The sequence below is a fragment of the Lissotriton helveticus genome, chromosome 6 (assembly GCF_964261635.1).
Source record: "Lissotriton helveticus chromosome 6, aLisHel1.1, whole genome shotgun sequence".
In the NCBI taxonomy this organism is placed as follows: Eukaryota; Metazoa; Chordata; class Amphibia; order Caudata; family Salamandridae; genus Lissotriton; species Lissotriton helveticus.
The window spans coordinates 70,083,604-70,371,961 of record NC_136067.1 but is presented as its reverse complement, the minus strand read 5'-3'; the positions used below and the strand labels follow the sequence as shown (position 1 = coordinate 70,371,961).

Genomic DNA, 288,358 nt, shown 5'->3' with positions numbered 1-288,358 from the left:
GCAATGCAGTCTGACAGTGAGTGAGCCGACAAAGGTAGCTAAGCCTAAAAGGAAGGTTCCCGCAAGGCTTCGACTTATGGGTGATAACGACGAACAAGAAGTGGTGTCTTCTGCTGCTGATGAACAGTCTGACGACGACCCAGTCATCACAGACGTCACTCCAGCCCTAGCGGGCATGCAGCAGACAGACATTTTCACCCTATCCCGAATGGCTGCTGAGCGGGATGTGGGCGGCGTGGCACTGGTACCACCACCAACGCAGTTAACTGCAACACCAACACGACCTACAGCTTCCATATTTTTTAGTCAGAAGGGCCGGCAGGGACCTCCATCCAGCTCGACCTCAATTACCTCAAGTAGTGGTGCTGTCAGTGACCAACAGAAACGAATTCAGCCACACCCATCCTCCACTTCATCTGGCATTGAAAGTCAAAGTAGCACCTCCACCACCAGCAGAAATTTCCAGTCCCCAGTTTGGGACTTCTTTACTGTTAGCCAAAGGGCGGAAAACATGGTCATTTGTTCGATTTGTAAAGTATTAGTTAGTCGGGGTAAGCTTGGTACCAACTATGGTACCAGAGGCCAGAGAGGTCATCTCCAAAAACACCACACTATCCGGTGGGAGGCGCACCTAAGGAAGATCTGGGAAAACCAAAGTAGAACTGATCCAAATGTATCCATTCACATTGCATCTGATGCTGACGAGGGGCTGATTGTGCAGGGGGGAGTCAAGAACCGACCAACATTTTTTCTGGTACACCCAGTACCCCTGGCAGCAGCCCTGCAGTGGTAGCGCCCACACCCTCTACCCCTGCAACATGTATGAGGCACACTAAGAGTCTGGGACACACACCAATGCAAAAAACGAAATCAATGAGCCTAACTGGTGTGAAGTCTGCATCATCATCATCATCACGTTAAACGGTCCAGCCCACCATTAGCAGCATGTTTTGGTCGGATGCGTCATTTGAACGCAACCGTCCAACGGTACCTCTGTATAACGCAAAGCTGGCTAAAATGCTAGCGCTGGACCTTCTCCCTTTCTCTTTCGTGGAAGGGGTAGGTTTTCTTGAATTTGTGGCAACAGTCTGCCCTAAATGGAAGGTTCCTAGCCGGTCCTATTTTGCCAGGGTTGCTGTTCCAGCACTACATCAAGATGTGCTGGAGGTGATTGGGGCAGCTTTGCAGAAAAGTGCTGTTCACACTATTGACTTGACAACAGACATGTGGACCAGTTGCCAAGCCCTTGATTACATGTGCATCACTGCATACTGGGTCTCTTTTGCAGGGGTCAACGAACAGTTAAAACAAGCAGGTGTTGACACGGACACAGTTTTTCAAGCTACTCGCAAACATTCAACAGTAGGCATGTTTGCCATGGAGAAATCTCACACTGCACCTAACCTTTTGGAGGAGTTTAACAGGAAGGTCAATGAATGGCTGCATCCAAGACATCGCATAGTTGGTTATGTTTCCACGGATAATGGCAGTAATAAAATTAGGGCCATGTCTGATGGTGGATATTTCAGAGTGCCGTGTTTGGCGCACAGTATTAACATCGTGGTGCAAGAATTCTTAAAAAAAGAAGACCCAGTCATCAAATTACTGACCATCTGCCAAAGAATCTGCACACATTTCAGCCATTCTTTTAAGGCCCGGAAGCAGCTGAGGAGCATTCAACATGAATGTAAACTGCCAGTCAAAGGACTAATCCAGGAGGTGGCAACACGTTGGAACTCAACCTTTTACATGCTTGAGCATCTGTCTGAGCAGTGGGAGGTAATAAATGAGTATGTCTATAAACTGGGTTCTACTCAGAAAGAGATGAGGCTAGAGTTGGAGGAATGGAAGCTAATTGCAAGCCTGATAGACATGCTTCTTCCTTTAGAGATCTTCACGCGTGAAGTCAGCAGGGAGGACTGTTCTTTGGGCAAAGCTATCCCATTGTTGCGCATGCTAGAGCACCAACTGAAGGACGTGTCTTCAACGTTCAGAGATGATGGTGAAAAGCGAGAAGCATATGATTTGGCGGAGAAGTTATTAAGGCGCCTAATTCAAAATGAAAGGCTTAAAAACATACATACACAACAACATTACATTTGTGCCACTATTCTGGATCCACGGTACAAAAAGGCAGTGGCCAGCAAAGCATTCATTCCTTTTGATGAAGCAGATGTTTCAAAGTACAAACATTGGCTAGCTGTGTCAGCCACTCGGTCTGAAAAAGCGCGGCAGAACCTTCAAAGAGGCAGCACAAGTACAAATGAATCAGCAGGCCATCCGGCGTCAAGTTCCACTTCTGAATCCGTGGCCTAAGGGAGTCACTTTCCCTCACAGCCGTTAACGACACCAGCAACCGTATCATCATCCTCACCTGCCCCAGGCCCAAAAAAAATATTGTCGGAAGCAGATTGGCTAACTCAGCAAGGGTTTGCTCGGTCCACTGTTGCAGAGGTCACAGATGGTACGCAAAGTGGAGCAACCCTGGAAAACCTTGAGTCGGTGGTGCAGGCCTATCTGGATGACCCAACAGAGGTCTGGCTTAATAAGAACCCATTGGTATATTGGTATAGGAAAAGCTCTGTATGGAGACTATTCACCAACCTGGCTCTAAATTATTTGTCTTGCCCACGCGCAAGCGTGTCTTCTGAACGTGTTTTCAGTGCTGCTGGTGCCATTGTAACTTCAAAAAGGACCCGCCTCTTGCCCAAAAATGTGGAGAGGTGAACAATAATCAAGATGAATCAGCACTTCATACCACCCGATTACAAAATACGTGAATGCACGCAGGAAGAAGAGGACACCGACTTAGGTGACGCCGACGGAAGTTCTTCTCAGTCACTTGACCTACTCCCATCTCAATTCCTAGACTTTGAGGACAAGCTCTACGTCCCTGACACAGAGGCCTGAAAAGTACTCCACTTTTATTCCTGTGTATCTTTCTTTGTTTTGCAACTTTTACCACAACAAAACTCTAATCACCTAATCACAACAAGTCCATCATCAGCACTGTCTTCATCTTATTTTCCTTATTGATTTGAAGGTGCCGCAGTCTGCATTCCTGATGTTCACAAGTTCACAACTCAATCATGCTCCTCTATCCTCCTCCTCCAGACTCCCCCTATCCATTTCCCTCAAGGCAGATGGATGGATTATGAAGAATAAATAAACGTTGTCTTCGTAGACGAGTCCCCTCAAGTGGGACTGAAATTACTGACTGACTACATGCTTGCTGATTGTTGACAGACTTACTTCTGAAATTGACAGGAGAGGCTGCCCTGTGGGCCCTCACTTTCCGAAGAAGATGCGTACAAAAAGTAGAACAGGTAATGAATAATGAGAAGATGGCATGCAGTGGACAGCAATGGCTGTCTGTCTCTGTTGAAACCAATTGCTGTTTGTTTTTTGTGTTTTTTGTGAACAGCGCATTTCGCCATGTTTTGAATATACCAGTATTGCAGGTTTTTGGGGGTTTCTTTGGGGGTGTTCTAGATATGCGGTGCTGGGTCGGGGGGTCTTGGAGCACTGCTGGGAAGGTCTAATTTTGATTGCAAGTGGTTTGAAGAAAATCCATGGTGGAAAAGGGGGGTTATGGCCTAGCTGCAGAGCGCGTTTGGACAGAATTGAAGGAAGGCCGAAAATATTCTAAGTATGAGATTTTCCATTTTTGCTTTTTGCCTGTTTGGGGGTCTTTTACTTTTTTGCGGGTGGGTTGGCGGGTCTTGGGGCATTGCTGGGAAGGTCTAATATCGGAATCAAGTGGTTTGGACAAAATCCATGGTGAAAATTGTTTTCAGTTTTTGCTCACTTGACTGTTTTTGGGGGACTGTTTGGGGGGGTTCCTGGTGTTTGGGGGGGTTGGGGGTCTTTGAGCAATGCTGGGCATGCCTAATTTTGGTTGCAAGTGGTTTGAAGAAAATCCATGGTTGGAAAGGGGAGTTAGGGCCTAGCTGTAGAGCGCGCATGGAGTGATTTTGGAACTAGGCCTAAATATTTCTAAGTCCCTGTTTTTGTATTTTTGCTTTTTGCCTGTTTGGGGGTCTTGTACTTTTTTGCGGGTGGGTTGGCGGGTGTCAGAAGGCTCCAAACTTCGCAGAGGCAGTAGATGCTGTACCCAATCACCCTCCCACCAGTGACTCCGCCACTTGGGCGAATCCACTAGCAAAAGGGAAAAGGGGAAGTGGACAGAGAAGAGACACCTTGAGAACTTCTGGCACCTTCACCGATTGGGTAGATCAGTCTCGACCTTGACTTCGGTTACTGTAGATGCCTAATGCACAGAACAAGGAGGGAAAGAATAAACAACAACTACCACCTACCAATATTCTCACTCTATGTAATAATCAAATCTTATCCTACCAGTGGTTCCCAAAGGTATTGCTACTCTTCATTAGGATGTTGTAACCAGGGCCAGCTGTCATGCCCCGAAAAGGGGTCCACTGTAATGATGTCCGACCCCCCCCTCTTCTCTCCGCAGCCACAACAACCCCCCGGAGGGTCGGGACCTGAGATCTACTCCTGTGACGAAGAAGACGACGGCGACTGGGGGCCCTTTAAATGGACGAGCAGTCTGATGGAGGAGGAGGAGTCAAGTCGCCTGTATAAGGGAGGAACCGACGGTCACACGGGGTGTTACTACACCGGAGGAGCGGACAGTGTGGCAGAGAGCGGAGAGGCGGGAAGCAGCGAGGAGGACTGGAGGAGAGGAGTGAGGCGGAGAAGCGAAGAGAGTACAGAGGAAGTCGAGAGGACCGAGAGCAGAGGACGGAGACCGTCGGAGGAGTCTCAAGATCCAGAGGACCCAGAGACGAACCCAGGAAATCCAGAGAGCCGTGCTGCACGACCAGCTGAGCCCGGAGGCCAACCCCACGATCCGCCCAGCCGTATGCCAGGAGGGGTACGGCTAGCCGAGGTACGTGATCGCTTCCTGGGGTGGTGGAAGAAGAAGGGTAGAAGCCCCCAGCAGCCCCCTTGAGTTTCTAAGTAGACTGACCCCCCCCTCACGTATAGTACCACGATTGTTGTTCAGGGCACTCCTTTGGTTGATACAGCGCACCCGGTGTCTCCCTCACCTTCCTCTCACAAGCCCCCCCCCTCGATAGATAAGCCAAGTCTGTGTAACTCGTGAAAACACTTACGTGTCCTCTCTTTTCTGCTTGTCCCCTGGTTATCGGCGAGAGCGGTCAGAACTGAGCCTCCGGAGCAAAGCAGAAGGCGGAGTCCCGTCCGTAGAAGGGAGGAGGAAGTTCTACGAAAGACCCGACGGGAGAGAAGCCGATCTCCATGTAGCGGAGCAACAAGGAAAACATGTACAGACAGTTTGTTTGCTAAAATAAAACTCTCTACAACCAAAACCCGCATATTGCCTCTGCCTGTCCCCACGGTTACAGTGGTGGAGAATGCGGGCATAACCTCCGTCTGTAAGTCTAAGATGGATGAAGTCGTTCAGGCCCTGGTGCACGGACAAGAAAGACTCGAACGGATCGCTGAGCAACAGCTTCGCGCAGCAGAGGCCGACAGGGAGATCATCAAAGCCGCTGTTGTAGCCCGGGCACTTGATCCACCGCTTTCCTCCAGCTCCGTGGCGGTGGGCAGCACGCCCCATAGCATAGGAGGGGTATCCCTGCAGAAATACCAGCCCGGAGAGGACCCGGACGCATTCCTTCTTAATTTTGAGCGGGCGGCTCGAGCATGTGGGTGGCCAGGGGCGAAATGGCCGTTCTTCCTGGCCCCGTTGTTGGTTGGTGAGGCCCAAGCCGCCTATCAGGTGGCGAACCCCCGGGGAGACACCCCCTATACGGAAATCAAGAAGATTATATTGGACCATCTAGGACTGGACAAAGAGGCGTATAGACTGCGGTTCCGAAGGGAAAAAGGAGTACCGGGGGAAACGCCTAAAACTCTGTTTGTCCGCCTTAAGATGGCTGCGGATAAGTGGTTGAAACCACACGAGAGCACGAAAGAAGAGATAATGGATCGCATCTATCTCGAGCAGTTTCTGGAGGCCCTGCCATTCTCCACCCAGCGGTGGTTGAGGCAACACCACGACCTCACCACCAGCCAGGCAGTAGAGATGGCCAACACCTTCTCTAGAGTACAGCAAAGACCGTCTGGGACCGGGGAACCAGAACGACCGAAACACCCCCTCCGGCCGGAGAAACGACCCGTGAGGCCACCGGAGCCACCCAAGAACAGACCATGGAGAACGGAACCCCTACCCCACAGCGGACCTCAGTGTTTCGAGTGCGGTACTTGGGGACACATTGCTCGGCACTGCCCACGGCGGAAGCAAGAAGAGGAACCCATGGAGGTCGGGTACTTACCCCGTACAGTGTTGTATTCGGCTGAGATGGGACGCGCCTATCGAGTGAGTATAGACATTAATGGCAACCCCGTAAAAGCCCTTCTCGATTCGGGGTGTCGACAATCGGTAGTACAGGCACACCACGTGCGGCCTCACCAGGTACTGCCCAAAGAAAGAGTGTACATCAGATGCGTCCACGGGGACGTAAAACCGTACCCTGTGGCCGTTCTTCCGTTGGTACCCCGTAAAGGCGTCCCTTACCGTGTAAAAGTAGGAGTGTTGTCTTCCCTACCAGAAGATCTGATAATAGGGACGGACAACCCAGCTTTTCTCGACATGTTCAAACAATGCCTTAAGCCCCTGGGAAGAGAAGAGAAAATCCCCGGGAAGCCGAAGCCCTTGGACTCTCTGGTTTCTCCTGAACCCTGGATTCTAGACAGGAGCTTCCAGTTCGCCCAGGCGAACGATGCGACCTTGTTCAACGCCTGGGAAAAAGCGCACAGAGACCAGGATCTTGTTACAACGGTATACCCTAAACTGTTCATCAAGAACGACCTGTTGTATAGAAAGGGGAGTGAAAACGACCCTGAACAGTTGCTAGTACCCTTACCATTCCGGGAGCAAGTGCTGTTCTATTCTCACTCCCACTTAGTGGCCGGTCACACCGGAGCGGAAAAGACAACACAGAATCTACTGAAATGTTTCTACTGGCCCGGTATATACAGGGATGCCATGGTATATTGCCAGGAATGTGACATTTGCCAAAAACGGAATATGACCAGACCACCTGCCGTTCCGTTACAGCCACTCCCTATCATCGGTGTCCCCTTTGAACGAGTGGGGATGGACCTCATAGGGCCGCTTCCTAAAACAAAGAAAGGACACCAGTACGTGTTAGTGGTCGTCGACTACTCTACCAGGTTTCCCGAAGCCTTCCCCCTCACAAAGGCAACCACAAAGAACGTAGCCGATAAAATGCTGGAACTCTTCTCCAGAGTGGGTTTCCCAAAAGAAATTTTAACGGACCAAGGGACCCCATTCGTGTCTCGCCTAATGAAAGAGGTGTGCGCTCTCTTACACATACACCAAATCCGTACCGCGGTCTACCATCCACAAACAGACGGATTGGTAGAGAGGTATAATCGCACCCTGAAGAACACCTTACGTAAAATGCTGGAGGTAAACAGTACGGAATGGGACCAGGTGCTCCCCCTTGCCCTTTACGTCATCAGAGGGCAAAAACAAAGCAGTCTGGGGTTCTCCTCGTTTGAACTGCTGTACGGTCGCCAACCACGGTCCCTTTTAGACATGACAAAGGAAGCCTGGGAGCAGGAGACCCCAGAAGAAATTGCAAAGACCCTGGAGTATGCTAGAAACCTGAGGTCAAAGCTGGGCAAACTAAGAGACCTGGCATTCGCCAACTTGGAAAAAAATCAGGTGAAACAGAAGACGATGTATGATAAAGGAAAGAAGTGGCGAAGACTGACCCGAGGGGATTGGGCTCTGGTGCTGCTGCCCTCCTCGACCCAGAAGTTCAAAGCGGAGTGGGGAGGGCCATACAAAGTCACGGAAACAATCGGAAACACCAGTTACCGCCTGCAGATCCGGCCCCATAAAACCCAGGTATACCACATAAACATGTTAAAGAAATGGCTTGGAGCCCCTCCGGCCGAGATCCATATGATAAACCATCACAAACATGAACCATCGTCTACTCTCGAACATCTCGTTATCAACGAGGATCTAATGGACACCGAGAGACAAGAGCTACAGAAGACCCTGCTAAACCACGCTATGGTGTTTTCCGACACCCCTGGGACAACCACCCTGGCTAAACATAGCATCAATACAGTACCCGGGAAAAGCGTAAAGATCAAACCCTATAGGATACCGGAAGCCCGCAGAAAGGGGATTAGGCAAGAAGTAGCGGACATGTTACAACTCGGGGTGATCCGACCTTCCCACAGCGAATGGTCCAGTCCGATAGTTCTGATCCCTAAACCGGACGGGACCCGCCGTTTCTGTATGGACTTTCGTGCCCTGAATGACATATCCACCTTCGACGCATATCCCATCCCACGAATAGACGAACTTATCGAGCGATTGGGGGAAGCGAAATATATAAGCACCATCGACCTTACCAAGGGCTATTGGCAGGTCCCCCTAAGAGAAGAAGACAGACATAAAACGGCCTTTACCACAGAAGAAGGAAGGTTCGAGTTTACGGTTCTCCCCTTCGGTCTACACGGCGCTCCTGCCACCTTCCAAACACTGATGAACAACGTACTAAAAGGGATTAAGGAATTTATGTCAGCCTACCTGGACGACATCATCGTTTTTAGTCCAGACTGGAAAACACATCTGCAACACCTACACCAGGTGTTGGACACCCTCGCCCAGGCCGGATTGAAAATAAACGCCAAGAAGACCAAGATCGCATTTCAGAAAGTAAAATATCTGGGATATGTACTAGGGCACGGCCTCATAGAGCCGCAAACTGAGAAGGTGAGGGCCATCGCCGAAACCCCATTCCCGGCAACAAAAAAAGAACTGAGGGCGTTCTTGGGCCTCATAGGTTATTATAGGAGGTTCATTCCGGGCTTTGCGCAGCTAGCAGCCCCCCTTACGGATGCACTCCAGACCAATGTGAAACAAACGGCACTGCAGACACCCACTCCGGCCATGTCCGATGCCTTCACGTCTTTGAAACGCGCTATAACATCGACCCCGATACTCACCTCTCCCGACTTCTCGCGACCCTTTGCGCTTCATACGGACGCCTCGGACTATGGTATCGGGCCGGTGCTCTCCCAGGAGGACGGTGAGGGAGTCGATCACCCCATTCTGTTCGTTAGTCGGAAGCTGTTTCCCCGAGAACTCAAATATCCCACGGTGGAGAAAGAATGTCTGGCGATTAAATGGGCTGTGGACAAGTTGTCGTATTACTTGGAGGAGCGTACATTCACGTTATATACAGACCATGCCCCCCTTCTCTGGATGGCGCGTAACAAGTCCAACAATGCTAGGGTCATGCGCTGGTTCCTGGCCCTGCAACCTTATGCCTTTAGCATTCGTCACAAAAAGGGGGTGGACAACACGGGGGCCGATTACTTGTCTCGTAATCCACTTCCCGAACGGAAGTGTCCAGGGGGGATGGTGTGTAACCAGGGCCAGCTGTCATGCCCCGAAAAGGGGTCCACTGTAATGATGTCTGACCCCCCCCTCTTCTCTCCGCAGCCACAACAACCCCCCGGAGGGTCGGGACCTGAGATCTACTCCTGTGACGAAGAAGACGACGGCGACTGGGGGCCCTTTAAATGGACGAGCAGTCTGATGGAGGAGGAGGAGTCAAGTCGCCTGTATAAGGGAGGAACCGACGGTCACACGGGGTGTTACTACACCGGAGGAGCGGACAGTGTGCAGAGAGCGGAGAGGCGGGAAGCAGCGAGGAGGACTGGAGGAGAGGAGTGAGGCGGAGAAGCGAAGAGAGTACAGAGGAAGTCGAGAGGACCGAGAGCAGAGGACGGAGACCGTCGGAGGAGTCTCAAGATCCAGAGGACACAGAGACGAACCCAGGAAATCCGGAGAGCCGTGCTGCACGACCAGCTGATCCCGGAGGCCAACCCCACGATCTGCCCAGCCGTACGCCAGGAGGGGTACGGCTAGCCGAGGTACGTGATCGCTTCCTGGGGTGGTGGAAGAAGAAGGGTAGAAGCCCCCAGCAGCCCCCTTGAGTTTCTAAGTAGACTGACCCCCCCCTCACGTATAGTACCACGATTGTTGTTCAGGGCACTCCTTTGGTTGATACAGCACACCCGGTGTCTCCCTCACCTTCCTCTCACAAGCCCCCCCCTCGATAGATAAGCCAAGCCTGTGTAATTCGTGAAAACACTTACGTGTCCTCTCTTTTCTGCTTGTCCCCTGGTTATCGGCGAGAACGGTCAGAACGGAGCCTCCGGAGCAAAGCAGAAGGCGGAGTCCCATCCGTAGAAGGGAGGAGGAAGTTCTACGAAAGACCCGACGGGAGAGAAGCCGATCTCCACGTAGCGGAGCAACAAGGAAAACATGTACAGACAGTTTGTTTGCTAAAATAAAACTCTCTACAACCAAAACCCGCATGTTGCCTCTGCCTGTCCCCACGGTTACAGATGTGTAGAAACATTCAGGGAGCTTCATGCCTGTGAGACAGAGACTAACGTTACTGTGTGACCTTTCCTGTGGGCTACGACCTACGAACTAATACTCTCTCTCTTTACCTGTAAGCTCTCTGTATTTGCCCCAACTGGGGTTCTGTTAGTGTCTTTGCAGCAAACATGCGGCTCCAAGGGTCCCAATGCTGAGTGGACTTTAGCGCGCAAAAAGGAACAAGGGAGGCAAGAGGGGGGAAAGGATAGGAGCAGGGAAAGCGCAAGAAGGGAATAGTTACTCAGTATATATTTTGCTGCAAAGGGGGAACAAGGGGGAAGCTGCCGCTGGCTTACTGTTCCTCTCGCAACTCTCCGCAAGAGGTCAATGGAGTCTGTGGAACCTTCTGTGAAGGAAACCCTGTCGAGCTTCAGAAGGGCGAACTGGCTCCCACGACGACGGCGGATGGAGAAGAACGTAGACTCAGTCACTGCAGCTGACGGAAGAACTTTTCTTCACGAACTGTAGACTGTCTTCGATGAATTCACCCAAAAGTAATTTTTTACAAATGTTCACTCACTTGGCGAGTAGCCAGATACAGCGGACTCAAGAATTTGACTAAACTAACTCGACGAACTCCTGTCATGAAAATAGACACGGAGCCTCGAACTCTAGCTGCTACCTCAGAAACCCGAACAGTTGAAGTGCGCAGTTTGAAAGCTGCGCGAGGCACACATCAACTAGCCCTCACGTACTAACTTCCAAATGGCTTCAGTGGCCACAGCGGCGGCCATCTTGGGAAGGACCAAAAACCCACTATTACCTGAACCTATTTACATGGTACTGAAAGGAATCTATTTAGTAATACACGGGTACCAAACATTTACCCAACAAGGCTTTACTATTGTCTTTCCACCATTCACCAATTTAGGAACATAGGTAGATGCGATTTGTAAATTCCTGACAGTACCCCCTCTCAAAGACCTCTATCAGCGCGGCTTTCGTGCCGGACTGCTGTAGAGTGGGCGCCATATTGGAGGTAGCCGGAAGGGCGCGCACACCGCAGGCAGCGGTCTAGCGGCCCGAGGCTGCCCTCCATAAAACGCCCATGTGTAACCGGAAGCGCAGCGGACGAGCACAGCGGGCACGCCTTTTGCGCGCCGAAGGTGCGCCTAAGGTAAGCCTGTCTGCGCCCGTCCGCGGCCTGACGGGGCCAGGGGCATGGCACTATGCCAACTCTCATTTCTATTTGCCTGCTCAGCTTTGTGCATTTCAAGGCCCCTGGAGTCTAGATCCTGCCATTAGGGAGCATATTAGCCATTTGAATATTGCCCACACTCCCTCTTCACTTGCCCTCCCCTCTAGTCTACCCTCCCTTATGCCCAGTCCTCGCCCAGTTGGGGTTTTCCCCCACACTGACCTTATTCTCTCTCCTCCTTCCTCAGGGACCTCTCCTCCAACCATCGCTGCTTTTTTGCTGAACACTCGCTCGGCTGTACAACATCAGTCGGACTTGTTTATCTTTTTAGACACTCACAAGCCCGATTTATTGTTCCTTACGGAAACATGGTTCCGTCCCGAGTCACTGCCTAACCTACTGGCAGCTCTGCCCTCTTCGTACTATGCTTTGCGAGCTGACCGGCCCGGCAAAATGGGAGGGGGGGTTGCCCTGTTGGTCCGCTCCAGCATCCAGTTTCAGTTACTCTCATTTCCCTCAATACTGGATGTAGATTTTTTAGTTGCCCGTTCAACATCGTTTTCAACTCCTATTACCTGTGTTCTCATGTATCGACCACCAAAAAATATGGCTCACTTTCTTCCGGCTTTTCAAGAACTAATAGCCACCCTCGCCGTTAACCATTCTTCGGTCTTGGTACTGGAGGATTTTAATTTTTGGCCCTTTCACCCAGCTGAGGATGCACCCTCCAAAGACTTCACTGACTTTCTTGGCAGTCTGAATTTCATTTCCCACATTCACACTCCCACCCATGTCCAAGACCATACCTTGGACCAAATTTGGTCCCTTAACATTTCAATTCCTGCTCCCACTATCACTCCTTGCCTGTGGTCTGATCACTTTTTGATCTCCTTTTCCCTGGATCTGGGTTTAGCAAAGAAGTTGCCCTCGCTCAAAAACACCTGGGCTCGCAATTGGGGAAAAGTGGACATCCCATCTTTGTGTTCCTCTCTTTTAACATCGAGCCCTGCCATCGACAACTTATCCATCCCGTCTCAGGCAGTGGCCATCAACAGTTGGTTGTCCTCAACATGCGATCTGGTGGCCCCCCTCAGGCGGGTTAAAGTGAAGCGCTCCCACGATGCGAACAAATGGTTCGGCCCTGAACTTAGGGCGAAAAAGTTGGCTGCCCGTCAGGCTGAGCGCACTTGGAGACGTAATTACAGCGAGTCCTCCAAACTCTCGTACAACTCCATTCTGGCGGAGTACAAGAGAGCCATCCTTAAGGCCAAGACCGCCTATTTCTCCGATAAGATCCTTCGGGCGGAGAGCCAATCGAGGGAAATTTTCGCCACCGTATTTGAACTGGCCATCTCAGACAGAACTTCTGCTAAACCAGTCCCTTCTCAACCCTTATGCGATTCCCTTAATGATTTTTTTATAAATAAAATTGTAGATATCAAAACTAATATTCCTCCCCCCTCCTCTACTTTTGTTGATATCACTCCTCCGCCTAATTCCCATCATTTCGATCAATTCACACCGTTATCTGAAGACACTTTTCTTTCCATTCTTCCAACTGTGAAATCTGGATCCCCAGCTGATGTCTGTCCGGCCCACATTTTGTGTAAAATTTTTCAAGCTTGCCCTCTCCCTCCCCTTACCTTTATCAATGACTCTTTAAGAAGGGGAACTGTTCCCACTTCGCATAAATCCGCCACGATTGTCCCCATTTTAAAAAAGCCTGGGGCTGACCCCACAGTTTTATCCAATTATCGCCCCATCTCCCTTCTCCCCTACCTGGCCAATGTCCTTGAGCGGCACATCACCAAAACATTGAGTACCTTTGTTGAGACTAGCAAGTTCTTAGCCCCTTCTCAGGCTGGTTTCCGCACCCTGCACTCCACCGAGAAGGTGGTGGTATCCGTGATGGACACACTCAGAGAGGGGCTGGACTCTAATCTCTCTGCCGCCTTCGACACGGTTGATCACACCATCCTTCTTTCCCGTGTCGAGGCGGCAGGCGTCAGGGGTTCCGCCCTGTACTGGGTTAGATCGTTTCTCAATGACCGCACCCAGGCCGTTCACTTGGCGGACTTTTCCTCTACAGCTCACAAGGTACAATGCGGTGTTCCCCAGGGCTCTTCTCTCTCCCCTCTCCTCTTCAATCTCTATATCTTTCCTCTTTTTTTTGCGTTACAGCAGATGGAGGTCACAGTGTTCAATTACGCTGATGACCTCCAGCTTATCTTTAATCTATCTGACTCCTCTCTTTCTATTTCTAACTTCCAGTCAGTGATGGTATTCATCAGGGATTGGATGAATTCTAATCATTTAAAACTTAACCCTGACAAGACCGAGCTTGTCCTGACTGGTGGGAAACTTAACCCTTGGTCTTCTGTTTTCTGGCCCTCCTCGTTTGGCCCCCCCCTTTTCCTTCTTTCTCTGTCAAAACCTTGGGGATCACTCTGAATCAACATCTTACTTTCCATTCTCATGTGAGCACGGTGGTTTCGGCCTGTTTTTTTATTTTACGCACCATCTGCAAAATCTCACATTTCTTTTCACCGTCAGCCCTCAAACTTATCCTTATGGCGATGGTCCTTTCACGTTTAGATTATGGTAACGCACTCTACAATGGTGTCCCCAACTATGCTTTGCTCCGACTCCAGCTTGTACAAAACCAAGCGGCCCGTCTGGTCTTTGGTTTACCCAGATCCCAGCACATTACCCCCGTTCTGTGCTCCCTCCATTGGCTCCCAATTAAGGAGAGAGCTCTGTTCAAACTCGGCTGTCTCACTTTTCAAGCTTTGGCCGGAACAGCCCCGGTTTTCATAACTTCCCTCATTCACCCTTATGTTCCCAGCAGACATCTGCGATCCTCCGCCCTCTCTCTTCTGGTTGTACCCCGCTTTAGGAGGAAGAGGTCGGGAGGATGCAAGTTTGCTGTCGTTGCCCCATCCTTTTGGAATTCCCTTCCCTTACCCATTCGTTCCTCAGCTTCCTACATTGAGTTTCGAGGGAGACTTAAAACTTTTCTTTTCCTGCAGGCATTTCCGGCCTGAGCTGGCTTAGAGTGTGTAATTTGAATTTGAGCCATTCCACAGCGCCATGAAACCGCCCTGGTATACGTGCGCTATACAAATATGTTTAAATTCAAATTCAAATTCAAAGACCGATTCATCGGTCCAGGTTTGAAAGGTTTCCGTGCATGGAATCTCTTAATGAGTTGTGGAGCATGAATTTGAGATGCAGGTTCCCACGACCTTTCCTCAGGACCGTACCCCTTCCAATCCACCAGATAAAATAGCCTACCTTTCTTGATTTTAGAGTCTAGAATGTCATGAACCTCGTACTCAGGGTGGCCAGAAATAACGAGGGGTTCAGGTGGTTTACCCAACCTCATGTGGGATTTAGTCTTTTTTAATAAAGAGACGTGGAAGACTGGATGGATCCCCAACTTAGCTGGTAATTTTAATCTCACTGTTACAGGACCCAAAACCTGCTCAACTGAATAGGGACCCACAAATCTTGGTTGGAATTTCCTATTCCCTTTTAAATGGAGGTTCTTTGTAGAGAGCCACACCTGATCTCCTACTTGATATTGCGGAGCGGGCTTTCTATGTCTGTCTGCACTTTTCTTGTAAACTTGTTTAGCTTTTATCAAATTTTCCTCTGCAGAGATATGTAAGGTGGTCATATTTGTCAACAAGGTCTGAACTGCTGGGACTTCTAAGTCTTCCTGAGGGCAGAATGGATTGGGATGGCGCCCAGAATTCAAATAAAAAGGCGAGTAACCTGTAGAAACACTTTTAGCATTATTACTAGCAAATTCTGCCATCCACAAGTGATCTGACCAGTCACCACCTCTCTCGAGGAGAAACAAACGGAGATACTGTTCCAGTTCTTGGTTAATTCTCTCCGTCTGTCCATCCAACTCAGGGTGATAGCTGGTAGATAACCTCCTCTCAATCCCCAAACCCTTAAGATAGGCTTGCCAGAAACGGGAGATGAACTGAGGACCTCGATCTGAAACCACTATCTTGGGGACCCCATGTAGTTTTACAATGTTCTCGCTAAATGCTTGTGCTAGCTCAGGAGCAGTAGGGGTACCGGACATGGCAATAAAGTGACTCATCTTGGTGAAAGTATCCACAATCACCAGGATAGTATCGAATCCCTTACTGACTGGTAAATCTACAATCAAATCCATCGAGACCGTATGCCATGGATGGGTTGGAGTAGGGAGTGGTTGCAAAAACCCTTGTGGAGCTTGCCGACTAGGTTTACCCCTGGCACACAATTCACAAGACTGTACATATTGCTTGACATGAGAGGACAACCCAGGCCACCAAAAATAGCGCTGAACTAAATCCATAGTCTTAGAAACTCCTTTATGACCGGCCAAAGGATGATCATGGCAGCTTTGCAAGGCCCTTTGTTGAAGAGTAGTTGTCGGGAGATACAAGGCTCCTTTGTAGTAGGGTAAACATTGCTTTAACTCTCTCCCCTCACCCGATTGAACCCACTTCTGGATTTCTTCTGTAGAGAACCCTTTCCGCACCTCTTCTTGAAAGTTGCTCAGGGAAAGAGCACAAATTATCTTAGTCTCAGGAATGATAGGTTGAGGTTCAACAGGATGTTCACAGTCGTCAGTATTCAAACGGGAAAGTGCATCCGCCTTTCCATTCTTTGTTCCAGGGCGAAAAGTGAGCACAAAATCAAAATCTGCAAAGTACAAGGACCAGCGTAGCTGTCGAGGAGTTAGGGTCTTTGCGGATTTCAAGAATTGTAGATTCTTGTGATCAGTAAACACGGTCACAGTATGCTTAGCCCCCAGCAGATAATGCCTCCAATCCTCAAAGGCATCCTTAACCGCCAACAATTCTTTTTCTGCGATCGTGTAATTCAGTTCCGCTGGATTTAATTTTCTGGAGCGATACGCTACCGGATGCAACTGACCAGTCTGGGAATGTCGTTGGGAGAGAACACCTCCGATTGCCTGATCTGACGCATCTGCTTCTACAAAGAAAGGTTCTTCCGGATTGGCATGCAAAAGGATTGGGGCGGACACAAATCTTTCTTTGAGGTGACCAAATGCCTGAGCTGCCTCTCTGGTCCACTCGAACCGCACCCCTTTCTTTAGTAATCGAGTGATAGGTGCGATCAAGTGCGAAAAACTCTGAATGAAGCGCCGATAGAAGTTAGCGAATCCCAGAAATCGCTGTATCTCCTTGATATTCTGTGGTTCTGGCCAATCTTTAACGGCTTGCACTTTTCCTTGGTCCATGGTAATTCCATGTGGAGAAAGGACGAATCCTAGAAACTCCACCGTAGTTGCATGAAAAACACACTTTTCCAATTTTACATATAAATGATGTGTTCTTAAACGCTCCAACACCATTCTGACATGCTTGGGATGGTCTCGTGTGTTCTGAGAGTAGATCAAAATATCATCCAGATAAACAATAGCCACCTTGTCAATCAAGTCACTCAGAATATCATTTATGAAATGCTGAAACACAGCAGGTGCGTTACACAGCAATATTCGAAGAGGCCAAATTTGGTACGAAAGGCCGTCTTCCACTCGTGCCCCTCCTTCATCCGCACCAAGTGGTACGCTCCTCGTAAGTCAAGCTTGGTGAAAATCTGTGCTTCTTTGAGTTGGTCCAGAAGAACGGAAATTAAAGGCAGGGGGTATCGATTCTTGATTGTGACTAAATTCAAGGCACGATAATCAATACAAGTTCTCAGACTTCCTTCTTGCTTTTTTGGAATGAAAAATAACGGGGAGGATACTGGGGACTGTGAGGGTCTGATGAACCCATTGGCCAGATAACGGTCCAGATACTCCTTGAGATGGTTATTTTCAGCTTCAGTCAGGGCATAAATCAGACTGCAAGGCAGTACCGCTCTTGGGACCAGGTCAATCGTACAATCGTAAGAACGATGCGGTGGTAACACCTCTGCTTCCCGTTCACTAAAAACCATTTTCAAATCCCGATATTCGGGGGGAATTTCTCCTGCATCAATTACACAAATTGACTGACCTCCAAAAGATAGTAAAGAAGCGAGGGAAGACTCCACTGAGTGTTCTTGGTGCCCATAACAATGTTCCAGACAGAAGCTTGACTGCATACTGACTGTTTGATTCGCCCAATCAATGGTCGGATTGTGTGTAGCCAGCCAAGGTAATCCCAAGATCAATTGGAACTGAGGGGCGTCTATTAGGTTGAATTGCATCACTTCTCTATGCCCATCCGCTTGAATCAGCTCCAATTCTTCCGTATGACTGATAATTGGCCCAGACGATAAATTTGTTCCATCGACGGCTCTCACAGGTTCTGGTCTTTCCTTTTTTATGGCTTGGATACCCATGCTTCGAGCATACTTTATATCACCAAAATTTCCTGTGGCCCCAGAGTCCAACATGATAGCCACTCCGGAAATCTGTCGTCCATGGAATTTTAAAGTCATGTGAAGGATTACATGTGGGATGCACGACTGTAGAGTGTTAAGGATTAAGTGAGATTCCGGAGTCGTCTTGTTCTCCTGCACCACCAGAGCGACTCCGCCTACTGATGGCTCACCTCGTTTCCCTTAAAAGGTACTTTTGGGCGCTTAGGGCATTCCTTTACGAAGTGGCCAGAGGTCCCACATTAAAGACACAATTTCTTCAAACGCCTTTGCTCCTTCTCTTCTTTGCTCAATGGCCCACGGACTGCTCCAATTTGCATGGGTTCAGCTTCATTACTTCCTCCGGAACCTTTCTCGAACCGGGCCCGATCGAACCGAGGAAAATTTACCCTCCAATCTTTTCTCTTTTCTCCCTTACGCTCTGAGTTACGAAAATCCATTTCCAAAACTAAATCCACCAACGCTGACAATTCAGTGGGCCGATTCGGAACTTGTGCCAAGGTGTCCTTGATCTCATCTTTCAGACCTCGATAAAATAAAGCAGCCCGTTTCTCTTCCGGCCAGTTGTTTTCCACAATTAACTTGTTAAATTGCGTCAGATATGATATCAAGTCTTTAGAGCCCTGACGCAATTCCAGCAACTCATTATCAGTGGCCTGAGAAATCCTTCTCCTGTCAAAAATTCTGAGGAACTCAGATTTAAATTTAACAAAATCACAAAGGATTGGGTCATCTTCGCTCACCAAGGGCATTGCCCAATTGGCAGCATCCCCACTGAGATAGGACAAAATAAATGCTACTCTAGATTGAGCATCGGGAAAAAGGGTTGGGCGGCACATGAAGTGAAGGGAGCATTGAGTTAAAAAGAGCTGGGCCTTTTGTGGATCCCCCGAAAATCTCTCTGGGGCTGCTAGAGGAATTAAAGGGGAGACTGAGTGGATTACCTGAGCTACCGACTTAGGATCTGAACTTACAGGACTGGTGTTGGACGGGGAAGGAACCTGAACGGGATTTCCCATTACTAATCCATCCATCTTCTGAGCCAACACTCTAGTTTCTTGTCGAGAAGCCTCCAATTCTAATTTTAAACTTTTATTTTCCTCCCTTACCGCTCCTATCTCTCTCTGAATACCCACTAAAATATCTCCCAAGTCCTTTAGATTTAAACTCTCAGCCATACTGCCTGGGCGAAGTGAATACTTGGGCACTTCAATCTGTCAGAAGGCTCCAAACTTCGCAGAGGCAGTAGATGCTGTACCCAATCACCCTCCCACCAGTGACTCCGCCACTTGGGCGAATCCACTAGCAAAAGGGAAAAGGGGAAGTGGACAGAGAAGAGACACCTTGAGAACTTCTGGCACCTTCACCGATTGGGTAGATCAGTCTCGACCTTGACTTCGGTTACTGTAGATGCCTAATGCACAGAACAAGGAGGGATAGAATAAACAACAACTACCACCTACCAATATTCTCACTCTATGTAATAATCAAATCTTATCCTACCAGTGGTTCCCAAAGGTATTGCTACTCTTCATTAGGATGTGTAGAAACATTCAGGGAGCTTCATGCCTGTGAGACAGAGACTAACGTTACTGTGTGACCTTTCCTGTGGGCTACGACCTACGAACTAATACTCTCTCTCTTTACATGTAAGCTCTCTGTATTTGCTCCAACTGGGGTTCTGTTAGTGTCTTTGCAGCAAACATGCGGCTCCAAGGGTCCCAATGCTGAGTGGACTTTAGCGCGCAAAAAGGAACAAGGGAGGCAAGAGGGGGGAAAGGATAGGAGCAGGGAAAGCGCAAGAAGGGAATAGTTACTCAGTATATATTTTGCTGGCAAAGGGGGAACAAGGGGGAAGCTGCCGCTGGCTTACTGTTCCTCTCGCAACTCTCCGCAAGAGGTCAATGGAGTCTGTGGAACGTTCTGTGAAGGAAACCCTGTCGAGCTTCAGCAGGGCGAACTGGCTCCCACGACGACGGCGGATGGAGAAGAACGTAGACTCAGTCACTGCAGCTGACGGAAGAACTTTTCTTCACGAACTGTAGACTGTCTTCGATGAATTCACCCAAAAGTAATTTTTTACAAATGTTCACTCACTTGGCGAGTAGCCAGATAGAGCGGACTCAAGAATTTGACTAAACTAACTCGACGAACTCCTGTCATGAAAATAGACACGGAGCCTCGAACACTAGCTGCTACCTCAGAAACCCGAACAGTTGAAGTGCGCAGTTTGAAAGCTGCGCGAGGCACACATCAACTAGCCCTCACGTACTAACTTCCAAATGGCTTCAGTGGCCACAGCGGCGGCCATCTTGGGAAGGACCAAAAACCCACTATTACCTGAACCTATTTACATGGTACTGAAAGGAATCTATTTAGTAATACACGGGTACCAAACATTTACCCGACAAGGCTTTACTATTGTCTTTCCACCATTCACCAATTTAGGAACATAGGTAGATGCGATTTGTAAATTCCTGACAGCGGGTCTTGGGGCATTGCTGGAGAAGTCGAATATCGGAATCAAGTTGTTTGGACAAAATCCATGGTGATTTTTTTTGTTTGTTTTTGCTCACTTGCCTGTTTTTGGGGGGCTGTTTGGGGGTAGTTCCTGGTGTTTGGGGGGGCTTGGGGGGTCTTTGAACAATGCTGGGCATGCCTAATTTTGGTTGCAAGTGGTTTGAAGAAAATCAATGGTTGGAAAGGGGAGTTAGGGCCTAGCTGTAGAGCGCGCATGGAGTGATTTTGGAACTACCGTATTTTCCGGCGTATAAGACGACTTTTTAACCCTTTAAAATGTTCTCGAAAGTCGGGGTCATTTTATACGCCGGGTGCCAAATTTTACGGTATTTATTCATGCATTTTTATATAGCGCGGACTTTACCTGAAGGTGTCAGACTGCTTCACAATAGGAAATGGTGCATTACAGGAGGAAAAAGTGACATGTGTGCAGGTTACAAAAGCGTACAAAGTACGGTATAAATAGGCATGACACTGTTAGCATTGTAAAAGAAAGGCGCTGTGCTCGGGCTGGTAATTTCAAATCCAGGCCATGTGTGCCTTTGATTTACTGATGTTCCCCACTTTGGATCCAAGGCCTACATCTCCGAGGTTACCCTGTCTAATTGGTCCTAACTGGGTTGTATTCTAAGTCACCCTTCATGGTCACCATTAAGTATGGGCGAATTTTGAGAATTTGCAATCCGCGAAATTGCGTATTTACGGATTCGCAATCCGCAAAATTCGCGAACTCTCGCGAATTTTGCGGGTTTTTTTTGTGTGTTCGCAAGTGTTTCTGCCATTTTGCAAGGGTTTTTTACGAGTTCGCAAACGCGAACTTACTTGTCGGGTAGCAACGGTCGCGACCATGTTGATTCAACGTCTGCTTCATCACAGCACCCTCTGTTTCACCACTGCCACCCTCTGTTTCACCACTGCCACCCTCTGGCTCACACATGCCACCCTCTGGTTCATCACTCTAGATTATGGGGGAAAAAGCACACCTGCCCTGCCTCAACTGACATGAATTAATTTGGGGCTGATGAATGTGTCACTGAATTTGAGCTGGCACCTGCTTCCTTAGCTGTAAGTGCTTCCTCATTAATGATGAGCTTGAACTTTTGCACCTGCTAAGTGCTTTCAGTTTTGTAAAATTCGTTAGCACACCTGCCCTGCCTCAACTGACATGAATGAATTAGGGGCTGATTAATGTGTCACTGAATTTGAACTTCCAGTCTGGCACCTGCTTCCTTATCTGTAATTGCTTTCTGTTGCAGTGTAATTTTTTTTAACAGGACCTTTGTGGCATACTCGTAGCTATTCTCTGAGCCTGCTGTGAGGGTCAGAGCAGGGTCATAGAATAGTTGCAAGTAGGCAACTGAACTCTGGAGGGGCCCCTCAGGAAGCACTACAGGGAATGGTTACTAATGATAAGATTGAACGTTTGCACCTGCTGAGTGCTTTCAGTTTTGCAGAAATCGGTTTTCTGCAATTTCGTGCGATTCGCGGGGCGCGAATTCGCGTGAGATGGAATTCGGAAGCCGCGAATTCGTGCGAATATACGATTTGTTTTTTTGCGGCATGTTAGTTCGCGTGATTTTTTGCATTTTCGCAAGCTGCTTGTAGCGCAACGTTGCGAAGTTACCCTAGCGGTCGTACATGGGCACGGCCATCTTGTTTGCGTGACGTATTTCCGTTTCCGGGCGCTATGTGTAATCTCGCAAAGTGTGCGGCTCGCTAGTACAAGTTCGCGTGTGGTCGCGAGGGAAATCTTGCGCTAACTTACCCACGCGGTCGTGAACGGGCGCGGCCATCTTGTTTTTCATTCATTGCTATGGTTCTGGGCATGCTTTCTGTATCCTCTGTCAATCTCTGCCATCCTTTGCTTGTTTGAAGTTTTTTTTAATCTATTTTACTTATTATCTATCCCTCTATTTTTCTAGCTCCATATTTTTGTGTTTTCTGCTACTTTTGGTTAACTTTAAACTACTTTTTTAAACTCTTTTCTTTTCTTCTTCCCTATTCTATTTATTATTTACCTTCCTTTCTGCCCAGACCATGGTAAAGGGAGCCGGGAAGCAGCCCAAGAAGGGGAAGGGTCCCGCACCGCGTGCCCGACTCCCGTGCGGGCGTTTGAGGGGGAGCTAGTGATGCCACGGGAGATCTTCAGCGCGGAGGAGGGGGCTGCACTAGTGTTTTATGTCCAGCGCCGCCTCCCCAGGACCATCATGGCAGGCGGCAAGATCGCTAGCGGCTACAGGCTCCGGGAGCGCCGGAAGCGGTGGGAGAAGGTGTGCCGGGCCATGTATCAACACTCTCGAGTCCAGCACACCTACAACCAGGCCACCCACCGTTGGACGGATCTCCTGGACCGGGAACGCGACTTGCTCGACCTGCTCGGCATCGAGATCCCCGGGCTTGGTGAGTAGTAGTAGCTATTTCATCACTACTCTGTTTTCTCCTGCTCTGTGTGTTATTATATTGCAAATTTTTGTTTTTTACCAAGAGCAATAATGCTGCCGATTACTTTGTAGGTAAATTATATTTCAAAATCTTCTGTGCATTTCAGGTGCACTGCTCTCCTTCTCAGTAGTGTTGCTACTATGCTCATTTGTTTTCGATTTTGTGTTCATTTCATTGGCCTGAGAAATTATGTATGAGTGTAGTTTAAAGAACTGCGTAATGCTAGACACTAAGGGTCAGATTTTCAATTACCGGCGCATCCCTGCAAAGTAGCAGGGATGCGCCAGTAATTGTGCACCACGCCACCACCACCCATGGTGCGCCGTATTTACAATGCGGCGCACCATGGGCCCAAAACGTCACCGAAGCGTTACGCATCTGTGCCGTAAAGGCGGCGCATTGCTGGAGTTGCGTCGCAACGATGGCGCAGCTCCAGCAATGCTCTGGGGTGCCCTATCTCCCCAATGCTGCATCAAGCCGTACGTCTGCTTCAAGCAGGCGCAGGGTTTGAGTGACGCATCATTGTCCTAAAAGTGACTGATTGAAATCTTGTAGATTTCCCTCAGCCACTTTTAGAATGCGTTCCTGCGCAGGAACGCCCTCCTTTGCGCCGGAACGCCCCCTGATGGCGCAGGGCTTTACAACGTGATGCATCTCCCATATGCGTCACGTTGTTAATATACGCCGCTCTGAGGTTCCGTGAATTCTGACCCCGTTTCATAAAGGTCATGGTTTCGTTACGAATTTGGTACTAGCGAACCGTAACCAGTTAGTACGGCAAGCATGAGTGTTTTTGTCACGTTACACCGATGAATTCACTGCGTATTTAGGGATTCGTTCTGAACCCTTGGGTTCCATTTTGTGTATGGCAGCCATTTTGTGGTTGCCCTCACATAGGCCGATGACTACGGCCGAGCGGGTCTTTAGCACACGTACACTTTAGCTGACTTCTGAATGACCTGAGCGAGCGACCCTCTTGCCTGGAGCCAAACTTGTTAGACCAGTTCCTTTCCCAGTAGCTGATCAAGATTGAGGATCAAGGCACAAGACATCATAAACCCTTTATTGCACGCAACTATGTCTTATCTTACTCACACCTGTCTCTGCTCCTTTCTTTATGGCCTGTTTACGATGGGGATGTGCCCGTTTTTATTATGGGTTCGATCGACCTGTCTGATGAAGAATGTTGGGTTTGACCAATGACCGATCATGGGCTGGGCACCTGAAAAGTGGGTTTTACCGTCATGTGATACCTCTGATCTGGATGCATGTGATTCTCCAGTTTGTAAATGTAAAGTATTTGCCTGGTATGTGATTTTTGGCATAAAAAGGATGGTTTGCTTTGTAAAAGAGAGCAGTCTCCTGAGAACTCATACCGTGTTGACTTCTAGGACTTCTGCTACTGGCTGCAGCCAATTAAATTCATTCTTTGACGTCACCAAGAAGATTCCGTGTCTCTGTATTTGAAGACAGGTGATACCCGAAGACTTTGGGCGTGTCCCCTGACGCCGCTGGGTCTTAAATAACCCGGTTCTTCATTTGGCGCCCAACGTGGGGCGACTTCAGCGGTACCGGTCCAAGCCTGAAGATCGTGAGGAGCTTCGTGTGAAAATTCTAGAGGAAGGCCTGCCACTTCATTGACCCCTGTATGTCATCGTGGTCCGAAAGTCTTTGCTGCGAGGTTCCCCGCTTCCCGACGGCTACAAAGGACTGCTGCCCTGACTGTCGCCCTGTCTTGGAGCCTTTGATGATTTGTAGAGCGAGACGATAGACGGGTCTTCTGGCGACGTCATCGATACCTCAGTTAAGTATGAGTGGAGCGTCTCCCAGTCCTTAGTTTTAGGGTATCCCTTGGGATCTTTGATTTGGAACTTGCAAGCTCCAAAGCCAAGGGACTTGTGTATTCAAGTTTGAAGCTAGACTAGAGAGCGAAGATGCCTGGTCTTAGCAGACTTGGAAGAATATTTTGTTGTGGTCGTAATAGGGATTCCCGATTGGAGGACTCGTGCCTGGTTCCTCCGATTGGAACTCCAACCTATGAGCTCTATTTGAAACATGGCGTGGGCCCCATCACGTATAATGAAGTGTGGATTCGCTGCACTAGGAAGGACGGTGTCCTCAAATGGCCCCAATATGGTAGTTTTGACACTGAAGTTTTAGATAATCTAGAAGTTAGACTTTTTAAGAAGAAAGCCCGGCCGGCGATGATTGACTCTTTCCACCTATGGCGAAAGGAAGCCAAACAGAAAGAAATTAAATTAGCGAAGAAGAATAAGAGAGAAAAGGGTATCTCGATAATGCAAGCTGCTATACAGTTTAAAGATAATGAAGAAGAACAAGCGAGTGAGCAGTTGCACAGGCAACGTAAAATGGCGATTGATAAATGTTATCCAGTTTTGACGCCTCCTCAGCAAGATGCGATGAAGGACCTTGTGAAAAATCCTTTGATGTCACATCTGTTGACTTCGCCACCCCCTTATGCGCAGAGTGCTACAGCACCTCCGCAACCTTTAGTTGCGCAACCTCCGGTTGCCTTGCCTCCTGTTATCGCACCGCCGCCAGCTCCTCTTCAGTTGGCTCCTACTCCTCTGGTGCAGCCTTCTCAAGGGCCGCCAACTTTGCTACCTGTTCCGTCTTTAATTCCTACGACTTTTCCGCCTGTTCTCGCTGCCTCTTCTGCTACTGCTCCTACATTAGCTCTTTCTCAGTCCGTTTTATCTCCTGTTCTGTCCACTTCTCCTTCTGTTCGACAGAGAATGACGGATACTGTTTCTAGTCTTTTGTCTCCGTTCTTTGGGTCATTGAGTACGACCCCCGTTTCAGAGCGTAAGCAATTGCGTAGCCAAATACCTGGTCCCACGGAGAGGACAGTATTAGATCATTTAGCGCGTAAATGGGTTACTGATGTTGCTAGATATGAATTAGAGTCTATTATGGATGTCTTCCGCCAATGGGAAGCACCGAAGCAGAGGTATGTTTTTGACAAAATGTGTATTTTCCTTTGTGAAGAATGGGAAGATGGTGATCTGGGACAAACTCCGCCTGAGTTGTTCCGTGTACAGTCCGAATTTGCGAAAGGCACGATTGTGGGTCTCGACGTTGAAAGAGCAGTAGCGACACTGCTTTCGTTCAGGAGCGAGTCTCCTTCCCAGTCATTGTTTGAACCTGATCCTTCTGTTAGGAGAAAGGCGAGACAGTATCCAATGAGAGAGGTTCCTCCGGTATGGAAGGAAACAGTACCTGCTGGTGCAAATAATAATCCCCCAGCTGTGCCGGCTCATTTTTAACGTGTTTGGGTGCATGTTCCATGGAAACGTGCTGAAGTTTTGGCCCTTAAGCAGACTTTGCCTGATCCCCGTAAAAATCCTGCAGGGTATTATAAGGAATTATCACAGACCGCAGACTCGTGTGTTATGAATCTAGCTGATTCATAAAATGTGGAAATGTGGTCCCACAACCTTTATGGGGATTGATTCGTCATACTGATCATGCGCCGGAGTTAGGTGATACATGGGTTAATATTGGTGCTGCGGATGCGCGACAAGTTGGTGGTGCTAAACCTGAGCCTTTAGTTGCTGACCTTCCTGGTAGGATCATTACTTACATGAAGTCTTTAATGCCTGCTATGCGAGTAAATTGGGACAAATTGTCTGCGTGTAAGCAGAAGAAAGATGAAAATTTATCTGATTTCTTCACTAGCTTTGAAGAAACGTTCATTGACGATAGTGGTCAAGACATGAGTACCGAGGGTGGTCAACTGTTGTTTGTTGATAAGTTTGTGCATAATTTACTTTCCGAATTATGTACCAAGTTGAAGGATTCAGAGAGTTCTTGGGCTGTTTCCTCGTCGGCACAGATATTAGCTACTGCACAATACTATGAAAATAGGGATAAGGATGAGAAGGATAGAGCAGACAAGAAGACTAAAGATTTGAAGACGAAGGTTCTTCTACAGCAAGCGTACCCGCCTCGTAATAACCAACGTGATTATCAGCAACCTCAGCAGTTTCAGCGAAACTCACAAAGGTTCGAGCCTTCTCAACCGCGTTTTCCTGTAGACCCTAATCAATGTGCATATTGCAAAGAAGAGGGTCATTTTAAACATAGTTGCCCTGTTTTGTTACAACGTATGAATGGTGTTTCTGGCGCAAGAGGTCGGGGTGTTCTGCAAGCTTCTAGAGGTAGTTGACGCGGAGGGTTCCCCCAGAACGCGCGTTCCTTACCTCCACAAAATTCAATGAATTGTTTTGATCAGCAGAATAATGTGTCTGGTAGGACGACTCAGTACTATGCTGACGACTACTATGTCGAAGGTGAAAATATGGATGGTAATGATTGCTAGGACAGCCATGGACAAAGAGAGGGAGTTGTTTCTGTTCCAGTAGATCAGAGTGGACCTTATGTTGAAGTGATTACATCAGGTATGTCAGAGCCTTTTCTGTTGGATACTGGTGCTGCGAAGAGTTCTATTATGCACTCTAGACTCCCTGGCGAACCTTTGTCTGGCTTAACGAATGTTTCAGTAGGTTTTTCTGGCGCCCCAGTTAGAAACCCGATTTCTAACCCTTTGTCTCTTTCTGTTGGACCTCGTGAATTCAAAGCACCCCTTATTCTGACGACCGGTTGTGGTGAGAACTTGTTGGGATTGGATCTGTTGAAAAGAGTGTATGCGACGTTGTATTGTTCTCCTTCGGGAGTACAACTTACATTGGGTAAGAAAGTGGTCTCTCCAATGTATTTGTCGAAGGATCAACTTCCGACAGAATTGTCTTCTCTTCCTGATACTATTTGGGCTACTGGTCCTAATGATGTGGGTATTTTGGAGATACCGCCATATGTTGTGACGCTGAAAGCGAACGTTAGAATGCCACGTATTCCCCAATATAGGATTTCTAGTGATGGTGAAAGGGCATTGCTAGCGATTATCCATGATCTAATTGAGAAAGATGTGATTGAAGAGACGAGAGGTAATGTTTGCAACAGTCCTGTCTTGCCTGTCTTGAAACGCAATGACTCTTCTCAGCCACCAGTTTACAGGTTTGTGATCGATCTTCGCGAGGTGAATAAGATAGTAGTGCCACAATTTCCTGTTGTTCCAGATATCACTGCCTTATTGACCATGATTCCAGCTTCGGACACTTGGTTTTCGGTGATTGATTTGAAGAATGCTTTCTTCAGCATCCCGATTGCCGAGGAGAGTAGGGATATCTTTGGCTTCTCTTTAGGAGGTCGAAGCTTCCGGTTCAAGCGCGCTCCTCAAGGCTATTGTGAGAGTCCGTCAATATATAGTCAGGCTTTGAAAACACAACTGGATACGATTGTTTTACCTGATGGTGCTGCTCTTCTGCAGTACGTCGATGATTTGTTAGTCGCTGCTGATACCGAGGAGATTTGTAAGGAAGCTACCTTGTCGTTGTTGCGTCATTTGTGTGACTTCCATCACAAGGTGTCTCTTTTGAAGTTACAGTATTGTCGACAAGAAGTGACCTACTTAGGTCATCTCTTATCGAAGGAGGGAAGAAGATTGACCCCAGAACGAATTCAAGCGATTGCAAAAATGAGTGTGCCAACTACACAGAGAGAAGTGCGTGCTTTCTTGGGTATCACGTCATATTGCAGACAATGGATACCGAATTTTTCTCTGCTGGCCAAACCTCTGGTGGCATTGACTTGTAAAGATACACCGAATCCCCTCCCATGGTCTGACGATTGTCAGAAAAGTTTTTCTGAATTACGCAATGCATTGTGTTCGGTTCCTGTGTTGGGTACTCCCGACTACGGTAAGCCATTTACACTTTATGTGCACGAGAGGGAGGGATGCGCGTTGTCAGTGTTGACACAATCTTTTGGGGACAAGCAACGTCCATGCGCGTATTTCTCGTCGACCTTGGATCCGGTAGCTAGAGCATTGCCGAGTTGTTTGAGAGCAACAGCGGCAGCAGCTGTTTCTATTTGACAGTCTGCTGGTTTGGTGATGAATAATACGTTGATTGTTATGGTTCCACATGCAGTGGACACTTTATTAAACAGGAATAAGACACAGCACTTAACTAGTGCTCGATTGTCAGGTTATGAGTTGACACTTTTAGCAGGTCATGTGCACATAAAAAGATGCAGTACGTTGAATCCAGCTACGTTGTTGCCGATTTCAGTAGAGACAGATGTTTCTGAACAGCATGATTGTTTTCTCAGGACGGAAGAGGAAAAGAAAGGGAAAGTAGATTTTAGGGACACTCCTCTTGTGAAGTGTGATGGTACCTTATGGGTGGATGGTTCATGCTGCAAGCTTCCAAATGGTGATACGACTGCGGCATATGCTGTTACGACTCTGCATACGATTGTTGAAGCTGCACGTATCCCACATAATTCAGCTCAAGCAGCAGAGTTGATTGCACTTACGAGAGCGTGTGTGTTATCGAAAGGAAAGAGGGTGACCATATACACCGACAGCCAGTACGCGTTTGGTGTGGCTCATAGTTTTGGACGTTTGTGGAAGGAACGTGGGTTCCTCATGTCCCATCGAGCTAAGATTCAGCATGGTCGGTTGGTAAATGAACTCCTTGAGTCACTTACTTTGCCGTTGCAAGTTGCGATCGTGAAATGCAGTGCACATAAGAAGGTGACCGATGACGTTGGTCGCGGTAATACGTTTGCAGATGAAGTTGCGAAGGAAACAGCAAGGGATGTGATGAGTCGAATGTATGTTGCGGGTCCGGCGAGATGGGTTCTGGATAGAGGAATGTGTGAAGATACGATAGAGAGTGTGAAGTCAATTCAAGCTGAAGCCACAGAGAAAGAGTTGAGTGTGTGGAGAGAAAGTACGGGTAAATTGGATACGAATGGTTGTTGGGTTGAGTCATCAGAGCATCAGCGATGATTGTTACCCGATGCGTACGTGCTTGCAGTGGTTACGATGGCGCATGGAATGGCTCATATCAGTGCGAAAGGGATTTGTAAGTTGTTAGCCCCAGTATGGCAAAACGCTGGAATTCCTAAGTGTGCAGAGAATGTGGTCAAGAATTGTATGGTTTGTCTGATGTACAATCCTGGTAAGGGAAATCCAACTCCAGCTGGTCATTTTGCGCCTCCGACGTATCCGTTTGAGTTTTTGCAATTAGATTTTATTCACATGGCGAGATGCAACAACCTGAAATACGTACTCGTGGTTGTTTGTGCCTTTTCGAGATGGGTAGAAGCATATCCCCTAAAAGATAACACTGCCTTGTCCACTGCTAAAGCCCTTGTTAAGGAGTTTTTCCCTAGATACAGCTTGCCGAGAATGGTCTGGAGTGACAATGGGAGTGAATTTGTGGGTCAAGTGATGAAGAGAGTGTGTGACGGCTTAGGGATCCGACAAAAGTTCCACGCTGCAAATCACCCACAATCAGCTGGTCTAGTAGAGTGCTATAATGGCACTCTTAAGTTGAAACTTGCCAAGATACAGGCGAGCTCTGGTCTTAAATGGCCTGACACGTTGCCATTAGCACTTTTGTCAACTAGGATGACTGTACATTCTCGAGTGGGACTTAGTCCCTATGAAATAATTTTTGGTCGCCCGGCAAACATATGGGGAGTGCCGAGGCCGACGAAATTCAGCGAGATTGAACACCCTGTATTGCTTGACTATCTGTATGATTTGACGGCTAAATCGCGTGTCTTACACCAACAGGTTCATGGTACATTGCCTCAGGCTTCTGAAGACCCGGGACATGTCATCGATCCCGGCTCCTGGGTGCTGATCAAGAATTTTCAGCGGACAAAGAACGATCAGCCTCGCTGGATTGGTCCCCACTTGGTACTCTTATCTACGCGATCTGCAGTGCGGGTGCAAGGAAAGAAGAACTGGATCCATGGCGTACATTGTAAGAGGGTCCCTTTGCCTCTGCCGTACGACCGGTGGGTCCAGGAGGGCATTCCTGATTCGGAAACTGACACTGTGCCTCCTTTTCTGCCTTTTAGCGATGCACGTTTAATTGGGACAAGTTCTGAGCGAGGAAGCGACGATCTTCTGCAAGAAGCTGTGCCACCGTCAGTTCGATTGGAGACTGCTGAGCCTGAACTTTTATTCCACGACCAGACATTGCCTGGTAAAGGCCGTTATAATTTGCGACCAAGAGTCATAGGACAAATACATTAAAATTTTCCTTTTCCTTTTGTTATTTTTGAAATTCAGCTCTCCCATCTGAGAAACAGTTTTGACCGATTTTTGTTTTTTGAACCGCCATCCGGGTTCAGCTGTAGGGTCGCGGTGTAAAGACTTGGGAGTGTAAGCCGAAGACACAAGGTCGATGGTTCTGGTTGGTCCTAGGGCGTTCCCTGAACTGACAGACGCATTCCTTAGCACGGAACACCCAACCGCCGCGAGCGGCACGATTAGAGGATGGAGTTTTTCGAGATGGAGAGACCTGTTGAAGAAGCGAGTTTTAAAAGCAAAATGTGTAAAATTATGAGCAGAAAATGTTTTTTAATATTGTGTCTTTTCATGTTGCTTAGCTTGATGATGTTTTTAAAGGGATATATTATATTCTCTTTTCAAGTGACGTTCGCACCCACTACCCAACCCATACCTTCTTCTACTGTTTCTTCGCATTCTTTTCATCCTCTGCCTGAACATGAATGCATTAGAAGATTGGAATTCGTTAATAATTCCTTTGTTCAGCTTCTGCACCAACACCAATTAGTAGTGAACACGACTAACTGTTGGGTGTGTGGCCTTATGCTTCATACTACTGATAAAGGTATTCCTTACCTGGTCCTGCCATTCAGCTATAATGGTTCTGTGTGGGCATACAGAACGATGTTCATATATGCTCGTGAAGTCTACCCCCTACGTTCTATGAAGGACAATCCAAAGAATAGTGCTCTAGTCAAGGGTATAGTCGATATGATTAGAGGAGTTAGTTCCTATGAGACAATCCCGAGAGATGAGACACTAGCGTATATTGGATGGAACGTGACTGGATATGGAGTTAGTCTGAGTGAGAACCAGCGAGCGAAAAGATCTTCTCCGATTTGGATCGTACCCCATCAGGGTCATCTTTGTCTGCAAGGTAATGGCAAGAATCCGAGAGCTCAGTTAGGGAAGAGTATCTGCACTGAGACGTATGTTTTTGCGTCCCAGACTTCCCCACCATTTCTAGCAGCTAAGGGTACCTATTGTGTCTGCCACGATAGAGCGTACGCATGGTTGCCCCCTGATTTCTCGGGCACATGTTTTGTCTCGTTCCTGTTGCCTCCCACCTACACAGCAGCGGCAGATTACCACAAGACGAGAGTCGTTAGAGGTGTCTTCAGTGAGGAAGATACTGCAGGACAAGAATTAGGAGATTTCTTGAAGGGTTTTCTGCCATTTTGGGGACCGATGGTTAACAGCAGGAACATACGGCAATTGACGAGAGTGGTTGAGGCCACCGTGGTTGAAACTGCCGGTGCCCTTAGTAACTTGACTGCTGAGATCCAGTCGGATCGCCTTATGACTCTCCAGAACAGAGTTGCGTTAGATGTCATACTTGCAGATAGAGGAGGGGTATGTAAATTGATTCAATCGAGCTGCTGCGTTTTCATTCCAGACAATGCTCCGACAGTATACCAGGCCATTTCCAAGTTACATAAGAACTCTGAAACTATACATGTAGATAAAGGAGATTGGTCGTTGATGGGATGGTTCTGGGAACTGTTATCCACCTGGGGATGGAAGATTCTGATGGTCATTGGGATGGCTTTAGCGATTCTTTTCCTGTTCTGTCTTTGTGTGCAGTGTGCTCCTGCTATATGTGGCCTCTGTGCTACTACGTGTGCAAGGAGACCTGTCCCGAGAGAGGTACTAAGTAATAGGATTATGCTTCAGCAACATCTTGATGATCTGATGAATATAGACCTGGACTCAGATTGACGTGAGTGTAGGTTATTGCCTATGTAAGGGCAAAAGGAGGGTCTGAGGTTCCGTGAATTATGAACCCGTTTCATAAAGGTCATGGTTTCGTTACGAATTTGGTACTAGCGAACCGTAACCAGTTAGTACGGCAAGCATGAGTGTTTTTGTCACGTTACACCGATGAATTCACTTCGTATTTAGGGATTCGTTCTGAACCCTTGGGTTCCATTTTGTGTATGGCAGCCATTTTGTGGTTGCCCTCACATAGGCCGATGACTACGGCCGAACGGGTCTTTAGCACACGTACACTTTAGCTGACTTCTGAATGACCTGAGCGAGCGACCCTCTTGCCTGGAGCCAAACTTGTTAGACCAGTTCCTTTCCCAGTAGCTGATCAAGATTGAGGATCAAGGCACAAGACATCATAAACCATTTATTGCACACACCTATGTCTTATCTTACTCACACCTGTCTCTGCTCCTTTCTTTATGGCCTGTTTACGATGGGGATGTGCCCGTTTTTATTATGGGTTTGATCGACCTGTCTGATGAAGAATGTTGGGTTTGACCAATGACCGATCATGGTCTGGGCAACTGAAAAGTGGGTTTTACCGTCATTTGATACCTCTGATCTGGATGCATGTGATTGACCAGTTTGTAAATGTAAAGTATTTGCCTGGTATGTGATTTTTGGCATAAAAAGGATGGTTTGCTTTGTAAAAGAGAGCAGTCTCCTGAGAACTCATACCGTGTTGACTTCTAGGACTTCTGTTACTGGCTGCAGCCAATTAAATTCATTCTTTGACGTCACCAAGAAGATTCCGTGTCTCTGTATTTGAAGACAGGTGATACCCGAAGACTTTGGGCGTGTCCCCTGACGCCGCTGGGTCTTAAATAACCCGGTTCTTCAGCACCATGGCGCCTCTTTTGTTCTGCCGCTGCGTCACAAAAGTCACGCAACAATGGAGCAAAAGAGCCGCAAGGGGCTTGTAAATCTGCCCCTACAGACTCAAGTCCAGTCCTTCCTTTCTACACCTGGCAATAAGAAGAAATAGTGGTGGTGGATTGATAGTTTGAGTATTTTAATGACTGGTTAATGTAGTAGGAAACTTTTTAGTGTTGTTGCTGATCTGCAATCACGATGGAGTTTGTCTGTCACTTTGCGTGCTGCGGACTGCTGCCTGCCAGTCCTGGGCGAACCTTTTTAGTAGTTTGTTTAGTGAGTTACATAACTTTCCAAGTTGACGGTCCGCTAATCAAGCAATACTAATATCGTAGTAGACCACATGAGATAGGTCAATATATCCTGTGGAATAGTTGTCTATTTGCTATTTCGCCAAAATATTTTGTTATTGTTCTTTTGAAATGTTTGATTTGGTTGACAACAATCATCCATGTTTTCGGGTCTTTCTTTCTTTCATGTTGTACATCAGCTCCCCCCAGGGGCAAGAGGACAGAGGAGGAGGGGTTATCGGCTGCTGCTGCTGTTCAAGGCCAGGATCGGTCAGGCTAGGGCTCCTTTGCTGGCCCCGGTAAGTTTTAATTTTAATATAGAGTGCCTATTTTTTCCTTGCGTTCCTCATTCGATTTTTTCTAAATCGTCTTTGATCTTCTTGTAGACTGTATCTAAATTCTTATCCTGCCTCTACTATGACTCCCTGTGGTATTACTAGATTATTCTTATTAGTCTGTCTGTGTAGCTAACTAAGATTGCACATTTGGCAAAAGGTGTTAAACGAAACTCCCATTCTAGTCAGCAATAGCTCTATGCACTAAGTGCAGTCCTCTGGGATTGTCCATAATGTATTTTCAAGTCTTCTAAATGTTTATTCTTTGACAATTACCAACAATAAAAAGGTGAATGACCACCAAGAAAGAATAAGATACTACTTTACTTTTGGTTTGGATAGGAGGACAATCCATACTACTACTGTTGCAGGGACAAATCTGCACAAACAGAACTATGGACACTAAATAGTGCATTGTTTATCAATTATAATAGGCGCAGGTAGACTTCCCACATACCTCAGTGATATCAGACTTTGAAGAACCCCCAATCTCCGTACTGACTAGATAGTGTGGCAGAGTCATTTAACTCCCGAATTCATCGATGATTGATCCCAAATGATGATTATCCAACGCAGGACAAGAGTACGGAGTCAGAGTCCAGAAGTGTCAGAGGCAGGGACTCATGCTTGCAAATTGCAAAACCTTTTGCTCATTCACTCTTGACCAAAAACCACATAATCTATTTAAGTTTTAAAGCTTAATTAAAAGTAAAAATATTTATTAAAATCAAGCTTGTCATAAAACATAAACGGTTCATTAAAAATGGAAAAGTGCTTAGTGATTTATTTCACACATTTATTGTGGGCGAGCCGAACCCTCACCTGGTTTGAACTTTAATTTTTCTTTTTGGTGCTGAATCGTTGGTCACTCCGTCCTAGTGATGATGATTTGTTCTTAGAAGTGAAGCTTCTGTCTGTTATGAGAAAAATGGTGCGTGTTAAAAAGCAAGCATTCATCAGTTGTGCCAAAAAGTGCAGCAAGACAACACCCTTCCTTGGAAAAAGGGACATTTTTACTTTAGAGTAGACAGTCACAAATTATTAGATTGGTTTCTGTATTCACATTTCTTTCTTGCTTGGAGAACCCTACCTGGTCGCATATCTCGCCGCACGCAGCCTCTGCCCCTGGGTCCAGGAACGCTGTAGGTCTCGCCGCTATTACCAACTCACGGCGGCTGGAGACTACAGCTCCCAGTGGGCTTTGCGTGTACTTCCGGTTCCCGCAGCCAGCGCGCCCGGAGGCGCTACAAAGGCGGGCCAGCCCCTCGGTGGAGCGGGAGGCTTTCTTTCTTGCTTGGAGAACCCTACCTGGTCGCATATCTCGCCGCACGCAGCCTCTGCCCCTGGGTCCAGGAACGCTGTAGGTCTCGCCGCTATTACCAACTCACGGCGGCTGGAGACTACAGCTCCCAGTGGGCTTTGCGTGTACTTCCGGTTCCCGCAGCCAGCGCGCCCGGAGGCGCTACAAAGGCGGGCCAGCCCCTCCGCGTCGCGGGACGCGCGCGGGCAGCGCCGGGCGGAGCCCGGGCAGAGGGCGGGCCGTCTGTGGCCGTCAGGGGCTGACAGAGGCTGGGCTGGGCCACGTCCCTTTCTTCTTACCAACCACGTCGACTCACGCTTGGTGCCTGTTGCTCTCCTGTTGCCCAAACCATGTCTACACGCTCTGGTAAGCCTCTCAGGGGTGAGCTTGAAAGGGGATCTAATGCTGCGAGCCCCGTGATAGGGTCAATGGACCGCTTCATTACCAGGGTAGCGGCGGTGATTGAAAAGGAGATCGCCATCTCTGAGCGGCGTCTATCTGAAGTATATCTCCCCGCAAGTCGCTCATTACTGGGGGTAGACGCCCAGTCGCTCACACCAGCCATTACCCGGGTTCAACCAGGTACCCCCCCTAGTTTGGACAGTGCTCCCTTGGAACCCCTCCATCTGACTGGTATTGAGCAAATCATTGATAGGTTGGAATCTCAGGCCGCTCTTCTTCCTATAGACACTTTGGAAGATGATGGCCGTAGTAATTGCTCCGCATCACTACTACCAATCCTGTTAAGCGATGTTACTGGAGACCCAGAGTCCCCTAATTCCCCTGTACGTACCGCAGTTGTACCAGATGGAAAGCTAGTTGGGGCTTCTCCTGTTAGCGTGACTCGTGATACTAGGCAGGAGTTTCCCCTCGTAGGTAAAAAATTGCGCAAACGCAAGAAGGGTAAACTAGTGAGACAGGCCGCCCTCTATCAAAGAGTAAGGAAGTCTCCTGTGCCAAATTCAAGTATTACAAGGGGTGCCCCTATGCTGAACGAAACTGATACAGATGGGGATGTACTGATTTCTCCAAAGGGCCCTCATACAACTAAGGTCCCAAAGCGAGCTGACTTGGTAGCGGTCGAAAATATTCTGGAGAAGGTACATACCCTCTTGAAACCATTAATAACTCAAGTGAAGAGTCTAGGGGAGAGGATTGACAAACTAGAGCAGTCAACTCTGGATGGGTTACACTCACTCAAGACAACAATTAAATTAGCAACCAGAGTCACTTTAAATAAGGATGTGGGTGTAAAAGGGAATGATCTATTAGCGCAGAAAGGCCCTGAGCCCCAAACAACCCAAAATAAAGCTCCTCTTAACAATCTAGTAATTCCAACTCCGAAATCTCCTCCGAATCTGAATCCAGGTCCAAGCCAAAAGGGACTTCCAGCAAATAAAGAGCCTGAGAAAAATAAGCCAAAATCCCATTCTCAAAAACAGCAACAGACAACTGAGGGCAAAAACGCAGTCCAACAAAAATTAAAAGGTAGCAGTAAACCCAGCAGCCCAACGACTAGGAAAGCCCCCAGGCCTGCAACACAATGTTCTGTCCCAGCAACGTTCTCACAGGCCCCCAGTATCCGCCCACGACGGATCCCCCCAATTAATCTCCCACCAGACTGTCAACCATTTGTTGCAGTCATGGTTAATGTGCCTCCCCTAAAGGATGGCCAGTTGGAAAACCACCAATCACTTAAGAACAAGTGTATACACTGGCTGAAGGCAAATAAACCAATCCCCCCAGGTATGGACGGCATTATTTTAAGTGTCCGTAGAGTGGGATGGGTGGGGCAAGGGAAAAAAATGCTGGAAGGGGACTGTGTAATTATAAATTTCCAAGACTATAGAATGGTCCCATCCATTTGTACTCCTATTAAAAATATGGGGGCCCCGGGGGTGAAACTGGTAGACCTCACGTATTTTTACCCTAGGCATCTTGTGAGCCCAATTGGAGGAAGTGTAAGTTCTCTTAATTCGGGCCAAAACTGGGCCGGGGTTGTAGGAGGCGACAGGGAGAAACATATGTGGGCAAATGGCCCCTGCTGACTGGACTCAGTGAGGAGAGCAGAACGAGTAGAAGTACCACCCACCAAAATAAACGTTGTAAGTGGAATAGGAGAGTCTACAACAACTCCACAAGATCCCTGCTCTCCTCGGTTATATAGGGGGAGCCCTATGGATAGGGGCTTCCAAGCGCCCAGCGACTATCCAGCTGTGACGGACCTAGCCTTTAAGGTTTTCAGCTGGAACATCGCAGGGATTGCTGGAAAATTGGCCCTCCCAGATTTCACTGCGTGGGTCGACAAGTACTCCTTGTGCCTCTTTCAGGAAACTTGGAGCTTGATACCGGTCCATAGGGTGGGTTTTTCCTCATACTCCTCTCCCGCGCGGGCCTCGGAATCTGGGAGAGGCCGCCCAGCCGGCGGCCTTCTCATTTGGGTCGCGGCATCTTTGAACTGTAGAGTGGTGAACTACCCCACAGGTTCCCCGGACATACAAAATATTACCCTTATAGACCAAAGGGGAAAAATTGTTCTAAACATCTTTAATGTGTATGCTCGGGGTACAAAGGGTGGGAGAAAGTCTCCAGTGATAGCTCTTCTCGAGACCCTGCTAAATAACACCCCCCATAAGACCTGCACCCTGGTTGCCGGTGATATGAACTGTACGTTCGAGCCTCTGGGCTCGGATGTTTCCCTCGACCAGGATGAGGAAGATGCCAGGTGGGGGATCCCGGCTCTGGACATCGCACCGATTAAAAAGTGGACAGAAGTGGCGCTCCAAATATACTCCCTTACTCTTGAATTTAATCTAAGGGCAGCGAATGGGAGGACTTCCTTGGATAGGGGGGGTGCTCACACCTACAACAGACCAGGGCACACCTCTAGGCTGGATTATGTCCTAATAGATGTGTGCTTATGGCCTTATGTGAAGGACATGCAGGTGGTCCCTTCGACAGAAAGCGATCACAACCCTCTCTCCCTAGAAATGGAACACTGGTGGCAACCCCAATGGAAGGCCAACTTTAAAGTGGCGCGTGTACCACTAGATGAATCTGAAGTCTCCCCATGTGGTAGAAGAATTAAATGGGCGAAACTGGTCCTATCCGAGGCGAAGGTTGGGGAAATCCAATCCCATTTAAACCACGCGGTAACATCCTTGGACTCTTCGCTAGAAGGGGTGGGTAAAGTGAGTGGGTTATTTCTCTCTCTGATTGAAGCCCTAACCAATGTCTTTATCCTGTCCTCTAAAAAGCCGGGCACAATAGGAAATAAAAAAAAAGTTTGTGAGGGGTGGTATACCCAAGCCTGCAGGACCCACAAGACAAAGCTAGTCGAGGCAGTTAAATCTAAAAGGATGATCCATGAGGCTAGGAAGGCTTATAAAAATATCCTTAGTTCGGCTAGAAGGGAGTGGGAAGAAAAATACTGGGAGGACCTACTCCAGGCTAGCAAAATCAGGGACTCCGGGGTGTTTTGGAATCTGATAAGGAAACGGACCAAATCCGATGCAGCCATGAGACCCTGCAGCATCCCGCCTCAAAGTTGGGCAAAGCACTTTGGGTCTTTATACCTCCCACCAGACGGGGAACTGTCTGTGGGGATGGATCTTACGCTAGCTATTGAACCTCATGCCTATGACCTTTTCACTCCCTTAGAGATTGAGGGGGTTATAGGCTGGGTGGCACCACGCAAGGCACCGGGCCCGGATGGCCTTCCGGGTGATCTGATGAGGGCTTACCCAATGGAATGGGGAAGGATCATAGCAGCTCTCCTAAATGATATTATGAGGGGAGGAGCAGTACCAGAATCCTGGAAAGGGGCGGTGGTAGTCCCCATCTATAAAAAAGGTTGCAGGGAAACCCCAGGAAACTATCGCCCAATAAGTCTGATAGACTCCACCCAAAAGATAGCTGGCAAAGCTGTCCTAGGTAGGATCCTCCATTGGGTGGAGGAGAATAAAATCCTATCAGACTTTCAGGCAGGTTTCAGGGCTGGTATGGGGACTATAGAGCAGGTGTTTAGGTTGTCCCTCTTGGGGTGGAAGGTGGTGGAACTGGGCAAGGGCAGTCTTTACTTAGCCTTTATAGACTTGAAGACTGCCTTTGATCTAGTTCCCCGGGAAGAGCTCTGGAGGGTCCTTTGTGAGTTGGGGCTACCACCTTACATCTTGTCCCTTCTTATAAGCCTTCATGCCCACACTTTTGCACAGGTCCGTTGGGGCAATAACGGAGAACTCACGGAAAAAATACCAGTGTCTAGGGGCGTAAGACAGGGTTGCGTCCTGGCGCCCACCCTATTCTCGCTATATCTGAACGGGGTGGTAAAACATCTTCAACAAGAACCAGCCGACGCCCCCTGTCTTGGAGGTGTCCGCATCCCAACCCTGCTTTTTGCGGACGACACGCTCCTGATTTCGAAGACCCCACAAGGACTACAGAAACTTCTAATACGATTCCAGGAGTTCTGTGTTGCAAAAGGGCTAACAATAAATGTGGACAAAACCAAATACCTAGTTGTTAACCCACCTAAAAAACTGGGCCGCCCACCTACACTCAACGCTATTCCCCTGGAGAAAGTAGCCGAATTCGACTACCTTGGCATTCGGATTACGGACAGGATGACATGGGCAAACCACATTGAAAAAATGGTCCTTAACCACAGGAGAGTAGGAGGAGCTCTCATGAGGGAATATAGGGCCTCAACTAGGAGATCACTTACCCCAGTACTTGACATCTACAAGGCCAAAGTAGCGACATCAGCCTTGTATGGGGCAGAATTGTGGGGTCATTGCCGTCTGGATGCCCTAGTTACTGCTGAGAGCAAGCTATTAAAATCCTTCATCGCTCTCCCTCTGAGCACACCATCAGTACCTGTGAGGATGGACACGGGATGTAAAAACATTAAAGACCAGGCCCAGCTTCGCCCGCTCCTGTTGTGGGCACGGATTTGGAGGTGCGAAGAACTAAAATCCTATGCTGATGCACTGAGAGACATAATGAGCCAGGGGGGTTGGGCCAAAATAAAATGGTTAAGGGACACCAAAAAGTTGTTGGAGAATATAGGACTAGGGGATTGCTGGACATCCCGCTCAGCCCCTCCAAAAGAAGTTGTCAAGGCGCTTTTTTGGAAATGGATTGCTGAGCGCCTAATCTCTAGCCCAAATCACTGCAGGTCCACTGCCACCTTTTTACAAATTAAAGACACTGTGGCCTTTGAACCTTATTTGGACTTGATTACTCTCCCCTTTGATCGTGCCCTTTACTTTAAATTTAGAGTTGGTTCCCTCCCGTTGGGTGCCCTGGTATCGAAATGGTCAACAGCGGATCGCACTTCTCCCAACTGTGCATGTTGCCCGACTAAGATTGAGTCTATTGTGCACGTTTTATTTGAGTGCCCGGATTATGCAAGGCCTAGGAGCTCCTGGCTGAAACCACTCTGCCGTAATATGGGCACACGCAGTTATTTAGTAGCCTTGCGTATCCTAAGCACGGACACTTCCCCCCCAATAGTCTGTGGAATTGCTAAATTTTTAAAGCAGTTTTGGCATATTCGATGTAAGAGACTGTCAGTAGCCGTTTAATTCTTGTTTTAGCTAAATTATTAACGGATTTTATATCCTTTTATCATTCTTAAACATTTTAATATTTTTTTACTGACTTCTTATGGCATAAACTTTTTTGTATATTGTATTGATTGTATTTTGTATGTGCTTATAAGATATCTCTGAGTATCGAATAAAAGCTTATGACTGACTGACACATTTCTTCATTCCTAGACAAAATACTAGTGAGTGGTGTATGTCTATGACATCTAACATTCTTAAATGTACTTTGTAGGTGGAACATCTGGTGCTGGGCCCAGGGCGGAGGTGGAGGAGGACAGTTCTGGGGAGGAGGCGGTGCAAGTGCCGGACGAAACTGCTGTGCGGGGTGCCACGGTAGTGGCGGGCAGTGGTAAACTCTTATATTCCTTACTTATTGAGATTGCAGACTGCATAGTGTGCTCTCTGCACGGGTGTAGTATATATGTTCTACAGTTAAGTTACTATACTGTTAAGCAGACTTTCAAATTTAGAACAAAGTTTTTATCAACCAGGTAGTAGCCTCCTCTAAACTTACTTCAACTCAGCGGTGAATTTTTTTTCGAGAATCCAAATCAGATCTGAGATGAACTTGATGGATGGGATGAACGAAAAGCGAAAGAAGGGTGTAAGTAAGTGTGGAAGGACGAGCAAGTTAAAAGTAATGATGACTGACAAAGAAGAATGATACGTGTTTGATTGGTGCCCGAGGTGGCTGGGAAGGAATATGATGCATGGCTGGGTGAAGGATGAAGCAAGGATGGGTGGAAGGAGAACAGCCTGGGTGGGTGAAACAGAAACTGTATGTGTGCGCAATATATGATTTGGTTAAAATTCAAATGCAAGTCAAGCACGGATGTATGGCTTGCGGTTTCCCAAATAAAATGAAAAGGTTGTTTTCCTGTGAGAAAACGTAAGGTTTGTCCAGATGAGAGACATGAAGAATGATTGACATATAGTCTGAATGGATGGATGCCTGGATCATGGTACTATCTGACTCTTAGATAGCATATGTGTATCTAGAGAGAGTAGACGGTCACTGTATGAACTAAGTGTTACTTTGAAGAGCATGTAACACCGCACCCGCACGTCCGTCCCAGTGTAGGAAAGGCAAGGAAAAGAAGTTGTAATTTTGTCCGAATACTACCATGAATAGTAGCAGTAGTTTGTATTGCAAGCACAGCATATATCCGGCTATTACGATGGCTACTCACTACCTCTGTTAATAAGTTTAGTAGAACTCGGTCATTCATGTGTGGATGTATCACTGTTGACTCAATAAAAAGCAAAGCACCTAAAGTCATCCCATATGTAAGCAAATACATACCATGTGCAGTGATAGATAATCAGATTATTTATCTTCTTCATTTTCCTTTTCTAGTATTCATTGGCACTGTAGGGTGAAGTTAAATTAATTAAGCAGTGGCCCTTGTAACAGAGTATTCTCAGTGCCACCCTTAATAGAAAAGTAAGAGCATCACCACCTGCATGTACCACCTGCTTGTACTGGACTGGTACAGTAACGCAAGTCTGTCTCACTCATCATGGCGGGCGTCTGTTTTTGTCGGGTGCAAGTTGACTGCGCTGGCAATATGCCGGCTTGCAGAAGTTAACGTACCAATTTTGCTAAACAAGAGAGAAGAAGAATAAGACTGGTGTACTGTCATAGTCGACTCTAATGGAGTGAGTCCATAGTGCTCATAGAATTGATTCCTTAAACTCCCACTAATGTTAGAGCAAGGATGAAGAAGTGGGAGGTTAGATAGATACTGGCCACAATAGTTATGTACTGCGCTTGCAAGTTGCTAGTTCTACTGTGACACAACTTTCTGCTGAATCATTTTGTGTTAATCTTAAAGAGCATTGGTTACAGACTATGTCTTTCTTTCTTAATATAGATGCTCCTTCCAAACCAACACGGAAGGAGCTGGCTAAAAGGGCCCGGCAACGGAGGCTGGAGGCCACTGTCGCCGAATATCGGCGGCTGGTGGCCCAGGAGGAGGGAGACACGCAGAGTATGTCGACAATATCCACGGCGACACCTGCATCCTCCTCCGCGCTCCCTGGGTCTGCCAGTCAGCGCAGCAGGTCTCCAGCGGTACAGAGCCGGGGTACCGCAGCCACCCGCCACCGCCGAGCAGCAAAGAAATCAGCTGCCCCCCACAGCAGGTGCAAGGCACGCGTGCACCGCCTTTCACTTAGGGTGTCCTACCTCGAGCAGGAGCTCCTCAACACCAAAACCCTGCTCGAGACCCTCCGCAAGGAGCATGCCGACCTGGCCCGAAAAGTCAACAGCAGCCAGCAGTAGGAGGAGACTGTCCCTTGCCCCTTTTTTAAAGACTTCTGGGGGGTGGGAATTGGGAGTTGGGTTTTCTACTTTTTTGGACTTAGTTTTCACGGACATTCGTTGGGGTTCGTGAGGGGGGTGGGTTGGGTCTTGCGGAAGATTATTTATGTTAGGGATATATAAATATACTTTAAACTTTATCTTAGCATACGTGTTCTTTACTGCTTTTGAGGCTGGTGGGTGGGGGTTTAACAGTAAGTTTGTTTTCCTGAAACTTAAGTGGCATCTTGATTCAAGTTGTGTAAGTACTAGTAATTGCCCAAATGTTTTCAAAACTAAGTGCCTGTCAAGGAGTAAGTGAATTCAATAGTCCTAGGACCGTCAGTCTCTCGTCTCTTCTAATACTCCATTATACTACCTCCCCCCAAACGCTTATCTTACCTGTAATTTGTGTTTGGAAATAGGGCTAGGCACAGGGCTGGCTGCACGGGAAATGGCGATTAAGGTTGGCAATCCTGGGCGGATGAAATGTCATCATTGCGGTGGTACTTGTGGTGTTACACAGTGGCAGTTGCAGCATCTGGAAAAAAAGAAAATGCAACCTTGTTTGTCCTTACCGTAGCATTAGAACGGTACGATAGAGAATATAGCAGGTGACAGTACACTAGAACAGTGCCACAATGTAGCCTAACAAATGGTAAAGTATTGAAAGTATAACTAGTACTTGTGTTGAATTTCTTTGACATTGGCTACTACTACAAGAAATAGTACTGAAGGTGAAGGACACAGCAGCGTAATAATTTGCCACGTCTAGGAGGAGGATGTTCTTGATGACCAATCAAGTTGATGGCGCACATGAAAATCTGCTTTCATTTGCCAATAGTGACTCAGTGTCAAGCTGAGTAAGAATATATCCTTGGATTCCTTCACCAGCCTGTTGCTATGACCTTATCCTCCCCAGCAAGTGTGTGGAATTATTGCTGTCATTTAGTCACACATCAATCAAAACTACACAGCCCGGGGAAGAGGGTTAGGGTTTGGAAAATGGATGGGAATGGGGGTTTTTGGGAAAGTTTTGTTGAGAGAAGAAAAAAAAAGCACAGCATGGACAAACAATAATTGAAGATAAACAAATCTTTGCGTACAAAGCTATCGATAAATCTTTTAAGTGACATAAAGGAAGTGCATGCACTACTGTATGCATGGTTACTGAAAAGTAAGTAGTACTTTCGACAACCGTGAATGAAAGAATGCGACAGTACAGGGCTGCAGTGATAATTATGCGTTTTCACTTGCCTATCTCTGCACTCAGAGAAACACTTCTTACATTAAATTAGGTTTAAAAAATAGCAGAAGTAAAACCTATAGAATGGCTGTAGGGATGAATTTAGAAGCAGAGATCAAAGAAATGCAGAGTCACACTCATAGAAGTTCACAGCAATAACATTACTTAAAAGATAATTAGAAAAGAACGGATACTGTATCTGTATGTTGTTGTAGTTGTCCTGTTGAATTTGGTAAGATGCATGCATCCAACCATTCCTCTTATTAGCGGGACTCCTCCATTCCATCTGACGCTCCATCCATCAATGTTGGTGACCAGAAGACACCCTGTCCACTGCCTGCCTGGCGGATGCTGAATTGCGGCTCGCTAATGTGAAGCCTGACTTCATCCTGTTTTTCCCATTGCACAGGCTGAAACCCGGCCTGTAAGAATTGATGGAAAAACAGGAAGTGATATTAGAACACCACTGACAAATAAATATAAGGTATGTACGCTGTGTAGTGCAAAAAGTCACACTTTGAGTTTCCTAATAGACAGTACAATATTTTTGAGAGTGCGTACTCTGTCTGAGTCTCCTTTTGAAGGATAAATAAGTATGGGGGAATTAATTTAGCGGATCTTTCCCCTCAAGCTAGGTGTACTGTAAACTGTGTTTTAGAACTAAATTAGACCTTCCCAGCAGTGCTCCCATACCCTTACTAAACCCAGTCGCAAAAATGTAGAAGACCCTCAATCAGATCTCAAAAACGTGCGATACTGCTACCTGTCAGAGGCCTAGTAGAAAATGGTGACCAAACGTACTTTGAAAGTAAAGTAGGCCCTAATCCCCCCTTACCCACCATGGATTGTATTCAAACCACTTGCAAGCAAGCAAAAGTATCCATACCCAGCATTGCTCCAAGACTCGCAAACCCCCCCCACAAACAGCAGGAACCCCCACAAACAGCCCCCCGAAAACGGTAGAGGCAGCGAAATCTCAGAAAATGCAAAAACGTTTTCCCCAGGGATTGTCTCCAAAACACTTTCTTTTGGGTATTAGACCTTCCCAGCAATAGCCCCAGAACTGTCAACCCGGGCGAAAACAAGTTTAACACCCCCAACAAGCCAAAAGGCAAAACCCGGGAAAAGCCACACTTAGAAAACTTTGGGCCTACCTGGAATTCAGGCCAAATGCGCTCTGCAGCTAGGCCCCAACTCCCCTTTTCCACCATGGATTTCCTGTAACACAAATGCAATCAACATTAGAATGTGCCAGCAGTGCTCACAGACCCCAAAACCCACCCCCAACAACCTAAAAGCACCCCAAAGACAGGCAAGTGATCAAAATCGCAAAAACTTTTTCTGCTCCGATTTTCTCCAAACCACTTTTAGCCGGTATTACACCTTCCAAGCAAGGCCCCCAGACCCGTGAACTCGGGCAAAAACAAGTTTCACCCCCCCCCAAAAAGCCAAAAAGCAAAACCGGGAAAAGCCACACTTAGAAAACTGTGGGCCTACCTGGAATGCAGTCCAAATGAGCTCTGCAGCTAGGCCCTGACTCCCCTTTTCCACCATGGATTTCCTGTAAAACAAATGCAATCAACATTAGAATGTGCCAGCAGTGCTCACAGACCCCAAAACCCACCCCCAACAACCTAAAAGCCCCCCAAACAGCACCCTAAAGACAGGCAAGTGATCAAAAGCGCAAAAACTTTTTCTGCTCCGATTTTCTCCAAACCACTTTTAGCCGGTATTAGACCTTCACAGCAATGCCCCAGACCCGTCAACTCACCCGCAAAGAAGTAGAACACCCCCACAAGTGCAGAGTCTTTCTTCATTGGGCATAATCCAGCCATCTGCTTTGAGGGAAATAGGAGTCTGGAGGAGGAGGATAGAGGAGCATGTTCTTGTGAACTTGTGAACCTGAGGAATGCAGACTGCTGCACCTTCAAATCAATAAGCAAATAAGTGAAGACAGTTCTGCTGATGGGCTTGTTTTTGTGATTAGGTGATTAAAGTTTTTTTTATATAGATTTTGCAAAACAAAGAAAGACAGACACAGGAATAAAAGTGAATAAGGACGAAAAAGAATGTTAGTGATTCATTGACTCATTTTCAGGGCTCGGTGTCAGGGAAGAAGAGCTCGTCCTCAAACTCTGCTAATTCAGACGGGAGTAGGTCAGTTAACAGGGAAGAACTTCCCTCATCTAAGTTGGTGTCCTCCTGCGTGCATTCTCGTATTTTGTAATCTGGTGGTATGAAGTGCTGATTCATCTTGATCATTGTTAACCTCTCCACATTTTTGGGCGAGAGGCGGGTCCTTTTGGAAGTTACAATGCCACCAGCAGCACTGAAAACACGTTCAGAAGACACGCTTGCGAGTGGGCAAGACAAGTAATTTATAGCCAGGTTGGTGATCTCTGGCCACACATCTGTTTTCCCATGCCAATACGCCAATGGGTCATGAGAAAGATGGACCTCTGTTGAGTCATTCAGATAGGCCTGCACCATCGACTCAAGGTTCTCCAGGGTTCCTCCACTTTGCTTACTTTTTTCTGGGACCATTTGAGAAGTAAACCCAAGCTCAGTTAGCCAATCCTCTTCTTCACACAATATTACTGTTGTGTCTGGTGCAGATGATACGGTTGCTGGTGTCGTTAACGGCTGAGAGCGAAAATCACTCACTTCTGCCACAGCCACAGATGCAGAAGTGGATTTTTTTGACTGCGGATGGCCTGCTAATGTACTGCCTTTTCCTTCAATTTCCTGCCGTTCTCTTTCAAACCGAGTGGCTGACACAGCTAGACAATGTTTGTACTTTGTAACATCTGCGTCATCAAAAGGAAAGAATACTCTGCCTGCTACTGCCTTTTTGTACCGTGGATCCAGAATAGTAGCAGAAATGTAATGCTGTTCTGTCTGGATCTTTTCAAGACGTTCATCGCGAAGTAGGCGCTGTAATAACTTCTCCGCCAACTCCAATGCTTTTTCCTTTCCATCTTTTTCAAACCTAGAAGTCACCGCCTTCAGTTGGTGCTCTAGGATGCGCAACAATGGGATAGCTTTTCCCAAATTACAGTCCTCCCTGCTGACTGCACGCGTGAAGACCTCAAAAGGACGAAGCATGTCTGTCAGGCTTTTAACTAGCTCCCATTGCTCCACCTGTATCCTCATGTCTATCATAGGTGTACCCAGTTTAAAGAAATACTTATCGACTACCGCATACTGCTCATACAGACGCTCAAGCATGTAGAAGGTTGAGTTCCAACGTGTTGCCACCTCCTGGATGAGTGCTTTCACTGGCACTTTACGTTCATGTTGCAGGCACCTCAGCTGCTTCCGGGCCTTAAAAGAATGGTTGAAATGTGTGCACATTCTTCGGCAGGTGGTCAGTAACTCGGAGACTGGACTTTATTCACTCAAGAATTTTTTAACAACCAGGTTTATACAGTGCGCCAAACACGGCACTCTGAAATAGTTACCCTTATCCATGGCCTTAACTACATTGGCGCCATTATCCGTGGAAACATAACCAATCATGCGTTTTCTTGGGGAACAGCCATTCAAAGACCTTTGTGTTAAACTCATGCAAAATGTTTTCTCCTGTATGAGTTTTCTCCATGGCAAACATGGCTATTGTTGCCTGTTTCCGAGCAGCTTTATAAACTTTGTCCGTGTCAACACCTGCGTTTAGCTTTGCTTTAACCCCTGAAAAAGAGCCCCAGTGTGCAGTGATGCACATGTAATCAGTGGCTGCGCAACTGGTCCACATGTCTGTTGTCATATGTATAGTGTGAACAGCACTCTTCTGCAAAGCTGCCCCAATCACCTCCAGCACATCTTCCTGTAGTGCTGGAACCGCAACTCTGGCAAAATAGAACCGGCTAGGAACCTTCCATTTAGGGCAGAGCATTGCCACCATTTCAAGAAAACCCACCCCTTCCACAAAAGAAAAAGGGAGAAGGTCCAGCGCTGGCATTTTAGCCAGCTTAGTGTTATACAGACGCGCCGTTGGGTGGTTGCGTTCAAATGGCGCATCTGAAAACAACATGCTTTTAATGGTGGGCTGGACCATTTTACGGGATGATGATGACTTCTTCGACCCAGTTACGCTCAGTGATGATGAACTTTTTCGCATTGGTGTCTCACTCTCTCCTACACTCTTAGTTTGGCTCATATATCTTCCAGGGGGTGTGCTGCTGACAGGGGTACTGGGTGTTTTTGAAGAAATGTTTGACCCTTCTTCCTCCTCGTCATCAGCAGATGAAACATCAACGGATACAATTTGTTGACTTGCAATTCGGGCTGCCTTGATCTCCCTTAGGTGCGCATGCCATTTAACAGTGTGCTGTCTCTCAAGATGACCTCTCTGGCCTCCGGTACCATAGTTGGTACTAAGCTTACCACAACTAACTCGAACCTTACAAATGGTACAAATGGCTATGTTTTCCCTTGTTGGGCTAACACTAAAGAAGTCCCAAACTGCGGACTTCAAATGTCTGTGGGGGGCGGAGGAGGCGATACTGGGAATGCTGCTAATGCCAGATGAAGTGGAGGTTGTGTGTTGCCGAAATTTAGTACGTTGTGCACTTACAGCACCACTAATTGAGGAAATGGAGGTCGAGGTGGATGGAGGTCCCTTCTGGCGAGAAAATATGGAAGCTGTAGGTGCTGGTGTACTAGTTAACTGCATTGGTGGTGGTCCCATTGACACGTCGCCAACATCACGCTCAGCAGCATTTCGGGATAGGGTATAAATGTCTGTTTGCTGCATGCCTGCTGAGGCTGGAGTGACGTCTATGATGACTGCGTCGTCGTCGTGAGAGTCTTCATCAGCAGGAGTATACGCCACGTCTTGTTCAGCGTCATCATCACACTCCATAACTCTGAGACTTTCGGGGACCTTCCTTTTACGCTTAGCTACCTTTGTCAGATCATGATGTGCCTCACTCTCAGACAGGCCTGTTGGTTACCAATTTTCATCCATATCATCAGAAGGAAGGGGGCTTGAAGAAGATGTAGACACCATCCTTGATCTTTTCCTTGCTGGGGATCTGGAAGACAATGAATCATCAGGAGGAGTGGCTTCCTCATATGATACCTCGGCTTGAATGTCGATTTCCTGATGTGCCCCTACTTCGGGAGGAACAACTATTGTGGGCACTTGTGCCGCTTCATGCACCTCTGCTTGCGCCTCTCCTTGCGGCGCCTCTCCTTCCACATGTACTTGGGCTTGTACTTGCAGCACATGTGGTTGTTGTTGCGGCTGTGGTTGTTGAACACTCGTCAGATGAGTTACAACAACCTGTGTTGATTGAGGGATGCTGCTACTTTCTTGCGATGAGCCAACATCACTGGTCGATGGTGATTGAACAACTATACTGGCTGCCTCTGCAGCACTCAAGGGCTTGGACCTAAGTTGGCGTGGTGGTGGTGGCACTGAGCCCAATGGAGCGGAGGTGCTGCTCCAAGCTTGGTCCCCAGCAGACCCCGCTGCTGCTGCAGGCGTACTTTTTTTTCCCCAAAAAATGTGGCGGTCGGCACACCAGTCTCCTTGGCAAGTGGCGCCACTTGCTTCTTCTGCTCCTTACTGGCAACTTTCTTGCTAGAGGAGCTACGGGCAACTTTTTTTGGGGCCATCTTCTTCAGATGTCAGAACAGCAGGCCGCAGTTGCACAAGTTGCAGAGTTGTCTGTGGCCACACGTGACGTTGTGCTGCACACACCGTAGCAGGACTTCTTCCTGGCACTGATGAGGAACGATGAGGCTGATGATTCGTCTTTCTGCACCTAAACGCAAACAAAGCCAGAGGAACATCAGTTAAATACATGATGCATATGTAGCGCTTCAATTAATAGTTTGCAAGTAAGCATTTTTATCATACCCACCCGCCGAAATGGAAAGACCAATAAAATGCACCACTGACAGAGTACCCCTGGGCATAATGGATGAAAGCATGGCAGACTGGGTGCTGGCCTATGGCACAACAAAGCACACTGCCTGGCTTCAAAATGGCCCCTAGACCCCCACCCACATGGCCAGGCCCTGCCTGGACCAGGCCTCAAAATGGCCCCCACCCACATGGACAGGCTCCAACACCACCCCAAAAAGTCGAAAAACACACAAAAATCACCACAATCCAATGCCATCCATGCCCTCCATGATGTTTGCATTAAAGAGACCCCACAGAAAGACTCAGTCCATGCACCACTGAGTACCCCTGGGCAAAAGGCCCAACAACAGCCAAAAAATCAAAAAACACAAAAATCACCACAATCCAATGCCATCCATGCCCTCAATCATGTTGAAATTCAAGACACCCCACAGAAAGACTCGGTCCATGCACCACTGAGTACCCCTGGGCAGAATGGATGAAAGCATGGCAGACTGGGTGCAGGCCTATGGCACAACAAAGCACACTGCCTGGCTTCAAAATGGCCCCTAGACCCCCACCCACATGGCCAGGCCCTGCCTGGACCAGGCCTCAAAATGGCCCCCACCCACATGGACAGGCTCCAACACCACCCCAAAAAGTCGAAAAACACACAAAAATCACCACAATCCAATGCCATCCATGCCCTCCATGATGTTTGCATTAAAGAGACCCCACAGAAAGACTCAGTCCATGCACCACTGAGTACCCCTGGGCAAAAGGCCCAACAACAGCCAAAAAATCAAAAAACACAAAAATCACCACAATCCAATGCCATCCATGCCCTCAATCATGTTGAAATTCAAGACACCCCACAGAAAGACTCGGTCCATGCACCACTGAGTACCCCTGGGCAGAATGGATGAAAGCATGGCAGACTGGGTGCAGGCCTATGGCACAACAAAGCACACTGCCTGGCTTCAAAATGGCCCCTAGACCCCCACCCACATGGCCAGGCCCTGCCTGTACCAGTCCTCAAAATGGCCCCCACCCACATGGCCATGCCCCATCAACACCACAAAAAATCGAAAAAAACACACAGAAATCACCACAATCCAATGCCATCCATGCCCTCCATGATGCTTACATTAAAGAGACCCCACAGAAAGACTAGGCCCATGCACCACTGGGTACCCCTGGGCATAATGGATGAAAGCAAGGCACATTGGATGCAGGCCTATGGCACAAAGCACACTGCCTGGATTCAAAATGGCCCCTTGACCCCCACCACATGGCCAGGCCCTGCCTGTACCAGTCCTCAAAATGGCCCCCACCCACATGGCCATGCCCCATCAACACCACAAAAAATCGAAAAACACACAAAAATCACCACAATCCAATGCCATCCATGCCCTCAATGATGTTTACATTCAAGAGACCCAATGCATTTCGGTGCATATAGCACCTTCATCAGGGAAACCTGTTGATTAATAAAACAAAACTTGCTTTAGCCTGCCCTATTTCATGTAATTCACGATATAAGCATTACTGGCAACTTTGTATACTGACTGTGTGATTGCGCAAATGCGTGACTTAGCGTGATGGGTACTCGCATGTTAAAGCAAAAATTCTACGGGATATTTAACAAAGTTCAAATGGGCTAATGGGCGCCTATATCGTGAGTTCGAGCTTATGGTTCACTATAACAGTGGAGCACGCTTGCTGGTGTCTTGCCTGAATGTTACCGCAATGATTCTAGGGCCGCTCGATCGCTTGCATGTGCTTGATTATACTAGAGCTATGCCGAACTTGCGGGATGCGACTGAAATTAATGGCTAACTCATGCTCTAAGCGCTCACCTTGTAAACTTTGCTAAGTTATTCCGCCTACGCGAACTCCGCGCTGCATCTCCTAATGGCGCCGGGGTCAAATGTGTACGTTTTTCTACCGGCGGCTTAACGCATGCGCATTACTACGCAAGCCGTTTTTTTTCAACTAACTTTGTGGACACAATCAATATACTACGCTTGCAATCTAAGGAATGCTATATGATACTTGCTGCCCGCCCTTGCCATGTTATGCACCTAAGCGGTTGTAAGAATAAATTAAGAGCTTCATGAAGCGCTATGTGTAACATGATTGCTGCATTATACATATAACAACAATGTTTATAAATAGCACAAAAATTTTGTTCGATCATTTAGCCCATTGGGCTTGAGACTGTTCAGATAGTAAATCCATACTAATACCATAAAGCCCAACGAATTCCACGAGGCCTTCGAATTTCCCTGCGGCCGTCCTTGTGTAAAAACTCAAAACCTTTTACAGAACGGTGGTATGCAATACTTGCGTAGTAATGCGCATGCGTTAAGCCGCCGGTAGAAAAACGTACACATTTGACCCCGGCGCCATTAGGAGATGCAGCGCGGAGTTCGCGTAGGCGGAATAACTTAGCAAAGTTTACAAGGTGAGCGCTTAGAGCATGAGTTAGCCATTAATATCAGTCGCATCCCGCAAGTTCGGCGTAGCTCTAGTATAATCAAGCACATGCAAGCGATCGAGCGGCCCTAGAATCATTGCGGTAACATTCAGGCAAGACACCAGCAAGCGTGCTCCACTGTTATAGTGAACCATAAGCTCGAACTCACGATATAGGCGCCCATTAGCCCATTTGAACTTTGTTAAATATCCCGGAGAATTTTTGCTTTAACATGCGAGTACCCATCACGCTAAGTCACGCATTTGCGCAATCACACAGTCAGTATACAAAGTTGCCAGTAATGCTTATATCGTGAATTACATGAAATAGGGCAGGCTAAAGCAAGTTTTGTTTTATTAATCAACAGGTTTCCCTGATGAAGGTGCTATATGCACCGAAATGCATTGGATGTGATTTATTGGGAAATAACAAATAACCGATACAGAAGGAGATATCTAACATGTGAATACAACATGAAAATATTTGATTATGATGAAAAATAAATTCAAGTGCATGAACATATAATGAAGTCACGTTTGAATTGAAATAGCTGGAGATCCAGCAATCTTCTTGTGCCCAGGGTGAGAGGGCTATGATGCAATAGTCCTGCGACCATTTGATTATTCGATTACACTCAGGGAGGAGAGTGATACCCAAGGAAGCACGGATAACGTAATTAAACTCACAGGTTGTGCACATCCTAATCTTTGAAGTACATTCAAGAGACCCCACAGAAAGACTAGGCCCATGCACCACTGAGTACCCCTGGGCAAAAGGCCCCAACAACAGCCCAAAAATCGAAAAACACACAAAAATCACCACAATCCAATGCCACCCATGCCCTCAATCATGTTGAAATTCAAGACACCCCACAGAAAGACTCGGTCCATGCACCACTGAGTACCCCTGGGCATAATGGATGAAAGCATGGCAGACTGGGTGCAGGCCTATGGCACAACAAAGCACACTGCCTGGATTCAAAATGGCCCCTTGACCCCCACCACATGGCCAGGCCCTGCCTGTACCAGTCCTCAAAATGGCCCCCACCCACATGGCCATGCCCCATCAACACCCCAAAAAATCGAAAAACACACAAAAATCACCACAATCCAATGCCATCCATGCCCTCCATGATGTTTACATTAAAGAGACCCCACAGAAAGACTAGGCCCATGCACCACTGAGTACCCCTGGGCAAAAGGCCCCAACAACAGCCCAAAAATCGAAAAACACACAAAAATCACCACAATCCAATGCCACCCATGCCCTCAATCATGTTGAAATTCAAGACACCCCACAGAAAGACTCGGTCCATGCACCACTGAGTACCCCTGGGCATAATGGATGAAAGGATGGCAGACTGGGTGCAGGCCTATGGCACAACAAAGCACACTGCCTGGATTCAAAATGGCCCCTTGACCCCCACCACATGGCCAGGCCCTGCCTGTACCAGTCCTCAAAATGGCCCCCACCCACATGGCCATGCCCGATCAACACCCCAAAAAATCGAAAAACACACAAAAATCACCACAATCCAATGCCATCCATGCCCTCCATGATGTTTACATTAAAGAGACCCCACAGAAAGACTAGGCCCATGCACCACTGAGTACCCCTGGGCAAAAGGCCCCAACAACAGCCCAAAAATCGAAAAACACACAAAAATCACCACAATCCAATGCCACCCATGCCCTCAATCATGTTGAAATTCAAGACACCCCACAGAAAGACTCGGTCCATGCACCACTGAGTACCCCTGGGCATAATGGATGAAAGCATGGCAGACTGGGTGCAGGCCTATGGCACAACAAAGCACACTGCCTGGATTCAAAATGGCCCCTTGACCCCCACCACATGGCCAGGCCCTGCCTGTACCAGTCCTCAAAATGGCCCCCACCTACATGGCCATGCCCCATCAACACCCCAAAAAATCGAAAAACACACAAAAATCACCACAATCCAATGCCATCCATGCCCTCCATGATGTTTACATTAAAGAGACCCCACAGAAAGACGCAGTCCATGCACCACTGAGTACCCCTGGGCAAAAGACCCAACAACAGCCAAAAAATCGAAAAAACACACAAAAATCACCACAATCCAATGCCATCCATGCCCTCAATCATGTTGAAATTCAAGACACCCCACAGAAAGACTTGATCCATGCACCACTGAGTACCCCTGGGCATAATGGATGAAAGCATGACAGACTGGGTGCAGGCCTATGGCACAACAAAGCACACTGCCTGGCTTCAAAATGGCCCCTAGACCCCCACCCACATGGCCAGGCCCTGCCTGGACCAGGCCTCAAAATGGCCCCCACCCACATGGACAGGCCCCAACACCACCCCAAAAAGTCAAAAAACACACAAAAGTCACCACAATCCAATGCCATCCATGCCCTCCATGATGTTTACATTAAAGAGACCCCACAGAAAGACTCAGTCCATGCACCACTGAGTACCCCTGGGCAAAAGGCCCCAACAACAGCCAAAAAAATTGAAAAACACATAAAAATCACCACAATCCAATGCCATCCATGCCCTCAATGATGTATACATTCAAGACACCCCACAGAAAGACTAGGCCCATCCACCACTGAGTACCCCTGGGCAAAAGGCCCCAACAACAGCCAAAAAATCAAAAAACACATAAAAATCACCACAATCCAATGCCATCCATGCCCACCATGATGTTTACATTAAAGAGACCCCACAGAAAGACTCAGTCCATGCACCACTGAGTACCCCTGGGCAAAAGGCCCCAACATCAGCCAACAAATCGAAAACACACAAAAATCACCACAATCCAATGCCATCCATGCCCTAAATGATGTTGAAATTCAACAAAACAGTTGCATCATGCACCCATAACTAACCCTGGTCCTACTGGATACTGGGGCTACCCACAATATATTTTATTTAATGTTCTGAAAAAGTTCCAAAATTGTAGTTGCAGCAACTGTAATGCCCCAAACAAACAACATCAACTTACTTGTGAAATTTCTAATCCAAAAGTGATCCAAAGAAAGTCAAAAAGGCCTCAAATCCAAATATCCAGCAGCATCCACAAAAAGTAATCCTTCCAGGTCAAGATCCAAATCAAAGTGACCAGGACATGAACAAAGCACTGGGAGGAGCCTGCTGGACAGGAACAGGAAGTTGGAGACTGTGGGGCACTTCCTTCCTCCCACCCCCTCCCAAAATGGACTCCTTGCAAAAAAAAGTGCAGGCAAATGTCAACCTGAGGAGTTATTCTGATAAAAATCATCATTTTCAAGGTTTATGCTGCCTGCTGGTGGATTTCTTGTGCGAAATTGCAAATTTTGTAATCTCGCAATTGCGAGATTGTCGCTGCCCGCCGCATCTATGTGTTTGCAAGTGTTTACTCCCGCGATGCGTGATCACGGGCCTTTATGATGTACTCGCTGTGCAAGGTGGCAAGCCGCGATGAAGTAATCGCAGTCGACAAACTCCCACGGGATCCCGCAGCAAGATCCAAAATGGCGCAGCACACGCAAACATGGAGAAAAACAACTCTTCAAACGCTGAATGACGGTAAGTGAACGCCGCGCGCCGCAAAATTGTATAATATTGTATTTGTCAAGCGCGACCAAACAAAAAAATCCACTTTGCGGATTGCGAATTTGCCGAAAATCCGCAAATTCCGCGAGCGGAACGGATTTTACGCCCATACTTAGTCACCATCACATCTGAATCATTAAGTAGTGAATGCTACCCTGAGGAAGACAACTAATTGCACGTATGGCCATCACATGGCCAAAGGGCCACCATCCGTGAGAGAGTCCTGGTGGTAGTCTAAGACGACCAGCCGAGGTGCCAATTGATGATGCCCTTTGAACCTCAACTACAGATTGTCACTGCAGTGGTCATGCCATATAGTCCTTCAACCGGCAGAAAGCTTCACATGGTAAAGAGATCTATACCACCAGGTGCTAGTACTACGGGGTGTTAGGAATTAACATTGGCAAGTGTGCGTCATTCCGGTTTGTGCATTTGTATTTGACCCCTTAGCGCCTAAACCCGTACTTTCCTGACGCTCCCTAAGGGGGATAAGGAGGAGCTGGGCCCTCCCATCATTGCTTGGCTTACTTTCTGTGACCACGCCCCCTTCCCACTTCCTGGTTCCTGTTCGAGTTGTTGTGCTGCCGTCTAGAGCTCTGCTGGGCTCTGTCTTCTAGTCGCCTGATACCAGACTCTCCTGACCCTCTGCTACTCGCTTTTCTGCCCTGTGAGTGTGCGTGTGGTGTCTGGTTGTGAAAGCGGTATTCTTTTCCGCTTCGTTTTCAGTGAACGCGACGCCCTGCTATTCCTCACGCATTTTGCGGGCGTTATCGGTTCACTCTTTGCTATATACTGGTTTTGCTACCACTGTTACCTCTTTGGTTTGCTCCTTTACTTAAGTGGTTTTTTCCTCTTGAGAGTGAGCGCTCTGCCCTATCCTCCTAGGGGCCGGGTGTCTCACCTCCTGAGTGGGTGCTGCTCCGCTGTACTCGCCCCCTGTGCAGCCGGTTGGTGCCCCTCACTCCTTTTCTGTTTTGTGTTTGTTTTGTATGGTGTTTTGGTGTTACTGCTCCGCTGGCCTGATCCTCTTTAGTCAGCCGGCCAGTTCACCTCACCTGCCCTTCCCATTTACGTTGCGTCAGAGGTGTGTTGAGTCCTTCGTGAGTCCTGTTGGACCCCTCCCTGATTGCCTGGACTCATCGTTGACGCTGGCCCGATCTACATTTGGGGTAAGAACCAAGAGTGATCACACTTGTCAATGTTTTAGGGTGTTTCATGTAAGCATAGGGATTGTGTTTATTCCTAACTTGATCTTTGTTTCCTAGCCTGGACCACCCCTCCCGGAGACGCCTTATCTACTATTCTGTTACCCCACGTATGAGGAGAGTGGTGGACACTCCTTGGGTAAATTCCCTCATACTTTTAGGATACAGCAGATAGGAGTGTGGTCTACCTTGTTAGCGCATTCCTGCTGCTGTGTCTTGGAGGTGTGGGGATTTGTCTTCGCTCCCGTGGAAGTTGGCTCTTCCCTTAACACGGGGATTCCGGACATGACAGACAGCACCTTCCTGACTCAGTTAGCGATGGTGAATTGAGGTAAAATACTGCAATAAATAGAGGTAAAATACTGCAATATATGGAGGACACTCAAACACAAGAACAAATGGGGCCGTGACACAACACTGAGCTGCAAACGTTACCGGTACATTACATGAGGCAAAAGTGACAATCGTGAACCAACAAAATACAAGAGGTAGCAAACAGTGCATTACAGGAGGAAAAAGTGACATGTGTGCAGGTTACAAAAGCGTACAAAGTATAAATAGAAGTAAAATACTGCAATATATGGAGGACACTCAAACACAAGAACAAATGGCGCCTGTAAAACGTTGGAAGAGGGGGTAGTCTTATAAGGCGAGTATAGCGCGAAACCTACATTTTATCAAGAAAAGTAGGGGGTCGTCTTATACGCCCAGTCGTCTTATATGCCAGAAAATAAGGTAGGCCTAAATATTTCTAAGTCCCCGTTTTTGTATTTTTGCTTTTCGCCTGTTTGGGGGTCTACTACTTTTTTGCGGGTGGGTTGGCGGGTATTGGCGCATTGCTGGGAAGGTCTAATATCGGAATCAAGTGGTTTGGACAAAATCCATGGTGAAAATTTGTTTCCGTTTTTGTTCACTTGCCTGTTTTTGGGGGGCTGTTTGCGGGGGTTCCTGGTGTTTGGGGCGGTTTGGGGGGTCTTGGAGCAATGATGGCCATGCTTAATTTTGGTTGCAAGTGGTTTCGAGAAAATCCATGGTGGAAAAGGGGAGTTAGGGCCTAGCTGCAGAGCGCACATGGAGTGATTTGGGAATTAGGCCTACATTTTTTCAAGTCCCCGTTTTTGAATTTTTGCTTTTTGCCTGTTTGGGGGGGTTCTGCTTTTTTGCGGGTGGGTTGGCGGGTCTTGGGGCATTGCTGGGAAGGTCTAATATCGGAATCAAATGGTTTGGACAAAATCCATGGTGAAAAAGTTTTTCCGTTTTTGCTCACTTGCCTGTTTTCGGGGGGCTGTTTGGGGGGGTTCCTGGTGTTTGGGGGGGTGTTCAGGGGTGTTGGAGCAATGCTGGCCATGCCTAATTTTGGTTGCAAGTGGTTTCCAGAAAATCCATGGTGGAAAAGGGGAGTTAGGGCCTAGGTGCAGAGCGCGCATGGAGTGATTTGGGAATTAGGCCTACATTTTTCTAAATCCCCGTTTTTGAATTTTTGCTTTTTGCCTGTTTGGGGGGGTTCTGCTTTTTTGCGGGTGGGTTGGCGGGTCTTGGGGCATTGCTGGGAAGGTCTAATATCGGAATCAAGTGGTTTGGACAAAATCCATGGTGAAAAAGTTTTTCCGTTTTTGCTCACTTGCCTGTTTTTGTGGGGGGGCGGTTCCTGGTGTTTGGGGTGGGGTTGGGGGGTCTTTGAGCAATGCTGGCCATGCCTAATTTTGGTTGCAAGTGGTTTGAAGAAAATCCATGGTTGGAAAGGGGAGTTAGGGCCTAGCTGTAGAGCGCGCATGGAGTGATTTTGGAACTAGGCCTAAATATTTCTAAGTCCCCGTTTTTGTATTTTTGCTTTTTGCCTGTTTGGGGGTCTTCTACTTTTTTGCGGGTGGGTTGGCGGGTCTTGGCGCATTGCTGGGAAGGTCTAATATCGGAATCAAGTGGTTTGGACTAAATCCATGGTGAAAAAGAGGGGTTAGGACCAGGGTTAGAATTAGGGTTAGGGTTAGGGCTAGGGTTCTGAAATCGCTGTTTACACTTTACACATAGCTTGAGGGGAAAGATCTGCAAATTTCGCCCACACTTATTTATCCTTGAAAAGGAGACTCAGAGTACGCACTTTCGAAATGATGCTTGTATGTTTTGTAATACTGTCGACTCTGAAACTGAAAGAGTTATTTTTGCACTACACAGCGTACCTTATATTTTTTTCTCCGTGGTGTTTTAATATCACTTCCTGTTTTCCCATCAACAATTACAAGCCGGCTTTTACCCTGTACAATCACAAAAAGGATGACCTCAGGCTTAGCGACCCACAATTCAGCATCCGCCAGGCAGGCAGTGGACAAGGTGTCTTCTGGTCCCCAACATTGATTGGCGGAGCGTCAGATGGAATGGAGGAGTACCGCGAAAGAGGAATGGATGGATGCATGCAACTTCCCAAATTCAACAGGACAACTACAACAACATACAGTTACAGTATCCATCTTCATTTCGACTTATCTTTTAAGTAATGTTATTGCTGTGAACTACTGTGAGTGTGACACTGTGCATTTGTTTGCTCTCTGCTTCAATTCATCCCTCCAGCCATTGTATACTTTTTTCTTTGCTATTTTTTAAACTAATTTAATGTACGAAGTGGTTCTTCTCTCTGAGAGCAGATAGGCAAGTGAAATTGCGTAATTACTGCAGCCCTGTACTGTCACATTGTGTTTCTTCATAGTACATTGTAGAAAGTACTACTTACTTTACAAAAACCTATCCATTTAGCAAACAACTTCATGCATGCAGTAGTGCATGCACTTCCTTTATGTCCCTTAAAAGATTTATGAATAGCTTCGTATCCAAAGATTTGTTTATTTTCATTTGTTGTTTGTTCATGCTGTGTTTTTTTTCCTCTCTCCACAAAACTTTACCCACAAACCCCATTCCCATCCAAGTTTCAAACCCTAACCCTCTTCCCCCGGGCTGTGTGGTTTTCATTGAGGTGTGAGTAAATTACAACAATAATTCCACACACTTGCTGGGGAGGATAAGGTGCAAGCAACCTCCTCAACTCAATTTTAAGGCAGCTAGATGAATCCTAGGATATTGTAATTCTGGGTAAAAAAACAACAATGAGTATTTTAAAATAAATTCTGAATTTCATGCCCACCATCAATTGGATCCATCATCAACATCATCCTCCTACATGTCATGAAGACTTGTTGTGTTACGCTGCTGTGTCACTGTTCTTGTTGTAGCCATAATCATCCATGCAATTCTTTTTGCCCCATACTTATCTTCAGCATTGCTTAGGCTACTGTCCCTTCTAATACTCCTCTCAGGCCACTCGATGTCTGATTTTTAGGTTTCGCCTGGCGATCCGCTGCGCAGCAGCGCTCGCACAGGCGAAATCTTTTGAGGATAGTGTGTGGCTTTGTCCCGCCTCTGTCTTCCATTGGCTAGCTCCATAAATGGAGGCTAGCCATTGGAAGAGAGAGGCGTCCGTCATTGTGCGAGGCGATTCGTGGGCGTTCCGGCGTTTTTTTCCCTCTCCGCCCCTTTTTAAAACGTCATGCAGCGGTGGGCGGATGTTATTTTTTTGGGGGGGGGACGGCATGTTGTTTTCAGTTCATCGTGGCTTTTGCAGGAGTGGGCTGCGTGATTTCTGTTGCCGGGATGTGTTCCTCGATTTCGAGCAGGTAAGCAGCATATTGTAACTTTGTATGTCTTTCCGTTTTTGTCGTCTCTGTGTATTGTTGTGGCTTCTCTCCGTCTTGTCGTTTCCGTGTATGGCCGCTCACAGAATTGGTGTAAACTCGTGGCTGTCGTCTTTGTTTGCCGTCTTGTTGTCGTCTCTGTGTATTGTTGTGGCTTCTCTCCGTCTTGTCATTTCCGTGTATGGCCGCTCACAGAATTGGTGTAAACTCGTGGCTGTCGTCTTTGTTTGCCGTCTTGCCTGGAACTCGACGATGCATGGGGCAAAGTGTTAATGTGCAGTCCTGGATAGTGCGAGACCATAGGACAGCACGTTATACTTTTTTTACACAGTCATGAGCTGTTTCAGATGCACAGTCCTGGATTGTGGCAGAACACGGGACAGTGTGGTCATGCACAGTACTGGAGTTTGCGTCTGGGGCCATGCTTGATGTCCTACAACGAATTCGGTGTGTGTGGGGGGCCGAATGTTCATGCACAATCCTGCATTGTGGTAAAAGGTAGCACACTTGGGTCTTGCACTTGCCTGGAACTCGACGATGCATGGGGCAAAGTGCTGATGTGCAGTCCTGTATAGGCAAAGTGTTGATGTGCAGTCCTGGATAGCGCGAGACCATAGGACAGCACGTTATACTTTTTTACACAGTCATGAGCTGTTTCAGAGCATAGGGAAGCATGCTTGCGCGCCAAACGTATGGCAGTGTGTTGCACAAGCATTGCTGGTCTGTGAATGTGCACCGCAGGCACGCTGCAGAACCAGTGGTGTAACGCAAAAACCCCACCACCCACACACAGAATGTGGTGCGGGGTCTCCGAAACTCCTGTGCCTTATATATATGACAATTCATGGGCAGAACGGGGGCCACCAGTTGCGTGGGCGATCCCCTGCACTCCACTGCCTAAAGGGGCCTTTGTTACGCCCCTGCATAGACCAGTGACCCTGTCTGGTGACGAGTGTGCTTTGACCCATGACAATGACGGCTTTCCTCAGCCCACGGAGCTCATCAGCTATCATCTGCTCGGCTGGCGGTGCTCTTCCGGCTGGTTAGGAATCGGTTGCTGGGTTCCAGCCAGGCATTGCCTTACTTGTGAGACAAGAAGCTGTATTCCCATCCCTGGGAAGCGAGGGGGGCCCTGCATGATCTATGCTTGGATTATCTGCGAGGCGACAAGAAGAGACATCTGGCTCCAGTGTGTGGGGCTCGCAGTGTGTGGGGGGGCTCGCAGTGTGTGAGGGGGCTCTGTGTGGGTGTGTGGGGGGGCTCGCAGTGAGGGGGGCTCGCAGTGAGTGGGGGGCTCGCAGTGTGTGGGGGGGCTTTGTTAGGGTGTGTGGGGGGCTCCTTGTGGGTGTGTGGGGGGGCTCTGTGTGGGTGTGTGGGGGGCTCTGTGTGGGTGTGTGGGGGGCTCTGTGTGGGGGGGCTCTGTGTGGGTGTGTGTGGCGGGGCTCTGTGTGGGTGTGTGTGTTGGGGGCTCTGTGTGGGTGTGTGTGTGGGGGGGCTCTGTGTGTGTGTGGGGGGGCTCTGTGTGGGGGGCTCTCTGTGGGTGTGTGTGTGTGGCATTTGCAAGAGATTAAGCTATCGGCATTGTAAATGACAATGCCAATTATTTATCTGTTTTCAAAATCAACACATCAATAAAAATGTTGTCATTTACAATGCCAATAGCTCTAACTTTTGCAAAGGCGAAACCGTTGCATTGTAAATTCTTGTTTTACTTTGTTTTTCATATGCTGCTACTGCTAGTGTGGTACCACTCCTACTACTAACACCACAACAACGGAATTTCGGTCCGGGATGGTGTAATCGCCATTTGCCATGCAGCCAGCGCTGTGCCTAGCTCTATTCTCAAACACGAATCACAGGTAAGATAAGCATTTTGGGGAGGTAGAAAGATGGGCTAGGATGCGGAGGAGAGACTGATAGTAGTACAAGTAAAGTACTAGTAGGCCAATTGAATTCACTAACTCTGTTAGTGGCACTTTTGAACATTTTTGGACGTTTTAGATAATTCATGCTGGTAAGTTTGAGGAAAACCAAAGGTGCTGTAACTCCCGCCCACCACCCCACAAAATAAAATCAAAGCGTACACTATGTTGAAGTGTGTAAAATGAATAATGTATTTCCCCTAACAAAAATAAACTAGTCCCACCCCTCCCTAACCCAAACAATTGTCCATTTCAAGTAGTCCAAAAAAAAATAATCCCCAACTCCCGATTCCCACCCCCCCCCCCCCCCAACAGTCTTTAAAAAGGGGGCAAGGGACACAGTCACTTCCGGCGGTGTTTGGGCAGGCGGTTATTGCGGAGGTCCCGGAGCTGCTTTTCAAGGTCGTCCACCTTTCGCTCCAGGTAGTCCACTCTTAGGCTTAGGCGGCGCAAGCGTGCCTTCCAGGCTCTGAGGGGGCCAGCTGCTGATGGTCTTGCAGCTGAGCGGCGGCGGGGGGGCTGTCCGAGCATGGCGCTGGGATGGAGGCTGCTGGCTGGTGGACACGGTGGCAGTGCTGCAGGAGGTTGTTGACGTTCCTTCCTCGTTTTCCCGAGCCCACAGCCGGCAATATTCAACTCGAATGGCCTCCATCTTCCGGGCCCTGGCCCGGACAGCCATCTCCCCTCTGGTGAGCTTTTTGGGAGCATCTATATGAAGAAAGAAAGAAAAATAATGTAACCAATACTCTTTATTACTTTAATTTTTGTTTCATAATTATCCCCTGATTTTAAATATCACCCTCCGCATTCTTGCACCTTAATTGTGCCCTGCACCGCTACTTTGGCGGACTGTCCATCGCGCCTTCTTCGAGTTTGAGCGCCATCTTGGGGGGATTCAGGGACGCTGACGCTATTCACTGAGCGCTCTAGCAGTCAGGTTGACTGGCTAGAGGCAACTCGGCGCACATACTTAAAGGCTTGAAAGAGGTAGGGTCTGCCTGTAAGGCATCTCATTACTGCGCGCAGCGCTTGGCTTTGTAGGCGCTTCTTGTAATTTTAAAATACCCGTTTTGTCTTTATTACTTTAATTTTTGTTTCATAATTATCCCCTGATTTTAAATATCACCCTCCGCATTCTTGCACCTTAATAGTGCCCTGCACCGCTACTTTGGCGGACTGTCCATCACGCCTTCCTTGAGTTTGAGCGCCATCTTGGGGGGATTCAGGGACGCTGACGCCATTCACTGAGCGCTCTAGCAGTCAGGTTGACTAGCTAGAGCCCTATATAGCTCCGGTATGATGGCGCGCAGCATGTGTGCCGGAGCGACGCCGGAGTCACGCCAGAGTCCAGCCCGTCTGCGCCCGTCCGCGCTGAGGACGGGCCGGACGGCAGGTCGCCTGGACTTGCTGATGGCGAGTCTACTGGCGTCAGGTATTCTAGCCTCGACCTGCTAAAGCTAAAGCCATCTAGGCTTCCCTGCCACTATAGATTTGCTCCTGAGGATCTTTTAAACTTCCCCCGTTGCGGATGTTTACAAGAGGGCCACAGGGGTTCTGGTTTTCCCTCGGCTCCTTCTCTGACGGGACAGAGTAGTAATGTGGGAGGTAGTGCTTTGAGGGAAAATGGCTTCCTCATTAATGCTCGTTCATTAATTAAGCACAACGTCGCTTTCAGGGATTTCGTCATGAATAGAAAACCCACTTGGGTATTTGTCACAGAAACCTGGGCAAAAGATTCCTCGGGTCCTGACCTAGTGGAAGCAGTCCCAGAAGGCTACTTTTTTGCTAGGCAGGATAGAGTAGGACGTACAGGAGGAGGGTTGGGCATCTTATATAGGGATAGTCTCCTCTGTCACACTTTGCCGCTATCTGACCCTCAGGATGCTTTTCAGGCCCTGCACTTTTCCTTAAAAGGCTCCTTTGAGATTCCATTCACTGGTGTCCTGATTTACCATCCCCCCGGGTCTAGAACTGATTTCGGACAATTTATGCTCAATATCTTAGAACCATATTTTGGCTGCGAGCATCTAACGGTCCTGGGAGACCTGAATTATCACCTAGAGAATTCGGAGTCTAGTGATACCCTCTCCCTGCTGGATGCTCTGTCTGCATGTGGGCTGAACCAGCTTGTGAGGGGTGCCACCCATCAAGCGGGCCATACGCTTGATGGGGTCTTCTCAAATGATGGCAGGGTGACAGTGAATTACCCTTTCCCTCTCTCATGGTCTGATCACTATGCTGTTCCGATAGAAATGTCCTGTCTCACTATGGATAGCAATGTAAAGAGTTTAAGTAAGATGGAACCTCGGCGGAACCTTAAAAACATCTCTAATAGCATCCTTGCCCCTAGGATTCCCAGTATTACAATCTCTCAGGAGGAAGACGTATGTCTGGCGGTCTCTCAGTTAGAAAAAGCCGTCACAACTGCGCTTGATGAACTTGCCCCCGTCCGCATGCGCTACTCTGCTAGGAAAAAGCCGTCGGCCCCTTGGTTCTCGGAGCCATTAAGACTCCTTAGGCAGGATGTTAGGAGGCAGGAGCGTCTCTGGCGGGCTAGTTGGGATCTGAGGGATAAAGAGGCCCATAAAATCTTATTGAGGGGCTATAAAGCGGAGGTAATAAGAGCTAAGCAGGAATATTTCACTGCCCGTACCACCTCACTTTCCTCCCCGAAAGAGCTCTTCAAGATTGTTGATTCCCTGACCTCCCTTCAGATTCCTGATCCCTTTATTGGCTCTCAGCAGCTGTGTAATAACATAGCCCTTTTCTTTCAGGCAAAGATTGCTGACATCTATTCGGCCTTAGAGCTACAGAAGGCCTTAATCTCTGACTCCTCTGGTCCCTCTGATTCTGCCTTAATGTTGGCGGAGGATATTCCCTCGGGCGTTTGGCCTCTTTTCCACCTCTCTCACTTCAGGAACTAGAGAACCTTTTAAGTAAGACCAGGTCAGGCTCCACCTTAGATCCCTGTCCTCTTAAGCTCCTTAAGCAGTGTAAGGAGACTCTTCTGCCTCCACTTTTAGATATTATGAATAGGGCAATGAGGGATGGCACTTTTCCTCAGCAATGGAAGAGGGCAGTGGTAAAGCCACTGCTTAAGAAGCCAACACTGGACCCAGGGGTACTTAAAAACTTTCGCCCTATCTCGTTGCTCCCTGCTTCTGCGAAGATGCTAGAAACCCATCTCAACAAGCATCTCGCAGTCTTTCTGGAAAACTCTGGTCATTTGGATCATTCGCAGCACGGATTTAGGAGGGAACACAGTACCGAGTCGGCCCTTACCATAGTGTTGGACAACATCCGCACCCGAGTTGATAAGGGCCAGACCACCCTCCTCATCCTGTTAGACCTTACGGCTGCGTTTGATACCCTTTCTCCCTTTGTTTTAACATCTCGCCTGAGGGAGATTGGGGTGGAGGGGTCCCCTCTTAGTTTGCTGACCTCCTTTCTTGACCAGAGGGAACAGAGAGTGAAGCTGGGGGAGTTTCTATCTCCATCCCTGTCTGTGCATTGTGGGGTCCCTCAGGGGTCGGCATTAAGTCCGACCCTTTTTAACATGTATGTGACCCCACTTGCCAGACTGATAAGATCTTTTGGGATGGAGGTAGTCTCCTACGCCGACGATACCCAGATCCTGGTCTCCCTCTCCCAGCCTCTCAGCTCGGCTGCCTCCAATTTTAGACTCTGTATTGAGGCAGTCGCTCAATGGATGATTTACAATTCATTGAAACTAAATGGTGAGAAGACGGAGATCTTGGTGTTTGGAGGAAAGGAGGACATTTGGTCGGCAAACTGGTGGCCTGCTTCATTGGGTGTCTGCCCGGTACCTGCTGCTCTAGCTAAAAATCTAGGAGTCCTGATCGACCCTACCCTCAGTATGCGTTAGCAGGTGAATAGAACGGTCTCCAACTGCTGGGGCATAATCCACGTCCTGAGGAAGATTAAACACTATCTTTCCCAGCAGGCGAGAAAGCAAGTCGTGGTGGCACTCATAGGCTCCCGACTTGATTATTGTAATGCGCTGTATGTAGGACTCAACAAGGGGTTGCTGCAGCGACTACAGATGGTTCAGAATGCGGCGGCCAAGTTTGTGTTAGATTTACCTAAACGTGCGTCAGCCACTTCCGCAAGGAAATCTCTATACTGGCTCCCAATTGAGGACAGGATTTCCTTTAAAATTATGTGCCTGACCTATGGCGCCTTAGCTAGAAATAGGTCAGCCGGGATTGGAGCTCTCCTGGCTCCTTACAGTCCTTCTAGAAATTTGCGTTCCGCGAATAAGTCTCTGCTATCAGTACCCCGCATTCGCAGAGCTAAATGGGGTGGCAAAGCCTTTTCTACTGTAGCACCAAAAATGTGGAACGCTCTACCTGTGGAAACTAAGTCCCTTCCCACTATGCAGTCCTTTAGAAAGGCCCTGAAGACTCGGCTATTCGCGAAAGCCTACCTGTAGTTTTGTTTTGCCTTCGTTGTGAAATATTTTGATAGGCGCCTTGATGCCTTCGGGTTTTAGTTGCGCAGTACAAGTTTTCTTTCATTTTATTTCATTTCATAACACAACATAATTCAACAGAAAGTTGTCTCACAGTAACACTAGCAATTTGCAAGCACAGTATAACATTTTAGCATGCATCTTTCCGCCGTCTTTGTAGGCCTGTAACAGTGGGAGTTTCAGGAATTCTACTACCAGGCAGCACTATGGACTCAATACATAGTCAGAGAGTACACCAGTATTCGTCTTTTTTTCTCTACTTTTGCGAAAGAAATTACTTGTACGTGAACTTGTAGTAGCCGGCATAATGCCAGCTCAGTCAGCTTGCACCCAAGAAAAAGAGACACAAGCCATGATGACGCAGACTTGCATGAATTACTTTAAACAGGATATGCAGGTGGGGATAGGGAAGCTCTTACTTTTGTATAGGGGTAGCACTGGCCATACTCGGTTACATCAAGGGCTACTGCTCAATGTAATTTATATTTCGCACTGCCCCCCCTGGGCCTTCAGTACTACAAAAGGAAAATGAAGATTATTCATTTCTGATCATGTCTCCAGCCGATCACATGATCTCTTTGCTTATGTGATGCATGACTTTAGGTGCTTTATTCTGATAGATTGAGTGAACAACAGCGATAGTCCACCCATGATTAACACAGCAGAAAGAAAATTATGAACATAGGGAGTGAGTGTGGTAACCATAATTGCCGGAGGAAGGGACTTGACTTGATATAATTGTCAACTATACAATACATACACAATATATGCTGTGCTTGCAAAGTAAACTACTGTACTGTTACTTTAGGCAAGGGAGAGTTTCAGAACAATCACAACTTGTAGTATTTGGATTTCCTCTGCTTTGCTACTCTGGCACGGACATGCTGTTCGAACAAAGTAACACTCTTCATGCACTAAGCGTCTGCTCTACATACACCTCTGCTATGTATGAGGAAGAAGATACCATCCAGGCTTCCAAAGTAAACGTCTATCATTCTTCTTAATGTCTCAACTGTAACAACTTTACTTTTTCTCAACAACCAAATAACACCCTTTTCATTTTATTTGGTAAAACCACCGTCTTCTTGACTTGCATTTGAGTTTCACCCAAATGATATATTGCAATGCACACCACACATGAATTTTCTGATTGACCCACACAGGCAGTCATTTTTTCTTTCTCCTCCAACCATCCTTGCTTCAAGCAGCCATGCATCTGATTCCTTCCTATCAGCCACCTCTGCCTGCATTCAAAAACACTTATCATTCTTTAGTCATAAATGTTACGACTCGCTCGTCCTTCCATTGACCCTAAGTTCTTTCCCTTTTCGTTCATCACATCCCTCAAGTTCATCTGATATGACTTGGCTTCACGATAAAAGTTTCCCAGCTGATTTGAAGTCAAATAGAGGGGGCCATTGCTTACTCGAGAACTACCACCGCTAATGCTATTGCTAAGTCAAGGGTGACTGTCTTCTCCGTGATTGGCTAAAAGAAAATGTAATTCTAAATCAGTAACTGTTCTTAACAGTACAGTGTACTTGTAGTAGTGTACTTTCTACTGTACAGTACATCATACACTCCTTTGCGAGCCTACTCTAAAATGTCAATAAGTAAGGAGTATAATAATAACTTACCACAGTCTGCCGCTGCTGAGCCATCCCCCTCAGCTCCTCCTGGTGGCGCCACCGCTTGAGTGGACCCCTCCGCGCTGCTGGCCCCGGTACAGGTGGTGGCAAGTGCTGCATCAGATGATGTGACGCCTAGAAAAAACATGTCATATTTTTAGATGCCATACACTACCCCCTACTTCAGCTCGTAATGGAAGAGAAAATGTTAAACAATTTTTAATTATTGGGAGTGAAAAGAAGTCACGGTTTTGGGGAGGGTGTTAACGTATATGCTTAGCCATAACATGCAACTCTTTTTGGCACAACTGATGAATGCTTGCTCTTTAACGTGCAACATTTTTATAATTACAGACAGAACCAACTACTCCTCATCACCACCAGGAGGACTTGAAGTTCCAACAAGGTGAGGGATCCCGAGTCCCGCACAGTTACTTCTGACTGAGGTATGTGGAAAGTCGAACTGCACCTATCATCAACAATGTCCTATTTCTCTTGTCCATACTTCTGTATGTGCAGAATAGTCCCCGAAACACTAGCGGTATGGTATGTGCTACTATCAAATCAAAAAGACAACTACTAGCTTATTCTTGGTGGACATTGACATTTTGTTGTTGGAAATTGTCAAAGCACTAACTTTAACAAGACTGGAATAGACAGCAAGGGCAACCCAGAGGACTGCACTGAGTGCCCCTAGAGCTATTGCTGGATCAGAGTTTTGTTTAAAACCGTTTGCCGACTAGGCAAGCTTAGCTACCTACACAGACCGACTCATAAATAATAGTAAATAGTAGTAGCACAGAGAGTGATGGTAGAGAGGCAGGATAAGAATGTAGAAACAGTGTACAAGGAGATCAAAGACTATTTTGTAAAAAACAGAGTTAGGGAAGTATAATTATATTAACAACTACTTACTGGGGCCAGCAGAAGAGCCTGCAATGGACCGTTCCTCCTGTCCACTCTGTTCCGCCGGAGTCTGGGGTGGTGCTGTCCTCTTGCCCCTGGGAGGTGCTGATGATCATGAAATAAACACAAACATGGATGAATGTTTTTTGGAAATATTTGATTTCTTTGACCACAATCCTAAATTATCTCGGGGAAACAAATTAGCAAGAATTGCACTACATGTATTGACCTATCTGATCTGGTCAACTAGGAGGATACTAGTACAGTATTGCTGGATTCGCAGACCGTCTACTTGGAAAGTTATGTAAATCACTAACTAAACCAACAACAAAAAGGTTCTACTACGACTGCCAGCACTCAGCAGCACGCAACGTGACAGACACAGTCCGTCATCATGATTGCAGAGCACAAAAAAATGTCCTACTACTACTACTAATAACAAATCATAATATACTCAACCTGAACCTATCAATCCATCACTATCTCTTCTTCTTAGTGGCAGCAGGAGTACAAAGGAAGGACTAGACTTGAGTCGCTAGTCTCTCTAGCATTATGCAGTTCTGTAAAGTACTACACTCATACATATTCAGGCCAAATGAACACAAAGTTACAAACAAGTAAGCATAGTAGCAACGCCACTGAGCAGGCGAGCACCTGCAATCACAGAAGCTATTTAAACGTTAATTTACCTGCAATGTAATCGAATTGGCAGCATTCTTGCTCTTTGGGAAAAACATATATTAGCAATATAACACAGAGCAGAAGAAAACAAAGTAGTTATTAAATAGCTACTCACCAAGGCCAGGGATCTCCACACCGAGCAGGTGGAGCAGGTCCTGCTCGTGGTCAAGGAGATCCGACCACCGGTGCGTCGCTTGCTGGTAGGTGCGCCGGACCCCCAAGTGTGGCTCAATGGTTAGAGCGGCAGACCCTGATGCAGAGGTCTAGCCCGGGTTCAATTCCCCGCCTCGGCGGGTCTTGGGCTCAAAAATTCCACGGACCTGATAATTCTCGCCTCGGTGCCTATTCCAATCATGGAGTCCCACTCTGCAACTCTGGGCAATAGCTTTCTTAATCTCCACAACGGCCCCCACAACGCTAAGGATGCCTGGCCTCCACCTTGGGGGTGCCCAGGAGTGGACACCTCCAGGGAAAGCCAGGATGGGTTCCACAGCGGTATTCGTACAAGCGCCTTGAGACCCTTGCGGGTGAGTAGTGCGCTATACAAGTATCAATTTACATTTACATTTACATTTACCCCTGACTCCCTCCGCATGGCCCGGCACACCTTTTCCCACAGCTGGCGACGCTCACGGAGGCCATACCCTGCCGCGATCCTGCCCCCTGCTGCCACGGTCTTGGGGAGGTGGCGCTGCACATAAAAGATCACTGCGGCCACCTCCACCGCGCTGAATGTCTCCCTGGCCATCACTTGCTCCCCTCGTAACCACCCGCAGGGGAGCCGGGTACGAGGTGCGGAACCCTTCCCCTTCCCCTTCTCCTTCCCGGCTCCCTTTGCCATGGTCCTGTACAGCAGAAAGAAAAAAAAAGGAAAGAATAGGGAAAAAGTAACAAAACAAAGTTTTAAAAAGTAGCTTTAAAAGTAACGAAAAGTTGAAAAAACACAAAATATAGATCTAGATATAGATAGGCTTTCCTGTTTTCAGTTTCTATTCTTGGTAAATTCTGGTGGTGTTTTTTCAGTGTTTTCCAGTGACTTCCATACCTTAAGAAAACAGTGCTTTTCAGTGGTTACTCATGTTCGCGCCCAAATAATCAACTGAAACAGTGTTTTACCGGTGTTTGTGGAACGCTTCACTTTTATTATTACTTTTTCGGTTTTCTTCAGAAATGGTATTCTGCTCTACATTTTAGAAGTTAATACAGTCATGAAATACTTTCCATTGTCCTTTGATTCTGCAGCTCAGATTTAACAAGCATTTACAATACAATAGGTCTCGCATTTAAGCGAGTTTAAGCTATTGGCATTGTAAATGACAAAGCCTTTTATTTATGTTTTAAAAACAAAAATAAAAGGCATTGTTATTTGCAATGTCAACAGCTCAAACTTGCGTAAATGCGAGATCTATTGCATTGCAAATGCTTGTATTAAATGTAAGCGTGAATTGGCCACTCAGCGTTTGTCAATAAATATACGTAGAGAATTTTTTAAAATGCTTTGATGAAATTGCAGTGTGGCCGAAGGGGCATATGCAAGTCAAAAAAAGGGGTTAAGAAAAAGACGTCCTCTAGCAAAAATAATAAGTATGTGGGATTTTGTTTTTGCACTTGATTTTTTTTGGCCAACAGTGATGGTAGCTTTTGCTTTTTGACTGCTCTACAACAGGATTGTGTAGCAAGTGCTGAAATGCAATAAGGTACTGTTAGGTGCACCATGCCAATAGGTGTCATCTTTGGGACCTTATTATTTAGTTATGCAGCACAATATCCTTGGTGCAACAACATTAACTGTTGCATGGCTCAACACTTATAAGGTCCCAAAGGCTAGACCTATTGGCTATGCAAATGCTGGTTTTTAAACCCATGTTCTTGTTGCTTACCCAGTCGTTTTCTGGCTGCCGATACACGCTGAGTTTTATACATGGAGATGTTACTTTTGAGCCAAAGTCAAATGTGATGTAACACAACATACGTATACAATCCCGCTGCCTACCTCATTTGATCCCAACACTAATCAATAACACATTAATTTGTGAATCTCAGAAAGAAAAAAAAAATGTATAATTGTACACAAATAAAACTACTTGAATGTTAAAAAAACAGCAACACATTGCAATTTACGTGGTGCTTGTTTGTGTAATTAGCCATATTTTTAAAGCGGAAAGTAGCCAATGTAATCACATCGGCCCAACTCAACAGTGCTCATTTTTATCGACTTCAGAAGGATGAAGGGTGGAATCCGCCTTGTGGTGGTTGCTGCTGTGGCCTGTAGGCTAACTCCAGAACCCGCGTGGAAGTGTTTAACTGGGATTTCTTTCTTGCCTGTGTGGCAGTTTGCATTCCTATCAATAACAATTACAATCCCTTCAAATGTTAGTTACATTTAAACGGTATACAACCTTTACAACGCAACTTTTACAACGACCTACCATTACCACGCAATTTTTACAACGCAGGATCCATTACAACGAAGTACCATTACAACGCATGTATTTACAACACAAGTACTTTTACAACGCATACCATTACAACGTAAGTATTGGTAAGTATATAATTTTATTAAAAATATTATAAATATTAAAATATAAATATTATAAGTTTGGGTTTTTGGGTAAAGGGGTATTTTTAGGGTTCAGGGTCAGTTTTGGGTTTTTGGGTAAAGGGGTATTTTTAGGGTTCAGGGTCAGTTTTGGGTTTTTGGGTAAAGGGGTATTTTTAGGGTTCAAGGTCAGTTTTGGGTTTTTGGGTAAAGGGATATTTTTAGGGTTCAGGGTCAGTTTTGGGTTTTTGGGTAAAGGGGTATTTTTAGGGTTCAGGGTCAGTTTTGGGTTTTTGGGTAAAGGGGTATTTTTAGGGTTCAGGGTCAGTTTTGGGTTTTAGGGTTCAGGGTCAGTTTTGGATTTTTGGGTAAAGGGGTCTTTTTAAGGTTCAGGGTCAGTTTTGGGTTTTTGGGTAAAGGGGTATTTATAGGGTTCAGGGTCAGTTTGGGGTTTTTGTGTAAAGGGGTATTTTTAGGGTTCAGGGTCAGTTTGGGGTTTTTGGGTAAAGGGGTATTTGTAGTGTTCAGGGTCAGTTTTGGGTTTTTGGGTAAAGGGGTATTTTTAGGGTTCAGGGTCAGTTTTGGGTTTTTGGGTAAAGGGGTATTTTTAGGGTTCAGGGTCAGTTTTGGGTTTTTGGGTAAAGGGGTATTTTTAGGGTTCAGGGTCAGTTTTGGGTTTTAGGGTTCAGGGTCAGTTTTGGATTTTTGGGTAAAGGGGTCTTTTTAAGGTTCAGGGTCAGTTTTGGGTTTTTGGGTAAAGGGGTATTTATAGGGTTCAGGGTCAGTTTTGGGTTTTTGTGTAAAGGGGTATTTTTAGGGTTCAGGGTCAGTTTGGGGTTTTTGGGTAAAGGGGTATTTGTAGTGTTCAGGGTCAGTTTTGGGTTTTTGGGTAAAGGGGTATTTTTAGGGTTCAGGGTCAGTTTTGGGTTTTTGGGTAAAGGGGTATTTTTAGGGTTCAGGGTCAGTTTTGGGTTTTTGGGCAAAGGGGTATTTTTAGGGTTCAGGGTCAGTTTTGGGTTTTGGGGTAAAGGGGTATTTTTTGGGTTCAGGGTCAGTTTTGGATTTTTGGGTAAAGGGGTATTTTTAGGGTTCAGGGTCAGTTTTGGGTTTTTGGGTAAAGGGGTATTTTTAGGGTTCAGGGTCAGTTTTGGGTTTTTGGGTAAAGGGGTATTTTTAGGGTTCAGGGTCAGTTTTGGGTTTTTGGGTAAAGGGGTATTTTTAGGGTTCAGGGTCAGTATTGGGTTTTTGGGTAAAGGGATAAAGGGTAAAAATTAAATATAATTACATTTAAATTACATTAAATTAAATTGATTAAATTAAATTAAATTAAATTAAATTAGATTAAATTAATTAAATTAAATTAAATTAATTAAATTAAATGAAATTAAATTAAATTAAATTAAATAATATTAATTTTAATTAAATTTACATTAAAAAAAATATTATAAATTTACCAATACTTACGTTGTAATGGTATGCGTTGTAAAGGTACCTGCGTTGTAAATACATGCGTTGTAATGGTACTTCGTTGTAATGGATCCTGCGTTGTAAAAATTACGTGGTAATGGTAGGCGTTGTAAAAGTATGCGTTGTAACGTCATACATCCCATTTAAACACTCACACTTAGTTGCAGGAGCATTGTTCGTTTGATTCCAAATGTGACCATTTCTGTTCAATCATAAAGCAAACCCTCTTTATTTTTAAGTCCTCTGCCCCATGGTCCCAAGACGGGAAGGAGGAAGGGAAGTTGGTAGAAAATGTAATTTTCTTTCATTAAGGTTAGCAGTGCCACGCATCGAAAGGGGCGCGCTTTTGTTCCTTCCTCTGATAGTTATGCGCAAATACTTCTCCTTAATAGCCCCCTGCCAGGAAGTGTTAAACCTGCCAAATGCAGACAATTAGAGGCTGGCTCACCAGCGAAATGCAGGCAGGGCGATGACTGATGCAAGGCCTCCGAGCTAAAGGTGAAGCGTTTGCATTACTTTTGTTCTTTTGGCTTGCAAATGTGCAAATGTTTTGTGTTTCGTTTAAATGCAATGGGGGTGGGGGGGTCTTAAATACACTGGTCTGGCAATCCTGAATATTTCAGCAGATAATCCTTTCAACATACAGTGAGTGCTGAGCCTGCCAGGCAGAAGGCAACTCTCTCCTCACACCAGGGGGCCAAAGCAGGGCCCTGTAGCCCCCGCAGTGCCTGTGGGGGGGGGGCAGTCTTCCCTATGGTGGAGGGGGCCATCACACACACCTTGTGACAGTATAATCTGTCTAGATAGGAAAAGGTAATTCTGCCGTCTGGCTGTAGCCTATGTGTGGAAAACGGCAGGAAACAAAAAAAGCTGCACAATTGTAATGTATTATTGCAATCTACGAGACCAGAAGAGAAGGGGACCCTGCGTCTCTCTCTCTCCCTGAGCATATGAGGAGGGAGAAAAACAGAAAGTGAACTGGCGGGGAAAACAGGGGAAGGGAAACGAAAGACAATAAGGAAACACCAACAGAGCACAGAAAACGAGAGAGGTTTAGTGTCTGGTGTGCATGTAAGCGAAAGAGGGGCTGGTACCGTAAATCCATGTCCAGGAAACCCTTCCAGACGGTATAGATCTTAAATCAATGTCAATACACGTATATTAAACTTCTGTCAGCCCCCTCCCCCCCCCACACCATCTGCGGTCATTACCGACAATATCTCTGTTATAGCTCAATAGAACAGGGCAAACGTTATTAAGATAGGACAGCAGTCTGTAAATAACTTCAGAGATCCCGGCCCAGCACCTCCTCAGGACGGAGGCAGTTACTCCTTGAACCAGGGAGCAAAAACCACCTGAAGTTTCACATCCGTCAAGATGGGGAACTGTAGCCTGGGCGAAACCAAAACGTGTTTTGAAAATGTTTCCATTGCTGCTCACAGCCTGAGACAATCTGGCCCAACACCTCCAATGACAGAATGTAATAAAGGTGTATGAACGGAAGTGAAGGATTCCTGGAAGGTTTCCGGCACTTCATGTGTAAATAGTTACTGTGACATGGAATAATGCCACACACACACTAGAAAGGCCCAGAAAAGGCAATCAAACTCTCTCACACACTACAAAGGGGATTTTGTTTGCAGGAAACATCTCCTTCACTGCTCCCTGTTCTCCATAACATTCTCACAGACAGCACACACACGCACACTCCTGCCACATCTGCACCTCCAGTGGCCTCACGAGGAGTTGTCCAATAGCAAAGCGAGAGAAGGAGAGAGCGCACGTCAGGGAAGAGAAGTTATAAAGCTGCAGGCGAGGAAAAAGCTGTGCCAGGAGACGAGTGAGAGATCAGATATAGCCCGGGAATGGTGCAAGAAACGTAAGCGTGCCGCCTCTTTCACCGGTGCCCACCCCTTTCGCCCACTTCTTTGTTAACACATCAAAGCCCTGCTAAGTAAATGGTCTTTTTAAAGACCTGTGAAGTACTCTGGTGCGGCTGGCCGCAGTAAGAAAGCCGAGCACAACAGCTCCTCTCCCCCCAAGTGAGCCAGGCAGGGGGCCTGGTGTTGCTCTGGCCCTTGGGCCATTCACACCACGGCTCCCCATGTGTGGACCGGCCCAGAAGCACTGTTTTCCCCCGACACCACCTCGCCAGGCACCACAGTTTATATTGCTTTGGCTCCCTCAAGTGGCCATGTGCTGCAACAGCATGAAAATCAGTGACACTCGGTTTAAACAGGGTCAGCTGATTTTCATCCTGTGGGGTACTGTCGTTTAGAGTCGGTTTAAACCGAATTCCGGACAGCCTAGATATAGAGTAGAAAAGATTAAAAAAAAGTCCAAAGAAACAAAGGATTGCAGAGATGAAAGGAGGATTAGAACGCATGCACAGAACCATAGCAATGAATGAAAAACAAGATGGCCGCGCCTATTGAGGACCGCGTGGGTAAGTTCGCGCGATATTTCCCCCGCAAGTACGCAAAAACACGCACAAACTCGTAATAGCGCGCCGCACACAACGCGACATTGCCAATAGCGCCTGGAAATGGAAATACGCAATGCGCACAAGATGGCCGCGCCCATGTACGACCGCATGGGCAACCTCGCGGTCGGTGCGCTGCAAGCTGTCCGCGAATAAGCAAAAAACCCAGCGAACACGCAAAAAAAAAGAAATCCACAAATTCGCACGAATTCGCGAATTCTGCGGATCGCGAATTCGCTTTCGTGCGATTTCACAGACTGCGAATTCACAAATTTCACCCATACTTAGTTTTACCCCTCATCAGCCAGGATAGCTTGAATCCAGTGGCACAGGGAGCCGGGGACCCATGTCTGGGCATACCCGGCGCCCTTAGGGCGAGAAACCAAAAGACACATAATTGATAGACGGAATGCAGAACAAATCAAAACATTCACCCCCAGTCAAGAGATCAGGGTTAAATCCATTGTTCTTTTGCTCACCATGTCACCCCCAATTCAGACCTGGCCATATGCAAATCAGTCTTGACCCTGTGCCTCATTGGAACGGTTCCGCCGGAACTGCCATACCAGGTCCTCTCTAGACAGTAAACAAGCATCCTAGTGCCAGTTTTGGAGTTTCACCTCTCATCAGCCAGGATAGCTTGAATCTAGTGGCACAGTGAGCCCGGGACCCACGTCTGGGCATACTCGGCACACTTAGGGCGAGAAATTAAAAGATTTACAATTGATGGACGGAATGCAGAACTTTCTTCAGCCTCTTGGTGTATTACCAAACTTCTCAAACTGATGGTAGAGTTATTGAGAGGGGTCCGGTCGATTGTGAACTTAGATGACTTCCTCTTGATGTTACACTACCCAAGAGTGCTCAAAAAGCAGTCAGACCTCACAATGACCTTGTTAGAATCTTTAGGATGTATCATCAAACTTGACATGTATGACCTTCTTCCGTCTCAGCAGATGACCTTTCTATGCGTTGCCATTGGTCTGTCTCAGCCACCTTGGCTCTTAAGACCCAAAAGGTCAAAGCTGTAAAGAAGGAGATCCGCAAGACACTTGCTCAGACTACGATCACCCTTCGATGGAAAGCAAGATTAGTAAGCACATTAACATCATCCATCCAGGTCACCTTTCCAGGTCCCCTTCTCTATCTAGCTCTCCAACGGCTGTAAATCGCTCACTTGCACAAAGGCCTATTGTATTCAGATCAGATTGTCCTTAATCAAGAAGTATGACACAAACTACAATGGTGGCTCGACCACATGGATGCCTGGAATGGGAAACCTGTAAGAAGTTGGCCTGATATATGATGCTCACTAGTTCTAGTGTATAAAGGTAAAACAATATCCCAAAAGGTATAAATGAAAAGGCAATTTATATAGCATGCACAAGGCATTACATAAAACAGAGAAAGGAGACACTTATTCAAAATGATTTAAAGTCAAAATAAATTTTTGTAATTTTGATATTCAAGTAGGGGAGGAAAGGTTCATACATGAATAATTATGTACAGCACACAATCAATTAATTGAAATGACAACCGGAGAGACTTGGTGCAAATTATGTACAAGTGATATGTAGCAACAAGTGAGAAAAGTGAACAGCGGCGGACGGCGCAAGGTGAGCAAGGTGAAATATATACAGTGAGTAGCTCAACAGTGACATGGAATAAGTGACTTTATATAATACAGTTCGCAATTTCAATAAAGTCACAGTAGAATGCGCCTATGGTTTGCACTGTGAGGTCGACGGCGTTTCGGTCCTTAACCAATGTGGACCATCTTCAGGACAGGGTTGTCTCAATAAGGGTGCTGTGGGGCAAAGGGGGAAAGGTTAGGATCATGGACAATGAATGAAGCCACATTGGTGAGAGCATTGGGGAGGGCGGGGTGTGGTGACGGGAAGGGTCCGCGGGGGAAGGGGTGTGGACTGAGATGGAACAACAGAGGAGTCATTCGCCAGGTAAGTCAAAATGGCCACGGAAGAGATATATCAAGGTAGAGTGTGGCAGTAACCTCTCGGTTGCTGCGAGTAACATCCTCACATGGAAGCATATAATTAATTAAATGGGCTACCATCATAAATACTCTAGAGAAGGATCCATTAGCTAGTCAATGGTCAAGGGCACGGGGGTCAGGGTGGATGGGACCAAAAATGGTCTTACCTGTGGACGGTTAAACTCTCAGCCTTGATCCAAAGGATCCGGTGAGGTTCGTGTGTACGCCCAGGAAATAAAGCGAGAGGGAAAATAATGTTACGTTCATCCAGCCATGAAGGGATCGAGACAAGCACAGCAACAGTCTATGAGGGTTACCTGAATCCTATGCGGGGTCACAATAAGAGCGTCACAAACAGATCGCGGTGCTTTTGGCAGCCAGGGACCAGCAAAAGAGTGGATCCATCAGAACCAGTCTTTATGTAACAACTTCGATAAAAACGGGTGCAATTGCGTTTAAAAGAATACCTGAATCATTTGCAGGTTTAGAACAATCGTCACACTTTGATCCCGGTAATGTTATAATTCCGCAACCAAGGATCTGTAAATGAAAGGAATCATGAGTGCCCGAATAGTGCAGCAGTTAAGGGAAGGGATAATAAGGCTGTGTCTTAAAGAGTTACCTGAATCTTTTTCGAGGTCAAAATGGGCGTCGCAGGAGCGATCGCGATGATTTATTATTTCGGCAGCCAGGGACCTAAGGATAAAAAGGATTTGTAAGCCCTGCTATATTGTATTCCTTCGGTAAACAAAAAAGACGGGGTGGCGTATCTGTTACCTGTAAAGTTACAAGGTCCGTGAACGTAATGAATCCAAAGGGGCGTACCAGCCAGGGGTCAGGGCGCCTGCGGATGGCGTGTGAGTTGAATACAGAGTCAAACGCTGACTGCTGAAGGAAATCTACTGGGGGGCGTGGCAAGGTGCCGGGGTAAGGGGCGGAAGGGGCGGGCGGGAGGCGGGGTCGGGGACGAGTGGGCATGATCAGGCAATTTAACTTGCTTTAGCGGAAGGTTGTGTCCAAGTTAACCTAAAGAAAATGTTAGTGCAAGCTGGACAATCCTATTCAAAGAAACACAAGCACCTATTGACAGAAAGACAATACTCGTATTGATACAATACTTAACGGACTAGGTATTTTTACAGGAATATACCATTTACATATATGCCTTAAAGGTACAAATTACACAGTTAACAGTTGAATCCAGTGGTATGTACATGGACCATAGTTTTGTTCGATGTAAAACCTGAGTCATTCAAAATCGGAATTTAATCAGAATTTTAAAAAAAAATGAAACAATGGGGTACCAAGTATTCCACACATGGAGTGTAGTCTGTAAGATGTCCCTAAGGGTACAGTGGCGGGACGGTATTGATGAGCAAGGGGGGAGAAAAACCTTTAAAGTGGGGTAACTAGATAGTGATGGTATTGTTCCACTCATCAAGGGTGTTCAAACCAGAGGTGATGGAGTTACATAGGGTCATCCACTTACATTCAGCTTTATTTAAAAGGATCTTGATATCCCCTCCCCGAGCCGGAAGGGATGGTTTATCAATCACTTGCCACTTGATATCTGTGTCTTGGTGACCTAGGTCCAAGAAATGTGAGACCAAGGGGGCAGTAAGTACTTTACTCATAAAAGCAAGACAAACAAAACATACAATTAAAAAATCAATTAAATTTACATAGTCAATCAAACAAGCACATACATATTTTAAGAATATAAAAATACGATGACACATCATATATACAAGTGCAAATGTCATTACCGTCGACAAGTAGAGACCAGAGGGGTGAAGTTCATAATAGCAATGTAAATATCCCCAGGAGATCATACATTAAAAAAGATTTCATTACGGTAAAAATCATGTTCAAGCCAATGACACATTACATAAACAGAGAATAGACAAATGTCTAGCAGTCTCTGAACAGTTAAAATATTTACAGAGAATAAACATTAGTTTAGCAGTCTCTGCCTATTCACAAGGCAATTACAGAGAATAGACAGATGTCTAGCAGTCTCTGGACGACTTAATGGCAATAATTAGTTTGCCAGCAGTCTCATCCTTAAAACCCACGCCCATCCCAGGTACTTTGCAATTGCAATATTGATCCATTCTTCAGTAGTAGATTTTATTATACGCAGTGCCACCATACTACTTTTTGTACCTAAATTCCTACACATAGGAGCCAACCAGGCTTGCCTTGGGGCAGAATATACTGGGCAACAAAACAGAAAATGGCCTAGGGTTTCATTTCCCACCCCACATGCTGGACATAATGCTGCCCCCCCAGATTTCCATTTAGCTGTTAAATTACAGAGGGGGAGCGAACCTACTCTCATTTACAGTTAATCCTGCTTTTATGCTGGATAATCCTTTGTTTTACCATTTGTGTTGTCTGCCCTATGTAGGTGAGGTCACAGGGACAAGTAATGGCGTAGATAACTTTCTGCGTTCTGCAGTTAGTATGGCATTTCAATTTGTAGGTCTGGTCTTTGTTAATGAAAACCTTGGTGTTTTGTGTCAGGTCACAGACGCTACAGTTTTGACATTTATAGTGTCCAATCACTGGATTTAGTCCCCAAGCAGCTGTGATAGTATGTCTTTCGCTTGTTGGTTGGTGCCATGTAATGGCATGTACCAAATGGCTAGCGATATTTCGGCCACGTTGATAAGAAAATAGGGGTAACTCCTTGAATGGTTCATTAGCTCGGAGTATTGGCCAGTTTTTCTTAATGATTTTACTGACTTCATTGCTATGTGGGCTGAATTTAGACACAAACGGAATCCTGCTTATAGTTTTTTTGGGTTGAGGTGAGAGGAGCGTATCTCTATGGCAATACCATGCTCTTTTTCTAGGTTGGGAAACCAAGCGTCGTGGGTAGCCTCTATGGATAAGTTTCCTTGTAAGGACCTCAGCTTCCTTAAAATAGTCCTTCCGCCATTTGCAGTTACGCCGAATGCGTAAAAATTGTCCATAAGGTAATCCATCACGCAGACCTCGAGGATGGTAACTAGAGTAAGCCAAAAGGGTGTTTTTCTCCGTAGGTTTGCGAAATAAGGTCGTTCCCAATTTCCCATCTTCCACATGGATAGTGACATCCAGAAATGGGAGGTCATTGGTTTTGTTCTCACAAGTAAATTTAAGATGTTCCTGGGCCTGGTTGAGCCATATAGTAAAGGTGTTTAAGCTGAGGTTGTCTCCGTTCCAGATCAGTAGAATATCGTCGATATATCGACGCCATAAAAGTATGTTAGAGGAATATGGGTTGGTAGGAGTGAGGATCAAAGATTTCTCCAACTCATGTACAAACAAAATCGCGAAATTTGGAGCGAAACATGCGCCCATGGCGACGCCCTTAACTTGTAGGTAGAAGGTGTCATTGTATAAAAAATAATTATTTTGTAGGGCGATACGTAATAGCGACATGATAAAATCTGTCGGAATCTTGGTTGGTTGAGGTCTAGTGAGCAGAAGTGTCCGAATCACAAGGAGGCCTTCGTCATGCAGGATATTAGTATAAAGTGATTCAATGTCCATACTAACTAGCAATTAAGATGTAATGTCAAAGGGTTTATCCTCGATTGTGTTTATTAGATCAGTGGTGTCACAAATGAAAGTATCAGTACAGGGGACAAATTCCTTAATGACAGCATCGATATATTTGCCCAGTGGTTCCAGGATGGACCCACACCCAGATACTATTGGGCGTCCTGGTGGGTTGAGTTGGTCTTTATGTATCTTGGGCAAAACATATAGCACAGGGGTTCTAGGACTCGGATTGTTCAAAAATTCAAATTCTTTTTTTGTAATGATGTTAAGCTCCTTTGCTTCATTCGTCACTGTCAATATTTTTTGTCTGATGTCTTCCAATGGATCTTTTGAGAGTGGTTTGTAATGATTTAGGTTAGAGAGTTGTCTCTGTATTTCCTGATCATATTTGTTCTGTCCGATCACTACAATCCCACCCCCTTTGTCCGCCGGTTTAATGACGATCTCTGTGTTGTTTTTCAGAGAGAGGAGTGCTTGTTTTTCAACCATAGGGAGATTATATGGTATGAAATATGGTTTGGATTTAAGACTCATGACATCCCTCATCACTAGATGTTCAAATGTGATAGTCTCCGGAGGCATTGAATTTGAGGGGGGTTTGAAGGAAGAGGGGGGCCGAAAGGATGAGACCGTTGGGTATGGAGAATCTTGTTTATCAATGAAGAATTGTTTGAGTCTGATCCGTCTGAAAAATTTAAGTAGGTTCATTTGTAGTTCCAAGAAATCTGTGCGTTCAGTAGGCACAAATGTGAGGCCTCTGTAAAGAAGGGAGGTTTCTTCTTGACTAAGACAATAGTCTGATAAATTGAAGATGGGTATTGCCAGATCGCCACTTCCTTCAGCTTCAACATTGTTTACTGTGGGGGCCCCCATTGGTAATATCGATTGCGTGTTTGCCGGTCTAGTGATCACCTTGTATCAGTCCAAACAACCCTTATGGTGATTGGTTGTAAGTCAACCTTATAGACCAGCTATCCTAATGGTAGCATGGACAAAGCAGTCTTAGGCTAGACTCTTTTGGCATGTGAAGCCAGCTGTTTTACCACATATAACCCCTTGAATACCAGATGAAAGGACACCACACAGGTTGTTATAAAAAATAAACAGTATATTTATTAATAACAAACACCTCTGAACTCTTTATGAGGTCAGAGGGCTAAGCACATGACAATCTCTTAGGAAAAATACGATAAGTTGCACAAAATTACAATGGTGCCCTAGGGGCACGGCAAACCATATACTAAGTAAATGGTATAAGTAGAACGATTTAGGAAATGAAGATGCCCAGAGGCTGTAGGTTCGCTGGGACTACCCTACCCTAACCTTAGGTAAGTAAAGGGAGGCCCACGGGACGCGTGTGCAGAGTGTGAACTCACACGCGAGATGCGGAACAAAGTCAATGGGCAGAACAAATTACGAAAAGGTAAGTAACAGACAGTTACGACTAGTTACGACTAAAATGACTGGATACCTGGACACTAGGAGAGTCAATCTACCCTTGAGCACCGAAATGCTCTTGTTACCTCACCCACGGGCTGCGGGTGCATAGGTGTCAAAGTGTGTTGGGTGTCCGCGTCGAAGTCTATGGAGCCTTGAAGAAAGATGCTGCAGGCGACCAGGAGGGAGATGTCCGGTGTGATCCACGGGTGGATCGAGGAAGAGGACCTGAAAGCAGAGGGGACAGTGTTCAAAGTCACTAGCCAGTGACCGGTGTGGAACCAGGAGGGAACCAGAGGCTGTCGTCGCGATCAGGTAAAGAGTGGACGCTTGTCACTGCAGCCACGTGGACCAGGAGGTGTCTTCGACGACCAGGATGGAGGCACGAGCTGTCCCACACAGGCTCTCGCTGTCGGCGGTGTCGGATCCGGAATTGGAGTCAACAGGACTTGGCAAAGGCAACCCACGCGGTGAGTGGAAACGGCGTCTGGAGTGGACCAGGAGGGTCCGGGGTGCTCCTCTTTTGGAAGGGAGCAAGGGCCAGTCTGGAGCAACCAGACCAGCAGTGTAGATTTCTTGGGTCGTCGTCTAGGAGGTCACTAGCCAGCCGCAAGTGACCAGACAACGCGTCGAGCAGCAATCAAGCAAAAGGACCCCACGCAGATCTCGTGGATGCTGGAGGGCTGGTCTTTGGTGCAGGAGCTGCTCGGGGCTGGGGCTTCTCAATCCCCAAAGCACTTTCTCGAGGATGCCTCAGAAGTCGTGCTGGAAGCGAAGTGCAGTCTCTTCAAGATGGCCGGTCCCAAGTGTCTCGTCGCACCCACGGGTCTCAGCTGTGCTGCAGATGTGAGTAGAGGTCGGAGAGGTCTGAGAGTCTGGATCTTGTCGGGCTCTGAAGTCTGGATCCGGCAGGAAGGACAACAAAGTGGACCGCTAGGACGCTTGATGGTGCCTGCAGTTGCAGGGTGGACACTCCTTGCCCACAAGGGCGATTCTTCAGTCTTCTGTGGAGCAGAACGTCGAAGTCCAGAGTTTCTTCTTGTAAAAGTTGTTCAGGATAATCTAATTTGGAATTGGACCAGCTCCTACCTTTATCCTACTAAAGGGGGCTGTACTATGACTAGGTCCCCCCTATGGGTGGGACCAGGAAGGCGGGTGGTTACACCCCCTATCCTTTGTCCGGTCTCGCGCCAGAGCTAGGGCTGGAGTGCCCCAGCAACTGGTTTGAACCAGTGTATGCACAGGGACACCTTGTGTGCCCCAAGCCTGTCTCATTCCTTTCAGGCCTCCCTGCCTCAATACACAAAATCCTGTCTGGGGTGGTGCTAGCACCTCCCAAGGCAGGAAACCCTTTGTCCAGGCCTCCCTCGCTGGAAGGACTCCCAGCAGCAGGAGGTCAGACTTGTGTCTGTGGTGGCAGCTTCCATTTTGTGATGCTGAGGCTCGAGTTAACTTTACCCGGGGTTCACAGTTACATACATGTTGTGTCCCTCTAAAAGGGTGGAATGCTACCCCCGTCACCAGAATTGGTGAGGGGGTAGTATTCCAATTCGTATATGACACCTTACTCGACATGTTTTGATAATGCTTTACCAAAGTTAGCAATAACTGCGAGGATTATAATGCACTTAAGAGTATATGGTATAGCGTTATCATGGAACAGCTATAAGGACTTGATTCCGAAGCTGCAGACAGGCTCAGCTCATGCCAGAGCACCATCTCACATAATTCCAAGCACTCTGCCTTCAGGATTGATAAGGCCTGGCATAGGAGTGACTGATAGGAATATATGTGTCCATTTTGGGGTTAGATATAGGTATACTATATCTACAGCAAAGGGTGATTACACCACCTTGCCCCAGCTGTCTTACCAGCCAGTTGTGTCTGTTTAGATGGCCAGCCAGGGGTGGCATAATACGTGCTCCAGCCCCTGGTAGGCCTTGGGTTCACCTATGCCCTGGGTACCTAAGGTACACTGTACAGGGGCTGATAAGGTGTCCCAATACCAATTGGTAAATGCACCTAAAGTACATGGATGTCAATTTAGAGAGAGAACAGCTAGGCTGTGGGTCTGATTAGCAGGCCCACAGCCAGGGAAAGTCGTAAACCAGTGAAGCAAAAAGCAAAAATCTGGGGTGACCATAGGATTGCAGACCCCACTCTCCTACAAAGCCCATTTTTGGTCTTGTTCCAGACATGGTAGTGGAATCCGATGCCAGCCGCCGGGGTTAGGGCACTCGATGAGGCAACATTACTACAAAGGGGCATTAGTCCAGGGCAGAGCTCTCCTTACACATCAATTTCTGGAGCTGCAAGCAGGCTCTTTTGCAGTTTGCTCTTTTTCTCACCAATGAGCTCATTGCTATATTCTGCTAAAGGTGGACAGAGTGGAGAGATGGTGAAGCAATTGGAGAGAGTCCATGAAGAGTGCGGAGTCACTCAACAGAAGCCCCCTGCTGAGGGTGCGTGGTCCCCTCAGGAAGATGGGAATGACGGGGTGGCAGAACGCAGTGAGCAGGGGACTGAGTTTCCAAGCCCCTCCTCTCTAGGTACAATCTGGAATAGCATATGTGGGCTTTGATAGGGTATGGAGAGTGTGTCAGTGTCAGTTGTATCAGATAGTAATGTAACTGGATGGATGACACCACCAGGGACATCTTGGCCTGAGCATCTCATGGACTGTATATTGCATATATGTATTGGTGATCATGCTACAATATTGAATTGTTGTTTTTTAATGTGTCTGTTTCCTGTAAAATTATGATAAAGATACCTACAAAAAAAATATGTGAACGGAGTGTCAGCAGTCTAATAGGTCAATTGCTTGGGAGGCACACTGTCCCGTCTTCTAGTGGAGATCACCAAAAACTTCTGGCATTTCTGCCTCCAAACTCAGATTTTGGTCATCGCCCTCTACCTGCCGGGTACGCACAATACAGTATCAGACTGGGACTAAGAGATTCCAGGGAAGGGCAACTGGACCCGAACCTGTTCTCCAGGACAATGCAGAAATGTGGTACATGTCAGATGGACCTATGTGCATGTTCGGAGTTAATCAAAAAATGAGGAATGGACACTAGTATCTACTGAACCATTAGTTCAAAATTGACAACCCTCATAGGCAGCCTGATTTTGCGATGGGGTATATCTTTTTTCCGCCCCATCAGGTGTCATGGCATATTCATAGGGTAGTCAAAGGAGTGTAATATGCCTGCCTCACCCGAGGCTACCTCTGGTCCAGGTAGAAGTGTCCAGAAATAATAGGGAGGGTGAAATAATTTTAAAAGCAGTGTCTCTCCAAAAGTATTTTATTGAAAAAGGAGATAACACTGTCAGTTAAAAATAGGTCGATATAGATGTAATCGAGTAACTAGATTACCATATATCTATGTATATATGGGTGCGTCAACATGTTTCAGCTCTCTGGGCCCAGCCGGGTCTATAGAGCTTTCGTCAGGACAATAAAACAAACAGAAAACATACAATCGGTACTCACACCATTAGTGTAGGTTCCATTCGCTATTTATAGCGTTTCTTATTTTGCCACCTGAAATATAGGAGCACAAACATATACAATCCCAAACGTTGTGGTCTTGTGGTTATGGTGATTAGGCATAGTGATTCTAAGAAACACACACACGTACTAGAATTGCTAGTGAATTTATGCACTTCATTTTTAGTTACATAAACTGTATTTGCGAGAAAAAGATAAGGGAGAACAGATATAAATTGTTTACAGGGAGCATGCAATTCATGCGTGTTTTTGATACTGCACATCTTGTTGGAACAGCGTGCATTAGCTTAATCATAATTAGTTACATAATATGGGTCACATATATATAGATAGCGCGGTCTGTTTGTAATGTACATGTCAGATAAACCTATGTGCATGTTGCCTAATCTTCCAATTAACATTATTCTTCCGTTGGAGATCGGATCTGATGGCTCAAGCAACAGATGACATCCTACAGAATTTGACTGGGCTGAGTTATGCTTTTCCCCCTTTCGCTATGCTACTGACAGTTGGCCTACAAGTCAGACATCAGAGTTGATCTTGATATCACCCCTCTGGAGGACCCAGAGTTGGTTTCCAACTCTACTGGAACTTTCCTGCGATTGCCCTCTTCTGCTTCCAAAGGCACCGCCTATCGTCCTGGACCCTCTCAGTTGACAACATCTCTTGGTCACGACGGGGAATTGAGGCTAGTAGCATAGAGACTTTCAGGAGACGCTTTTGGGACCAAACGCGGCATCTAATGCCACTACCGCCAAAGGATCTCCTCTATTTTTAGCTAGATCAATATTGCCAATTAACAGTTGGATTTGTTCCTGTATGACTCCCCCAGACATAAAGACTTTCTGGTCAATATTAATCAGACTTGGAGCTAGTTTACCCAACCTCCCTGCCAAAACGCTCATAAAGATTTTATAGTCAGTGTTAAGCAGGGAGATTGGGCGGTAAGAGTCAGGTAACAGAGGGTCCTTCCCTGGCTTCACTAGCAAAACTATTGTAGCCTCCTTCCATTCCATGAGCTAGGGATCTTTCCTGTTGGGCTGTATATCATCGTAAATAGGGTGTGGAGCACCTGTAAAAGATCATCAAGCAAAATTTTATAGATTTCACTGGGGAGGGCATCAAGACCCGCAGCCTTCTTAGTTTTTGCCCTTTTTATTTGCTCCTTAATCTCCTCCATTGAAATAGGTGAAACGCTTCTCACCTTCAGATTACAAGCAGGAATGAAACGATGACTTTCACTTTCCAACCAGGAATTTCCTTGCAGAAGAGGCGGAGTTAATGACATTCAATGTGTTTATAGACATGAGTGTTGATTGGTTATGGGACATTGCCAGCCCTTCCAAGTCTTCTATGTTCATGCTTGATGTGCTGCTCCAGTCTAGGTTTTTTCTTTGAAATCTGAGACTTTTAGTCATATTTATGCTATTATAAAAGCAGGACTACAAGTCCCAGAATTCAAAACAATAAAACTAGACTGGAGCAGCACATCAGGAATGGACCTGAGAAACTTGACAGATATGCATTCTACCATGTTACATGTGCTTATTTGGATTGCTAGGATTTGTACTTTTTTCTTAAGCATCTATACAATGAGGGTAATGAGGCGAACTTCTCCAGGAAAGACTCCACCTGCAGGAATAATGAAGAAAAGTTTCTTTATTCATAGGCAGAGACGCACAACAGCACAATCCGCAAAGCAGGACAAGGAACCATCTGGCAACTGACAGCTGCCCGAATGTTCCAGAACCAACCAGGAGCTCTACACCAACTAAGATCAAGAACACAGAACACCGTATTTGAGCAGAAATAAACACAAAACCCTCAATACCACATCTTCTCTACAGAATGAAAGAATGAATGTATTGTTTCAATTAATTACAATTGTTACAAAAAAAGACTGCGGGATGTCTCCATCAACAAACCATCTTCAATCGTTGATAAAACGTATCTTCTCGACTGTTAATACGTTTTTATTGACATGGCTACTGTTAAATAAGTCAAAAAGGAGAGCAATATTCTCTTGGGGACAGATTCAACACACTAGGATAAATTCCTGATCAATATACTTGTCTCTATCATTCAGGCCAAACATACCTTACTCACTGAGGCAATCATCCAAATCCTACCCAACTGATCACCAGTCACCAGAATACTCAGAGATATAAGGACCCCACTGATCAATTGTGGCATACAATAATCCCAAACAATTTATGTAAAAAAGGCATACACTGTATTTTGATGTCTCTCTTTCCTTTTTTGTTCATCCTTTTTATTCTGTTCTTATATATGTTACATATGAGATGGTGATTTTTTAACTGTGTGTATTGTGGAATTGTTCACGATATATGTTTTAATTGCCCCTTGGAAGATACAAATTGTCTTAATACATTGTTTGCCCCTTTTTTACATAAATTGTTTGCATGCTTGCCAAGTATCACGCATCGGGTGTGACATTAACGCATTTCAGTGTGGTGTTCCGTATCACCGCACTGAAATGCATTGTCACGCATTTTTAATCATGCCAGTCTGAATTGCGGCGGTAGCGCCGCGGCTGGCGCTTCTAGCATATTCTGTGCCCTGTCTCTGCTGCTTCCTAGAGATTTGCGTTGCCAGCAGTGCTCTAGCTTAGTAAATAAATAGTTAAAGACCTGACTGCTCAGTTCTGGAGTCAGAGTGGTAACAATGTTACAATCTGCCTCTCCTGCTGACTGGCTGCATTTAATTTCCTGCCGCAGCGTGGCTTTCAGACACCACTGATTTGCACTCTCATCAGAACACCGGCAGCACAGTGCTCACTCGAAACCGCGTGGCACATTCCATACACTGACTGTCGTCAGGAGTCAGTGCCCGGCTGCCCAATGGCTACTTCTGTTTCCATCCACCTTGTTCATGAGAACAAACCGTCTGCGGCGCGAACAGGTGACATGTTTTGGAGTTTGCACACTAGTGGGCAATCATGGCACTGCCGCTGTTATGATCCCGCGAGCATGGCGCCTATCTCATTACTACAGGCGGCCGTCTTGTGAAAGTGCCCTCCTTCTGACGAAATGGAAGAGGCCCTCGCAAAGCGGCTGTATTTATTAATTAAATCAATCCAGGCACCACGACTGGATTAACCTGACTCCACACCGTCGGCTAGTCTGAGAGAGAACCACGAACTGCTGCCGCCGCAGGAGTGGTTGTCCTCAGCACAGGGTAGCGCGGCTGACCTGTTTGATGCCGGCAGTGGGTCACTAGGCACAGAGAGAGGTGAGCCAGGCCACGTCCATGTATGGCCGCCGGCAGTATCGCTGCAAAAAAGTGTGTGCCTACCCTGAATTAAGCTTGTTTCCGGTCCAGGGAAGGCATGGCTTGGCAGTTCGGGCTGGACTGTTCCCATGAGGCACAGGGTCAGACTGATTTGCATATAGCCATGTTTGAACTGGGGTGGCAGAGTGGGCTAAAGAACGGTGATGGATCAAAACCAGATCTTTTGACTGCGTGTGAGTGTTTGATTAGTTCAGATGCTCAGTCCATCACCACCCCCTTTTGTACCGCTTTGGCCGCCATAAGTGTGGCAGGGTATGCTCAGACGTGAGTCCCTTGCTCACTTTGCCACTGGATTCAAGCAAGCCGGGCTGAAGACGGCTGGAATGCCAGAACCCGGTCCTCGGAAGCTTGTTTCCGGTCCAGGGAAGGCATGGCTTGGCAGTTCGGGCTGGACTGTTCCCATGAGGCACAGGGTCAGACTGATTTGCATATAGCCATGTCTGAACTGGGGTGGCAGAGTGGGCTAAAGAACAGTGATGGATCAAACCCAGATCTTTTGACTGGGTGTGAGTGTTTGATTAGTTCAGATGCTCAGTCCATCCCCACCCCCTTTTGTACCGCTTTGGCTGCCATAAGTGTGTCAGGGTATGCTCAGACGTGAGTCCCTTGCTCACTTTGCCACTGGATTCAAGCAAGCCGGGCTGAAGACGGCTGGAATGCCAGAAACCGGTCCTCGGAATTTTGTTTCCGGTCCAGGGAAGGCATGGCTTGGCAGTTCGGGCTGGACTGTTCCCATGAGGCACAGGGTCAGACTGATTTGCATATAGCCATGTCTGAACTGGGGTGGCAGAGTGGGCTAAAGAACGGTGATGGATCAAACCCAGATCTTTTGACTGGGTGTGAGTGTTTGATTAGTTCAGATGCTCAGTCCATCACCACCCCCTTTTGTACCGCTTTGGCTGCCATAAGTGTGGCATGGTATGCTCAGACGTGAGTCCCTTGCTCACTTTGCCACTGGATTCAAGCAAGCCGGGCTGAAGACGGCTGGAATGCCAGAAACCGGTCCTCGGATGCTTGTTTCCGGTCCAGGGAAGGCATGGCTTGGCAGTTCGGGCTGGACTGTTCCCATGAGGCACAGGGTCAGACTGATTTGCATATAGCCATGTCTGAACTGGGGTGGCAGAGTGGGCTAAAGAACGGTGATGGACCAAACCCAGATCTTTTGACTGGGTGTGAGTGTTTGATTAGTTCAGATGCTCAGTCCATCACCACCTCCTTTTGTACCGCTTTGGCCGCCATAAGTGTGGCAGGGTATGCTCAGACGTGAGTCCCTTGCTCACTTTGCCACTGCATTCAAGCAAGCCGGGCTGAAGACGGCTGGAATGTCAGAAACCGGTCCTCGGAAGCTTGTTTCCGGTCCAGGGATGGCATCGCTTGGCAGTTCGGGCTGGACTGTTCCCATGAGGCACAGGGTCAGACTGATTTGCATATAGCCATGTCTGAACTGGGGTGGCAGAGTGGGCTAAAGAACGGTGATGGATCAAACCCAGATCTTTTGACTGGGTGTGAGTGTTTGATTAGTTCAGATGCTCAGTCCATCACCACCCCCTTTTGTACCTACCCTGAATTAAGAACATAAAATCATTTAGCTGACGACGGGGTAATGCAAGTGAGTAAAGTTCAAAATGTGCTTGCTTTTCACACACAAACTTACACATAGCCAGTGACACACGCACAGCATGCAAACACCCATCTCAGGCTCTTAGAATTATAACTTGTAGCATTTCTGTGCTGCCCTAAAAACTCACACTGACACTTCTACCAATGCCACCACACTGATGAACTTCACATTTAAATTGCCCACATCAAGGACATAATTGTGCATTCAATTCAAGAACAGCTGCGTGCACTGGCCATTATTGGACACAGTCACCCCACTTGTTTATTTTAATTTTTGAGTGACGCCCCCTCAGAATTCAGTCCCCATAATAACAACAAGCTCTGGCCCAGCTCATATGCACCTTGTGCCTTCTATTGCTTTCTGTTTTATGCAGCAGTTCAGTTGTGTCCAGGAGACGCAAGTTCTTTGGTTTCTTTTTTTTGGTGCTGCATATTTAACTTTATGATGGTTTGGGCAGTGGGCATCACCCCTTTTGCTACTTTCTCACATTTACTGGTGAATACTCCTCTGGCGCAGTGTGTGAGTTGAGCACTGCTTATAGCAGTTTATTCCCTCCACACTAATGATGTCCCAACTGGCGCAGGCCGGCCTGTCACAGGCGTGGAGAGTGAGTCCAAAACTCTGGCTGCTTCTGGGTACAAGCGGAGTTTACCATAATTAATTTATGTGGTTTGCACCCGAGAAAAAGCAATGGAATAGCATTATAAAGAGGATGTGCCATCAGTCAGCTACTGACTTTGGAACTGAGGAACAGAAACAGGTTTGACTCCCGTCATAGACTCAACATCCTGTAATTTTGGGCAAATAACTCCCTGTGTTCATAAAATGTAATTGGTGCTTATTTAAAGCCATTCAATACCTTTCACCTGAGCCGGCGCTACGTAAAACTGCAAAAAGGAAAACATTTAATTTGGAGAAGCCAAGGTCTTGAACGGGCCAGTGATATTTTTTGGCCTGTTAAAATCTCTTGTGCTGGGTTTTACTGTTGATATCCTGAGTTTGTAAAACAAAAACAGGCTTGCAGCAAGCTTAAATACACGCACTCTCCCATCCATACCTTGCACAGACATTGAGGCGGTAGCTTTCTTCTAATGCCCGCCTCTAATACAACCCCATAAGTGACAGTTTTGGACTGATTGTTTTGGGTTGTTTGTGGGTGCGTTGGGTTTGCTGCTCTGGGTTTTAATCTTGATTTTTATGATATTATTACCACAAACCTATCCTGCAGTGAACTCCCATTTGCACGCTGTCTCCCAGTACAGACCCTGAAGTGTAGGTGTGACAGGTTTACTGTATGGACTGAATTTGTGGGCAGCAAATTCTGGTGCTGGGCAACAGTTAAAAATTTGCAAACATTCGTGACAAGAATTTTCAATTCTATTAAGGACTAGGAGGCGAGGATTATGCTTTCTCATTTCTTTAATGAAATGCTCAGCAGCCAATAAAAAACAACCAAAACTACATTTCCCATGAACACTAGGGAATGACCATAGAGGCTATAGTATAAAAGGTCCCAACATTAGTCCTTCTTCCTCTTTCTTTGTGGAAACAGTTCCAGTCCAAAATGTAATCCCATGTATATCAACAATAACAGCTCCAAACACGCCGCAGAAATCCAAAGGATCTTGAAATAGAAGTCAGAAGAACACTGGGCCTGTAAACCAGGAGACGAAGGCAAACCAGGAGAAAGATGGACAACATCACTTCGGATCTGAACCTGAAAGAAGACATAAAGCCGTAACATCCAAAATAATGGAAGATCGTCAGGCAATTCAGGGGGGGGGAAAACGAGGAGTCATGTAATTGCAACAGCAGTTAAACAGTGTACAGCACATAATAATGCAAATGAAGTACAAAGGGTGGGATAATCCTCGCCTCCTAGTCCTTAATAGAATTGAAAATTCTTGTCACGAATGTTTGCAAATTTTTAATTCTATGTCAGGACAGGAGGCTCCGATTATGCTTCTTCAAAGCTGATTCACCACCACAGAAGCAACACTAACAATAGGCTTGTAATAAAAGGTCTTGAAAACTGAATCAGAAGACCAATCTGCGGCCTTCATAATGTCAAACAACGTGACACCCATGGAAAAAGCCTTGGAAGCCATAGCCCCTCGCGCAGAATGTGCACCAAACACAGAGACATCAATGCCCGCCTCTGACATAAGCCAACGCACCCAGCGCGCCAGAGTAGCGGGAGTGACAGGGCGAAATGGTTTTTGTAAGGCAATTAATAATTGACCCTGCATGTCTGATCGCAAAGAAGCAGTACTCACCTCATAATCCTTAAGGCACTGCACAACACAAAGGTTTGGGTGAGTTGGAAAAGAAGGATATGTAATGGAAGCAGTATGAGACTTAGTTCGCCTAGAAAGACTAAAAGTAACACCCTCAGGAGTGAAACAGCGACCCGCAAGATCCAGAGCGCGGACATCTGACACACGCTTGCAAGATACAAGGCATAACAACATTGTCAATTTAGCAGACAGCTGCTTACGGGACAACAAGAGATTGGAAGGCCAAGCCTCCAGGAACCTCAGAACAATGGAAACATCCCATAAGGAGACATATTTAGGAGTGGGAGGTTTTGAAAGACGAATTCCTTTAAGCAATTTGGAAATGAAGGGATGCTCTCCCGCAGGTTTGCCATCAATCAGAACATGGCCAGCAGAAATTGCGGAACGGAAATTATTGACCATCCTATAAGCCAGGCCTGAAGAAGCCAGGGACGCCAAAAAGTTAACGATCAAACTGAGATCCGCAGAAACGGGATCAACCTCCCGTTGAGCACACCAATCACACCACCGCTTCCAGGCGCCTTTATATCGTTTGTGAGTATTGGGAGACCAGGCCTCACTAATGAATTTGGAAGCGTCGCTAGAAATGCCCGGGATCGTCCAGCGATCCCCGAGATTCGCCACGCCAGCAGTTGAAGAGAGCCAGACAGAATTAGGGGATGTGGATCTCCGAGAGGATCCAGCAACAGATTCTGCTTCTGGGGAAGAAGGAGAGGCGGTTCGCAACACATTTCCAGGAGAACCGGGAACCACGCCTGAGCCCTCCAAAGAGGAGCAATGAGAATCAGATCCGCTCAAAATCGTTTGGTGTAAGCCAGAACTCTCGGGAGCATCATGAATGGGGGAAACGCATAACAGAGTCGTCGGCCACCGTTGAAGAAAAGCATCCGTGGCCAGGGCCATCGGATCCGGCCTCCAACTGTAAAACAGTGGGAGTTGCGTGTTGAGGCGAGAAGCAAACAAGTCCAGGTGACACTGGCCCCACCGCCGGAGAATGGCACGGAACACTCGAGGGTGTAGCCTCCAGTCGCTGAAATCCCGTAGATGTCTGGAGTGCCAATCCGCAATCTGATTGTTGCGACCCGGAAGATATTCTGCAATAACAGTGATCTTCCGCTGTAGGCAAAAGTGCCAAAAATCCTTGGCAAGCTCCGCCAACACCTTGGACCGAGTCCCGCCCAGCTTGTTGACATAGCGGACTGCGGACACATTGTCCATTCGGAGAAGAATGCAGCAACTCGTTTGAAGGGGAGAGAAACACCTGATCGCAAACGAACCCGCTAGGAGTTCTAGACAGTTTATATGGAGAGACAACTCCTGAGGGGACCAACGACCCCCCGTGGAAACCGGCCCGCAACGGGCTCCCCAGCCCCACCGACTCGCATCGGATTCGATCACTAATTCCGGCGACGCACCGAAAAGGGCTCGACCATTCCAGGCCTCCATGTGGTCCAACCACCATTGCATCTCCCACCTCACTTCCTCCGAAAGGGGAATTTGGTCCGAGTATCTGAGGCCTTTCCGGAGATGTTGGATCTTGAGCCGTTGCATTGCTCTGTAATGAAGCGGGCCTGGGCAGATCGCCTGAATTGAAGATGCTAACAGACCTACTACACGTACCAACAATCTCAATGACACAGTCTGTCTGGAAATAACAGAGGTCAACTCCCTCTTGATGTAACGAAGCTTCTGGCCGGGTAAAAGAAGCTGGGAAGCCACCGAGTCTATCTGGAAGCCCAGAAAATCTATAGATTGAGTCGGGGCCAAAACTGATTTCGGAACGTTGATCAGAAAACCGAGAGACTGCAAAAGTTCGATGAACCACTCCAGATGCTGAAGAAGTCTGAGGGGACAATCCGCCATAAGGAGAATATCGTCCAGATAAATGATCAGTCTGACCCCCCGAGAACGCAGATGTTCCACCACTGGTCTCAGTAGCTTCGTGAAGCACCACGGTGCGGACGAAAGACCGAACGGGAGAACTTGATATTCGTACCAATTCCCCTGCCATTGAAACTGGAGAAACCGACGATGGGGTTTGTAAATCGGGATCGACAGATACGCGTCCTTCAGATCCAGACGGACCATCCAGTCTCCTTCTCGAAGGAGATCCCGTAAGAGATGGATGCCTTCCATCTTGAAGTGACGGTACACAACTCCGCCGTTGAAGTCTTTCAGGTTGAGAACCAGGCGAGACCCGCCTCCTTTCGTCTCGACCAGAAAGACTGAGCTGGCAAAGCCCTTTGGATGGCGGACGGTGGGAAGAATCGCCCCTTTCTGAAGCAGAACTTCGATTTCTGCTGAAAGACAAGTTTGATCGTGAAGGGAAAAATGCAAACGGGGGGAGGGAGGGTCTGATGCAGAGGGTGATAGAACTCTATCTTGAATCCTTGAACTGTTTCTAGCACCCATGCATCGCTGGAGATCATACGCGTTTTCTAGGAAAAACTGCACTCTGCCCCCCAACATCACATCGCAAGCATGAATTAAGCTCACCTGTAGCGCTGGAATCTTGGTAATGGCCTTGCTGCCCTCCAGATCGGCCTTTGCCATACTGGCCTTTACCCATGCGGGAGGGGTAGAAATTTGCTCGAGTGGAGTATCCGGTGTCATATCCTCCACCACGCTGCTGTGGGGCTCCACGCTGGAACTGTTGGTGCGACCCACGGCCGAACGAGCGTCCACGCTGTCGTCCGGCCTTGGCAAAAACCGGACGCATCGCACGGCGTAACGAAGCCTGCGCTTTGTCTATGCCACTGAAGGTGGAGACAAACTTCGTAAGCTCTTTCAAAAAGGGCTGACCAAACAACAGGCCCTGAGCCTCAGGACCCGACTCTGAAGACGACAGCTCCGCCAACTTCGGATCCAACTTCAGCAAGATGGACCGGCGCCGCTCTGAAGAAACTGCGCAATTAACGTTACCTAATTGGCACACAGCCCTCTGCGCCCACTCAATGAGTTCGTCAGGGTCCACAAGAGCTGACGCCTCCTTGGCTCGAAAGCCAAGATCCAGAATCTTGGTAAGAGGTCCAAGCATGTCCAGTAATTTATCCTGACACGACCTCCATGAACGGTCTAGGCCCTTCTTAGGGTCCTTCGAATATTTCTTAAGGTAGGTGACCATCATAGGATCCACCTCCGGAGTGTCTGCCAGGTGGTCCGCAAGATCTGGTCTCGGGCACTCAGAACGGAGCCTGGCCCGAACAGAAGCATCAAAGGGTTGACGAATGTGCGCTTCTATGTAAGCCGCCACAGCTGGGGAGGGCAACCAAGAGGACGAATTTGGGTGTACAATATCCGCCGGTTCAAAAGTTAGGAGAGACGGACGCTCAGGAGCGTCAACAAAATGTTCCTTGCGGGCACGCTTCTTGGGCGGGGGTGAATCCTGACCAGAAGAAGTGTGAGCGTTATCCGAGTCATCAGTGACATGAGGCGCAGATTTGGAATGCCCAGATGCCAAAGTTTTTGCCAACTTCTGAAAATCAGCCTTATGAGAATTCAAAGGAGACTTGGATGATTTCTGCGAGGCAGGCAACCAGCCCTGCTGCTGCGCATACTGGTTTAAATGACGCTTCAGTGGGTTTATGGCACGAACAAGCGCCTTATTGACCGAGTGCTGGACACCTTTATCCAGCTCCTCCACCAAATCATAACCGAGAGTATCATCATCCTCATCCCCATAAAAACAGTCATCATCTGCGTCATAATATTCTGCCATTGCACTGCAGTGCAACAATTCAAAGCCCACAAGACGACAGGTTCCAAATATACAGTATCAAAGATACAATGCCGGGGGAGTGATAACCCCAGAGAAAGCCAAAGAGAGTAGGAACAGTCCAGACTCTGATTAAACAATTAAACGTGGAGGGAGTGAAGCCTGCCGAAGAACAATCACTCTAGGCAGAGCCTATGCACATGAATAATCAACCAAAGCACTTTCCTGCGCTCCGGCGTCGAACGGGGTCGAAAGCTCGAAGGCTGTGGGCGTGAGCGCTCAGAAACGCACTTTCACTCAACCGGCGTGAGGAAAACAAAGCCTCAAGCCGGAAATATCGCAGCGCGCATGCGCGACACTGCCGCCTCCAAAAGCACCGGCTCGAGAGCGCTCGCGCTCTCCGTGTGAGCCGTCAACCCCTACTCCCGCTCCACAAGGCAACCGGGCACAAGCGGCCAGGCGCAGGGAGGCGAACACACGCTCCCAAGAACACGCCGCCAACGGACGAATAAACACCAAAAACCGACAAACTTGAAAACGGAGCCGGAGTGCTCCAAACATGCACAAGCACCGCGCGCTATCCAGACAAAGCACAAGGCAAGTGCAATATAACAAACAAACAGCATTAAAGTAGCAAGAGCAGTACAATAAAGACAAATAGACTTAACTGGCTGCGGAGCAGCAAAGAGGAAGAAGGACTAATGTTGGGACCTTTTATACTATAGCCTCTATGTTCATTCCCTAGTGTTCATGGGAAATGTAGTTTTGGTTGTTTTTTATTGGCTGTTGAGCATTTCATTAAAGAAATGAGAAAGCATAATCGGAGCCTCCTGTCCTGACATAGAATTAAAAATTTGCAAACATTCGTGACAAGAATTTTCAATTCTATTAAGGACACGGAGGCGAGGATTATGCTTTCTCGATTTCTTTACTACCAACAGCAGCCAATAGGAACATAGTAAAGAAAAAAGCAAACTTCAACTCCCATGAGCCCTTAGGCAACCATAGAGACTACATGCTATATAAACCACCATAGAGGACAACACTTCCTCTTTCTTTGTCCAGGAAATCATAAACAGTCAAAGTCATTGAAGAAAAATACCGCCGACCATCCTGAAGGAAGAAGACCGAAGGCAACTGCAAAGTGGGCCAACAGGAGACAGGCAACCAACCAAAGGCGAAGAGGCCGCATCAGGAAATACAGCAGATCCAATATCCAAAGTGGCGGAAAACACTGCAGGAGAGACCATGACGAAGGATCACTTCTGGTCAGAACCTGAAGGAAAAAACAGAGCCGTAATACACAACTCCAAAACCTTGGAAAGGTAGCATCACATAGGGTGGGGGAAAAAATCAATGCAAGAAACATTGCAGATCATAGCAAAGCAAAGATGTAACATAAACAATGCAGTAGAATACAAATGGGTGGGATAATCCTCGCCTCCGTGTCCTTAATAGAATTGAAAATTCTTGTCACGAATGTTTGCAAATTTTTAATTCTATGGCAGGACAGGAGGCTCAGATTATGCTTGTTTAAAGCTTGTCCACCACAACAGAGGCAATATCCACAATGGGTGTGAAATAATACGTCTTAAACACAGTATCAGAAGACCAATCAGCCGTCTTCACAATGTCTTGCAAACTTACACCAACATGGAAAGCCTTAGAGGCCATGGCACCCCTTGCGGAATGAGCTCCAAAAATGGAGACATCAATACCTGCCTCAGACATAAGCCAGCGCACCCAACGAGCAAGAGTAGCTGGCGCCACAGGCTTAAAAGGCTTTTGCAAAGCAATCAACAACTGTCCAGACAAATCTTGACGAAAAGGAGCAGTACTCACCTCATAATCTTTTATGCACCGGACCACACATAACTGTGGGTTCTGAGGAAAAACTGGATAAGTAACAGTAGACAGATTAGTCTTTGTACGTCTGGAAACCGTAAAAGTAACGCCTTCCGGGGAAAAAGAACGGCCCGCGAGATCCAACGCGCGTACATCCGAGATACGCTTACAAGATACCAAGCATAAAAGCATTGTCAATTTTGCCGACAATTGTTTACGAGACAGAGAAGCGTTGGGAGGCCAAGCCTCCAGAAAACGTAAGACAACGGAGACATCCCAAAGAGCTACATACTTCGGACATGGCGGCTTAGCCATCCGAACACCACGAAGCAATTTAGTGATTAGATGATGTTCTCCAATAGGTTTCCCGTCGACAAAATCATGGCCCGCAGAGAGAGCGGAGCGAAAAGAGTTGACAGTCCTGTAAGCTGAGCCAGAAGAAGCGATGGAAGCAAGAAAATTAACCACTAAAGAGACATCAGCTGAAGCGGGATCCAGGTCTCGTTCAGAACACCAATCACACCATCGTCGCCAAGCTGACGCATAACGCTTGCGCGTGTTGGGGGCCCAAGCTTCAGTGATAAATCTCTCAGCGTCTCCAGATAAGCCAGGGACTTTCCAGCGTTCCCCGAAAGACGCCACGCCACCAGACGGAGCTGGCCCGACAGAATTAGAGGATGTGGATGGAGCAGAGGATCCAACAGCAGATTCCACTTCGTTGGAAGCAGAAACGGAGTCGAGCAACTCATTTCCAGGAGGTCCGGAAACCACGCTTGAGCCCTCCAAAGAGGAGCTATCAGAATGATCTCCGATTGAAACTGCTTCGTCCTGGCCAAGACTCGCGGGATCATTGCGAACGGGGGAAAAGCAAAGCTGAGGAGGCCAAGTCTGGAGAAAGGCATCCGTGGCAAGAGCCTCCGGATCCGGAGGCCAGCTGTAAAACCTGGGCAGATGAGCATTGAGGCGAGAGGCGAAGAGATCGATCCAAGGTCGACCCCAAAGGCGAGACAGAGTCCGAAAGACACGGGGTGAAGCCGCCAGTCGCTGAAGTCCAGCAGATGGCGAGAGTTCCAGTCGGCCACCTGATTCTGGCGACCTGGGAGATACTCTGCAATAAGAGTGATCTTCCTCCGAAGGCAGAAATGCCAGAAATCCTTCGCAATCTCTGCCAACAGTCTCGACCGTGTTCCCCCCAGTTTGTTCACATACCTCACCGCTGAGATGTTGTCCATGCGGAGCAAAATGCAACAGCTGGTGGCCTGAGGAGCAAGGCTGCGGATTGCAAAAGATCCCGCCAGAAGTTCCAGGCAGTTGATGTGAAGGGCTAGTTCGTCCCGAGACCAACGGCCGCCCGTCGTCATGTCTCCGCAACGGGCTCCCCAGCCCCACAGACTCGCATCCGATTCCAACACCAAATCCGGAGTCGAACCGAACAGGGCTTTCCCGTTCCAGGCTTCCATGTGATGGAGCCACCACAACATCTCCGACTTCGCGTCCTGTGACAGAGGAACGAGGTCGGAATAACGAAGACCTTTCTGCAAGTGCCGGATCTTGAGCCGTTGCAGGGCCCAATAATGCAAGGGACCTGGAAATATAGCCTGAATGGAAGAGGCTAATAGTCCGACAATCCGAGCGATCGACCGCAAAGATACGTTCGGAGCGGACAACAGTAACTTCAATTCCCTCTTGATAGACCTGACCTTCTGGGCAGGCAAGAGAAGCTGGCAAGATATCAAGTCCACAAGAAAACCCAGAAACTCTATCGACTGAGTGGGTTGTAAATGAGATTTCTGAGGATTCACTAGAAATCCGAGAGACTGAAGCAGATCGATTGTCCACGATAAATGGGAACGTAGTTGCAGCGGGCACTGAGCCATCAAAAGAATGTCGTCCAGATACACGATTAGCCGCACCCCGCGTGCTCGCAGCGATTCCATAACTGGTCTCAGGAGCTTCGTGAAGCACCATGGAGCGGACGATAGGCCGAACGGGAGAACCGTGTACTCGAACCACTCCCCCGACCATTGGAACTGAAGAAAGGGGGGATGAGGCGGAAAGATGGGAACGGACAAGTAAGCGTCCGTCAAATCCAGGCGAACCATCCAGTCGCCCTTGCGAAGAAGATCCCTGAGAAGATGGATGCCCTCCATCTTGAAGTGTCGATAGACCACCCCGTTGTTGAATTCCTTGAGATTGAGCACAAGGCGAGAACCTCCCCCTTTCTTCTCCACCAGAAACACATTGCTGACGAACCCCTGTGAATGCAGGGTCGTTCGCACAATGGCCCCTTTGAGAAGAAGAGAATCGATTTCCTTGGAGATCACCTCTCGATCGCGTTGGGAAAAAACAAGGGGAAAAGGGACGGGACCTTGAAGGAGTGGGTGATAAAATTCGATGTGGTACCCTTGAACTGTCTGCAATATCCATGCATCGTTTGAGATCGTGCGCCAATTCTCTAGAACAAATTGCACCCTGCCCCCCAGAACAACACTGTCGTAAGGAATCAAGCTCACCTGTGGAGGAAAAATCTTGGCGACCTCCCTGGTTTCCACCGTAGCCTCCTTTGTTGCCTTGACCACGACCTTTACGGGAGGGGTAGAAGGTCGTCTTGGAACCTGAATAGGAAGACTGTTGTTGTTGACGTTGTCCGCCTCCTCCCTGGTGGGACTGTTGGCCACGCTGCTGACCAGAACCTCGGCCGAACGAACGTCCCCCAGAACGTCCGGCCCTGGCAAAAACCGGGCGGAACGCCCTGCGCAAGGAAGACTGCGCCTTGTCAAGGCCACTAAAGGTCGCAACGAACTTGGTTAATTCCTTCAAAAATGGTTGACCAAACAGGAGACCCTGAGCCTGGGGGCCCGACTCAGACGTTGCCAGTTCAGACAACCGGGGATCCATTTTCAACAGGATGGAACGTCTACGTTCGGTGGAAAGGGCACAGTTCGCGTTGCCCAGGAAACAGATAGCCCGCTGGGCCCAACCAATAAGCTCATCCGGGTCGATGCCAGATGCCGACCCTTGTGCCTGATAACCTAAATCCAAGATCTTCGTCAGGGGGCCAAGAAGATCAAGCACTTATCCTGACACAGGCGCCAAGAGCGATCAATCCCCTTCTTTGGATCTTTAGTGAATTTTTTGAGGTATGTCAAAATAGTCGGATCGACCTCCGGGGTGTCAGCCAACTTATCTTCCAACTCCGGGCGAGGGCACTCGGAGCGTAACCGAGAGCGCACCTCCTGATCAAAGGATTCACGGATGTGAGCCTGTATGTAATCAGCAACCTCTGGTGCAGGGGACCAAGTTTTGGAGTTGGGATGGATGATATCCGTAGGCTCAAAGGTCAGGACCGGAGGATGGGAAGAGGCGTCAACAAAATGTTCTTTGCGTGATTTTTTAGCAGGGGGAAGACCCGAGGGACCTGAAGACGAAGAGGAGGAGGTGTCCTCCGTGTCCGGGGGAGGGGAATGGGATCTTTTAGACACAGAAGGGGCAGACAAAGACTTAGCCAATTTCATAAAGTCAGACTTATGAGGATTCTTAGGCGACTTAGAGGAGTGCCTGGCAGAAGATGACGGAATCCAGCCCTGCTGCTGAGCGTAATCTGTCAAATGGCGCTTCAGAGGTCCTATTGCGCGGACTAGCGCTGTATTAACTGACTGCTGGACCCCTGGTCAAGGGCATCGACCAAGTCGTATTCAAAGGACTCCTCGGGCTCCTCACCGTAATAATATTCCTCAGCGTCCTCATATTCAGTCATGGTGGAGGAAAAAACGAATACACACCACTGAGGAAAGATATATATAAATATATATATACCAAGAAGCCCACTAAAATAATAAAGAAAAGTCTAGGCGTAAACCAAGCGACCCAGTCAGGGGGAGTGACAGCCCCAAGCAAGCCTAACAGGCAGAGCAACAAACTCGACCAAAGAAAGACACAATTGAAAGTGGAGGGACAGGCTTGCAAATATAGTCACCCTAGGCAACGCCTCTACAGATTATGCAGCCCTAAACCCTATGCTGAGGTAAAGGGCGTCTTGAGGGGCTTTCCGGCAGGCAGTGGGCTGAGGCACAACAAAGCAACGCCGCCTCTGAGCGTGTCCGGGCTCCGTGTCACACACGGAACATAAAGAAAGCCAATGCGCATGCACGGAGGCTTGCCTGACACTCCGGAAGAGGAGCGACGCGCGACACCAGCGCGCGAGCCCCCGAGCCCCGGTCCCGCTCCACAAAGAAGAAAACACACGGGCACAAAGCGTCCGTAGTACAAGAGAGGCGACACGCGCTCTCAGAAGATAATAAGAAACAAACCACAATACGCCGAAGCAACGGACGCCAGAGGCGACGAACACACGGCAAAGCGGCAATAAGCAAAGGAAGCAGCCGAAAAGCGGCGTACAACGTTTGAGTAAATGCACAATGCAATATACAATGCAAGAAACAAACATTATTATTATTATTATTATTATATTATTATTTTAAACATGCAAGTAGTAACAAGTAAGAGAAAAGGACTTAACTGGCTGCGAAGCAGCAAAGAAAGAGGAAGTGTTGTCCTCTATGGTGGTTTATATAGCATGTAGTCTCTATGGTTGCCTAAGGGCTCATGGGAGTTGTAGTTTGCTTTTTTCTTTACTATGTTCCTATTGGCTGCTGTTGGTAGAAAAGAAATCGAGAAAGCATAATCTGAGCCTCCTGTCCTGCCATAGAATTCTAAGATCTCAGAGTTCCTAGTTGCTCAAATGTGTGTAATTTCTGATATGTATATGTTTCCCTCGTCTTCATTGCTTGATTTTTTGCTCACGAGAAAGTGTCACTCATAGTCGTTGAATGTCACTCATAATTACACTGGAATTATTAGCATGTCACACATAAGCAATCTGAAACCTTGGCAGCTATGTGTTTGGGATTATTGTATGCCACAATTGATCAGTGGGGTCCTTATATCCCTTTGTGTGTCGGCTGGAACATTAAAATCCCGGTGATGCCGGCGATCTAGTACTTTCAGACTGACACCGACATGTAATTTCCCGCTCGATAGACATACGGCCCACAAAGAGTTACCATGGTGATCGGTAGTGTACAGTTTTGTTGGGTAGATTCCCTGTCTAAGATGGCCACTTGCTGTGACATCACAGCTACGCATACTTCCTCTTCAGGGTATTTCTAGTTCGCGAAGCAGCTGCGCCGCTCCCCAGGGCAGCGGCGACGGCCGCAGCTTGCCCGTCCTCTTTCTATTGCTCCCGCTCGCCACTACTTTCGTGAAGACAGCTCTAGGACCGTAAACGTCATCGACAGAGACGACGGACCGTTAGGCGCAGGCGCCCTCGATTGTTACGGTCTTGCGCGAAAGAAGGGTCTGCGGAGAGAGACTGGCCGAGGCTTGTTGCCGATGGATGGGGGAGGAACGGGCGGGGAACACTGGGCTACAGAGTTAGCAGGTCCGCGCACTGGGGAATGGCGGGCAGCAGCCAGAAGGAGAGCGACCGCTGCTGGTGCTTGCGGAGGAGGGGAATGAACGCCGAGTGGCTTCTGCTGGAGAACAACACGGAGGTAAGCAGGCTCGGGCTCCTCTGGCGTCATCACGGTGGCACGCTCTGCGTCACAGCAGCACAGACACGTCATCCCGACAGCACGCAAGATGTCAATAGGTACTTAGGACCTGGCACAAATGTCACAATTGCTTCCTCTTTCTGTCTCCAGAGAGGAGCCTAGTTAGCCGCTTACAAGCAGTGTATCCTACAGAATTGTGTGGCATGGCCGAAGACTGGTGGGATGTGTGAGGGTGGTGTTATGAAAAGTAAACCACTACTTTGGATCTTGGTAGCCTACACTTACAGACAATATATAATAGTGGGGGCCCATAATAGGATCTGTGTGAATGTTTAGTAGATAGATGCACTGATATCCAATTACCGTAGGCTGCTGTCGCATGATTCAACCACTGTTGTTTTCTGATAATGAAGAAACCCTGACCACCCATCGTACACCCACCTTGTCCCACAGCTCGGGAGCTTTCACTACCCTCTTCTGATATGCATGCATAGCCTGCATTTCCACGAATCGACCAGGCAGCAAAGTTGCAGAGTCGGATAGTTAAAGAGGATGGGAAGCTGGGTTGGAAAGAGCCATGACCCTGGTGTCTGGAATATTGTGGGGGTAGTAAACGGGAGACACCGGGGCTTGGAGATGTATATATCTGTGATAAAAGTAACCGGGCAATCGCCCATCTGAATGACAGCAGGGTTCTGTGTAGAAATAAGAGCACTGTGTATTAGTTAAACCTATTAATTGGACATACCACCAATACTATTACAAGGAAACGAAAACCAGATCCTTTATCCGGATCGAAGCAACCCAGACTAGAACACTTTAGCCTAGATCCCTGTATTAAATGCCACACCAGAGAGCAACGTTCTTGGTGCTACTTACATGCCCACCATGAACCTCAAATAATCCACACCTGTAGCTGGCACAGTTAGGTGGATGGTTGTAATGCCATGTCCTCCCTCCCCGTGGATACGCGCACACAGTTTAGATTGAGAGATCTCTGGACTTCCCCATGAAACAAGAAATAACATCCACTCTCCAGATTAGTTCACATGCACTTGCTAGGCCAGAGGGCAAAGTGACATATACGCCCCCCTAATTCTTCCGAAATTGAGATGCGCCCCCCACCCTTGCGGACTAAAATCTTTCAGGTGACCTACAAATAGACTAATTTCGCATCGTCTTTGCACCAGCTGGTCTCTTGTATCCGAAGCATCTCTATCGTCTCCCTCAGTTGAACATGACTTAGTCACAGAGCTTGCACAAATCACCTCTGTTCTCATTTACAGGGGGTGCGGTATTGTCCTTAGTGATGCTTCCCAGTGGTCTGAAATGTCTTGCTTAATTTCTGCCAGTAGGGAGTTGAATTTGGTTCCTCTTTGTTAAAAAAAAAAGCTCAGTGGGTTAATACGTCTCAATGGAGTGATCAGCGTAACTACCGCTTTGCAGCTTCAGGTCCCAAAGGATCTGACTTAACTTAATTGTTTTGATGTCGACATACTTAATTTGAATTCATTAATAATACCAATTATTAACTGGCTCACAGTAATTGTATTTGAATGCGCTATGCAAATGTTATTTCTGCCATGTAGTCCAAAGGCTCACACTGACCGTTGTATACAGTGGGGATAATGAGAAACATTTAAAACCTATCCAAGCATTGCTGTGTCTGCCTGCTTTACAAAAAAACACACCAGCTAAGCTGGTTAACTAAGGTCCGCACCTGTTGTAAAGAACTACTAACACGTCGTGCAAATAGTACATTTCTTGCACTGTGCACAATGGGGTAAAGAGAAGCCACTGAAACTTAGTTGAAAGCGATTAGATGAGAACTGAACACCCTGTGGGTTAGAAGTTCAGTCCATTATACTACCGCAAATGTGTCTGTGATGCGCTCCTTCAACTAGTTATTCATAAGAACACATTACAATGTGTTCTCTTCAGGGCAGAAAAGAAGCAAGTACTTTCTTTAACATGTCTATGGATTTGTAGCCTTTTTGAGCAGTCACCCCCCCTTTATTGTGTGTAATCACTACTTTTCTTCACACTCAGATGGACCCAGAGGTCGAAAGTTGAGGTGACAAAATGAACACTTCACAGTTTGTGTGCCATATGTCTAAGTGCAGGTGACCCCCGTATGTCCACACACCTCAATTCCCAGTCCACTAACTACAGCAACATGCCACACCAGGGTTTCACTCCTATCCCTCCTTTAGACAAGCCCATCAGGAGAGTTTGCTCCAACATTTTGGTATCCAGACGGGCTACCACAAATATGTATTCTCACAGTACCTGAGGTAAATGTTCACACCAATATTCAGATACAATAAAGGAGCAGAAGTTGAAGTCTAACTGTCAAAAGTTGAATACAAACGAGAATTTGAGGTGAGAAGTCTTACACTACACACTTACCACAGTATGAGAGCGAACACCCTTTTACATCACCATTAACTTAGTCAGGGATATAGCAAGATACCAGAATATATAGGCATAATATTGAGGGGCAGCTCTCTTTGAGGGAAAAGGCTATGTGGGCACAAAAGGGTATGACACAGAAAACAATACAATTGTGTGCGGCATAAATCACAAGTTAATGGGGAATCCCTGTGTCATCATGAACAAACTTCGGGTTGATTGTGCTGATGCTGAACTTGATGGCAGATTGCGTCAATTCCCAAAGATAAATGTCTAGATGACACTTTCTCTGCAAGCACATCAGTGACCTGTGCTAACGCATTTGTTATTATGGAATTGCTGCACATTTGCGGCTTTTTAAACAACTTCTGGTCAGATGTTCATCCAATACTGGGCAAGATACCTCGGAATAAATAGATTCCAGGTTGTAAGCAGGGGGTGTGGAATTTATTAAAATATCTACTTGTCCATGGGGCAGGTTGCTTCATAAATCTACTTGTCCTGTAACAAAATCCACTTGTCCCTTTGGTGGCATGTAGTGCAGCGACAAATTATGACAGCAATCTCGTTGTATAGGAGCTCTGCTATAGCCTCTCTGATTATGCCAGGGCTCATGCCATAGTAGTGTTTGAATACTTGCAATCAAAATACACAAGATGATGGACGCAATGTTGCACAATGGCAAAGCATACACCCCCTTCACAGATCTGGGTTTAATCCATCGTTATTTTGCTCACCAAGCCACCCCAGTTCAGATATGGCCATATGCAAATCAGTCTTGACCCTGTGCCTCATGGGAACAGTCCAGACCAAACTGCCAAGCCATGTCTTCCTTGGACCGGAATCAAACATCCTAGGACCGGTTTCTGGCTATCAGCCGTCGTCAGCCAGGCTGAAGACGGCTGATAGCCAGAAACCGGTCCTTGGGGAAGACAGACAACAGCAGCAGTCAGACACAACAATGAAAATACAGGCAATACAATAAAAGCAATAAAGCGTTGAAAGGCACATGTGTATAGGTTACCGTTACTTGGCAGGCAGGTAAAAATAGATGCAGCCAGGATCAGCAGTAGGATTTTAATGCTGCTGTCTGATTGCTCACTTTCCACAAGCCCTTGGGTGAATTATGTGTGCTGTCAAGCTTTCATATTCAGACATATCAAGCTCTTATTCTGTGTAGCCTTTGCAATTTGTTGTTGGCAAGGCACAGGGCAGTGGGCATCCTAACAGGAGAGGGTCATGTCAGGTGCCATGCGAGGCCTCTCTGAAATATGTCTTAACTGCACTACTCACCCCTTGGTGGTAAAATGTTGTTCTGCTGTCTGTGACTAAAGATTATGTCTAACAGGGGTTTATGGTAATTGGCATAGCATTGTTCCATGATCTCGCTGAAACAATATGCCTCCTATGCAGATACCTTCCTGCCATCTCTTGCACTTCCATGATGAACTCCTAATATAGACCTTGAATTTGCTCTGTACACTGGACTCATCGCTTTGTGCACTATCTCGTTAGAATTTTCACAATATTCGTTGCTCCTTGGGCATGTCTTTATTATAAAATGCTTCATAATTATATAACATTTTAGACCTTCTTAAACTGTGAATAGGTAAAAATGCTAATAATTCACAATCATTCAACCTGTTGCTGTAAGGAAAGGTCACCACTCCAAGGCTCTGGAATGCGAATGTAGAGGTGCTGCTATGGCTGAGAGCAGGAGACTTGTACCACTAAATAATACACTGCTGTATGCATACATGTCCATGCCAATAGACCCAATTCAGGCTGTCTCCCTCTTGAAATTGCCTCTGCTTCAAAAGGCGTTTTTAAAAAGAAATTTAAATTGTACAAATTGCTTGGGGTCCCAGGCTTCCAGTAGTGATTTAGTGGGGGTCCTCAGGAGTCGAAAGTTTGGGAACCACTGATGTACATTATAAATTACATTTTTAATGTAAAGCGCATTGTAAGTGATTTAAAACACTTGCCTTCTAAAATGTGTTTTGTTTTTGTAGTACATTGACGCCAATTAGTAAGTTTAATGAGACCCATATAAAGAAAGAAAATAAAGTGCAATGTGGGACAGTATCTTTCTGCTGACATTATTCTGTGTTTACAGTGTTTATTTTCGCATACTAAGGAAGATTCAAGGATGGGCCTGCAAGGGCTAGTTTTTGTGAAGCGTGCTAATTCATTAGAAAGCGTTTTTTTTCTTCTACCAGCAGTGCAAGAAAGACAAACTGTTGTGCTCAACTTTTTTCATTTGTTTATGGAAGCTAAAAGTTCTGCAAATTAATTCAGCACTGTGAATTATTGGACATAATTCACCATTAGCCCTCTTTTCTGTGACCGCCCTAGTCATCCATTGATCTGTTATTTGTCATTTGTTTTTATTCCCCCGACTACAGCATACAGTATGGGGCAGTGGGTACGCCCTCTTCAGCTTTTCTCTTGATTCCCAAACTGCACTTCCACATAAAGTAGTTATCTTTACTACCTTGGAAGATGTTTGTGAAGCCCAAAAATACGTTTTGATATTAGCTAGTGTTTGTTTCGCATATTGGCAAGGGTCGTTGGAACCGAGCGGTTTGTCATATAATTGGTAAAATATGGATCTTGAAAGTCACTCTTCTTAATATTTTTTCCTCCTTTACTTTACTAACAGTTCTGTTCCTGTGCATGTTTTATTTGTTTTCTGACTTTTATCAGCAGACCTGGTGTAATTAAAACCAGACAATAACATAATCAGTAACCAATTTATTTGGCCAGATCAGAATACACTGAACTTCGACTCAGTTCATCTTTAAAACCATGTTTAAGGTTGTAGTAAATGTATGCACAAGACTAGTTGAAACACCTGACGAAAAGAAAATGTGTGCTGAGTAGACTCTTGTGCTTGAGAATGGTCAAGATGCTAAGTAATATCTTCTTAGTAATTTAAATGGTTAATTTTAAACTGATATCAACATCCTTAATTGCAATTAGACGATTTATTATTTTGTAACCAAAGAAATTAAATTCTGTATTCTTGGCAAGCCAACATGAAAAACAATAAGGCAGACATTTCTTAAAAAGTAAATTGATTTGTAAAATTAAAGCACGATTACAGCTTAAAAATACTTCCAAATTAAGAGTTGGTTACCATGAAAATCTGAAATGAAAATCGTACTCTAAGGTAATTCTCGAAATGTAGGCAACAGATAAATTGCATTTACAGTTGACCAAATCTGTTATATTTATAGATTTGACCAGGCTACATCACAGTTTTTACTCTTTCATGGTGGCCATTGGTGAGCAAGTATCATACATTTATTAAGCTCCAGCTGATATTTAGCACCCATGGAGGAACAGACTCCTATTTGGGAATGCTTCTACCTGCTCTGAAGAGTTTCTGTCCTCTGTCAGCGGATCCCATATGTAGTCCACTTCAGCATATGCTTTCTCGAGCAATGGTCAATAACTGTGGATTCCGCATGGCCCTCCACGTCATACCTCTGGCTCTTGTCGCTTCCATCTGCTCCATATGCAGCACAGGACACGCAGCTGTTGTATGGCACATTCGAGATCTGGTACTTGCACTGCTGCAGCTGGCAAGTGGAAGTGTCTCTTTACATCACTAAGTGGTGACCTGTGCAGGTAGAGAGTCTGAGCCTTTGTCCATAAACATTGGGTTTTCATGGGGCAGTAGGCTTTCCTATTCTTTTTCTAATAGATAGGAAATGGAAATCACAAACTTGTAATTCGTGAACCCCCAGGTTCTAAAATAGTAGATCTCTTAGGTATTAGCTTTCTGTATCTTCTCAGACAAATCTGCCTCATCAATTTTAGTTTATTACTCTCTTCATAGTAGCACTCGCAGTGCAAAATATTTCTTTTTGGACATATCCATAATGTGAGTCTTCTTGCACCGGTCTTACATTGCTATCAAATAAAATGTATAATATTTACAGGTCTAATGCAGGCATATCCTGAGGGGTTCTGTAGTAGTCTTTCTAGAGAATGTATTCTTTTCTGTCTATTGATCTACTGACTACAGCCTATGATGTCACTCTCCTGGTGATAAAATGTAATGGTTTGAATACGAAGGGGCAGGTGTTCGTTGTACCTGGAAGCTGTGGAAATGGACAGTCATTAAACTAAGTGTTCTCACACTTGCCTGTCTCAGTGTGATTACTACAGATACTCCACACTTTATGATAAACTTTCAATTTGGTATAAAACCTATCAACCCCAGATAGAAAAAAATGGTATATTAGCAATTAAAGTGCAGTGACTCAACAAACCACCCCCCAGCCCTACCCCTGTTGTCTGGTAGAGTAGTTTTTTAAACAATCAATTTGACCGGTCAGGACTAAAATGATTGGGGACATTGTAATAAGTGGAGGAGTCAAATATATTAATTAAACTTATTTAAGTAGTAGTAATGACCCACTGATGCACAAACTCTGGCGTCTTGTCAGATCAGCTCCACCGCTTTTCTGCCAATCGAACCTCAGTTCCATACAAAAACGTTCTGTATTACATAATAAAATTCTTAAAGTGATGTAAAACAATTCTAACCAATGTAAGATACACCAAGACATAAAACATAAGGAACTACAATGAAAGAAAAGAAAGACATGTTACCACAGACACCTGATTAAAAAAAAATGTGCTAGGTACTTTGGGAATGTGTGCACCAAAAAACGATTTTAATAAGGGGAAGGGGTACTCATGTGGGGTCCTCTTGGCAGGAACCCCACGGAGACAGAAGAAGACCTCGTGTCTTATGGGATGATGACGGTAGCCATGTTATGATAAGAACCGCAGGAGTAGCCAGAGGGAGCAGGCTGGAGATGGGCCTCGCTAGATGCAAATTGCTGGAAGAACGCAGTCGCTATTACAATAAAAATATGAGCGGGTTGTAATTGTCAGCTTTGCTGCCATATGGACAGTCTGCTGATCATTTGGGTCCTAATGAGACCCTGCATTGCATAGGGGGTCAAAGTCATTGAGTTATGACAACCCAAACCAATTATCTGACCCCTTTGATTGTTGAAAGAGCTCGTTTGCAAAATATTTTTATCCTGGTTTGGTCATTTATGTGATACTTGGAAACCCTTTCGTTCTTTCTCTTGTTCAGTCCATGCTGGAGTCTCTGCACTGTTTGCATTTATACGTATAAATACAGAAGACTAGTGTATGTGCCATAACAAGTGTGGGATCATTTTTGTGTGATCTTCTCTATCAACATCCTACAACAGTTTTATCATGCCATTGTGCCTACCTAATAAATCTATATCTATACTAATATAATAAAGAGAGAGCCCAAACCTTTGAGGCGGGTATTCTCAGGAACCACAGCACCAATCGCAACACCCAATACAGCGTTGGAAAGGGCAGTTGCAGCAGAAGGACATAGGCTATGCAGATGCCCACCATATACATTTAAAAGGTAAAAGAACCGTGCCAGCAAAGTAGTCCCTTGTGGGCGTGTCTGCGTTGTGCTGTGGGCGTGTGCTGGGGGGCATGACAAACGCTGGGGGCGTGTGGTACGTTCCGCCCTTCATGCCATGTCTCATATCGTGTGCTAATCCCACCCTGCTCCCTTTAAATAACCCTGCACCCCATAATCATAACACACCCTTACTCCTTAAACTACCCCAACACTCTTAAACACTAACCCATCTTAACCATATAAATATATCCTGTACCCCAAAACCCAAACCTACCCCTGTACCCCAAAACCCAAACCTAGCCCTGAACCCTAAAATACCCCTGTACCCCAAAACCCAAACCTAGCCCTGAACCCTAAAAATACCCCTGTACCCCAAAACCCATACCTATCCCTAAAGCCCAAAACTACCCCTGTACCCCATAACCCAAAACTATATCTGAACCCTTAAAATACCCAAACACCCCAAAACATATACCCCTATACCCATACTTACCTTATCCAATCATTAAAAAAAAAAAACATGCTTTTACCATTCATGCATTTACAACGAATTTCGTTGTAAATGTATGCGTGGTAAAAGCATATAAAATGTAATGCCATGCGTTATAATGGCATTGCGGAGTCATGGTACTTCCGTAATGAATGTGGAGTGATGGTATGCGGAAAGAAAGTTGCGGAATAATGGGTGTTTACCCTCCCCCGGTAAGTACATTGGTGGCACGGCGGCCCACATCTCCAGCAACATACTCATATTTTTTTCACCACCCATTTGAAAAATGCACAGGTCTCTCTCATTGATGGCCAGCACCGACATACACTTTTAGACACACCTCCCACCACAAGTTCTAGAATTGTGAACTTTGGAGCTGGGGAGCTACGTTTGAATCTCGGCATCAGCTCAACATCCTGTGATTCCAGGCAAATCGCTTTGTCTCCTCATGCCTACCACAAATGAATGTGTTCTTCTGTAATGTAAATTGTGCTCATGCCATGTTGTCGATTTCGCGCTATATAATATTGCAAGGAAAAATAAAGTAGGGAAACTAGAGTTCACACACTACTGAACGCCCACTCTTAAATGCATCAGCAGTGCACTGTGAATCGGAGCGTTTCACAGGCCTGTCACAGTTAAGAAATGCTATCAAAACGAAATCCTACAAAACTATATACTACTGGCCAGCAGCAATTCATACCCGGCAAACGTTGGGACGGGCTGCTAGTCTATATCTATATCTATACTCTATACTACTATTATAAAGTAAGAACTTTGAACCTTTGAGGCAGTTAAACTCGGGAACCACAGCGCCAATCCAAACACATGATACATCGTTAGAATTGTCAGGGTCTAAGAGTGACATAGGGTATATATACCCAAAAAATATACATAAAAAAAAAGTAGTCCCTTGGAAGTAGTGCCGGGCGTGTGCGCTGACATGAACTGACAGCACGACGTGAACGTGCGTGCTGACATCATCTAGCGCGGGGGAGCGGCGCGAGGAGGAGCAGGATCGCGAGGAGGTCGAGGAGCGGCGGACAGGAGCGCGGGGAGGAGCGAGGAACTCAGGCTGAGGTAGGTGAAGTGCGGGGAGGATCGGAACGTGTGCGGCTGAGTGAAGCGCGGGGAGGAGCGGAGGTAAGGACTCTGGCTGAGGTGGGTGAAGCAAGGGGAGTTAGCGCTCACACACGCCTGCGGGAAGTCTCCAATGTGCGGCTGACAGGAACGCGGGGAGGAGCGGAGGAAAGGACTCGGGCTGAGGTGGGTGAAGCAAGGGGAGAAGCAGCCCCTTAGCGCTCACACACGCCTGCGGGAAGTCTCCAATGTGGTACCACATTCACAACGGAAATAAGACAGAACGCAAAATAAAATAATAATAAAGAGAGATATGTGTGCGTGTTTGCACAGGGCATTGGTCGTCCGGTGATGAGGTTTATTGCTTAGAGGTAGGTGAAGCATGGGGAGGAGCGGCCCGGCCCGTTAACGCGGGGAGGAGCGGTGAACTGTGTGCAGCTAATTAGGGGCCCTGAAGGTGGCGGGTGCGCAGAGGGACCACCCCCCCCGGACAACATCGGGACGGGCTGCTAGTTAGTTATAAATGTATCTTTCCAGTTGGAACCACTATTTTTCTGATATTGATCTAAATATTTGGTCAGCTTTGTTTCAGATTTTGAGTACCTTTTGGTTTTCCAGAGCAATTTATTCAGATTTTAATGCATTTATATTTGGATACGATAGCTAGAATTGTTATTAATTTTGCTAGCTGATCCCAATATCTTGTGTTATTTGTCACGGATGCCCATTGTAATAACATTTTTAGAGCACAATTCGCTTATTTGTTTCCAAACAATAATCTAATTCAACCTCCCTTTCGAGTGTATCCAAGTTAAACTATTTACGGATGTCCAACACTAAAGTAATCATTAAAACTATTTGCTGATCTCTAACACTGATGTTATTTATTTTGTAGGTAAGATTCTGTATCACTGCGACTTACTTGCTGATGTAATGACCAGTTCCTTTGAAAAACAATAAAATCTTTGGAACACAAAAAAGCAGATTCTCCATCTAGCACCATAGCAAAATAATATTCAAAGGGATTTTGAAATGATCAATCATTTTAACTTAGTAGGAGGGTACAAGAGCAATCACAGTAAGTCTGAAATGTTCTTATTTGTTGTTACACAGATGGATCTCCCAGTTCAAATTAGGAGCCAGTTCTCCCTGTCAAGACCTATTTGTTATTTAGGAATTTATGTTGCAACAAACTTTTCAGATTTATTTGATCTGAAGGGATCTCCAGCCTGTAGCGCGGGAGCTACTTGTAGCTCGACAGCTCCCTGGAAGTAGCTCATGGAAGGGTTCCTCACCCCAGTGGGTCAAAAGGAAAGCCTGGTCACATTCAAGGAGGTAGTTAAGCTCCTTTTCAGATGTAGCAGTCAGTCAAACAGATGGCAGATCTCCATACTACCAAATAAGCACACACTGTGAATGCCTGCAACAAGACCAACTATGTCCACTCTGAGACGAGCAAAATTGCATAGAGATTGATTATATTATATTATATGTGGAGAAGCGTGGCTCAGTGGTTAGAGGCGGCAGACCCGGAAGCTGAGATCGGCCGTGGACCAGGGTTCGATTCCCCGCCTCGGCGGGTCTCGGGCTCAAAATTCCACGGACTCAACAATTCTCGCTCCGGTGCCTACTCGACTCACGGGGTCACACTCTGCGACTCTGGGCAATAGCTTGCTTAATCTCCACTACGGCCCCTCGCGGCGGGATGCCTGGCTTTCACCTTGTGGATACCCTGCTGGGGTATCTCACAGGGGAATACCAGGACGGGTTCCCTAAGCAAGCGCCTTGAGACCCCTGGGTGATTCGTGCGCTATATAAATCGAAATACATTTACATACATTTACATTTACATATTGCAGGTCTCGTTCTATTAGTCACACTGTCTAAACGAATACTCGATAATAAAACAAGCATTGGCATAGCCAATAGGTCTCGCTTTTGGAACCATTATAGTGTTTAGTTATGCAGCACAATATCGTTGGTGCAACAACATCAACCATTGCATGGCTAAACACTTATAAGGTCCCCAAGTCGAGACCTATTGGCTATGCCAATGCTGGTTTATATTTGTCCCCTTTTCAACTCGAAAAAAACGTGTGTAGGGTAAAACACACCCCACCTTTTGACCAGTGTACGTTTTAATTTCTAAGCGTCACATTTTAAATGTTACCTCATGTAATGATTGGCTGGCACTGTCCTGCGATCTGCTTCTAAAGACGATGAAAGATATGTATAATACACTCTAATATCCCAAAAAGCATGAATTGTACACACTCCCAAGCCAGAGCGGGCTACGGAGAACGCACTAAAGGCTGGTCACTCGCAGGGCTAGTGGGGCTGGAGAGGCTGGAGAAAGTCACTCATATGATGGTTCGCTCTGCTGTGCCACTGACTCGGGACTCAGTACTAGTCCTAAACCGACATCCAATCAGTTCCTACAAGAATGGTCTTCGTGGTAAATGCATGCCACCTTTGTGGTGAAGCACTCACCGGCTGCCATGTCCTCTATGAGACACCCATAGGAGCATTAATTAATTCACAGGAGATCACAATGTAGCTGCTTTAACTCAGGGGCCTTCATAGGGTAAATGGACACTATGGCGATAAAGCGCAGAATGTTCTGTGTTCTGCCATTACATTTTTTTAGTAAGTCAAATTCTAACTCAACCACTTCCTACTTGTTCCAAAACGAAGAAGAAAAAAAACCACACAATGCTCTAGAAGAAACTATTTGTATAAAACCTTGTGATACGTCACTATCAAGCCACATGTAGATCCGTTGACTTTCCCATCAGACAGTACATCTGGTCTGTGAAAAATTTCAGAAGTAAAGATATTGTTTAGCTTTTTCGATTGTTTTCCAGCAAGTCAAAAACAAATAAAATGTATGCGCGGTAACGGATACGAAGTCACTGGCTTTATTTAACAAAACTGGGCCCCAAAACGGGGGCACTCTTTGCTACACCAAACCCACACAAGATACCACTGTGCCTGAACCCCTAGAAAGTGGTTTAGGTTTTCAATTCCCACATCTTTTCATCAGTGAGTCTGGAGTGAATGTCTTACTGTATGAAGAATAACGTGTCTTTATATAGCGCTTCAACCCGCACTTCTGCCACGTCTTAGTGGTATAAATAACAGGTGTTACTACTATCCGATTTGATATGATTCAATTTACAGACCTGGAAAAATAAGTCCAAAAATCTTAAGACGGTAAGAAACATTTCCATGTTTAAAGGTTGAACGATGCCGGGAGAATGCGTCACTAAAAACGCTCACTGTGATGGCCTTCAATGCTCGCTTTAAATGCTACTGACGAAATAAGTATTACAATAAGACACAATAGAAAGTATTCCTAACTTGTGCACAGCAAAACTTATGAAAGTAGATATGCAAGTGCCCAGTTTTTTTAGGGCTAAATGCTAACATGTTCACCCCCTTTTCTGAACATGCACAATTTGTAAAGTTGAGGGAAGTTGCATGTTGATTAAATGATATGCCCAAGATCACACAAATGTCTCGAGAGAAGAGCAACTATGATTGGGTTTTTGGTCTGGTAATGTAATCTCTGGCACCGTGACGAGTATACCAATCCTCTACACATTTATGAGCTGCTCCAGTCAATTTGCACTTAGTAATTCAAAATAAAACGCAACAGGACTAAGAAATCAATCAGGGTAGTAGGACCAAGAGCTAAAGTCAGGAGAACCCTCACAAGAAGAAAACAAACAATCAGGTCCTGATAATCGCCTACTTTATTTTTTAAATTAAAAGAAAAAGCAGGAATTGTTATTTTTTTTAACAATTTAAATGCAAGTGTGTCACTTAAAGAATCACTATCTTAGTACAAGAGGCAAGTTTGTGTGTAATACTTTTCGTTTGTGAGGGCTCTGGTCTACATTTTGAGGCAAGCAACATTTTAAGACATTCACATGGTGAGTGCCTTGCACAGTCTTTTTAGCCATTTCAGAGTAACTGACAGGCGTGCATAAGTCACTTTTGCAGCCAAATATGAGAATTAAAATTCAAATCTGTAACGTAAAAAAAACAAATTTGCAATGCAATAGGTCAGGCCCTACTAGAATATAAATTACAGTTTGAAACAAATACAGCTAAGTCAGGCTGAAGCGGTCATATACTACGGGGGTCATCTGACAGTGATGTTACTGGGCGAAATCCGATGCTTAAATCCGCCCAGCTTGCTCTCATTATTCAATTACCTTGATACTGACGTCCGCTTCATAACTATGAAGTGGAGCCCTGTCACGTCACGTGCTGTTGTTACTTAGTACTTGTAACAGCGCAATTGCACCACCACCAGGCTTTAAGATAACATAAAGAACAGGAGATTGCCTAGCGAGACGTACATGCCCTTTTTGCATGCTAAAACCTGAAACTACTAGTCCCAGACTGCAAAGCGTTCTCTCCTACCTAAAACGTCAGAATCCTTTAAACGTGGAAAACAAAACTGCATGGACCACTAGCTGAACGTATAGACATCAGTTTCCCGGACTCGTCACGACTGTCATGCACCGTTTGCTACCTCTTGTATTTTGTTTGCTCACAATTGTCACTTTTGCCTCATGTAATTTAACGTTTGCTTTTGTAATTTGTTCACTTGTAGTTTTCTCCTCATGTATCATTACTGTTCCTATTGTGAAGCGCTCTGACACCTTCGGGTAATGTCCGCGCTACATAAAAACGCAAAAATAAAAAATAAATAAATAAGGGTCTGGAAAATCAAATAGCCACCAAAACGCTCAAATGAATGTTTGCTGGCGCAATTGTTCAGTTGCAAGAGAGCAATACCTCCGCCTGCACAGCAGCCATGTGTGCTAAAGTAACAAGGAGAAACACGAGAGACGGCCTGCGGCCGTCAAAGTGAAAGTACGGCCGGCGGAGGGCATTGCTGTGGGGAGGGGGGAGGAGAAATGCGACACGGCGGGCAGGGGAGGGGGCGGAGCGGGGAGAGCGGCATGAGGGTGTGAAGCAGCAGGGGCCTTTGAAGTGAAGCTAAGCTTCATTTCAAAGGTGTGGGAGGAGTGCTGCTGGTGATTGACTGGCGATTTGATGATGTGCACGCGCATTTTAGGTCAATGCGCTTGCGCATTGACCTAAAAGCGCACGGGCACAGCATCAAATCGCCAGTTAGGTAAACTCTCGATAAGCCCCTATATATCTCGCTCCCGCTCAATGCGCATGCGCATTGAGATAGGTCGCTCGACCTAAAAATGACTGAAGGAGCATGATGTAGAGTGACTTGAGTGTGAAGTTTCAAGGGTTGGTAATTATTGCTAGCCCCATATGGGATTCAGAACTGGAATCAAGAGCAAAGAACTCTTCAACTGTAGTGTAGTTACTATATTCCCAATAGGCTCTGCGCATTGGAATAATATACACTATACATTTGACATAGGACTGAGGTCAGTATGTCTCTATCGAGTATACTAAACTTAATTGTGTGTGTGCCAGCTAGCTCAGAGGTCACTGGAAACTTTCTCGAATAAACTAGAAGGGATTAGTTTCTGCAAAATGCTTAAACATGACAACTTTGTTTCTCCAAGAATCAAAACGTATCTTCAGAGTTGTGTACAATAGATAATTATTTTACTCAGTCAATCATGCATGCTTCGTTTCTACAGAGCTGCATTAAATAGAGAGACGGGCGTTTCAATAAAAGGGTTTATTGAACAGTCTTCTTTCTCATGCAAGAGCGGTGAACTGCTACAATAGTTAGAATGCAAAGTATAATGCGTAAAGCGTAAACAGTAATATAAAATAATACTGTAATAGCATTGTCTGTTGCTATGACATGTAAAAATACATACATAAATAACGCAAGCTAAAATACTCAACTGGTGCTTCTAAAATACGCCTACCCCAGTGTACCTAACCTAGGTCTAGTACGAGGGAAGAAGTAGGTGTTTGTCTTTAGCATAGGCTTAGATTTTGCCAAGAATGTGCCAAAGGTTTCTCTAGGTTCTAATCAGCTCCATACCTTAGAATGAGAGAGGTTGGTATCTCTTTCACGGACTCGATTTCCCAACACCCCGCAAGGGGAGTCAGAAACACTGGAGCTGGATTCTCTGCAGGAGGATGACAGCTTCTGGTCAGTGCGTCAGCTGGAGAGTTGGCTTCCTTCGGCACTTGCTGTAGCGAGCTACGTCGTGCAAGTAGGTAGTCGAACTGCACCGCACCGTGCTTTGCTATAGCAAGTGAAGGTGTATTTATACCTTGAAGGAGTTTAGGAATGCCAGCTTTGATGTAAAGTCGGGCATATGAACGTCATGAATGAACCCCTAAGGAATAGTTGTTCATGCATAATAAAAGAGTTCTGGAGAAATCAATATTCAAGCAAGCGGAAGTCCCTAACGGCTTAAGAGTCTGGTTTTCCAAGAAATCGTTGTGACGTAGATGAACGGATGTAAGTAGCCAAGCCTGTATTTGGGTAGCATGGGCTATGCCTATATAAGGACTGGATATCTATGCCTATATAAGGACAATGCGAATTGTACCTATATAAGGGCATGAATCGCGAAATTCATACGGAATCTAAATCGACATACAACACCCACTCCACTTTCTTATGTACGACGTTACTAAATTCTAAACATGTTTAACATATCTAAAACATATCTATACATGAAGTGTGAAAACCCACCCAAAATACATAAAAAATGCATTTGAACTGGTTGTACACATAAAAGAAGCTTTGGTGCTGTACGCATTCAAGCAATGTTTCTTTCGAAGCCTAATTCTTGACATTTAAATGCTAACTGAATGAATCGTGAAATATACATTTTATGAAATGGCTCGTAAATACAGAAGAAAAAGGTGCCAAAACCATTTCATGTCAGATTACATAAAACTGTTTTTATGTGGACAAGGTCATATATTGTCTCTGGAAGTATTTTTTCAAAGAATTCTTGTTCTCTATGAACAGTTCTACTTTAAGCAGATTACTTGTGCCAAAAAATGAAGAATACAAATTTGGGGGGGGGGGGGGGAATTATCATAGGAAAAAAAGTTCCAAAGATGGTACTTTGTTTTGAAAAATCAAAGGTCAAATTCAAAGTCTCTCAGAACACTGTGTGCCAAAATCAAAAGTCAGTGTTAGGGCTTGAAGACAACATGAAATCTTCTATGTCTGTTGACAAAAAATCATCTGCCATTGTAGGTGAAAGTTGGACTACCTCGTGTAGAAGATTAAGTGCACATAGGTGTGAAGCATCGCCGTCTAGCATTGGTCGCATTAGCAATGTTCGTACTTGATAGTACCTGCACGCCTGTTTCCTCTCGTACCTCAGCAGTTGCATTTTGCGTCTGTGAGATCTCAATGAATGCCGTCATCAGAATTGGTAGCCGCTGGGGACAACACAGAGCATGGTCCGTTACTGGTTCAAGCAAAGTATCAACATCCATTGGCATGACTGATGGGAGTGTGAGACGTGTGTCTAACACGCATTATTCTCCGCATAGCAGGCAGCGTAGAACAGGTAAGATGCAATCTTGCCAAATTGGTCTGAATGACAGAAACCATGTGGTATTTAATTCTCGTATACGAGGTAGTCTTAAAATTTGGATGATGCGCTCACGACACTTTATTGCCAGTAGAGTTGTCTCCCTGGAGAACTGTGTGCTGCTGGTGAATTGGCTTGCCATATCGCAGCAGTAGGAGCAAAAATAGTATCCCTGCAACGATTCCCAACAGGAGGGGCAGTCCGCCAAACGCAGAGTGCACAAAGTTTAGAAATTTTCCTAGGACTGCTTCAAAAGGTGCTAACAGTCCAGAAAATCGGTCTTAAATACATGTTCAATACCGCTCGTATCAGACATGTTTAAGATACGACTTAACGGTTCTGAGAAATGTAAGCAGTTTGTAGTTAAGAGGGCATGTATCTTGGCAGAAGTCCTTGCGACTTGTAGATCATAGGTTTCTTTGGCCGAGGTCAGTGGCACAGTTTTTTGCAAAAGAATGGCTTTCATTCTGCTTAAAGTATCAATTCGTATTGAAGAGATGTTCAGTGAAGGCCATAAAGGCGACTCCCTGTCTGTCTTAGTTTTAGGAAACAATACTTGCATACAGCAAGTGACCCTGGCTGACACAGTTACTAGATATGGTATGCCTGGCAACATACCACAGCAGCCGTGATCATTCAACATGAGGTACCTCCCATTCGAGAGCTGTCCTAAAATTGGATCAATCACTGCAGCTGGTGAACCTTGCAGGTGGCAGGATAAATTGTTTGAGTAACCATCACAGTAAGTTGATACCCTGACAAAGGAGAGAACCGCTTAGTGCGTTTTCACAGTTTTTTCCCCTAATAAACACTTCACGTCCCCCACTCCAACATCTATGTGTGTACGGTAATTCCCAGGATGTCTTGATGTATTCTTTACCCAACCTTTCATATGTGCCTGCTGGTATGTTTTAGGCAATACTGAAAATGGAAAATTGTAACAGACAGAGTGATTGTTCCATGTATTATCCATTAACTAGCTGTTTTTTCTGCTACTGTAAATGGCAATCTTTCCAGTTTTTCAATGCTCAGCACCGTATAGTCTGCTCCCCTTTGTGCCAATTTGATCTGTTTATCAGTGAGATCGAATTCTGAAAACAGTGACGTAGTTTTGATTAAATGCCAAGGCACAAAGCTTGAACAAAGGTTTTGCAACGTCCAGCCTAATAGCATGATAGAACGTAGTTGTGACTGACCATGTTGCAGCATGACCAAGTCCTGTTCCATGATGTCTACGACAGAAGACACTATGCTGTCCAATGAATATATACTGGACGACAGAGTCGTTAACACATTGTCAACCACAGAGCGAGTTTTCTCTAAATGAATACAATCAATTTCTCGTATTCTTTCTGCAGTCTCTGCTTGCATAATCTTCCAGGTTTCATTATAAGCAGCATAGATACCGGCATATATAAAACGTTTGACGCGGTGTTCTTGGTCCTAGCAAGAATTCCCTAAGATCGGCACCATCTTTAAGTAAAGATAAGTGTTGTTTTACATCCTTAAGTGTAGATCTATGTAGCCAATCAAGGCACAGCATCCCTACACTGTATGTTGTTACTATTCCAGGATGCTGTCTTTGAACATATATAGGGTCTGACCTATTGAATGTTAAACCCTGTGTTTTGTTCAGGAATCTATCTTGACAGTTGTTTGTTTCTGTGGGCCAGATCAACCATTTTTTCCAAACTGGATCTGGTCTGTTGTGAAGCAAAATAGTGTGTACTTCGACCTCCCCCTCTGAAGTGTTGTTTCTTTCAGGTGTAGGTGTCGGTATAGATGGATTGTTCATGTCTTTCTTTGATCTTGGCTAACCCAAGACAAGACGTCTGTTGGACAGTGACATTCAAAAACATAATTTGCTCAGGGATGATACATGCTCTAAACCGCTTCTATACCCTGGACCTGCCAATCTTTTGTGCCCCAGACAGTTTTCGTCTCAATGTTGTCTTTCCAAAAGTCGAAACCTAGATTAGACAGTTGGGCATAAAAGGGCGCAGAATAAATCTGTTTGGTATTTGTCAACATACTTTTCATGCCTGTTTTGTTTACATTTTTAAAGTAAACGGATTCTGGATTGGTTACATTGAACCCTGAAAAGCATGGAAATTTGCTAGTAAAAGTTTTTGAGCTACCCTTTGGTGGCGTAGGACGATGTTCCCATTGGTTATACATTAATACATTTCTAGGATTTGTAGATTTGTGCAAGAAATGGTGACCATAATGATTATAACAATACATTTGTTCATAGTCTGATGAACCTTCTAAATATTCATGATTTGTAAATACTGCAGACATTTGTAGGTCTGACATATTATTAACAGTCCCGAAGTCCCAATCATCAGAAAAGGTACTAGATGAAACAAAGTCACTTAATGAAATCTTGAATAAGTGTGGAATCATCAACAGCTCCGACGGGCCAAAAATGTCATAATCCATTTTGTCCCAAGCTATACCACCAGGTATAGGAACGGCTGTGATGTTCACTGATGACCAGTCTTTGTTCATGATGGGATAACGTGTGGCTTGAGTAGTAAGTTGACGTTCTTACTTGCTGTGTCCATTTTGACATATCTTCCATTTAACAGCATTCCAAGAAGAGTCAAGTGGAAGAAAGATTACACCCAACACAATCCAAAGTTCAAAGTTCAATCCATGGTGAATTTAGATAAGTCTTTTCCAGGTGATTGAAAAAAGTCTGTTGCTTGTTTTTTTAAAGTTCTTTTCGCTGGCGTTGTTTCAGGTTCGCTGGGATCCTCAGAAAACGTTTCAAAGTTAATGAAATAGCCAGAGGCAGTTCTGTCAATTGTTGGGATTGCATCAGGATTCGTTGAAATCGCTGGAACCACAGGATCACTTGTTATGTTTGTGTAGACAGATACTACATCGTTGTAGACAGGTGTTTCTTGACGAACTGTTATTTGGGTCTCAAGAGGTACAAGTTCCATAGCTTTGTTGCTTAATCCTTCATTTCGCACTGCAGATTCTTCAAAGGTGATGAGTCTCTCAGTTTGAACCTCTTGGATAGTAGTTAGAGCAGGGCGTCTGCTACATTGACGGAGTCCACTTGGCCTACTGCTTATTATCGGACACATAATGTGCTTTGACCAGGTTGATAGATGCAAACATGTTCTCCTTTTTACCAGCAAGGGGAGGCAGTAATACAGTTCTTGATCCGTGAATTGCTAGGACAGGTACTGGTTGTCTGTAACAAGGCCCAAATTCCTTCTTTTCTGCGATCTTTTCTCTGACTATATCACCAAGCTTTGGGATCCAGACAGGCCTTGCTGGGACAGTTAGTTTTTCCTCATTGGTGGTTGGTTTCAGGAGCACGTTGCTTTGTTTAGTTCTTATTTCTTTTAAGTCCTGTAAAACAGCCAAACGATCTTTGATATCAAAATCTTTTTGGTTCACCACTGATGTCTGACAATCAAGGTCCGCAACCAGCATTCTTGTCCCAAAAAGGACCTCATATGGAGTGATACCCCCTAGAGAACTTCATGGCAAATTTAGACTACGTTGGACACTTATTAGATGTTTGACCCACCCGTCACCCAAACCTAATTCCCTTCGTGGTATAGATTGCTTTATGTCCCGTTTTTTTCTCTCCACTACCGAATTTCCCTCCGGATTGAATGGACTAGAGTACTGCAATGCAACGCCCAAATTGGCCATGGCCTCCTTGTAAGCTCGAGAGCTAAACGCAGGACCCTGGTCAGAATATAGTGTGCTGACTCCGTATGTGACGATAAAGATTCACAAATCTTTTATAACCGTTCGAGCGTCTGCCGAGTGCTGAGGCCACATCCAAATGAACCTGGTCTTAATATTTGTTGGGACGCATTTGTCCACAGAGACGTCTGCGTGTAGAGTCTAATGCTGTCTAACAAAGGTGTCTGTACTGGGCTGGCTATACTATAGTCCGGTATCTGGCGGCATTCTGTGCTGAGATCTCTATTACACTCTATGCAGTCAATGACAAACATATGAATGTGAGCATTCATTCCTGGCCACCAGCACGTCTTTTACAGTTAATATAGTTCTAGAGATCCCCTGATGTATCAGACCATCTCCCAAATGTGCTTCGTATATCAAAGCTACTCTGCGTTTCCTGTTTGGAATTAACCTATCCCCCACTCCAGGGATTCGAGCAACAGGAACGCTGTTTGCATCAATTATTTATGAGTATTTGAGTGGAAACATATTAGGTAACACTGCCCCGCTGCCTTTGCATGTAGCACTGACAGCCAGCATTATTTCACTGTCCATTTTCATTTTTGAACAAGTGATTGCAGCTACGGAAGCCGTTTGCACAGCTGCCTTCACGGCTTCGTCAGCCAATAAATTTCCTTCAACGTGAACACCATCACGTTGATAACTCAGCGTATGTATCACGTGAGTGTTTTGTAGTCCTTCTCGTAATTGAACTACTTATTCCCAAAGCGTTTCATGCTTGATCGTGCCGCCTTTTACATCTTTGAAACCATTTTGAAGCCAGTTTTGCTAGTATTCATTGTAAGATTGAACACAATAATATGAATTGCACACTATTAGTGCAGGGAATTCGCGATCAGTATTCTCAAGTGCCATCTTGAATGCTTGAAGTTCAGCTTTAGTGACCATTGGTCGGAATTTGCCATCGCGCCAACGACCTTTAACGGTCACGCACGCCGCACTATAGACTTGTTTACCCCCCGTAGCGGCTTGAGCTTTGATCCGTCAGTATAAATAATACATTCATACTGCTCTAGAGGCAGAATTTCAGTAGGCAGAGGACATTCTTGTTCGTATTGTAGAAATGCATGTGTTTTCAAATAAGGGTCAAACACGAATTCAACATCAGTTGCAGCAAGAGAATTAACCCATTGTATCCATCTTGGATGTAAAGTTTTAACATTTGGAATGCTCGCTTTCGGCACTGTCTCTAAGGCAGGTACATGTGTAGCGACCATAATGTGCTTACCCTGTGCGAGGGCTCTCTTTTGCTACAGCAGTTTGAACAGCTGTCAGAAATTTTCTGTAGAAGTGAATTTCATTTCTGCTTGTGTGTACAAATGTGATTTGTAAGCTATTGGTACTTTTTTCACCTTAGTTAAAAGTTAAGTACGTGAATCCGCATTGTTCTGGAATGATTCGGATCACTAAGTTGCGTACGTTTACGCGGGTTTGCAAATGTTTAGTTGCTAACATGTCCGTTTGCAATGAATGCAAAATTTCTGTGTGTTTGTGTCCAATTTACTGTTTTTAAAATCAGGTTTGATTAATTCGTAAAGAGGTTTAACCCTTTCTACGTAATTTAAAATGTATGTTCTTCCGAAGTTCAGGAAACGTAGAATCAACTACGTTTTTCAGCGTTTTAGGAGGTTGGAGCAGTGCACACTTCTCTAAAAAGTTGGCTGCTAGGCTTTTGCCTTCATTTGATCATTCATATAATAGGAAAAGGACGTTGAGGTGGGCAATTCTTGATTTCTTAAAATTGAATTTGTACCCTTCAGAGGCGAAGCCCAATATAATGGTGTTCACCCTGTTCAAGTGCCTATCCAAGTAATCTTCTATCAGATAGATGTCATCGACATATGACAATGCTTCGTCATCATACGTTTGTAGTAACTCGGTTACCCTTGCTGAGAATAACCCAGGACTATTCTTGAATCCCGGAGGGAGACAACAGAAGTGACGCTGTTTCCCCATAATTGAGAAAGCGGTCAAATACCTACTTTCTGGTGCAATGTTTTGACAGAAGAACCCATTTGAAATATGTAATGTGGTTTTATAATTTTTACGCACAATGTTATTCATTAAAGATGTACTGTGTGCATTTGGCACCGCAAATGATTTGCAGCAAGAATTTAGATGTTTAAATCCAATACTAGACAATATGTATTGTCTGGTTTGGAATCAAGAAACAAAGGATTGTTCATTGAGGTGCAAGTTTCAATCACCCCCTGGTATTCAAGTTGATCTAAGATCTCCCTAGCCTGTTTTTTTAGCTTCTTGCTTAACTGGATACTGCCTTTGTGCAGTTGGTTGATTTTTTTTTTTATTGGATTTTATGGTGAGGTGAATCCTCATCCCATCCTACATGATTTTTCTATAATGCTGGAGCCTGGGCAACTGCCCATTTCCTGACATAGGTATATTTAAAATGAATTGGAATATGATTAGAGAAGGCTGGCATAATGAGGTCTTCGCCATGTGGGCACTCCTTGACAAATTCTGGTGGCCAGCCTTGTTCAGCTAGAAGAATGTCATAACCCTTTGAAAGTCGCTCCCAAAAGAGTGCTCTCACTTTTCTTGGTATGTCTCCCTCCAACGGGAGTGTTACTTCATATAACTTATGTGGAGAAATAACCCTGGTATCTGCAGTTTCAACTTGGATAAATTCATTCAAGTCCACTGTCTCCAGAAGATCCTTCAAGTTCTGGCGAGCTATTGTGACTTCTGCTGCGCTGTCCAACATTGTCTGAGCCCATTCTCCGTTCTTGAGTTGTGTCCTCAAGATCCTGGGCATGTCTGATTTTTAGACCTGCTACCTTCTTTTTTGTAAATTTAGGTTTCTTGTTTTTCTGAACGTGTTGATCGTCTTTAGACTTCATGCGTTCTTCCTTGTTTTCTGACCGTCCTCTTCTTTTGGATTTCTGTGACGTAGTCTGAAAGGTACGAGAGGAACGTGTATTATTATCTTGATATCTATCAGGTTTTCTCAAATTATCCCTATTCCTGAGGTTATACCTCCTTTCAGAGGGCTCCTTTTGAGGAGACCTACCTCTGGAATGAGAACGCTTCTCTTTAGAAGTTTGTTTGCTATTTTCCCACTTCTTTTTAGAAGGAGTAGGAGTGTTTTTAGTAAAGACCTTTTCAGGACTTTCAGACAGTTGTGGGTTCACTGGTTTACCACCCAAACTGTCTCTGCCTAATTCTTCATAAGATTTTTCAATTATTCTGGCTAGTTCCTCTGGTTGCTCAGTTACATCAAATTCCCTTAACTACTGGCAGATCGCCACTAATTCTGCTTCACCTTTAATATTAGCTAATATTATTGCAGAGACCTGTTTGAAATCTTTCAGTAGTTTCATACCCACATTTAAAGCAGGCTCTGCCCCTTATTCATTTTGAATCTGTTTTAGGACGTCCGGTATTACCGCCATGGACGGAACACCGTGTGTTTTAGTGTAGATTGCAGCGAAGACTGTACCCCAAGTGGTGCAGTCTTCCAGATGAGGTGTGGTCCCCATTGGTAAACAGATTGTTAAAATTCTGTGTTTCTTCTGAGGGCTAGTATTATTAAATACGGCTTCGATTTGAGTAATTTTTTTAGCTATCCAGAATGGAATTTGTTCCCGTTTTGCAGGTAATTTACCAATGACTGAGTGTAGAGTCTGTAGTGTAATTTTTAGTGTATTCACCTGGTGAGAGGTATGTTGTGGAATAACTATTGCAGGTTGGAGTGGTCGAGTCCGCATGACCTATTGTCTATAAATTTTGATTAACTCTTTGAGTTGAGCTAGTAAGCTTACATCTGACATGTCATCAATGCCAGGATGTGGTATATAGCTGGCTATAACCGGCCATGTTGCTCCTGGTCTACCTAGTGGACAGAGCCTGGTAATGTGATTTAAATGTTTTAGGGCACCTTTAAACCAGAGCTCATGCTTCTGGTATGTGAGTGGAATGTCCGTATCCTCAAACGGAATATATTCCTCTGGTGGATCATCTTTGTAGAAGTGAAACACATGTGTTATTGGATTTGCTTCAGGGAAGACTCCATGAATAGAGTACCTTTATTTGGTGATATTCATGTGCCTCTATCACAAAAACTGCCCTACCACTTCTTGATGTTAGGCCATGTTTTATAAGTTTTATAGTGATGGCTTTCAATAAATTTAGAGGAATGCATATAGCATCCTCGTCGGTTTCTTGGAAACCTGTGAAGTTAAAAGCTGCATCGGCTTGGTCAGCCACAGCTCCACCGTCCTCGGTGTTGTTGCTGTTATTTGACATTGTTTAATGAAAATCTGCAGAGCAAGTTTCAAGGAAACAAAGATAAGGTGCACAATATTTTGGAACACTGTATCCTTCAACGTTGAACAAACCAAAAAGCTAATACATAGGATTTTTTTGTCCTACTCAACTATGGCGGATATTATCCTTTTGCCCACACCAGACGTCTATTGGAGTATTATGGAAAAAGGGGTCTCTGAGAAAAGCACGACTGAGTTACTCCAGTATCTAGCGTTAATTAGTGCCTTACCAAACCGTTTGGCGCCATGTAGTGTAGTTCTTCTGTTTCCAATAGGCTCTGCGCATTGGAATAATATACACTATAGATTTGACATAGGACTGAGGTCAGTATGTCTCTCTCGAGTATACTAAACTTAATTGTATGTGTGCCAGCTAGCTCAGAGGTCACTAGAAACTTTCTCGAATAAACAAGAAGGGATTCGTTTCTGACAACCGCATAAACATGACAACTTTGTTTCCCCAAGAATCGAAGCGTATCTCCAGAGTCGTGGAAACAATAGATAACTATTTTACTCAGTCAATCGTGCATGCTTCCTTTCTACAGAGTTGCATAAAAATAGAGACGGGCGTTTCAATAAAAGGGTTTATTGAACAATCTTCTTTTTCGTGCAAGAGAGGTGAACTGCTACAATCGTTAGAATGCGAAGTATAATGACTACAGCGTAAACAGTAATATAAAATAATACTGTAGTAGCATTGTCTGTTGCTATGACGTAAAAAATACATACATAAATAAAATAGGCTAAAATACTCCACTGGTGCTTCTAAAATACGCCTACCCCAATGTACCTAACCTAGGTCTAGTACGAGGGAAGAAGTAAGTGTTTGTCTTTAGCATAGGTTTAGATTTGCCAAGAATTGCCAAAGGTTTCTCTAGGTTCTAATAAGCTCCATACCTTAGAATGAGAGAGGTTGATATCTTTCACAGACTCAATTTCCCAACACCCCGCAAGGGGAGTCAGAAACACTGGAGCTGGATTCTCGGCAGGAGGATGACCGCTTCTGTTCATTGCGTCAGCTGGAGAGTTGGCTTCCTTCGGCACTTGCTGTAGCGAGCTGCATCAGGCAAGTAGGTAGTCGAACTGCACTGAACCACACCGTGCTTTGCCATAGCAAGTGAAGGTATATTTATACCTTGAAGGTGTTTAGGAATACCAGCTTTGACGTAAAGTCGGGCATATGAACGTCATGAATGATCCCCTTAGGAATAGATGTTCATGCATAATAGTGAGTTCTTGGAGAAATCAATATTCAAGCAAGGGGAAGTCCCTAACGGCTTAAGAGTCTGGTTTTCTAAGAAATCGCTGTGATGTAGATGTACGGATGGAAGTAGCCATGCCTGTATTTGGGCAGATGGGGCTATGCCTAAATAAGGACTGGATTTCTATGGCTATATAAGGGCAATGCGAATTGTACCTATATAAGGGCATGAATCAGGAAATTCATTCGGAATCTAAAATTGAACACAACACAACATCATCAAGGAGTTCTCCCAACCCACCAGCGAGTCCACCGACATCCTTCCCTCACAAGACCTCTGTGACAAACTCAGCACCTTTTTCCACCACAAAATCAAGAGCATCTACGACAACTTCAAAGACAACCAACACAATAAAACCTCACCAACCACCACCGACACCCTGAAGCCTGTGATCGACAACTGGACAGCCCTCACCACCGAAGACACACTTAAGACGATAAAGTCCATCCACTCTAGGGCCCCCACGGACCCCTGCACCCACCACATTTTCAACAGAGCCACTGACATCGCACCCATGCTTTGCCACACCATCAACTGCTCCCTGCCAACCTCTTCGTTCCCTGACGACTGGAAACATGCTGAGATCAACCCCCTCCTGAAGAAACCCTCGGCAGACCCCACTGACCTCCAAAACTACAGACTCATCTCCCTGCTCCCGTTCACAGCGAAAGTCATCAAGAAAGCCATCAACAGCCAACTCGCCACATTCATCGAATCGCACAACATCCTCGACTCCTGCCAATCCGGCTTAAGAAAAAAACACAGTACGGAAACCGCCTTCCTTGCCGCAACAGATGACATCTGTACCTTACTGGACAAAGGAGAAACAGCAGCCCTCATCCTCCTCGACCTCTCAGCGGCGTTCGACACAGTCTCTCACCGCACCCTAATACGCAGACTGTACGACGCAGGGTTTCAAGACAAGGCCCTCGACTGGATCCGCTCCTTAAACTCCGGCAGAACGCAGCAGATCAGACTCTTCAACGCCCCCCACACCCCTTCCTCTCAGACCCTACCACCTGCGGAGCCCCAGAGGGGTCCCCCCTCAGCCCTACGCTCTTCAGCGTCTACATGGCTCCGCTCGCCTCCATCGTCAAAACCTACGGACTCAACATTGTGTCCTACGCAGACGACACCTAACTCATCCTCTCTCTATCCAACGAACCCAACATCGCCAGGCACAACTTTCGAGAAGGCATGGAAGCTGTCGCCAAATGGATGAAAAACAGCTGCCTACAACTAAACACAAACAAAACGGAAGTACTCATCATGGGCCCAAACCCAGATGCCTGGAACGACACCTCCCCCACGGACCACGTATGCAACCTGGGAATCATCCTGGACTCAGAGCTCAAAATGGACCGCCAGATCAACACTGTCTCTTCCTCCTGCTTCCACACCCTCTGCCTCCTACATAAGACCTTCAAATGGATCCCCCTCGAACACAGAAAGACTGTCGCTCACGCCCTGGTCACCAGCAGGCTCGACTACGGCAATGCCCTGTAAGCCGTAATAAACAAAAACCTCACCCGCAAGCTACAGAACATCCAAAACGTCGCCGCAAGACTGGTCCTCAACCTGCCATGCCACTGCCAAATCTCCCTGCACCTGCGCACACTCCACTGGCTGCCCATCGAAGCTAGAGTCACCTTCAAGATGCTAACCTACGCTCACAAGGCTCTCCACGAAACCGGACCTGCATACCTGAACAGCCGACTCAAATTCCACGCACCCCAAAGGACCCTACCATCAGCCCAGCTCTCCTACGCCGTGGTCCCCCGCCCCCCCCCAGAAAAACCAGATTGGGAGGCCGCTCCTTCTCCTTCCGCGCGGCCAGTGCCTGGAACGACCCTCAGTTCCACCTCAGACAGATAACATCGCTCCCCAGCTTCGCAAGAAACCTCAAAACCTGGCTCTTCGACAGACTCACTTCTTGATGGACCTGTGACCCTCCCCAACCCCCAGCGCCTTGAGATCCTTACGGGTGAGTAGTCACGCTCAACAAACACCTGATTTGATTTGAATCTTAATGGATGTGGTCCTTTTGTAACAGTGATAATATTCATGAGCAGCTCAGGATGATATTTACTGAACAGAAGTAGCTCCCATCATAGAAAAGGTTGGCGATCTCAGAGCTAAACTGTAGGGCTAAGCTGAATAAGGTTAAAACATCAGAGTAATCGCTTTTTGCCCTTGTCGATGTTTGGAAGGGCAGGTAGGTAGTAGTGTTCCCTATGAGGGAAAGAACCGCACATCAATAGGACAACGTATCTGTAAATAACCGTATTGAGCGTGAATAATTATGTAGCTGTATTTGCAGCGGGGTGCTACGGTTGCCTCGTACACCTACTACCTGGAGGTGTTGTCAGCACTCTACAATATAACATGCATATTAATACACAAAAGAAAGAAGCTGATAGAGCACACCCATTACCAAGTATACCAATCCAAGAACAATATTGGACAAATACAAGAAAAAACAATAAATTCCTGAGCACATGTAAGTACTCAAATTCAACAAGTTACATATGAAACATTTGAATTAGTCCAGAAGCATCACCAGTTGATAAATCCTTTTCCTTATCGATTTCTAAAAGATTCCCAGCACACGATTTTAGCCGACACGTGTTTCGTCTGTACTCCGACTTTTTCAAGGCAATATGGGAATAATGAAACAAGGTAATCAAATGGAGCGCTGTCCAAATGGTGCATCCGGTGAAGTATTCCGAAGCCCAAAATGTTTTTTGGTTGCTTGGGGTTACATATATTAATTTAAAGAATTGGTTAGGTTTTAAAACAATAGTTGAGTTTATCATAACAATGTGGAAGGCATGAGATCAGGTCGTTTTACAGTGGAACGAGATTGGGCACAGACTATGATTTAGATTTGCCAAATTGACATTTTTGGGAAGATTATTCTCCCGCTCTAGGTGATTTCACTCAGCTAGTGTTAAAATTGCTCTTTAAAAATTAATTATTGGGAGTTGACGGGTTACTTAAATTCTTTCAGAACTTACAGAACCAAGTGATTTCGGGTTTTTAGCTAAAATCCAAACAGCAACATTTTTAAAACGGGGAGAGGATGTGGTGCAGCAGCCAGAGCTGTTGACTAGCGAGCTGGGGATCCGAGTCCGCGTCAGCTCAACATCCTGTGATTCTGAGCAAATCACTTAATCTCCCCATGGACAGTGCCTGAATGCCCAAGGGTGACAAGCCACGCTATATAAGTCTGCAAATTATTATAAAATATCTTCCAAACAGTGGTCGTGGACATCGCTGTGTGAATATAAACTTTTTAGAACTTCCGCATTTAAGAGAATGAAAATTCTTTGCCATGTAGGTTTTATATGCCTTCCGTTTTTATGCATAAACCTTTTCCTAGTGTATTAAATCAGTGCGTCAGATGCAATGTAAGTGTACCAGGTGATTGAGTGCATATCTTCTATTACTGTCAGGCTTCGATGATCTTCTGGGTTCAAATATTTCAGTATATAAGTCCAAGCCTCTTGAAAAGGGTCCTGCCAGACCAATACATGGCGTTATTTGGTCTCGAAAAAAAATTGGTCCTTCACAAAAATCAAGCACATTTTTATTGGGTTTCGCCTGCCGAAGGCTGCGCTCTGCGCAGCTTTTCGGCGCAGGTGAAATCCTTTGTTGACAATAAGGACTTCTGGAACGTCCCCCGGCTCTCATTGGCTAGCTCTATAAATGGAGGCTAGCCATTGAGTGCCGGATCTGTCCGTCAAGGCCGGACCAGATTCGGGGGCGTTCCTGAGATTTTTTCCCTGGGCGGAGTTACGTTTTTTCCCGTTCCCTCCCCTTTCACTGAAAGTGATTTCAGATGCGCTGTCCATTCCCGCCCCCTCCGTGTGCCTTTCCGTCCCCCCCTCGCTGTCCTGTGCACGTTTCCCGCCGTCCGTGTCCTCTCCCGCCCCCTCCCGCCGTCCATGTCCTCTCCCGCCCCCTCCCGCCGTCCGTGGCCTCTCCCGCCCCCTCCCGCCGTCCGTGTCCTCTCCCGCCCCCCCTCCCGCCTAAGCTGTTCCACGACGCGATCAGGTAAGCAGCATTTAATTTTTATTAGAAATGTGCTTTCAGTTTGTAAGTCTTCCTTTCCTTCCTTGTTGAATATTTCCATTGAAAGACAGCGGCGCTGGAACCCCAGCCGCCGAGTACTCGGAGTGCAGCCGGAGCGGGCCTCACAGGCTTCCGTCGGCGACTTGTGAAAATGCCGCTGATTGACAGGCCCTTTCAGATGCATTATCAGCCTGGCTTTTAACTCCACGAGAGCTGTGTTCACAAATTGATGCCTGCCCCTCTGGGGTTGGTGCAGCAACATTAAATTGTACTAAAATATTCATATGTGAGTGCATTTAGCTGAAAGGAATTGATGGGCTGTCCCCAGGAGGGTGAAAAGAAAGGCCGTGTGGCCCGGCGCTCCGCAGACACCCGAAGCAGGGTTTTAAGAGTGATTATACGGCGTGCATGATCAAAGCCCCTGGAAGGGTGCAATGGAGTGGGAATGTTTCTAGCCAAAGTTCGACCACCCCTCTCGTGGCATGGTGTGGAGGCCGGGGTGAGGTCCAAGTTTTAAATAGTGTCTTGAAAGTTGCACAGTTATATCTTTACATGGTAGCGCTCTGGTAAGAATGAGCAAACCTTTATTTATTTGTGGGTTTTTTGTGTGCACGCTGTAGAAAATGAGCTACATCAGTGAACTGTTGCCCTGTAGGTGCTTGGAGTCTGCGTTGTGTTGGTTGTAATGGGAACTCAGAGCTTCAGGTTCGTATGGATGTGTGATCTCCGCGGAGAACATGTGTTTGGGATTATACAATATCGGTTTTCTCAGAGTCCCCTGTCACCTTTGGTGAGCCCGGCTCACCTGTAGTAGGAAGACGTCTGTTCCATGCCAGGCTGCCATGAAAGGTTGCTCCTCGCCATCATCTGTGGTCCAGGTGTCACAACTGAGCCAGGTGCGTTGGATGAAGACACTAGAGACGGCATGGTTGTGGAGGCGCTACATACATGTTCTGTTCCTTCATTCATGCATTTAGCAGTCCCGTGTTCTCACCAGCTGACATTGCTGAAAACAATATGGGGCAGAGCGGAAGAGAGCTACACCAGGGAAGCCTGAGGTTCCCTGATCTGGTGTTAATCGAATATTGTTGGGAGTGAACTATGGGCTGTACGATTGTCCAAAGATGCGGCGGCGGGGGGGGTCTGGATTCTGAAATAAAGGACATAAGGATGCGGCTTATGGATAAATGCTGGTTCCATTTACCAGATGCAGAGCCATGCATGCGGTCATGTGCACATCACAGCACCACAGACATGAGGAAGGAAAACAATGAATGGTGTGCTGCGGGCTGGTTGTAAGCCCGCTGAATTGTAAACAATACAATACACTGCGCTGCGTAAGTGAGATTTAAAAAGGAAATAGGCTCTAAGAGAGCCCAGTTTTCTCTCTGTAATTTCTGCTTCTTGCTGTCCAACTAGTCTCTCCGCGGCAAACAGGAGGCTGTTGAGAGGATGATGGTGAGAGAACGGGCGAAGCGAGTGATATAATGTGGAGCAAAGGGAAAATTATGTGATCTCACCCCCTTTCTTTTACTTTGGTGAGTTTGAGTTCAGGGATGAGCACCTGCACTATGGGCCAAAGACAGCACGGCGAAGCAACCTTTAAACAAGCATTTACAATGCAACGGTTTCGCCTTTGGAAAAGTTTGAGCTATTGGCATTGTAAATGACAACATTTGTATTTATGTGTTGGTTTTGAAAACAGATAAATAAATGGCATTGTCCTTTACATTGCCAATAGCTCTAACTTTTCCAAAGGCGAAACCGTTGCATTGTAAATGCTTGTTTTTATTGCAGTCTCCATTGCATGGTTACTGATTTTGCAAAACTGGAAATCAGCAAGGTGTCCTTCGCTATGCCAATGGCAGACAAAAATGCAAAGGGTCAGAAATGTTGAATTATTATATGTAAAGAAAGGTAATTGGTTGCAGAAATTCAGACTGCTTTGGCACCTTTTTCTGATGAATGATGCGATTTGTAGCATAGATTCATTGAGTGACATTTTATCTGGAAATTTTTACTATAATATGAATTGCCTGTACTCCTTTTTAATTATATGAATGTGTATTTTAATCGGCTATATTTATATTATGTATAATATGACATAACCTTTACCATGCTCATGACGAGCGAACTGAGCTCGTCATGAGGCACGGTGCTCCGGTGCTCATGACGAGCTCAGCTCGCCATGAGCCGTGGAACGCTCAGGTGCAGGGAGAATTCCCCTGCTGTGCTGAGGGTTCCATGGGAGCAGGTGCACCTGTGACGAGCTCAGCTCGTCATGAGCACTGGAGCGCCGTGCCTCATGACGAGCTGAGCTATTCATGAGCATGTGGGCATGTGTGCGCCCCCTCCAGCACAGCGGGGGAATTACTCGACTATTGTGATCTTTTGATACTAACTTATTTAAAAAAATATTCAACTATAGACCATTGTTTTGTATTACGAAGAGCAACAAGGAGGTCAATCACAGTCATTGGTAGACTTTGTTGTTGTTTTGTCGACTTCCAGACTGCTTTTGACCGAGTTGCTTGAGCTACCCTTTGGGAGAAATTGCATAGGCGGTGTGTCCCACAGGATCTGCTGTTTACGCTGCAGCATCTGCACTACAATTAGATAAAGGTTGATATAAATAGATGAGGAATTCTATCAGATAAATATCCAGGTGAAGATGCACAGATGCGTCTAAGCTCGCCCTGCTCTTTAGTCTGTTAATTTCTGACTTCCCAACTGCATTGGCAAATACAAAATCTCCCTCAAAAAGAAGAGTTCCCCTGTTCATTGTATTATGTACGCCGATCACCTAGTTATAATGCATTATACCCTGATAGGCTTGCAATGGAAGTCCCATGCTTTGCATGCCTACTGTGAATTAAATGGACTTACTGTTAATGTGGGGAAATGACCAATGAAATTTACATGGTATCTAAAAATTGATCCTTTGTTAAATGTTAGTGAAATACAAGTACTTGGGACATATGTTTGCCAGTGCTCTAAACTGGTACAAACATAGCAAACTTGTAGTCTCATTTTTGGCAACTGTAAATGTCCTGAAAAGGTTTGCATCTTCTTTTTGGGGCTACTCTGCTGAGCCTTCTAGGAAGAACATTTCTGCCAAGAAAGCAGCAGCAGAGCTAATGACCTTTGATCAGGGTGTTGATTGAAAGTCTTTGTATGAAGACTCTGTTGGGCCGCCCCAAAAACTCAGGTTGGAACTGAATCTTGATTTATGGAACTTATTAGTCTGATCCCGAGAATTAAGGCTCCTTTTCAGTAGTTAACAGTGGTATAGCGAGGGAAAATCTCTTCTTCAATGCTGCAGGCTTTAAGAGCACATCTGATTAATTTTTCTGGCTTATTTGTAAATTCATTGGTAATCGAGAATTAACATTTTTGAGATTGATCAGATGCCCCTAAATAAGTAAAAAGATTATGATATGGAGTAATGGAATGCACTCCAGTTTGCACTGGCTTTAGATAGACTCTCACAGTCAATGGATCTCTCTGTCAGAAGTCTTGGTAGTGCTGAGACCTTTCCTTATGTGTTAAAGGTCTGAGACAAGCGAGTGAAGACTGCTGTTCTCCGATTCCGTATAGGAGTGCGCCCAGGCAGGAGAATCCCAGGTTTTAGAGGTAGAATTTCTGAAATTATTGGTATTGCTTTTGTGAATAAAAATTGAAATTATTACTTAAATTGTACTCTTTCTGAGGTTCTGGTCCAGTATTGGGGAAGTATTCTATCAGAACATAAAATGATGCACTTGTCACTTTCTGCTCAATGAGGCACTATGGTATCGTAATTGCAAAGTACATTGTGCCGGTCCAAGTGAGATCTTTTTAACAAATATTTGAGATCTTATTCATTGTTTAATAAAACTATTCTGTGCAGACTCTGTGGAACTATCAGGATGATGTACAGTATTGTAATTCATATACTCTGTGTTTAATGTTGACCATTCTATTCAATAGCGAGAATACCTAGTGTTATAACTGAGCCTGGATCCTTTCTGAGTGAGGGAAAAAAGGTTATTTGTGTAGGGTTGAGGAAATGTGGCATCAGCGCATAAAATAATGCACAAGTTGCCTTCTGTTCAACAAAACACTTTGATATTCTAAATGCAAAGTGCACCTTGTTGATGCAGGCAGCCTTTTTAATAAGTAGTTTATATCTTATTCAGTGTTTTATTAGAAGCATTATGAGTATATACTGTAGAACTATTGGAATTATATGTAATTTGTATACTTTGGTCCGAATCTTGACTGAACTATGAGTCTGGATCTCTTTGCTTTTTAAGATGCGAGGATGTTTCTCTTGGACTTTGGGTGTAATTTGCTCAAGCACATGATACATTTATTAGCACATGTACATTTGAATTGTTTTAACCAATATTGTTTTGTATTTCTATAAGAATTTATTCTTGCAATTAAGGTATTACAATACTCCCATCTTAAAATACTGCTGTTCTCATAATTTAATCCTTGTTCTTGCCATTCATTTCTTCGGTGCGTAGCCATACTATGGAATTGGTCTGCTATATGAGTATTTGTCAATCTCAAATTGTACACTCCTCCCTACTACATTTCTGCTCTAGCCTTATCTGCTGTGAGCCATACCATCCGGCTACAAAATCCCAATTGTAACCACTATGTAACTGTTCTTCTATTTGGTATGCATGAGAGAGTCCGTTTTGTTAATTTATGAGAAGTAAATAAGAGGTTTGTGTTTATTCCTGACCAGGGCAGCGTTACCTAACTTTTATCCAGTCTGCATGGTGTTTGTACATCGGAGAATCATGGTGCAAGAATCTGCAGCCTACCTCCTCCATGTGTACCTAGCCAGACAGCTCGTGGGTATGCCGGGTTACGCATTTCTGTATCTTGTCCTACTGTAGAACTGCATCATTGTCAAGATGGATGTTTTACATTTACACTGGACAGTCAAGGGTGTTGTCTCTTGTGGACACTAATGCAAGTGGCTGCAGTTTTTTACCCAGAACGTCACTCTTTTCTGAGAATCTCCAAACTCTTAACGTTGTCTTTTCACTCCAGGTCACCATCGGTCGTGGACTGGGACTTAGCTACCAACTGGTATCAAACAAATGCCCCCTCATGATCTCTCGGACCCACTGTTTCTTACGGCAAAATGAAGAGGGCCACTGGACTATCATAGACAACAAGGTACGCCCAATTCCTTTTTTTGTTGTTGATAATTTGCAGTAGTCTCATTCACTGTATTCAATGCATATGTATTTTCATTTTCATCCGTGTGCGCAGTGATGTATATTTGTGGAAGACTTGGATGTTCTGGTGTGAGTCACATGCAGGCCTTTTTGAACACAATGGATGGGGGTTGCTGCCACTGGTGGTACAGTGGTGAATGTTAATAAGTAAAAATGTAGCTCCAAAGGACTAAATGATGTATGCAAAAAATGGCACTCTTTTCAAATTGGGCATTTATGCAGGTATGTCTTGTTGCATTACCTCTGGTGTTGAAAATATTACTTCTATAGTGGTCAGCGGTGTCCTCTGCGAGGTATGGATCTGTTTAAGAATTCCAAGTTCAGCACATGTCAGGCTGATGGTGCTTCCGGTCACGGGTTCTGTGTAGTTGTGTGCGGATCTAGGTAGGTGTGCTCCAGATTATGGAAATGGGCCAGTAAGATGCAGAATAGCAAGGTTGATGTCAGTTACAGAATGTGTTTCTGGCTGTAAGGCGAGGCATTTATGCTACACAATGGATATTTGTGAGCAGGGTGGGCATCCATCTGCTTTAGAATTCTGATTTGGTGGTTAGCAGGGATGGCGGCCAGTGCACAATCTTTTGCAGCATGCAACCCTTTTAGATTTCAAAAAATGCCTCTCCCATTACCCCTCTCGCAGGAGCTCCTGCTTGTCTGCTTCACTGTGAGGACGACTCATGTCCTTGGGAAGGATACTCTAACTTGCCTTGTGTTTTCCTAATGTGTATTGCTTTAAAGTTGCTGTGAAGATGGCCTTTCGTATGAGCAGAGCTGAAATCATGGTAGTTTATTTTGTTATTTTCTTTCTAACCGTGCTGGTGTTCCAAAGAAAAATGGATTTCTTACAGGAAAAGGTCTTACCATTGTAAGTATGTTAAATCTTAAGGCTGTCACTCTCCTCGGCTGGGTTAAGCTAATCAGGACTTGGTCTGGCAATAGGCTGCATGTGATGCTGGCTATGGTGCCCCTTGATGGAGTGCACAGCAGCTTCGCCGTCGTTTTGCTGTGGAGATTTTGTACATATGAAACCAAGAAGGAGGAGAGTTGGAAGCTGTACACTGAAGGGGGATGGGAGCACACTGCTTAACCTCCTAGCACAGTTTGCCCCTTAGCATCCTGGTAAATGCAGTTCAGTTTAAGTGATTACTTTAATTTTTGTTTCTGGATATTATCCTTCATCAGAGATGGACACGAAATTCATCTGAGAGGATTGTTGCCGCTTTCTCAGCAACCACAGATTAATTTAGTTTTCCAGAAACACGTGTCTACAGATTAACAGCACTAACCTGCACCAACTTTGGTGAAACACGTCAACAAAAATTCAAATAAGCATTCCAGCTGAACTGCATTTACCAGGATGCTAAGGGGCGAACTGTGCTGGGAGGTTAAGCAGTGTGCTCTCATCCCCCTTCCGAAGCTGTACATTGTCAGTGTTGCGAGGAATGCCTCAATATGGCTGTGCAGCCAGCGTTTCGGACAGGGAGAGGTCCTACCCATTGTTGATCCTTGCAGTTCACCATGTGCAACACTATGCATGTTGAAATGTATGCCTAGCCGCATTCCTTATGCCCTGTGCACCATCCCTTCAGCATCCGGATTTACTCTTCCTCTACGATGAGTATGAGGTGTGTATATTTTCGACTTTCTTCAGCCAAACAGTTAGCATTACGAACACTTTGCTGAAAAATATAGGAGCGAGATTTGCATTATCTGGGCCAATCAGACTTGTTTACTGAAGATGTATCTGTCAAGGCACTAAATGTTCACTCCTCGTGCTGTAAAAACTACCTCCCCTAACCCGGTCCTTGTTTTGAGCTGTAGCAGACCTTAACTATGAAAACTGCTTAAAGTTGTAGGCTCTGGTGGCAGGCTATCTGATGTCACACGTTACATTAGATTATCATTGGCTTCCAATGTAAGAAGAAGCCTTACTTTACTGACCAGCATTGGCGATGCCATTGGGTCTGGCTTTAAAAGACTGTTGTATGGTAGTATAAGTATTAAAAGTAGTTAGTGAGGCAATGAATATGTATTTGTGTAGAAGCCAAGAACTGTAGGATAATATTGGTGTAGGTTAAAAGGTCAGGTGCCAGTTGAACTGTCAAGCCAGACCTAAAAATCCATATAGGTTAATGATTGCTCTCCTCTAATCTGTGTGGCTGCTAAAGAAAACACCATAAATGATATAGTTATCTAACACAATCAGTGCACAAGTCGGGGGTACACACTGGTTGACGCGTCTACCCCCTATTTTCACAGGGAAGACAACGTCCACCATACAAAGAAGTTGGACCCTGCTAAAATATGCTGAACTTGTTCCGGTGTAATTTTCAGACATGGGGACACGTTCAGCAGCGCCTGTATGTTGTCTGCGTTCCATTCCCATCAGCCACATGCAGGAAAGGAGAGGGCTTTTTTTATTTTCACCGCCAACTGGACCAAAAATAAAGGCCGAAATTAAGGGGATAACAGGCTCCACTATGATCGTGGATGGGCGTGGAATGGAGCTTCACACCTAGATACAAATGCACTGGAGGCGAAACAAAGGCACACACCTTGTTATCATTTCACAGGTACTTAAGAGGCATGCTTTTTATTACTTTGTTCAGTCCCTTTATATGAGACATATGCGTGCACTGTAAGAATGTCAAATGTGGTGGTCTGTCCCATTATTTACACAAATAGCAATCAAAGCACCACTATTGTATTTATTTTATAGTACTACTTACTCCAATGTAGGATGTAAGTGCCTAAAATAACATACATATTATACATTGATCAGTCATTAAGTGTGTAAATCAATGTACAACATGTGTTGCATAAGACAGGTTTACAAGGTGTAGGAGTCGCATGTCCTTCATAGCTCACTGTGCTACATTAGAAGGATTACAAATTTTGAACTGCAAGTAACTAAAGGATCTCTATGTTAAAAACAATAGCCCACTTACTTATCTACGTAAAATAAAAATCTGTCATCTGCATGTTACATGATGTGCTTGGCAGGAGACGCAGTAACCTTCTGTACTACTATGATTCCAATCTTGGACTGGACAAAACCTATCTCTCCAGCAAAACCTTTAACCGCCAGAGATATCTTTCAATAATTATTATTCCCTGAGATTTACTGGACCAACAAAGCCATAACTCCATAAGATAGTTTAAAATGCAGACTTTGTAACCAATTAAGCAGAAGCGATCCTCTGCCATGTTTCTCCATGATGGCAATTTCTTTGTGAAAGAGTTCAAAAAAAGAAATGTAGATTAGTTGAGGACCAATTTTGTATCTGGGTTGCGCCACTTTTTTAGCACAACCCAAGATGCAAAATCTAATTGTTAAATCTTGTAATGCGCTTAAATGTACTCATGATAGACATGCCTAACAAGTGAGGTCCTAATATCTGATGTCACTTCCAATGATGGCACATGCACACTCCATGATGTCACTTTCATACTGCCTAACTTGGCTAGTCCCCGTTTCCTTTTAAGACTTGTGCCCTGGACACAATTTAATAGCATGTGCAGGCCCTTAACAGTTCAGGCTTCGGCAGCTGGATAAGTGAACCCAGTGATCACAGGTGTATGGAGAAAAAGCACTTTTTTGTGGGACTACACAACTTCTGCCTAATCAAAACATACTCCGGGCTCCCAACATGTGAGCGGACCCTAAAAGCCCCTCCTGGTGTTCTCACATAATTGCCCAGTGACAGCTACAGTGTCAGGCTAGACCATAAAAACATTTAGGGGTTTTAGTTATCTATGCCTTAAGACATGAATTATTAAAGTAATTGTTTTATTAATTTTTTATTATTTTCTTCTAGAGTCTTAATGGTGTGTATCTGAACAAGGAGCGATTGGAATCTTCCAAAGCGTACCAGATATGTGAGGGAGATCAGATCCAGCTGGGCGTGCCCTTGGAAGAAGGTGAGAGAGCAGAATATGAGTATGAATTGATCCACGAAGAGCGAGGAAAATTGGAGCCCTTTTTGACTGAGCAGCTGAAAGGCAAAAGTAAGTGCCACAGAACTAAGCGTAAATTTAGTGCCCAGGAACTTGACGCCTCAGGAGCTGAGGGCTCCTCCAATTCCAAATCAAAAGCACTGCGTGTCTCTTGGGATGGCGAACAAAGTATCCCTTCACAGAGAACTGAACTGGCTAAACAGCCCACAGAGACTATGGGATCAAAGCTGGCTGTGCCAGGGCCTAGTATATTTGAAGCAACCCAAGAAGACTGTGGTGCCCAGGAGAGAGACGTTTTATTTGGCACCCAGAATTTTGAGACCGGGCCACTCTTTGGCACGCAGGCTGGTTTGCAAACTGCTCCTCATGACAGTAGACTGCAATCCTCTATCTCCACACCCTCGCACCGCACAGTACAGCTGAGCAAGGTGCGTGAGACTATGCAGGAGATCAGGAAATTAAAGTTAAGGGTACTGGAGAAACAAACAGCAGTTCTGAACGTGAAGCAGCAGAACAAGAAGCGCGCCCCAAATGAATTCCTGGAAATGGAGCGCGAGTTGCAGGAGCTTCAAGATCAACTCCGGAATGAGCAGGAGCAGCAGTTGCAGAGGATGAAGCAGCTGGAGAAGACCTTCTTTGAGGAGGAGAAGCAAATGGAGGTAAATCGTCTAAACATAAACTCATGAGAGGTAAAAGTAAAAATGGTATTGGACCAATTGGTTTCGGATAAAGTGCAGTATCTAATTTTGAGCCAGCCTTGATTACCATGTTCAGTGGTTAGATAATGTATTTGCACATACTTTTTATTGTCTGCTTTTTGAGTGACACGTCATAGAAGAAGTTAAGTAGAATTGTTTTATTTTATTAAACATAAGAATTGACATTGGCTTTGAAATTTATGATAGGTGAAAAATCTCCCTGGAAATAAAAATACAATTAAAAACCTAGTACAAATAACATAACAAAAACCATTTCCTGCTTATTGTCAAAGAAACCCCATTAAAAAGAGGTATGAATTAAAAGTATTTCGATTTGGAGCACTTGTTAAATCTATTATTCTTAATCCTTATCTGATTATTATGTTTTTCTCTTTTGGGGTGCGGGGTCAGTTATATTGTGACATTGATCTTTGAAAACTATTTGGCTTGGTAGCAACAGTCTGTGTTTCAACAGATAGTAAGATTAGGTAATTACCCCTGAATTAGAGATCATATTGTACTTAAGAAATCTAGTGTAATAGATGTAGGAAGTTACAATTCGGGAGGCCTATCATTTGGCCAACACTTCAGATTAAGTGGGGGCTGGTTGCATTCTAGGGTAACCTATTGCATGTTCAAAGATGGTCTACATTTAGTAGTTGACCTTGAATGATGGGTGAGGTAAGAAAATGTTGTAAAACGTAATGTGAGCTCAAGAATGTTGTATGATTTTTGGCTCCTTCCTAAAGTTGACTTCTGATTTTTCAAAAAAACAAATTTGAGTTCTGGGCAAATGCTATCGGAGAAGCTGACAGAACCAGTGGTAAGACAAGGTGCGCGGATAGTGGATGCCGCTGTGGAGTATAGTGAGTTTAATAAGCAGGTACAGCCACTCTTAGTCACAAGATCAGTGCTGGAAACCAGCAGCCTAGCTAGTAACAAATACCTGAACCTTCTAATCCCTCTCCCCCACACTCCACCCACTCCCCAAAAGTACGCATGCATGGGCATACTAGCCTCTGCTCGTTAACAAAACATGGGACAGCCTTGTAAAAAAGGAAATAGACTGTGTAAGACAATCAGACATGTTTGAAGGTGAGAACATATAAATGTTCAATAACTGGCTTAAAAGGGAAGGGATATGTTAAAGTAACTACAGTTTATATATTGGTCAGTGACTTAACAACTGAAAATGAAAGCCACGGGCATGGGCTGTGTGTAAGAAAATGGCTCTGTATATACTGCACCAAAGTAAGATACAGTGTGCACAGAGTCCACAGTCCCCAGAAGTTTGGCAGAGGTTAAAGTTAGATATAACCTTACTCTCTAAAGTGGTAGCTTGGTCGAGCAGTAAGGCAGTATCAGAGGACAGTGTAAAGCATTTGTTGTACACACTCAGTCAGCAAATCGTCTCACACTCTCAAGAACTGAACTCTAGGCCAATTGTTTTGTATATAAAAAATATATTGTTGTTTTATTTTAGAACCACAAGTAGGTATAAAAATACTTTCTCAGAATGAGATGTTGCAATTTAATACTTTCAATGAGCAATAGACCTTTAAATGCAATAGATACAGTTGTTGCAGTATGTAACATAAACTTAACACAATAATAACATTGAGCTCAATGGGAATTTTAAGTAAAATGCAATATCAATTACTTTGCGTATGTTTTTCTTACTGAGGGCTGGATCCTGGATTCGGCCCTGGTGCATCTCCTGTAAACAGTTGAAAGAAATCGTTTTTGTTACACAGGCGATTTTTTAAGGAATATTTGTATGTTTTAAAAATCAACACTTAAAAGAATTTCTGGCAAACACCAGGCAATGTTGTCCTATTGTGGAAAATCAGGTTATCGTAAAATCACAGTTGTAATAACTTTTTAGGTCAGTGCTGGGCACAAAGATCCAGCACTGGGATCTCTCCTGGTAACACGTGAGTAATTTCAGTTTCGTTGGTCGGATAATTTTTAGTGAATATTTCAAAGTTTCAAAACTCGACACTTAGAAGAATTTCCAAGTGAAAACCAACCAATGTTACCCCATGGAGAAAATGTGAGTTATCGGCTTACAGGTAAGTACTCGACTGGCAGAGTTAAGGTTCTGGGGCAAGACTCAAGGGTCTCCCAGGTTCAGGTAGGTACAGTCGTTACACCCTCAGCGGCACAGGGGCAGCCGGGTGCAGAGTGAGTAACCTATGGCGGGCAGGGGGCCTTTGGTTGGTGGCTGCTAGCAGGCAGGCCACGCGGCTGTGGGAGCTGAGCTGCTGGTCACTTACACAGGGCAAGTGTGGAGGTAGAATAGAACAGATGCTGCACTTCTAGTGGCACTCAGGCGGCTGGGTGCAGGGTGCTTTTGGGCCGTCGGGCGCCCAATGTATTACAATGGGAAAGCTGCAAGACGAACAAAGGCTGCAAGCTCTGGGACGGAGATTCTTCAGGTGCGACCACCACTTCGAGAGGTATGTTGGGAAGCTGTAGGTTAGGTAGACATCCAGGAGTTGGGCACAGGGGGCCGTGGGGCGCTGGGTGCATGGGTGTCTTTTGGTGTTGGGAAATCTTAACCTCTGCTGGTCGCAGTTGGAGGAGTCCCTGGTTGTGAGGCTGCAGACGTCGTCAGGAGCATCGAGGAGGGTCCTTGGGTGCTGGATTCTTGATTACAGTCGCCGGGGGGGATGTCCTCGTGCTCTTTGTCCACTCAGGCACGGGCCGGGCTCTGAGGGTGCAGAGTGTGCTGGATTCGCGGTTCCTGGCTGGCACCAGGGGTTGTAGAACTTTGAGCAGAACCACTGCTCCTGGGAGTCCCAGTCTTTTAAGGAGCAAGGCAGTCCAGTCCTCCGGGGTTTTCGAGGTTGCTGACCACATGAGACGCCAGGTTTTAGCAGGAGCAGGTTCGAGGGTCGACAGGCCGGTAGGGCTGGGGCCAAGTCAGTTGGTGTTGTCCTCTTGTTAGCAGCTCCATGGCAGATCTTCTTTCTTCATGTTCTTCTTGGTAGTTTCGGAATCAGGATCTGAGGAAGGAAGGTTCAGGGTGCCCCTAAATACTGAATTTAGGGGCGTTACAAGTAGAGAAAGGTCAGGGACCAATGGGTCCCTTTCCTGGGGTGAGTACACTCCCTATCCTGCCACTCTCCAGTGGGAGGGGGGCAGGAGCCTAGTCCTGATTGGGTAGGGCCCCCCATCCTCAAGATAGCGGCAGCCCTAAATTGTGCTTCACCTCGCCTCCACCACCTGAGGGGTGGGGTTAGCAGAGGCTGGCACACCCCTGTTTCCTCACTTGGGTTTTCTCGCCAGTCTTCCCGCCAGAGTGGTGGTCAGAACCGGTGGGGACCAGTTGCGGAGTACAGCAAGTGGTCTGGAGAGGCTCACAAAGGCGGCATGCCTTTAAAGCTTCCTCTGCCCATCCTGGGGGAGGAGGCCTAGCACCTCTCCCCAGGGTGTGCATTGTTGCAGGCCCACGAGAGCGGATGGCTCTCAACCCAGGGGTCCAGCAACATGTCTGCTGGGTGGCAGCCGAAGCAGCCTCTCAGTCAGGACACGGGTTGTGGGTTAGTTTCAGGGGTCAACTCTAAGTTGCCCTCTGTCATGCATTTTACATTAAATCCCACACTGGCATCAGTGTGGGTTTAATGTGCTGAGAAGTTTGGTACCAAACTTCTCAGTCTTCAGTGTAGCCATTATGGTGCTGTGGAGTTTGTAATGACAACCTCCCAGCACCATATACTCTTTAATGACAGCACTGCACTTACAATGCCCAGGAATGGACCTGGGTACTGTAGCGGTACGGGGGTCATGCACCTGTACCCACACCACTGGCATAGGACACCCAGCTAGAGGGGTGACTGAGGTATGCTAGGGCAGTGTTTTGTGGGCATGGCACACAGGGATGTGTAACGAGTAGTGTACGCATAGACATGCATGTACATCCCTGCATGAGGCACTCCGGGGAGGGTGAAAGAATTGATTCCAAAGTTCTTAGAATAATGCTTTTATTCTTTGATAATTGTCATGAGAAGTTTCTTGGTGATATTAACATCATATCAGCAAAGTTCGAAGTTAAATCAACACATTGATGGTTACATGAGAACTCCAATGCATTTCGGGCGGGAAGCCCTTTGTCAAGGAGAGCTGAAAAGAAGAGACGAGCCTGCGTCAGGGTAAGCGAAAAATAGCAAGAATGGTGTGATTACCACAGAAGTTATATATTACGTGCCGAACAGCAATAGTGAAAAGTACGGTGCCTAGAAATCAATATGGAGTGTGACCGTGAAACGCGTGGTGAACTAGGTGAATGAGTAAAAAGAAGACAAAGGTCAGGGGTAGTGCGGAAGTGTGATTGGAAGCTCAACCGGGTGGTTAGGGAGTGACGGGGTTTAAGAGGAAAATAAAGAACATTAACCTAATAGTAAGTAAGTAAAGCGGTCCCGGTGTGGAGACCTGCTCAGTAAAAGAAGAACTTACTTCTAAGTGAAAGCGCGTACTTGCGCTAGATTAGAACAACTGTGCCCCTGCACTAAACACACTATGTAATGATTCAATGGTACACACTGAGTTGTTACATGCAATAGTATAGCTTAATACAGCAATCTAAACAAATAGTGGAAATTCAGAATTCAGTAACCAAGAGCATAGTGGAAGGCGTAATTAAATATAAAGTCCGTTCTTTAAGTGTTCATTTTCTGTTTAATGTTCCAATTCTTAAGCCAACACGTGTTTCATCGCAGGGAACAACTGCGAATCTTCAGGGCTAGACAAAAACACAAATAGGATTTTATATAACCATGTTTTGTTTGTGACAATGATACAGCGGGTGACTCTATGGTGTACACCGAAGTGACACAAGGCATGCCTAAGGGGTGACTTAGTGTCTATGTGTTGGGACAATCGCTCATCTGGTGACATATGTGAAGAAAAAACGATATGCATCAGGTACGAAATGATATTCAGGCAATTATAGACACTGGCGGGTTGGAAAAGTGGGTGAAGTGAAAAGTGTGTCTAGTAGCAAGGACGGTATCCCATGTGACTCATAAGTGATACATACAAAAACTAGGTAACACAAAAAAAAAATTTCTTTTTTTTGAGTTATACACGCTCAGAAACGCTAGTGCTGGTTGCTCTCGAAGGTGTTTATTGTGTCTACTTGTATGTCGGATCATATTGGGTTGTCTTTCGTCTTCAGAGTTTCCTGTCTCTCTATTTTGTTTAGTTTGGTTTTGGCTTGGGACAAAATGGCTTGTGGGTAACCTCGTTTCACGAATCTCATGTTCATATCCTTTACTGTGTTGTCGAATTCATGATCATCACTACAATTTCGTCTTGCACGAAGAAATTCACCGAATGGTATCGACTTGATCTGATGGAAAGGATGAAAGCTATCCGCTCTCAGAATTGCATTACAGGATGTGGGTTTCCTGTATAGTTTGCTTTGTAGGGTGTTATTTAATACATAGAATTCTAGATCCAGAAATTCTATGTGGGATTTGCTCTGTTTCATGGTGAAACTCAGTTCCCAATCGTTCTTGTTGAGGTAGTCAAAGAACCTTTGTAATAGATCATCTGTCCCAGTCCATAGTAGAATACAATCGTCTATATAACGACCCCAAAATAGAATGGAGTCAGTGTATTGGCTGCTGTGTGTACCCCAAAGGTGGTCCGCTTCGAACGCACCCATGAAGAGGTTGGCAAAAGAGGGTGAGAATTTTGAACCCATGGCTACTCCTCGTTTCTGTTGGTACCATTGTTTGTTAAAAATGAAAAAATTGTTGTTTAGGATTAAGTTCATCATGGAAATTAGCATTTGTGTGTGTGCCCAAAGCGAGGCCGGCCGTTTAGACAGCACTCGGATAATCCCTTCAATGCCTAGTCTTGGATTGATGCTGGTGTAGAGAGCAACAACGTCCATAGTGACTAGTGTAGTACCTGGTTGCCATTCCAGATCGCCTAGCAAGCTAAGAATGTGTTTCGAGTCCTGGATATGTGAGGGTAAGTTTCTGACAAGTGGGCCCAGAAACAAGTCCACATATTCCGCTAATCTTTCAGTTGGACCTCCGATTCCCGAGACTATTGGTCTTCCTGGGGGAAAAGGGAGATCCTTGTGGATCTTTGGAAGGGTGTATAGCCATGGATATGTCGGTTTCAATACTTTAAGATACATGTGTTCGTCTTCATTTAGAAGACCATCTTCTTTCCATTTAAGTAAATGGTCATTGATAGTCTTCGTGAGTACACCCATGGGGTTGGATGCAATGGGTTCATAGCAAGAGGGGTCTGCTAGTTGATTCAATATTTCATTGTTGTAGTCATCTGCGTTCATTACCACAATGTTTCCTCCTTTATCTGCTTCACGGATAATAATAATTGTTTCTCTTTTGTTTTTTGTTTTTTATTTTGTGCTATCCACATCTCCTCTGTAGACAAGAACCAGAGTCTACACACTGACCGGTCCTTCTCGCCTCTATTTTGGTGTTCCTTAACTTAACACACCTATCGTGAAAGCCATCCATTCCAGGTAGGATAGCCATTTCAACTGTCTCCTTGAACGCGAACAGATAGGGTTCTAGAGGACTACGCTATACTAATGCCCTATAAACTCACAACGTGAAACTTACCAATATGATCCGACATATAAGTAGACACAATAAACACCTTCGAGAGCAACCAGCACTAGCGTTTCTGAGCGTGTATAACTCAAAAAAAAGAATTTTTTTTTTGTGTTACCTAGTTTTTGTATGTATCACTTATGAGTCACATGGGATACCGTCCTTGCTACTAGACACACTTTTCACTTCACCCACTTTTCCAACCGGCCAGTGTCTATAATTGCCTGAATATCATTTCGTACCTGATGCATATCGTTTTTTCTTCACATATGTCACCAGATGAGCGATTGTCCCAACACATAGACACTATGTCACCCCTTAGGCATGCCTTGTGTCACTTCGGTGTACACCATAGAGTCACCCGCTGTATCATTGTCACAAACAAAACATGGTTATATAAAATCCTATTTGTGTTTTTGTCTAGCCCTGAAGATTCGCAGTTGTTCCCTGCGATGAAACACGTGTTGGCTTAAGAATTAGAACATTAAACAGAAAATGAACACTTAAAGAACGGACTTTATATTTAATTACGCCTTCCACTATGCTCTTGGTTACTGAATTCTGAATTTCCACTATTTGTTTAGATTGCTGTATTAAGCTATACTATTGCATGTAACAACTCAGTGTGTACCATTGAATCATTACATAGTGTGTTTAGTGCAGGGGCACAGTTGTTCTAATTCAGTGCAGACCAGTTTTCTGGTCTAATTGAGTGGTTGTGAGGTATTACCACTCGCCCCATTGCCTACACTGTTTACCTTTTTGATATTAACTACTTAGCGGTTACCCAGGTGTGCGCCTTATTACTCTGAAACACTAAAAGACCTCAGCAGTTGTGTTTATGCGTACTTGCGCTAGGTTCAGTCGGCGTGTGCTGATGTTCCGAGTAGGAGTACCCAGTGTCGTGTGGGAAGATATATATGTGAATGTAAAGATAGAAAGAGGACTCGCATGTTGTTTGCGAGAAATAAGCGAGAAAAGTGGTGGCCATGTTGGACGGGTCGAGGAAAATAAAGTGAGGCTGGAGATATAGAAGAATTATAAAAGAAAGTAATAGACCTATAAAGAGCAATGTGAAATTTTTTGTCAAAGGAAGTGCAATGTAATAATGTCATTATAAATGACAACTATATTCGACACGATCATTGAGTCCATGCGGTTTAAGTGACTGTAGACGGTACATCCATTCGAGTTCTCTTTTGAGAAGGAATTTGCGGTTATCGGTGCCTTCGGTTTTTGTGATCATTTCCAATACAATGAATTGAAGTTGAGCAATGGTATGATGGGATTCATGAAAGTGTGTGGCAACGTTAGATTTCTCAAGTCTCGTGCGGATGTTAGATTTGTGCTCATTAATGCGCACTTTAATTTTTCTTTCAGTCTTGCCGACATACAGTTTACCACAGGGGCATTTAAGGGCGTAGATCAAGTTCATGGAGTCGCACGTAGCATTAACATGAAGTTTGATGGGGTAGCTTTTCATAGGGTGTCTGATAATGTTTCCCTTGATTATACAATTACAGTTATTGCAGTTCATGCATGGTAGGGTTCCTTTATAATCTTTAAGGATGGTTTGTTTTCTGGTGAGGATTTCCTTCATATTGTTGCTGCGAGTGTAGGCAAACAGTGGGGGGGGTTTGAAAAATGTCCCGAAAATCTGGTTCCATTTGTAGGATGGGCCAATGGTTGAGAATGATTTTCTTGAATGTGGCACTTGATGTGGAAAATTTGGATACCAATACCATACGTTGATCAGTTTGTTTAACTTTTTCGGTGAGGCTTTCCTTTCTACTGATGGTTGCGACGCGGGTCTGGGCTTCCTTAAGGATGTTTTCCGGATAACCTCTGTCTATGAAGCGATCATGCATTTCCTTAATCCTGGTGTCGAGAGTGTTTTCGTCGGAGACAATGCGTTTGACGCGTAGCATCTGTGAGAATGTGGTAAATAAATAAATAATACCCTATTTTTGACTAGGCATATATCATAACAGATAGCTCAATAAATAAGAGTCAAGATTCGAGGTAGTAGGAGTTTCTGCAGGTTTATTACAGCATAAGGACAGGATCAGGACAACCTGCATAGGAACAGAATGGCAGGGCTAGAGTGGCCCGGCAGCTGCCGGGGCTGGGTCTGGGATGAGCGCGCTAACTTTTAATAACAATACACGGGCATATATACATAGCGCGAACACATAGCATTACATTGCAGTAGGCGTAGCAGTGGGTGGAGCAGAAGGTGTGACGCGTAGCAGTCGCGAAAGATAACAGTAAAAGTAGGTGTAACTGGGCGTATACATAGACATGTGGTGCAGACGTAACAGAATACGTCATGAATGGGGCGGAAACATTGGAGGGGGCTACCTAAGGAGCCGGGACCTCTAACCTGGTGGTGCGCGTAAACTGGCAATGACGTATCACTAGGAGAAGCTGGGGGCTATGAACTCTGTGCTAGGAGCAGAGACTAAAGTCTGGAGGGTCGGAGCGACATGTACCTAAACCCTATCTAGTATCTGATGTTTAGGGAACATGTTGATATAAACTAGAAGTCATGAGGGGAAAAGCTAACTTGACTCTAAGACTGGACCATGCATTATTCTACATGTAGTGCGTGATGAAGAATATTAAATGACCAGTAAATACAGTATTTCTCTAACATGGAGACGCGAAGGCTAGACAATGACGGAAACTATTGATGCAGTTCAGTAGCTTAGGAATGCAGAGAAGGAGGACTAAACTGATAACTGGAACTATAACATACTTTTGGCAGACTCAGAGGCAGAGCCAGGCTGCACCGGGCACTGTGAGGCAGGAAGCAAGTGAAAGGTCGAGGATACAGGTGGGGGCTGTATCGCTCCTTAGCGAGGCTTCAGGAGACAGGAGCTGAATCTAGTGTCCAGGCCCTTTTGAGGCCTGGAAACGGGGACTTTATAATGGAATAACGTGCACACTGGGGAACGTGGCAACGTAGCTTTACATAGGCCTGATATTCGTAGTATTCACGAGGACTGGAAAATGACATACTAGAGGTGGACACAACTATAATTGCGTCATTAATCGGACATGGGGAATAACATATGCATATTGGTCATGCACACATAACATATGATGGATGAGGCGTAGGGACACAGAACATGGGAAAATTTACTTTTCCACATTCCCTCCTTGTCACTACGTTTCCATCAGGAAACATCAATATTCATGATACCATCTATCATTTCATATAGTATCATTTGCTCGTCTCGAATTGTCTTGGAACGGGATTTAGAACGGGGCTTGGGACTAGGAATACAAGAGGTAGCACAAATGCCGCAAATCGCAGGGCCACATTGTATACAGAGGCAGCAGCTGAATATGATCGCTACTGCAATACCTAGAAAGGACAGGACTTTCCATCCCCAGGCGGAAATTATATTCCAGAACCAACCGGACCATGTCCAGGTGCCTGGATTTTGGTGTAACAGATGGGCAATTTTATGAAGTCTGGTTATAGCTGAATAAACAGACGGTGCGTTATTTGGAATGAAAATGCAACAACTAGATCCAAGAACTCTACAGGCCCCGCCCCTATCGGCCAGTATGACGTCAAGGACGAGACGATTCTGTAAAACGACAATTCTCATAAAGGATTGCTCTTCGGTTAAGTTACTTAGAGCGGAGGCAGTCTCATCTACTACTGCTTCAAGGGTTCTTGTTAACCTACGGATTAGCTTACTGTTTACAACTGTACCTAAATAAGGGAACACACCTTTATCTATATCAATGAATTGCTCTGTGGCAGTTTCAGTATAATCGACAATCGGGAGGTTTCTCTTGTGTCTAGTATGTACTAGATGTGTATTTCTATGATAGTCAGGTGGGGCTAGAAAAACAGGTGGCAGTAGGAAGGCAATGTAACAGGTTCCCTCCCAATCGAGGGGCAGATGAACATATGCGGTCTGACCACAAACAAAATAAGAATGACGTGAAGCTTTAAAATTAGATTTCCCACTGTCACTATACTGGATAATAGTAGTACAATCACTATGTCCTACATGTACGGAACCCTGACTACAGACACATAATTCGCCTTTGACTGGTAGTACTGAAATAGCAGGTGAGTCTGGAGTAGTATCAGACTGGACATTCAGGACCATAAAATTCGACGAATAATTACCTAAATTATACACTTCATTTTCTAGATCTAAACCTGTTCTGTGGGGGAAACCTTGCTTGTCTGGGAAACATGTACTGTTAAGAAAAGACATATCTGTTGAGGATGACGTTAACGTGGACCATGCTCCACACGAACCATTATGTGAGAATGGATAAGGAAAAAGTGGCAGAACTCCCTTCGGTGTCTGGAAAGGGGGGAGTCGACCACACACCCAACAATTAGTGGCATTGCTGGTCTGGTGTGAGTAATGTAACATACGGATAAATGAATTGTTACGCATAGCGAGGCGGTAAGCATATTCGTGAGGAGGCAGATCACTAAACGTGTGCTCTACTGTAACATTAGCAGACTTATTTACATGAGAAACTGAAAAATACAGGAAAAATGCATAGCTGATGCAAGAAATCATAATGCTGATGAATAATATGAAGCTTAGAAAAATGATACATTGAATTGAGTTTTGACTGACTCTCTCACTATGGGGGTCTATTTTATACATGTCAGAAACAGCCTAACCGTTTCACCTAGGGGAGGACTTATACAATCAAACTGACTGACTTATTTTACTAGACCGGAGTTTTAACTTATACTCCTGCTGCGGAGTTTTCTCTAACAGGGAAGGGGTTGTGTCAATGTCTTTTGCGGGACAGTCCTTAGGAACAATATTTCGGCAGTCCTTAAAATCCTGGGAATCCTTGGAAATGTTTTTAGAAACGGGTTTTAATCCATTGAAAAGTTTTACATGAGAAAGATGTATCCATCCTTTTCGGCCTTCCAACTTCACGGCTGTACGGGTGGTGAGGAGGACCTGACGTGGCTCCTTCCAACGAGGTTCCAGCGGACTTGATCTGTCAAAGTTTCGGATCATCACCAGCGAACCTGGAACGATTTCATGCGGTGCCACCTCGGTATTGTCTGGAAATGCGGCGGCAACCTGTGAACGACATGAGTTGAGGGCAGACATCAAGGAAGCTAGGTAATCTGTCAGCATATTACATGAAACATCAGTAATACTTCGGGGTCTAGGAGTACCCCACATGTTAGGGGGGCGGCCGAATACGACCTCATACGGGGACAGACCTGATCTGGAATGTGCGACCATGCGCATATAAAATAAAGCGACTGGCAGAGCTACTAGCCAGTCCACACCCTTTTCTTTACAAACTTTGGCGATACGGATTTTCAGAGTTTGATTATGTCTCTCGACTAGACCGGCTGCTTCAGGATGGCGTACACAATGAAACTTCCACTGGTACCCTAACAGCAGGGAAACGTGCTTCATGAGTTCAGATGAGAATGGCTGACCGTTATCAGAATATACGACTCTAGGGAGTCCATATCTAGGGAAGAATTCACGAACCAACTGCTTGGCAGTGGTCGCGGCTGTGTAATCTGGGACTGGATATGCTTCTGTCCATCTGGACAAAGCGCATACAGCTACAAGGACATACTTGAAACCTCGACATCGCTCCATCTGAATATAATCCATCTGGAGGACTTCAAAAGGGTGGTCAGGAGGCTGGAAACCACCTTGTTCCACCGGGACACTTTTACCTGGATTAAACTGACAACATATCATACAGGTACGGACTTTCTGCTTGGCTGCAGCTCGTAAATGCTTGTTGAACCAAATGTTCTGGATACTGTCTAACATAGCTTTTTCTCCTAAATGTGCTGGACTATGTGCGGTATTAATGATGACTTGAACCATAGAGTCGGGGAGAAACCATGTGGCTCTACCCTTCGTTAACCATCCTTGATCTGTCTGGACCCCTCCTTGTTCGGACCATTTCTTGATTTCATCGGGAGTAGCATGTAACTGGATATCTATGACATCTTGAGTAGGGTCCTTAACTGTCATACATGTAGTCGGATCTGGAGTGTGTGTCAGGTTAACTGGAATGTCTGGAGTCTGTGCTGTAAGCTTGGCTGTGCGATCTGCTAGATCATTACCTTGGGAAATAATGTCAGTAACTTTCGTATGTGCTTTGCACTTCATGATAGCAATAGATGTCGGTAAATGTATGGCATCTAACAGAGCTTGAATAAGGAAACCATGCTGAATCTTGGTTCCATGAGAAGTCATGAAACCTCTCTCCTGCCAGAGCACTCCGAAGTCGTGTACAACTCCAAATGCGTAACGTGAATCTGTGTAAACATTAACTTTCAGGTTCTTGGCGTGTATACAGGCTTGTGTCAGAGCAACTAGCTCTGCTGCTTGAGCGGACAGGGTATCAATACGGTGTGTTTCAATAACTTCAGTGTCAGTAGTCACTGCATACGCGGCGACTAGTTCTCCTGTACTAGTTCTCATACATGACCCATCCACATAAAGTGTCAGGTCGGGATCTAGTAACGGAATATCTGTCAGGTCTTGTCTTGGCTTTGTCGTAATGTTAACTACTTCCACGCAGTCATGTGTGTCAGGATTTGAATTAACTGATGGTAACAGTGTAGCAGGATTCAGGATATTGCAGCGTCTAATTTCTATGTGTGGCTGAAACAGTGTCAATTCATAACCTGTTAAACGTGCAATTGTCAAGTGCTGAGTTTGTGTTCGGTTTAAAAGAACTTCCACGGAGTGTGGGACTTGTACTGTCAGGGAGTGTCCTAAAACTATGGAATCACTTTGTCTGATAGCTAGTGCTGTGGCTGCAACTGACTTGAGGCACGCAGGCAACGCCTGGGCGACTGGATCTAATGTGCTCGAAAAATAAGCACAGGGCTTGTATTGACCTGCTTGATCTTGTGTGAGAACAGATAATGCTGTACCTTCACGTTCTGTGACGAAAAGTGTAAAAGGCTTACTGTAGTTCGGTGTAGCTAGAACTGGAGCTTGACATAAAGCTGTCTTTAACTCATTGAAACTAAGTGTATGTTCAGATGTCCAAGGGAGGACAGTCGATACGGCTGCCTCCTGTGTCGTTAACTGTATCAGTGGCTTGCCTAGAAATGCATACTGGGGAATCCATTGTCTGCAATAAGAAGTAAGGCCGATAAAGGCACGCACCTCCTTCTGGGTTCTGGGCTGGGGAAGACTCGCTATTAACTGGATACGGTCGGGTGTCAACTGCCTACCCCTCTTGGACAGCAAGTGTCCTAAGTATACCACTTGCTGGACACAGAATTGAAGCTTCGAAGGGGACACCTTGTGCCCCATCTCGGCTAGGAAATACAGAACTGTCAGGGATGCCCGCTCGCAGTCACGTTCAGAACGGGCTGTGATCAGTAGATCATCGACATACTGGAGCAGGGCAGTGTCAGTTGGCATGTGAATATTGTCTAGTTGTCTCTTGAGTGCTTGACTGTAAATACTAGGGCTTTCTGTGAAACCTTGAGGAGCGCGTGTGAACATATAGCTCCTTCCATTTAAACAAAATCCGAAAAGAAACTGGCTGTCTGGATGAATGGGAACACTAAAAAATGCATTCTTGAGATCTATGACAGTGAAGAACGTGGCTTCGGAATCAATAGCAGTTAACAGGGAAGAGATATCTGGGACAACTGGGTACTGAGGAATAACACATTTGTTAAGTTCTCGTAAATCAATCACTAATCGATATACTGGGGGTGCATTTGGATCAGTACGTTTCATGACTGGAATGATCGGAGAATTACATACATTGGAGTCAGTTTCTACAACTACTCCTTGAGCCATGAGCTCGTCTATAATTTTGGATAAGGCTGCTACAGCCTCGGGTGGCAATCTATACTGCCTGATTCGTGGTAACACTACACCTGGTTTGAGAGTCACACGATGGGGTGTGATTTGCATGTAACCTACATCAGTTGGACCTTGCGCCCATAAATGCTGCGGAACATTAGACAGTCTTGAATCAAAATCTCGTAATACATAGTGACCCTTAAAGTCACGTAGGAACAATCGTATTCCCTCTGGGGAACAGCATATGACTGCACCCAACTCTTTCAGTGTCTTAATGCCTAATAGATTTTCTGGACATGACTTAGTAAGTAACAGATCAGTAGTGCGGGACAATGGGCCTACTTCTAAAGTAACTGGCTTAGATATCTCGTTAACGATAGGTTTTCCTGAAAATCCAAGGGAAACATTTCTTGAGCCTGAGAGCGGAGCCCCTGGAACTTCGGCGTGACTAATTGTGGTCCTACTTGCCCCTGTATCAATCAGAAACTTTCTGTCTTTCCCTAATACTTGACTGTGTACATAGGGACCTTCTTGATCTACAGGTATCTCGATGAGAGGCAAGCCTACCTCCCTCTCTAGGCTGTTTCATGAATATGGCTGGTACTCTGGATACTCAGACTGTGCATACTGGTACATCTGCGATGTGACATGCTGTGTTGCAGCAATAGGCTGCGGTACTGTAACTGTCTGTGGTGCATTCTGTGACTGAGGAATCTGTGAAACTTGTTCTTGTCTAGGCGGACGTGGTCTTTCTTTAGTCTTACCAGTAGCTATGTTGTGTTTCAGAACTGCACACTCATTTATAAAATGACCTGGCTGTTTACAATAATTGCAGTTCCCTTTAACGGGAGCTGCAGGATGACTGGCTTGATTCGGACCCCTCTTCTGACTGTCTTGAGGAACAGATTGTGCAACTAGCACTTTCATTTTCGTGTCTTTCATACGTTTTCTCTCGTGTTCTTGCTCTTCCCTGATTCTATTCTGGTGATACTGAAGCATCTGGAGCATCTGGGACGGAGTATTTGCTTGCCAGGTGCTTTGGACTTTCAAAACTCGATTTTTAATTGATGGACTTGAATTCTCGACTAATTTAGTAACGAAAAGGTGAGGGTATGACTCACTACTTGTCTTGAGACCACTGTTAATACTAAAACATTTTTCAAACCTAGAATAAAAATCACTAATATCTTCATCTTGTTTCTGTTTACAGGCTGAGATTGCATCCCAGTCTTCTTTTCTCGTTGTTAATAATCTGGGTAAAACTTGAATTAATAATTCTGGTAATTCTTTACATTTATCTCCAAGACCGGTACCTGGTACTCGTGCCTTGTCTTCAGCTTCTAGAACTGTCCAATCGATCTTTTTCTCTCCCACCTCCCATTCTTTTTCCTTTAGCTTTTCATACACCCCTGCGGGTAGCAGGACCTTTAACATTTTAATGATATCTGGGTAAGGGTATTCTCCCATACGGAGCATGTCTTTTAATTCTCGATGGAACCCTGCTGGATCTTTGTCATGACAGGGAATTAATTTCTTCATCTCAAGGAGTTCCATCTTTGTGATTGGAGTGTATACAAACACTCGCTGCATTTCGCCACCCGTTCCTTTAACTGGGTGGACTTCTCGTAACGGATTCTGTCTGTCTATGTAGAATGGTTTACTTTCTGGGGGTGAGACATGAACAAAATGCGGGTTCAAGAATGTTCTATATTTGTGACGCTGTTCTAGAATGACACTAATTAAATCGGTACCTAGACCTCTCCATTTGTACTGGAGTAACTCGTTCAGGATATCATGTAACGGGCCTGGATCAGAGTGCTGACCCTCATACAGAGTAATGAGGTGCTGGATCATATACATACCCACCAGTCGCTGCTCGGCTGGGGGCAATTTCAGAAACATTTGTGCCACTATTTCGTCTGGAAAAGTGGTAGAATCAGTAATCCATCGGACTGCTGATCGAACTAGTTCTTGTTCATGCATAGTACTTAATTCACTGTAACCGATTCGTGATTTCAGAATGTGATCGGTAGCTTGAAATACTTGTTCTAGGGAACCTTGTTCTGGTACTGAATGATGGAAAATAGACTTGGGTTCTAGACGTAAATGGCGATCTGGAAATCTAGATTTTCCTACATACGCTATTCTAGCAGAATTCTCGTCGTCTTCCTCTTCAGGATCAGAGGTACTTTCTTTCTCGCTTACTTGTGCTGCTTTACGCTGTTCGTGTATCTTTATTATTTCTTTACGGATTTTCTTGTACATACTTTCCATGGCACCGACGGTCTTGTGCTTACCCTCGGCTATATTATCACTCCACCTTGTCAGGATTCTCATTTCGGCAGAATCTTTAGACGGGTAATCTTGTTCTCTTATTAGACAATTAATCAGAAACTTTAATATCATGAGCTGGATCTCGGCTTTCCTTTGAGACATGGCTTCGTGAATACTTTCTGGATCATCCCCTGTACGGATGAATCGATATATTCTGTCTAGATCTTCTTTCATATTCGGTAAGGTGACTAGATACTCGGCCACCTTTCTTACGCGGAACGAATATAAAACCATATTATCCTCGCCTGGGACTGGATCATAGACACATTCGGCAAGGGATTTTCTTATTTCTGCTACCGTCTGATGTCTAGGCGTACGCTGTGACGCTTGTGCATGTAATTCGGCTAACGTTAAACGCTTGTGTGGCGGCGGGGTTTGAGGAGGACCTCCTCCTGCGGCCCCTAAACTAGAATCATCGACGGACATTCTTCGTGGCGGAGCGGGAAGTTGAAATGCTGGCTGGACCGGGGGTACCGTAGCAGGTACTCCGGTGTCTGGAAGAGCAGGAAGTGCCTGATTTACAGGGACTGGCGGAGCGCGAACAGGATTTGCATATTCTGGGACTGTGTCGTCCAAATAGGACGAAATAAAAATATCAGCTGCGGTCTGTTTGTGACGTAGCTTGGTCGGAACTAATGGTGGCGGGAAATTACTGGATGCCTCTGGGGTTGCTTTTGGCGAGCCCTCGGCAAGAAGAGGATACATACCCTTAATAAGGGCATGCCTCTGTCTGTCTGACTGTTCGGCTTTGACTTGTTCACCTATCTCGATTAATTCTCTTTCTTGGGCTCGTTCTTGGGATTCTCTACTTAACTCTGACTTTCTGACTTCCTTTTCGGTTCTTCTATGCGCTTCTTTACGCCATAACTCGATGGCATCTTTCTGTGACTGTCTGGCTTTCTTTTTCCATAATGCTTCTTCTACTCGCATGATACATTCGGCATCCCATGTACCCGATACAGGCCATCTATACTTTTCTTCTAACTGTTTGGTATACTCTACCCATAAATCTAGATACAATATGGCACTTATGCCATGTTTCTGATACATAAAATGACCTGGACTGTCCCTCGGCGGAACAGGAACTGCTTCTTCTAATAAACCCTTTCTTGTTTTTAACTGACGTAACTTGGAAAAGAGCGGCATTGTAAACTTGAATCGGAACACAATACAATACACAAAGAACAATAACAATTGGGAAAACAATTCAGGCATACCACGACATTGAAAATACATTAAACAATATCATAACATAACAGTTCGAACAGAATATTACCTGGAATACTGAGAACAGAAATACAAGAATTTTCTCGAGAACGGAACAGACTAGAGTTACTGGATGCACTGCTGTAACAGTACGGAACATACCGGTCCCATAAAGGGACGCATCAAGACCCGTATCCACCTAGGTGAACACTTCGTTTGTGAGTCTGGGTACCACCAACCCACGGACCAGGAGTCAATTTAGATTGGTCCTGTCTAGATACTACCCCAGCAATGGTACTCACCGGGCAGCACGGAACGGAAAGCCTCGGACTGGACTGGACTGATAGCGACGAACTTCGGACTTCGGACTTCAGTTACGGGTGGGCCTCCGGATACCTCGGACCTTGGACTCTCGGCTTGGGCTCTGGTCGGGACTCGCCGCGTTCCTCCACCGTCTCGTTTGGATGCTACACCGCCTCCTCCGTCTCCTCCGTGGGCCTGAGGGATACTTGAAGCAGAAATATCTGCACTTGGCCAGTATGGTTCCGTCACGACTGCAGAGGGTCAGGGGGTCGGCGTGGCTTCACCGACGCGTGGGGAAAGGGCAAGTCCCTATTCGGGCGCCATTATGTGGTAAATAAATAAATAATACCCTATTTTTGACTAGGCATATATCATAACAGATAGCTCAATAAATAAGAGTCAAGATTCGAGGTAGTAGGAGTTTCTGCAGGTTTATTACAGCATAAGGACAGGATCAGGACAACCTGCATAGGAACAGAATGGCAGGGCTAGAGTGGCCCGGCAGCTGCCGGGGCTGGGTCTGGGATGAGCGCGCTAACTTTTAATAACAATACACGGGCATATATACATAGCGCGAACACATAGCATTACATTGCAGTAGGCGTAGCAGTGGGTGGAGCAGAAGGTGTGACGCGTAGCAGTCGCGAAAGATAACAGTAAAAGTAGGTGTAACTGGGCGTATACATATACATGTGGTGCAGACGTAACAGAATACGTCATGAATGGGGCGGAAACATTGGAGGGGGCTACCTAAGGAGCCGGGACCTCTAACCTGGTGGTGCGCGTAAACTGGCAATGACGTATCACTAGGAGAAGCTGGGGGCTATGAACTCTGTGCTAGGAGCAGAGACTAAAGTCTGGAGGGTCGGAGCGACATGTACCTAAACCCTATCTAGTATCTGATGTTTAGGGAACATGTTGATATAAACTAGAAGTCATGAGGGGAAAAGCTAACTTGACTCTAAGACTGGACCATGCATTATTCTACATGTAGTGCGTGATGAAGAATATTAAATGACCAGTAAATACAGTATTTCTCTAACATGGAGACGCGAAGGCTAGACAATGACGGAAACTATTGATGCAGTTCAGTAGCTTAGGAATGCAGAGAAGGAGGACTAAACTGATAACTGGAACTATAACATACTTTTGGCAGACTCAGAGGCAGAGCCAGGCTGCACCGGGCACTGTGAGGCAGGAAGCAAGTGAAAGGTCGAGGATACAGGTGGGGGCTGTATCGCTCCTTAGCGAGGCTTCAGGAGACAGGAGCTGAATCTAGTGTCCAGGCCCTTTTGAGGCCTGGAAACGGGGACTTTATAATGGAATAACGTGCACACTGGGGAACGTGGCAACGTAGCTTTACATAGGCCTGATATTCGTAGTATTCACGAGGACTGGAAAATGACATACTAGAGGTGGACACAACTATAATTGCGTCATTAATCGGACATGGGGAATAACATATGCATATTGGTCATGCACACATAACATATGATGGATGAGGCGTAGGGACACAGAACATGGCAAAATTTACTTTTCCACAAGAATGGGAGGTGCTTCTTAAGAGATCCCTGGTGGAAGCTCGTGTAGAGGAACGTGTTGTTACGATCTGTGATTTTGCGATGAAGATCAGTGGTTATTCCTTTGTCAGTGATTTTGATATTGACATCAAGGAAGGAAATTTCAGTGTCACTTATTTGCCAAGTGAGTTTAATGCGTTCATCTTTAGTGTTCAGTTCAATCAATGCATTGTTGAGGGAATCTTTGGTGTCCGTCCACATGAAGAACAGGTCGTCAATATATCTGACGTACATTTTGATTTTGTCATGGAAGGTCGTGTTGGCGTATATGTGTAAGTTTTCAAAGTTTTGCATATAAATATTGGCGTACGTAGGAGCCGCGCAGTTTCCCATCGCCATTCCGGATAGTTGGAGATACCATCTATTGTCTTCTTGAAAATAGGTATGGTATAATGTGTACACCATAAGTTCCATCAGGAATGTTTGCATAGGCGTGTCGATGTCGCTGTGGAGAAGAGCTTGTTCGATGGCATCGATGCCACCTTGATGCGGTATTGAGGTGTACAGGGAGCTGACGTCTGCTGTACAAAGTATCAACGAGTCGTTCGTGTTGATGTTGATTTCTGCCAATTTTAGTAGAAATTCAGTGGTGTCTTTGATGTGACTTCTCATCTTAGTGACCAAGGGTTGGAGATATTTGTCGATAAACTTGCCCACTGGTTCGTGTATTGATCCTTTGGTGGAGACAATAGGCCTGAAAGGTGGATCATGGAGGTTTTTGTGAATCTTAGGACACATATGTATCGAAGGGCTCTTGGGGTGTTCTTGCAACAGATAATTTTTGGTGCGGTCTTCAATGATCCCAGCTTGGTGTGCTTTCAATACTATGTTTTGCAGAATAGTCTGAAACTCCCTGGTGGGGTTGTTGTCACGTTGCATGTAAATGGTCAAGTCCTGGATATGTTCAAGTAGACGTTTTGTGTACATGCTGGTGTTGAGAATCACAAGGCCCCCCCCCTTGTCGGCTTTAACACACTTGATGTGTGGGTTGTTGGCCAAAGTTTTTAGAGTGTCTCGATCCTTTTGTGTGATGTTGTTGTATTTGGATGTTCCCTTAAAGTTGATTTTGGACAAGTCATTGCGTACCAGGTTTTCAAACCAATCAATGCACTTATGGCTACTCGGAGCCTGAAAGGTGCTAGGTGGTCGTAATCCCTTGAGTTGATCGACTTTAGTAGTGTTGGTAGGAGGTAGTGTGTTGTCAAAAAAATGCCGTAGTTTAAGCTTTGGGATGTGTGCCATGTCTACTCTGTTTTGTTCTGCACCAAGACACACAGCCTGCAAAGGCAGTGTGTGTGTGTGGGGGGAACAAAGCCTCTAAGGGTGGCACAATAAGTCCCTGGTCACAGTGCCCTGGGTACCTGTGGTACCATTTACCAGGGGCTGACTTGTGGCCAGAGATGCCAATTTGGTTTTGGGGAAAGAACACAGGCCCTGGGAGCCTGGTTGGCAGGGATCCAGGGCACATCAAGTCAGAGTGCATCAGAAATCCAGCAAAAAAGGGGGGAGGGGTACCGCAACAGAAACCCACTTTCTCACAGTGTGCAATCAGAGTGAGTTAGTGAGAGAGAGAGTGCCTTTCAGAGGAACAAAAACACAACCGCTGGGCTGAGCACCTCTCCTCACTGGATCGAATCTTGATATAATAGTTGATGCTCCAGTAGTCCAATGGGACCGCACGTGATAACCTAGTGCAAAGGCCTTTCCACCTTAATGGTCAGTTCCTGGGGTATATAAAGGATACTGGACACTGACTTTTAGCCTGCATTACAAAATCAATTGGGATTTTACCATAATCATAGGTGCGACTGATCTAAACATCGAGATGAAAATATGTCAAGTTGGACAAAATGTTTACCTCTCGTATCTTCTGCTACACAATTGAGATGTAGATATTGAAGTGTTCGTATCAGACTTGTCTCCCCTGATGTAATACCAACTCTATGTTTAGTTGAAAAGGACACTTTCACAAGTTCTACAAAAGATAATGACATGCTGATTGTAGATCAAAAGCAGACTGGCTAACTTAAAGTGTTCAAAGTAGAGTCTGACTTGGGAGTCCAGACCACCATAGGATCTTGTAATCGGTTCCTTCATGATGGCTCCAAGGACCTTTGGGATATACAATTTTGAACAAGCTGTTTCTTAAATTAAAATCATGCACCCTTGAAACACAGAACTTCTCCAACTACCAAGATGAACTGTTTATCAGGACAGGAGAGGGGAGATGCCTGCTTATCCGTTATGTCTTAATTTTCTTGTTTTACAATACTGGATACGTTTTACATATGTCTGGTAATACTTCAGTAATCTAGAAGCAATTTGTACCACTAAGATATAACCTAAAGCTTTTTATTATATTCTTTTTTTTAATTCTTTTTTTTTCCTTCTAAAAATATTTCTCATACTTCACAAATCTTGTGGTTTACCCACACTTCTACAGTTTTTCATTACTTTTCACTCCATTATCAGCTGTCTTCTGAAAAAAAAATGTAAGACTTTAAAAACCTGAAGACAGGACACATTGTTATTTGGGTTCCTCTGGACTCTGGGAGAGGTTGGACTATAAAAAGGAGCAGATTTTTAAATTGCCTGGTTTTTGTGTTGCATCATTTAATTTTTTTGCTTTTCTTTGATTTTTTACTTTCTTCACCCTTTGTTACCTTGAATAACTATTGCGTTTATGAATGGCCTATCTTCAAGGCGGCGAGCGGTCGGGTAGGTTAATACAAATGCTTCATCCATCATAACTACTACGTAGGCAATACCTCAGCCGAACCTCATGGGGACATTGCACCCTTTTTTAATAGATTATATCAACCTACTACCTCTAAGAGTGGCACTATGACCTATCTAACAGGTCACTACACTGCACTAGCACTCACCTCACTTTCTACCTTGGTCCTGAAGAAGCGCATAGGATCTCCCCCTGAGACCACTATACTGCGCGAAACATGTCAACCTTTCACATGTCCATAATGGACGTGACACTTGTCTAGCTATTGGGGGCCATTATCCCCTTCAAGCAGCACAACCTTTTGGATTTTTATTGATGACAGAGGGGTTATTCCTCATTAAACCTACTACTCCCACCTCCAGCCATCTTTTATGACTGCAAAGGACACCACTCCAACTCACACCCACACACACATTTACGGCTTTATCACTCGAAAGATCTCCAAAAAACTGACCCTTCGGGGACCAGTAGCACATTGCAGCGCCGGCTTGACAAGGAGCACCGCCCAATGATGAAGCATGACATCCTTCAGGGTGTGTGAGGGCACCAAGACAAGGACATACTGTCCCTTGGCATTATATTAAAAGAACGACCTTCTCCCCCTCTTACGATCTCATTTTTCGTAGGAACTGTGACTCCCCCGTACAACTATCTTTTAGAAACACAAGCATTTATGAGGCTTGTTTGAGTCTCCTTAAATTGGCACTTCAAATCACGATGCAGAGAATTAGGCTGCTAATGCTATGTATACCAAGTTTGGCATCAGCTTCAAAATTTTAAAAGAAGCAATGATATTTTTTGTGATATGGGGTGTTTGCGTCAAAAGAAGCTTAGTCACAATAGAGTCTCGCAGTGGGAGGGGGGGGGGGGGAGTGAATAGTTAAGAATTCAGAGCGTTATCTATGAAAGATCCAAAACATGCAGTCATCATGTAAAAATTAGAAACATTAGGGATGTCTGGTGTAAAATCTTTGAGGTATTTCTATTAGATTAGACTACTCCCTAACTAATATCGACACAAGTTATCAGGCTCATAATTACCGTATTTATTGAATGTTTATTAGAAAGCCAGGGAATGTTGGTATCCCTGTGTACCTTAGAAAGCCGTCTGCAGATGGATAGTACTTCGGCTAATCCCCTTAGCAATCATTGTTCGTGTCTGACCCATGCAGATCCTCCAGTGATTCTCTGTGGAGGCAGGAGGATGTACTCTTATGCAGATTCTTGTATCATTAGTCTGTTTAAAAAGCATAGGGATAGCAGGCAAATGTTGCCATTTGTATACCTTTTCAAACCTGATTTGTAGGAGGGCAGGTGGCATTGCAGTTCTAATCATTACACATAGTCCTGCAACTTCCAGAGAATGGAAAATGTCAGTTCTCTATATTGTTGGGGCTGCTAATGTCCACCACTGCCACTCTGCGCCCCCCACCCCGCCTCCACAAAGGAGCCCTAGCCCCAGTTATCAAAGTAAATGTGTAACAGATAGTGGTGGCTAATATTATGTAATTACTTAAAAGCAACATAAATATGACCTTTGACTGCATTCAGAATGTTACCAGACAGTGATTTGCTCTTGAGCCTCGTATTAAAGACATTCTGGCAGGTTGAAGAGAAATTATTTCCCAAAACTAGGTTAGGTTCCAGTATAGTGGCTGAATGTGGTGCTAACCAGTTTAATGGAAACCACCTTCCTATATGTTGCATTAACATGGTATAAATTGTGTGTGGTGAGCAAGTCATCCTCAAACACTTCTCAGTAAATTACTATTTTTTTGTTCCTCCAATGTGATGATACTTATCTTCAACAAGGTGGCATCTATTTTTCATTTAAACCTCCCTATTAAATTGAGTTTGTTTTTTTCTCCAATGACCCACACATGCTAACTAAGAATTTGCGTCCATTACATGCCACTCTGAACATTGATGTGATTTGTGGCTGTTCTAGACAACAATTGTGACAGTTGTCAAGTGGAATGAGATCCTTATTAATTTCCTTTGTTGTAGAGTCAAAAGAGTGCATTCGGTAAAGAGTCACACATATCTTGCACATAATGGGTGAAACATCAATAGTTTGAATAAAAAATAGTTATGCCATTTTTAAAAACTATTTCAGATAGCCGGCTTAAGGCAGTATTGTACATAGTGTATTTTTTCAATTTTGAGTGAAGTTGGAAAGGTTTCCAGAGCTTAGTAGTTCTGGGTACGTTCAGATGAGCTGAATTACCTAACAGTTCATTGCCCATTGAAACCAGTGTGTTGGGATATCAGGCCATGCTTGTACAAGCTCTCTTCTGGCTGCATCCATGGAGATAGATGCATATTAAAAAGATCATGTTAGAAAGATTTTGTTAACCTAATATCCACCCTACATCTGCTGTGAGTGAGCGATATACAACCTAATATAGATCTCTATTAGTATTTGTGGAATAAAGGCTTCTTATGTATATTAATATCGATGACCACTGGATTAACTACCAACTTTGCTCACCATAAATCGCTTGAGTGCCTCGTCGCGGGTAGTAAGAACATCCGGAGGCAGTAAGCAGTGTATAAATGGAATTAATAATAATAACAATACAGCCATTTGTAGAGCGTGAACAGCTACCTCCAGTGGGGGTGTCTTGGCGCTGTAGCAACAGGTGGCACGCAGCCGTGGCTCCAAGAAAGTTAATCTAGGCTAAAAAGCCTTGTTTTAACTGCTTTCCTGAATTGTGGTTTGGAGATGATCTGGCGCAAAACATTAGGCAGAGAATTTCATAGCATCGATGCCCCAAGCATGAAAGATCTACCGCCCATCCGAGCTTTCCTAACCGTTGGGTGCAGAGCAGATTCTGAGAATTAGACCTCAGTGAGTGCCTCTGCTTTAAGTGCCTAGCCGTTGTTTCAAATAACTGGGACAAGTTCCATGGATTGACCGAAAAGCTAGGGTTAAGGCCTTAAATTTGATTATTTTGGCTACCGGCAACCAATGTAGCTCCTTGATATGCGGAGAGATATGATGCCGGAATGGAACACGTCTAATCAATCTCGCAGCCGCATTTTGAACCATTTGAAGCCTCTTAACAAGGTAGGCCGGAAGGCCCAGGTAAAGGCTGTTCGCGTAGTCTAGCCGAGAAGTTACTGTGGCATGGACTACGACCCGGCGGCAATTCACAGGCGGCAGATGTACACATTTTTGCAAATTTCTCAATCTGCCGAAGCAGGCAGCTGTCACCTGCTGAATTTGGGCTGAAAAGGATAGGTCAGCCTCCCACTTTACTCCTAAATTTTTGGCAGTGCCTACTGGGGTGAGGGGAGAGCATTTCTGCCGGCCACCAAAGGTCTGCAGCAGGGGGCTGGTTTATACCGAAAAACATCACTTCCGTTTTTTCGGCATTTAGTTTAAGTTTGTTGTTATTCATCAAGTGGGCAATATCTTTTAGACCACCCTTAAAACTCTTAAAAGAATCTTCAGACTGATCATTAAAGGGGAAAACCACCTGGGTGTCATTGGCGTAGGAGATCACCTTAACACCCCAGTTGGCTATCAGTGAAAATAATGGGGCCACATAAATGTTGAACAACAACTGGCTTAGGGCCGACCCCTGCAGCACCATGCACCAAACGTGCTTGCGGCCGGACTGATATGGTTGTAAATCCACCCTTTGTGTGCACTTATAGAGGAATTACTTCAGCCATGCCAGGGCTGTTGCCTCAACACCGATGTCCGAAAGACGTTGAACCAGTATTGAGTGGTCTACTGTGTCAAATGCCGCTGATAAATCCAGGAGCACCAGCATCGCTGAATCCAACGCCATCTTCTAATAACGCCATCTTAGTGCTAAAGCCAGCACGGAAACCAGATTGGGTATCTTGCAGGATACTGTGGCTCTTGATAAAATTGGCCAATTGTTGCTGCACTACCTTTTCTAGCATTTTTGCTGGTGCGTGCAGCAGGGAAATGGAGAGTGGCGTGTTTACAAGAATCAGGGAAGATGCCGGAGGTAAGGGAGGTATTCCATATTTTGGACAACACATGCCAATTCATGCCACGATTTGGGGGGGCACTGGTCATCCGGAGAGCTTGACTTACATCCACGGATCACAGCCCATGCCTCCTTCTGGGAGATAAGAGCAAATTCAGAAAAGAGACACTGGTGCTCTCCTTTCAATCATATCTAATTTGACCGTTTCAACTACTGCAGAAAAGGAATTGTAGACCTTACGAATTTTATTATCAAAAAAATCCGAAATTCTCTCACAAAGTTCCACAGAGGACAGGGCATTAATCACTAGTTCACGAGAATTGAGGCAGGAATCGTCAACCTTGAAAATTACCTTACCAGGTTTATTTGCGTTATCAATACACTATGTGAGCCCTCCTAGCCTCCATCAATTTATGCATTTCTTTCAGGGATTTCTTGTATATCATTTTTGCAGTAGTATCATAGTCCACCCTTCACTGTCGTTCAAGGCTTTGGCACCTGTTTTTTATTGTCCTAAGCGACTCTGAGAACCATGGGGCTGAGGGCGATTTTCTCATAGATTTAGTGACTCTGGCTGGGGCAACAGACTCTACTGCAGCGACGATCCATTTATTTAAGGCCAGAGTATCTATGTTTAGGTCCATAGACAGTAAAGGTTGGCTGGCTGACAAAACTGGACCTAAGAACTCAGCCATCAGCTTCTTCCTTTCTGTTTAAAAAATAGCGCAAACTTTCAGGCAGACTGGGTTTTGCCAAGCTAAAAGAAAAGGGAATTAGGCAATGGTCAGACCAGACCAACTGCATCAGCACTTCCATCTTTAGTGACGTAATATTGGAAAATACCAAATCTAAGGTATGCCCTGCTTTATGAGTGGGAAGTATGTCATGTTGAGACAGATTAGCTCCAGCGAGAGAAGAGACCAGCTGCATTGCCTGGGCACAGGCAGCATTGTTTAAATGCAGATTGAAGTCTCCTAATGCAGTAAAATTGGAGAACAATAGAGATTTCTGAGCAATATAATTGCAGTACAATACAATCCTAAAACGTCAACAGTGCCAATGTATATTTTAAATTGGTTGTGACAAATGGCATGTAGGTTGTGTTTGGTCTGACTCATGCAGGCGAAGTGTGTGTGTTTTAGGTGATTACACCTTTATGAAGTGCATGCTGTAAAAAATTAGATTAATATTTGGTGAGGGCGACTACCCACCTCAAGGAATAATCACAACCCATGTCGGGGTGAACCACTAAAGTCATTAAATAAACCTGAGCACAACCCCAAGATATTTATGGCGCAGTGCAGACACCCTTAACTTGGCGCAATGTGTAAAGTATTTATGCAGTACCCAAACAGTAAAAAAAATCGAAATGAAACTCAATAAAAATCCCAAACCAAATTATTTTGAACAGAGTATAATGTAATAAACCAGATGACATAAAGCCAATAAGTAGAACCAGAGATATGACTTTTTAAAGTTTCAAGTAAAAATAACTAAGAAACATGAAGTGCCAGAGATAAATAATGGTCATGGTAGACTGGCATGTATGTGCAATTTGACGCTGATCGTGGTAGAGTGTGGGTCGGGTACACAAACCAGGTTTGCCCTGGTCAAAGACCATCGGAGTACACTTCTTCTTTTTGTTTTTTTACACTTTTTATTGGTTTTGCATTTAAGACTTCCAACACGGCCTACATTATAAGGAAGATGCAGGAACAAATAAATTATATGAATCTGCCCTTCCGAACCCTCTCCTTCCCCGCCCACATATTTGCTACTATACATAAATGGACCCCGGATAACAATCCGGTCCCCTCACCCCTGGTTGATCCTCCCATCACACTAGAATGCCTGGATTTCATCATCGATTCAGCGATTTACTGGACAGACTGATTCCAATTCTATTTCATTGTAGTCTGCCTATCTTTTCCATATTTTGGGATGCCCCTTGACTTGTACACTATCTCCAATCCCATGCAGTGGTTCGTCCCCCTCTTCCACACTTTCTACAACGGGCGGGGGGGGGGGGGGGGGAGGGTCTGTAGCAATGTTTCATTTGACAATTGTCAGTCCCAGGTAAAGTAAGGACAATTTATATTGATCCCCCTGCAGGTCATCAGTGAAGTGGTCCCGCAGGATCTGCCACGACAGTACCTTATCCAGGCACCTGGTCACCCCCTGCCAGAATGTATCCAACTCGTGACCACTCCATACTGTATGGAGAAATGTACCCTCTCCTGCACCACAGCGGAGACAGGTTGGGGAGACAATCACCCCCATGCTCCAAAGCCTGCGGCAACCTTATATTACAGACACAAGGACTCCTCTTCCTTTGCAAGTCAAAAGTGTGTACAGCTTAACCATGAACCTGAACATTTCAACCAGTGGCCATTGCTCCATTAGTCCTTTGTATGTGATCCAACGCTGGTGTATTGAAGGTAATTGAAGAAGCTCTTTAAACACCGGCAAGAATGTCGCCAACATCGGAAACCTGAAAACTTTTCACCTTCATTCTCTGATGCGTGGCACTGCTTTTGGTCTGAACCTGTCACAGAAAAGAGAGAGGAGTGACCTCTGCCATGTACCACAAATTAACTGCATAGGGTAGGAACAAGATCATCAGCAACTCAGTCTCATTAAATGATAAATTAGAAATTGCTCGGTGGGATAATCCTTGCCTCTATATCATTGATATAATTGCAAGTTCTTAATGTAAATATTTGAAAAGTTTTCCTTCTATGTCCGGACCAAAGTTTCTATGCTTGTTTAAAGCTGATCCATCACCACAGATGCAACTTTTACAATAGGTTTATAGTAAAAACATTTAAAAGTAGAGTCAGATGATCAATCAGCAGCTCCGTTGATGTCCTCCAAACGGGAACCTAATGAAAAGGATTTAGATGCCATAGTTCCTTTTACTGAATGCGCACCAAGCACAGACCTGTCCACTCTTGCTTCCGCAAGCAACAATTTAACCCAGGATTCCAGACCAAAGGGTTTCTGCAGAGCAATCAACAGTTGCCCCAAAGGATCACGTCTGATTGATCGGGTTCCCAACTCGTATGCCTTAAGGCATTGACCGACACAACTGTGGCTTGTCAGGGAAGCTGGGATAGGTAATGCATTTAGAAAATGTTTTTGTGAGACTGGAAAGTTGGAAAGAAACTCCTTTCGGAGCAGACACTTTTCCTGCAACTTTGAGAGCTTTGTCGCTGAGACTTTGTGGCAGGAGATGAGACAAAGCAGAGTAGTCCATTTGGCTGACAACTGTTTACACAACAAAAGGAGTTCTCTTCCCAGTCTTGTATGAACCTAAGCACCACATTTACATCCCACAGAAGAGACCAACGAGGCTGTCCAATCAGGATTGAGATCTCCAGGAAGGGGTCAGAAGGACCAGATTCTCACTCCGATTCCTCACCTGAGCTGCCACTTGAGGGGGAAAGGCGTACACTAATCTGCGACTCCAGTCTTGAAGGAAGACATCGGTTGCCCAGACCAGAGGGTCTGACCTCCAAGTGAAGATTTGGGAAAGTAGAAGGTTCATATCTGACAGAAATAGAACCCCATAGATTTTGAAGCCACTGAAAAATGAGGGGAAATAACCTTCAATCACTGGAATCTTTCAGAAATCTGGAATTCCATTCTGCAGTAGCGTTCGAATGACCTGACCGATGTTCTGCAAACACAGAGATCTGGAGATGGAATGGTGTTTGAGGCACATGGAGGCCTGGAAAGGCAGGGCGATTTTCGTTTTGAAGGAAGTGGCCCACTTAGGGCCACCCGGGTCACCCCGGACTACCTCTCGGCCTTCCATGCCAAATGAACTGTCAGAGAGACCGTGGAGAATATACACCAATAATCTTTTATTATATACGCTCAGAGTGGGGCTCTGTCTGCACAGTCTTGTGAACGTACTACATAGGGAACTGAGTAACAGTAAGCATAGGGATACATTATATGCATTGTATGGTCAACTAATCACACACCCCATGGAATTTTCCCAGCAGATATGGGTGAACAGCATAAAGACAAAAAAAGGTTTCTACTTTTGTATCTTGCACAGTTCAGAACACTTTCAAGGCTTTTCCACCCTGGGCTGTGATCAAACTGCCAGACAGGTGGGAGAGGTTCTTTATTGAGGGACAGCTATGCACTGGCACAAACAGTTACTCGTTACAGAAACTAAACTTAACAAGGGGCATTTCTCGGAATCAAACAGGATTAGTTTCAAACAGTACCTGAAATGGCGTAGCGAATGCTAACTTCTACAGGACATTAAAGCGCACCTACGAGCATAATCGAACAGTTTCTCAGCCGGATATGGTCATAGAGTCAGATGTGAACAGGTGGGGTTGGAGAGTCCACTATAGTTTGATCTCCATGGGGTGGTGGGTGGGAACTTGATCTGCAGACAAAAATGCCAAACTTCTTTGCCAAATCTCCGATAACATGTGAGATCTGGTGCCCTCAAATTTGTTGACATATTGGACTACCAACACATACATTTTCCATTCTCAGAAGGATGCCAACGATGGCAAAAGAATCCACCAGGAGTTCCATGCGATTGATATGGAGCTGAAGTTCTTCCAATGCTCCCCCCATTCCCACCGAACCATTGGAGATCAAACCACAGTGGGCTCCCTAGCCCCAAATGCTCACATCAGACTCTGATGATATCTGGCTGAGAACCGAAAACCGCCCTACCATTCCAGGCCTCCATGTCCCAATAATGACGGGGACCCAGAAAAATGGCTTGAATGGAGGATGCAAGCAACCTCACTATTCAAGCCACCTGTCTCAGACATATTACCTACTTGGATAGAAGACACTTCAATTCCCTCTTGATATCCTTGACCTTCTGATGGGGCAATAATAATTGCACCTTCAATGAATCTATCTGGAAACCCAGGTACTCTGTCGACTGTGAAGAAATTAACCAGGACTACTCCAACTTTAGGAGGAAACTCAGCTGTTGGAGAAGCTAGCTGGTAATGTTCAAATGTGATGGAAAGAGCTCTTTGTCCTGAGCCAAAATAAGGATGTTATCCAGATAAATTATAATACGCATGCCTCCAGCTTGTGAAAATTCCACCACAGGTTTCATTAACTTGGTGAAACACCAAGAGGTGGAAGATAGACTGAAAGGCAGAGCTGAATACTTTAACCAGGCGTTCAGCCATTGAAATTGGAGGGAAAATCCGGAACTTGAGGTAGGCATCCTTCAGGTTGAGCTGGACCATCTAGTTACTTTCTCTGAGGAGGTGAATGCCCTCTGTTTTAAAAATGGTGATAACAAACCCAGTTGTTGAAGTCCCGGAGGTTGAGCACCATCCTGTTAACCCTCCCTCCCTCCCCCCACCACGCTTGGGGCCCAAGAAGATGTTACTGCAAAAACCACCTGGCTGCATAGATGTGAGGGAAATGGCACCTTTGTCTAACAGAACTCCATATCTCCTTGTCTATGACTGCCTGGTCTGGAAGGGAAAAAGACTGAGAGCAGGGAGGGACCCGTTGCGACCAGGTCCCAGACTTTCACAATACAAAAGGAACATCATCCACATAAGCACAACTTCCTGGACACGGCAATCAGATATTCACAAACATAATAATTTTACATGTTCGATTCACAGTATTTAGGTTGTGCAACTGCTATAACCTGGGGTAGTCGCCCAAAGTTAGCTAGATCGTGGGGTTCCTAACCGGGTAAAGATTCCGGGACTGTCCATGAAGGTCCATGCATTAGGCTCTATCCCATTCGCAAAATTCTGGGTAGTCCCCCGCCCCCCCTCCCAGTTTGGACTGAAATACAGATGAACTATTTATGAAACCACAATAAGGGAAACTGTAACTACAGCGGCAAAACCACAATCATACTGCAACCCTCATCTCACCCCCCTCCCCGTATTCCCCCCGCTATAGGTTCCTTTCGAAGTCCCAGCGTTTCCTCCCTTCGTATGGCGGTCTACTCAGCCCGAGCCCACGCCTGGAGGGAAGAAGTCCACGCCTGTGCGTCTGGCGGATCGTGCGCCTTCCACCATCTCGTGAGAAGGCGCTTCTCCACCACCAGCCCCAAGTCCAGGAATTAGAATTAAAGACTCTTGAGAGAAGATTGGGTCTTGTCCAGGTTTGTGAAAGTATTAACAAATTTGCCCACGGTCCTTGATAAAAAGGATCGCCAAAAAGGACGCCGTTGGCGACCGACCCAACTTCCGCTGAGGCCAGTTTGGGTCTATGCGCACAAGGATTGACTTCCTGCGTTCCTTAGATCTGGCACAGTTGGGATTGCCCACTTGGCAAAGGCACGCTGAGCCCACCCACTCAAGACCTCTGGATCAATAGAATTCCCTTTTTCCTTAGCATCAATCACCATCTCTTGGATCTTTGGCAGCTGTCCAGTGACATCCAGTAAGCGATCCTGGCAAGACCACCAGGCTTTATCAATGTCTTTTTAGTGACTTTGGAGAACTTTAAGAAAGGTATTCATGTTATCAACTTCAGTAGTGTCAGAGGCCTTGTCCGACAAGGTCGGTCCTGAGCCTAGCTCGTACCTCCTTGTCGGATCCTTTGCCTAGGTGGGCATGCATGCATGCATGTATGTGGTAACTTCGTGTCACGGGGTCCAATTGTTAGATCTTGGGTGAACAATGTCCTGTGCGTCAAAGTCAAGGAGATCCGACTGGGACAAATCCTGCGAGGGGGTTGGGGTGGGTGGTACAACTCCTTTCAAATGGACTGTTTGAGGAGGAAGGAAAGGGTCGACCTGGGTGTCGCTGACCTAGAAAAGAGGACTAGAGGAAGGGGTGGAGGGGGGTCCGAGCCAGTAGGGGTTCCGTAAATGTGGTCCATCAAAAAAGATTGGCAGAGATGGGCAGAAGTGTTTGTGTGGGAAGGTTTATCCTCTTGAGACTGAGGGAGCACCCGAGAGGGGCCTGAAGAGGACTCGAGGAGGTGAGGCGGGTAGGAAGGGGAGGAAATAGGGACTCGCTCCACGATCATGCAAAGCTAGTAAGCGACGAGTTGAAGGGCAAGGGCCTTGTTCACGGAGTGTTGAACTGATTAGTCTAATGCCTCAGCTAGTTCCTCCCCCTGTCTGAACTCATCCACGTTAGTAGGCTCGTCGGAGGCCTGAAAGTCAGATTGATCCATAGCTGAGTTGAAGCAATAGTTAGGTGCACACCCCAGAAATATAAGGTGTAGAGGATGGGGGGGGGGGGGGGTCTACTAAGTACAATGAGGGTGGTAGCAAGGACCCCAATGTGGATTAGCCAGAGGTCAGCACCTCGTCCCCTCAAGGATGTGGTTCCAAAAATTACGAACATTACTAAAATATTATTTGTTTATGGTTGAAAGAACAATTCAATTATCCAAGGATGAAGTCCGGGGGAAGGTGGGGTGGGGTTGAGATAAGGGAGAGGGAGCCAGGGCAGCATCACTAATGTTTGTGTTAATAATTAGGCCACGATTTTTGCCATTGGCAAGTGCCCAGCTCGCTGGTTCAGAGAGGTTGAAAGCCTGCTGTGAAGGGCTCTGATTACTCCGCGCTGCTCCCCCAACTGAGAGGAAGCCACGCCCGGGAGGAGACTATGCCACCAAGTGGCATAGAAAGGGGTCAGCCCCCAGGGTAAGGGGGGGATTAAGTGGAAGGCTCGCTGAAGGATGTTGTGTCTTGCTTCTATGGATAACGGGAGGTGTGGGCGAGTGATGCAGAGCGGGGGTTTCTAGTTGGTTGGTGGAAGTGTAGACAGTGTTTGAGGTAGGTTGGACCCTGCTTGTGAAAAGCCATGTAGGCGTGGGTGAGCATCTTGAACTGACAGCGTTCCAGAATGGGAAGCCAGTGTTGTGTTTTGGAGTTGAGGTGTGATGTATATGTGGCAAAGAAGGTTGAGGATTAGTCTGGCGGCTGCGTTTTGGATGGTTTGCAACTTGTGTAGCAAGCGTACAGAGATGCTGTAGTAGAGAATGTTGCTGTAGACTAGTTTGCTTGTGATGAGGACCTGGGTGAGTCTTTCTGGTGTCGGGAAAGAGCCATTAGACCATTTTTCTGCGCATGCGAAGTATATGAAAGCAGGCGGAGGTGACTGCATTGATTTGTTGTCTCATGGTGAGGTTAGTGTCCAGGATGATGCCCAGGTTTCTAAGGTGGTCAAAGGGCGAGGGTGTGGGGTCTAGTTCTGTGGGCCAACAGGTGGAGCCCCAAGGTTGGTTATTCTTGCTTGAAATCCATACTTCTGTCTTGTCAGCATTGAGTTTGAGGTAGTTGCCTCTCATCCAGTTGGCCTCGTTGGTCATGTTCATTTTGAAATTACTTTGTTGGTCTTGGTGTCGTCTAAGAGGAATAAAATGAGTTGGGTGTCGACGGTGTAAGAATTGATGTTGTGTCCGTATACTTCAAGAGGAGCTGAGTAAAGAGCCTTGCGGTACTCTGCAGATGAGGTCCTTAAAGGAATATAAACGCATTGTGCTTACCTGTAATATTTCCACATTTAGGATGGACAGTAACTTCATACCTTTCTAAAACCTGCTACCCTCTCACCGTGTTTCAGCAACCAGCAGCAGTGCCTGACAGCTGGTGTCTTTAAAGATATGTGCATTGTGCTTGCATGTGTGACATGTTGTCTAAGGAGCTCTTCACAAGGCAGGGCTTTAAGTGAGCAGTCTCTCCAGTCCACAGACCTGGTAGTAATTTGAAAAGGACCTTAAAACTGGTCTGTTTCGGGCCCTGTTTTCATGTCCTTAACATTTCATACAAAAACAGTGATCGATTTCTGAACAAAGAGTGTAAAAGAAGTTACGGTAATCCATGTTGTTCCTGCTTATATTTCACATGCTTTATTTAATCTTCCCTTATGAATTACCTGGTCACTGACTGTTTTACTTTCCATCAGTATATTACTCTTGTGCATAAATTTAACTGATTCGCATCCAGGTGTTTAACTGGGCACAATTGATTGAGGCAGAACGCATTGCGATTTTCTCTCAGTGCATGCCAGGGGCAAAAATGTGTACAGACTATGTGGCCATCCGATCCTTGCCATCTCTGACAGACGCACAAACCGATCAATGGTCACATATGCTAGTTCCAGTTGTGATTCTATGGCACTCTAGCAAATTTTAGTGCATATATTTAAGCCCCACCCTTATGTAGGCCCGCCCCTTTCAGATCCCCCCCCCTCTTTTCCCAAACGCACTTTTTTCACCCCACTTATAGCCCTATCACAAGGCATGGGACTGTACTAGAATAGATCCACTGGTCTTTTAAAAGCCAATGGCATCCTTTGTAAATGGGGAAGCGCTGCCACATACAGCCTACAGGCTGACACAGAGGGGCGCTGAGAAACACGAAACATGCACATGCTCACTCTGAGCATAGCTTTCAAACTAAAAACATGAGGTGAGGCTGTGGCCACCTTCTGCAGCTGGTATAGCCAAAGTCAAGTATTACTCACATTAGTTCTACAGAGTCTCTAGCTTCTCTCTAAACTAATGGAAGCTCTAACTGTGCTACAGGGACTTGTTGTTACAGGCCCCAGATGTTCAGTGCTTTGCTGTGTTGCTGCCCCTGCTGCACTTGTCTATGTGAGGGAAGCTTGCCCTACTGTGTGCTGTATCTGACCTATGCGATGGAATATTTAACTTCTGCAGGCCATGTAGCACATGTGCTGCAAGGCTGAGAGAAACCTGCATTGCTGCTGTGCTTTTATTGTATTCATTTATTTTCGTATTTTAATTTTTCAGTCACGGAGGCACACAAAAATGAGGTTCTTGGTGGGGTCGGTAGACTTTGAATTCGGAGGTCTTCCCTTCGAGGAGTTGTCAGCTCTGATGGTGTTCATAAAACTGATAGCCGTGTTGCTCCCTCATCTTCATCGCAAGGCCATTTTTGCAACCCTACCTAGATGATCGGTTCCTAAGAGTTTCTCCTGCAGGGATGTGGTCTCACAGTCTTTAATGTGTAGGTCATGCTTTGATGCAAACTCTGCTTTTGTCTCCGTGTGGAAATGTTACATCTTCCTTGCCAGTGCTTCAGCTCATGAGGCAATGTTGGATCGCGTACAACACAAGAAGTGCTCTCTTCAGAGCAGGTCGGTGGAGAGTTTCTTGACCTTTTCCTGTGAGACGGCCAGAACCGTTTTAAACCTTCTTAGTCTCATTGGATCACGAATTTATCTGCTACCTATTGCATTTCTGCAGATTTGGCTGCATCATTGATGCTTCAGGAGAAATAGAACCGGTATTGGTGTCTAAAGGATGTCCTGTCAGCCCCTCTCTATGTACTTGGATTATGTTGGTGTATGAATCAAGCCAACGCTGTAAATCGACAACGATCCAGACTTCTGTCTCGTGTATCCTGGTAACTGAGGTGTCTCTCCTGGACTGGGCAGTACATTTGGGTAATTTGTCTAACAGCCTTTGGTCCAAAACAGAGGGGTTTACATTATTGTTCTGGGATTTAAGGTAATGAAGTTGGGTCTATGATCCTTCCTTCACCAAGTGCAGAATGTGCAATTTCACATTTTGGCAGACAGAAAACTGCATTGTTCTGTCTGAACATAGTAGCGACAGTGGGCTTGGTTCAGTTGTACAGGGAAGCATTCCAAGTTCTGGGATTAGGCCATTGACAACAGAAATAAGCTATGAGCAGCTCACCAATTAGCAGGGAAAATTTGACGATGGATTATCTGAACAGAGTCATACGTTAATCATGAATGTGAACTTCACGAGGATGTGGTCGATTATCTATTTTGCTGCGGGGCAAGGGGGTAAATGTTCTTTCACTGCAGTAGTCTTTCCTTTGGGCTGTTGCCAGCTGTGAGGGTGTTTATGGAAATGGTTGTGTTGCTCATAGTCCGTGTGTGGACTTCTTGTTTTTTTTACTGTGCAAATGCCTAAATCTTGGAACTTAAAAAAAAAAAAAAATAATATCAATTGCTTATCTATGATAATAATGCATGCCATGAAGCTGCAAATATTTTGGTAGGTGACTTGTATATTTGTTTTCTTTTGTCCATTGTAGAACCTCAAAATGCAGCATGGTTCTGTACGAAAACCGGAATTGTTGAGACTGAAAACCATGACCGCAATACTCAAAGCAATTGCCATAGAAAACTATTCTCTCTTTTTATCTCTAGAGTGGTAGCAGTTCAGAGGGGGATGACCACTTGAAGGACCAGCTTGCGCAAGCTCTGCAGGAGGTAAGTGAACAGAACGCTAATGCTTTGCCACTCTTATGCTTCCAAACCCTATGTAGAGGCACAAGTGCTCTGACTTGTTTCTTTAAAATCTGGGACAGCAAAAAAAAAAAGGGGAGGGGATGAAGTGAAGTCTTTTTTTCAGCTCTCCTGTGATAATCATCTAGATAAACTGGAAAGAATTGTTAGGAAATGCTGAAAGTGAAATAGAAACGTTAAAACCTTATTCCTGTTGAATTCTTTCAGGAAAATGGTACATGGCGAGAGAATTCCCAGAAGTCAAAAACAAAACATGTAGCTACCTGAAATAAACATAATGTTGAGCTGAGAAGAGGGAGGAAGAGTATGGAGGATTTTTAGCCACTTGTGAAAAATTAGTGGAAGTACGTGACTGGGAGGTGAATTTGAAAGTAAAAAATAATCTTCCAGCCAAACCTAAAACCACAGTGACTGATTTTACATCAGTTTTTCAATGTGGAGAATTTCACTAAAAAAGAATGGAGGAAATTTGCGTTGTTTACTTTGTACCAGTATTTTAAGCTTCTCTTGAAGTCAATGACCAGGTCTTTAGTATAATGTTTGACATAATTATAAACAAAAGTGTATTTAAAGGGTATGTAATAACAGAGTAGTTGTATGTATGAAAGAATGCTGCTGACAACCTGGTACTGAATACCTGTGTATTTGGATCTTAAGGGTAATTTGAAGGTAAACTAAGTACTGCTGTCCAGGAATAACTTCCTGCTGACCTCTGTGTGCTGAAAAGAACCCGTGTAGTCATGAAGTGCCCCTAAATTATTTTACCAAGAAGAGTGATGAAATATATCCATTATTGTGATGGGTCCAGTCGGATCACCATGCTGGTTGTCCTCGTTGGCTCCGCCCCCCCAACCTGAATCAGGATATGTAAAGCGTTGCTAACTGCTTTATGGTGATCTGTTCATTTGAACAGCTAAATCTCGAGTCCTATCCTGAATTGATGAGGCGGTCCTGAGGTGCAGGAGAAGGTCATTTGGCTGCCAGCTGTGAGAAGAAGTGTCCTCTGCTGTTGCCTCAGCAGAATCAGGGGTGTCTGCTAGGAAGAGGGAGGCAGGTCGTAAGTGTCTGGTCAGTTGGTGGAAGGTCATGCGTTTGATGTGTGCTGGTCCTTCATTGTGCAGGGCTTTGTATGCATGGGTCAACTTCTTGAACTGGCATCTCTTATGTTTCAGGAGCCAGTGCACCTTCTTGAGGTGAGGTGTGATGTGGGTTCGTTCGTCTGGGGATGTTGAGGAGGAGCCTGGCTGCTGAGTTTTGTATTGTCTGGAGTCTCTTCAGGAGGTGTGCTGTAATTCCGACATAGTGTGTGTTCCTGGCGTCCAGTCTGCTGGTGACGAGTGCCTGCATGACGGTCCTTCTGGTGTTGACTGAGAGCCACCTGAAGATCTTGCAGAGCATGCGTATGGTGTGGAAGCAGGCTTACGCAACTGTATTGACCTGTTTCTTCATGGATGACTTGCTGTGCAAGATGATGTAGAGGTTGAAGGTGTGATCTCTCGGGCAGGGGATGGGACAAGTTCAGAAGGCCACCATATGCTGTTCCATGGCAAGGGGTTTCCAAAATGAGGACTTCCCTCTTGTCCGTATTGAGCTTGAGACAGTTGTCCTTTATCAAACCAACAACGCTTTTCATTCGTCTGTGAAAGTTGGCTCTGGTAGTGGAGAGGGTGTTCTGACAGCGAGAGGATGAATTCGGTGTCGTAGGCAGAGGAGACTGTTAAATCCATGCTATCTAACGGTGTTGGCCAGGTGGGTCGTGTACATGTTGAAGGGGGCGGGGCTGAGGAATGATCCTTGGGGGACACCTTAGATGATCATCTTGTGTTCCGAGGTGAACAGTAGGAGGCAGATTCTCTGGGTTCTTCCTGTGAGATATGATGTGATCCATTTGAGGGTGTCTCCCTGGATTCTGATGTGGTGGAGTCTGTTGATCAAGATGTGATGAAAGACTGTCGCAGTCGGCCAGGAAGATGAGGGCTGCCATTTCTCTACGGTCCTGGAGGTCCTTGATTTCATCGATTGCTGTGATTAGGGCTGTTTCGCTGCTGTGGTTCGCACAGAATCAAGATTGAGAGGGGTCCAGAAGGTTGTTGTGTTTCAAAGCACTGTTTGAGAGCATTGTTTCATTTGTCTTCTGATATCTTTTTACAGTTTCTATGTGTGGCACTGAGGGGCATGGTGTTGTGGTACAGTGATGCATTCTTACCTGTCGGTGTGCACCATGACGTTGCAGAGACTATAATGGACCCACCAGCTAAGCCCTACCTGTCATTCTGATTGTTAGGGAATCTGAGTATTATCGATAAAGCGCAGGGAGGAGGGCCTTCCAGATGTCGTCTGTCCGATTTGTTATCCTGTTGTCGACCTTAAAGATCAGGAACAGTAATTACTGCTACCTTAACTATGTATATGGTAACCACCACGCACCCACAGTACCCTTGCGTCTAGGTGCTTAGGAGATGCATGCAATCAAATAAAAAAACATTATACAGATGTGGCCTTGCCTGGGCTGTGTGACACTGCAGTTTTTACTGCAAAGAGATGCAAACAATCAAAATCCCTGCCAATCAACATTCATATAAAAAGTACATGAGGCTAGACACATCACCACTATATGTACGTGGCATCTCTGGACTGAGGCACATAATCAAGAAAGGCGGCAGTTACATCACTCTTGCGGTATTCATGGAAGAATGAGACCATGCGCGCCCTGCGCATTTATGGCTAATGTCCTGTAGCGGCTGTGTGCGTCAATACGTGGTCGAAAATGCACAATGCGCTTATTCAAGCACAAGTGTTTGTTCTGGCTACCTGTGTTCACTAGTTGACTCCACTGCTTTACCAAATGGTAGTTAAAGGTTGAGTATTAGTGCTGCTGCTAGTTCAGGGAGTTACAAGAGCACAGTGCTTGCTTGCCATGTTCAGCGCTTTACCTTTTCGTTGCTGTGCTTACTGACATTCTCTTGTAGCCTTCAGGATGGAGATGGAAATGTCTGGCATGGTTTCAGGGTTCCGCCAGGTCTTTGTGAGGAAGATTAGTCCGAGGTGAGAGATGAGATCGTGTCCCAGATCTCTGTGGCGTGTTTGCAGAGCGATCGTTAGTTGAGTAAAATGCACAGGAGTTGTGCTGTGGTGGACCCAGTCGTGATTGTAGTATCTCCGGCACGGTTGATTGCTTCTGTGTTGCAGTTGAAGCAGCAGTCCTGGCAGGAGAACAGCCCTTCTGTGGTGCAGAAAATTATTTACAACAGGGGGTGGTGATGGACAGAGTCTCTGAATTAAGCAGAGTACTCTCACCCAGTCAAGAGATCAGGGCTAGATCCAACACCGTTTTTTAGCTCATTGCACCATCCCAGTTTCAGAACCTGGCTGTATGCAAATTAGTCTGTCCCTGGCCCAGTGCATCATGGGAACAGGGCAGACCAGACTACAAAAGCCAATTCTTACACTGGGAAGGAAACAAGCTTCCGGGGACCGGTTTCTGCCATTTCAGGCGTCTTCGGCCCGGCTTGCTTGAATCCTGATGGTGCAATGAGCAAGGGACTCACATCTGAGTATGCCCTTCCACGCTTAGGGTGGACAAAATTATTTACAACAGGGGGTGGTGATGTTCCCATGATGCACTGGGCCAGGGACAGACTAATTTGCATATAGCCAGGTTCTGAGCTGGGATGGGGCAGTGAGATAAATAACGGTGATGGATCAAGCCCTGATCTTTGGACTGGGTAAGAGTGGTCTGCTTAATTCAGACACTCTGTTCATCACCACCCCCTTTTCTGTATCGTTTTTGGCCACTATAGGTGTGGCAGGGTATACTCAGACATGAGTCCCTTTCTCACTGCTCCATCAGGATTCAAGCAAGCCGGGCCGAAGAGGCTGAAATGCCAGAAACCGGTCCCCGGTAGCTTGTCTCCTTTCTGGTGAAGAATTGGCTTGGTAGTTTGGTCTGCCCTGTTCCCATGATGCACTGGGCCAGGGACAGACTAATTTGCATATAGCCAGGTTCTGAGCTGGGATGGGGCAGTGAGATAAATAACGGTGATGGATCAAGCCCTGATCTTTGGACTGGGTAAGAGTGGTCTGCTTAATTCAGACACTCTGTTCATCACCACCCCCTTTTCTGTATCGTTTTTGGCCACTATAGGTGTGGCAGGGTATACTCCGACATGAGTCCCTTTCTCACTGCTCCATCAGGATTCAAGCAAGCCGGGCCGAAGAGGCTGAAATGCCAGAAACCGGTCCCCGGTAGCTTGTCTCCTTTCTGGTGAAGAATTGGCTTGGTAGTTTGGTCTGCCCTGTTCCCATGATGCACTGGGCCAGGGACAGACTAATTTGCATATAGCCAGGTTCTGAGCTGGGATGGGGCAGTGAGATAAATAACGGTGATGGATCAAGCCCTGATCTTTGGACTGGGTAAGAGTGGTCTGCTTAATTCAGACACTCTGTTCATCACCACCCCCTTTTCTGTATTGTTTTTGGCCACGATAGGTGTGGCAGGGTATACTCCGACATGAGTCCCTTTCTCACTGCTCCATCAGGATTCAAGCAAGCCGGGCCGAAGAGGCTGAAATGCCAGAAACCGGTCCCCGGTAGCTTGTCTCCTTTCTGGTGAAGAATTGGCTTGGTAGTTTGGTCTGCCCTGTTCCCATGATGCACTGGGCCAGGGACAGACTAATTTGCATATAGCCAGGTTCTGAGCTGGGATGGGGCAGTGAGATAAATAACGGTGATGGATCAAGCCCTGATCTTTGGACTGGGTAAGAGTGGTCTGCTTAATTCAGACACTCTGTTCATCACCACCCCCTTTTCTGTATCGTTTTTGGCCACTATAGGTGTGGCAGGGTATACTCAGACATGAGTCCCTTTCTCACTGCTCCATCAGGATTCAAGCAAGCCGGGCCGAAGAGGCTGAAATGCCAGAAACCGGTCCCTGGTAGCTTGTCTCCTTTCTGGTGAAGAATTGGCTTGGTAGTTTGGTCTGCCCTGTTCCCATGATGCACTGGGCCAGGGACAGACTAATTTGCATATAGCCAGGTTCTGAGCTGGGATGGGGCAGTGAGATAAATAACGGTGATGGATCAAGCCCTGATCTTTGGACTGGGTAAGAGTGGTCTGCTTAATTCAGACACTCTGTTCATCACCACCCCCTTTTCTGTATCGTTTTTGGCCACTATAGGTGTGGCAGGGTATACTCAGACATGAGTCCCTTTCTCACTGCTCCATCAGGATTCAAGCAAGCCGGGCCGAAGAGGCTGAAATGCCAGAAACCGGTCCCCGGTAGCTTGTCTCCTTTCTGGTGAAGAATTGGCTTGGTAGTTTGGTCTGCCCTGTTCCCATGATGCACTGGGCCAGGGACAGACTAATTTGCATATAGCCAGGTTCTGAGCTGGGATGGGGCAGTGAGATAAATAACGGTGATGGATCAAGCCCTGATCTTTGGACTGGGTAAGAGTGGTCTGCTTAATTCAGACACTCTGTTCATCACCACCCCCTTTTCTGTATCGTTTTTGGCCACTATAGGTGTGGCAGGGTATACTCAGACATGAGTCCCTTTCTCACTGCTCCATCAGGATTCAAGCAAGCCGGGCCGAAGAGGCTGAAATGCCAGAAACCGGTCCCCGGTAGCTTGTCTCCTTTCTGGTGAAGAATTGGCTTGGTAGTTTGGTCTGCCCTGTTCCCATGATGCACTGGGCCAGGGACAGACTAATTTGCATATAGCCAGGTTCTGAGCTGGGATGGGGCAGTGAGATAAATAACGGTGATGGATCAAGCCCTGATCTTTGGACTGGGTAAGAGTGGTCTGCTTAATTCAGACACTCTGTTCATCACCACCCCCTTTTCTGTATCGTTTTTGGCCACTATAGGTGTGGCAGGGTATACTCAGACATGAGTCCCTTTCTCACTGCTCCATCAGGATTCAAGCAAGCCGGGCCGAAGAGGCTGAAATGCCAGAAACCGGTCCCCGGTAGCTTGTCTCCTTTCTGGTGAAGAATTGGCTTGGTAGTTTGGTCTGCCCTGTTCCCATGATGCACTGGGCCAGGGACAGACTAATTTGCATATAGCCAGGTTCTGAGCTGGGATGGGGCAGTGAGATAAATAACGGTGATGGATCAAGCCCTGATCTTTGGACTGGGTAAGAGTGGTCTGCTTAATTCAGACACTCTGTTCATCACCACCCCCTTTTCTGTATCGTTTTTGGCCACTATAGGTGTGGCAGGGTATACTCAGACATGAGTCCCTTTCTCACTGCTCCATCAGGATTCAAGCAAGCCGGGCCGAAGAGGCTGAAATGCCAGAAACCGGTCCCCGGTAGCTTGTCTCCTTTCTGGTGAAGAATTGGCTTGGTAGTTTGGTCTGCCCTGTTCCCATGATGCACTGGGCCAGGGACAGACTAATTTGCATATAGCCAGGTTCTGAGCTGGGATGGGGCAGTGAGATAAATAACGGTGATGGATCAAGCCCTGATCTTTGGACTGGGTAAGAGTGGTCTGCTTAATTCAGACACTCTGTTCATCACCACCCCCTTTTCTGTATCGTTTTTGGCCACTATAGGTGTGGCAGGGTATACTCAGACATGAGTCCCTTTCTCACTGCTCCATCAGGATTCAAGCAAGCCGGGCCGAAGAGGCTGAAATGCCAGAAACCGGTCCCCGGTAGCTTGTCTCCTTTCTGGTGAAGAATTGGCTTGGTAGTTTGGTCTGCCCTGTTCCCATGATGCACTGGGCCAGGGACAGACTAATTTGCATATAGCCAGGTTCTGAGCTGGGATGGGGCAGTGAGATAAATAACGGTGATGGATCAAGCCCTGATCTTTGGACTGGGTAAGAGTGGTCTGCTTAATTCAGACACTCTGTTCATCACCACCCCCTTTTCTGTATCGCTTCTGTGGTGCAGAGTAGATGTGCAGCAGTTGTTGATGCACCAGGTCTGTGGCCGTGTAGCTGGGGGAGATTGGGGGGGGGGCATGAGGGTCCCTCTCGTGGGGCGTGGTCCAATCATTGATGGACACAGACTGGCTTGCGTGCAGATGGCGCGTTGCACCCTCCATTGAGTAGTTGCTGGGGGCAGGGCGTGGGAAGGACGAAGGAAAGGAACAATGATTACGTTGCACAAGTAATGAAAGACTCTTGGATCCAAGTTGAAGAAGAGGCAAATGCCGGAATCCCACTACTTGCAGCTCCTGCAGAGTACCTTGAGGCTGGGAGCAGCTGCAGATCCTTTTCTAGACAAACCACGCAGGTCACCAAACTCAGGAGAGCCAGGGTAAACGGAGCTCTGGATCAATTATGTGTCTTCCTTTGATTCACAACACAAAGCATGAATCAGTGGTCGAGTGTGGTTTAAATAGGCCATGGCCATGCCCAAGACCACATCCGAAACGACGTCGCCACATTGAATGTGCCGTTATTTGCCAGCAAATAGAACACAGCTGGAACCAGGAAGTGGTGCAATCACGTTGACTGCGATCCATAAGTTTTGTAGAGCTCACATGCAGTACATCCGCGTAATATCACGCAGCATGCATAGGAGACAGTATAAGACATGGGCTTTGTAGCAGAAGCAATAGAGCAGTGCTACCACTAGGAGTACAACTGCTCAAGCATTACAGTAGCATCTATGGACCAGCATTACAAGCCTTAAAATAACATCTAGCACTTTAGACCATGGGACTATGACACATGGTGCCAGTATTGGTAGGTCCTGGGATGGTGAAGTGGATGCTTTAATGGTTGGTCCAGTTGAGCTGTGAGATTTTTGTTGTATTTGACTGTCACTGGAAGTGAAAATCTGGTACAGTATGTGTCCCACGATGTGGAGCGGGTTGGTGATAAGTTGCTTAAACCCGATGTTGCTCATGCTTTCCAGGAGGTCAGTTGTGATGGTGTTGCTGGGGTAATAGTTAAGGAAACCTAGGAAGATGTAGTGCTCGAAGTCGATGGCAAGCGGTATGAAGTCGTCCAGGATGGCACTGAAGATGTGGCGTGGTCCTAGTGGTCTGTAGGCGAGGGTGACTTTGATGGTGGTTTTTCCATCTGCGTGGAGTTGGAAGTTGAGATGATCCATTATCGGGGTCAAGTCGCCTGAGGTGGTCGTGCAGTAGATGGTGTCCCTGTGTGTGATGATGGCAATTCTACCTCCCCGTTTGTTTATTCAGTCCTGGTGTATTATCTTGTAGTCTTCGGGGTGGCGATGGGGATGTCCGGCGTGGTTGCGAGAATAAAGCCAGGTTTGTGAGAAAGATCATGTCCAGGATAAGGGATGAAAACATGTTCCAGTTCTCTGTGGTGTGTTTGCAGTGCGATCGTACATTGAGTAGAATGCAGTGGAGTTTTGCCGTGGCACTCTCGATCGGCGTGGTGGACACAGTTGTGTTTGTATTGACTCCGGCATTGTTAATTGCTTTGATGTTGCAGTTGAAGCGGCAGTCCTGACAGGAGAACAGTCCTTTGGTGGTGCAGCAAAGATTTGCAGCAGTTTATGTCAATGCACCTGAGATCCAGGGCTAGGGGGTCTGTGACGACCTAGCTACGTGGAGTGAAAGAATCCGAGTTCCTGGTGCTGGGTGTGTATGGACACAGACTGGCTTGCCTTCGGAGTGCTGGCCCTCCAATGAGTAGGTGCTGCGGGGTAGGGGTGTGGGAAGCAGGAGGGAAAGGAGCAGTGATTACAGTGGGAAAAGCGGGCGGCGGAAAGAGTAAAAATAAATAAAAATACAGCCGTACACAGAACAGAACGGTGCAACGGCAAAAAGATACGTTTAGCAAAGGTACAATGAAATGGTTTACTGCCAATACAAACAGATTTGCTGTGCAGGCAGATAGAATGTTAAATGTCTCTAAGGGATACAATGTAGCAGTTGAAGGCTATGCAGGCAGCCGAGTAGAGTAGCAATAAACCAGCAGAACATGAAAGGGAACTGGCAGCTGGGGCGACACGCAGCAGAGGGGTGAGCTGGTAGGAGGACCGCACAGGTCTACTCCGGCCTACAGAGTCTCAAAATACAGGTTCTCAAATAGGCTTTGTTTGTGCTGCCAAATGTTGCTGGGTTACATCGTAGGACATGTCTGGAACGGTCTCCCACTGATCATCGACCCCTGATGGCTCCGCTTTCCAGGACTCCCCAATAGTCCATAACCTGTTATTTTTATTGACAGAAATAAAGTTGCCGAAAACCATAGTACATGCTGTGAAATATAAGTCCAAAATGGACCCTCAGTATAATGCCAATGCTAATAACGGTGCAAGCACCATTACCAAACATAATCAATATATAAAGAAGAAGGGGGAGGCGGAACGACGAAGGGGGTGAGTAGAGAGAAGGTGGGCAGGCCCTAGTACAGTGCACTTGGAGGGCAGGAATGGATACAGCTGCAGACCGGTGGGTGACTACAAAGAGGAATAGAGGAGTCAGGGTGACAAAGGGGGGGTGTAGTGGGGGTCATCCTGCAGAAAGGGGGACCATGTGAGAAGAAAGAGTTCTGCTTTATCCATCAAGTTGTAACTAACCTCATAGGATGTGGTCTTGTACATAGTCTTGAGCCATTCCTCATGTGTTGGCAACTGCGGGGAGTACCAGTGTATTAGGATACAGATTTTGACTGTCGCAAGGGCGGTGACGAGTAAGTAGCTGGCATGGCGGGTCAGTTGGGGTAGGTCTGCCAGGTCATGGAGGAGAATCAAGGGACTTTGTAATGGTGAGGGCACATCCATAGATTCCTAGAGTGTAGACCTCACCACCATCCAAAACCATTGGACAGCAGAACAATCTAGCGGAGTATGAACAATGTTACAGGACGCATTGTTGCACGCCAGCAGGCAGAGTGAGGAAGCAATTCCGCAGCCTGAAGCTGCGCTGGGGTCTAGTGCCAGACTTGAATAATCTTTAAAAGACTGAGCTTTATCTGGGCCTCCCAAACTCCCCTGACCAGGCCCTCAAGCAGTTCCTCCCAGTCCTCTTCATACTCCACCTGCAGGTGAGCCTGCCAGATTGCCCTGAGGCTGATTGATTGTGGCTGGGAGTAGAGGTGGCGGATCAGGAGGTTGTAAAATCCGGACATCACGCCCTTAAAGTGCCCCCAGGTTTTAAGGCAAGAGCACTAGAGAACGGAGGACGGATCCGGGGTGAGGATCCAGTTTGCTCAGTAGGCAGGGACCCAGTTTTGTGTAGCGCCATAATTGAGTGTGAGGCAGGCCAAATTCGTCCCATAGTGCTTCAAAGGAGGTAAATTTGCCAGTTCTGCGCCATGGACCGCAATAGAGCATTGATCTCCCTATCCCCCCATGCTATAACTAGTGTTATTACAGAGGGGGACTTTGTCATGAAGGTGTGCGTCCTCTGAAAGGAGCTTGTGGGCTCGCTTCCAGGCAGTGTGCATGGCTGTCAGCATGGGGTTCTGAGTCTCGCCAGCAGCGGGGCCAGGAAGATAAAGGGCAAGTAGCCCTGACGAGTCCTCCGGGAGGCTACGTTAAACCGCAACCCATAATGGTGAGTCATAGACCCTGGGTGCATATACGCCAGATGTGAAGCTAGACAGTAATGTGCTGCAGATGTCAGGCCCAGTCCCCCTGAGAACCTATGGGTGAGAAGCTTCCGGATCGCCAGGTGGGGGGGCCTCGTCGGACCCAGTTGACCGTCCTAATGGTCTTTTCTATCTATACCATGGTTAAGCTAACCCTAGTGACAAGCAATCACGAAAACGGGCTACTTCAAGCTTAAAGGGATTCACAATTTCAGACTCCATGAACGCTGGAGAGGTCATTGCTATTGTACAGCCCAATATAGCATGTGTATTACTGTAATGGCACCAAGGTCTTGCTGGGCAGTACATATTGACCGGATGCAGAGGCCATAGCTTCAAGTTAAATTTTCTGAACAGCTGGTCTGCTGGTCGCTCTTCCCCTGGATAGTTAGAGGGGAGTTTGAGTGTGTATTCGTTGTCACTCTTAACAGGTAATCTTCACCCCCTCCCCCCCCACACACACACACACACACTCACAATGCATACTGCAGCCTGTCTAACACAATATTTATGACACTGGTTGCTAAGGTATGCTCCTTTTATTGACCTCCACGCCCTACTGAACCATTTCCTGTGTCTCCTTGCCACACAGCTGCTAGTATTCAATGTGGATACCTACACAAGACTATAGCTGACCACAACCCTATGTTTCTACAACACACCTGGGGGGCTGATACACCCTTCCTGGCAGCTACAACTCACCACTTTGGAAGTTCAAGCCTTCTGCGAGACAATTCAAGTAACTATAACCCATTACATAGCTGAAAAATAATAATAGTGCTTCCACCGGCCTCGAAGAATGGGATGCACTTAAAACAGTGGCCCAGCTGCATGTAGTAGTTCTCCTGTGTGCAGCACGGCCTACTAAATTAGAAGCTTTTGCTTGTTTGACATATGTATACCCAAATTGAAAAGTGTCTATTTTAGACTAAAATGTGTGTGTATCTTCAGAACTCATAAGCAAATGTTTGGAGAAATTTGGTTGAATTTCCAAAATGTATTAAGGACTGATATTTGAGTTTTGAATCATTTGGCAATGAGGGGACTTATTACTAATATTACCTTGGTGACATTAGCATTACTGTTGTGGCTGTTATGTATTACCCCACATAAAGGCATTCCAAATTGACAAAGCTTTTGTTTACATTACTGCTGATAATGTTCCATAAGAAGGCCACTAAGCTAATAGTGTTTGAATACAAGTAGCTTGAGTTGATTTTAATTGAACATAGTAGCTGTTACTACAGAAAACATTAGAGACCCCTGGTACACACTTAATCATTGGGGCGTGTGGCATGGTTAACCAGGAGCTTGGTCAACTTGAGGGCTCCTTACTTGGCCTGGAGAAGGCTGCAGTGACGGATGGATCTGCCCTGTACAAGTTAATAAACTTGTGGCTGCTTGAGTCGTTGCATTGCATCGATTACAATGTGTTCCAGGCCATGGTACATGCGGAGGGGGATAAGTCAAAGTAATTATTGGTATGGCTGATTCGTGAAGAATCTGCTGCTGCTCACACTGCTGCCTTCTATTTTTCCCCAGATACTGTTGTCTACTCCCAGGAAGCTATACATGTAGCTTTCTAAACCCACTATCGAGCAGTGAATTACGTGGGGCTTTCAACTAAAGTCCAACAGTGCTGTATTCCTCCACCCGATCGCCTTGCCAGTGGTGCCTGCTGCACATAGACTTGCTAAATGACTGATGATGGAACAAGTCTTCCTATGCGCCATATGTGACTCTCCATCTTGTAACACCCCTGAAATCAATGGTTTGACAAATTTTATACGAACTATGCAGCCTGCTGGTCCTGAAGCTGGGAGAATTGTAATATCCGTCCTTGCTCCCAGAGTACTGCCCTAGTCTATGCGTGAGGCTCTCTTGGTCTCTCTCCCAAGACAGGGGCGCAACCTGCTTGAGGTCACTTCTTACAGACCTCTGGTCATGTTGAGCAGTGATTATAAGATCCTAAGTAAAATCTTAGCAATGAGCGCTGGAAGCCATGCCTGACTTACTTCACACTGACCAGAATGGTTTTGTACCTGGTATGTATGTATGTATGTATGTATTTATTTGCTTATTAAGCGCGTCTGCCACCCGAAGGGTATCCTGGCGCTGAGACCACATCATTCCTACAGATAAACTACAATTACATTACTCTGGGGAACAGAAAGGTCTTGAGATCCTTTTTTAAAGGAAGTGAGATCTTGTCTACTCCTCAGCGTCAGCGGGAGGGTGTTCCAAAGAGTAGCGGCCGTGAAGCTGAAAGCACGGCCACCCATCCTCACTCTATTGATCCTAGGGACCGTCACTAGAAACGCAGAGGAGGATCTCAAAGGTCTGGCAGCGTGGTACCAGGAAAAAATATTTTGGAGCGGTATCGGTCCCTGTCCATGCAGAGCCTTAAAAACAAGGCATAAAGCCTTAAAGGAAATTCTCTGTTGGACGGGTAACCAATGAAGATCAGCCAGTGCGCCAGAAGAAGAGGCAGAGCGAGGGCGGGATTGAGCCAATTTGGCCGCCATGTTTTGGATCCTCTGCAGCTTTAAGATCAAAGTTTTGGGGGCTCCCAGAAGTAGTGCATTGCAGTAATCTAATCGACTAAGAATAGAACTGCGCACTACCTCTGCTCTGGCCTCTATGGGAAGGAGCGGTAAGATCTTACGTAGGGCACGGAGTAAGCCCATGCAAGCCGCCGTAGTCCTATTCACAGAGGCATCGAGCTGCAGGTTGGGTTCAAATAGAACTCCCAGATTACGGGCCGACTCAGCCGCCTCTACCGTACCTAAGATGGATGTAGGCCAGAAATCGTCCGGAAGCGGACGGGGGGTACGGTCTAGGGAGCAATGAAGAACCTCCGTTTTAGATCCATTGAATTGAAGCGAGTTAGCTTGCAGCCACTCAGCTGTTGCTGACATACAGCAGTGGAAGGTGTCCTTAGATACTGCCTTAGAGCCCTCAAATTAAAAAATCAATTGAGTGTCATCGGCATAATTGATGACGGATATGCCGAATGACTTTATCAGGTCAACCAGAGGTCGAAGATACAGATTGAACAAGATCGGACTGATCGCCGATCCCTGGGGGACGCCCTGATTCACTTGTATGGCAGATCGAAAAGGTGGTAATGCCACTGCCTGCTGTCTGTTGCTGAGATAAGATGTTAACCATCTCCACGCCAAGCCAGTTACTCCTGTACTCTGAAGACTGCTCAATAGTACTGCATGGTCCACCGTGTCGAACGCGGCCGACCTGTCAAGCAGCACTAAAAATGCTGACTTGCCCATGTCGACACGCGCTCGTAGATCGTCCAATACGGTGACCAATGCAGCCTCAGTGCCGTGGGCCGGCCTAAAGCCGAATTGCGATGTATCCAGGCAGGAGTCATTTTCCAGAAAGCTGGATAATGTTCTGGTGACCCACTTCTCTACAACTTTTATTATGAATGGTAAAAGCGAGATGGGTCTGTAGTTGGCCGTACTTAGAGGGTCCAAAGAAGCCTTCTTCAGCAATGGTGTAACAATTGCCAACTTCCAGCTATCTGGGACTACTGCTGTACTCAGTGACTGACAGCAGATGGTATGGAGCGGAGGAAACAGCTCATCTTGGAATGCTTTCCAGATCTTGTGAGGCATAGGATCAAGTGGTGATCCTGAAGATACGCCATTAGCCAAGAGACAGAATTCTTCCAAAGAAGGACTAGGAAAGCAGGACAGCTGAGATAGGCCCTCCCGATTATCATCCTTCCCAGACGCCGCCATAAGGGGGGGGACTCTGCAAGGGGAGACAAGGAGGACGTGGACTTACCAGAAATCTGTAGTCCGTTCAAAATTGTCCTAATCTTCTCCTCAAACGCAGAGGCCAAAGAATCACACAATTCCTGGGAGACCAGGCTAGGCGGAGCAGTACAAGGCGGGTTGGCTAAGTTGTCAACTAATTTTAACAATGCCTGCGATTTATTAGAGGCCTTGGCCAGCGTGTCTGCCAGAAAATGAGCCTTGGCCTTCTTCAGCTGAGACTTGTACTCCTGCAAGTTCGCTTTATATGCTACCTTATCTGACTCCCTGTATTCTCTCCTCCAGAGTCGTTCCGCCTGTTTGCAGCGAAGTTTATGCTGTCCAAGGTCATCAGTGAACCAGGCATTAGATCTTCTAGGTCTGTCCCTCACCTTCCTTAAAGGAGCCAGTCCATCCAGGGATGTCGAAATCTGCTGGCAAAGGGCCGAGTAGCTTTTATCCGCACTTTCCTTCACCATAAATGGTCTGGACAGCAAGGTAGGTCTAGTTGGTTGTTTCAAAAGACGAGACCATTGCCTACTGATCTTAGTAACACCTGGGTCACCTGTCCTTAACAAACCAGGCTGAGAGATAGAAAATAGGACTAGTGCGTGATCAGTCCAGCATTGATCCACGACCTCTCCCACTGTGACTAGATCTTTATCGGCAAATACAAGATCTAAAGTATGCCCTTTAACATGAGTAGGTGACGTAACCAGCTGTGCAAGTTGTATATTGCTACATGCTTGGCAGAGTTCTCTATATGCTAGATCTTGAGGGCCAGAAGGCCAAAGGTTAAAATCACCTAACACTAGTAATCTGGTGTGGGAGTTCGAGAGGTCGTAAATCAGGTCAATCAGTGGCTGAAGAGCCGTGGTGGTTGAAGAGGGTGGTCTATAACATAGATCTATGTCCCTCAATATACGCAAGGTACACAGGTTACTAGAGGAGGCCCCTCCATGCCGGCCTTACTCGTCCTGCTTAGGGTTAGATTTAGAAAAGGCCTTCAACATGTTAGATTGTGACTACGTTTGTCATGCTATGTAGGGAAGAACTGGGCGACAAGATGCTGAAATTGGTTCGGCATCTGTACTCTACTTTGCGTCACACTCACTGTGAGCCGCGGCACATGCCAGCCGAGTGCCTCCTTTCGCCACTACTTTTTACTCTGGCAATTGAGCCTCTGGCACATCCTCTCCACCATTCGGGGCAAACATGGACATCCTGATCAATGATAAGATATACGTTGGCTCACCTTTTCTGGACAATGTTGTGATATGCATTAGATATCTGCAAGGGCGTGGTTGAAGCAGCGCATATCTTGGGAGTCTTCCACGCAGCTTCTGGAATAGGGATGAATTGGACTAAAACATTCTTGTTCCTACTTCACTGGTCTGCCGCAAGTATAATGTAGTAGTAAACGCCTATCAGATCTCCACATTCCGATGCCTCTAAATTAATATACACCATGCCAGCAAAGACGTGTTGGAGATTTAATGAAGGCAGAATCCTCCCTGTGGTCCCAGGTCATGTTCTAGCTCTCCCTTACTTGACAGTACAAGGTCTAGTTGTTCTCCAAATTGGTAATCTCACCAAATCTCCTTTATTACTTCACCAATTTATAGATCCATGTGCCTCGTGGCAGATTTTGTACTCTGTACACCATGTTGGGGGACTTGATCATGTGTAGAGTAGCTCCGATTAAGCTCTGCACACCCCAGGGAGGGCTGGGGAGGCCTGGTCTTCGAGCATTACTGTTTGGCTGCACAGCTTCAGTGGTCAGACTGGTAGTTAGCTAGCCGTAACCTACCTGATGTATGCACTGTGACAGACTGAGTGCCCTGACCATTGCCTGCGAACTGTTTATCCCTAAATTTTCTCACCTAAAGCCCTAAGCAAGCTGCTGCGCGTGGCTCATAGCTCCGATCATAGGGCCTAGCTAGCCTCTCCCACTGTTATCATCATATGACCCAGAGATTCCTTTGAAAAGTATATGTGCTTTTCGACCAGTAGCAGGGCGTTGTGCTGCAGGAGCATGGGAGGGCTCCGGGATAAATTTCACAGGTGAGCCGTTCCAGGACTGAGCCATGATTCCCTTTCATATACTGTTGGCTCAAACTGGTCTTCCAGCTAAAGAGTCTTAATACATAGGCACTTGTCACAGAGTTAGAATGCCTCTGGGGGAATCACAGACCCTGAATGACCTGCGCATCTGTTACGCCAAGTACTGTTTCTATAAATTATGGCTGTTGACTCATCTCCTGAATTGTTAGAGCTATTCCAGCCAGGTCCCTCCCCCCTTTGTCAGAAGTGGGACCTAGACATTTGCCGTCCCCTTACCCAAAAGGAGTGGACTGAAAATGTGCATATCCATACAAAGTTTTGCACAATGTGCGATTCCAGTACATACAGCATAACATACTATATCGATCTTATCTGACCCTGGCCGTTTTAATAAAATCTTCCCTACTGTATCGTCAGACTGCCCCAGATGCCATGACTTACATAGCATCATTATACAGGTATTCTGAGACGGCCCACTAGCGTAGGCCTTCTGGACAATTCTCTCACAAACCACTTGTTGGCGTTCTTTATATCGTGTGGAGTTCTGCATATCAGGGCTCTATAGTTGCCGAAAAACCGACAGGGCATTAAACCTATTCCTTTTGGCCAGGCGTACAGTCACAATGATAAGGAAGGCTTTGTCCCTGCTTGGGATTACTCTGTGGCAAGACACGGTGAATCAGTGGGCAGAGACTGAGTCCGTATCTGTCACGAGGAGGCGCAAGGGCCCTCAAATGACCCATTCCCACTTGGTGGAACAACTTACCCCGCGCATTCAAAAGTGACGTAAAAGACGACACCAGACCGCTCTAGTCTGTCTTGGATATCACACCACATTATCACTATATGTGTGGTCCAATACTACCATAAGGCAACAGTCGCCCCCCCCCCCTTCCCAAACATGCATGGGGTGGTAGTGGGTGCAGTCTCCAGTTCAACATGGGCCGCAAGCTTCGGTTTCCCTTGTGCTATTTATACAGCAGGGTGCATGGTTCAGTACTACAATATCAATAGTGATATAAAAACAGCCATATTGTGCCTAGCTTGTTTATAGGATGCAATTTAAAGCAGTGCATCTATTTATTTAATTGGGAGTATGAGAAATAGAAATTTCAGTCACTTTACTCACTCGGGGGACAGTGCATAAGTACAGATGTGGCTGCGGTGTTCTATATCTGAACAATGAAAAGCTATCCTGCCTATAGAGTTGCATCAACGTTTGAAAATTTCAGGACATTTTAGATTGAGCAAACCTCAATTTTTAGCAGGCTACGTTGCAAACCATGTTGCATTCTAACACTCTTGCCATACGAGGGAGACATTCTGGCGCATAGTAAAAGATCTGAATGGTTTACAGCCTTTCCTAGAAGGATTAAAAGGTGCAATCCAGATGTATATAAATACAGTATATGGTCTCATCACCAGTTTAAGAAGCTTGACTTGTGTTATAGCTACCACTGCGCTGGCTTTCTGTTAAAAACATGTGATTTAATAATCCATTTCAGATCGAAAGGCAGACTATTCAACCTTAACGCTGTAAGCTGAAATATTCTGCCTACTAATCAATTTTATTCTTAAGAGTCGACATTAGACTTTGTTGGTCTCTCCAGTGAAGCTCTCAATCTGAGTTAAGGTCTAGACACATTTCCCAAGCATTCATGATTTTGAGCTTTGCACACTAGATTGAAGTGACACAGTATTTTGTCAGTGGAGTATTTTCTAATTAGAAGTCAGTACAGGTCGTTCCTGGCCTGGGCCAGCACATGGGCAAGTTGGCTCATTCTCCCCACCATCCTCCCAGGTCTGTTCCTCTCCTATTGGAACTCCATAGATTTTGCTGCAATGCAGCATTCATAGAATTACAGTAAATTGTTGAAAGTCTGCAGTTCTCTGAACCAGCACAGTCCTAGTTCTGCACATCGTTCTTAGTAGGGCAGACAATTTAGATGATAATGGAGTTTTTGCCACTTTATTTATTTGATGACCGATTCAAAGTTTGCCATCTGAGATCCTACATTTCCGCCCAGAAGCAGGAGCTTAGCAGTGTGAGGTAGCCTACTAAGAGGGAGCCTATGTAAAGTTAACTTATTAGCTGTGTTTACAGTTTGATTTCCTTGTCCTAGCCAATTAGCTTGTTTTCTAGCTGTTTGGCTCAACGCAATCTGTACGCTTGTCTGCACCTCCCAATATTCTTTGTGTACTATGAGCTTAAAAGATAAAGAAAATGTTTGTTAATTTAGGTGGGGAGCTTTGCATTTTGAAGACATTAGACATATTGGCGTGCCCTGTAGTTTTTAAGATTATCACATTGTAACTATGGACCCAAGAACATGCTTATACCCAAGAAAATAATTGCTTTGTCTCATTTTTAGAGAATGATTTCTAACAAAATGTTTTAAACTCATTTGTTGTTCTCTGTTATGGGGATAATACAAAATCGAGGATTTTAAACTTGAATGGAATTGGCCATGGCTGCGAATGGTTGTTAATATCCAGTCGAGTCTTGGATTGCTGTAACGTAGCACAAGGTTTAAGATTCATTTCCAAAGTCATGAATATGAAAGCAGGCGATTGTTCTGAAGTTTTTTGTTTGAATCTTCATTACAGCATACTCTTCTAATGGAAGAACTAAATCGCAGCAAGAAGGATTTTGAGCAGATCATTCAAGCCAAGAACAAGGAGCTGCAGGCAACCATGGTATGAAATATTCACTACAAGTCTTAGCCCTTTCTCAGGTTTCAACCACCTCTTCCCAGTTTGTCCCTTGCATCTCTTTTCTCTTTTATCCTGTTTGTGCCCATTAGTCACAATCTCGAAAGTGTATTTTTGTTTCCGGAATTCTTTCTCTTCCAACAAATTACTGAGTTGGGTACCTCATCACACGTATACCTGCACAAGAGGAAGTCCCCGTTCTTGTTCCTAGGGTCCCTTTGCAGTCACCCATGGCTGGCCGTATACAACCCGCCCTCTAGATCCCCTCATTACTCCAGTGCTTGTGACTACCACAGGGACACTGGGTAAATACTGACTCTTCACCTGGCTCAGATGCTGCTGAAATCCTGGCCCACCGGCTCAGATGCTGCTGAGATCCTGGCCCACCGGCTCAGATGCTGCTGAGATCCTGGCCCACCGGCTCAGATGCTGCTGAGATCCTGGCCCACCGGCTCAGATGCTGCTGAGATCGTTGCCCTCTGGCTCAGATGCTGCTGAGATCCTTGCCCTCTGGCTCAGATGCTGCTGAGATCCTTGCCCTCCAGCTCAGATGCTGCTGAGATCCTTGCCCTCCGGCTCAGATGCTGCTGAGATCCTTGCCCTCCGGCTCAGATGCTGCTGAGATCCTTGCCCTCCGGCTCAGATGCTGCTGAGATCCTTGCCCTCCGGCTCAGATGCTGCTGAGATCCTTGCCCTCCGGCTCAGATGCTGCTGAGATCCTGGCCCTCCGGCGCAGATGCTGCTGAGATCCTGGCCCTCCGGCGCAGATGCTGCTGAGATCCAGGCCCTCCGGCGCAGATGCTGCTGAGATCCAGGCCCTCCGGCGCAGATGCTGCTGAGATTCTGGCCCTCTGGCGCAGATGCTACTGTCCGTCACCACTCTTAAGAAGGGGGGGTGAATTAGGAAGGTAACTCCAAGGAATATATCTTGCAAGAGAGGAGGCAGGATTATTAACACTGCACTTTAGATTAGTAATTAGACGAACACTTTTCGATGTTGGGAAAAATCTCCTACCTGTCTCCAAGGGTTTGACTTTGGGACTAAGTGTGTTTGAAATCCCCAGGAGAATTGCAGGAAAAATTATGGTTGGAATGTGAACATTGTTGAGCAGAAACCCTGTAAAAACAAAGTACATTTAGAACGTGTACACAATAGAAATTATTGCCACTGTTTGTGCTTCTAGGACAATATTAGTTATTGCTCAGTGTGAGAAGTTGGCCTGATATATGATGCTCACTAATTCTAGTGATCACCTTGTATCAGTCCAAACAACCCTTATGGTGATTGGTTGCAAGTCAACCTTATAGACCAGCTATCCTAATGGTAGCATGGACAAAGCAGTTTTAGGCTAAACTCTTTTGGCATGTGAAGCCAGCTGTTTTACCACAATATAACCCCTTGAATACCAGATGAAAGGACACCACACAGGTTGTTATGAAAATAAACAGTATATTTATTAATAACAACACCTCTGAACTCTTTATGAGGTCAGAGGGCTAAGCACATGACAATCTCTTAAGAAAACTACGACAAGTTGCACAAAATTACAATAGTGCCCTAGGGGCACGACAAACCATATACTAAGTAAGTGGAATGTGAAAGTCGATAGAAGGAATGGAGCTGCCCAGAGGCTGTAGGATCGATGGGACCACGCTACTCTAACTCTAGGTAAGTAATAGGAGGCCCACGGAACGCGTGTGCAGAGTGTGAACTCACACGCGAGATGCGTAACAACGTCTATGGACAGTACAGTTCAAGTAAAACGTAAGTACGGACAATCCTGACTAGGTAGGACTAAAACGACAGTGGAACTGGACACTAGGACAGTTAGACTACCCTTGAGCACTGAAATGCTCTCGTTACCTCACCCACGGGCTGCGGGTGCATAGGTGCCAAAGTGTCGGGTTCTCGCGTTGAAGTCAATGGAGCCTGAAAGAAAAGATGCTGCAGACGACCAGGAGGAAGATGTCCGGTGCGATCCAAGGGTGGATCGGTGAAGAAGAGGACCTGAAAGCAGAGGGGACAGTGTTCAAAGTCACTAGCCAGTTACCGGCGTGGAACCAGGAAGGAACCAGGTGCTGTCGTCGCGATCAGGTGAAGAGTGGACACTTGACTCTGCAGCCACGTGGACCAGGAGGTGTCTTCGACCAGGATGGAGGCACGAGCTGTCCCACGCAGGCTCTCGCTGTCGGCGGTGTCGGATCCGGGATTGGAGTCAACAGGCCTTGGCAAAGGCAACCCACGCGGTGAAGGGAAAAGACGTCTGGTGCGGACTAGGAGAGTCCGGGGTGCCCCTCTTTTGGAAGGGAGTAAGGGCCAGTCTGGAGCAACCAGACCAGCAGCAAAGATTCAAAGGTTCGTCGTCTAGGAGGCCACTAGCCAGCTGGCAAATGACCAGACAACGCGTCGAGCAGCAAAGAAGCAGAAGGGCCCCACGCAGATCTCGTGGAAGCTGGAGGGCTGATCTTCGGTGCAGGGGCTGCTCGGGGCTGGGGCTTCTCAATCCCCAAAGCACTTGGTCGAGTTTACCTCGGGAGTCGTGCTGGAAGCGAAGTGCAGGTTCGTTCAAGATGGCCGGTCCCACGTGTCTCGTCGCACCCACGGGTCTCAGCTTTGCTGCAGATGTGAGTTGAGGTCGGAGAGGTCTGGGAATCCGGGTCTCGTCGGGCTCTGAAGTCTGGATCCTCGAGGGAAGACGACAAAGTGAAGCCGCTGGACGCTTGATGGTGCCTGCAGTTTGCAGGGTGGACACTCCTTGCCCACAAGGGAGATTCTTCAGTCTTCTGTGGACCAGAACGTCGAAGTCCAGAGTTTCTTCTTGTAGAATTGTTCAGGATAATCTAATTTGGAATGGGACCAGCTCCTACCTTTATTCTGCTAAAGGGGGCTGCACTACTGCCTAGGTCCCTCCCCTGGGTGGGACCAGGAAGGGGGGTGGTTACACCCCCTATCCTTTGTCCGGTTTCCCGCCAGAGCTGGGGCAGGGGTGCCCCAGCAACTGGTTTGAACCGGTGTATGCACAGGACACCTTGTGTGCCCCGGGCATGTCTCATTCCTTTCAGGCCTCCCTACCTCAATACACAAAATCCTGTCTGGGGTGGTGCTAGCACCTCCCAAGGCAGGAAACCCTTTGTCCAAGCCGCCCTCGCTGGAAGGACTCCCAGCAGCAGGAGGTCAGACTTGTGTCTGTGGTGGCAGCATCCATTTTGTGATGCCAAGGCTCGAGTTAACTTTAACCGGGGTTCTCAGTTACATACATGTCGTGTCCCTCTAGAAGGGTGGAATGCTACCCCCGTCGCCAGAATTGGCGAGGGGGTAGTATTCCAATTTGTATGACACCTTACTCGACATGTTTTGATAATGTTATACCAGAGTTGGCATTTAACCGCGAGGTTGATAATGCACTTAAGAGTATATGGTATAGCGTTATCATGGAAACAGCTAAAGGACTTGGTTCCGAAAGCTGTAGACAGGCTCAGCTCGTGCTAGAGCACCATCTCACATAATTCCAAGCACTCTGCCTTCAGGATTGATAAGGCCTGCCATAGGAGTGACTGATAGGAGGATATGTGTCCATTTTTAGGGTTAGATATAGGTATACTATATCTACAGCAAAGGGTGATTACACCACCTTGCCCCAGCTGTCGTGCAGCCAGTTGTGTCAGTTTTAGATGGCCAGCCAGGGGTGGCACAATACATGCTTCAGCCCCTGGTAGGCCCTGGGTACACCTATGCCCTGGGTACAGGGACTGATAAGGTGGCCCAGTACCAATTGGTAAATGCACCTAAAGTACATGGTTGTAAATTTAGAGAGAGAACAGCTAGGCTGTGGGTCTGATTAGCAGGCCCACAGCCAGGGAAAGTCGTAAACAAGTGAAGCAAAAAGCAAAAATCTGGGGTGACCATAGGATTGCAGACCCCACTCTCCTACACTCAGTATCACAGACGCACACACCTTAGTGCTCCATCTTATCCTGTTGGCTGCCCGTATGGTCCTGTGTAAAGTTTAAGCTGTGATGGGCCTGTACCTTGCACATGTTTTTCCTGAACTCTCACATCTTCACTCTCAGATCTAAAGTGATTAGTTTTGAGTTTATATACAAATTAACAAGTGTCTACCCTTTGGTTGGGCTTCAGAGTTCTGTGGTTCTTTCTTTCCCAGCTCACACTTTCATATTGTCAACAAAGTCTTCCTTACCTTTTAGGGTGAAAAAAAACAGTTTTCCGCTTTCTCCACAGCAGGCTTACAGCTGGTTCAAAGATTTCTTACTTCCCTTGAACTGTCAGGGTGGATTTCAGTGCAGCGAGAAGAGCGCTCTCACACCATCAGAGTCTGTACCTTTGTGGGGCAAGCAGGAGCATCCAAACGTGCAGCAGCCGTGAATCGCAACACTCATTGTCTGGTGGTTGATCTTGGACGGAGTTCCTTTATGTAGCTATGCTTTACTCAAGATGATTGTTGCTCTTCTTGCGGCGTACAATCTTTTGAGAAGTCTGCATCCACGGACATCCTTGATACTCACAAAGAACACAATTGTTCGCATGATGGCATCCCCTCCCTCTCACTGAAAAAACATTGTTGGGTATCATTTAATCTACTTTGCAGCATCCCACTCAACGGCACTGCACTCTACTCTGCACCACTCCAATCCGTGCCATGCGCTGCACTCTGCGCCACTGCACCCTACAACCCTGCACCGTGGCACTCTGTGCTGCGCCACTCCACTCTGTGCCACTCTCCGTAATGCCACTCTGCACTCTCTGCCCCTCCACTCTCCTCCACTCCGCGCCCCTCTCTTCTGCGCCCCCCTGCCCCGCTTTGCCCCACTCAATTCCATTTGGCTGCACTCTACACCAGCCTACTTTTTTCCACTTTACTCAACACCACTCCACGCCAATCCGCTCTGCAGCACTCTGCGCCAATCCGCTCTGCAGCGCTCTGCGCCAATCCGCTCTGCAGCGCTCTGCGCCAATCCGCTCTGCAGCGCTCTGCGCCAATCCGCTCTGCAGCGCTCTGCGCCAATCTGCTCTGCAGCGCTCTGCGCCAATCCGCTCTGCAGCGCTCTGCGCCAATCCGCTCTGCAGCGATCCGCGCCAATCCGCTCTGCAGCGCTCCACAGCCCTGCTCTCTGTGCCTCAACTGTACGCCAAGCCACTCAACTCTACGCTGTGCCACTGTGCGACACTATACCTCACTACACACAATGCCGCTAAATTACGTGCCTCTCCACTCTGCACTCTATCCTACTCCACCCCATGCAACTCCACCCTCAGTCTCTGCACACTGCTCTGCACCACTGCAATTTAGGCCACTGTACTCCAAGCAACTCCACTCTACTCTATGTCACTACACTGCACTTGTCTCTGCGCCATACCACTCTGTGCCGCTGTGCACCATGCCATTTACGCCACTGTGCCATGCCACTTTATGCTACTCTGTGCCATGCCACTTTATGCCATTCTGCGCCATACCACTCTGTGACATACCACTTTACATTACTCTGCCCCATTCCATGCTAAGCCATACCACTCCATTTTACTCCAGTCCACTCTGCTGTACAACATGGGTAAAAGACATTTGCTAAGTCAATAGCTCTTTCACAGGCCAAACCTATTGTCTTTACCATAGCTTGTTTGGTCTGCCTTCAAGAACGTTTCTCACGGAGTTACACACATTATTCCCTACCTTTTCCAGTATTTATCATCTAGCTGAACTAATTCGATCCTTTAGCATTACTTAATTAACATACACTGAGTATTCTCAGATGCTCCTTCGGCTAAAAATATCCTCAAAAACCTGCAAGACCTTGACATCTTTTCCAACTGCAGTGATCTCTTGGATAAGTTTTAATTTGTTAAAAACCCAGACTGACAAAATGGATGTTCCTCACATCTGGGCTGATGGTAGGTGGCTTTCCGAACTCACTCCTACAACAAAACTCCTCACCAAAATCAGAAACCTTGGATTTTATTTCAGTCACTCCCTCTCCCTTAATACTGAAATTTAAACCAAAAAACCCTTCTTCCTCTTGTTTCCATGCCTGTCTGCTTCTCAAGATTACATTGTTTTGCCCTATCATCCTATCATGTCTCCTCAGACCATAGTCCACGTATTAGTTCTTTCCAGTTTTAACTACTGTATTTCCCTTTACCTAGTACTGCCTTCTTCACTACTCAACTAGCTCTCCAGAATCTAGAGTTCTGCAGTGCGTCTTGAGCTTTGAGATTCACATCAGGCTTATTTTCCCCGTGTTCTTCGTCCCTATATTTGCTATTCATTACTTGTCAAATTACAATCAAATCCCTCTCCTTAGTCTATGACGTTTTCATTATTCTGGACCCAGTAACCTTAACTTGCTCTTTATACTCCTTTGCATTCTTTAAGATCTCTTGTGTCGTCTTCTATCTCTTCTACACTTTTGTATAGGCAGGTGTTTTTTCTCCTTTGGGTACAAAAGCCCAGTATTTTCTGCATGTATCTATGCGGCATATTGACAACCACTTGGCTTTCCCAAAAGCCTTGAAAGTTTTCCTCTGCTTACTAATGTCTTTGTTTCTCTCTTGTTTGTTCTGGACGACCCTTCCTAGTGCTAGGACACCCTATTGGGGGACGGAGTTCTTTACCAAATCAATAAAATAGAAACAAAACCACAAGCCATATCGTAGCGAAGATGATCTGTCCTGATATGTGATCTGGGGACACGTGTAGGCCAGTCTTTTCCAGTTCATGTTCCAATACGGTTGAATGTTCTGATATAACAGATTAACCCCTTGGGCGCGGCCTCAATTCTGCGCCTGTGCGGCCGTTTTAATGAGTGGGCGGGATCATGACGGCCTCCAGCCGTCGTCAGCACACGCCCACCGTAATGCATGACGGACGGGGGCCGTCATCAGCATAGAAGGGGTTAAGCTCTCCTCCAATATTCTGACCTTCAGGAAACGACAAAGATCATTTGTTGGATTAGGCGTCATTTGGGCACTATATAAACACTTTCACTTATTCATATAAGGGAAAGGGATTGAAAATAAGAATCCTAGTAGGTTTCCTTTCATCTTCCTTTTTTGTTTAAATATATAAACTCTTTATATTGATATATTACTTTTTAGTGCAAAGCAGACCATACATGAAATATGTGCCAGTAGCCAATGGGATTCCTTCAAGGTCATCTTTATTGTAATTAACCAGCTGCCTTGTGTGGTAACAGTCTAGTGGCCACAAATACAGCTTTTTTCAACGCGGAGGAGAAGTTCCGCCTCCAGCCGCACTGTGCATGCACCCTCTTCCGCTACGCGTATGTGCGGTAATGAGAACACTGAGAGGTCACCGTGAGCAAGCACGCATGACTGTGGCGGCCGCTCCTGACTGCGATACACCTCCGGGCAATGTTTCCCACCATCAGCCCCTCACTGATGACTCACCTGTTGGGCTAATTTGGGGACAACGGAAATAAGTTGCACTCATACAGCGCCATGCGGCCTGAAAACATTATAATTGCAATTATCCCCAGATGTATCTCGTTGAACTCCTTGGGATGTGCCCACCCACTCCTCAATTAGTGAATTACGTCTCTGATCCCATATATATATATACAAAGCTCCTCCTCTGAGTCTGTTACCAGCGGGAAAGCAACAAGGGCAGAGCATAGGAGCACCACGAGGGACGCACCTTGAGGCAGCAAGGGTTGAATGGATGCCTGTTGATCAATCTGGCAGCTAGCTTCCACTGCTAATTATGAGTGAATGCATTGCTGAAACCTTTAATAACGTGTTTCTCTGATTAACACTATATTGTGCCTTGGTCTCGCCAAAGAATCTTGGTTCTTAGAGTGTGACTACAGGGCTCCCTCAATTCCTCCCTTTCCATGAGACATCCCTACCCCTTTCCTGGGACAAGAGCGTGAGCTGGTCTCGCACATGTTTTTATCTTTGAGCACCACGGATGGAGTGACGTGTGCTCACAACCAAATGCACTTCATTCTACCTCATGCATGATATTAGTCTGATTCTTTCTGTGTCCATATGAGTCAACAATTTTCACTTCTGCTGTGATATATTTTCTTTACAGGTTGCTTGAAATTTCATGGTAGAGCTGGACCAGAGCCAGCCTACAACAGTGCATTCATCTTAGTCTCTTAGAGACAAGGCAGGAGCCCCTTTTCCTTTCACACCCTGCTGAATGCCATGGACCCTACTGGACGTTACAGCAGAAACATGTTGGCAACACAGATGGGGAGGGGGTACTACCCACCCTAGTTCCCACTATTAGTGTCAATATCAAGCATATTCTGCGCAAATACATTTCCATGCAGTAATTTGCATCGATTTTTAACATCACTCACTCACTTTCTTAGCACAGGCCCCCACTTAGTTATAGAAGTGCCTCCCTGTCTCCAGGTGTAGGCCTGCTCTTTATCAAGTGTGGCTTTTAAAGAGCGAGGACTGCTGATGATGAAGCATGACACCTGGTGGTGTGTGAAGACAGTTCATAATTTTTTTTGTGATGCCCGACATCACTCAAGTTACCGGCATAGTGTGCCTCATCCTTCAATAAGAATCCGACACTGGGTCAAGGGTAGCTTCTTGTTGTGTGATACTTATTCCTCCCAAGGTACCTTACAAACCACATTAATTAGACATTATTGCAATACAATACCACCAGTCAGTGGTCTTTGCTTATCCTGTGGCTTCATTGTCTTGAATCCAGTGAGACCATATTTTAATATATTTCTTATGTATCCCATGGGCAATATATACAAGTTCTTCGGGTGTGGCCCAGTGATTCATTCCTCTAGTCCATTCAGTGATGGAGGGGGCAAGGGGATCCTGCCAGTGACGAGCTGCCTCTCTCATTGCCATCAAGTAGCCCATGGCCACTAGTGCTGCGAGGAACCCCCAAGTTGTCCACAATACTTAGCCATATCATTTTTGGGATCCAGTTCTAAGTGTCAGCCAGCTCAGGACCCTGTTGACAGCATGCCAGTAACTCCAGGTAACAGGGCATTCCCAGAGAGTATGGAAAAAGTGCCAGGCAAGGAAGCACACTAGGGGCAATCTAGGCCGTATTTAAATTGGATACGGTGAAATCTCAGAGATCGCCAAAAGCCTAGGCGCCATCTTAGCATCCATCCACTCATCCTCAACAAGGGTGCCCTGGTCTGCCTCCCATTTTGCCTCAGAGTAAGCAGGAAGTCAGGTGAATGGGGATTTGTATAATCTAGAAATGTCTACTTTCACCAGAGGGCCTAATAGTAATTTGCTTTCATCATTCTTTAACAGATAGAGCTACACATAAGCGTCGGTAATAGTATATTGCACAGATCTAACCACTTACTAGAGGGTGACGTTCAGTGGGCCACCGTTTTATAACGGTGATCAAAGGTTTATCAGAGTGTGCTAGAGAAACCACTAGACCATCATGAAGAACTTGGGATTTCAGTACAGTGCTAGTCAATTTTATGAGTCCACCACTTGACCGTCTGCATATATGTAAACTTAAGTGGCTTCTAGACTGTGTTCATAGTACCAATTACATCACTCACTACACTCATTAGCTACGAAAGAAACATTTCTACAGTTGCACTGGAATTAGTGTTTTGTGTTCACACTCATGATTTATAACTGCGGTTTTACACCTTACATGTCAAACAATTGAAAGTCTTTTTGCCTATAAACAGCCTGCAGCGGTGAGAAAGGTGCATGTGCACTGCTTATCCGAAGACCGACAGTGTGCTTTAGAAGAAAGGTAGTGCACTGTATACAAATCTGTTATCACCAAGTATGTGAACAGTTACTAATCAACCCAGTGCGCTCTTAACATGGTCATGGATGCAACAGTAGAGGTTCTTGGAAATGCGTTCTTGTAGAATAGGTGGAAGGCAGTTGCACAAAGTTCTTAACCTACTTTCAGAAAACATTCCTTTATTGATGCAGACACAAAATATATACTATTGAAGGAGGGAGCACACTGCCAGAATTCCAGCTCCACCACTTCCATGCTTTATGGTAAATATCCATAGTGTTTTTGAATTTCTCAAGTCTTGCATTTCGGAACACATGCTTCTGGGTTCTTGCGCGTCTACAAGAGAATGCGGCAGGTAGTTTGGGGTGTATGAAATGATGCTTATAGTATATCATGTAAAGTACAACTCCAAAGCATTCAGGGGCATCCAACGACATCAAACAAATGCCTCCCAGATGAGCAATTAAGGAGGGAGCATCGCCATGCTTAGGATTGGTACACTACCTGATCTACCACAAGTGGCATTTCAAGCACCCCTACCACTTGTTGCTGAACACTGGCAAGAACTCAGAAGCACATGTCTAGAAATGGAAGCACTGGCCTCAACTAAACAGTTTCCTACTTGTGAAGAAGTCAACGAGATTAGGAACTGGATCTGCAGTAATTAAATGGGAGAACTGGTGCTGGCTGCTGGTAGTGCGCTTGCTGTCCCACTTGACAATAAAATATCGAGGTGGGACAATTGGTGATTACACCTTTTTTTAGGCAACTTGTATGTCCGCTCCATCTTCCCAGATCGCTATCAATTGAAATTGTATACCAAGCAGGTGTATGAGTCATTCTGTAAAATAAACATTGTTTGTAACATGTCTTGCACCCTAAATAGTTCTAGATATACATTTGATCTACTTAAACCCCAGGAAGTTGGCAATTATAAGTATAGTTCTTATGTCTATGCATGGTAAAAGATGGGCAACTTGAACCACATTATAAATATGAAGATTCTTTGTGTGGAAGCTTTAAAACACCAGTTGCCATGATAGAGCAGTCTTGTTAGACATGTCCAGGAGCAGCATTGGTAATTTAAAACTTTCAGAACTTTCCTGGAAGAGCCACTGTATCCATTTGGAGAGTGCCACTACACAATCCAAATACACAACTGTTGGAGCTGTGAAATGATTGTGAGGTAAGTCATACCGGAGTGAAAGAAAAACCAACAAATGCGCTTAATTTCATGATCCGTGAATTCAAGGTGTCTCTCTCTGCCCACACTATGCTCAAGAGTCAGTTTTACAATCTGCTGCATGTTCTTACACCTACTAAATGCCTGAGTCCTGCAAGTGTTCTCATGCTCCAAAAAGTGTCACTAGCGCAGAGACATTGAAAATAAATTGGAATATAAACAGTCTTTGCACAGATTGCTTTGTGAGGCATGGAGTGATATCTTATCCTTCAACTCTTGTTACCGTGCTGCAGGAGGAGAAGGAGAAGGTGCAAGCCCAGAAAGAAGAAGTCCTAAATCAGATGAATAACGTGCTGGACAACGAGCTGCAGTGCATCATATGTTCAGAACATTTCATCGAGGTAATATTTAACAAATGCCCCAGTGTGTTTGCTTGCTCTTAGATCAAGGCAACAGCGTGCAGAAATATTTAGATATTTAGAAATATTTAGATGCATCTCTGGACAGGGACCTGGATTTATCTTCTAATTGGGATGCAGCCTTGAACAGTAGTTGTCTGAATGTAGTCAAAACTGCTAAGTGATTGCACTCATTTTTATAGATGTTGGCTCGTAGTACACATAAAGATTTGATGCCGGGCACAGTGTATAAGACATGAGCGGCATTTTCCTCTTTAAACTTCGCTTATTTTTATGGAAGCATACTTTAAACATACATAAAATGCGCAAACACTAAAGTTCATCCTCATGAACACTCGGCTCTTGAAATGTTTGCTTTCTTTCTTGAGGTGAAGTGTGACCTGCAGATACCAGGCACCCCTGTGCTTTTTTCCTCTCTCAGATCTCTATAGGCTACATCATCAGTTGTTAATATGAGCATAGTGGGATTGGTATTTATGTTCAGGAACCACCCACCTCTTTCCTATTTATCTTCCTGGTCACCATGGCAGTGCATGGTGCCCACTACACCATCTCCGTCCTGCACACTGAATATAGCATTACTCCTAGCCATTGAGTCTACAAGATAAATGCGTTGTCCTTTCAAAGTCCTCTGGAAGAGGTGAGCTCTGTAAACCTACATTTTCTCCTCCATTCAGCCAGAGCAGCTAGATTAGCTATTGTGGATAAGAATAATTGCTTAGCCACATTGTCCACTAGTCCGCAGTGGATGGAGTTCAGTTAACATAGTCAACTGCGCTCTTAACAGGCACCCTCTGGATGTTTGTTCCATCTATCTATATACATCATTAACCTGTTCCCTTATTTAAAGTATTCTTCAACCGTTTCTGGAGATGGTGTTCAGCAGTATGTTATGGTCATGTCTATCAAACACTGTCCCTAAATCAAGTAAGATTAACTGGCATGCTTCATTTATATCCAGCATTTGAAAAGGCATCATCTCTGCGCGCAACTGTTTCAAAGCTGTGACTGTCACGAAATCTGGACTGATACTTATACAAGAGTTTCATATGTGAATAGATTCATTTGTTTAGCTACACACTTCATTCTGATTTTTGGTGCAAATGGTAGCTCAGTGATGCGATCATTTTTTCTTGCAGTTTTGGGTCATCCTTAAGGTTTTTGAATATCCTTCTTTAGAGGGCCATGTACAAGAACTTGGTTAAAGGAAGCATTTCTAATGTTAAGAGCAGTAAGGAGGCAGTTGCTGATTCCTGAGGGTAGATTTTATTCTGTTGTATGATTTCATCCATATGAATGACACATTGTACTGTTTGCCATCCTGTTCTGCCCATGTGTCCAGGGCATGCATGAAGTAGGTTACCTGGACGAACTGCTGCATAATAAAATTTACTTAGAACCATGTGATAACAAGGGCATGCTGGACTCATTTTGGGTACAGGAACTGAGGTTATGCTGCAATATTTGGGTTAAGTAGGTTTGTCATTCTTGCATATACTTACAAATACACTTGAAAACCGGTGACTGATGCAGCTCTTGTGTGAGGGCCCATATCTGCTCTAGAGGTTGGTTTGGCCAGAGTTTGTTTTTTTGTCAGGGAGGCTTCAGTGCACAGGATTTATTTAGTGCTTAACAAGTACATCTTAATACGTTGATGTGCAGTGGTGAAGCTTGCTTTGACACCTGGCCTGACAATAGCCTGGAATTGCTTGAGAACAAGATTACTCAAGGGCTTGGCTACGGGGGAAATTGGAATAGTACCACTTTGAGTTTGCCCTGCACCCCTTCAAATGTCAGTCTAGATTCGTTTCTGGTATGCGTTCTTCTCTTTTCAGTCTTATAAGTTAAGAAATCTAATAACCTTTTGCAGAGATTCTTTGGAGGAGGAGTATGGGTTTGTGATGGTAATGTTGATTTAATTTCTTCAGATATTCTAAAGAGTTGCTTGGCCATATTTCGGACTGCGTAGGGCTGGGATGCAGAGTAAGCCTTGCTGGATTTCCGTCTGTGTTTCTTATAAATTGCAAGAATTTGTGAATTAAGTTAAAACTGGGCACCACCGCTCGTTCAGTCCCAACCCCTACTTTATACTTTTTTAAGTCATGTGGAGCATGATCAGAGATCAAAGTCTTGATGTTTGTTGGAAGCTCCCTTAAGGGGATACCTGCAAGAGAACAGTACGAACAAACAAAAACACGGCTCAGATGTTGGTCACAAGTTGAGAGTTAATGATCCATAACTTTGCCAATGATGCTGTCCTGCAAAGAAGGAATGTTTGGAGGACCATAGAGAGGAAGTACTTTGACCATATCAGTGTGTGCACACTACCACCAAGACTTCTGCCTAAAAATGGTCCTGCAGTTCTATTTAACAGTGCATATAGATCTCCTGTGAGAAACTGGGCTGTGTTCCAGTACCCTCCCTTCCACTTTTTGCCTGGCTTTTGATGCTACTTTGACTGTACTGGGTCCCTGCTGTCCCAGGTTCCCAGTCCCAGTGTACTTTCCCTAAAACATGTACACAAATGTCGCTTCTGCCCCCCCTGTAAGTCCCTAGCAAGTGGTACCCTAGGTACCTAGGGCCTGGAGGCTGAAGAGGGTCCCCTGTGACCCGCTCACCAGGACCATGCCACTGCCCCTGCAGCCGGCTAACCCTGCAGCCGGCATGCCCCTGTGAGGTAAAACAAATGACCAAGTCGACATGGCACGGTGCCATGCCAGCTAGTACTGCCTAAGATATAGGTCAGTCATCCCTCTAGCAGGCCATACCATCCCTAAGGCAGGGTGCACTATATACCAGGTTTGGGCATATCTGCATGGGCCAATATTCCCTTACAGTATTAGGGTCTATTCCCTAATATTGTAAGTGCCAGGGAAGCCATAGAGAGTACATGGACTAGACTAGAGTTCCACATTATGGCTTCACTGAACCCAGGGGTGTATCGTACCAAACAGCTCCTTGTAATAAATCCACACTGCTGCCAGTGTTAGATTTATTAAGACATGTACTCAGAGGTGCCCCCTGACAACCGACCGACCCTGATGTGGGTACTGACTGGCTATAGGCAGTCTGCCACACACAGACATTTTTCTGGACCCCTGGGTGGAGAGTCAAGTCTTCTTTGATCTTAGGGTTTTACAGGCACCATGGCACTATTCTCCAGTCTATCATGGTTTTATTAATTACCAATGTTGCCATTAGGGGGTTAATGGTCTAAGATTACCTAAGCAAGACTGTGCTGTATTAGGTCTCGCCTAGGCAGTGGTTGCGCTGTCTCTTTGAGGCAGGCTGTATTCAGGTATGAACTTGAAACTAATGCGCCTCCCTCCCCCCCCCCCCCCAGCACCCCTCTCCTTCAATATTTTTAGGGCTTGTCCTACGCAGCGGACCTAATGCCATCGGCGGAGCTTTTTCCAGCAAAGAAGTGCACGCTTTGCACATCTAAGTGATTTCCTTTCGGGAGCGCGCTGTGCCATATGGTGGCGCCATATGGTCGCTCGCTCCCAAAAGGAAATCAGCCATGCCCCCTCCCCCTGCTGCCACTTTCACTGCTGCGCGGTTTTACTGCCACGCGGCCAATGCTGGTTTACTTTATTTTTGCTAAACTTCGACTTTTTAAGTTAACGTGGCTGTAACTAAGCCGATTCTGCACTCCTACGTAAAAGTGTTTTGCTGCGCCTGCTTAGATTACCTCGTGCAACGCCTCCTATTAGGCAGCAGTGCACAGTTGCAGAAAAACTCAATGGTACCGGTCCGTGGTGGATGAATGGGGCCTCTATACATGCTTTAGTTTCAGTTCTGCGCGCCAGTGTTTTTGCCAGCCGACGGTCTTGATAACAGCACAAATGTAAAGTGCACCATTAGGTCAAGTACCTTGAAATGCCAGCCGAGATCGTGACCTTGTGGGACGCGAGCAGATGAGGAAGTAGCAGGCCCAGCTGCCCTGAAGATAGAATAGTACTGGTAGGTAAGAAAAACCCTAGTTTGAAAATCTTCTGCTAAATAGAAATTAAATAGTTTAACTCCAGCAATATCTGCTGACCTGCAAAACAGGCCTCATGGAAGTAATGACTTTCCAACTGAAGAGAAAAACAGTCAGGTTTTCTCACAAATAACGCAAAATTACTTGTTACCTTTTCCTGCACTCCTTACTTGATAACCTCCTGTGACTTGGAAAAAAGTAAGTTTTTTTTCCAAGTTTCAAATCATTAATTGTTACAATGATTATCAATTTACCAAGGATCTGGTTAAATATATATCTTTTCGATCTGTCTCCATAAATGAGAAGCTTTGGTACAAGTTATGGTTAGGACTACCTTGATTTATGCTGACCGTATACTACTGTGTGGTTTTGTTCGCTGAAGAATGTTTGAATAGTGTTAAGGAAATGGGTGTGTGTCGGGTGGAAATAATTTTGTGTCATAGTGAGCGATGCTAGTAGGCATGATATCATTATGAATATCCCCAGTCTTTGGAGAATTTGTAGGGTCTTCATGATATTAAAAAAACAGTGAAGATATAAAGGTCGATATCAGAGGATTGCATCATCGCCTTTCTATTTTCATACAAGGTAATGTATAGCTCATATTTCTGATTATGCCAATATGACACAAAGGTATTATTCCCCCATTGTGGATTTTTATGGTATTTACACTTAAGAGAAGAAGCATAGTGTACTAGGCCAGAAAGGTTATGGCCATAGTGACTCTGGCCGAGGGTCATGGAGCTAAAATTGTATCGTATGCGGACAATCCGCAGCTGCTCCTCACCTGCGATAAAGATGTGCATTTTAAAGGAGATATGATTAACTCTTGTTTATCAGAAGTGTTCTCCTGGCTCCAGTCTAATCAACTTAAATCTAATCCTGAAAAGTCGGAGATCATCTTCTTCGGCCACCCTCCCAGGAACGTGTGGCGGAACTGGTGGCCAGTAGACATGTCTCCTCCCACAACTTCTGTAAAGACAGTGAAAACTTAGGAGTGAAGCTGGATGAGAATCTTTCCATGCAGGCACAGATTCAGACAGTTGTCGGATCATGCTTCGGCATGCTAAAAATGCTAAAGCAGTTTCTGCCCCTCCTACCTATTACACATAGGAAAATAGTAGTCCAAGCACTGATAGTCTCCAGGCTGGACTACGTAAATGTACTGTACCTAGGGCTGCCAGAGTATCTACTGGCAAGGCTGCAGGTGACCCAGAATGCAGCAGCCAGAGCAATACTCATGCTTGGCCCAAGAGCACGGATGTCTTCTCAGTTGAAATCCCTACATTGGCTCCCAGTTCACAAGAGAATCCATTTTAAGGCTATGGTCCTGGCTTTCAAGGCTCTCCATGGCATAGGTGCCGTGTACATCAGGAAGAGAGTCCAGTTCTACTGCCCTTTCTGTACACTAAGGTCTTCAACGCTTCAGTTGACACGCACTTCCAAATATCACCAAGCGCGGAGAGGGGGACGGGACGCTCCTTTCAGGTACAAGCGGCTCAACTGTGGAACCATTTGCCACTGGAACTAAGACTGACGCAGGACCTTCTTGCGTTTAGGAAGTCACTGAAAACCTGAAAACCTGGTTATTCCAGCAATAATATTCAACCTGGTTTCCATAGCACATGGTCAACGTCGTCACCACACCAACTTAAATCTAATCCTGAAAAGTCGGAGATCATCTTCTTCGGCCACCCTCCCAGGAACGTGTGGCGGAACTGGTGGCCAGTAGACATGTCTCCTCCCACAACTTCTGTAAAGACAGTGAAAACTTAGGAGTGAAGCTGGATGAGAATCTTTCCATGCAGGCACAGATTCAGACAGTTGTCGGATCATGCTTCGGCATGCTAAAAATGCTAAAGCAGTTTCTGCCCCTCCTACCTATTACACATAGGAAAATAGTAGTCCAAGCACTGATAGTCTCCAGGCTGGACTACGTAAATGTACTGTACCTAGGGCTGCCAGAGTATCTACTGGCAAGGCTGCAGGTGACCCAGAATGCAGCAGCCAGAGCAATACTCATGCTTGGCCCAAGAGCACGGATGTCTTCTCAGTTGAAATCCCTACATTGGCTCCCAGTTCACAAGAGAATCCATTTTAAGGCTATGGTCCTGGCTTTCAAGGCTCTCCATGGCATAGGTGCCGTGTACGTCAGGAAGAGAGTCCAGTTCTACTGCCCTTTCTGTACACTAAGGTCTTCAACGCTTCAGTTGACACGCACTTCCAAATATCACCAAGCGCGGAGAGGGGGACGGGACGCTCCTTTCAGGTACAAGCGGCTCAACTGTGGAACCATTTGCCACTGGAACTAAGACTGACGCAGGACCTTCTTGCGTTTAGGAAGTCACTGAAAACCTGGTTATTCCTGGTTATTCCAGCAATAATATTCAACCTGGTTTCCATAGCACATGGTCAACGTCGTCACCACACCTTCAGCGCCGGGACACTCTATTGAGTAGCTGTACGCTTTACAAATACTCATTTAACATAACAATAGCTTAAACTCACGTAAATGCGAGACCCATTGCATTGCAAATGCTTGTTTTTATTGGGTTGTGTCGTTGTCCTTTGTAAATGTTGGCTTCCGATTTATTTGTTAATAGGCTTATCAGTCCCCTTCTTAGTAACTCCCTATACTCTGTTACCTCCCATGTGCCTCTTACATGTGCCCTTACTCGGGAACTTTCATTAGCAGTTCGGAGAACTATTTACTTAATGAATGTACACAGCACTCACAGGATGCCAGCTTTAGCAATGGCTGCCGCTTCCCACCTAATAGACTTGGCATTTGCATTTCTTGGTTTACTGCTCATCGGACTCGTTCTAGGGGGTTGTCTGTTAATGCACTTGCTCCTCCTGTGTTGTGTACTTTGTGACTGGCTTGTTTACTTTGAATTACTCAGGCACGATTCGCCTCACCACTTGTTTCAGATTCGCCAGTGTTTCAATTAATTTGTTAGAAGTTTAATTTTATTTATTTGGATTGGCATGTTTTTCTGTAGAGCCGACCCCGAGACTCAAGCCCAGTTCCCTACGCACAAGGTCGGCAGCTCTGTAAGCTGCGCCACAACGGCAGCTTCAAAAGCAAACTTGTTTTGTAAATGCAGTTTTTTCAGCACCCGACTTGCTGTTCGTCTGCACCTTTTTCCTTTCCACTGCGGCTGTCACTCGGCGCATGAATTACATTTCTTGGTGGACACACTTCATACAGGGCCCCGAAAACAATCAGACATGTGAGTTATGTGATTCAGGGAGAGGGCCGTGACGTCACTACTGAGTTCCCTTTACATGCCTGGTCGAGAAATGCGCTGAAGAAGGAAGCAGCTGCTTGATGGCCATCCACTTTGTGAAAAATGTCACTTGTCGCGCACTGAGCGCAGCCTCTTCTGCAGTTGGCAATAACAGTACACAAGCGCCTGCCCCCACTTACACAGTGTGCATGCAAAGCCATCAGTGAAGTCTTCAATCTGATTTCATAATGAAGTCCTCCACATTTTCATTAAACAACGTTAGAAGCATCGGGTGCGCGCAAACAATTCCCGTCCTTTTGTTCATTATCCAGTTATTCTAGTAAATATGTGTTATAAATATTTACTTTGCGACGCAGCTTTATTCATGTCAGTAAAGTATCTCCCTGCATTGAGTTCCTGAAACCCACTGTTTAAAATTAAAATCCTGGCAGTGATGTCATGACTTATCTTTCGAAGGTTGGTAAAATTAGTACTAATAACTGTGATGTTGTTTTTTATTTAAAAGCTTAAAGGCAGTTAAGTGTTTTGACTTAATGGGCTTATAGTACATTAGCTGACTAAAGCAATGTTTATTTGAGGTGTGACTGTCAGTTAAAGACAGGAACTTTAATACGTGGTAGATTTGTTGGACATAAATTGTAATAATGTTTGATTATCTTCGTAAATTATCACCAGTACATCCTTGACATCGTTTCTAAAAATGTAAATAAATGTATTTCAATTAAAAAGCTTTGAGTTGAAATTCATTCAATCTGAGCCCCAGATTTACTATACCTTACACTGCTTCTCAAGTGTTGTAAAGCAGCGTAAATGGTGTTATGTTAAGTGGAATTCCTTCCGCAAATTGATCATGTTCTGTAGTAGGGGATCTCTGTGTATAGTCATAATCTAGTGAATAGTCCCGCTCATGTGCGGGGACCCCGGAGCAATCAAAAATAATCTCATAAACTGTCTTCTTTGCAGTAGTGCATAGACACTTAAGAGAAAATTAAAGACCGATAATGCAGCCTATACCTGCAGGGCTACACTGTCCAGTACTTCAACTAGAAATGCAAAGGATATTCCACCAATATCACATTTGAACCTGTCTGCCAGGTTCCACCATGGAAAAACACTCTCTCCCCCCCCCTTCACCAAATCCTTGGAGTGATCGAGAGGAAGGACAGGACAGACAGGCCCCCATAGGCTGCCATTATGTGGCTTAAAAAGGGATACAGTGCCTTTAAGGAAACTTTCCAGAACTCTCCTGGTATCCCAGAATGCACAGCAACTCCCTCCACTTTCAGTTCTTTTTTCCGGCTCCTGCTAGCAGGACCCTGGAGCATTGAGCTCCTTTTTTGGGAATTTTTCTACTAACTGTGCACTTTTAAAGTGTTGGAGTGTGTTCACTCGACGTGTTTTGCCTCTTATCTTTGTTGGAGTTTCTCTGGTGTTTTGGACTGCTCTTTTATCAAATATGCCTGCCTTATTTGATAAATGTCCTGAGTTCTCCAGGAAAAAGGCAAAATCGGATCCTCACAGGGTTTGCATCCTGTGCCTGCCTGCTTCTCATGTTCCTGAGGAGTGTGATATTTGTCTGCAGTTCCCTAAAAGGACCCTGAAGGACAGGGAGAAGACCAGGCTCCAAGGTTTGGAACAGAGAAGGCAGCAGGGACAAGGTGGGTCTGGGCATGAAGGGGCTCCTTCCTCTGCCCATGCGCCGGCCTCTGCGGGTCTCCCCAGTAAAGAAAAGGCCAGAAAACGCCTCCGGTCTCCGTCGACGTCGATAGCCTTGACGTCGGCAGCCTCGACGTCAGCGTCGAAAGGAATGACCACAGTCTATTCCCCGTCTCCCCAGGGCTCTGGGTCGAAGCGCCGTCGACATCGAGGGGACTGATGTCGAGACCTTCGACGAGGTCGATGTCGAGGACTGATTCGTCATCGAGCCATCATCGACGTCGAGAGAGGTCAAGACGCAAGCGCTCGCCGTCGACGTTGACACGGAAGTCAGCAACGTCGAGACGAAGATCAGCGTCGAGACGGAGGTCGTCGACGCCGAGAAGATCGCCGACGTCGAGGCATCGACCGACGACGTCGAGCAGACGATCGTCGACACGACGTTCGTCGACGTCAAGGAGACGCTCGTCAACGTCGAGGGGACGCTCAAGGTCGAGAAGGAAGCCTAGACGTTCTAGGACCAGGACGGAGTCCTCAGCGTCAGCGAGTACACGTTCGCGATGGCGCCGTCGCTCTTCCATGAGGGGTAGGGCCTCAAGATCGCCCCCCTCAGAAGAAGAAGAAGAAGAAGAAAAGGAGAGTGGGACAGTCGCCGGGCTCGGAGTACTCTCCGGTTTACTCACCCACTAAACCGAGGTCGCCTACACCTCCTCCTTTGCCCGTGGGTCCTCCTCCGTGGAACCCGACTCCTCCTCCACTACCTCAACCTCCTACTCCACCACCTCTGGTTCCTCCTCACCGCCCTCCTCCACCGGCCCCTCCAAGGTCGGCCTCGTTGCCTCATTTGCCAACGCCCCCTACGGGGCCTCTTCAGCCTAGGCTCCCGGTTCGGCCTCAACAGCGCCCTCCTTTCCGGCCTGCGGAACGCCCGAGGCCGAGTAGGTCAAGGTCTCGCTCAAGACGGAGAGATAGGTCCAGGAGTCGCCGTCGCTCGTCCACGAGGTCCAGACGGCGCCGTAGGAGGGACAGGTCTAGATCCTGCCACACGGATTCGTCCAGTGCCAGGGACTACTCGCGGACCCTCGGACTCCCCTCGGACGAGGGTGTCCCCGATTGACGTCATTGTCTCCTTCCAGGAGGTTTTACTGTGAGGAGCGGCCAAGCTGGGCATCACACTCACGGTGCCCGCGCCCCTGACGTCCGTCATCTTCGAAACACTGCACAAGAAGCAGTTGTCTCGCCCATTGTTGCCGTTGGTACCAGGGTTGGTGGAACCCGCCATGGAGCTCTTCCTCGCCCTGGCAGTTACGAAGTCAGCGCCCTCAAGGCTACAAAAGAAGTTTCGGGCCCCCGACTCGGACCCAGGGTTTATGCGCTTGGACCCTGCGCCTGACTCCGTGATTGTGACGGCGGCGAGGAAACAACACGCCACCACCCAGTCATCGACAGTGCCTCCTGACAAGGAGAGAGCCGCTGGATGGATTCGGCGGGCAGGAAGGTCTATGAAGGCCGCTAGTGCCTCAGCCTTGTTGCGACGTTATGATCGGTCCCTATGGGAGTCCCTCACACGGTTTGTGGAACTCCTTCCCTGGGAGAACAGGGAGGATTTCCAAGAGATCATGAATGAAGGACTCATGGTTTCCAACCAAGTGATCAGCGCTGCTGCAGATTCCTCCCTCCTGGCAGCTCACGGGTACAGTCATGGGGTCAACCTGAGGCGCCACGCCTGGCTGCGTCTGACGTCCTTGAAGCCCGAGGCGCAGCAGAGGGTTGCCAATCTACCCTTCTCTGGCGAGACCCTTTTTGGGAAACATGCGGACGAGGAGATGGCCTGCATGAAGGCGGAGGCTGAGACCTTGACGGCTGTCGGGTTGGAAAAGCCGAAGGAAGAGAAGAAGACCTTCCGCTCGTTCCAGATGAGGTACAGGGTGCAAGGTAGAGGGCAAGGTCGACAGGCTGGGCAGCAACAACAGCCGCAGCAGCAACCGTTCCAACGACGCCCGTTCCAAAAGCGCCAGAGGGGCCGCGGTGGTCAGCAGTCTTCATCCGCGACCAAAGGCCCGGGTCTGGGCCCTGAGGTGCTTCTTCCCCCTCATCCGTTACCCGCTCCGGTGGGGGGAAGCATTCAACATTACCTGGCAGAGTGGAGAAATATTACTCAAGACAAGTGGGTGCTGAATATTGTTTGCAATGGATACAGTCTTCGGTTCACCAGTCCGCCTCCAGCAATTCCACCGTTTGCCTCGCAGTTCCAGCTACGCGAGCTCCAGGCGGAGGCCGACACCCTGTTAAGAAAAAGAGCGATAGAAGACGTCCCTCTGTCTCAAAGGGGAAAGGGCCTTTACTCTCCCATCTTCCTGGTGAGGAAGAAAGACAAGAACAAGTTCAGGCCCATTCTGGATTTGCAACAAGCAAACAAGTGGATTTGCAGGGAAAAGTTTTGCATGCTGTCTTTGCACCAGATTTACCCTCCGCTGCAAAGGGGAGACTGGCTTTGCGCGATAGATCTGCAAGATGCGTTCTTCCATGTGGCCATTGCACGGAAACACCGGAAGTTCCTGCGGTTCCTCGTCGGCACCAATCACTATCAGTACACCGTACTACCGTTTGGACTGAAGTCTGCACCCAGGACGTTTTCGAAGTGCATGGCTGTGGTGGCAGCGCACCTGCGAAAGAACAAGGTGTTTGTCTACCCGTACTTGGACTACTGGTTGATCAAGGCCTCCACCTTCCAGGAAGCACAACTGCACTTCAACAGGATGGCTGTCCTGCTGAACCAGCTGGGGTTGCACATAAATATGTCCAAGTCTGTTCCGACCCCGGTCCAGTGCCTGCAGTACTTGGGAGCCTCCATCAATACGCTGTCAGCAAGCGTGTCTCCTTCAGAGGAGAGACGCTTATCACTCCTTCGGAAGGCTCAGGCTCTCATAGCTGCTCCATCTACAACAGCGAGGACAGTGTGTTCTCTACTGGGGTCGATGCTCTCTTGTATCTTCCTCACCCCACATGTGCGCCTGCACATGAGACCGTTGCAGGAATGCTTGGAGGATCAATGGGACCAGAAGAAAGGGTGCTGGGACGACAGGATCCAGTTGTCTCGTCATTCCCAACAGTCCCTGAGATGGTGGTGCTTGGCAGAGAATCTACTCAGGGGGGTTCCTTTCCACAAGGATATCCCGACTCAGATTATCATGACGGATGCGTCTCTCCAGGGCTGGGGAGCGCATTCGGAACATCTACAAATCCAGGGAACGTGGTCTCCAGCAGAGTCCACGTATCACATCAATTTCCTGGAACTCAGAGCCGTTCACTTGGCATTGAAGGCCTTTCATCCGTCCTTCTAGACCAGCTCCTTGCTTGTACAGACGAACAATACGACCACGATGTATTATCTCAACAAGCAGGGGGGCTCAAGATCGCGCACACTGTCACAGGAAGCGCATGCGATCTGGCATTGGCTGTTAGCCAGAGGACTGACGATAACGGCGACTCATCTGCCAGGTGTGCAGAATGTTCAGGCGGACGCCCTCAGCAGACTGCTTCAGGAAAACCACGAGTGGGTCATAAACAACGAGGTGCTCGGCGACGTCTTCGCCATGTGGGGCACTCCAGACGTGGATCTGTTCGCCACCGCCGAAAACAGAAAATGCCACGACTTCGCCTCGAGGTATTACCAGCCGGGGACTCTGGGGAACGCGTTATGGATCAGCTGGTCGAACAGCTTTCTGTACGCTTTTCCTCCCATTCCCCTGATTCCGGCGGTGCTCATCAAGCTGGCCCAATCGCAGATGATCCTCATTGCTCCGGAATGGCCCTGGCAGTGGTGGTTCACGGACCTGCTTCATCGGTCGATCCTACCTCATCGGCGGCTGCCGTGTCGGCCGGAGCTTCTCACGAAGTTCGGGGGGCATATGGTGCACCCCAGCCTCTCGTCGTTGAATTTGGCGGCATGGCTCCTGAGATAGTGCAATATGGCCACCTGAATCTTCCTGAGGATTGCATGGACATATTGAAGGAGGCTAAGAGGCCTTCCACTAGGACCTCTTATGCTTACAAATGGAAGAGATTCTGCATCTGGTGCATGTCTAAGAATTATGATCCGACGACCTGCAAGGAAGATGTCATCCTTCCATACCTTCTGCATTTAGCACAGTCTGGACTTAATTTCCATTCCATTAAAGTTCATCTGGCTGCGTTGACTGCTTACAGAAAATGCCCTTCGCAGACGTCCTTCTTCCAGATTCCTGTGATTAAGGATTTTTTGGAACGGTTGAAGAAGGTGTTCCCTCCTGTTTGGCTTCCTTCGCCTGCATGGGAACTGAATGTGGTGCTGTCCAGGCTGATGAAGGAACCTTTCGAGCCTATTCACAAGGCTTCACTGCAGCACCTGTCTTGGAAGGCGGCGTTCCTTGTGGCCATTACATCGGCCCGCAGGGTGAGTGAGATTCAGGAATTGTGTTGCCAGGAACCTTATACTGTGTTTAATGCTGCTAAGGTTTTTATGCGTACTCACCCCAAGTTCCTTCCCAAGGCGATTTCTGATTTTCATGTAAATTAATCAGGTTATAACTTTACCGACTTTTTTCCAGAATCCGTCCACTCCAGCGGAAAGGTCTCTTCAATCCCTGGATGTCAGAAGGGTGTTGAAATTCTATCTGGATAAAACCAAAGACATTTGCAGGTCCGACCAATTCTTTGTCAACTATGGGTCGGTTAGGACTGGCTGGCTACTTCGAAACAGTCCACCTCTAGGTGGATTGTGTCTTGTGTCCAGCTCTGTTATCAGAAAGCGAATAAGACCTTAGGGGGTAAGCCTAAGGCTCATTCACCAGGGGCAAAGCGGCTACAACAGCTTTGCTTCGTAATGTCCCCATTGCAGAGATCTGCAAGGCTGCCACTTGGAAGTCGGTCCATACCTTTGCTAAGCATTACTGTCTGGACTCTAATGCCAGGGCAGATGCTCAGGTTGGGCAGGCTTCATTGAGAAATCTGTTTGCACAGTAGTGGTGTTGCCTTATTTTTCTCCACCGCCAGATTGTTTTTTGAATGGGCTTGCCATTCTATTCCCTAGATTATGACTATACACAGAGATCCCCTACTACAGAAGGAGTAGTTTCTTACCTGTAACTCCAGTTCTGTAGTAGGGGTATCTCTGTTATAGTCATAAGCGCCCGCCTTCCTCCCTGGTGGAGAAAAGGATAAAATGATGAATGCTACAGGTCTAGCTGTATACACCTCCAAAAAGAACTGAAAGTGGAGGGAGTTGCTGTGAGAGGAAATTTTCCTTAAAGGCACGGTATCCCTTTTTAAGCCACATAATGGCAGCCTATGGGGGCTTGTTTGTCCTATCCTTCCTCTCTATCATTCTAAGGATTCGGTGAAGGGGGGGAGTGTTTTCCATGGTGAAACCTGGCAGACCGGTTTAAATGTGATATTGGTGAAATATCCTTTGCATTTCTAGTTGAAGTACTGGACAGTGTAGCCTTGTAGGTATAGGCTGCATTATCTGTCTTTAATTTTCTCTTAAGTGCCTATGCACTACTGCAAAGAAGACCGCTTAAGAGATTATTTTTGATTGCTCTGGGGTCCCCGCACATGAGCGGGACTATTCACTAGATTATGACTATAACAGAGATACCCCTACAACAGAACTGGAGTTACAGGTAAGAAACTACTCCTTACTGAGGATAAGGGCAGTATTTTAATGTAGTGATCCATTCATGGACTTGGCACGTTGTCAATATTGTGTGCCAAGTATTCATAGGTAAATGACATTGCCATTTACAATGCCAATAGCTCTAACTCAAACCGATGCACGACCGATTGCATTTACAATGCTTGTTAAATCTGAGAGTTGTTGACATGGTAGTGAAAAAATGATCATTTCCGAAGTATGCTTTATGTGCGCTGGAATAATAGGAGAAATAGTCCCTCTCTTGGTGCATTGTCCTCCGTATATCTTGTTTTTTTTAATCTGTGCAAACAAATTGCCCTTACTGTTGATTCGTGGTTTTGACAAAAAAGAGTAGCGCTCATCCTTTACTGGATTCCGCTTAATGGAATTCTCCTCCTGTCTCAACTCGATGAAAGGAACAACTGGCCTCTTTTAGAAAAGCTCTGAAAACCTGTTTATGTTGGATCTTGTTTAAACTTTAATTTTGAATCTCAATTTCCTAGCACTAAAACTCTGGCGTCCACTGAGCTTTATTAATATGTTTCATTAATTCATCCATTCATTCAAAATAAGCTTTGCGTTAGGTCAAGGTGGTGACTGTTAATATAGTGTATTTCAGATCATGCCATTGGGTTTTGCTATAAGTGCTAACCTTAGATGTGTATATACGTGTTGATATTTATTTTTAAAACAACTTAGCTTTACAATTTACTTGTCTCTGATATTCTTGTTCAACCTCTTCCTGGGCTTCACTGTTGCTGCTTCTTGAGTTGGCCTTCCTTCCTATGCACCCTCTTTCTGTTCATCTCTAAATGCTGCTCTTTGTCTTTTCTGGCGACCCATGGTCTCCTGCAGCCTGCAAGGGGTTGGCTTGCCGGAGCCTGCATCCCATCCATGCATTTTTGCTTATATTCCTGTGCCTTGTCTTCAAGGGAGATTCTGCCCCCTTGTTATCCCCTCAAACTTGCTTTGCACCCTGTGCACATTCTCATGAACCAAACCCTTCCTTTTTCTATCAAACCCTTCTTTGAGTGCTCTTCTCTCCCTCCCCAAGCCTTTCTCTTTAGCCGGATTGTACCAAAGCGATGCAGTGCGTTCCCCCTGACATCTCCTGCTCTCTACTCGTTCTAGTCTTTAAATCTGACTTGAGCCTTCCCTTTTTGCCATCACTGTACCACTTCCATCTCCTGCTGCAGAAGCGCTAGCTTCTGTATTTCATTTCACCTGTTGTAGTGTCTGCGCTCTTCTGTGTACCGTTTTGGTGACAACTCTATAAAAGTAGAGTAGTGAACTACAGTTCTCTTTATCTTCCTTGGCCCTGCAGGCTGTCACCTTGAACTGTGCTCATAGCTTCTGCTCCTATTGCATCAAGGAGTGGATTAAACGCAAGGTGGAGTGCCCCATTTGCAGGCAGGAGATCCTGACTCAGACGCGCTCCCTGGTGCTGGACAACTGCATCGAGAGGATGGTGGAGAACCTCAGCCATGAGATGAAGCAGCACCGCTTGGCCCTCATCAAGCAGCGCAAAGATGAGAAAGGTGGGGCCATGGTGTGTATCAGTGGAGGGTCTCTGCTGCCCTCGCGTGTCACTCTCAACCCACCCAGTACTGTCCATAGTTTAGATGTTTTTGTTATTTGTGAAATTGTTTCTTCCCTCTTCACCTCTGTACCACATGGAGCCAAGCCCTTCTTACTGCTGACTGAAGTTTCCTGCTCTTTACTCTCTTCTTCCCTGTCAGCCTCTGGAGTAAAAATTTCAAGAAAGCACAGCGGCGTTGGGCATGGGGATGTAGCTGGAAGATGTTAGCAGTGCATGAAGTGCAAATGTCTTTAGCGAATGTTTCAGTAATGGCTGTCCCCTGATCTATTCACCCAACAGTGATATTTACTCTGATGTGTTGTTACATGGGTCATGAATTACAAATGGCATTTTAGATCTGTTCACAACAACTATATAACAGGTATTCACAAATTATTTCTAAATATGATTGACTAATTGTATTGGTTAAATGCTTTTGTACTGGTTGATATAATATTATCCTACAGTATGTTCTAAGGAAAAAATGGGGGACTGTGTCCCTCTGTAAAAATCTCAGCTGCGAGTAGATGAACCACAAAATGAACATTTTGCTAAAACTTCTGCGTACCTACAGCTTGCTACCTGCTTCTTTCACAAATGATGTTTAGGGAAAGGTTTTAAGCTACTGGGGAGACCAACAAAAGGTAAGTTCTTACTTCAGTACTATCAACAGGTGTACAAAGGCGAAGTCCATTTCCAGACATTATCTCTTTAGAATGATCACCAATAATGTTTAGTGTACAAAAAGTGTTGGTGTCTCTAGAATTTCAGCATTTTATAAACACCATGCACATTTGTATTACTGTATGGCACTTAAACCAAGCAGTAACTGAGCCTCGTATTAACAGGTGTCCCCAGCGGCTGAAACAATGGTACTAATTTGATCGACATGACTATAGTAAACCATTTGTTAGCCCCATTGGAATTGAAACGAGTGAACTGCAAATCACAGATTGTCATCCAATGCTCTTTCTTTAGAATTCATAACTTTCAGTTGCTCTCCATCAGTGGAGAAAAAATTAGAGCACTTTTTGAAAACATGGATAAATAAAAATTGAAATTTTAACTCCTGCAATCCCGACGCCCCACCCCATCTCGACTCGACTTCCTGAACAATCTGTTTTGCTATATATATTTCTAATTAGTCACGCCTGTTTTTTGATGCAATGAGTTTTCCCTATTTTACTTTGGTTTCTTTTTTCTTGCTTTCAAGTGTTAATACTTTGAAGGCTTAGTTTTAGAACAGTGTTCATTTGTGATGATTTGATTATCTTTGAAGGCAGCCCCTAGCCTGAGTCTCTAGATAAAGAAGTGAATTGGTGTCAGAGTGATGTTCAGCTTTTCTTTTCTGCTTCTCGATGGCTAGCTCATTGATGGACAAAGCAATATTGAGGCACTAGTCGACAATGAGTTGCCCTTGGATATCAAGAAAGTTACCAATGTAGTGTAATCTCTGAGGAGGATTCACTTTCTCGTAGCCAAGGGAGCTCCAGTCTTAACCTCAGGACAAAAGCTCTGTGAGACAACTGGTTGTCCCTGCTGTGATTTTGGGGCTCTTTCTTAGAGTTCTCAACAAATAGAATCCTGAAAAGCAAGGAGAATTAGTGCATCTGTACTCTGTGGAGTTACGGCTTACGACCGAGATGCTGCCAACAGTAGAGGCTCATCTGGTTTGGTCTGGTATCTTCGTTACTCGGGGAATGAATAATGGGTAGAAGGACTGTATGATCTCAGAAAGATTGTTCAACAGCAGGTAAAGTGAATGTTGTGGGGAACTCTAGTGCACTCAGACAAAGTAATTGATTCAATCAGGTGCACTTTTTTTAAATCCTCACTGATTACACACACATACATGTTGTATTGAGGACTCATTATTGCACTATCTCCTCCTGCTTTATGTGAAAATTTCAGTGCAATACTTGCGCACCGAGTCTCTAATTTTGGCACATTTCGTATTGCATGATATAAAGGCTCACAGTGAGGCCATGCCCCCTTTCTCTATTGCATCTGTGCCAGAGGGAAAGTGGTGCTTGGGAGAGTGTTACAATTGTAAACAGACACCAACAATTCTTAATAATGATCATCTCTACGGTACAGCATAGGAGCTACCATGAAAGTCCTATAACATCCAACCAACGTTGTTCGGCCCAGGAAATTAAACTGGAAACTTTAGAGAAGTGAACTGTGTACTTTTGTGGATTAAAAGAGGTAACACTTTTTTCACAGAGAATTATACTACAGTCTAGCAGACCCTCTCCAACAGTCACAGCATTTGTCGGTGTGATGGTTGGACCAGCCTCACAACATATGATACTTATATGTTCTCCTCCTGTGCAGCCTTTCATTTCTATTTGACACCTTTGTTGGTTCCTTGGTGACCAAAAGCACAGAGTTCCTATAGTTTATGGAATTTGGAACTGTCTGTGTTTCAGTAATGCCTTGTGTGCCCTTGAAGTGCAACTTCTTGAAATGCTTGTGTGCACTTTAGTATGGGCCTTATGTGACTACGTCTATTGCGTGCCTCTCTGTAGTTTGGCTTACTTTTACAAAGGCTAAAATCGGAGTTTTACAGAAGATTTTAGATGAAACTTTTCAGTTGCAACTCTCCTTCAGACAGAGGCAGAAAGCAAATGCAAAGGATGCATATGGAGACTGAAGTCCTCAAGATTAAAAAAGGATTAGAAGAGGAAAGATTATATAAGCAATTCAGATTGTTTTTCTGTGTTCAAAGAAATCAGTGCAGGAAGGAAAATAAAATAAATATGTTGTGCTTAGATTTGCTTGTTTAAGGTTCTATACAGAACCCCATGTGTTGTCAAGGTGCTGGGATGTGGGGTGTCCTAAGAAGAGTCAGTTGGTGCCTCTCTTCTGTCAAGAGAGGAGCGGTGGCTCGTTGTTACCACGAATAAATACTGAAGACTAAGCTACTGTGTCCGGTGGGGCTAAATTGTGCTTGGGGACACAACACCATTTTTGGCGACGCGGATGGGATGGGGAGATCCGCATATGCATCGATCTGAGGAGTCTTAAAGAAATTTGGGTAGATTCCCATCCCCTTTATAAAATTGGTGACTTGTTAGAAGAATTGAGGGATGCACAATGGTTTTCCAAGATTGATTTAGCCTCTGCTTACCATCAGATCATGTTGGATGATGAGTCTCGTCACTATATAGCTTTCAATTCTCCTTTTGGTTCTTTTAAATTCTGCAGGATGCCTTTTGGTCTCGTGTCTGCGGGTTCCGTGTTCCAAAGGGTGATCCAGTCAGTACTCCAAGATGTGAAAGGGGTTGTCATAGTTCAAGATAACGTGCTTATTTTTCTAAACATTTAGAATAGCATGCTAAGACCTTGAGGACTGTGCTTGGTACTTTTGAGAAAAAAGGAATTGTTGTAAAGAAAAATAACTGTGAGTTCTGGAAGAGAGAGAGAAAATTTCTGGGACATCTTGTTTTGGCTGATGGTGTAAGTCCTAGGCCTGGTTTGGTAAGAGCAGTGGTCGAGTGTCCATGTCCTAAAAACAAGGATGAGTTACGCTCCTTTATGGGGTTGTGTGAGTTTTATTCCTGTTTTATTCCTGATTATGCTAGCAAAATGAAGGTACTTTCTAATATGTTATGGACGAACGTCACTTTTGTGTGGGATGTTAACGATCAAGAAACTTTTGAGTTGGTCACGTCAGAAATGGTCAATGCCAAAACGCTTAGAGCTTATGACCCGGCTGTTCCTTGCACCATCACAGTTGATGCTAGCAATTATGGTTTAGGGGCAGTTCTTACACAATCTTCAGGTGTGAGTGAAGTTACTATCAGCAATGCTTCTAGCGTACTGCGAGATCCAGAACTTAACTACTCTGTGATCGAAAAGGAGCTTTTGGTGTGTTTTGGGCGTGTTAAAAAATCAGAACTTTCATTTGGGGGAAGGAAATTTGTCATCCAAACTGATCATAAACCTCTTGTATACATTCTGGGAGGAGAACGTCTCAAATATGCCACACCTCATATTGCACAATTGACCACCAAACTTTTACAGTATGATTTTGTGGTAAAACATATTCCTGGTAAGCAAAATGTCAGAGCTGATATGCTATCAAGACTTCCTTTAAGTGAAGATGATGCTATGGACGTGGATGAGGACAAGGAGGACGGTTTCATTGCTTTTGTTGATGCAGTTGAAAATAAAGCTTGCCATGAGGTTGAATGGAAAGAGGCGGTGAGTGGAGATTTAATTCTCGCTAGAGAAAAAGAATATATTGTGAGAGGTTGGCCTAGAGAGAGGTGTGTGCCCCCTGAAATCCAGCCTTTTTAGAAAGTTGCTGAGGGGCTGTCCATCGAAGACTGCGTCATCGTGAGGGATGGTAGGTGTATTCCACCCATGAAAGTACGTATCAAGTTGGTTAATTGTGCATATGATTGCCATCTTGGAGCAACGATGACAAAAAGGCGTGTCAGACTGCACTATTGGTGGCCTTCTATGGACAAGGACATATAATTGAGGGTCAAGGAGTGTGTTGTCTGTAGTGGGGCAGGCAAAGGTTTAAAAGTTGTTACACCTCCTCTTCAGCCCATCTCTTTTTCCTACGAAGCCATGGCTTAAGGTGGGCATTGATTTGGTTGGTCCGTTCAATTTTCTTGGTGTGCAGTTATTTAATCAGGAAATGTCTGTGTTTTTGAATGAATCTGGTGTGAAACATTTAAGAAGTTCGGTTTGGCATCCTCAAACCAACGGTTTAGTTGAGAGGATGAACAGGGTTGTGGTGGAATGCATTAAGTGGGCAAAACATCATTGTTTTGATGTGGAGGGTGCTGTCAGATCCATGTTGTGGTTTTACCGCACAACGCCACACTCTCTCACAAAAGTTGCACCCTTTGTTTCACTAAAAGGTAGAGTACCCGCTTCTGCTCTTTATCCAGCTTGGCTTTTAAGAACAGTTTGTGACAAAGTTTTGTGTTGGGGAGATTATGTTGCTGTGCAATCTCGAGTCAAAGTTGCGCAGAAGATGATGTCTGACAGGTATAATCAAAAGAAGTCTGCCAAGACAGTCGATTTGTGTCATGGGGACATGGTTCGTATCAAAAACACAAATTTTGTATAAAAAAAAGAGGTATGTCCTTTGGTGAACCTGTCTGTGTCGAGAGAGTTTGTGGCGGTGCCGTTATGGTACGTGGTGGCCATTGGTGGAATTCAGGAAAAGTTGTGAAGGTTCATAATTGCAATGGCACCAGAGGTGATGATGTGTTGCCTTCTGGACTTACTAATGTTTCTGCAGGTAATTCTCCTCCTGGACCAGCCAATGTACCTTCAGGAAAAGCTTCTGAAACCAGTGTGACAAGTCCTGTGCCAAGGAGGTCTATTTGTGTTAGACGTGTTCCTTGGAAGTTACGATGATCTTCTCAAGAAATCTGATCTCATCTGCATAAATTGTTCAGTACTAGATACTTTATTTGTATCTCCATGTTTATGCATTTTGTCTAATCTGCATTAATGGTTCTTTACTAGATATTTTTCTTGTATTTCTATATTCACGCTTTTTTACTTTTCTTATTTTTGTTTTCTTTGCTTATTTATATTGTATGAGGAGTGGTGGCTGGTTGTTCCCACGAATAAATACTGAAGATTAAGCTACTGTGTCCTGTGGTGCTAAATTGTGCTTGGGGACACAACACCATGTCTGCGGGAGAGTGCCAGTGTAAAAGTGTACAAGGTAGTACACTGTCCGAGTTGGGATTAGTGGGGGCATGTGTTAAAAGAATACCGGAATTAAATTCCGATAAAACTGAAGTCCTAGTTTTCAATCAAAGTGGTCTTCCTCCTCCATCCCTTTGGTAGCTTGCTGTCCTTAACACTCCTCCTAATCCAACCTCTTCGGCAAGAAATCTGAACATCCTTTTTGATTCAAGTTAAGCGAATCTTGTCATTCTATTTGTTGATGTTGAAACCTTAAAGTTCCTTCATCTGGTTACTCAGGATATGAGAAAAACAGTAGTCCATGCGTTAGTCACTTCTTGCCTGGACTACTCGTTTACCTCGGTCTCCCGGTGTGTCAGATACACAGACTCCAGTGAGTCCAGAATGCAGCGGCGAGACTAACAAGCATTTACAATGCAATAGGTCTCGGGATAATTAAGTATGAGCTATCGGCATTGCTAAATATTGCAACACCAACTGCAACAAAAGTCTATAAATTGTAGGCCAAATTTTTTTTTATTTATTTTTGTAGCAATGGTGGCATGCTGCGCTTTAGATGAATATGTTTAAAAGTAAAGTGCGCCATACTGCAATTACTAAAATAGTTAATTGTGGATGCGTTAACAATTGATGTGCACTGATGGCTGGTTGTGTGTGTGTGTGTGTCTGTAGAAATTGTGCACTGATGGCTGGTAGTGTGTGTGCCTGGTGGAAGTGTGCACTGCTGGCTGGTGGTGTGTGTTCCTGTAGAAATTGTGCACTGATGGCTGGTAGTGTGTGTGCCTGTAGAAATTGTGCGCTGGTGGTGTGTGTGCCTGGTGGAAGTGTGCACTGCCGGCTGGTGGTGTGTGTGCCTGGTGGAGTGTGTGCCTGGTGGAAGTGTGCACTGCCGGCTGGTGGTGTGTGTGCCTGGTGAAAGCGTGCACTGCCGGCTGGTGGTGTGTGTGCCTGGTGAAAGCGTGCACTGACGTCTGGTGGTGTGTGCCTGGTGGAAGCGTGCACTGACATCTGGTGGTGTTTGTGCCTGGTGAAATCGTGCACTGACGGCTGGTGGTGTTTGTGCCTGGTGAAAGCATGCACTGACAACTGGTGGTGTGTATGTCTGGTGAAAGCGTGCAGTGATGGATAGTGGTGTGCGCCTGGTAAAAGTGTGCACTGACGGCTGGAGGGGTGTGCCTGCTGAAAACGTGCACCGCCTACAGCACTACTCAACCCCCAAAGCCTACATCACCACTCAATCCCCACCGGGTACAGCATCGCTCAACTCCCAACGCCTACAGCACCGCTCAACCCCCAACGCCTACATCACCACTCAATCCCCACTGCGTACAGCACCACTCAATCCCCACCGCATACAGCACCACTCAATCCCCACCGCATACAGCACCACTCAATCCCCACCACGTACTGCACCACTCAACCCGCAACGCCTACAGCACCACTCAACCCGCAACGCCTACAGCACCACTCAACCCGCAACGCCTACAGCACCACTCAACCCGCAACGCCTACAGCACCACTCAACCCGCAACGCCTACAGCACCACTCAACCCGCAACGCCTACAGCACCACTCAACCCGCAACGCCTACAGCACCACTCAACCCGCAACGCCTACAGCACCACTCAACCCGCAACGCCTACAGCACCACTCAACCCGCAACGCCTACAGCACCACTCAACCCGCAACGCCTACAGCACCACTCAACCCGCAATGCCTACAGCACCATTCACTCCTTACCGCGTAGAGCACCACTCAACCCGCAACGCCTACATCACCACTCAACCTGCAACGCCTACATCACCACTCAACCTGCAACACCTACATCACCACTCAATCCCCACCGCATACAGCACCCCCACCGCATACAGCACCACTCAACCCGCAACGCCTACAGCACCACTCAACCCGCAACGCCTACAGCACCACTCAACCCGCAACGCCTACAGCACCACTCAACCCGCAACGCCTACAGCACCACTCAACCCGCAACGCCTACAGCACCACTCAACCCGCAACGCCTACAGCACCACTCAACCCGCAACGCCTACAGCACCACTCAACCCGCAACGCCTACAGCACCACTCAACCCGCAACGCCTACAGCACCACTCAACCCGCAACGCCTACAGCACCACTCAACCCGCAACGCCTACAGCACCACTCAACCCGCAACGCCTACAGCACCACTCAACCCGCAACGCCTACAGCACCACTCAACCCGCAACGCCTACAGCACCACTCAACCCGCAACGCCTACAGCACCACTCAACCCGCAACGCCTACAGCACCACTCAACCCGCAACGCCTACAGCACCACTCAACCCGCAACGCCTACAGCACCACTCAACCCGCAACGCCTACAGCACCACTCAACCCGCAACGCCTACAGCACCACTCAACCCGCAACGCCTACAGCACCACTCAACCCGCAACGCCTACAGCACCACTCAACCCGCAACGCCTACAGCACCACTCAACCCGCAACGCCTACAGCACCACTCAACCCGCAACGCCTACAGCACCACTCAACCCGCAACGCCTACAGCACCACTCAACCCGCAACGCCTACAGCACCACTCAACCCGCAACGCCTACAGCACCACTCAACCCGCAACGCCTACAGCACCACTCAACCCGCAACGCCTACAGCACCACTCAACCCGCAATGCCTACAGCACCACTCACTCCTTACCGCGTAGAGCACCACTCAACCCGCAACGCCTACATCACCACTCAACCTGCAACGTCTACATCACCACTCAACCTGCAACACCTACATCACCACTCAATTCCCACCGCATACAGCACCACTCAATCCCCACCGCATACAGCACCACTCAACCTGCAACGCCTACAGCACCACTCAACCCGCAACGCCTACATCACTACTCAACCCACAACGCCTACATCACCACTCAACCCACAACGCCTACATCACCACTCTACCCACAATGCCTACAGCATCACTCAATCCCCACAGCGTACAGCACCACTCAACCAGCAACGCCTACATCCGCATATGTCAGGAAATGCGTGTAACAGACACCAATAGGCCAGGGGCGGAGCTATGCACCCGCCTCTGACCTATGGTATGCTCGCTTTAAAACACAAACACACGCAAAGGGCAATAGCAGACCGGAAAGGAAAAAACACACACACGAGCGTGTGGAATTTACAGGTTCATTTTCAAAACGCTTACAATAGGACTCTGACTGACTACCGCTAGGCCAAGACCTAAAAACTGCAAAAAAGAGGATAAATGAAAGGGAGAGGTGTTAGTGTCTGTGAGCGCAGGGAAGAGATAATGAGTTAACTGATAATGAACCTACAGGAAAGACACAGCTCTTAGGGAGGATACAGGAACGAGAGAGTCTTCAGTGTGTGGCAGCCACAATTAGAGACGGCTATCAGTGAGGACAGAAAAAGCCGTTAGAGTACAGAGTACTGAAAAAGGAGAGCTCTAAACGAGGACGCAGAGAAGTGAGGGAGGGTGTGGGGGCGATGGGTTTCCTGCAGGACGCAGAAAAGACAAAGCTGTCAATGTGGGCATAGCGGAAGAGACAGCTCTCTGTGAGGACACGAGAAAGAGACAGCTGATAGTGAAAGCATAAGAACACACGCCGCTGTCAGTGAGGGCAGCTGTCATTGACAGCTTAGGAAGGCAGCTCTCGCGGAGGGCTTAGGAAAAGACACCTACCAGCAAGTGACAACCTAGCAAAGAGCTAGCTTTCAGAGACGGCGTGAGAAAGAAAAGAGAAAAGAAACGGAAAGAGTTTAGTGCCAAAAAGTGCACAGTGACACCGGGGGGCTACCTGGGGCGCAGCGCATTAGCCGGGCTTAACATGGTTCTCCACTGCACCTGCCTCTTTGAAGCAGACCCGTAAAGTAGAAATTGGAAGACGTAAGCTGACATGGAAAGCTATCCCCATCCTTAGCAGGGAGGTGCTGGTCATGTGACCCAGCGTTGGAATTGATAGGCTTGCAGGCATGGGCCCTTCTGAGCGAGCCATCTCCGGGGAGGCAACAGTCTTGCCTCACTAAAAGCATGCACCCTCTCCCATGTGACCCGAGCTGGCCCTGCACCTCCCAGAAGACCCCCGATCCCGGCACCCCGTCACCCACCCACCCACCCACTGAGCTGCGCGCCCCTGAGGCTGGGCTTGGTGCTGCGCTGTAGGTGAGAGCGTTTTCAGGCGATATTTAACCACTGTGTCATTTATAGCAATGCAAATCTCCAGGCGTGTGTATTCATTGTAGAGCTCTGCGTCATCCGGCCTCTACATGTGCCATGTAAAATACAGGCATGTCAAAAACGGGTAAAATGTTGGGGGGTACCCACGCTGCACACTACCGCTAGTTAGAATATGCATAACATTTGCAGTAACGTGTGTGCGCCTTTATATAATATTTATTGGCCTCGTCGAGCAATGCAGAAAAATATTACGCTGCAAGTGCCAAAACCCTTCCTCCTTTCAGCCTTAACAAGCAGTTACGTTTAAGCAGCATTTCCAGCAGGACTTTTGCATATGAGAAATGCTCGGTTTGTAATTTGAATCCGGCCGCATTCCACGCTCAGTAACGGGACGAAAAAAAAAAAAAGCATGGCTGTTTATCAGCGCCGCGCGCCTCTCTGCAGACTCCCCCTGCATTTCAGAGAGGCGCACGTCGCGATCCGGTCTGCCATGCCATGCTGTGGAGACTAGACCTGGCCGCGCGCACAACGTTATCCTATGGGGAAACGCTGCGCGCGGCCAGGTCTTGTCTCACTTCGTCGTTCTCAGACTGCTGAGACGCCGACTATAGTTCTCTGGCGAGAATGCGCTTTCAGCGCGTTTCTAGCCGAGACCTAAAAAGGAGAGTCCGCCATCACATTTCCCCTCATTTGAGACACCTGCACTGGCTACAAGTTGTTCAGTACATTAAATTTAAAGCTCTGACACTGGCTTTCAGAGCCTCTCACAGTAAGGCCCCACGCTACTTGTCAATTACACTGTGTCCATATATTCTCAAAAAAGGATACCCTGATCCAACAATAGCGGATTCCTATGGATCTCTAAATTTCTAAAGTCACATCATGAAGACAGCTCCTTTACTGTTCTTACTGCTAAACTTTGGAACAGTTTCCCACCCAACTTGCTTTGGTCTGAGTCTTTGACAACGTTCAAAAAAACAATTTAAAATCTTTTTATCTGATAATGTTTAGCTGCTTGGTAACGGTTGATCTGTACTGTTTGCTTTAGCGCCGGGACGCTTCTGTTTGAAGCAGCTGTGCACTTTATCAAGTGTGAATTGATTGATTGAACTCCTCTGGTCTTCCATCCTAGCCCTGTTTAGAAGGAGAAAATGTAATCCAGCTTGGATTTAGATCATATTAAAAAGTATTTTTTCAGGTCCGGTTTTTTGCATTTTATTGTTTATTTCATGTTTTGTCTTTGTGTTCACCTTTTTTTTTTTTTGCAGTGATTTCCTTTGTATTTTTGTTTGTGCATGTTACAATAGATACTGCATTTAGTGATTTATATTAGTATATAAGGGTTTCCTTTCAATTGCTGTATTTTAATAATTTTACCATGCATTTGAATAAGTCATAAAGACGTTAGTTAAATGGGAAACGTTCAGAATCTTGCCTCTCACGGACGCAACACCTGCAATTCAAAACAGACTATTCCTGTGCTTCCATTACACTCTCTCTTTATATATTCTACTGCACAAACAATTCCCCAAGTCTGAGATTAGGACTACCCGCTTCAGTGCAGAGGAAAGCTTTTTGGGTTAAAGCCCACTTCTAAAGCTTTCTCTGATGCTCGAAATATGTATCTGCCAGGTTTTTCTGAGGGCATCCCAATTTTATGAGGGCTGCATTGACAATACACATTGATGTTCTAAACTCCCAATTGCTAGAAGGCAGGATAAAGCACAGTTTCCATATATAACATATATAGTTTCAGTTTCATATATAATTTGACGTTTGGGGTATTTGGTCAGGAAGCAAAGTACCAGTTGGAGACAATTTCTCCTGCTTATACATATTGTTACCCTGTTCATTAGTAGGAAAAGATTGTTTAACTTCAGTGGTTATAGCTATTAGTAGTCTCTTGGGTGAATCACTTTCTTCATAGAATAGTTTCTCGCTCTAGCGCGGTCAATAAAGATGGAGTGGAAGGAGAACAATAGCGTAGGAGAGGCTTAGGAGTTAGCTGTACAAATGTAATGCCTATATTTTAGAGGACCAACCCCTGCCTCCCTCTTCAACTTCTACAGGCTTTATTTTTCATACTGGCTTCCCTTTTCCAATAGAGCATGGTTGGAACTAATCTGCACTTTTACGCCTCGCTGAGGTAGAAGCCCAAAGATGAATTTTCTGATAACTCGCCCCTTCGGTTTGCCACATAATTCAGAAACCTTGTTGGTTTGAGATGATGGATCACCTTGTTCTCCCCCTTCATTGCCCTCCTGGGAATTGGTATGAAAGAATCTTAACAACAGTCTCCCAAACCCACCACTTCAGCTCCCCCACCTATACAGTACCCAGTAGCTGCTGTTGTAAAGAGGAACTACTGGGTGTGGGTGGTTGCCAGGTAAACACTGCAGTGCACCATGTCAAGCTGTCAAGGTGTGGGCCACAAAGCCACCTGAATGTGTCCTATCAGTGTGTTGCCTGAAGCATGATGCATTAGGACAACTGGCGACAGTGCCAAATGAAAGGATGTGGGATTGCTAGGCCTCCAAAACATGGCAAGAGGTGGCGGATTGATTTAGGTGTACCAAAGTGGCTGAGAGTGGCCTGTCAGAGGGGAGCTTGTCCAAGCTTCTTCAAGGGGAAGTTTAGATGGGAACGAGACTGTGGGTCTCACTCCCTTACTCTCCAGTAACTGTTTTCTTCACTGCTCTGAGAGCCATTTGCTTCAATATTCAGCTGATGCAGTCTTACTGAGAGGTACTCTGTGATAAAGATCTGTAGTAAGAGTTTATTCTTTTTAGAAGAAATGTAGATTTTGTAGGCAATATCTATCTATCCCAGCACTGTTAGTAGGAACAGGTAAACTCCTAACTTTACCTTCTCCCCTCTCCCCCACCGCTTATGAAATTGTAGCTGTAATTGGAATATTTAGATGATTACCGGTAACAAGTCCTGGTAGGAAAACCACCCACCTCTCATACCCCAGTGTCTTTAACCTACATTTGTCCTTGTATCCATATATCTCAATGATCATATGTGCTTTAGGGAGGACTTGAGTTTTCCAGCAATATGTGAGTACTGGACTTTGAAACATTCTTCAATGAACTTCACATGTTCTTCTCTAGCAGTTGGTGAAGAGCCTCCCTGACAACACTTCTTTCACAGGCACCAGGTTAGCTGACTGTATTTATCCCATTTGTAGTTAGTTTATTATGTATGAAGACCAATGTAGAACAGCTTACAGTATTTAAGTTTAGAATTAATAGCTGCTCTGATAACTATTCAGTGTTGAAGCAAGAATCGGTGATATGCCATCGAAATAATGCATTTTAAAATCTGCAATTTTTAAAATTACAGCGATTTAAGGTTGAAAGGTCACTTTCACTTTCTTTGTCGTTAGGAGAGATGGAATTGTTATCTTATTTCTCAATTTACACACAGGGTGACCTCTGTCTTGCATGCATTTAACTGAAAGCTATCCATTTGTGGGCATTTCAGCCAATCATTCTGAAGCCAGGAAGATAATGTATTAAGAGGTGACCTTTAACAAAGTGTGTGCGTCATCTGCCTAGATGTGGATTTTTATTGTCACATTCTCCAGCCACTGTAATATCTGTACGGGGATAGCCATGTTGCCTGTGTGGCTCATAACTATAGTTCCATTTCCAACAAGAGCTTAAGTAAACACTGTTAGTATCTGAGAGTACTTGCTGAAAAAGCGTATGGATCCAACCCAAAGTTGTGACTGCGTACTTGCCTTCCAAGGGGTGAAACACCAATTAACGTGCCAGTGGCCCATGAGTCCACCAATGATTTTAAGTGTTCTTGGCTGTATTTGCAGATGCGATAAGCTTAAAAAAAAAACTGCAGTCCACCTGCTTTAATAAGTGCTCACTGACTCCCGTATAAGATACTAGGACCACCACTTTCAGAATTTATTCAACATACTTCTCTAGGAGTATTGCCAAATGTGTTTTCCAATTTCTGCTTAAATCTGTCTCTTATTGGTTTGTTTTAATGCATAGGTTTGACAACTGAGCAAATCTTACATCCCCCTGAAGGCATAAAAATGTTGAATCTGTTTCAGTAGGATGATTGGAATACTTGAAAAAAATCTTATAGGGTTTATTTGATGTAGTATTGGAAATATCTTGGAATGGTTTGGATTATGGCAGATGTGAGAAAATAAATGCTTATTACCCAACAGCTTTAACTAGAAATATCGATTTTATTGTGCAACACGTTGGGAACGGTCTACAGGCATCTGCTTCATTATGGCATGCTAACTTTGATTTGAGAAACCTCTCTGTTGGGACTGCTCTCTATTAAAATGTTCTCAGTTAGTTAAAGAAGTCTCTTCCTTTCTTCTCCTCTACTATGACGCTTCTGCTTAATGATATGGCCTACTGGTTTATTCAGAGGTTCTGGGTTAGGAGGAACATATTTGAATATTAATTTAAACGTAACTTTACTATAAATCTGAGTACTCCTTCGTTGTAATGCTCTGTGCCACATATTTCTATTCAAAGTTTGTTCTCGCATTAATAAGCTTCAAATTAGAACATGATGGCAGCTGGTGAACTCATGGTCAGTCCTCTCAAGAGGATAATGGACCTCTCTGTTATGCAACATGTTTGAATATTGAAATGTAGCCCTTCTCTGAACCAGTGGAGATAATTCTGTAGTTGTGAAAGATACCACCAATTGAGAATTATACTTAAGGTAAGTAACGTTTCCGTCCCTGCATTCAATGCATTACCAAATAACATCTTAATACATTGAGTAGTGCGTAAATTAATATGCAGGTACAATTGGACATTGTTGGAGCACAAAGTAAAATGGTGATGGAAATTTTGTATATTTATGAAGGAGTAATGAACATTTTGAAAGAGCTGAAGTGATAACTTGAAGTCTGTACACCAAACTTTAGTGAGTTGATTTTTATCATCTGTTGCTGTAGAGAAACAAGAGGCAGAAGTGAGCCTGACTAATTTGGATAGCAGCAGCAGCAATATGTCATCCATCACCTCCATCTTGTCCATCAGCAGTTCCGACAGTGACGAATTCTACGAAGAAAACTTTGACTACAATGACCTCGATGAAAGCGATGATGACAGCTATATCTTCATCTGAGACTGTTACTGCCTTGGTAATGGGGCATGATCAAAGCAACTGCCTGGTCCAATTGTTTCCACTCATTAGGGCTGGTACATGGAAACGGAGGATCACAACCCCTTGGGCTTGATGGGCACAAACATTAAGGAAGCAGCCGTGAGCATTTTGTTTCAATAAAGTCAAAACTACATGATGATCTGGAGCCAAGGCTAAATGTCGTTTTCTGGATTTACTTTTCCAACTTTCCGTAGTTGAATTGTTGAACTTTTGTTATTTAAATAATTATCAAACGTGTGACTCATTGAAAGTTTAGCTAACTATCTTTGTTCCTGGAAGATTTGTTTTTCCTCTTGACTTCATAATTGGAATCAAATGGAATAGTGTGCACTGTGAGGGATTTTCCTATCCCACTTATTTTTTTATCTTGGAACCCCTGCTGGCGGACTGAAGCGTGAAGAGCTGCATGCCCACATCATCAGCAAGTATTGTTATCCTGCCATAACGCCCAATGTGAGACCAGCTTTCCAAGTAAATTTTGGTTTTGCTACTGGACCAACCATGACAGCTGGGTTTTCAGAGCCTCTGGTTTCCTTCTAGTAAAATTAGTGGGGTATGGAGTCACCATTGAAAGTTAATAGACCCTTTCAGCATTGGAAGTGGAAAAAGACTTTTGCGAATAAATTGTGTTCATGTTTTTAGTTTTTATTTTAAATATCTAAAGGGGATGTACCAGTCATGTTGCACTTGTTGAATAGAATATTAACAGCACTCACAGATGTTACGTAGTATCAAAGTCTGCCAGGAGGTGGGAGCCTGGCCCTAATTTGAAATACACCAATAGATACCCTCTAGTGCAGCTCACAGGAAATTTGTATGATTTAAGCAGTTTGACTTGCCCGTACGGACTGAAGCGGGTAGTCCAGACCTGCAGATATTGCCTTCCTACGGTAAGTTTTGTTAACATTCTTTAATATTGGAAGTATCCTTTCAAGTAAGATGACATATGCTTAACAGTGGGACACAGGACTTTAGAGGGAAGCATGTCTTGAGGTTGTTGGGATGTTCAAATACATGTTGTGGGGGGTGGTCTTGTCAATCAGCGTGGGCCTTTTTGGGGGCTATTGTGGATGGGTGTGAGGCAGTAGGGTTATCTATTCTAAAGCTTTGCTGAATTATGCCTGGGTAAAGGGTAACCCAGTCTTATTTATTATTTTTTATTTTCAAAATAAAAAAATACAGGCCACAAACAATCCATTGCTTGTTACTGGAACGGTAATCTATTGTGAAAATAAGAAAAAAATACATCTATACACAGATCTGGAGGCTCCTAGTAGGCAACACTAAAACGATACTTCAGTACTGGAAGGCAGCATTTCCTCATGAAATATCTCAAATAAACATTGCATTGAGGCGAGATGTGGTCCATCAGGTATTAGGAGGCTATAGGTATGTAACAAATGAATGCTATGACAATAGCAATTTAATGCTTGTAGATCAAGTCCAACAGTTGAGGATTTTACTGTAGTCTCACCACTCAAGAACCCAGTCAAGATTTCGTAACCCATATAGATTACTTTTTAAACCCAAAGTCTTTCTCTGTTTTTCTTCAAATTCTCCTTGGTAGTCTGTTAAGGGTTCTTGGATGGAATTGTGTCTTATATCAAAGGAATCCTTAATTTCCACACTTATCTTTTTTTCTCTTTTTTTCCTTTTCAATGTTGAAAGAAAATGTTTTTTCTTAAAATAAATATTTTCTCTGCCAGATTTCTCTAATCATAAACTCTTACAGTCTATCTTATTGTTTTAAACATTTTAGTCACCTTGTTTCATACTTGAAGGGTCTAGATTCCTTCACTTGTTTCTAACCTTTGAAACGGAGTGCCATTGAAGCACCAGTTAGGCACCAAGACGATTCATCCTTTTATTTTACACCCTGGCTGCAATAATGGATCTTTACCCTGCATATAATGCCATACTCTAATGTCACTTCCTGTTTCCCCGCCTAGTGGCATTTCACAAAATAGAGAAGAGTGTTAATAAGACATGCTTTACGAAAAGTTAAAAAAAAAGAAGATTGTTGGGAAGAGTTTTTCATTGGCGGATAAGCCAAAATGTAAACATAATCTGAAAGAAACTCCTTTTGTTTCTGCAAAAATAAATGTCACATTTTGTGTGGCTCCTGGTTAACTCAACAGAGTCCCCCAAGACTTCACCTTCCAGATTTTAGCATTTCTAATAATTTCCATTTTTTCCTTTTTGAATGGGCTTTCTTTTTCACTTTTGCCCTTATTTATTTTGCTTTTACAGTCCTGCTTAATCTTCTGTTTTGTTTGTGGCAATGTTCTTATGATGTTTTTATAAGTTGCGGAATTCATTTCACTTTAAAAATCCATGTTCTCCATTTTGGAACAGTAACCTTTCCTGTTCTCACTGCCTTCCTTCTAGGGTGGAATGTAAGTCAGTTGTAGCGCAGGCGGCCTAAGAAAAAGAGCACACAAAGACCCAAACCATTTTCTGTTTTAAACGTTTTGGAAAAGCTTTTAATTTGGGGTAGACCAGCGGTAATGGCCTTCGTCGAGGGCACCTGAGTTTTGGGGTCTTGCCAGCTGATAAGAAAATGCCTAATCGCACATTGAGAGCGAATAAGAAATGCTCTTCTCAAGTTTGTTGAGCTGTGAAACCGGCCAATAATTCCCTCTTCTGGACAGTGCAAACAATGTCGCCTTCAACCAGATCATGGATAGGCTGTATTAGACTATCTTGATTTGTGAATAACAGCATGTTACAGAAATGGCTAGCACTGCACATCAGTGATCAAAAGGGAGGATATTTACTCACTCAAGGACGAACTGTCATCCTTAGACTTTCCTTTTTTGTCTTTATTTGGTTCTTATGTTATTTTCTGTATTCCTTCAAGACAATAAAAAGATATTTAAACCCTTTTGGGGTGGGTTTGTTTCCTTAAAAGTGTATTTTGTGTTTCTCTGATGGCTGTGAAGTTTTCCACCATACTGGAATTTTTCAGTCCCTCCCTGCCTGTCCATTACAGTAATCAATTTTTTATTATCTAAGACTTTCTTTGATAATCATAACTGATATCCGTCCTCTTTAAAGGCCATGATGGGGCAAATAACGAGCATACCCAGGGTAATCCTTGTTACAATCAATCAATCATTTGTAAAGCGCACTACATAACCGCGAGGGTCTCAAGGCGTGGGAGGGGGATGGGGTGGGGGTCGCTACTAATCGAACAACCAGGATTTGAGTAGCCTCCTGAAGGTCAGCAGGTCTTGGGTCTGTCGTAGCCTCTGGGAGGGTGTTCCATGTCTTGGCGGCGAGGTGGGAGAAGGATCTCCCTCCGGCGGTGGTTCTTCGGATGTGCAGGACGGTGGCGAGTGAGAGATCGATGGAGCGTTGGAGCGTAGCTGGCGGTTGGGGATGTAGATGGAGAGCCGTCTGTAGACTGGGACGTTCTTGTGGAGTGTCTTGTGTGCATGGATGAGGAGCTTGAAGGATATCATTTTGTTGACATGGAGCCAGTGCAGGTTTCTCAGGTGGTGGGTGATGTGGCCGTGGCGTGGTACGTCGAGGATCAGTCGTGCCAAAGCGTTTTGGATGCGTTGTAGTAGTTTGAGCTTGGTCGGGGCTCCCGCGTAGAGGGCGTTTCCGTAGTCGGTCTTAATCCAGTCGGCGACGGCCTACATTCCTTCGTGGAGGTTGGCTTTGGCGGTGATGGGGTCCTTGGTGAGGGAGAGGATCAGCTGAGTGTCGTCGGCGTAGGAGATTATGTTGAGGTCGTGCTGTTGGGCTACATGTGCGGGCCATGTAAATGTTGAACAGCGTCGGGCTGAGGGAGGATCCCTGGGAAACGCTGCAGATTATCTTGGAGGCTTTGGAACGGAATGGGGGGAGGCGGACTCTCTGGGTTCTGCCGTAGAGTAAGGAGGTGGTCCAATCCATAGCCTTGTCTCGGATCCCTGCGGCATGGAGGCGTGCGCATAGTGTGTGGTGGCAGAAGGTGTCGAAGGCGGCAGAGAGGTCTGGGAGGATGAGTGCTGCAGTCTCGCCATTGTCGAGCAGGGTCCTGATGTCGGTGGCGGCGATTAGGGCAGTCTCTGTACTTTGGTTGCTGGGGAACCCTGACTGGGAAGGGTCCAGGATTCTGTTTTCTTCGAGGTATCTGGTTAGCTGTCTGTTGGCAGTTTTCTCGATGACCTTGGCCGGGAAGGGGAGCAGAGAGCTGGGACGGAAGTTCTTGAGGTCTCTCGGGTCTGCTTTAGGTTTTTTGAGTAGGGCGTTGATCTCGGTGTGTTTCCAGATCTCTGGGAAGGTCGTGGTCTCGAGGGAGAGATTGATGACGTTGTGCAGGTGGGGTGCGATGGAGCTGCTTGCTCTGTTGAAGACGTGTTGCGGGAATGGGTCTGACGGAGAGCCGGAGTTGATCGTGTGCATGGTCTTGATGGTGTCATCGATGCTCACACTGGCTGTAAAAAGTTCAATCGGGTCAGGGACAATCGATATTTGCCCGGCAGTATTGCCTCTGTGACCCTCTAGTTATTTAAATCAATGAAGAGGCAGGCGCTGGAGACTGGAAAGCAGGAAACAAGGGTTTTTATTCTCTCCGGAGGAGAACACAACGAAACGGACAGAAGGTATCGTTCTGAGGTGCTCTAACTGTATTCCTGAGGCCTGGCCTCTTATACACACATTTATGACTTTATTGTAGATTACACATACATGTTAAAGCTTTGATGTACGGAAAAGACATTCTCGGAACTCCCCTTTGGGCCCGTTCCCACACACATTTACAGTTGAAGTCCCCACCCTAGTCACAACAGGTGATGAGCATCGCGCAGCTGGATAATCCGCCGATTCACGGAATGTGGGGGGTTTGATCGGATCTCATGGGGTGGGGGCTTTGATCAACCCGGGGATTCTTTGATGGGGGAAGCTTTCTATTGTACGGGGAGGGGCAAGGATGGTATCGGCAGAGCTGGGTGTCGGCTTGGGAACGGGGAAGACAAAACGGGCACACGGGGAAAAAGGGTTTTGCATCTAAGGGCCGGAGATCATGAAAGGAAAGCAGGGAGGTGTCGCGCTGGGAACAGGATGAGGGCCTGGGGCAGAGCAGCGCCGAAGAGGGGTTTATGACTCAAGGCAGGTGCAAGCAGGGGGTGGATAGCGTGCAGGCTTAGTGAAGGCGAAGGGCTATGTCAGGGGCCAGCGGCATGCAAAAGGGTTCGTTCTGATCGGGGCATCTTAGAAAATGGCGGGCGCGCACGACAATAGTGTGGCATCAGGGGAAGAGGCAAGATGGCGCAGATAATGTTCACCAAAAACGTACTAATTTTCAACAGTCCTCCCTTTAACATATTCAAGACATCTTGCTGGTTCATTTTCTACTCGGTTCTATTGTGGTGGGCATGAGAAGGAAAATGGTAGGACCCTAGATAAAAAGAGTTGTAAACGATACATTTTAACTTTTCTAGTTTTCAGGAGGCGGGCCTATTTGATAAACTTTGATAAACTTGTTCAGCAGGAAAGTCACAGGAATGTAATACAAAAACGGCGAGCAGCAAGTACATATCATAACGTGAACTGGCAGGTTAATACATATTTCAGATTCGGATTGGAGCAGGATCAATACAATGGCGGCTGGGAGAGAAATGAGGCATAAAAACGGTGATTGAGGATGTCAAATGTTCGAAGTTTTACGAGTTCTCATTGTTCTTTGTGGTCTTTCGTTGGCGCTGTTGAGCACCGGCGGTGGAGCTACAAGTCCAGCTCTGTTCTAAGTTCTGCGTTGCAGGGCACGACCCTTTCCTCGCGTTTCTGGTCGGAAAGGTCCTTTTCGCCCTGTGTCCTTTGAGGTGATTGTCAGAAAGTTCGGATGGAAGAAGAGCGTACAAAACAGTCCATAGGGTAGGTCAGAGGGAAAGGGGGATGGAGCAAGGCCAAATTAGGAACAAACTAGGGGAACGAGAGACTTCAAATAGGCGGGCGTGTGACCGAATTCAGAGAGCGGGGACTTGTCGACAGGCATTGGACATCGAGCAGGGGCATCAGGTCGACCCTTTCTTCTCATGTTGTCGAAAACAGTGCCTCGTCCTGCAGCTCTTTTCAGTCGTGGTCTCGCCTTGGCTAATGTCGCAGGTGTTCCTTAGTCTGCAGTCGGGCCTCGTGCTCCCACATCCGGTCCTTTTCTCCTCCAACAGCGGTACCCTTAAACAAGTTTGAAAAGACAGTCTTTAGAAAATTTGCAGATGAAGATAATCGAAAAGTCTATTTCTCTCCCAGCTCCAGGCAAAGAATGAAAAATGCCCGTTATTTTAGTGTTCACAACTGGCATATGAATGACCGGTGACGGGTTCTGTTGGATTTACTATGACTTTCCTTCATAATTATTTATTACAGGCATGGCAGTTCATCTGATGGTAACCCACCCTTGTGAGACAAATCTGGCGAAGATATGCCGTTCTCTAGAGTTTTACATTTACAAAAGGGTGCAGTGAGTCGTCAACATGGTACTACACAGGTATTTTGCTGAGAGACGAACATGGCTAAACATTTCCTTTCTATCGGTGCATCCTGTTTTGCAACTACTGCGGGGTTCATTTCGATGATTTCTTTACCTTGAACTAGTCTGTTAACCTTGTAAAACATCATTCTGGGTCCTACGTAACCTTTTACAGCCCGATTACTTAATTAGGAAGGACAGGGGTTTTATGGGAAACAACCAGGGACATATACAGGGGAGGTAACGGGGGTGGTCATTTTTCCGGTTTGGGTATTGCGACAATTCGGGGAGGGGAGGGTCGCGTATTCTGAGGTCCTTGTCTTATACTATAGGAGCCGTTGACATGTAGTTCCCTTATTTTCGGGTCAGATTAGGGAACCTCTGTCGTTTTACCTGTCCTTTCCCTTACGGCCCAACCTGGGTTCATTGACTTCTAGCGGAAAAGGAGAGGTAATGACGCGGTCTCAGGGTGATTGTATTAAAGACAAGTTTTTGTGCAAATACTGACGGTATTTGAAGCCAATTAGGTGGGGTGCTAGGGGTGGCAGTCTGCCAATTTCGGGGCTAATCACTCGGAAGAGTGGGAGCGCAAAAATAGAGGGAGAGAGAGAGAGAGAGAGAGAGAGAGAGAGAGAGAGAGAGAGAGAGAGTAACGGCAGGCTAAATAGTACACGTGCAACAGAGAGGGTGGCAGTGTATTCAAGAAAGGCTATTTAGTGCATTACACAGCAAAGGGCATTCACGGGTCTGGGTTAGAATCTTGTAATCATGCAGTTTGAGCATTAAACAGGGTAGAGGGGACATGCCTTGAGAAAAAGGAAAGAAGAAAGGAGGTACCATTTTGTCGCACTTTCTCGCATTCTCGGTCCTTCGACCAGTTGGGTCAACATCTCAGTCACACACACACATTCCCTCATAGTTTCGCATCATACGTGACATGGGTTCATTCGTCCGGTCTGGTTTAAGGGTGATCACTTTTTTTATCAGGTTGTGCTAATTTTTCGGGTTTGTTCGGTACGTGAGTAGTCTGCAGGCGTGCTTAGACACCACCTTGCGGCGCTAGTCCGCTTCGTGTATTAGACGTGGCAAGGCTTCAGATCTTCGCCACACCTCGGCTGTAATCTCTGATGTAACCTGCAGAAGGAGGAAAAAAAAAAAAAGGGGGGGGTGGGGGAGACAGCATTCGCGCGCATTCAAATACATGGATTCATAAGTCCTTTACTTACCTCTTACTCGTCTTTCCTCCTTGGGGCAGGGTCCCCGGGGATATGGTTTCTGGAGTCGGGGGGGGTAGTGTGTTCATGTAGGGCGTGTGCGGGGAAACATAAAAAGGAAACCAGAGGTGCCTAGTGCGAGATATCTAGTCAAAGGATGTATCTCACTATCGGGGTCCTTAAACCTCTTTCAACGCTGTGGCGTTCTAAGGTTCTTCGGTTCTTGGGTCCCTGCTACTTTGGAACGTTGTACTTTATAATATTTACATTATTTCATTTCACCCTCCTTTTACATTCCCTCATTTACACCATTCGTTTTACCCATCCTTGGAAGTCAAGGTCTTCCTCTACGCGAGAGTTCATGAGTCAGTCGCGTACCTTGAAGGCGGAGTGTCGTGTTGTCGATCCGATCCGTCCTCCAGGGCTGGGCAACCATCTTCTTTTAACCTTAAAGAGAGAGCAGAGTAGGGTGCACAGAAAAGAACTTTCCCACCCATCCCATATTTTTTAAAATAAAGCATGCAATACCCGTCCATAGTTTCAAAGACTTTATTTTGCAAAATCATTTCAGCATATGGATTATGAGGGTGCGGTCGTATTTGGCCGGTCGTGGCAATGGCTAAAGTGCGTACAGTGGGGGGTGTCGTTTGCAGCAATAAAAACATCGGAAAGTTTTACTCATTCATTTGTAAGAGACTAAAACGTCTATTAATTGGCTGGGGGTTCGGGGGCATATATTTTCATAATTTAGAAGCATAATCATAACAGTTGTAATCAGATTTCCTATATGCATACCGTACGTGTGCGTCGTAAATGGGGTTTACATCAGTTATAAAAAAATATAATACATTGTACATTTGTAATCAACATTTGTAATGGGGATCCTTTCATACTGTTCGTCGAGTGAGTTCTCCTTGTCTTTTCTAGCCAAGTGTACAAAGGATCACATAAAATCTCAGAACATCAAGTTTATATTAGTGCGAAGGAACACCACGAGGCGTTCGTAAGTTCCGATTGATACCAGCGCCATTTTGGGCGGGGCCGGCTCAGTCCGGAAGCAGCATCAGGGGGAAATGTTTCCATTACTGGCAGTTTGGACCAGAGTCCTTTTCGGCAGTTCTAGAATTCACGCTAACAGAAGGTGTGGCAATGTCATGTTTGTTTCGTTGGCGATCAAGGCAGCCGTCCCTTACCGGAAACCTGCAAAGGCCGAAGGTTCCGCCGGGGACCCTTGTAGGATCTTCAAGGCTGCGGAGATGCTGTCGGAGATGGGGGTTCGTGCTCCAGAGGGCAAATGTTCGAGTTATATTGCTGGTCAAAGTTACTCTAGTGGCCGGGGCCCACCTTCCAGCGGACCCAGACGCCATTTTGAGGCCCTACCGGGGCCACTCTCGTCGAGTTTGCAAGAGTGGAAGAGACCCTTCGGAGTGAAAGGAAGAGGTCCCTGTTTTGTGAAAGCGGGACGTTCGGCTGGGGTGCGGCTGTGATGCCCCCACCTGAGGGCAAGGGAGACTCGTTCGCCTCGTCTCCTTCTCCCGGTGTACTCCATGCCGCTCCTTTTCATCGCCCCGCATGAAGGCCTCTCCACATCCGGTGTTCCCCAAGTGTCACCATTGTACGTTCGGTGCTGCGCAAGTACTGGGGTGCCACCATTGTACGTTCGGTGCTGCGCAAGTACTGGGGTGCCACCATTGTACGTTCGGTGCTGTGGAAGTATTGGCACCATCGCCTGACTGGGGGTGTTCGGCGTCGGGCTGGGGGCTGGGAAACCTCCTACCGGTGGAGGTGGGAGAGGCTCGTCCGCGTCGCCTCTCCCTCCCAGCCCAACTTGGACAAATTGTTGTGGAGGTACGTGCAGGACATCCCGCCGTCCAGGACTGCTGCGGCTGTGACGGAAGAGAAAAGGAAGAGGTGCCTCGTTCTCCTCTGGACATGTGGCGGGACTACCTTAGTCTTTCCAGGCCCGTTGCGGCCGGCCAAGGAGACATGTGGCGGGACTACCTGCAAATGCCCAGGCTGCGGGCTCCTGCCTCTCCTCCGGCTCCCCCATACGTTAAGATTTCCTGACCAAGAGTTGGCGGCCGGGCTCGCCTTATATGGGTTGCCGTTGGTTGGGCGTAGCCGTAACCCTGCCCTACTTTGGAAGGTTCCAGAAATGGGGGGGGCGAATGTTCTGTTTGACTTTCATTTTCTACAGTTTATCGTTATTATTCCTTGTTTGTTGTGTTAAATTAAAAGTTCAAGTTCATTAATGGTCTACGGATCTTGTTTTACCATTTCTTTCTTTCCAGGTTGCTTTTATGCTAAGTTTCTGCTAACAGAGGTCGAGTAACACGGAAACACGTGTAGAGGGATGACGCAGATTTGCACATTACATACACACAAACTCAGACGGGGGACAGTACAAGTACGACATACAAAGACCCAAGACAAATATAAAAACAGTTATTGGTCATAATTATCTCTTTCCGTCTGTGAATTTTAAACGAGGCTGGGTTCCCGTCTTGACATTGCCCGACCTAGGAGAACGTGAGCATGCCGCTGAGATTTTCCTGGCGAAATCTGTGCCATCGGGCATAATCAAACGTGGTGGTTCTGTCTGGTCTGTCTATGTAAGTCGGGTTCTTCTTTGTCTCGCGCCTTTTCTCGTACTGTCGGTCTGTCGTTCTTGTCGGCCCTTTGCCTTTACTCACGCTCAGTAGAGTCGGGCATTGGGCTTTCCAGTGTCCGACATACCTACAAAAAGCGCATTGGTCTGACCCTAAGTCTGGTCGTCCTTTGCATAGTGTCGGGGGATAAGTTGTGGGTAGCGGTGTCCTGGGGTTGTCCTGTCGGTATATTTCCCTACTTGGTTTATCCTCGTCTTTTCTCTGTCGTTTCGTAGCCTCTCTGCGCCACATACCGAGACTGTCGAGCATAATTGGCGTTGTCTTATTATTTCGAAGGGCTATTTCTAACGTTTCTATTTTATCAAGGTCAAAGGATCCTGCCAGTGGCCACTGTTTGTCTTGACTCTCTTCGGTATACCTGTGCCATAATTTATTATAGGCTATGGTGACTAACCCATAGTTTATGAACATGTCCTTATTAGGGGTGCCTTCTAATGGAGCTATATGGTCCACCTCTAATACGCGGTCCGGACTAAACAGGCTATTTATCAGTGGGGAGAAGACAGACATGACGGCTCGTAACGAGGGACTAAAAAGTCAGCACTGCCTATCTTATCACTAGGTGCAAAGACCGTACAGAATATTTCTATTCAACGTTGTTTGCAGGCAGTGAATACCTCATGGATCAAAAAAAAATATAAAACCAAACGACCAATAAATAACAATGGGGAGAATGAGTAGGTCCGCAAAGATCTGCGTTACCTACCCTTTTCACTATCTGCAAAAAGGGTGGTCTCTTCCCTGCTTGCAGACAGGGAATCTCCAGGAAACAATAGTTTGCGAACAACAGTTCAGTTTCAAGCAATTATTGAGTGGGGGAGAAAAAAATAAGCACGGCTGCTACCCTACCTATCCTCCACTGTTTGCAAAGAGAGAGAGAGCCTGTTGTTTCTCCGTTTGCAGACAGTGAATCTCCAAATAAAAATAAACAGAGCAATACTAGTATTTTTGAACAAACAAACAATCAAGCAAATTTTTCGCAACTTGTCGTGGTAACACGACCTTACCCGGACCGCATGGACAGTTTCTTGTCTTCCGAATCCAGCGCCCGATCGTCCTCTTTTTCTCGTATTTCTCACGGCACTCCTGATGGTTCCCAGTCAGGATCGTAGATCACTCGAGAGAGGTCTGTTCGGAACTAGTGAAGTTCGGATGATCGGCTGCCAGACGAGGGTCTATTGGGCAAGAGCTCTCCCGATCGTTGCAGTCGTTCACTCTGTCGTCGGGACCTCTCCCACTGGATCCACGAGTCGCTGATGGGCCCCACGCTTGGGACGCCAATTGTAAAAAGTTCAATCGGGTCAGGGACAATCGATATTTGCCCGGCAGTATTGCCTCTGTGACCCTCTAGTTATTTAAATCAATGAAGAGGCAGGCGCTGGAGACTGGGAAGCAGGAAACAAGGGTTTTTATTCTCTCCGGAGGAGAACACAACGAAACGGACAGAAGGTATCGTTCTGAGGTGCTCTAACTGTATTCCTGAGGCCTGGCCTCTTATACACACATTTATGACTTTATTGTAGATTACACATACATGTTAAAGCTTTGATGTACGGAAAAGACATTCTCGGAACTCCCCTTTGGGCCCGTTCCCACACACATTTACAGTTGAAGTCCCCACCCTAGTCACAACAGGTGATGAGCATCGCGCAGCTGGATAATCCGCCGATTCACGGAATGTGGGGGGTTTGATCGGATCTCATGGGGTGGGGGCTTTGATCAACCCGGGGATTCTTTGATGGGGGAAGCTTTCTATTGTACGGGGAGGGGCAAGGATGGTATCGGCAGAGCTGGGTGTCGGCTTGGGAACGGGGAAGACAAAACGGGCACACGGGGAAAAAGGGTTTTGCATCTAAGGGCCGGAGATCATGAAAGGAAAGCAGGGAGGTGTCGCGCTGGGAACAGGATGAGGGCCTGGGGCAGAGCAGCGCCGAAGAGGGGTTTATGACTCAAGGCAGGTGCAAGCAGGGGGTGGATAGCGTGCAGGCTTAGTGAAGGCGAAGGGCTATGTCAGGGGCCAGCGGCATGCAAAAGGGTTCGTTCTGATCGGGGCATCTTAGAAAATGGCGGGCGCGCACGACAATAGTGTGGCATCAGGGGAAGAGGCAAGATGGCGCAGATAATGTTCACCAAAAACGTACTAATTTTCAACAGTCCTCCCTTTAACATATTCAAGACATCTTGCTGGTTCATTTTCTACTCGGTTCTATTGTGGTGGGCATGAGAAGGAAAATGGTAGGACCCTAGATAAAAAGAGTTGTAAACGATACATTTTAACTTTTCTAGTTTTCAGGAGGCGGGCCTATTTGATAAACTTTGATAAACTTGTTCAGCAGGAAAGTCACAGGAATGTAATACAAAAACGGCGAGCAGCAAGTACATATCATAACGTGAACTGGCAGGTTAATACATATTTCAGATTCGGATTGGAGCAGGATCAATACAATGGCGGCTGGGAGAGAAATGAGGCATAAAAACGGTGATTGAGGATGTCAAATGTTCGAAGTTTTACGAGTTCTCATTGTTCTTTGTGGTCTTTCGTTGGCGCTGTTGAGCACCGGCGGTGGAGCTACAAGTCCAGCTCTGTTCTAAGTTCTGCGTTGCAGGGCACGACCCTTTCCTCGCGTTTCTGGTCGGAAAGGTCCTTTTCGCCCTGTGTCCTTTGAGGTGATTGTCAGAAAGTTCGGATGGAAGAAGAGCGTACAAAACAGTCCATAGGGTAGGTCAGAGGGAAAGGGGGATGGAGCAAGGCCAAATTAGGAACAAACTAGGGGAACGAGAGACTTCAAATAGGCGGGCGTGTGACCGAATTCAGAGAGCGGGGACTTGTCGACAGGCATTGGACATCGAGCAGGGGCATCAGGTCGACCCTTTCTTCTCATGTTGTCGAAAACAGTGCCTCGTCCTGCAGCTCTTTTCAGTCGTGGTCTCGCCTTGGCTAATGTCGCAGGTGTTCCTTAGTCTGCAGTCGGGCCTCGTGCTCCCACATCCGGTCCTTTTCTCCTCCAACAGCGGTACCCTTAAACAAGTTTGAAAAGACAGTCTTTAGAAAATTTGCAGATGAAGATAATCGAAAAGTCTATTTCTCTCCCAGCTCCAGGCAAAGAATGAAAAATGCCCGTTATTTTAGTGTTCACAACTGGCATATGAATGACCGGTGACGGGTTCTGTTGGATTTACTATGACTTTCCTTCATAATTATTTATTACAGGCATGGCAGTTCATCTGATGGTAACCCACCCTTGTGAGACAAATCTGGCGAAGATATGCCGTTCTCTAGAGTTTTACATTTACAAAAGGGTGCAGTGAGTCGTCAACATGGTACTACACAGGTATTTTGCTGAGAGACGAACATGGCTAAACATTTCCTTTCTATCGGTGCATCCTGTTTTGCAACTACTGCGGGGTTCATTTCGATGATTTCTTTACCTTGAACTAGTCTGTTAACCTTGTAAAACATCATTCTGGGTCCTACGTAACCTTTTACAGCCCGATTACTTAATTAGGAAGGACAGGGGTTTTATGGGAAACAACCAGGGACATATACAGGGGAGGTAACGGGGGTGGTCATTTTTCCGGTTTGGGTATTGCGACAATTCGGGGAGGGGAGGGTCGCGTATTCTGAGGTCCTTGTCTTATACTATAGGAGCCGTTGACATGTAGTTCCCTTATTTTCGGGTCAGATTAGGGAACCTCTGTCGTTTTACCTGTCCTTTCCCTTACGGCCCAACCTGGGTTCATTGACTTCTAGCGGAAAAGGAGAGGTAATGACGCGGTCTCAGGGTGATTGTATTAAAGACAAGTTTTTGTGCAAATACTGACGGTATTTGAAGCCAATTAGGTGGGGTGCTAGGGGTGGCAGTCTGCCAATTTCGGGGCTAATCACTCGGAAGAGTGGGAGCGCAAAAATAGAGGGAGAGAGAGAGAGAGAGAGAGAGAGAGAGAGAGAGAGAGTAACGGCAGGCTAAATAGTACACGTGCAACAGAGAGGGTGGCAGTGTATTCAAGAAAGGCTATTTAGTGCATTACACAGCAAAGGGCATTCACGGGTCTGGGTTAGAATCTTGTAATCATGCAGTTTGAGCATTAAACAGGGTAGAGGGGACATGCCTTGAGAAAAAGGAAAGAAGAAAGGAGGTACCATTTTGTCGCACTTTCTCGCATTCTCGGTCCTTCGACCAGTTGGGTCAACATCTCAGTCACACACACACATTCCCTCATAGTTTCGCATCATACGTGACATGGGTTCATTCGTCCGGTCTGGTTTAAGGGTGATCACTTTTTTTATCAGGTTGTGCTAATTTTTCGGGTTTGTTCGGTACGTGAGTAGTCTGCAGGCGTGCTTAGACACCACCTTGCGGCGCTAGTCCGCTTCGTGTATTAGACGTGGCAAGGCTTCAGATCTTCGCCACACCTCGGCTGTAATCTCTGATGTAACCTGCAGAAGGAGGAAAAAAAAAAAAAGGGGGGGGTGGGGGAGACAGCATTCGCGCGCATTCAAATACATGGATTCATAAGTCCTTTACTTACCTCTTACTCGTCTTTCCTCCTTGGGGCAGGGTCCCCGGGGATATGGTTTCTGGAGTCGGGGGGGGTAGTGTGTTCATGTAGGGCGTGTGCGGGGAAACATAAAAAGGAAACCAGAGGTGCCTAGTGCGAGATATCTAGTCAAAGGATGTATCTCACTATCGGGGTCCTTAAACCTCTTTCAACGCTGTGGCGTTCTAAGGTTCTTCGGTTCTTGGGTCCCTGCTACTTTGGAACGTTGTACTTTATAATATTTACATTATTTCATTTCACCCTCCTTTTACATTCCCTCATTTACACCATTCGTTTTACCCATCCTTGGAAGTCAAGGTCTTCCTCTACGCGAGAGTTCATGAGTCAGTCGCGTACCTTGAAGGCGGAGTGTCGTGTTGTCGATCCGATCCGTCCTCCAGGGCTGGGCAACCATCTTCTTTTAACCTTAAAGAGAGAGCAGAGTAGGGTGCACAGAAAAGAACTTTCCCACCCATCCCATATTTTTTAAAATAAAGCATGCAATACCCGTCCATAGTTTCAAAGACTTTATTTTGCAAAATCATTTCAGCATATGGATTATGAGGGTGCGGTCGTATTTGGCCGGTCGTGGCAATGGCTAAAGTGCGTACAGTGGGGGGTGTCGTTTGCAGCAATAAAAACATCGGAAAGTTTTACTCATTCATTTGTAAGAGACTAAAACGTCTATTAATTGGCTGGGGGTTCGGGGGCATATATTTTCATAATTTAGAAGCATAATCATAACAGTTGTAATCAGATTTCCTATATGCATACCGTACGTGTGCGTCGTAAATGGGGTTTACATCAGTTATAAAAAAATATAATACATTGTACATTTGTAATCAACATTTGTAATGGGGATCCTTTCATACTGTTCGTCGAGTGAGTTCTCCTTGTCTTTTCTAGCCAAGTGTACAAAGGATCACATAAAATCTCAGAACATCAAGTTTATATTAGTGCGAAGGAACACCACGAGGCGTTCGTAAGTTCCGATTGATACCAGCGCCATTTTGGGCGGGGCCGGCTCAGTCCGGAAGCAGCATCAGGGGGAAATGTTTCCATTACTGGCAGTTTGGACCAGAGTCCTTTTCGGCAGTTCTAGAATTCACGCTAACAGAAGGTGTGGCAATGTCATGTTTGTTTCGTTGGCGATCAAGGCAGCCGTCCCTTACCGGAAACCTGCAAAGGCCGAAGGTTCCGCCGGGGACCCTTGTAGGATCTTCAAGGCTGCGGAGATGCTGTCGGAGATGGGGGTTCGTGCTCCAGAGGGCAAATGTTCGAGTTATATTGCTGGTCAAAGTTACTCTAGTGGCCGGGGCCCACCTTCCAGCGGACCCAGACGCCATTTTGAGGCCCTACCGGGGCCACTCTCGTCGAGTTTGCAAGAGTGGAAGAGACCCTTCGGAGTGAAAGGAAGAGGTCCCTGTTTTGTGAAAGCGGGACGTTCGGCTGGGGTGCGGCTGTGATGCCCCCACCTGAGGGCAAGGGAGACTCGTTCGCCTCGTCTCCTTCTCCCGGTGTACTCCATGCCGCTCCTTTTCATCGCCCCGCATGAAGGCCTCTCCACATCCGGTGTTCCCCAAGTGTCACCATTGTACGTTCGGTGCTGCGCAAGTACTGGGGTGCCACCATTGTACGTTCGGTGCTGCGCAAGTACTGGGGTGCCACCATTGTACGTTCGGTGCTGTGGAAGTATTGGCACCATCGCCTGACTGGGGGTGTTCGGCGTCGGGCTGGGGGCTGGGAAACCTCCTACCGGTGGAGGTGGGAGAGGCTCGTCCGCGTCGCCTCTCCCTCCCAGCCCAACTTGGACAAATTGTTGTGGAGGTACGTGCAGGACATCCCGCCGTCCAGGACTGCTGCGGCTGTGACGGAAGAGAAAAGGAAGAGGTGCCTCGTTCTCCTCTGGACATGTGGCGGGACTACCTTAGTCTTTCCAGGCCCGTTGCGGCCGGCCAAGGAGACATGTGGCGGGACTACCTGCAAATGCCCAGGCTGCGGGCTCCTGCCTCTCCTCCGGCTCCCCCATACGTTAAGATTTCCTGACCAAGAGTTGGCGGCCGGGCTCGCCTTATATGGGTTGCCGTTGGTTGGGCGTAGCCGTAACCCTGCCCTACTTTGGAAGGTTCCAGAAATGGGGGGGGCGAATGTTCTGTTTGACTTTCATTTTCTACAGTTTATCGTTATTATTCCTTGTTTGTTGTGTTAAATTAAAAGTTCAAGTTCATTAATGGTCTACGGATCTTGTTTTACCATTTCTTTCTTTCCAGGTTGCTTTTATGCTAAGTTTCTGCTAACAGAGGTCGAGTAACACGGAAACACGTGTAGAGGGATGACGCAGATTTGCACATTACATACACACAAACTCAGACGGGGGACAGTACAAGTACGACATACAAAGACCCAAGACAAATATAAAAACAGTTATTGGTCATAATTATCTCTTTCCGTCTGTGAATTTTAAACGAGGCTGGGTTCCCGTCTTGACATTGCCCGACCTAGGAGAACGTGAGCATGCCGCTGAGATTTTCCTGGCGAAATCTGTGCCATCGGGCATAATCAAACGTGGTGGTTCTGTCTGGTCTGTCTATGTAAGTCGGGTTCTTCTTTGTCTCGCGCCTTTTCTCGTACTGTCGGTCTGTCGTTCTTGTCGGCCCTTTGCCTTTACTCACGCTCAGTAGAGTCGGGCATTGGGCTTTCCAGTGTCCGACATACCTACAAAAAGCGCATTGGTCTGACCCTAAGTCTGGTCGTCCTTTGCATAGTGTCGGGGGATAAGTTGTGGGTAGCGGTGTCCTGGGGTTGTCCTGTCGGTATATTTCCCTACTTGGTTTATCCTCGTCTTTTCTCTGTCGTTTCGTAGCCTCTCTGCGCCACATACCGAGACTGTCGAGCATAATTGGCGTTGTCTTATTATTTCGAAGGGCTATTTCTAACGTTTCTATTTTATCAAGGTCAAAGGATCCTGCCAGTGGCCACTGTTTGTCTTGACTCTCTTCGGTATACCTGTGCCATAATTTATTATAGGCTATGGTGACTAACCCATAGTTTATGAACATGTCCTTATTAGGGGTGCCTTCTAATGGAGCTATATGGTCCACCTCTAATACGCGGTCCGGACTAAACAGGCTATTTATCAGTGGGGAGAAGACAGACATGACGGCTCGTAACGAGGGACTAAAAAGTCAGCACTGCCTATCTTATCACTAGGTGCAAAGACCGTACAGAATATTTCTATTCAACGTTGTTTGCAGGCAGTGAATACCTCATGGATCAAAAAAAAATATAAAACCAAACGACCAATAAATAACAATGGGGAGAATGAGTAGGTCCGCAAAGATCTGCGTTACCTACCCTTTTCACTATCTGCAAAAAGGGTGGTCTCTTCCCTGCTTGCAGACAGGGAATCTCCAGGAAACAATAGTTTGCGAACAACAGTTCAGTTTCAAGCAATTATTGAGTGGGGGAGAAAAAAATAAGCACGGCTGCTACCCTACCTATCCTCCACTGTTTGCAAAGAGAGAGAGAGCCTGTTGTTTCTCCGTTTGCAGACAGTGAATCTCCAAATAAAAATAAACAGAGCAATACTAGTATTTTTGAACAAACAAACAATCAAGCAAATTTTTCGCAACTTGTCGTGGTAACACGACCTTACCCGGACCGCATGGACAGTTTCTTGTCTTCCGAATCCAGCGCCCGATCGTCCTCTTTTTCTCGTATTTCTCACGGCACTCCTGATGGTTCCCAGTCAGGATCGTAGATCACTCGAGAGAGGTCTGTTCGGAACTAGTGAAGTTCGGATGATCGGCTGCCAGACGAGGGTCTATTGGGCAAGAGCTCTCCCGATCGTTGCAGTCGTTCACTCTGTCGTCGGGACCTCTCCCACTGGATCCACGAGTCGCTGATGGGCCCCACGCTTGGGACGCCAATTGTAAAAAGTTCAATCGGGTCAGGGACAATCGATATTTGCCCGGCAGTATTGCCTCTGTGACCCTCTAGTTATTTAAATCAATGAAGAGGCAGGCGCTGGAGACTGGGAAGCAGGAAACAAGGGTTTTTATTCTCTCCGGAGGAGAACACAACGAAACGGACAGAAGGTATCGTTCTGAGGTGCTCTAACTGTATTCCTGAGGCCTGGCCTCTTATACACACATTTATGACTTTATTGTAGATTACACATACATGTTAAAGCTTTGATGTACGGAAAAGACATTCTCGGAACTCCCCTTTGGGCCCGTTCCCACACACATTTACAGTTGAAGTCCCCACCCTAGTCACAACAGGTGATGAGCATCGCGCAGCTGGATAATCCGCCGATTCACGGAATGTGGGGGGTTTGATCGGATCTCATGGGGTGGGGGCTTTGATCAACCCGGGGATTCTTTGATGGGGGAAGCTTTCTATTGTACGGGGAGGGGCAAGGATGGTATCGGCAGAGCTGGGTGTCGGCTTGGGAACGGGGAAGACAAAACGGGCACACGGGGAAAAAGGGTTTTGCATCTAAGGGCCGGAGATCATGAAAGGAAAGCAGGGAGGTGTCGCGCTGGGAACAGGATGAGGGCCTGGGGCAGAGCAGCGCCGAAGAGGGGTTTATGACTCAAGGCAGGTGCAAGCAGGGGGTGGATAGCGTGCAGGCTTAGTGAAGGCGAAGGGCTATGTCAGGGGCCAGCGGCATGCAAAAGGGTTCGTTCTGATCGGGGCATCTTAGAAAATGGCGGGCGCGCACGACAATAGTGTGGCATCAGGGGAAGAGGCAAGATGGCGCAGATAATGTTCACCAAAAACGTACTAATTTTCAACATGGCCCAGGCTAGCAGGGAGTCGTGGTCGATGGTGTGCGGAGGGTCTGTTGGGGCTGTCTGGGTATTGAAGCTGTCGTGGATGTCTGCTATCTTGCAGTGGAAGTAAGTGGTGAGGGAATCGCACAGGGCTTGCGACAGCGGGATGTCGTTGGTGTTGGAGCTGGGGTTGGAGAGTTCCTTCACGATGTTGAAGAGCTCCTTGCAATTGTGTGCATTGTTGTCGAGGCGGTCTTTGAAGGAGGTCCTCTCGGCCGCCCTGATGAGGTGGTGGTGGTTGCGGATGGTGTCCTTGTGTGCTGCGTGGCTGTCCGGAATTTGTTCACTGCCATTTCTTCTCTGGTTTCCGGCAGGCTTGCTTTGAGGCTAGGAGTTTTGGGGTGAACCAGCTGGCCCTCTTGCTGGTGTCTCTGTAGGGGGGGGGGGGGGTTGTTCTTCAGCTGGGCGAGGGTGTTGGCGCAGTCCTTCAGCTGGGCGAGGGTGTTGGCGCAGTCCTCGATCCAGCGTCTGAGGCTATGGGCAGCGTCGTTGGTGTTGGAGGGTTCGGTGGGTGAGCTGAGCGCGAGGTTTGCATGTAGTTGGTCTTCTGTGATTTTGATCCAGCAGCGGCGGGGGATCTGTTGGGTGTGGTAGGTTTCTGGAAGGTGAAGTGGATGCAGCAGTGGTCGGTCCAGAGGAGTTCGGTGATGTGACTTACGGAGACGTGTGGGCTTGAGGAGAAGACAGGGTCGAGCGTGTGGCCAGCGGAGTGGGTGGGCCATGTAACGAGTTGCTTCAGTCCAAGGTTGGCGAGGTTATCGATCAAGGTTGTGGAGTTGTAGTTGTTCTCAAGGTGAAAGTTCAGGTCTCCGAGGAGGATGTAGTCGGTGGAGGTCAGGGCGTGCGTGCTGATCAAGCCGGTGATGGAGTCGCTGAACTGGGGGCAGGGTCAGTAGACTAGGGTGCCTCTAAGGGTGAGTTAGGGTCTGTGTGGATCTGAACATGCATGTGTCCGGCGGTGCTGAGCGCGTCGTCTGTGTTAGTCGAGACCCTGATGCTGTTCTTGTGGTAGGTATGCTTCTGATTCAGGATTGGCTGTTAGAAGTATTGCCATTCACAACTTCATCTGAACGTACAGCAATACTCCTCAATCAACTACCTCAAGAATGCCAAGGTCATGTGTAGTGAATCTGCCACTTTAGTGGTCTGTTGGTCTGTGATGACCCTCGATCACCACCATTGTGTACTGACTTTAGTGTGCTATGTTACTTTAGCCTTAATGTAGGATGGTCTTGCATTAGAATAATCTTGCCAAAGAATAGAAGGTATGGGATGTCGAGGTGCAGTGTTGTTGGTGATGGTGCACACATGTGCTCCATAATGGATACTGAGGGATTAAGTGCATACTGTTATTTGAGTTAGGTGAATTATGACTGTAGCCTATTGGCTTTGACGTGATTGAATATCATTCTGCTTTCCAAGTAGTAGAGGCCTATGCTTGAGCAACTCCATATTCTAAACTGCAGCCATCTTTTGAGCCTCTGTAGTTGAGTCAGAGTCAAAAACACTTTATTCGATTAAATTAAAATCATAAAAGTATGCTATACATTCAAAGTTGATCACTGGGATATACAAAAGAATTTTTATATAAATAATGTTAAAACAAGAGACATTATGTGCAAATTTCCAATAGTACAAAGATATATTTACAATGTAGGTGAGAGGTTATATTTGAGATTACATGTGTTGTTCACCAGCAGTGAACCAGAGCAGACCAGTTCTTATCAGGAGGAATGTGCCTTCTTCGCATTGGCGTCATGACAAAACGCTTGGCCAGCTGCTGTTGGGTGCCTGGTGTGGAAAGGTACAGGAATCTTGTGAGAAAGGTAGGCGGGTTCTTCCAGAAGCTTCGATAGAGGATAGAATGCTATATTAGAGAAAGGGGGTCCGAGAGAGGGAGAGATGCTGAGATGCTGGTTTTGGCGGTCTGATGATACATCATGGTGCAGTCGTGTTTGTGCCACAGAGAGTCCTGACCCAACCAGAGAGGGAAAGAGAGACTGACCCTTCGTCAGATGACAAGACGCCTAAGATTATGGTGAGGTGTTCCAGGTGTACTTATTGTATCTAACTATGTCTTTTATTTTCAGGCTCTATGTATATGTATGTGTTGATGATTGCTACTAATGTTTACTGTGATGTTTAGTTATTTATTTCTTTTGTCATCCTATTATCATGTAATAAAGAAACCCTAGAGCATATCATTTGTATTCCTTATGAGGGAAGGTCGGGACCCTTTTTTACCAAGTACTTACAGAGGGATGGGCGATTCCCCTCTAATGGGTAATTGTTGATACGGGAGGGAAATCGGCTCCTATCAGGGATGTCTAAATTCTAATTATTCTATCCAATACATTGCTAGGAGGAGCATGCGTTGTGTACCCTCTCAGATGGGGAGGTGTTGTGATTTGCTGCGTACCCTCTCGGATAGGGAGGTGTTGTGACTTGTTATTTGTGAGGTCCTCGGCAATGGTCCTATATGTTGTCAGTGTTTATTCCTTTCTCGGGTAAGTATTGGGAAATGTGGTGTCTTTCTGGATCCTGAGAAAGGATGTGGTAAGTAATGGCCTGGTGACTGACAGAAGCACCAAAACATACAGAGAAGTAGGTCATTACAGTCATGATATTCAGACATCCCCTAAAATATACTATACCAATAGGACCAGGTCAGCTCTCCCTCTAACAGCCAGGCAACAACATGCTCGGCAGCAGATAGCTGTGCTGTTGAAAGAGAAAACAGATCTCTGTGCTTTGTGGTCGACTTACTCCCTCGATGAGAAGGAAGCCAATAGAACCTGAGCCCTAGCCCTGAGATGTCTCAAATTTTGAGACTAGGAAGGGTAAAGCAGACTGTATACATAGTAGTCCAGAGTGTTTTTGACCGGGTGTATTATCACATCACCGCTGGCGTCGTGTGCGAAACAGAGTACTAAATCTGGAACTTATTGATGATCAAGTGCATTGCACTGAACCTGTCTGGAGCCTAAAACAGCCAATTTGAGCAAGATCGCAAACGTTGGATACCTCGCAGAGAATCCCAATGTGATAAGGATATCTGTAGAAGATGTGATAGTGGAGGATTACTCATCGACTTGCTAGTACATGGAATAGAATTTTCCATGAAATCCCTGATGAAGCTCGCTGGGGTGAAAAGCGTTGGCTGTGTGGATCCAGAATAAAAGAAGATTTTTCTATGAAGACAAGTCTCTTTAACAATGTATGTGATTTGTGCGCATACTGTATGCTATTTAATTTGTGCCTCTTTGAGCAATTATATTGTATAGTTTAAATTTAAGTTCTAGGGTAGTGGACTTACAAAGGAGGGCACAAGCTAGACTGTTAGGTGAACTTACATTGAGTGATAGAAGAGCAAGTGCGGCTGTAATTGTTTTCCCCCTCACTGCCTTTGCTGTTCTTGATAAAGCAGACTGTATACATAGCAGTCCAGAGATATTACTTTAATGTGTTTATTTTGAATTGAGTTTGGCGAGGGATGAAGTATGCCATTCAGCACCAACAAGGTGCATCAAAACTCATCTCTACACACTCCACGCCAGGCATGGCTTCAGGGATAAATAAAGCTAGGTTGAGTGTACAAGCTCGGTATACAGTTATTTGCTGACACTGACTTCATGCGATGTACTCAAATGAATAGGGCCAAACTGTAGTGCGGGAGATGGTATGTGTGTGAGCAACTAGAGTGTGGTAGGCGGGCAGGAAATTGGTGTGGAGGGCAAGGCTTGTGTGTGAGAAGGGAGTGAAAGGTAAATAAAGCAAACCGTGCATTTCAGGAAACCCCATGGAAACATCTAAAATAGTACATAAACTGAAGAAACAAAAGAAGAAGAAAAAAAGTCAAAACGCATGCAACTAAACAATGGAGGGTAATAATGGTGATGATATTTATAATGTGGGTAAAGACTTTTTACTTCAGCATTATTGCAAATTAGATAGGACTGCATGCTTCACGCAATGATGTTGGAAACAACTTGTAGACATTTTTTTTTCTCGAACATCCTGATGTTTTTTGCAAATTTGGATAATATTGCCATGGGAAAAAATAATCAAATTCCTTAACCTCCTGGTTTCAAGATTTGAGCACCATAGTGAATGCTTTCTCCTTACTTGTTTATCAGGATTTCTTTATGCCTTTCCGCCAATTCTAATTACTAGTGTTATACTGAACTTCAGCCTGTTTAACTTCAAGAAGATCCTTATTGCTCTCACTTGGCTATGACAGTGCCGCTACCAAATCTTCGGAGTAGACACAAAGGAGGTTGTTGTCCAGTATGATGTGCTGTACAAGCTGAAAAACATGGCTCGTCATTTGACTTCTTATTAGCATATTCTGTAGTTCAGCTTTCCTTCCAAAAGACATGGCTAGCAGTAATGAAGCATGGAGAATTTGCTTTAAAACATTGTATTCTTTGAAATGTTCAATATATTCATATGGTGTATTCAAAGATATTCAAACCTGCAGCCTAGCCAAGAAGTGGCTCTCACATACATTTGGCAAATTCGTCATTTCGAGTTCTTTTAATTATAGCAGCTTACAGGGTGAATCCAAATCAAGACCTCTGTTCACCATTCTAGTGATAACTCTTTTGAAGGTAACATAAATGTTTTGTTGATTAGTAAACTTCATTACTAACCAATTAAAGAGGCAGTTTCTTATTGCATGAAACCTACTGATCGCAGAAACTAAAAACCTTTTTACAATCCTTAACTACACTGATAGAAATAATATATAGAACTAAAAATAAGACAACCCAGTTGTCGCCCAGGGCAGCGATTGAGATGGCTGTAGGTGTATGGTATTTCTATAGTGTGAACCAAGCCAAAAGGGAGAAGAGCACTGTGCATGACCAAAGACCAGCATAAAGTCAACGAGTAATAGGAAAGGAAGCTGGGTTGTGGATGCTTAATGCATTGTGACGCAGTGTTCTTTAAAGAGGTAAGTCTTCAACCTTTTCCTAAATTGGAGCGTGGTTGAGGCTGTCCTGATGGATATGGGGATGAAGTCCCCGATCTTGGGCCTGATGTCTAATTTTTTCCTTCTTAGTTTGTGGCTGCAGTCTGATTGTGTCCTGACTACAGGTGTGCCAAATAGTACTAGAGATGGTGAGCTTGTCTGCATTGTAAATGATGCCGCTGGTTTTGAAGATGGTGCGGGCAGCCAAAGAGAGACAATGAAGTTGCATCTGGATGGGGGGTCATGCGATCGCTTTTCTTGAGGCCATGGACGAAACGTGCTGCAGTGTGCAGGATGCCCCTAAGGGGTGTCCGAATGGAGTCTAGTAGGCCTTGGAGTAGGGCATTACCACCATCCGGATACAAGAGTCTGATGGCCTGGAAGAGTGGGACCAAGCTAACTGGATGGGACCTCCTATTATTTTGTATACTAAAAAAGTATCCAGTAGCTTCAATTCTCGAAGTTACTCAAATAACGAGCCGATGTACTAAATTCACAAGCTGGTGTAATTTATTCCACTTTTCTTCTACTTTTTTTTCAGAAGTTAAATTCATTAAAATCATGTCATTGACCAGGATAACAAACAAAATATTAATAATGAAACAATTTGGGTTACATAAACATTTCCCGGTTGTATGACAAACATCAACATATATTTACAAGTGTACGACAAACAACATATTCGGATCCTGTCTCGATGTCTTATTTTTAGAGAGGTAGAGGGCCTCCAAAGGGATTTGCTGTGGGATGGGAAGCCATGAATTGCCCTAAACAAGCTTACATTAAATTGGTATGATGGGGGCATTCGCCTCCCGGATAGCAAAAAATATTATTGGGCAGCACACTTAGCAGCCATTAACCACGGCACCTACGGTCGACCCGACGATCCTGGCTATGCCATGGACAGGTGTCTCCTCCCGGGGGGAGGGGGGAACTATAATAGAGCTCTCTACTCCAAACCTGAGCGCTCCAGATTGACTGGCCTCACCAAACACTCAGTCCATGTATGGCATGCCGCCACCAAATGCCTCGGCTGGGACTGCCGGCTGACACCTGCGACTCCTTTACGGGACTCCGAGCAGCTGGGTAAACTATGGAAATCAAAAGGGTTTGACAAGTACGAAATTAAACCCTTTGACACTTTGCAACAGCAATTTGATCTAGCAGACACAGAAAACCTTTGTTACACACAAGCCCGACGTGCATTACGATCCCTCCTGCCGCAGGGTACCATACTCCCAGAGTGTTCCCCATTGGAGGACAGAATACTAGACGGCCACCTCCCTGCAAAAGCTATCTCCTTGTTATACAAAAAGTTGATCAACAACATGGAAAATCCTCTCCATACACTGCGGAATAGATGGCATTGAGATGGATGACAAAGAATGGCAGGAGGCGATATCTTCCCCCAGAGTGGTTGCAATTCCATCACGACTCAGATTGGTGCAGTTAAAAATCCTTCACAGGAAATCCATTACTGGACCCCAGCTTGTACAGATGGGAAGAGCTGACGGGGGTAGAAGGGGTTGCGGCCAATTAGGAACTTTCATGCACATCATATGGGAATGCGACCAGAAAGTACATGACATTCTCAGTGCAGTGCTGACTTAATCCTGAAGCCTGCAGGTGCCTTCTTAATGTGTGGGAGCCTACAGACTTGAATGTTGCACAGACGCAATGGGTCACTCTGGGTCTAACACTTGCAAAAAGGAATATCGCGCAGCTCTGGGGTGCATCCCACCCACCTACAGTGGAGGCCTGAGAAAGGTACCTCGACTGGTGCACGCACAAGGAAAAGACAGTTTATGTGGCCAGGGGTTGCCCCCAAAAAATTGACTCTCATATGGGGTCTGTGGAACTCCTACCGTGGCGAAATATGCCAACCACATTATAGTATTGAATATGACGATGCCCTTTCCCCGGAGACCTTCTCTATAATGTAAGATTGTCCCTAGCTCTCACTTATTGTCTCCATGATGTATAATTTTGGCAACCTCCTCTGTAACGTATTATGATGCCGATGTATGTTAATAAAAAACATTTTTTTAAAACATCAACATATACTGTAAATTGCATACATCCTGCACAATTGATTGAACACTGGGTAGCTCAATATAAGGCACCAGTCCTTGACTGTCGAAGCGCTATATGTGTGTTGTCGCCTGCCTCTGTGCACAGCTCTGGGGCCTCAAATTTGAAGTGTTGTCAATAAGTGAAGGAAATGAATCGAAAACTTTCTCCCTGAGCACTTAGAGGGTGTCTTATCCCAGATGCCACGGTCAACGCGTTTCCAACCCCGTCTTCATTATGGGGTTTTCATCAGGACCTGGACGTGGTGATGTCTCTTTTTAGCTGTAGTCCTCCTTGTTGGTTGAAGGTTTGCTAAAAAAAATGTAGCGTGGTTTTGGCCTAATTCAAATGATGGTGACAATTTCAATAGTCAAATCTTTTATTCTCTGAACAAACTCGATGGGATGTTGGGAAACTTGTTTCCAAAATATTTGTGCCGTCTAATCAATAGAGCTGGGAAGAAAGAGTGCTGATATCAGTCTTTTTTTGTTTTGCTTTGCAATGTGTTCCTTGAGGGTGAGGTTGGTATCCAGGGTGAATCCAAGTGACTTGGCATTTACTGAAAGTTGGGTTTCGAAACCGTCAGATATCTTTTCAATTGGCAGGAAACTTACCAGAAAAAGAAACTAAAAATATTATTATTTAAAAAATTGAAGATGGATTGGAGTGTCCTTTAAATGTTGGAGCACACATACATTTAGTCTCTCTGCCATCATTACATTTTTGCCATTTAAAGTATAGACATTGGCCTCTCAGCACTTATGTCCCTGAAACTTCTTCAACCGTGGCACCTCTCTGCACATATGCACCTGAAACTTCTTAAACCGTGGCGGAAACAAGTTGCTGCTTTCAGAAAATGGAGACTATACATATTAAGTGATCTAGAGTTTCTTTAAATAGGGTGCATAGTAGACAAAGACTGGATTAATATAAAAACCCAGAACCAGGAGAGAAAGTAATTGCATACAATGTGTTCCTGAACCCTTCCAAAATGATTCTGATTAATATGGTGATGCAATTTTCCCTTTGCAATTCACCAATATGGATTTCACTCCCTTTTTTTCTTTGTAGTCCTCTAGGTAAACATGTTAAGACAATACATAAACCTTCAACTTGCCCAATTACTTAAAATTGCTCATTGTCTCACATTTAGCCCAGGTAATATATAAACCCAAATTGCTCATACCTTTTTCAAAGATCCCAATCCAAGTCTTAGACTCATAATATTTAGCAGGATTCGCTGGCCAAGTTATTATTTTTTTTTTTTTTGTTTTCCCTCATGTGCTGTCGTCAGCCTTAAACAGGCCAAGAGAAAATTATTTTTGTTATGCAAATACTTCATTAAATTATCCGGTTACTGGAGACTGGCTTGAGGACAAGAATGTGGCAGTTGCAAGATGGAACACATTGCAAAATGCTGTCCAACTTCAAGCCAGTGTCAATATTTACAACAGAGAAAACAGGCAATAAGGCTACAAGACAGTCACACTAGTACCTATCTGTATTTATAGTAGTGTGATTATAGACGCTCAACTGATTGTGATCCTACTGCCAAAGAATCACCACATAGAAAAGCCTATTACCAAAGATGGAACAGGAGCTTCTGTTATCTGAGCACATGATATTCTTAAAGATAAGTATCAGATTATAATAATCAAATCTGTTCCTTGTTCAATATTTTCATCATCCATAACAGCAAAACATAACAATTAGTATCCGCACTATCTATGATCCGTCCAACCCGAATCAACAGGAGTTCTCATTAGTCATGCACAGGAGTCACATGGTTTTGCAGATGCACACAAATGTTCAGCCCAGCCACCGAGTTTCGTCCTATAGGGACTTCATCAGGGTTGTAATTTATTAGAAAGACCCTGGTATATCTTATCTGGAAAATTCCTTGAGGTGTATGTAAATTAATCTTTAGACAGAACTAGCACTCCTGAGGCGGAAGCCGGGAGCTTTTACTGCTGAGATTTTAAAAATACATACTTTTCATCTATTTTGCACTTGAGAGTCACGAAAATTGTTGTTGTGTTTTTTAAATTACCTGCCTCTCTATCGCCCAGAAAGGGACTGAGCTGCCACGCTGGTACACCGCGCTGCGGACCCTATCGCAGCCGCGGCCCTCCCGCAAAGCCACTCAGCCGCCACCATCACTGGCGTGCACACAGGCCACGCCCCCCTCGAGGCCACGCCCCCTCGCCGATATAACTGGCGCTGAATGCGAGCGCTCTGTTAGAACTAGCACTCCTGAGGCGGAAGCCGGGAGCTTTTACTGCTGAGATTTTAAAAATACATACTTTTCATCTATTTTGCACTTGAGAGTCACGAAAATTGTTGTTGTGTTTTTTAAATTACCTGCCTCTCTATCGCCCAGAAAGGGACTGAGCTGGTACACCGCGCTGCGGACCCTATCGCAGCCGCGGCCCTCCCGCAAAGCCCCTCAGCCGCCACCATCACCGGCGTGCACACAGGCCACGCCCCCTCTCGAGGCCACGCCCCCTCGCCGATATAACTGGCGCTGAATGCGAGCGCTCTGTTAGAACTAGCACTCCTGAGGCGGAAGCCGGGAGCTTTTACTGCTGAGATTTTAAAAATACATACTTTTCATCTATTTTGCACTTGAGAGTCACGAAAATTGTTGTTGTGTTTTTTAAATTACCCGCCTCTCTATCGCCCAGAAAGGGACTGAGCTGCCACGCTGGTACACCGCGCTGCGGACCCTATCGCAGCCGCGGCCCTCCCGCAAAGCCCCTCAGCCGCCGCCATCACCGGCGTGCACACAGGCCATGCCCCCCCTCGAGGCCACGCCCCCCTCACCTCACCTACAATAAAACATGTGTATGTGGAGGAAGCGCAGCGGGCGAGCGCAGCGGGCGAGCGCAGCGGGCGCGACGATTGCGCGCCGAAGGCGCGCTTAAGGCAAGCTCGTCTGCGCTTGTCCGCGCCGAGACCGGGCCTAGGGCCATCCCCCCTACACCCCAAGCCGCAAAACCCAGACACTACAGTGCCTCTACTCTTCTCGACCTAAGGTCTCATCAAAGGAAGTGCAGCCAGCATCTGCTACACGTAGAAAAACTCCCACAGATCTGCCGTAGCTGCAAATCGACCCTCAAACCTAAGACGTCCTTAGACCAGTCCCACGAGTACCGCATGTTCATGCTAAATTGTAGATCTCTACCGAAACATAGGGAGGATTTTGCCCTCCTGATGGAAGAACGTATGCCTGACATTGTCTTCCTAACGGAAACGTGGCTTACCTCGGATTCAGACCCAGACCTGGTAACAGCCCTCCCACCTGGCTTCCAAATCACTCGTCAGGACCGGCCTAAGGGTAGAGGAGGAGGCGTAGCAATCATTTACAAAGAGCAGTTCCTCTGTCGAGTCATCTCAGAAACTATCCCGGACTGCGAGAGCTTAGCCTTCAGCCTCGAACTCTCCCCTAACAACTGCTTTTCAGGTACTTTAATTTACCGTCCCCTAGGCCCCCCCAATCAATTTCACAACCACCTTGCATCGATTGTAGCGGAACGAGTTAGCACCTCCTCTAACTTCACGCTGCTAGGCGATTTTAACTTTCACTTTGACTCTGCAGCAGACCATACTGCAACTACACTTACAGACGACCTAGCAGCGCTGCAACTAAACCAATTTGTCAGCTCTCCCACCCACGTTAAGGGTCATTTGCTAGATCCAATATTTAGCAACTGCGTAGAGCTGGAAACCAGTCTTCCAGTGCCCCTCCCGTGGACTGATCATCTATTAGTCCCCCTCTCCTGGACCACTCCTAGACCTCTGACCATCAGACCCACAGAAAGAATAGCCAGACCCTGGTCTCGCCTCCCAATCGAAAAATGGACTTCCAAACTGGCTAGCAATCCACCTCTCCACAATGATGACCCCTGCCTAGCAAACTAGACATACGAAGAATGGATCACTCAATCACTCGACCACTCCCTTCCCAAAAGAAAAACCACAATTAAACGTCCCCATAAATCCGCCCCCTGGTACTCAGAAGCCCTTAGGGCAAAGAAACGCCTATGTAGGCAAGCCGAAAGGAAATGGCGTATGCATTTCTCACCAGGAAATAAAACGCAATATCGAAACTTAATCAAAGAATATAAAGAAGAAATCAAAACCGCCCAAGCAGCACACCTTACCAATAAAATTATCTTAGCTAAATCAAAACCAAGAGAAATTTTCCAAATTGTGAACAATCTTACAAAGTTGCCACCTAGCCTGCCTGAGACCAAATCTATAGAACACTGCAACAAGATGTCAAGTTTCTTCCTCCAAAAAATCAATAAAATCTATCAATCCTCCCCCCCCCCTACCACCCCCCCAGCTCAGACCAATTCCACCCTGACACCCCCCCTATCTCAGCCCCCTCCTACACTGGACCACTTTCCCCTCCTCAATCTCGCGTCTCTGGAATCGGTGGCGCGGAAAGTTAAATCAGGCTCCCCTGTCGACCCAGCTCCGCCAGACATTGTCATGTCAGCATCCCAGGTCACTCTGCCCATCATAATGGATCTCTTGAACTCCTCCATCACCGCTGGCACGGTCCCGCCGGAATGGAAACGTGCCATGGTCCGAGCCCTGCTAAAGAAACCTAGCCTGGACCCTTCAGACCTCAGTAACTACCGGCCAATCTCCCTATTGCCTTGGCTGAGCAAAGTCCTAGAGAGATACATCAATGGCCAACTAGTCGCCTACCTTGAAAATCACCACCTGTTGGATTCTACCCAGACAGGCTTCAGACCCAAGCATGGAACCGAACCCGCTCTCCTCATGGTCACCGAGGAATCCAGAAACATCCTGGACCAAGGAGGATCAGTGGCAGTGATCCTCCTTGACCTAAGTGCGGCCTTTGACACGGTCAGCCACGACATCTTGCTTGACCGTATGACTAATATCGGTATCAAACATAAGGCATGGCTATGGTTCAAGTCCTTCCTGAAGGACAGATCCTTTCGGGTATTTGATGGCGAGTCAACATCCACTAGCAGGCCATTGAGATGCGGAGTACCACTAGGCTCTTCATTAAGCCCTGCGTTTTTTAACATTTATATGAGGCCACTGGCTGAGGTTGTCTGTCCTTTTGGAGTTAAAATCATATCCTACGCGGACGACACTCAGCTGGTGGTCTCACTGGCGCAGGAGGCCAACATGCCAAAAGGAGGAGGGCTCAGAAAATGTCTGGAAGAGGTAAAGAGCTGGATGTCCGCCTCACTACTCAAAATGAACGGGGACAAGACAGAGCTGATGCTTCTGGGCCCGCTGACCCTAACACATTGAACGCCCTCTGGCCACCCTGTCTGGGTACCCCCCGGCACCCAAGGACAACATCAAGAGCCTCGGGGTGTGGCTGGACAGATCCCTCTCCTTTGGCTTTCAAGCCACCAAACTCTCGGCTATCTGTTTCGGCCTTCTGAGGGCTCTAAAGAAAGTCCTCCATCTTCTACCCATGGAAGCCAAACAGGTAGCCATCCAGGGTCTGATCCAGTCCCGCCTGGATTTCAACAACGTCCTCTACCTTGCTGCCCCAGACTATACACTGCGGAGACTTCAAATTGTGCAGAACTGTGCAGCACGTACACTACTGCAACTCCCCCGCCGACAATCTGTCAGAGATGGTCTGATCAAACTACACTGGCTGCCAGTCCGCCAAAGAATCCACTTTAAAGCCATGTGTATTGCTCACCAGGCCTTCTGGAACACTGGCCCCCCTAATCACACGCAACCTAGTCTCCCACTACCAACCTAGCAGAAACCTTCGATCTAACCAGACCTTCATGGCCACAACACCCAGAATAAAAAAAGCCAGATCTGGCGGCAGGACCTTCACCCATAATGCATCCAAGACATGGAACACCCTACCCCTCCATCTGAGAGCAAACCCTAACCTCTCCTCATTCCGGAAACAGCTCAAAACATTCCTCTTTAATTCCCCACAGTAATGCTCTACCAGTTTTCCTGCCTCACTAGTCCCCTCTGTTGGTTCTCAGCGCTTGGACGCCCCCGGGCAGCAATCGCGCTTCATAAATCCACATACAAATACAAATACAATCTTATCCAAATGTGTCCTTCTATACTATGTGTGAAGCTTGGATACTTATGTTTTAACCCTCCTTCATCCAAAGGGAGAATGATTTGTTTACAGAGATCCTAAGATGCATTTTTATTTCCGTAGAGTGAAAGGGATGACAACCACTATCTTCCAGTGTCGATATGTACTAACTAGCGTGCGCAACGCTCACCATACAAGATCATGGAGATTAATTTTGCTGAGAAAGTCAACAAGATGGGAGAAAGCGATGGCGAATCAAAACAATCAGTCTTATCAGTGCATTTATCTGGGTGTTTAACTTTGATTTATGTATTTACCCTGGCAATTTATGACCCACGTACTTCTATTCACACCCTAAGATAGTTTTATTTGGAACTTCTTTAGTTGATCAGATTGCCCACCCTCCGCCTGCTCTTGCATTTCAACCCAGACCTACAGCAGTCGTCAGGGCATCTACTAGTGATTCGTCACATAATTGGCATTTAACATTATAAGTGGTTGTTAAACACCAGCTGGGGTCTAGTTGAGTAATATTGAGTCATCTGCCTACTGGGGGATATTAAGTGGGCAAGAAATTAGATCTCATCCCCATATCTGGTGTATAAATGCAAGAGAAAAGGGTTGCAAGTACACACCTGTTTAAGCTACTCATTAGTAGAAGTTTCACCTTAGAGGTGGGTATTATATCCACTGTAGGTCTGATTACATGATTGGAGGCCCTCAATAGATTGAGCAGGATTCCCACCCCGTGTTGCTCTGTCCATAACCATCTCCTGTTCACACGTTTCTTCACAGTTATTGAAGACCATTGTGTGGGTTCACGCTTTTGGTTTGAAGCGCTTCTGATAAGATTAATTAAGTTGACACCCTCTGCTCAAGTTTCAGGAAGAAACTGCTTAGAAAAACCTTTGGAAGGGTGTTTCCAGAAACTGTATCCGCCATTAATCACTGTAGTACAGGCATCAATCATTTTAACACCTTGACCGGGGCGCGAATTCCGCTGCGGTGCTGGAATTCTAATCAGTGGGTGGGGTTCGGAGGGCACCCGGCCGTCCTCCGCACACGCCTACCGGCACGTAGGACTGCCGGGGGCCGTCCGCAGCATCAAAGGGGTTAAATATGATCTGCATGATGGAACCACTTAAAGAAGCGAGTATAATTTGAGCTCCATCATCCTCTCGTTGAGGGGGAAGTGGGAATAACAAATAACTGGATGCACCTTGAATATCTTGTTTGGGCCTAGGACTCCATCTGACACTTCTCTGCATTAAATGTATAATCCCTTGGCTGAAGATCATGTTCAATTACGCCAAGGCCTATCCACATCCACAAAGTTATTAACATGTTAAAGGATTGATTCAGACACCGAGTTACTGATGCTTGCTACAATCTAAACATTGGATAGTGTCAAAAACTCTAAATATCTTCATTTCTATTCACTGGGTATAAGCATATGCTTTGTTACCAGAAGTTCTTCCTGTATTCTTTCTTGATGAGTCTAATATTTTCTTGTGCTGGGGGTCAAGGCAAATCCTTCCTGAAATACCAAGCTTAACTTTGCAGATGTTATTGTTAGGATTGTCAAGTGGGCTAAATGGTGCGTGGATGAAGGCATTATACTCACCCTAGTGAGGGAGACACTGGGTGATGTGAACAATGGAAACAAAGTTCGTTCCCAATTATCATGATCTGTCATCAACAGTGGCAACACCCAAATGAACTATTAAGAGATTTTTGATATGTCTGACTCTTTCCACTTTTCCTCGGTACGCACATCGCTTTTGATACTTTCTTTTTACCATCTATACATCTCCCCACTTCATGGTCATTCCTTCGGCTGCGTAATAGGAAAAACTGGGCTGCATTGTGACTCAGTGCAGCGTTCTGAAATTTAATTCTTGGACATGCTGAGTGCAAAGGCCATCCTCCTCCAATCTTCTGCCAATCATATTCCCTCCAATCCTTTGGTTTCTCTTTTAAGTGTACTGATTTGCTCCTTTCCCTCCTTACGTACAGTCTTTGAATTTCCTGGCAATTTTCCTAAGCTGTAAAGGCCTCCTTCCCGTGCTCCCAGTCCCTTTCAGAATACTGTTGCAGGGCATTTTTTGGACTCTAAAGCCTGGAACTTCAAAGAGTGTTCCACTCTCCCAAATGGGGGTGACAGTGATTTTATCCATAGGTCTGGCCCTTGTATGAGCCATGTGCCTCTGCTACAATCATACTGGAAGGGCCCTCATTTCAGATTGGGCCTTGCACATACAGGAATTCCAGAGACCCTTGACAGGGTGAGGTGAGCTGTCTGTTTCATGGGATCATTCCTCCCAATATTTCCATCAGAGCCCATATCAGTTGATTGATGTGGGTTAGGGAGATGGACGTTTGATCAGAACAACCTGCTCGTGCATCATTGAATGTTTCTGTCCTGCCATCTTCTAAGTTAGCAGTTGGGAGGACTTTGTGATCTACATATATGTACCCCTCTAACTATTCTGTCCCTGCTCTAATATCCTGGGATCATGCTCGGCTCTACAATTTGTGATGGGGCCTTTTGGCCAAAAACTGGCCTTGCTTTTGTAGCCGCAAGGATGAAGGTATTGGGAATCGGACATTCCAGCGAAATTCACTTTGTTTAATGTCCAGGCCATATTATAGAAAAAGATCACAGATTGAGATGACATTTACTCCTCATCATTCCAGGATCTCTCAGCTGTCTTCAGCACAGTTGACTATACTAAACTCATTTATACCCAGAAATTGCAAATGGAAATGACTAGCAACATCCTCCACATACTCTCCAACTCTACTTCATTAACTTTGGCACCTTTAGGGGCAGATTTACAAGCCCCTTGCGCCACTTTTGCGTCACTTTTCCCAAGTTAAAAGGGATGCAAATGTGGCGCAAGGGGCTTGTATATCTGCCCCTCAGTTTCCAGTAGATCCCTACAACCTGCAGGGTCTCCCAGTCTCTCCATATAGTCCCTGTCATCTTCAGCCCCTACATGGATGGAGCCCCTTGGGACTTTACTCACTGGTAACAGTTTAAAAATTCAACAATACGCTGGTGAGACACAACTTAATTTGGACATTTCCTCTGTGGCAGATGTCCAGTGACTCATACACTTGATGTGTCTCACACAGACCTGGATCTCCAGCACTTACCTGAATCTCAACCCCATAACACATTCCTGCTATATGACAACAAAAAACCAAGCAACAACTAGTACAAACAGGCATGACCCTGGACGGAGTTGAAATTACCAAATGTCAAGTAACTTTTGGCGCTAAGCTCACCATCAAAGAAAACATAACCAAGAAAACCCATACGGCTGGTCACCAGCCCTCTCTACTGAGGAAAATAAAAACATTCCTCCCAGAAAGCGACTTCAAAACTTTAACTCATGCTCTCACACTCTTCCATCTGGATTGTGGAAATGCCCTGCTTCACCTAGACTCCATAGTACTTGCCCCACTTAGGGGCATCCCGCACACCTCATAAACATTCTGAAGAAGTATTACCTCATCAGCTCGTCCCTGAATCTACTCAACAGACCTTTATTGCCACTCATACATCTTGGCACACCTCCAGCCAGAACACCATCGTACTGGAGATGAACAAATTCAGGAAAGAAAAGACAAGGCTTCCCACTCTGGGCACCCAGGATCTGCAATGCTTTCCCTATGTCCATCAGGTCTGACCCACTGTGTTGCAACTTACGAAAGAGCTGAATACAACTCTGTTTTAAAGAACTCTACATAACAACACCATAAAAGTTTATCTTCATTTTTAGATACCAGGTATTCCTACAGACATGCAGTAACTTTAACTTTTGTTTTGAATTTCTTCAGCTCTTTTGGCTGGGTTCACAACATACAAACCCTGTGCACATACATAAATATCTGCAAAACTAGTCGCTCTCTTCTGCAACTTATTTAGCTTTTTTTTTTACTATTGAGAAGGCATGGGGGCTCGGGGAGAGCTAGAACCCCTACCTGGATGCAGTCGCAGCTCAAAAGCTGTCACATTGTTGGACACAACTCCTTGCATTAGATTAGGAGGCCCTTCACAAATTGGGAGCCCTATTTTTGGCTAGAATGATGAAGTAAAATGGGAAGCTCAGATTCTGAAGTGTAGCATCTATATATGCAACAAATTCAGCTAAGATCTACCTGAATTTAGTGTACATTTAATTGCGATTGACAGAGAGTATGCATGCTAATGGTAACTTGTGGACTGTCCCCAGAATTTAAGTTGGCTTTGAACTGCCACTGTGGTAGATCACTTAGCCTATTTGTCACAGTCTGGAAAATCCCACCAGACTGCATATTGCAATTAATTAAAAATGGGGAGTCGGACCTAAAAGAATCATTTTTGGATGCCATCGGTCTCCGCACGCGTGTACCAGTGCAGATTACGCCCTTGTAAGAGTGACTGCTTGCCATTATCCAATAAATTGCGATTTCTGGAGAAAACCTTGCCAGGCAAGGAGGCAAATAAAACCTTAACATGCTGTTGCTGAAGCATCCTCTGTCTTGTTGAATTCAGAATCAGTTTTGTTATTTACCTATAAAGTAACTTCCCTCGGCCCTACCATTTAAAGAAGCGGTTGGCATCTTTACAGAGGGCTTTGTTGACTCCCTGTCATCCAAGGCTAACTGAAGATCCCCTTCATCCAGAGGGTTATGTTAAAGATATGAATATCACAAAGTTATGCACAATGGAGAGCTGTGGATACAAGTATGTAACTATTATCCTGTGCTTTAACCTTAAATGTCCAAGTGGTGCTTTGACCGGGCTGCATTGAACATACCAAAATTTCAACCTGTGAACTGCAGGATACACACCTCTCTGTAGTGGGTATATCAACCCCTTAAGTTATCTTACCAGCTTGGCTATTATTGAAAATAATAGTTTTTTTGCTTCTGACCCCAGGCTCAGCTCTCCCATGCTGCTGCACCACTCTGCTTCCTCCACATTTTTCTGAGTGCTTTCTCCTGCTTTTTTTCTCATCTTTTACTGCTTTCTCCGTCCTTTCCCCCTGTGTTTCTGATTGCTTTCTCCTGCTATTGCCTTGTTTCTTTTATACTGCGTTCTCTGTCCGGTCACCCCGTTTTCTGAGTGCTTTCTCCTGTTTTTGTCTCACCTTTTACTGCTTTCTCCATCCTTTCCTTCTGAGTGCTTGCTCTTGCCTCGTTTTTCACTGCTTTCTCTGCGAAGCAGCTAGCAGCTCCAGCGCTTTGAGACCCTCACAGGTGATTTGCTGCACTTTATAAATCCTGATTGATTGTGGGTGTTGCATTATGTTGTTGATGAGTCCAAGGGAAATACATCTTCTAAGGCCTTGTTATAACTTGAAGTGTGTTATGTGTGTTTTAATTTGCTGATTTATATTGTCTGTTGCTGCAGAGAATCCAGAGCCAACCGGGAGCAGAGCTACTTTGGTGGGTGATACCAGCATTGCGTCCTTCAACACGCCCGTCAGCGATGATGATGATGATGATGAAGAAGAAGAATACCATCATGAAGCCCATGACTATGACGGGCCCTATAGCAGTGATGAGGATAATGATGATGATTACATATTTTTAAGTACACATTGGTGACTGGAGAGGGGAAATTGTTCATAGGCTGGGTGGCCCGTTTGATATTAACATGAAGGAGTAACTCATGAACACCTGCTTTCAATGGGTTCAAAACTACTTGCATTCTGCAGTCAAGATTAAGTGTCCAGTGTGGATTCACTTTTAATTAGAAACTGGTTGTTGAGGATGTGGTTATACAGATATTTCACAAACGTGTCTCCTACTAGAATTTTTTTTTGTATGCGGAGTACTTCAGTGCAGAAATCTTGTTTTCCCTCCTTGCTAGCAAAGTGGAATCAAGTGAAGTCTAGTGCGCTGTGAGAGCTGTGGTGTTATCCCAATGACATCAACTTTTAGGTGTCAGCCTGCACACTGATGGGAGAAGAGCCAGGTGTCCACTGTGGCAACAGGTAGACCTTCACTCAGTTATTCTAGAGTGCCTTGTGCCTGCCTGCTAGCCATCCTATTAGCAAATCAGACTTCCAAGAGACCACCATGAAGAGGTTTGAAATAGTCTGGATCCCGCCCATTAAAGACCAGGAGAGGCGACGTCTGCCTATAGTCAGCAACATCTGTCTTTATGATGGAACCGCTTCAAGAAGCGGGTATAATTTGAGCTCCATCGTCCTCTCGTTGAGGGAGAAGTGGGAATAACCAATAACTGGATGCACCTTGAATATCTTGTTTGATCCTAGGACTCCATATGACATTACAGTTGACAATAATTTTAAGACACTTCTCTGCACTAAATGTACAATCCATTGGCTGAAGATCATTTTGAAGTACAATCACTGATGAAATACGCGGTCATGCTGATGGTCTATGAAAATATCTCTTTTTGGTTCTTGCAGCATAAACAGTGGAAAAAATATGTGTGGATTGGGTGAAATAAAAGACAATGCATATAACATGCACGACACGTGTTGAATAGATTATGCAAGGTGCTGGCAGATGTAATGTAGCTTTCAGGACTGCAAAGGGGTGGAGGGCGGTTTTGTACAAAGATTACCAGAACCCCTATGTTAATGTTTAACTAATGTGCAACTTTCTAGGTCCATGCCTAGAGAAAATCTGCTAATATCTTCTATTTACCTTTAAAGTTGAGAACGTTTGCTCATGTGTGTCCACTCTCTAAATGTGAATCAAGTAATATTTCAGATTTTGTTACGATTTGGTCAGGTTATGGCATTTACATACATATTTGATAAATTAGCTAGTGTGGAAGATAGTAGAAGAAATAAAACAAGAGTTGTACAGAAGAGTGTATCCAATAGCCAGTATATGGTAGGATGCTTGTTCCTACAGATGTTTGAGGAAGCTTTTCTTTATTTGTCTGGCCTTCATGAGTCCTGAGTGTGTCATAGAAACTCTCACAAACCAATTGAAGTCTAAGAGGGTTCATTAACAAAAGAATAATGAAGTGTGTGAATCATAGTATGATTTGGTCTGATTTCCTTCAGCACTGCTGAATAGATCGAGCTTGTGGAGCAATGGCTTAGTACACAATTAAACGCTAGCACTTGTAACTTACGATTATAGTCAATTGACTGATTCATAAATGAAATACTAGCAGGTGCTAAGGGTTTGAGTGCAAGTGAAATGAGGTCCACATAGTAATAATAATATGAAAACATTTTGGCTGATTCAGCTAGTCTCCGTGTCTATCCTTGGATGCCTGGACGTCTATATAGCCAAATATTAGAGAGGGTCCCCTCCCTATGGTCATTCTTAATTTCATCAGAAAAACCTGGCTAAATCATATTGTGGTTAGTCTAATGTAATTCTTTGTATTCCACAATCACATCCTTTTTTTCCAATTAACCTGGACCTGAGTGACCAGGAATTGATGGTTTTAGGCCTGACATACAGTTGATTCTTGATTTGTAATTTTTTTTCTTTTGAATGCAAGCTACTATTAATTCTTGGAACTGTCCTAGGAGCTAGTACAGCAGCATGTTTAAGAGAAATTATCTGAAGGGGTATGGAGGATTTAGGGTGCAGAATGTTGACAGATGTGGAAGGTGGGGATAGGAGGTTTGCTGGGATGTTCATGTTTATGGCTCTGAAGTAGAGAAGCAGCAGAATTCAATGTAAGGACTTAAACAGTCGAGTCAAGTACAATCTGTGAAAAGAGTCGGCTTCTGTAGAGCACAGATAAAAGAGCGTAAGCAGTGGATATGCAGGCACAGAATCTTATTAAACATTGCTTTATTTACGGATTTGTAGGATAATGTAGAGCCTTCTTAATTGTAAGAGACCACTGTTATACAACCCCATGGATTATATTTTTCAATCTTGATTAGTTGTCTCCTACTGGGATGCTTTAGAAGATGAAGTAAATATGTATTTCCTCTTTCTCTTCCTTTCCTTCCTCAAATAAGCGATTAGCATTGACTTCCTAATATTCTACAGATGACTTTTTCCAAATCCTTACAGTTCTAGTTTTTCACTTTTTTATTGTTGTATTTTCTTTAGTTATTGAAGATCTATTTTGGGTTGTCTTTTATTTAGCTTTTTTGTTATTTTGTGGACTACATGGCATTATAATTTCTTTTAACTTGCATACATTTTACTCATTTGTTGGTGTACTGGAAAATAATACTCTTTCCTATTTTCAGCCCTTTCCTGTGTTTTGGGAAGAAAAGCAAACTGACCGAGGTGCGTTTCCTGAGAAAATTAATAAATATTTTAAGCTATTGTTTTTAAAAAGACTCATATAGGCATTTCTCAGACTGTATTTTCACAATTAAATATGTTGCACAAAAGAGTTTCTTTTGGTGGTTGGTGTTGAAAGCAGCCAAGCTCAGCCGCTTTTCCTCTTGACAAAGAGCATGCCCAAAAACAGATTGAGAACGCATGAAGTCCAAAATAAATACATTCTTAAAGCTTGTAAACAGGAATGTACTTACAATCAAATCAAGAATTCAATAACATGGGTGCTAAATTCTGCAGTCTCAATGCCCGGATAGGTATTTACTTGCTCAAGGGTTTACCATTCAATCTATTGTAGTTTAAAGTAAGAGAGATTTTGTTCAATATACATTGAAATGTTTTGTTTTATTCTTTTACCACAATAAATGTATGTGCACCATTTTTGAAGTGTTATGGTATTTGGAATTTATTCTGTGATAGACCCATGTAGAAGATGGAGAACCATTCTTACCTAGAAGCTTCCATCCTGTCAAGATAAAACAGGACCATTCTCCTGGCAAGCACCACCTATGATGTTTTTGTAAAACTCCAAGAGTTCCCAAATGGCACCTACAATGTCCAGTGGTTAACTACTCTTCCTTGGTAGGCCGGAAAGAATATCCTCCAGGAAAGAAATTGGAAGTACATCCATTGGACCCCAGTGGTAAAACCCGAGTCATTTCCTCTTATACGGACACCTTGTAAAGAGGTGTCTTGTCCTTTGTCTGATTTCCATGCAGCTGTATCCAACTTTCTAAGTAACCTGAGAGATATGCTCCAAGAGGCATATATACTTCTAGTGGCTCCCAACTGACCAGAATCATCTGGGTACGAGTGAAAAGCTTATCCCTTTTGGTGAAGCAGATCACCTGTTAGTGTAGGGTAAATTGAGGGAGCAGGGGACAGATCAAATATGTCTGAGCTCAAACACTGGCCAGGGAGGAGTCAACTGGATCAACTTATAAACATAAGACATTTTAGCTTGAACAGAAGCTAAGAATCAACTGGGTGAATCTGCGTACTGGCATCCTTCTCCTACCCAAAATAAGGGCAAA

General features: G+C 45.9%; 2 protein-coding genes across 3 annotated transcripts; one reads left to right on the top strand and one right to left on the bottom strand.

Annotated features, from left to right (window-relative positions):
* Window positions 1-94,637: 94,637 nt before the first annotated feature.
* Window positions 94,638-104,631, bottom strand: LOC144762235 (uncharacterized). Its single transcript, XM_078647379.1, has 2 exons — window positions 100,343-104,631; window positions 94,638-94,945 (listed from the first exon to the last, which is right to left on the bottom strand). The coding sequence occupies exon 1, from the start codon at window positions 103,981-103,983 to the stop codon at window positions 100,774-100,776; it is 3,210 nt and encodes a 1,069-aa protein (XP_078503505.1). The 5' UTR covers window positions 103,984-104,631; the 3' UTR covers window positions 94,638-94,945; window positions 100,343-100,773.
* A 1,608-nt stretch (window positions 104,632-106,239) lies between these two features.
* On the top strand, window positions 106,240-287,705 carry RNF8 (ring finger protein 8). Of its 2 annotated transcripts, none has more exons than XM_078647375.1 (8): window positions 106,240-106,637; window positions 141,983-142,111; window positions 145,992-146,789; window positions 184,505-184,567; window positions 203,571-203,660; window positions 214,892-214,999; window positions 230,905-231,118; window positions 245,986-249,082. In XM_078647375.1, exons 1-8 carry the CDS (start codon window positions 106,542-106,544, stop codon window positions 246,156-246,158), a joined length of 1,671 nt encoding a protein of 556 aa, XP_078503501.1. In that variant the 5' UTR covers window positions 106,240-106,541; the 3' UTR covers window positions 246,159-249,082. The 2 variants fall into 2 exon arrangements, with proteins under 2 accessions (XP_078503501.1, XP_078503500.1); XM_078647374.1 differs by lacking the exon at window positions 245,986-249,082 and adding an exon at window positions 284,437-287,705 and having other exon boundaries at window positions 106,277-106,637.
* Window positions 287,706-288,358: the final 653 nt, after the last annotated feature.

Excerpts from the sequence above, each read along its gene's own strand:
- LOC144762235 (XM_078647379.1), bottom strand. The coding sequence starts at position 103,983 with ATGGATCCCCGGTTGTCTGAACTGGCAACGTCTGAGTCGGGCCCCCAG.
- RNF8 (XM_078647374.1), top strand. The coding sequence starts at position 106,542 with ATGGCGGGCAGCAGCCAGAAGGAGAGCGACCGCTGCTGGTGCTTGCGG. Across the intron at positions 203,661-214,891 it reads AGGAGCTGCAGGCAACCATG|GAGGAGAAGGAGAAGGTGCA; the intron begins GTATGAAATATT and ends ACCGTGCTGCAG. Across the intron at positions 231,119-284,436 it reads GCAGCGCAAAGATGAGAAAG|AGAATCCAGAGCCAACCGGG; the intron begins GTGGGGCCATGG and ends CTGTTGCTGCAG.